This window comes from Saccopteryx leptura, chromosome 1 (genome assembly GCF_036850995.1).
Source record: "Saccopteryx leptura isolate mSacLep1 chromosome 1, mSacLep1_pri_phased_curated, whole genome shotgun sequence".
NCBI lineage: Eukaryota > Metazoa > Chordata > Mammalia > Chiroptera > Emballonuridae > Saccopteryx > Saccopteryx leptura.
Window position 1 is genome coordinate 175,066,308 of NC_089503.1, and position 288,358 is coordinate 175,354,665.

At 42.2% G+C, this 288,358-nt stretch overlaps 5 protein-coding genes, 1 non-coding gene and 2 pseudogenes across 14 annotated transcripts; 5 read left to right on the forward strand and 3 right to left on the reverse strand.

Annotated features, from left to right (window-relative positions):
- Positions 1 to 9,519: 9,519 nt before the first annotated feature.
- LOC136388168 (protein FAM161A-like) lies at positions 9,520 to 12,299 on the reverse strand (annotated as a pseudogene).
- Positions 12,300 to 18,623: 6,324 nt separating this feature from the next.
- FBXO28 (F-box protein 28) lies at positions 18,624 to 45,689 on the forward strand. Its single transcript, XM_066380965.1, has 5 exons — positions 18,624 to 18,991; positions 30,716 to 30,825; positions 34,723 to 34,861; positions 38,731 to 38,926; positions 40,992 to 45,689. Exons 1-5 carry the CDS (start codon positions 18,728 to 18,730, stop codon positions 41,384 to 41,386), a joined length of 1,104 nt encoding a protein of 367 aa, XP_066237062.1. The 5' UTR covers positions 18,624 to 18,727; the 3' UTR covers positions 41,387 to 45,689.
- On the forward strand, positions 24,955 to 25,030 carry TRNAT-CGU (transfer RNA threonine (anticodon CGU)). Its single transcript has one exon. It is a non-coding gene; the product is annotated as a tRNA-Thr (tRNA).
- Positions 45,690 to 60,467: 14,778 nt separating the features above from the next.
- On the forward strand, positions 60,468 to 69,914 carry DEGS1 (delta 4-desaturase, sphingolipid 1). Its single transcript, XM_066380976.1, has 3 exons — positions 60,468 to 60,652; positions 66,104 to 66,846; positions 69,225 to 69,914. The coding sequence occupies exons 1-3, from the start codon at positions 60,571 to 60,573 to the stop codon at positions 69,369 to 69,371; spliced, it is 972 nt and encodes a 323-aa protein (XP_066237073.1). The 5' UTR covers positions 60,468 to 60,570; the 3' UTR covers positions 69,372 to 69,914.
- Positions 69,915 to 81,656: 11,742 nt separating this feature from the next.
- Positions 81,657 to 90,373, forward strand: LOC136388169 (U2 small nuclear ribonucleoprotein B'' pseudogene; annotated as a pseudogene).
- A 3,201-nt stretch (positions 90,374 to 93,574) lies between these two features.
- NVL (nuclear VCP like) lies at positions 93,575 to 181,779 on the reverse strand. 4 transcript variants are annotated; one of them, XM_066380927.1, is made up of 23 exons: positions 181,472 to 181,779; positions 180,215 to 180,288; positions 178,209 to 178,261; positions 178,032 to 178,122; positions 175,654 to 175,711; positions 173,907 to 174,179; positions 171,224 to 171,356; positions 170,928 to 171,004; positions 170,017 to 170,151; positions 167,444 to 167,545; positions 165,220 to 165,337; positions 156,313 to 156,457; positions 154,454 to 154,700; positions 152,327 to 152,545; positions 151,061 to 151,165; positions 150,343 to 150,405; positions 145,342 to 145,461; positions 140,349 to 140,448; positions 113,271 to 113,377; positions 111,234 to 111,310; positions 109,255 to 109,343; positions 104,323 to 104,393; positions 93,575 to 93,892 (listed from the first exon to the last, which is right to left on the reverse strand). In XM_066380927.1, the coding sequence occupies exons 1-23, from the start codon at positions 181,730 to 181,732 to the stop codon at positions 93,848 to 93,850; spliced, it is 2,763 nt and encodes a 920-aa protein (XP_066237024.1). In that variant the 5' UTR covers positions 181,733 to 181,779; the 3' UTR covers positions 93,575 to 93,847. The 4 variants fall into 4 exon arrangements, with proteins under 4 accessions (XP_066237024.1, XP_066237048.1, XP_066237038.1 ...); XM_066380951.1 differs by having other exon boundaries at positions 178,209 to 178,256; positions 181,472 to 181,533; XM_066380941.1 differs by lacking the exon at positions 173,907 to 174,179.
- Positions 181,780 to 181,852: 73 nt separating this feature from the next.
- On the forward strand, positions 181,853 to 215,366 carry CNIH4 (cornichon family member 4). 5 transcript variants are annotated; one of them, XM_066380989.1, is made up of 5 exons: positions 198,597 to 198,721; positions 202,151 to 202,219; positions 205,292 to 205,404; positions 209,782 to 209,922; positions 215,168 to 215,366. In XM_066380989.1, the coding sequence occupies exons 1-5, from the start codon at positions 198,653 to 198,655 to the stop codon at positions 215,193 to 215,195; spliced, it is 420 nt and encodes a 139-aa protein (XP_066237086.1). In that variant the 5' UTR covers positions 198,597 to 198,652; the 3' UTR covers positions 215,196 to 215,366. The 5 variants fall into 5 exon arrangements, with proteins under 5 accessions (XP_066237095.1, XP_066237115.1, XP_066237105.1 ...); XM_066380998.1 differs by lacking the exons at positions 198,597 to 198,721; positions 202,151 to 202,219 and adding an exon at positions 181,853 to 181,896; XM_066381018.1 differs by lacking the exons at positions 198,597 to 198,721; positions 202,151 to 202,219 and adding an exon at positions 181,858 to 181,892.
- A 7,553-nt stretch (positions 215,367 to 222,919) lies between these two features.
- Positions 222,920 to 264,924, reverse strand: WDR26 (WD repeat domain 26). 2 transcript variants are annotated; one of them, XM_066381052.1, is made up of 14 exons: positions 264,172 to 264,924; positions 262,180 to 262,279; positions 261,975 to 262,079; positions 255,065 to 255,201; positions 251,431 to 251,528; positions 250,194 to 250,350; positions 245,656 to 245,794; positions 240,300 to 240,440; positions 237,107 to 237,226; positions 235,223 to 235,368; positions 233,900 to 233,978; positions 233,488 to 233,617; positions 231,242 to 231,427; positions 222,920 to 227,594 (listed from the first exon to the last, which is right to left on the reverse strand). In XM_066381052.1, the coding sequence occupies exons 1-14, from the start codon at positions 264,606 to 264,608 to the stop codon at positions 227,569 to 227,571; spliced, it is 2,001 nt and encodes a 666-aa protein (XP_066237149.1). In that variant the 5' UTR covers positions 264,609 to 264,924; the 3' UTR covers positions 222,920 to 227,568. The 2 variants fall into 2 exon arrangements, with proteins under 2 accessions (XP_066237149.1, XP_066237138.1); XM_066381041.1 differs by having other exon boundaries at positions 262,023 to 262,079; positions 264,172 to 264,739.
- Positions 264,925 to 288,358: the final 23,434 nt, after the last annotated feature.

Here is a 288,358-nt window from a genome sequence, read left to right on the forward strand (position 1 = left end):
ATAGAGCATTGGACTGGGTCACAGAGGACCCAGGTTTGAGATCCCGAGGTCGCTAGCTTGAGTACAGGCTCATCTGGTTTGAGCAAGGCTCACCACCTTGGACCCAGGGTTGCTGGCTCAAGCAAGGGGTCACTTGGTCTGCTGGAGCCCCTCAGTCAAGGCATATGTGAGATAGCAATCAATGAACAACTAAGGTGCCACAAGGAAGAATTGATGCTTCTCATCTCTCTCCCTTCCTGTCTGTCCCTATCTGTCCCTCTCTCTGACTCTGTCACTGTCACACACACACACGCACAAAAAAGTTTGTAAAATGATATATATGTTTCCTCGCTTATAGTTTGCTTTGGGTGTGGGGGACAGGCTGTAAGCTGGCAAAGTCATTGTAGCCTTTTACTTTCCCGCCCTTTTAATACTAAGATCTTTCCAAAACTACACTTTTCCCCACACCTTTGACTGTTGCATGATGTGGTGTGGTGCACTTATGAGGACTCCCATTTATGCCTCAGATAAGTGACTTTGTATCAGAGACTCCCTTATTTGTATATTGGCTTAAAGGTTTTGATGTCTACACTATAAAATGGGGCAGACCGGGGGCTCGCTCTCTCTCGGTTCCTGCTATTAGCTTTGCAGAGGAGAAGCAGCCAAGATGGCGGAGCGCTAAAGGAGAAGCCAGTTTGTGCAGAGAGAAGGAGATGGGGAACAGCAGTGAATAAGGCTGGTGAGCTAGAAACCTTTGATTCTAGGAAACTCAGATAAGTCAGTGGCTTTGGGAGCCCTGAATGGAAAGGGAAGTGTTTTCCCACTGTTTGTATTTCTCGCCCGCTGGGTACAAGCTAGGATTAAAGCTAATGGCCCACCAGTTCTTGGCTTCGTTGTTTCATTACCATCTGTCCAAATCAAATGCGAACCTGCATGGGCCAGGTGGCTGTGATGGTGGCTGCAGCTACTGGCTTTATACCTGCCAAAGCCTAGCTCCAAATCTTTCATTGGCTTATAATGCCACACAGTGTTCAGCTTGGCTAAAAACAGAATGATGACATGTTCCTGCAAAGTCCTTGGAAAGTTATTCCTTGTACCATAGTAAGTTTTTCAAATATGTTTGCTTGTGTGTCGTACAGAACATGCCTTATTCAAATTAAAAAAAAAGATTTAAGGTAGCACGCTACTATGATATCTTCAGAGGGAAACTGAACAGTCATGTGGTTTTCTTTACTTAAAAAAGGGAATTTCAACTGCCTGGAGAAAAAACTTATCTGAGTAGGAAAGGAGTACGATATTCTGGTATGTTAGAATAGCATTAAGAAATTCCCTGTGTCAGGAGAATGACATCCAAAGTATGTATTTTGAAGCCAACATTTTGCAGAGGAAAGATTATTATGTGCTAGATAAATACTTAGAGGAAGTGGGTTATTTTTAAGTTACAGAGGTGAAGGTGATACTGTTGGAGACATCTCTGTGGTATCCTGCTGTGTCAAGCTCAGTGACAAGGCACCATTTATTGCAAGAGTTTAAAATGTGGTCATAAAATAACCTACTAATAGTGGATGCCTGACCAGCAATTGGCTCTAGATAATGCTAAAAACATATTATTTTTCATTAAAAATGAAAAGGTGCTTCCTTTTCTAACCTGATGAGTATATTGATAGCTTTTCACACACACACACACAAAAAAAAACTTTATTAACGTGAATCTCTTTCACTTGAAAAGCTTATTGCTGACATTTGGCACCTGACTTTGGGCAGATCATTATACTGATGGATTCTTAAGCTTGTTTTATAGGAAACGGAAGCATAAGAGGATTAAGTCATTTCTCCTTAGTCACTGCTATGGGGAAAGGCTGGGAACCATGTCCTTGGTAGGCAGCGGCCCTTTGCTGCCAGTCAAAATTTTGACCTTCAATGACATTTCACAAGGCCTAGGTAGTGTTAAATGTAAACAGGGAGAAAAATAACTTAAATTTGCCATTCCTAAGCCTATAGTAGTTCTGTCTGGATCCTAATGGAAATCTCAATCTTAACTTTCAACTTTTCATTTTTGTTCAAAGATAATGCTGCAGACATTTCCACTAACCATGAGCATGAGAAAGGTTTGATGAAGAACAAGCAGTCTCCCACCAACTTGTACAGGTGGAAATGGACCTGAAGGTCATTTACCCATCCAGGAAGGTCATTCATCCATATTTTTGGAACAATAACTGTATGCATAGCACCACCCTAAATGCCAGCACAACAAAGTCCCAGCTACTCAGGATCCTTCAGATCCAGGGGAAAGTAAGATAATCAGAAATGCAAACGAGCCCCAGCCAGATAGCTCGGTTGATTAGAGCATTGTCCTGATGCGCAAAGGTTGCCGATTTGATCCCCAATGTTTCTCTCTCTCTCTCTCCCTTCCTTCCTCTCTAAAATCAATAAATAAAAATTTAAAAAGAAATACAAATGAAATGATCCTATAAGGTCATGCACCATTAAATGATAAATGAATGGAGCAGGCACTAAGTAGCTACCAATCTGCTGAGAAGGCAGGTGAGATCGAGAAGCTTCCTTCCATGGTGGAGCCCAACTGCCTGTGTTCAAATCCTGTCTCTCTCTACCACTTGCCAGCCCTATCACCTGGAGCAAGTTGCTTTACCTGTCTCTGTCTCAGCTTCCTGATGTGTGAGGAGCTAAGGTGGAGGTGGGGATAACATAGAGGCAAAAACTGACCCTTTGCCTTGTTTTCAATATGATTTCACATTTTACATTTTTTAGTCTGGAGGAAAAACACTTTGATTCTGACATAAGCCAAAATTACAGGCACCCAAACTAACTGTGGTCCCCAAAATAATAAAATCTTGACTATTTCCTGTAAATTCCTTTAAAGGAAAGTTTATTTTATTTTATTTTATTTTTATTGATTGATTTTTTTAGAAAGGAGAGAGAGAGAAGGGGGGGAAGAGCAGGAAGCATCAACTCCCATATGTGCCTTGACCAGGCAAACCCAGAGTTTCGAACCAGCGACCTCAGCATTTCCAGGTCGACGCTTTATCCACTGCGCCACCACAGGTCAGGCCATCCTGTAAATTCCTTTAAAACACACACACATACACAATTTTATCTCTTATATTTGCTATGTTGATGTCTGATGTTATGTCATGACTTTTGAGTACAGGCTAATCACGTGAGAATGTTGTTGCTGTTCCTCTGTGAACAGATACACAAACTTGGTAACCTTGGCAACTTTCTAGGTGCCATAAAATAAATTTATCCCTTTAAATCCTTGTGTTTGGATTCGCTGAGCCAGACCTTCTAAAGGCTGACGCTCCTGCATTTTTTGCAAGAAAACATTTTCTTTCCTTTTCCAGTTGCTTCTGTCTCAGTCTTTCCTTAACAGTAACCATGGAACCTACCTCCTAAAGCTTTGGTAAGGGTTAAATGAGTTCATATTCAGAAAGCACTTAGCACAGTGCTGGCCTTCTGTGCAATGATAAAGTGGAGAAGGCTTCCCAGAGCAGGGAAGACTTTATCTGGTCCAGAAAAACGGGCAGGATTTAGGTGGAACGAAAGAATGTCATGAGGACAAGAATGCCATGGTGTGGCATAGAACACCAAGTAACCTCACTGGAATGGAGCAAAGGATTCACGTTGAGTGTGGCAGCGGGATAACACCACTGGAGGATCAGTCTGAATGACACATTGGTGGGCATGGTCTTGTTGGTGAAGATAATAGAGAGTTAGTGACATGTTTGTGGTCAGTGACATGACTTGACCACGACTCTGCTGGAAGAAGTCCTTTTTTCCAAAAAATGCCTTTGGAAACTACAGTCTCTGTTAGTCCTGAATAGCTGTGTGAAGTTTAACTTGACTTTGCAAGTTGCCTGCTGGCTTTGCTAAAAATCACCATTGCTTCCTGCCCACTCCATCCAATCCCCGTAATGTCAATGGCTATTGTTTCCTGGCAATTTGCTCAGAAGTCACAATTGAAGCTATTCTGTAAACCCATTAAAGAAGCCAATAAGCTTCTTTAGTGTGTTCTAATAGCATTTTCCCCCTGCCCATCTTATTTGAGGTCAAAGCTCTTCAGCTCCTCTTGTAATTTCTACAAGCTACATAACACTCATTTCAGTACTGGTTCTAGAACTCCTCTGCCACTAATTATAACACTAACTAAGAAGCTGGATTAATTTATGGGCCAGTCTAGGAAGCATTACTAATACTCTGTAAACTATCAATCTGAAGCTTAATTCTCTTTTGCTTCTGTACCTTATTTCCTTGCCTCTGAAATTCTATGCTTTCTTCTTAATTTGATTCCCCAATTAAAAGTAAAATCAATGCATCATGTGCAAGAAACAAAGAGCTTTTACAACCTTCTGCCAGTTAAAAACATTGCCTTCCAAAATCTTTGACTCTCCTGGAAACTTCTCATCCTTGGTGATTTTCTATCTCTGCAAAGGAGTACACAAGCTTTATCAACATGCTTTAAGAGGTATAACTATTGATCTATAGCAGTTCCAATTTACTTGGTGACTGGAGTAAATCATTTGGTCAGCATGGCATTGGGAAAAGAGCATTGAGTTCTTGTCCTGACCTTGACACTAGCTCACTGAATGCTCTCAAACAACATACCTACACTCAGTAAGCCTGACTTTTCTCATCTGTAAAATAAGAGGGTTGAACTAGACCAGTAATTGACAAACCGTGGCTTGCGAGCCACATGCAGCTCTTTGGCCCCTTGAGTGCGGATGCAAAGGCCAGCTTAGGAGTACCCTAATTAAGTTAATAACAATGTACCTACCTATATAGTTTAAGTTTAAAAAATTTAGCTCTCCAAAGAAATTTCAATTGTAGTACTGTTGGTATTTGGCTCTGTTGACTAATGAGTTTGCCGACCACTGACAGACCAAACAATATCTACAGTTCTTTATAGCATTAAAATTTCATAATCTATGACCTCATGTGCACATAACCAATCGAGATATTGTAAGGCAAGTCACCATAGTCTATGGGCTATGCCATGATAAAAAGCTTCCCAATGTCCCCTGCCTCCTGGTGTCATGCTTTTATGCAACTCCCTTTCTCTCAAGTGTGGGCTGAACCTCGTGTCTTGCTTCTAACCAACAGAATACAGCAATGGTAATGGGATATCACTTTGTGATTGGATGTAACATTATAATACAATCTGACACTAACCTGCGGGAGTGAGTGCAGACTCCATAGACTTAAGGGCACAATCCCCAACAAGATGCCAGCCACAAGCTTGGGGGTCCCCAAGCCACTGACTAGGGATCCAGAGAATTCTTATCATCCTCTTAGGTTTAACCATCCACTAGAGAACAACTCACAGAACTCAGGAAAGTACTATACTTACACCTAGTGTTCTATTGTAAAGGATACAAAGTGGGACCAGCCGAATGAAGAGACACAAAGAACAAAGTTGGGGAGGGTCACACATGCAGAGTTTCTGCATCTTCTTCCTATGGAATCAAGACACTGACCTCCCGGCACATCAATGTGTTCACCAGCCAGGAAGCTCGCCTGAGCCTCAGTGTCCAGTATTTTTATTGTGTCCAGTGTCCAGTAGTTTTACTACCTATGCATGGTTGATTTAATTATTGGTCATGAGATGTGACTGAACTCAATCTCCAGCCTCTTCCTCTCCCCATTGGAGGAGCTAGTTCCAACCCTCTAACCACAAGGTTGGTCTTTCTGATTTCCCCATCCTGAGTCATCTCGTCAACAAAAACTCAGGTGTGGTTGAGCAGCCAACCATGAATAACTAAGGCACTCCAATAACTCAAGAAATTTTGCCCTGACTGGGTAGCTCAGTTGGTTTAGAGCACTTTCCCAATACGCCAAGGTTGCGGTTTGATCCCTGGTCAGGGCACATATAAGAGTTAAACAATGAATGCATAAATAAGTGGAACAACAAATCAATATTTCATTCTTTCTCTTTCTCCCTCTCTCCCTACCTCTCTCTCTAAAATCAATCAATCAATAAAAAGAAAAAAAGAAAAAGAAAAGAAATTTTAAGGATTCAGAGGCTACCTCCCAGGAACCAGGAGCAAAGACCAGACAAATTCTTTACAACATTAAGTCACAAAAGATTGTGACGTTCATCTTGCTAATGGAGTGTCTCTCTTGCTAGCTTTGATGAAGGAAGTGGGAAGGCGCTAAGGGAGGCCTCAATCCAACAGCCCTTGAAGATATGAATCCCAACAACCATGTGGGTGAAGTTGGAAGCTGATTTTCCCCCAGTTGAATCTTCAAATAATATCCTAGAGTTCAGCCTTGTTAGAAATCCTGAAGCAGAGGACCCAGCTAAGCCCTTCTCAGATTCCTGACTCACAGTATCTATGAAATAATAAGTAGGCCCTGGCTGGTTGGCTCAGTGGTAGAGCGTCGGCCTGGCGTGCAGAAGTCCCGGGTTCGATTCCCGGCCAGGGCACATAGGAGAAGCGCCCATCTGCTTCTCCACCCCTCCCCCTCTCCTTCCTCTCTGTCTCTCTCTTCCCCTCCCGCAGCCGAGGCTCCATTGGAGCAAAGATGGCCCGGGCGCTGGGGATGGCTCCTTGGCCTCTGCCCCAGGCGCTAAAGTGGCTCTGGTCGCGGCAGACCGACACCCCAGAGGGGCAGAGCATCGCCCCCTGGTGGGCAGAGCGTCGCCCCCTGGTGGGCGTGCCAGGTGGATCCTGGTCGGGCGCATGCGGGAGTCTGTCTGACTGTCTCTCCCCGTTTCTAGTTTCAGAAAAATAAAAAAAAAAAAAAAAAAAAAAAAAAAAAAGAAATAATAAGTATGTTCTTTTAATTTGTTAAATTTAGGGATAATTTGTCATACAGCAATCACATAATACACTGACTATATTATGACTTAAAAACAGTGATGTCCTAAGTACAGAGAGCGTAGGAGATTAAATCAAACAAATCAATTTCCTAAAGTAATGCTAAGTAAGTGAAAATGTGAGATGAAACCCCTTAGACTCCAGACCTGTACATTAAAATACTACATTATACAGCTTCTGATAAAAACTCACTGCAAAACCACAGGATAATTGTTCAAGGTCCCTTGTTATCTAAGAGTTTCTCCCCTTCTAGTTTTTACCTATTTATACGCCATTGTTTTCAAAGAGGATATAAAGCAGGGGTAGTCAACCTTTTTATACCTACCACCCACTTTTGTATCTCTGTTAGTAGTAACATTTTCTAACCACCCACTGGTTCCATAGTAATAGTGATTTATAAAGTAGAGAAGTAACTTTACTTTATAAAATTTATAAAGCAGAGTTACAGCAAGTTAAAGCATATAATAATAATTACTTACCAAGAACTTTATGTCAGATTTTCGCTAAGTTTGGCAGAATAAAGCTTTATAAAACAACTTACTATAGTTAAATCTATCTTTTTATTTATACTTTGGTTGCTCTGCTACCGCCCACCATGAAAGCTGGAACGCCCACTAGTGGGTGGTAGGGACCAGGTTGACTACCACTGATATAAAGCATCTCAACAATTTTACAATATACTGTAATAAAATTAAAATAAAATCAAGTAAGAAAATCAGAATGAAGGATAAAAAAATCACAAGGAAAAAAAAATCACAAGGAAGCTAGGTGGGCTTATTTGCTGGGTAGAAACAGCAGCCACAAATCCTGAACTCTGAATGTTCAAGATTTCAGGACAGAGGGGAGAAAACAAAACAAAACAACAACAAAAACATGATCAATTTCATGATTCCCAGTGCTCTCAGAAAATTAAAGCAATTAGTTGCTCAAAAGAACAACTACTCCTGGTTGAAACCAGAGGAAAATTATTTTTCACTTAGGCTCTCACACAGGAAATACTGAGACATAGTCATCAACAGCCACAAAGACATCTATCTATAAGGGTGAAAACAATGTTGTCTCGCTTCCTAGTGAGGGCTCAACACATGTACGGATTTTAGAGGAACTACTAGATGAATGAATGCCTGGTTTCTCTCTTTTCCCATTCTTAACATTTTTTTTAAATTTCTACTTTCTGACACCTTCTCTTTGCTGGGTTGAGCATTAGTGAAAAAGCTGCAAAAGCCTGTGCTGAAAATGAAGACCAAGGACAAAATCACTATGACAATCAGTGTTCTATAAAGAGGAGAAGGGGGAAGAAAAGGAGGATGGAACTCCCTAAATAAATCAACTGCTTCCTTCCTTTTAATGAATGAATCCTCCTTCCATAGACGTGTGCCCTGCCTTCTGCTGTCCTACTAGGCAAATTTTAAACGAGCTATTAGGACATAGTAGATTTCTACAGTTAGATCTTTTCCTTTTACAACTGTAAAATGATACTTCTAATTTTTTTTTTTTTTGCTGTGATCTCTAAATCCTACAATACCACCCTCAACAACCTAGATGGGAATGCCTTGCCTCATGTAGTGATTTAAAGTCTTTGGCTAAACTATTTGAATGCTTATTATTTCCTGGATCTCAATGACCTTACAAATGAAGCTATTATATGATTATGGAAGAACTATTAAAAATAATATCAGGTGCCTGACCTGTAGTGGCACAGTGGGATAAAGCGTCAACCTGGAACACTGAAGTTGCCGGTTCGAAACCTTGGGCTTGCCTGGTCAAGGCACATATGGGAGTTGATGCTTCCTGCTCCTCCCCCTTCTCTCTCTCTCTCTCTCTCTCTCTCTCTCGCTCTCTCTCTCTCTCCCCTCTCTCTAAAAATCAATAAATAAAATATTTTTAAAAAATAATAATAATATCAGGAAGCCAATGGATAAAAAATAAAGACATGAGCAATTGTTTGGTTTATAATCATTAAATTCTTGGTATCCATAAAGGCAAAGCACTTAAAATGAGGCAGGATGAGGCAAAGCACTGTACAACTTCTTCCCAGATGTCCTTTAGCAGGTAAATGCCAATGGTTAGCCATCTAACTTCCATGTGATTATAAGAACAGACAAGTGATTCTCAGTGTAAGGACCACACTCCTCCCCCATTAAGGGGACACCTGGAGAAGTGAACCACATATATAAGTTGAAACTACATAATAATGTGATAATATGACTTTATTTTGGAGAAAAAAGAAAATGCATATATACTGCTCACAAAAATTAGGGGATATTTCAAGATGAATACGAAGCAATAAAATATCCCCTAATTTTTGTGAGAAGTATAAAAACTTCTGAATGGAATGCTCAACAAGATCTTCTGGGCTGCAGAGGATACAGAGAAGCAGCGATTGTCAAAGTCATGAGAAAGTAGGGGATATTGGTATGGCCTTCTATGGACATACCCAGTATCTCAGGACAGGATTGAGATTTTTATCGTTATCGAAAAGGGAATGAACTTAAAGTTTGAGAAACATTGTACCAGACAGCGGACCATGTCTGACTTATCTTTCTCTCCCGAATACCATTTATACAAAACATTGGGGCAAAAAAACCCTAATGATGATAGAATGCATATCAATTGCCTAGAGCAAGGAGTATGGGGCGTCGGGGTTGACTGGGAAAAGGGACCAGGGAGCCATATGGGGTGATGAAAATGTTCTATACCTTAACTATGGTTGTGGTTGCCTGATTATATATGCATATGAAGCTACATGAGGATCAGATGGTTTGCAGACTGTTAAGAGTTCTGGACACTTCTGCTCTGCAAGGTGTTTCTGACATCTTTCAGGAATGTCTCCAAAGTCAGCAGTCTGGCTCCTAGACTTGTGTTTACTTGTCAAATTTTCAGCCTGTTCAGGACGCTTGGGCTTCCTTGAAGCAAAACTCCAGCAAGCTGGTCTCCAAGGCAGAGGGAATAGATTCGGTAAAAGCTCTTGGGCTCTCAGCTGTGTCCGCATGTTTCCCACAGAGCTCTTCTTTTCCTCTGTCATTGGTAACTGAACCCTAAGTTCCATCGAGATACAGGTCTGGCTTTAAATGGATGTTTTCTTTTTAGACTCAAAAAAGTCTCTCAGCTGCTTTGCCCAGATTGCTTGCTTCTGTGCCTCCCTTGCAATTAACTTTTGTGAGGCCACAGAGCGTCTTTGTTTTTCTCTTTCATAATGCTCCCTCATTTTTCATCTTGTTTGACTGCATATGATAAAGGGAAGAAAGATGAATAGTGGGACTGGATTGGATTTTTTTCTTACACTCTGATGTTTCTTGTTTTTGGAACAGTTTTTGTACCATCTCAATATCTGACGGAGATTTCATGTTCTCGTCTTTTTTCTTCTGTTCTCGAATCATCATTTGAAAAGGCTCAGGAACTGGAATCTTTGGCACCCACTCTTTTGTTCTTTTCTTTGTTTTTCCAGCTCCTGGGAAGTCAGCATCTTCACTGAATGCGATAACCTTTAACAGAAACATCTGTCCATAAGCTGGCGATGAGCTCCTTAGCATAGGCCATCATTCCATTCTCCTCGGGATAGATATTCTTTTCCTCAGCTGGGCAGCTCGTCTTCAGGGGAAGACACAACCAAGGAGGAAAAATGACCCAAGTCAAGTTCTGAAAGTGATGTGATTGACGAGACAGGGTGATAGGAGTTCTCTTCTGATACAGTCATGGATGAGACGTTAGAAGTGTCTTCTGTGATGATCATTGGCTGAACTTCCTTTAAATTTAATTTATTCTGGCCTGACCTGTGGTGGCGCAGTGGATAAAGCGTTGACCTGGAATGCTGAGGTTGTCGGTTCAAAACCCTGGGCTTGCCAGTCAAGGCACATATGGGAGTTGAAGCTTCCTGCTCCTCCCCCCTTCTCTCTCTCTCTCTCTCTCTCCTCTAAAATGAATAAATAAATAAAAATAATTTTTTAAAAAATTTAATTTATTCTGGTGCATTTTCTCTAACTTTCCCATAATTTCCATGTGGGCAGCCTTCAGCTCTTCTAGTTTGCTGACATATTCTTCGTTAGAGTGGTAAATATCAAAAAAGTCCATGACGCCTGACCTGTGGTGGCGCAGTGGATAAAGCGCGACCTGGAATGCTGAGGTCACCGGTTCAAAACCCTGGGCTTGCCTGGTCAAGGCACATATGGGAGTTGATGCTTCCTGCACCTCCTTCCCCCTTCTCTCTCTCTCTCTCTCTCTCACACACACACACACATTCTCTCTCTCCTCTCTAAAAAAAATTAATAAAAAAAGTAAAAAAAAAAAAAAAGTCCATGAGGTCCTTCCAGCTTATATGAGTTTGTCATCCACCCTGGGAATGTTGGTGTTAAAATCAGCCAGCCTCCCTGAAGGCCATACCTTCTCCTCCTCCTCCTCCTCCTCCCCTCCTTCTCCTCCTCCTCCTCCTCCTCCTCCAAGGCCGCTGTTAAGGGGTCTTTGTGCCAGGAGACCAGCTCACCAGTTCTGCTGCTGGGTGGGAAGAGGCCATCATCATTGCTGAGGCCTGAGTGCCCTGTGAGAGGGCATTCTACAACAGAATACTCTTCGGCCATAAAAAGGAAAGAAATTCTGACATATGCTACAACATGGGGACATTATGCTAAGTGAAATTAGCCAGTCACGCCCTGGCTGGTTGGCTCAGTGGTAGAGTGTCGGCCTGGCGTGCAGGAGTCCCAGGTTCGATTCCCGGCCAGGGCACACAGGAGAAGCGCCCATCTGCTTCTCCACCCCTCCCCCTCTCCTTTGTCTCTCTCTTCCCCTCCCGCAGCCTAGGTTCCATTGGAGCAAAGTTTGCCTGGGCGCTGAGGATGGCTCTGTGGCCTCTGCCTCAGGCGCTAGAATGGCTCTGATTGCGGCAGAGTGATGCCCCCTGGTGGGCATGCTGGGTGGATCCCGGTCGGGTGCATGCGGGAGTCTGTCTGACTGCCTCCCCGTTTCCAACTTCAGAAAAATACAAAAAAAAAAAAAAAAAAAGAGAGAAAAAAGAAATTAGCCAGTCACAAAAGGCCAAATATTGGTATGATTCCACTCATATGAGGTACTTGGAGTAGTCCAGTTCGTAGAGATAGAAAGAAGCATGGTGGACGCCAAGGGCTGGGGGCAGCGGAATGGGAAGTTGTGGTTTGCAGATTTTCAGTCCTGCAAGATGAAAGAGTTCTAAAGATTGCACAACATTGTGAGTATATTTAACACTACTAAACCGTACACTTAGAAGTGGTTCAGATGGTAAACTGTATCATTAGTTTCTTACAATTAAAAAAAAACCATCATTAATTATTTATGATTCACAGAAACTCTCAAACCTCTTTTTAGTTCATCTATGAAGTCATCCTTCTTTCTATATTTATCACAAACTTGTGAACAGTAGGAAAAACAATGTCTGGTTTAGTATCCTCTCATTGATACATAAAGCCCATCTTTCTGTGGCGTTACCATTGAATAGCTTAGATCACCGCTCTCCATCCTTCCCTGCACCTGACCTGACCCCAGTCCCCACTACAGACCCTGACCAGGAAGGCAAATGAATAAAGGGTGGGCCAAGATGATATGCCTGTACTGTGTCTGCATTATAGTAAATTGACTTGAACATTGTTAATCGGAGGCATTCAAAACTCCACCCATTTGCTGTCTCAGCTGATGCTCATATGAACTTTGTGAGCTGAAGGAAGGAAGGTAATATTATCCCTCAGATAAATATGAAAATAGATCCTTCAGGTGCATATGTCCATTCTGTTCTTCAGATTACTATCTTGCAAAAGTCCTTTGGTGCTTTGCTGGCATCAAAACCACATTTAAAACCCAGAACTCCTCCTAAAAATTCAAATATCTGTTTAAGCTTCAAGTAGTTGTTTTGATTGGAAAGTGTCTCCAAAACAAGACTTGACTTTAATAACCAAAACAAAGCAACCATTTGTTTGAAATTTTTCTCTATTAAAAAAATGTGTAGGGAATATAAGGGCACAGATCCAATACACATAAACACAGGACACTGTGAATGAACTTACTGGCAGAAAGTGGTTTAAATTGTGTCCAAAGTTATATTGTGCTGTTTGATCAGTGACAGATATTAACTACTTGATCACATGTACAGAGATAAAGGAAAAGAAAAAAAAATAGCCTATTTCTAGCAAAACACATGAAATGCCCATGTCAAGTGAAACAAAATTGCATTTAACTAATGGATTTAAGAAATAGACAAATTAAGCTAGGGAATGACAGTTCACTTTTTTTTTTTTTTTTGTATTTTTCTTAAGTTGGAAACGGGGAGGCAGTCAGACAGACTCCCGCATGTGCCCGACCGGGATCCACCCGGCATGCCCACGAGGGGGTGATGCTCTGCCCATCTGGGGCGCTGCTCTGTTGCAACCAGAGCCATTCTAGCGCCTGAGGCAGAGGCCATGGAGCCATCCTCAGCACCCGGGCCAACTTTGCTCCAATGGAGCCTCGGTTGTGGGAGGGGAAGAGAGAGACAGAGAGGAAGAAGAGGGGGAGGGGTGGAGAAGCAGATGGGCACTTCTCCTGTGTGCCCTGGCCGGGAATCGAACCTGGGACTCCTGCACACCAGACCAACACTCTACCACTGAGCCAACCGGCCAGGGCCAACAGTTCACTTTTTAAAGAATTTTTTATAGGTTTTCTTTATAAGAGAGCTCCCATGATGTATTGAAACATGATTTCATATATAGAAATTTTATTCCAATCCAACCTTCCAAGAAAGTATATAACTTGAATAAAACTAGAAAATGAATTTCTTTCAGATCAAATTGTATAAAGAGATAGCAATACCGTAAGTAGAAAAGTAAAATCACAATCCATTAGTAGAAACAAAACTAACATATGATAAGTATGGAAATATGTCAGAAAGAGTAGTCATAAAGCATTTTTTTAGCCTTTTTTGCTCTATTCCTCCACCTCCCTCACCCACACCCACCCCCCCCCCCAGGCAGAAAGCATTTATTGAATGCTAAGCAACGCTGAGATAGAAGAACTAAAGAAATAATTTCAGCCTTGGCTGGGTAGCTCAGTTGGTTTGAGCATCATTCCGATACACCAAGGTGGTTGGTTTGATCTCTGGTCAGGGTACATACCAGACTCAACCAATGAGTGCATAAATATTGAACAACAAATCAATGTGTTTCTCTCCCTCTCTCTCTCTCTCTCTCTCTCCCTCCCTCCCTCCAAAATCAATAAGGATACATTTAAAAAAAAATAACTTCAAAATGATTTTACAATTTGCAACTATGATAGGTAAAATGACCAATCGTTTACTTGCCCATGAATAGGAAAAGGATGCCAATTCTAACAAGTTAACCACCACTACTTCCAATTAATATTTTTGCTTTAGTTGCCCCCATTTCCTGGAGACCTTAGTCATGCTTTGCTGTTTTTGCAGTTTCCATATCTACCATCGAACAACTAAATTCCAAACCAAAGCTGCAAAAGGAAGGACATCTTGGAAACTTTAAGATTAAGACCCAGAACTAAAAAGCAGAAAGCTTCACAATTAGTGATTTGTGCACCTTGATCTTTGTCATAGGCCAGTGGTTCTCAAACGTTTTGAAATCAGGGTGCATTTAAAATCCTACAAATAATTGTAGGCACACTATATACAAATTTCTGAGAAATATGTTATAATAATTAAGTCAAATATTGAAAAAAATATATAGGGAAGACAAGATGGCACTGGAGTAGGCAGACGTACCAACATCCACCTCCCAGAACCAAAGTGGATTACAAAATAATTTTAAGAACTATCGTCTGGAAAAACCAACTTTGGACTAAACTAAGAGGACTCTTCAACCAAGGAACACTGAAGAAGCCACACCGAGACTGGTAGAAAGAGCGGAAACGCGGAGAGGGCTGCCCAGCTCCCCGGAGCGAACGGCAGCCAGTAGAGACTTGTGTGGCGGGAACTTAGTGTATCCCAAGGTTCTCTTTACCAAGCCACAGTCGCAGAGCTCCAGGGAAAAGCAACCTGGCCTCATCTCTCCAGGCAGAGGAGAACAGAAACTCCATCTCCACACATGCTGCAGATGGCTTTTCCAGTCTACCTGAATCATTACCAGCTAGAAGCAGCGGTCATTGGGACTTGGATGTAAGCTGCAAAGTATAGAATTGTGACAACAATTCCAGTGCCATGCAGACTTTTCCTGGATGTGGACTTTTCCTGGACTCCTGCTCCTTGTGACAGCTCCTAACAGACTGAACTGGGGTTGGGTTGCATTTTTCAGGGATTTGGCATGGTGTTGGGGCCAACTTGGACTTGGTGAACATGTTAAGGACACTACTCTTTTATGGATTCTTGCTTTATTGGCCAAGAGTTTGCTTAAAGGCTTTAATAACTGTAAAAAAAACATAGAAGACTGGGTAAAGAAGATGTGGCACATATACACCATGGTATGCTATTCAGCCATGGGAGATGATGACATCGGATCACTTACAACAAAATGGTGGGATCTTGATAATGTTATGTGGAGTGAAATAAGTGAACCAGAAAAATACAAGAACTTCAGGATTCCATACATTGGTGGGACATAAAAACGAGACAAAGAGACATGGACAAGAGTGTGTTGGTTATGGAGGGCGGGGGGAGGGAAGAAGGGAGAGGGGGAGGAGAAGGGGCACAAAGAAAACTAGATAGAGGTGATGGAGGACAATCTGACTTTGGGTGATGGGTATGCAACAGAATTGAATAACAAGATAACCTGGACATGTTTTCTTTGAATATATGTACCCTGATTTATTGATGTCACCCCATTAAAATTAATAAAAATTTATTTTTAAAAGAAAAAAGAAAAAAAGAAAGTCCAAGCGTGCTTTTATGGTAATTAAATGAAATAAATACAACAAAATTAAATTTATTCTGACATTAAAAACATTTTTATGTTACATTTTTGAGTTATGCTTTTTAGAATTCATAAAAAAGAGGGGTTAAAAATTAAAAAATGACAAAAAAGTTATCTTTTTATATATATAGATACATTCTTAGTAAGACTTAGTAAATTTGGCAGATCCTGGCACGAATGTGTTAAGTTTTTTCATTCTTGTGTTTACATGAAACATGAGCCTGATGTGTCCTAGTGATTTCTTCAATGTTTGGGCATATATTTGAAAGACAAACTCTCATTTTCTCGTCAATACCTTGAAGAATTCCTCTCTTTTTACTCTAAATGGTGTTGAGTGCAGAAAACCCCCACCATACATATCAACTTAACTTGACACCAAACAAAGGATAGAAAAAACTTGCCTCCAGTCTTTCTGGGGAACATGGCGAGTAGTGTAAACAATCCAGCGCCACAGCTTAACAGCCTTTTGCAACCTAATCAGGCAAGTGAGGTGGGGGGTTGGGCAGACTGTCAGCTTACAGCCAATTCCCCACACATCTGTCCCCCAAAATATAAACTCCAAAAGCCCTGTTGTATTTTTGGTCCCCAAAAGGCACATATTTCTCTGGAATACCATAGGGCACACCTGGAAATATTCTAGGGTGCACCAGTGTGCCCTGGCGCACACTTCGAGAACCACTGTCATAGGATGTTATGAAGATATAAAAATATGGACATATTGCCTGACCTGTGGTGGCGCAGTGGATAAAGCATTGACCTGGAATGCTGAGGTTGCCGGTTCAAAACCCTGGGCTTGCCTGGTCAAGGCACATATGGGAGTTGAAGCTTCCTGCTCCTCCCCCCTTCTCTCTGTCTCTCTCTCTCTCTCTCTCTCTCTCCTCTAAAATGAATAAATAAAAATAATTTTTAAAAAAATTTAAAAAAATATGGACATATTTATTTAAAACCTTTTTACTTTGATAGTTATGGGGATGTAAAGTACAGCATAGGGAATATAGTCAATAATATATAATTATGTATGGTGCCAGGTGGGTACTAGACTTCTTGGGTGGAATTACTTCGTAAGTTATATAAATATCTAATCACGATGCCTGCTGTATACCTGAAGCTAATATAATATTGAAAGTCAACTGTAACTGAAAAATAAAACCCTTTTTATTTTGAAATAATTGCAAGATACTGTAGTACAAATGACTTTCATATATTCTTCCTCTAGATTCACCAATTCTTAACATGTATCATATTTGCTTATTAATCTCATTCTTTACCTACTGAATCATTTGAGAGCAAATTGAGAAATCATTCCCCTTTACCCTTAAATACTTCCATGTGTATTTCCTAAGAACAAGGACATTCTCTTACAAGACCCTAATAAAATTATCCACATCAGGACATTTAATGTTATTACAATATAATTATCTAATATAGTTCATATTCAAAGTTTGCCAATTGTCACAATAATGTTCTTTATAGCTATTTTTCCTAATCCAATTCAGGATCACCCATGGGTTTAGTTATCTTGCCTCTTTAGTCTCTTTTCATCTGGGACAATCGTTAGTCATTCATTGTCTTTTATGACATTAATATTTTTGAAGAGTATGGAGCAATTATGTAGATTTATCTACCTCAAATACAAGACATGCATTTTTTAGCAGGACTATACATTATGTTATGTTCTTTTGGGGGTACCATATTGGGAGACACTTGCTTTCCATTCCTCCCATAACTCGTGATACTAATTTTGATCATTTAGCTGTGATAAACTTTTCTTTTATCTTTGTAATTAATATGCAACTTATGGGGAGTTATTCTGAGACTATGTAAATATTATGTTCCACATCACACCTTTACTTTCTAGTTTTAGCATCTTTTGATACCTGCCTAAATCAAAATTGCAACTGAGCTATAGTTTACATAAAAAACTTACTACTTTAAAGCATACAATTCAGTGGTTTTAAGTATTCTCACAAGGTTGTGCTACTATCACCACGATCCAATTCAAAAACATCTTCATCACCCCAAGAAGAAATTCTGCACCCCTTAGCAATCATTTCCCTTTCCTCTGCTTCCTGTAGCTTCAGGAAACCACTAATCAACTTTCTGTCTCTATAGATTTGACCATTTCAGACATTTCATCTAAATGGGATTATACAATATGTGGTCCTCTGTGTCTGGGTTCTTTCATTTAACATGGTTTCAAGCTTCATCCATATGGTAGTTTTTTTTTGTTTTTTGTTTTTTTTAATTTTTTTGTTTTTTGTTTCTTTTTTTTCATTTTTTTGAAGCTGGAAACAGGGAGAGACAGTCAGAAAGACTCCCGCATGCGCCCGACCGGGATCCACCCGGCACGCCCACCAGGGGCGATGCTCTGCCCCTCCGGGGCGTCGCTCTGCCGCAACCAGAGCCACTCTAGCGCCTGGGGCCCGGGCCATCTTTGCTCCAATGGAGCCTTGGCTGCGGGAGGGGAAGAGAGAGACAGAGAGGAAAGCACGGCGGAGGGGTGGAGAAGCAAATGGGCGCTTTTCCTGTGTGCCCTGGCCGGGAATCGAACTCGGGTCCTCCGTACGCTAGGCCGACGCTCTACCGCTGAGCCAACCGGCCAGGGCTCATAAGGTAGTTTTAATCAATACTTCATTCCTTTTATTTGTCTAAATCAATTATTCCTATGATTTTTGAAAAATGATGATATTCTAGCTGCATTGTTCTGTCTACATTTCTTGGGCAACATTATTTTTATCATCCTTTGTCAGGAAACTCTAAGAAAACTACACTGGGGAAGTAAATTCACTAATAGACAGGGTTCCCTTCCCCTCAAATCGTTTCTAATCTTACATAGATCACCTTTCCAAGCGATTTATAGGAGCTTCCCTCATTGCTACTTGAACAAACAGCGATGCCCTTGTCTCCTACTCGTCACCCACAGGCTCCTCCTCCTCCTCCTCCAGGTGTCCCCTCCCTGGAGGCTCAAGAGAAGGAAGTGACGCACCGGAAGTGTCCTTGATTTCCCCCTCCCCTTCCAGTGGGGGAAGAAATCAAACCCCCAAGATGGCGGCGTCAGAGGAGCGGGTGGCTGAGGAAGGAGGTGGCGGCCACGGCGACAGCGGCTCCTCTTCGGCCATCGGTTCTGCCCAGCGTCTGCCCCCAGCGCCCCCGCCCCAGGCCCCGCAGCCGGGGTCCCAGGCGCCCCCAGTCCCCGCGCTGGCTCCGGACCAGCTGCCTCAAAACAACACGCTGGTGGCGCTGCCCATCGTAGCCATCGAGAACATCCTCAGCTTTATGTCCTACGACGAAATTAGCCAGCTACGCCTGGTGAGGCCCCGAGGGACCCCCGCCGGCCGGCCGAGGTCGGGGGAGGGTCGGAGAGGGGGGCGCGTCCCCCGGGGAGGGAGCCCCCGCGCGCCCAGCCAGTGCCGGGACGGAGCGCGGCCCGCCCGCCCCAGAGTCTCGGTGCCTGTCAGCGCCGTTGGTCCCGATGCCGTCCTTGCTTCAGGGCTGGGGCGACTGCCCGGGGGAACTTGGCCTTGGATGTTTGTGTCCCCGATCCCGGCTGGAGGCGGGGCGGGAGTTGGGCTGCCCACCTCTGCCGGTGCGAGCGTGGACACCTAGTGGGCTCGGCGGCTGCCTTTTTAACCTCTCCTTGGTCCCGGCGGGGTGGGGACCCAACTCCGGATGACCCACCATCCCAGCCTGTATGGTCTGCCCGCAAGAATGTATTGTTCCTCCAACCACCCAAGTTTCCTTGCTGGAGAGGGCTGGGTTCGGAGAACTGGAACCACAGCACCCCGTAACTGACCAGTCAGTGCAGCCTGAGAAACTCCCAGGCCGGCGTCGCTTCGCCTCTGACACGTCCCACCCAGAGTGAAGCCACCTGCCCCTTGCCCGGGGCTTTTGCTCTCTCGCAGTTCATTTCCTAACTAGGGATTTGCGCCGACCTTTACAGAGCTTTTGTACCTGACAGCACAGTCGTTCGTTCAGCCAGTGATTTATAAAAATAATGCATTGGCCATTGGGGTTTTCTTTCAGAGGTTTGATGGAAGGTTTGATGAATGTCTTAGTTCAGTCACATTTTGCTTCCTTTCTGTGAATGTATCTTTAAGTGGGAAGGGAATTAAGGAGGTGGACATTTTTAAGTGATTGCAAACAATTCTGTGTAGATGCTAAATCTGGCCAGGATTTTTAAAAAGAGGACAAAGACATTATTTCTGAATGTGCTGTGTATAGCATTTTCTTACTAATCAATATGCTGCATTTTAGGTTTAAACCTCCAGTTTAAAATTTATCATAATTGCAGTTTTGAAAGGAATCGTGCTTATTTTTTAAAGAAGGCTTATTAATATTAATTCAAACTGATGGCCAAATTATTTTCTAGTTAACACAGCATTTCAGCCATTCCAGTCTGCAGGATGGAAGATTCTTTAGTTGAAAAGTGATATTTCAAAATTGAAGTATCTCTGAATTTTCAAAACATGTCATTCTTAGAATTTCATATAGAATCTTAAATTATCTGCCAAATTTGTATAAAGGATGGTGTTTGATCAAGATTCATGCTCTACTGTCTGGAAATTGGGCATAACATTTGATTGAATTGAGCCTTTCAAGCAGACAATAGCTTTGTAAAGCTTGGAATGGTCACAGTTCTGTTTTATAAGTGTTGAGGAAAACTGTGGGGTTTTGTTCGTTTGTTAGCTGTACTTTTAAAAAAATTAAAAACATTTTTAAGGGTGGGGGGACTAGCCCATCCTAGGAGACAGTTGAAACACATCCCACAATTTATTAAGTGATACGTCTTTCAACAGAAATATTCAGTTCTATTCTTAATTTTTAAGGAATTATCTATTCAAGCCTTTTAAGGATTCAAATTTGTAGTTTCAAACAAAGATTCTTCACAAGGAGCCCTTACTAACCCTCTGCACCCCTCCCCCCGCAAAAAGATTCTGCAACCAGTTTTAGATCTCAGAGATGTTGTTTTTCCTCTACTTTAACTGCAGAGAGCTTACATGTTTCTTTACTTGAGGTTAATGGATAATTCTTAGATTAAATGCAATCTTTTGTGGGGGTTCAGAGGTATCTTGGGTTTTAGATTCTATGGTTTGGTGTCGTAGAGTACACAATTCAGGTTAACTTAGAAAAGAAAGATGTTCTTTCTCGCCACTAGATGTCAGCATTAATTTAATTATGGTCTTTATATGAAATTGGCTGTCAAGAAACTGTCTGGTAGGTACTTTCCATAGTTTTTCTATTTAAGTGGCCATTATACCTAAAGAATTGTTTGCCCAAAAATCAAGGCACATTAGTATGTATGCTGCTATGAAGTGTATACAGATTACATAATTTCTTTTGTTGTTTTTCAGGGGAATTAAGGCTGGATGTGCTTGGAAGAGAGTGACATAAATTAAGAACAGAATTATTTTTATAAGCTAAATGTCAACTACTCAGTGGCAGATGAGCTAGTTTATGTATGGTTCAGGTGTTTGTTTTTTTCTCCCCAGTTTGCTTGCCTTATTGAGAGCTCAGTTGTAAGTATGTTGGCACCAAAATTAAAGAACAGGCACACAATCCATGTACTTATTACTCTGTATTTTCTTTAAAAGATTTGTTCTACGTTGGAATTGCTAAAATATTATTTTTCAGTTATTTGTGCACTTATGTTGATGCTAGGCTTTGCTTCCTGTTGCCATGAATAATTGAAACTTGACTCTCTGGTTCAGCTATTTCAAGGGACTGTCCAAATGCTTTATTAAATCTTTTGCTTGTTTTTCTACCTTCTGCTTGTTCCAAACACATACCCGGAGCATGGAAATCCTGATTACACAGAAATTGTCCTTTAAATATTTAACCCTTCTAATGTATTTTAAATTATTTGGTGGGACACAACTTTTATAATGACAAAACCAGAACTTTGAGTTGTTCTCCCAGCATATCAGACAGCTTTGTGCTGATGTAGCATTAGACTGTCGCCTAGACCCCCTTGACAGGTCTGAGAGCTTTTGAAACAGGAGGCAGAGGTTAAGAAGTGAGGTCCCACTCCTAGTGAGGAAGCAGAGTAAAGCTAACTTTGAAAGTATAACATTGACTCGTGAGCACAATGTTCTCACTCCCTGAAAAATGAGTATGGAAGGCTTTTTGAGAAACTTTTTAGGGAAATCGTACCAAATATTTTTCTATGGTTCAAGTGGAGCACCTATAAATTTAATGGAATCTTATTAGTAGTTCAGGACATAGATTTGACTTAAGGTTAAATTCATAAGTCTTGCTTATCTAGAAAAAAAATTTTTTTTGAGAGAGACAAGAAGGGAGAAAGATGAGAAGCATCAACTTGTTGTTGCCGTACTTTAGTTGTCCACTGTGCCTTGACCAGGGGGCTTAAGCTGAGCCAATGACCCCTTGCTCAAGCCAGCGACCTTGGGCTTCAAGCCAGTGACCATGGGGTCATGTTTATGATTCCCATGCTCAAGCCAGCGACCTTGGGATCATGTTGACAATCCTGTGCTCAAGCCAGCAACCTCATGGATTCAAACCTGGGACCTCAATGTCCCAGGTCGACGCCCTAGCCACTGCACCTCCACCAGTCAGGCTCTGGAATGATTTTTTTTTTTTTACAGAGACAGAGTCAGAGAGAGGGATAGATAGGGACAGACACACAGAAACAGAGAGAGATGAGAATCATCAATCATCAGTTTTTCGTGTGACACCTTAGTTCATTGATTGCTTTCTCATATGTGCCTTGACCGGCGGGCCTTCAGCAGACTGAGTAACCCCTTGCTCAAGCCAGTGACCTTGTGTCCAAGCCGGTGAGCTTTGCTTAAACTAGATGAGCCTGCACTCAAGCTGGCGACCTCAGGGTCTCGAACCTGGGTCCTCCACATCCCAGTCCCACGCTCTATCCACTGCGCCACTGCCTAGTTGGGCTGGAATGAAATTTTAACAAAATACATAAATACATGCTTTTGTTCCAACATATTTTTCCAGAGTACTCTAGCTAGTTAAATCTGTTACCCATTTTAAATTCCTTTCATGTCTTTTCTTCCAATGTTGGACTGTTTCAATTATAGAGAAGGTTGATTTCGTTGGAAATTTGAAGGAAAATAAAAACCATTACTTTGGTCCTGGCCGGTTGGCTCAGCGGTAGAGCGTTGGCCTGGCGTGCGGGGGACCTGGGTTCGATTCCCGGCCAGGGCACATAGGAGAAGCGCCCATTTGCTTCTCCACCCCCCCCCTCCTTCCTCTCTGTCTTTCTCTTCCCCTCCCACAGCCGAGGCTCCATTGGAGCAAAGATGGCCCGGGCGCTGGGGATGGCTCCTTGGCCGCTGCCCCAGGCGCTAGAGTGGCTCTGGTCCGATGCCCCGGAGGGGCAGAGCATCGCCCCCTGGTGGGCAGAGCGTCGCCCGTGCCAGGTGGATCCCAGTCGGGCGCATGCGGGAGTCTGTCTGACTGTCTCTCCCCGTTTCCAGCTTCAGAAAAATACAAAAAAAAACAAAACACATTACTTTTTTCTTAACTGGGCAAAATGTTTTCCTCATATCTCTGGCTCTATACCAGTGGTCCTCAACTTTTTGGTCTTGAGACACCTTTACACTCTTAAAAGTTACTGAGGACCCTAGGAGCTTACCTTAGAAAATTCTAGAAAGCACAAGAATACAGTCTATTAGCTGTCAGAACAATGTCACCAGACGTCATGTTGCCTCTGGAAAACTCCATGTGTTGTGACAGAATTGAGAATGAAAATGGCAAATAAAATCTTAGCATTATGAAAATAGCTGGCGTCACAAGCCCATGAAACAACCTTGGGAGCCCCAGGGGACCTCTAGACTATACTCTGAGAACACTGCTCTTTATTGCTGTATTATAGAAAATACATGATTTCTTTATTGCTGCTTTTTGTTTTTTCTGCATCATCTTATTGATTTTATTAACAGGTACTTAAATACAGGTAAGAAATGGTAATATTTGGAGGACAATTCATTTTTCCTGCAGATTCTAGTCTCAGTAACCCTGCCCACGTATCACTAAAACAGAATGTTCTTTGAGCACACTTACAGAGCATCAGGATAACAAACACAGGCAGAGTAAATACAGGAATGACAGGGTAATCAGGAGAGGCTCCTTAAGATAATGAGTTTCTATCCAGTTAGTAAAGGTAGAAGAACATTCCTCTCGGGGAAAAAAAAATGATGTGTAATGTAATGAAATAATTGCAGAAGGGTGACTTAGAGCAATTAAAATGAGATTGGCTTTGGATGTGTGGCTCTTAGGTGTCCTAGACTAGTGATCAGACTCCTCCCTACCGTCTACCTTTTATTTCACAGACTTGTCAAATTTAAGAAACTGTTTTTGAGAACCTCCAGGGTTGACAGCTGTTGAGGGGAGACGGACAAGTAAGAATGTTAAAAAGAACAAAACAGAAAAATACCTCTCTCTTATCATCATCATTTCATTAGGAGACCAGATATACCTGTATATACTGGTAAGCTGAGAGGTAAATGGATTCTTACAGTGTTTAAGGAAGGTACTATATCTTAAAAGGATGGCTTGCGCCTATACATTTCAGGATTTTTAGATGAGGAGAAAAAGATAGAGGTTTCTCCCAATCACCTGCTTCTAGCATCTTGCACTCAAGAGTAATTGAAACAAACACCAAGCTGTTCAGTTTCCCAAACATCCTCAGTCTGCTCTGTACATGCATCGCCTTCTGCCTGCAGCTTCTGCCCTGTTTCCTCTCCTGGAAAATGCCTGTGCCTTCAAGTGATAATCCCTCAGCAAAGCCTTCTGTGATTCTCCTTTGAACTGGACTCATAGTATTTCTCAGTTCCCACTTCACCATTATTGCACATCCAGATCAGGACGATCTTTGGAAGGCCCTGTTTCCCACTATGTGTAAGCTCCACATATCCTTTCATAATGAATCCTGATGGCCTTAGATAGTCTTTGTGCAGTGTGAGTACTCATTATTTGTTGAATAAATGCAATCGTTCTTAAAACATTTCACTGTTCTGAGCAAACAATAGAAAACATATATTATTGAAAATAAGTGTTTTCTGTATCAATTATTATAGCACCTAAAAATCAGTTGCTTAATATTTACCTCCAACTGAGGATATCAGAAAAATTTTTTAATTTAAAGTTTTTAGGTCACCAAGGATGTCTTTTACAAGACCATTTTGAGAAGCTGAGTCACTAAGAAAAGTACAGCAGAAGATTAGTTGAGACTGATCAGTTGAGCAAAATTATTGAACTCTATATAGTTGCAGATCACTAAATTTAAAAAGACACTAGCCCTGGCCAGCTAGCTCAGTGGTAAAGTGTCGGCCTCGTATGTGGAAGTCCCGGGTTTAATTCCCGGCCAGGGCACACAGGAGAAGCGCCCATCTGCTTCTCTGTTTCTCCACCCTTCTCCCTCTCCTTTCTCTCTCTCTCTTCCCCTTCCGCAGCCAAGACTCCATTGGAACAAAGTTGGCCTGGGCACTGAGGATGGCTCCATGGCCTCTGCCTCAGGCGCTAGAATGGCTCCAGTTGCAATGGAGCATTGCCCCCTTGTGGGCATGCCAGGTGGATCTCGGTCAGGCGCATACGAGAGTCTCTCTCTCTGCCTCCCTGCTTCTCACTTCAGAAAAATACAAAAAAAAAGGGACTAATTAGAAGACTTAGATTCTTAATTTCAGTTTGCCGATGAATAACTGGATGACATTGGACAAAACAAATGATTTCTTCAGGCCTCCATTTTCTCAGCATAAAAAGAAAGAATGGGTTCTGGTGTCTACGATCCTTTCAGTTCAGTAATAATTAATAAGCAGCCTAATTCTTAATAATAGCCTCTGAATTAACTGGAGGTAGACATCAAGCGTTCAACTCACTTCAGAACTATAGAGCACTAACGACAGCAGGAAAAAATGGTTCCACTAAATTTCTACAGCATCTTAAAATCGAACTAGTCCAGTATACTGTATGGGGCAGGACAAAAGCAGGTTTGCAGTTGATCAGAGGGGAAATAATGCAATAATTAGTAAATAACAATACAAGAGTAAACTCTGTGTTTTTTGCATACTCATAACTGTAAACCTACTTTTCCTCCGCTGTATTTGAAGGCATCTAAGAAGTGTGGCCAATTATAATTGTGAGACTTTCAATGTCAAATTAAAATATGAAGAAAAAATGTGCATCTTAGAGTCAACTACGATTTTATACTAAAGATTAAGTTTAATAGGAAAATTGTGGTAAATGTGTCTTGCATTGTTGCAAAGGGGCATGGGGGCCCAACAAATCAAGGAAGATTTCTAAACACAAGTAAAAGCACATTTAAAAAAAAAAAAATTTTTTTTTCTTTTTTCTAGAGAGTCAGAGAGAGGGATAGATAGGGACAGACAGACAGGAATGGAGAGAGATGAGAAGCATCAGTCATCAGTTTTTCGCTGCGACACCTCAGTTGTTCATTGACTGCTCTCTCACATGTGCCCTGACCGGGGGCCCTCAGCAGGCTGAGTAACCCCTTGTTCAAGCCAGCGACCTTGGGTCCAAGCTGGTGAGCTTTTTGCTCAAGCCAGATGAGCCCGTGCTCAAGCTGGCGACCTCCGGGGTCTCGAACCTGGGTCCTTCCGCATCCCAGTCCGACGCTCTAGCCACTGCGCCACCGCCTGGTCAGGCAGCACATTTTTTATTACTGACCACTTAAGTTAGAAAATGATGAAAAGGATAGGCATGGCATTTAAAATCCTGAAGTAATTAACAAAGCAAAACCACACCTAATTTCTCATACTAGAACATCAAGTAATAGGCCCAAGCTATATGTCTTCATTGTAGACTGATTTATTCCATTAGTTTCTTTTGTATTTATAGTATATATAAATGCACTAATAGTTTTTGACTACTAGTCAAAAACTGACAAAGATGACATAGTAGTCATCTTTGTATATTAGACTCCAAAATTTTTTTAAGTGTTTTGGGAAAATGCCAGATTGCTAGAATTTTGTTTTATTTTAACAACTGGGGAAATAAAACTTTTTTTCCTTTAGTTTTGGGAAGTTATACAAATACCTGTAAATATAGAGCTAGATTTTAAATGAGATAATTTTGCTTTGCAAGTTAGAATACCCTGTCAGCAGTTACCTTGAAACTACTTGGGGAAATTAGTATATCTTTGTTTCCAGAGGTCACTATGCTTCTTCCTCAATCCTAAACAAAAGATACATGATCTGCTATGTCTTTGTTTTTGTGCTCTGTGTCAATCAATGCTTATTGAACACCCATGAGAGGCAGAGGACCACATTACATACTGCTCTTTCCTTACAATATTGACTAATACTTAAAGAATCTTTGACTTTGGTGGCGCGGTGGATAAAGCGTCAACCTGGAAACACTGAGGTTGCCGGTTCAAAACCCTGGCTTGCCTGGTCAAGGCACATATGGGAGTTGATGCTTCCTGCTCCTCCCCTTCTCTCTCTCTCCCCCCCCCCAAAATGAATAAATAAATAAATAAGAATCTTTGACTTTGGCTTTTTGATGCTATTTTGCCTTTGTGCCTTCCTATTTTCTGGTCTTATCCAGCCTTTAATTTTAAATGTCAACTGAGGCTCCATTTATAAGCCTTTATTTTCTTGTCTTCCACATCTTCATTTGGGGTTTCATCTACAGTGATTTCAGCTATCTCAATGTGAAATTTCCAGAACCATATCGTTAGTCCTAATATTACAGTTGCTTATTGAAAATGACCAGCTGTCCAATTAGGAGACCTTTGAAAAATGGGTGGTCTTTTAAAAGTTATTTCTGATGACTGATTTCTCTGCTCAAATCATGGGAGATTTTATTCCTCCCAGCTTTGCCTACACATCTGATCTATCTTCAGAATGGTTTATATTCATTCCAGACTTGGTGCCTCTGCATGTGCCCTCACCTCTGATTTTATAGTCCTTGCCATCTCTTCCCTCAAAGCTCAATTCCAATCTTGTATCATGCAGTCTTCCTTGGTTGACTTTATCTGGTTATTTATTCATATGCTCATCACCCATCAGTACTTACGCACTCATACTAGTCAGTACTCAGATATTCAACTAAGTTTCTAGATTATTGAAAGATAGCTAAAACCTAGTTGTTAACTAGATCCAATGCAGCAGAATTCTATTATGATAACATAATTTAGACAGTACCTTAGAAGGTTTTTTAAAAAACATTTTTGTTACTTTTATTTATTTATTTATTTATTTTTTACAGAGACAGAGAGTGAGTCAGAGAGAGGGATAGACAGGAACGGAGAGATGAGAAGCATCAATCATTAGTTTTTTTTCATTGCGCATTGCAACACCTTAGTTGTTTACTGATTGCTTTCTCATATGTGCCTTGACCGTGGGCCTTCAGCAGACCGAGTAACCCCTTGCTGGAGCCAGTGACCTTGGGCTCAAGCTGGTGAAATTTTGCTCAAACCAGATGAGCCTGCATTCAAGCTGGTGACCTCGGGGTCTTGAACCTGGGTCCTCTGCATCCCAGTCCGACGCTCTATCCACTGCGCCACCGCCTGGTCAGGCAGAAGTTATTATTACAATAACTGATCTTAATTTTTTTCTTTGTAAATTTATTGCTGCTGAAAAGTTATTTGCATTATTCATCTCGGAAATTATCGAAGATATTATAGAGTCCATAATGACAAGAAGTATTTTTGTACAAGTATATTAGGAAGTACCTCACATCAAATAGTTCTAACAACAAAAAACAGTTTTACAACCCCCAGGTTTTATTCTCCAGAAGTACCCCTTCCAAGTCTTTGAGTTATTTTATTAATATTATTAGCTGACTTTATACTATGAAAGATGAGAACTTAGTCTGCTGTTTCCCCTCATCACACACACATACACACACACACACACACACACACACACACACACACACACTCTTTTCTTTTCTCTAGTAACACAATACAAGTTTCTTTTTTCCCCACGTAAAGTTCAATACTGGTGTGGTGGTGTGGTTATTCAGGATTGGGGCACTGGTTCTCAAAGCGTGGTCCAGGGATCCCAGAGGGGTTCCCAAGGCCCTTTTAAAGAGTCTATGAGATGTAAAATATTTCCATTACAGTTTTAAGAAGTTATTTGCATTTTTCACTCATTCTTTCAGAACTGCACATTAGAACTCGAGTAGTTATATGACATATGATGATGTCATCATACTGATAGCTAATGGAGTGCGTGCTTGTGCATTATGTTTTTTAGAATTTTCTAAGGTAAGACAACCTCAGTGGACTGAATGCAGGAGCCAATACAAGGACTCGCTTCTGTTCTACTCCACACATCAAAGAGATTTGCAAAATGTAACTCACTAATATTTTGTTTCAGAAAACCATTTTTTCTTAGAAAGTTATGTTACTGTGTATTAATTTTATTATTTTTTTAGTAACATTGAGCAACTGTTGGTAACTAATTTTGTTTAATGAGAAATAGATCTTTCAGCCCTGGCTGGGTTGCTCAGTGGATAAAGCATCATCCCAGTGCACCTGCGGGTTCCACCCTAGTCAGGATGTACGAGAAGCAATCAGTGAGCACGTAACTAAATGAAACAACTAAGTGAAACAATGAGTTGATGTTTCTCTCTGTCTCTCAAATCAATGGGGAAAAAATATGGTAGATTTTACCATATTTTAAAATATTTATTAGAATTACTTTTAGTATTTAAAATGTACTACGTTTTAATTTGTTTTGATACTGAAAAGAACTATTTTCCTTGGCACGTTTCCTTAGTACCCTTCACATTCACTTGGCACATTGTGATCTGAGAAGTAGCTAGCATTTAGTATGAGCGTATGAAGGCTGTTATTAGCATCAGCCAGTTTGAATTTTTTGTCCCTGTGTTCCCAGGGGAAAGCAAACTTGTATCAAGAGTTTCATCAGCCTTTCATTTCAACAAGTATTTGTCAGACATTTGTGCTTGGGTGTTAAGAGAAAGAGAAAAAAGCACAAGACAGCCCCCTATATAGCAAGAGCAATTTAGATTTATTGCTATATAGATTTATCTCACCCTCTTGCACTTTCCACATCCATATCTATATAGCAAGAATGTTCAGGCTGAGTCACTGCAGAGTTCTCAGGGGTCAAAGAACAAACACATACTATGTACTAGGTCTCATTAAGATAAGAAAGATGCTGGAATACATAACTAAGCATATGGAGACAAGTTTTCAAATTCATACTAAGTTAAATAAAATTTATTTAACATTTTTTATGTGATACTTTAGAGTTTACCAAATGATTTAATATTCATAATTTCATTTAATCCTGATGACATGCCTGAGTTAGATACTATCACAGGTTACAGGTGGCTGACTCAGGCTTTCAAATGGTCAATGGTCGCTGACTTGCTTGAGAATACGTAAAGCAGCAGTTTTACGTATTCTCCCCTGTGGGTCAGCGACCCACAGGTTGAGAACCGCTGACGTAAAGGTTGGACTCCAGTTCAGCTGTTCTGCCATCTGACCCCATGCTCTTACTGTATATAAACACCATATTCCTTAAGGATTCAAAGTACTTGAGGTTCCACTACACTTGTTAAGGTACTTTGGAGGATATCATACTAGAATAGAGAAACTGTCTATAGTTAACCCAAATCACTGGTAGAAGTGAATAAGAATTCTCATTCCAGTTATAGATCATAAGAACTTTGTGAGAGGCTGGACTCAAGTTTGAATATACATTTTTGGCTAACAGAAAATTTCCTGTTTTAAACCATTAAAATCCTTTGAATATATTTTTACTGATCTTCAGGACTACAGCTTCTGATTATTATAACAGTGAGGATACACTCAGAACTATCAACAAATACCTGAAGTAAAGGAGTAAGTTTTTCTTTCCTCCACATACTAATTTTTAATGCAATATTATAAAAATTACAAAGTATAAGGGGTTCACCCACATATACTGACTCAAAGATTCAGACAGCAAATTGAGGGACATACTAGCACAGAACTTTCAGCATTGTTATGTGTCTTAAGTTAACTGTCTGTTATTAATCTGATTATTACTTTGTAAAATTCTTCTTTCTCTTCCTCTCTCCCCATAGGTTTGTAAAAGAATGGACTTGGTCTGCCAGAGAATGTTAAATCAGGGATTTCTGAAAGTGGAGAGGTACCATAATCTATGTCAGAAACAAGTCAAAGCACAACTCCCAAGGTATGTCATGGCTGGCAATGGTAATAATTTACAGTTGGGGATTTTGTTTTGTTTCTTGACTTTTTTTTTATCTGAGTAAGAGTTTACCTGTTAAATCGGGTTCCAATTTTTGTAACAAAGGATACCTAGATCAGAATAAGTGATTTTTACTATAGTTTGTTCCCTCTCACCATCTCTCTTTTTTTTTAATTCGGTGAGAGGAGGGGAGGCAGAGAGACAGACTCCCGCATGCACCCCGACTGGGTTCCACCTGGCAAACCCACTAAGGAGTGATGCTCTGCCCATCTGGGGTGTTGCTCTGTTGCTCAGCAACCAAGCTCTTCTTACTGCCTGAGGCAGAAGCCATGGAGCCATCCTCAGCGCCTGGGGCCAACTTGCTCTAATTGAGCTATGGCTGCTGGAGGTGAAGAGAGAGGAAGAGAGAGAGAGAGAGAGAGAAGCAAGAGGAGGAGAGGTGGAGAAGCAGATGGGCACTTCTCCTGTGTTCCCTGACTGGGAATCGAACCTGGGCAGATGCTCAGTCATGGAGCCAATTGGCCAGGGCTCCTCTCACCATTTCTATTCAGTTACTGGAGGTTCTAGCCAGGGCACTTAGGCAGGAGAATGAATTAAAGTCATTTAGATTGAAAGGAAGCAGTAAACTCTCTGTGGTCACCAATGACATGATCTTGTATGTCTGTAAACTTCTACATAAGGAATACACTAATTATTAGAGCTAATAAATGAGTTGGACAGGGATATAAGATACAAGATCCACAAAAATCAATTGTATAATTGGATATACTGGCAATAAACAATCCAAAAATGGAATTAAGAAGATAATTACATTTATAATAGCATTGAAAATAATAATATAATAATAAATATAACAAAAGAAGTGTTGGACTTGTACACTGAAAATTACAAAACATTGTTAAAAGAAATTAAAGAGGAATTAAATAAAAAGACATTCCATGCTCATGGATTGGAAGATTTCCTATTGTTAAGATGACAGTACTTCCTAAATGGATCCATATTTTCAATGCAATCTCCATCAAAATCCTAGCTGTCTTTTTTGAAGACATTGATAAGCTGATTCTACTATTTCTGTGGAAATACAAAAGACTCAGAATAATCAGAAACAATCTTGCAAAAGAACAGAGTTGATGGAGGACTGCCACTTCCCAATTTCAAAACTTAATTCAAAGCTACAAGTCAGCCTGACCAGGCAGTGGCGCAGGGGGTAAAGCATTTAACTGGGATGCAGAAGACTCAGGTTCGAGACCCCGAGGTCGCCAGCTAGAGCGCAGGCTCATCTGGTTTGAGCAAAAGCTCACCAGCTTGAGCCCAACGTCACTGGCTCAAGCAAGGGGTTACTCGGTCTGCTGAAGGCCCGCGGTCAAGGCATGTATGAGAAAGCAATCAATGAACAACTAAGGTGTTGCAACGCGCACCTTATGATTGATGCTTCTCATCTCTCCGTTCCTGTCTGTCTGTCCCTGTTTATCCCTCTCTCTGACTCTCTCTCTCTCTCTGTAAAAAAAAAAAAAAGCTACAAGTCAGATACATCGTTCTCATTCCTCTCCAGTTGTCTTGCCACCTGACCCAACTCCAGCTTCATGCTCAGTGTTGTGCTCAATAAAATGAAAATAATTTTTAAAAGAAAATTCAAAACTACAATAATCAAAACGTGTGGTACTGACATAAGGGCATACATGTAGATCAGTGGAAGAGAACTGGTAATTCAGAAAATAAACTCTTACATTTTTAGTCAATTGATTTTTAACAAGGACGCCAATACTATTCAGTGGGGAAAGAATAGTGTTTCCAACCTCTTTCTCACACATGCAAAAGTTAACTCAAAATAAATCATAAACCTAAGTGTAAATATTAATGCTAGACTATAAAACACTTAGACAAAAATAGTACTAACATTCATGAACTTGAATTAGTACTGGTTTCTTAGATATGACACCAAAAACATAAGCAACAAAAGAAAAGGTAGGCAAACTAGACTTTATCAAAATATAAGACTTCTTTGCCACAAAGGACATCAAGAACGTGGAAAGACTGGCCCTGGCCGGTTGGCTCAGCGGTTGAGTATCGACCCGGTGTGTGGACACCCCAAGTTCGGTTCCCGGTTAGGGCACACAGGAGAAGCGCCCATCTGCTTCTCCACCCTCTCCCCCCCATCTCTCTCTTCCCCTCCTGCAGCCAAAGCTCCATTGGAGCAAAGTTAGCCTCCATAGCTGAGAACAGCTCCATGGCCTCTGCCTCAGGCACTGAGGATGGCTCCGGTCACAGCAGAGCAACGCCCCAGAGGGGCAGAGCATCGCCCCCTGGTGGGCATGCCAGGTGGATACAGGTGGGGCACATGTGGGAGTCTGCCTGCCTGTCTCCCGGCTTCTCACTTCAGAAAAATTTTTAAAAATAAAAAAAAAGAAAGAAAGTGGAAAGACAACCCACAGAATGGGAGGAAATATTTGCAGCTTATATGTCTACTAAGGGACTTGTACCCAGATTGTATGAAGAACTCTTAGAATTCAACAATAAAAAAGCAAGCCAATTTTAAAATGGACAAGGGATTTTAATAGACATGTCTCCAAAGAAGATACATTGAAGATCAAAAAGCACATGAAAGATGCTCAACATGATGAGTCAGCAGGGCCTTGAGAATCAAACATTCTGAGATAGCATTTTACAGTAAGTAGGATGGCGAAAATAAAGACAAAAAATGCTGGGAAGGATATGGGCAAATTGGAACCTTCATAAATTACTGATAGGATTATAAAATGGTGCAGCCACTTTAGAAAAGTTTGTTCCTCAAAAGGTTAAACACAGTGCTACCACATGACCCAGCCGTTTTATTCCTAGGTATACAATGAAGGAAAATTGAAATATATCCACACATATGTTTAGAAATGAATGTTCATGGCAGCATTATTCATAATAGCCAAAAAAGTAGAAACACCACCAAAGTCCAGCAACTGATAGACAACCAAAATGATGGTATTATATACCGTAGAATATTATTGGGCCATAAAAAGGAAATGAAGTATTGATATACTACAATATGAATGAACCTTGAGAACTACGCTAAAGAGAGAAGAAACACCACATACTGCATAAATCCAGTTATCTGAAATGTCCAGAATAGGCAAACCCCTAGAAACAAAGTAGATTAGTGGTTGCCAAGGGCTGGGCAGTGGCAGTGCCTGATAATATTTATGGGCTTTCCTTCTGTAGCAGTGAAAATGTTCTGAAATTAGTGCTGATGGGTCCACAACTCTGGATAAACCTAACCACTGAATTGTATACTTTAAAAGTGGATTTTATTATATGTGAGTTATAATAAAACTTAGAAAAGTTTAAATGAGCTCATTTTATGGACAGAAATATATACTCTCTTGTCTCTATGTCCATGTGTAATTCTTTCATTTTTCTCATTTCTCTCATTCTCATAGCCATTAGACGCTGAGGATGGCTCCATGACCTGGATTGTGCTGTGTGCCTTAGGTAGTAAAATAGCTTGGTTGCTGAGCAACAGAGCATGCCCAGTAGGGGGCTTGCCTGGTGGATCCCGGTCAAGGCACATGTGGGAGTCTGTCTCACTGCCTCCCCACCTCTCACTTAATAAAATAATAATGATGATGATGATGATAATAATAATAATAATTGCCATTAGGCTTGATATAGCCAAAAAATAAAACAAAATTTTTTTTTCTAAATGTTTTGTCAGTATTAGTCCTTGGCCAAGATTTCTGGACATAGTGATTCATTTGTCAGTACAGTTGAATTATGACCCACTTGTAGATTCCTGAATTGACTTACACATGTTAGTCTATTTCATTAAGACAGTTTGATTGCTTAACATTTTAGTCCACAGTACATCTTTAAAGGTTGCTTTTTTAATTATAGGAGAGAGTCAGAGAGGAGAAACCATTCATTAGCTCGTCACGCAGATATCCTTGCTGCTGTTGAAACAAGGCTTTCGCTATTAAATATGACTTTCATGAAGTATGTGGATTCCAATCTCTGTTGCTTCATCCCAGGAAAGGTAAATAGAATTGCTTACCTTGAATAGATGGATTGTGCTGTGTAAACTTTATTATAAAGTTCCAAAGTGATTTTTAAATGTCAGAATTGTTCCTACTTCTCTGGAATGAGTTTCTATGAATGGATTTGTTTAGCTTCTAAGAGAATTTTTTTTTTTTTTTTTTTTTACAGAGACAGAGTCAGAGAGAGGGATAGACATACAGGAATGGAGAGATGAGAAGCATCAATCATCAGTTTCCCGTTGTGACACCTTAGTTGTTCATTGATTGCTTTCTCATATGTGCCTTGACCGTGGGCCTTCAGCAGACCGAGTAACCCCTTGCTCAAGCCAGTGATCTTGGGTCCAAGCTGGTGAGCTTTTTGCTCAAACCAGATGAGCCTGTGCTCAAGCTGGCGACCTCGGGGTCTTGAACCTGGGTCCTTTGCATCCCAGTCCGACCCTCTATCCACTGCGCCACCACCTGGTCAGGCTGTAAGAGAAATTTGAATCATTTATGTGTTCTTTATATTTGAAATTTTAATTAACAGATATACATTAAGAGCCCTGCTGTTCTTTAGAAAAGCTTGTGAAAAAAATTTTGAGCTTTTACTCTGTTAGGATGCCAAAGCTTCAGCAGCAATGAACAAGATAGGTATTGTCCTTGCCTTCAAGACTGTTATAATTTGGGGGAGGCAGAGTAGGAGGCACAAGCTGGGTTTTGTTTTGTTTGAGAAATGTTTCATGACACAACTTGATAAAACCTCCAGATTTGAAAAGAATAAATAATTCCTGTATAGCAATATACTCAGAGCTAAGTAATAGAACTGTTTAACCCAGAAATAAGTATATATGGCATATTTGCTGTTACTGAGTTAAAGACCCCAGCACTCAGCATGCTGCTCATACCTTCAGTAGTATCTTTCTCACATTGAGTGTAAATTCAGGTGAAATATGTCTATGGCCTTCTATATGGAAGGGTGGGAATGGAGTTCAAGGTCATTTTGTTACTTAGTTGATACTACCAAAAGCATCAGCATGGTTAGAACTAATTAATACCTAGATAAAATCTGATTTTTTTTTTTGTTATTTCCATAGATAATTAACATTGGCAATATTTCATATGTACTTTCTCCATTTTTAATTTTATGTGTTTATTTTGGGATGAATCTGTTTTTCATTTTATTTGAAATATTCTTTAGTGTATCTCACTTTCCTCAAATGCTTTTGTAGGACATTCTACAAGGGTGACCAGTTAGACGCTTTAGATGTGATTTATAGGCTTTACCTCTAAGTATTCCTGGGAAGTTCATTGAACTAGAATAGGCTATCCCCTGGAGCCTCATTTTTATTGCATATCTCATTGTTAAGAATATGAATATTTATTAAAAAAAAGAATATGAATATTTAAGAAACATCTTACAGTTTTCATAACCTCAAAGACAGTTCAGTCGGCAGTTCCTAACAAGAGTTGAGTTGTTTGGGCAGAGTCCACATGGCTGCCTACCCAAGATATTGAGTGTCTGGCCTTGACAGAAGTGCTGACCTTTATTTCAGTTCATCAGGATCATGTGATTGGAATGGTGATCTTTACTGTCTAAATAAATGAGGTCAAATCTAGTTGCTTCCCCATTTTTTGGAAACCCCACTTGTTGACCTCTCACTCCTCGTACCAAAATAAAAGAACAAAACCAAGTAGACAGCAATGGAGAGTGTTTTAAGTTTGCAAGATGCAGCCTGACCAGGTGGTAGCACAGTGGATAGAGTGTTGACCTGGGATGCTGAAGACCCAGGTTCGAAACCTGAGGTCGCTGGCTTGAGTGCAGGCTCACCAGCTTGAGTATGGGATCATAGACATGACCCCATGGTCACTCGCTTGAAGGCCAAGGTCTTTGGCTTGAGCAAGGGGTTACTGGTTCGGCTGGAGCCCCCTAGTCAAGGTACACATGACAAGCAATCAATGAACAACTTAAGTGCCACAACTATGAGTTGATGTTTCTCATTTTTTTTCCCTCTCTCTCTAAAAAAAAAAATAAAACCTTTTAAAAAAAGAAATGTTGGTCCTGGCCGGCTGGTTCAGTGGATAGAGCGTCAGCCTGGGATATGGAGTGGGATTGATCCCTGGTCAGGGCACACAGGAGAAACGACCATCTGCTTCTTCTTGCTTTCCTGAAGCCAGTGGCTCGCATGGTTTGAGCGCTGGCCCCCGCTGCAGAGGATAGCTCAGTTGATTCAGCATCAGCCTCAGATGGGGTTGCCGGGTGGATCCTGGTCAGGGTGCCCGCATGTGGGAGTCTGTCCCACTATCTCCCCTCCTCTCACATAAATAAATAAGTAAAAAAAACCTTAAAAATGTTTTTCATAACTAATATTTTATCATCTCAAGCCTGGGTAGGATTCAGCACATGGCCTACTGTAGAAGGTGTGGAAACAGCCTCTCATACTATTTCTCCTGCAGGACTGGGGGGTTTTCTATCAGGACTCACAGCTTGAGTGAAGGAAGAGGTAGATAATAAGCCTATCTCAGAGTTGAGTAAACGCAGTAGAAGCAATGAGTGGGTTGGAGGTTAAGATATTCTGGGGACAGAATCTTTTCATTAACCCACAATTTGGGGGAGGTAAAAACCCATTGGAATAGTTGTCATCCAGACTGGACATCTTCAGAGATGTGAAATATTATCTTTGGGTCTGTGCTGAAGCCATGGGAAGCAATAAGGATGACCTCCAGGGGTTAAAGCTGGCTGTAAAAATGCCTAAAGAGGTTCAGCTACTCTTCCAGCAAAAGAACTGTAAACCAGGGTTGTCAGGATTGTGTTTCTTCTCCATGTGTGCTATGCCTTGTGTTTTCCCACCGCAGTTCTCATGAAATGAAACAGGATCTCCTGCTACCCTTTGGTGGTGGCCAGAAGGTGGGGTCTGAGGAGACCTCATTGTAATCCATAGCAAGTCTTAGGGAAACAAAACTTCAAGGGGCAGAGCACGGGTGGCAGTGCAGGAGAGAAGGGGTCAGGCTGAGTTTCTGGGGCCTGGGATCTGGGCTAGTGGGAAGTGGGTTTGGTGGGTAAGTAGAATATGGGTGTGGCGGCCCCTACCCCTGCTCGCATACAGGGTTTAATTTCTTACTTTAGTCCTCTGGTTTCTTCAGCAATGAGTATCCCTTTTTTTTTTTTACTTTTTTTTTTTTTTTTTGCATTTTTCTGAAGCTGGAAACAGGGAGAGACAGTCAGACAGACTCCCGCATGCGCCCGACCGGGATCCTCCCGGCACACCCACCAGGGGCGACGCTCTGCCCACCAGGGGGCGATGCTCTGCCCATCCTGGGTGTCGCCATGTTGCGACCAGAGCCACTCTAGCGCCTGAGGCAGAGGCCACAGAGCCAACCCCAGCGCCGGGCCATCTTTGCTCCAATGGAGCCTTGGCTGCGGGAGGGGAAGAGAGAGACAGAGAGGAAGGCGTGGCGGAGGGGTGGAGAAGCAAATGGGCGCTTCTCCTGTGTGCCCTGGCCGGGAATCGAACCCGGGTCCTCCGCACGCTAGGCCGACGCTCTACCGCTGAGCCAACCAGCCAGGGCCAGTATCCCTCTTTGTGTCACTTATTTACATATATGTCCCTAATTACACTGTGGTTATCTTCGGGGCAGGAGCTGTATTTTATTCATCCTAATTCTTTAGCCCCAACACAGTACCTGGTGCTTACTAAGTATAAGTATGAAACATACAAAGAATTATAACAAGGCCAAAGCCATGTGTTACAGATGGTAATAGTATCATCAGTTAAATCTCTTCATAGGACTTTACAGGAATTGCAAAATAAGCAGTCACTTCTCTCCCTATTTAGCTATTTTCTTTAAAAAAAAAAAAATCAAAAGTGCTAAGGAGAGTTTATTGTTTTAGGTTATTGATGAGATCTATCGTGTGTTGAGATACGTCAATTCTACCAGAGCCCCTCAGCGAGCTCATGAAGTGCTTCAGGAGCTCAGGGATATTTCCTCCATGGCCATGGAGTACTTTGATGAAAAGATTGTTCCAATACTAAAGAGGAAATTACCAGGATCAGACGTGTCTGGAAGACTCATGGGCTCTCCTCCAGGTATATCGTTTTTACTGTGTTCAGTTCATAGCATTCATCCGTAGATGCGATAACTTAATTTTTCTCCATTTAATTTTATATCTTGAACTTTGCTGTGTCTATAAATTTGTTATCAACAATATCATTTTTAATGACAAGTTGAATTCTAGACCATAACTTATGTAACTGATTCAGTGCTATTAAGCACATTTGTCTTAGCACTCTGAAGAACAAGCTTATGGCCAAAATTCTGTACATATTCGTAACTACTGACTTAAAATAAATTCATTAAATTGCTGAGTGAAAAGTGATGTAGAGTTGTATTTTTTAATGTTTCTGAGTAGTTAATATTCAAGATCCGAAAGCAAAAATACCAGATAAGAGTCTTCATGGAAATGTCCAGTGAATTATTTCAGTCCCGGTTGTCTGGCTGCTCCTTAGAAGACAGCGTACATGAGGCTGTTTGAACATTGTCACTTCTCCTTTGCTAGCTATTTTGCAAAAGCATACTGGAGCCTAGAGATTCATGCCCTTATCTAAAGGACTAAGTTGTTCAATGTTCTCAACCCTTGTAGATATTTTAAATCAGGGAAAAGAAACTTAAGTAGAACATTTTGTTCTGGTTAGTTAGCTTCCTGGAGTACTCAGTGGGGTAACTGAGTGGCTGGCTGTAATTTAATAATAAAGCCTGTGGCATCTCAGCATTGATGTATCTATTATTTATTGAGTGCCTGTTATGATGTGCACAGCACTGCACTCTGTCCTGTGGAGACTAAAAGGAAGTGTAATATGTGGTGTCTGCTCTCAAGGATCTTACTATTTTAAAAGGTAAGACATGCCTGACCTGTGGTGGCGCAGTGGATAAAGTATCAACCTGGAAACGCTGAGGTTGCTGGTTCAAAACCCTGGGCTTGCCTGGTCAAGGCACATATGGGAGTTGATGCTTTCTGCTCCTCCCCCTTCTCTCTCTCTCTCTCCCCTCTCTATAATGAATAAATAAAATCTTTATAAAATAAAAAATAAAATAAACTTTCCTTTAAAAAAAAAAAAAGGTAAGACATACCCAGACTCAAGTTCAATTATTATAGGCAGAGATGTATTTTCAAGGAGTATGTCCACTTAAATGCCAAATGAGAGCAGAGACAGAATTTTAAGGAAGACCACTGTCTGGTCTGATTAAGACCTAACAAGAAGTAAGAGTTGACCTGAGCATTGAGGTATTAGTGGAAGTTGGATAGAGAGAAAAAGAGGGAGGAAGGGAGGGAGGGAGAATGAGAAGGAAGACTCCATCAGCCAAGGAAAACATTCTGGTTATTGTGATGTACAAGGTGAAAATCAGAATGATGGGTTTAGGGTATGAATGGATCTGTCTGGTCCTTTAGAAAACATTCAGGAGATAAGGCTTAAAAAAAAAGTAGGCTATTAGTTTAAAAATAGTGATTTTTATGTCCAAGTTACATTCTGTTATTCCTAAAACAGAACGGTTCCAAAGCCTTCCTGCATGATGTCAGAAATGCTTCACAGTCATCATGAGTGATGTAACTTGCTCTTTGATAGCATCTCTGTTGTTTAGCCTCTGCATATAACTTGAGTGCAGGGAGACCTTCAGAGCATGACAGGTCTGCACTTCTAGCTTGAATGTTTGTTTGCTTGTGTGAAATAAGATAGAAAATCATTATATTCTCATTTTACTACTTGTATTTTCTTACTAGGTCCAAAAGTGTTTTATAATATTTTAAATCCAAGTTTATGCCATTAAATGTCCTTACCCATTTGCTGGCACTCCACATGTTGCCACGTGAACATGAGAATTAGGGTTCAAACTCATTTATAATTAAAACTAGGTGTCTGATTAATCCATTAGATTTAGTAGATTGCAAAGAAGAAATGATCAGGACATTCATATACATTCTGATATAGATATACATATATATCAGATCCTTGGATAGACAGATATACGTTCTGATGTAGATAGATACACACACACACACACATTCTATTTCAAAATAAGTTTAATTTATAAAGTATTACTGGTAGCGGGACATTTTAAGTGATTAACTGGCCATTAAAAACTATTTTTCCACAGTTCCAGGACCTTCTGCAGCCCTAACAACGATGCAGCTCTTCTCCAAGCAAAACCCTTCAAGACAAGAGGTTACCAAACTCCAGCAACAGGTTAAGACAAATGGTGCTGGCGTGACTGTTCTCAGGCGTGAAATTTCTGAGCTTCGCACCAAAGTGCAAGAACAACAGAAACAGCTCCAAGACCAGGACCAGAAACTGCTAGAGCAGACCCAGATCATAGGTGAACAGAACGCACGGTTGGCCGAGCTGGAGCGCAAACTGCGGGAAGTGATGGAAAGTGCAGTAGGGAACCCCTCAGGGTCTGGGCAGAATGAAGAGTCTCCCCGGAAACGGAAGAAGGCAGCGGAAGCCATAGACTCTCTTAGGAAATCAAAACGTCTCCGGAATAGAAAGTGAATCGGAATGTGCTTCTAGCTCCAGAGGAGGGCCTGGCTTAGTAGCTGAGCAGTTATGCATATCAGGATGCTGTGAGCAACATGGTGTCCCTTCTAGGCTTCTAGGCTTTCAGAACACAACTTCAACTTGAACTCTCATGGTTGGGACATTGTTTCCCTGCTTCTCCCGGTTGAACTGACGCACAGAATCTTTTTACTTTGCAATAGATTTATACTAACCAGACCTATTCTATCATGTTTTGAGGAGTTAACTTTTTTCTGTGCAGCTAATGTTTAAAGTAAGTTTTTTTGTTTCTGCATATATGCACATTACTTAAGGATCTTAAACCAGTCTTGACAGACTAGAAACCTAACACAGAAAATGTCCTGTTCACTTGAAAGCAAAGACCTACTTTTTAAATGGACAGTATCTTGTTTAAAAAAAAAAAAAGTTGACTTTTTGTTATAAGTGACCTTTGTTTGGAATGTCTGAAAAGTAGTAAATGCTTTTTGGTATTGAAGTAATGGGTAACTAAGACGGACTTCCATAGTTGACTGTAGAAGGAGCCTCTACAGTATTGACTATATATTTTTATAAACTACTGGCAAGGGATCTATCCAATTATACCATGTTTCAGTTCTCTATGGGGGCCATGTCCTACATTTGCATGGATGGATGCATGCATTGCCTAGGCAACTCACTTAAAAAGCTCTTGCACTGGTATTGATCTTGAACCTCTATACTTCTCCACTTTTTAGAGCATTGTCTTAGTTTATTTAAGCACTTAACATCTTCTGCCACAACAGCTGGCCCGGGGTGGGGTGGGGTGAGTCCATTTGTCCTCCAGTTCTATAAGAACAAGAGAGTATTAAAGCCCATTGCTTTATCTATTCTCTGTAGAGTTCAGGTACACTGGCTAAGGCAGAACCCCAAATCCCAAGGCTCTTTCTATCGATATCAGACCTCTGGTAACTAGTACTTTTCCTTACTCGCCACTGTGTGTGCTCATTGGGTAAGTGTGATGGCCAGTCGTGTAAGTAGGGTACCCAACCTGTGGGATGCAGTTTTGTCATTGAAAGACGTTCATTGAAGGACACTGTACTACAAAAAAGCATTTTGATCATTTCATTTCTGGGGGATGACCTGAGGGAAGCTTTTTAATACGAATTTCAAGCTTTCCTTATCCAACAACTTTAAACAAAAGCTTTAATTTCATTTGCACTCCTGTGTTGAGCTTGTAACTGGAAAAGCATGTCTTGCACTGTTTAACTTTCTTAGTGGTCACTTTAACAACCTCCAGATTGTGTGCAGTGGTTATTTTCCCCAGTTATATATTTTTTGAAACATTCAGCTATTACTGTGCTAGTTTTATTTTAATGTACTAAATTATGTTGTTATTATTTGACTGTTAAGTTCTTTTAAACAACTGTTGCCTTGGGCTTCAGTTATTTAAAATAAATTTAGGTGTAATGTAGAAAACTGTCCCTTTCAAGGTAGGCATTTGATACCTGTATAAAACCTAAGGTTTTGGTAAGTACCTTACTTGAATAAAAGCACAAGGTTATCACCTTTTTTCTTTTTATCCGTCCAACATGACATGGTTCTGCATCCTTCAGATTAACCTCACCAAATGAAACTCTTTATTACCCATTTTTTATATAGTCTTTACATAATATTGTCCTTAGATTTTGATCAAGTCTATGTCTAACTTTGAAACTCTATTTACAATGTAGTATGTTTTCAATGAAAAACCATAAAATAACATCCAAGTGTTTCATGGCTTGTTGGGAAGATAATTTTAAAATAAACAATTTCCAAAAAAAGATTTGTCAGCCAAGGTCATCCATAAAAGTCCCCGTCTGGAACTCATTTTCTCAGCAGGTCTCATTTTTTGTAATCATAGGATTTAGCCATATTGTCATACCTTTGGAGGAGGCCTACTGGAATACTTATGGCCTTTAGTAGTCTGCTTTCCTGGTAATAGGAAGACTTTAAGTAACAAAATACATGTTTTCAGGTTTACAAAGTGTGATCCTTATGCATCAAAGGGATATAACCTCAGATGATTTAATAGTTGTTAATGAGTTCAAGTTGCCTGGGTTTCTTTATAAACTTTATCAAGATGCCCTAAATGCATCTATAGTCTTCCATTAGTTAACATGAGTACGTGGCTTTCATACTAAGCTTTCCCACTATTAGAAGGTAGGTTTTGTTTCAAAATCCAAGTTTTACAGTATACATTTGTAATCATCTGTCTGTAAGGTAAATGAGTTGCGACTGTTAATGCATGAATGTCCATAACAGTAGGAGAATAAAGCACTACAGTTGTTGTTTTTTAAGTCTGAAATCTTACTTAGACTTACCTACTAAAACATGTTAGGATATTGCCTTGACCAATTTGATAGCTTTTATACTTGCTTTGGTTAAGCATAATGGTATTTAAGACTCAATAAATCACAAATTATTTGGATCAGCTAAAACTGACATATGTTACAGGAAAACTAAAAATTAGTCTCCTAAGAGAGAACCATCCTGCCCAGGATCATGCGTCAGTAATATAAATGCTATAATGTTGATACTGTGTTGTCCTAGAACAACATTTCATACAATATTCTTGTCATCTTCCTTGGCTGTTTTTCAGAGGCCACTTCTCTATTTTAATGGGTCATTCCCACTTAAAAGTTGACTGTGGTACAATATTACAGACAGATACAATGTGAAAAGGCATATCTAAGAAAAAAAGAAAACTGCCCCCACCCCCACCCCCCCGCAGGAAGCTCGGCTTATTTCCTGCACGGACTTAGCTTGGTTTTTACATGTTCTGAAATACGAACTCATTCACAACATGAGGTTATAGAACCTGTGGCTTTTTCAAGCTTCTCTTTTGCTGTACAGAGCCTGGAAATAATGGGGCAAACACAGTTGTATTCAGAGTTACCATGTTTTAAAAACTATTGGGGTGCCATCAGGTCTAGGGCCACTGGTTCTGAAAGCAACTTTTTTGTAAAACGTGTTTTTTGGAGAACTGAACTTTACAGGGGCTTGCCTTAATCTCTATTTAGTAGTTTCAAGATGTATGTGCTATTGTTCTACTTGTTAAAATGTTAAAATATTCTATGTAGTCCCAAAGGTGGGTAAAAGAGTATAAGTAATGCCTAAATAAATAAGCTAAAAGGTGTCACTACAGCTGGATTTTTGAGAGAAAATGGACATAGGAACATAGGCTATGTATAATAAACAAAAACAATAGCACCTTAAGATTGCACTATTTTATGCATTATTTTATATGCCATTTCATAGCCTGCACTTTAATCTCCAAAGAAACAATGTATGATGTCCCACTTGTTCCTTATTATTAATAAACTTTTTCCTAAGACAGGGCACTTAATTCTATTTTACTATACTGAATTAGTTTCTTGGAGGTGGACGCCTTCTTTTGAGTTCTCTATTTCCTTAGCCATAATATTTTCTAGGATCTAGGAACTCCCTATCTTACTGAATCCCAACAGTCTATAATTTTAATTTAATGTAAAATCTCATTCTTGTTGGTCAGCACTATCTTATAGCCTGTTCTAGCAATGAGTACCTGTTTGTTAACACTTATCAAATCATCGACATACGTCACATGCTGTAAGATTTGAAGCCAGGATTAAGGCATTCTGAAAGGAAACATCCTGTAGAATGCAGTCTCTTAGAAATGGTGTTTCTAACAAAATCCAATTTGATATGCTGCCCAGTTCTTTGACTAGGGAGCTGTCTGAATTAACTAGGCCACAAAAAGGTTGATAAGTTAAAACTACTTAAAAATAACAAAGTTCTGTAGCCTGCCATTCTGAAGTAAATTATTTTTTAAAAGATGCTAAAGTAATCTACAAAATAAACTAGCGACTCATTGGCTGCCACCTACCATGATTTTATTTTTAATAGCAATATATGTGTAATCATAAATACGATAGGCTCAAGTCATATGGGCTTTCACCAGCTTCCTAAGAATTTCTGTTAAGTTTCTGAAATCAAAAAGTAAATCCAAAATTTTCCTGTTGTGTCTGAAGAGAATCATGGGATTGAGAAACATATTGATAATAATCTATTAGGTCCATCGCCAAAGTATACCGGTCCATATTCAGAACTATACCAAAAGTTTAGAAGTGTTTAAAATTCCTTTATGTGGTACCATGTCTGTTTACTTATGCTCATGAGCAACAATAAATTGCCAGTTTACCTTCTGGAATTTTCATTGTTATAACCACATTCAATTACTGGAAAGTGAAAAACACCTCCCGGTCACACAACAGGGTACATAAATAAATGTGTTGTTACCAGAGCTGCTTGTTTTCTTTGTATTTCATGCACAAAAGGTTATGGAACAAATGCCACATGAACAGCTACCAACTCTTGAAGCTGTGGAGGAGTGTGTTTTACATGTTACCTGTGTCCTCACAACTAACTTATGAAGCAGGTTTCTCTGCAGGGAAATTAAACTCAGGTTGAGCAACATGTCCATGATGCTATACCGGTAAATGCTTAAATGGATTGGAACCCAGACCTACCTGCCTGCAAAGCTTCCATACTTCCTGCTACCCTACACTATATTTTGAAGTAGCTGAGAGCTGTAGAGTAGATTACATTCTAAACTTAGAAATAGATATATAGATAAAGTATTCCAAACATCCACTACAAGTAGTCAATGCCCAAATCTCGCATGTTAAGAGTAACATACAGAAGTTAAAACCAGGAATAGGTTGGGCTTGGCAGAAACAATGGATTCGCCCTAAACATATAGGTTGAAAGCATTGTGAAGGCTTCCAGAACCTGTAATCTTAAGTAGAAGGCAGTCCTAGCAGTAGATATGGGCTGAGGCCACTGACAGGTCCATAGTTGCTTTACAATATGCTGCCAATCAGAACAAAACTAGTGGCCACCAATTGTTTTTTTTCCCCAGCTAGGGAAGAATACTGGTTCTCTTCCAAATTACTTCAAGCTCCAAAATTAAGTATTTCATACAAATCAATTTCACCTCTGTAAAGATAGGACTGTGGCCTGACCTGTGGTCGCGCAGCAGATACAGTGTTGACCTGGAAACGCTGAAGTCACCGGTTCAGGGCCCCGGGTTTGCCTGGTCAAGGCACATATGGGAGTTGATGCTTCCTGCTCCTCCCCCCCTTCTAAAAATGAGTAAAAATTAAAAAAAAGATGGGACTGTGATAAGGAGTCCTGGAGAAAATTTGAGGGAAGAACAAATTCTCACTTTGTCTAAAACTTAAGATGTTCAGAGAGAGGTCACAGGTGACTGTGCTGCAGTGTAAGGGTGACCGGAGTGGCATAAGTTATCCCAGCACTGTCTCTTCATTCGAGTCCCTCAGACATCACAGAAACAGAAAATAAAGCTACTGCCGCATCTCCTAGTAATCAGAAGAGCTAGATCACAGTGAAAAGCTCATTCTGTACCCTTTAGGTGGCTCAGTTGCCACATAATATATTCATGTTGTTAATAAACCAAGGATCTTTACCAATTTTTTTAAGTTAAATGGTAGTCTCCTTTATTTATAAACTTCCCCTGTTAATTCCTGAAACAATTCTTAGGGGACCCATTAAGGATTGTTTTGTCCAGAAAAGTATGTCTCAACTTGCTTGTATACATTCCTCTAGTGTTCAAGAGTCATTTCCTCAAAGCAAAATTATAGGAAACTGTGAGGAGAGAAAAAAACTGGAGTGGAGGATGTTTGGGCAAAAAGTACAGATTACAACTTGAAAGGAAGTACAAACCAAGGATGAACTTCCCAAAATTCAATCGATTCTCTTCATAGGAATACAACCAACTAAATAGCTTCTGACTTCTCAAATTCTGTATTTCTTTTAACTTCTCTTTTCCCCTTTATCTTTGGATTGCACAAAAGCCAGTTTCGAATCAGAATCTGAAGCAGTGGTGGGCAGAGTCTAAATGACTCCAGGAAGGAAGGGAGGACTAAAATACTTGTTGTTCCTTTGGGTTGGAACAAGTTTACAAGGAAGTGCTTAAGACGCACAGACCCAGGCAAAGAAGACCATGTGCCAATGGAGGCAGAGACTTCAGTGATGTGTCCACAAACCACGGAACACCAAGGGTGGCCAGGAATCACCAAAAGCTAGGAAATCGCAAGGAAGAATTCCCCATAGAGCCTTCAGAGGAAGCCCAGTCTGGCCGACACCTTAGGTTTCAGACATCTACCCACCAGAACTGCAAGAGAATACATTTCTGTTGTTTTAAGTCACCCAGTTTGTGGTCATTTGTTATGGCAGCCCTTGGGAACTAGCACAGGGACTCTCACTTGGCTCTTTAAATATAAAGCTTCCTCGTCTGACCAGGTGGTGGTGCAGTGGATAGAGCGTTGGACTGGGACGTGGAGGACCCAGGTTTGAGACACCAAGGTCGCCAGCTTGAGCACGGGCTCATCTGGCTTGAGCAAAAAAACTCACCAGCTTGGACCCAAAGTCGCTGGCTTGAGCAAGGCGTTACTCGGTCTGCTGAAGGCCCGCAGTCAAGGCACATATGAGAAAGCAATTAGTGAACAACTAAGGTGTTGCAACGGCAACGAGAAACTGATGATTGATGCTTCTCATCTCTTTCCGTTCCTGTCTGTCTGTCCCTATCTATCCCTCTCTGACTCTCTCTCTGTCCCTGTAAAAAAAATAAAATAAATAAAAAAATCTACCAATGAATGCATAAATGAATGGAGCAACAAATCAATGTTTCTCTCTCTCTCTCTCTTTCCCCATTCCCCCATTCCTCTCTGTCTCTCTCTCTCTCTCTCTCTCTCTCTCTCTCAAAGAAAAATAAATAAATAAAAAACTTCCTTTATTATTAAAACAACAATAACAAAAAAACAAAACAAAACAAAACAGTGCTTTAGCTCCTTAACCAGTTTCTATAACCCTAGCAGCTGACCTCCCATCCCAAAGGAGCAGTGAAATGCAACTTGTGTCATCCTTGTAAGAGGACAATTAAGGAATGAATGTCAAAGGAGTAACAGTACCTAGCACATACTAAGCAGATAGTAAATAATAAACAGTAGTAATACACAGAGCTATATATATGACACATAGGAAAGCTATAGATTATTATATATATGATGTATTGATCGTATGTTTTCTTTAGTTCCTGATTTGAGCATAGATAGATAGATATACACACACACCTATGTATTTGCAAATTGTTTCTGTGCTTTGAAAATATGCATATTTTCAAGTACAAAAACCAGGCTTTCTAGCTTCCTGGAGAAATTTATTTCCAGTCGATCTTAGTTTTAGCATCTCATAGAATACTGGAACAAAAAGAAACCCTGGAGATGACTAAGGTAACACCCTTTTCATCACTGGGGAAACTGTGACTTGCCATACACCTCGATCTTGGCAAGTCAAGGGTCACTGAAACCTCCCCTAAGGTTTACAGGACTTTCTGCACTGCCCCAACTGCCTCCTGGGGAGTCACAGGAGAGAAGCCAGTTTTGACCTGCTCATCCTTCTCCACCTTAAGCTGAGAGACATGACAGAAGGGGACCTTGGGCTGCTTCTGTAGACAGAAGAGAGGGGACTCTTTGGAACAACCTGCCCCTTAACACACACGTAAGTTGCAAGCATGTTCAGTTGTGAGTTCAAGCCCTTCCCCACTGAATGAGTCCCACAGCAATTCCACTGAATCTGTAGGTCAGTTTGAGAAGATTGCTATCTTACAATATTAAATCTTTCAATCCATGAATATGGAATGTCCTCCCATTTATTTCAGTCTTCTTAAATTTCTTTCAACAATATTTTATAGTTGTCAGAGTATAAGTTTTACACTTCTTTTACTAACTTTACTCCTAAGTATTTTATCCTTTTTGATGTTACTGTACATGGAATTGTTAATTTAATTTTCGCATTGTTCATTGCTCAGATAGAAACACAATTGATTTTTGTATATTGATTTTGCCTCCTGCAACCTTACTAAACTCATTTTTTTCATTTTTTTAAAGTGGGTTTTTTAGGATTTTCCATATACAAGATCATGCCTTCTGTGAAAAAGATCGTTTTACCTTTTCCTCACTGACCTGGATGCCTTTTATTTCATTTGCCTGCCTAACTGCTCTGATTAAAACCTCCTAAAATTCACATGGTATCTCAAGGAACTCCTAAGAGCCAAAACAATCCTGAAAAAGAGCAAAGCAGGAGAACTTACATTTCATGATTTCAAAACATACTACAAAGCTGCAGTAGTCAAAATAGTATAGTGCAGGCATAAAAACAGATACATAGACCAATGGAATACAATAGAGCGGTGTTTCCCAACGTGGGGCCCCGTCCCACAGGGGGGCAATTCGATAGTTAAGGGGGGCAATTTGAAAATGGACTCGACACAACTTTAACTCTTTTGCTCCGGGCCATTTAAATGCAATGCTAGATATCTGTGCCAAATTTAACAAAAAATGCAATTCTTAAATAATTGCGGTAAATAATTATTAAGTATAATTTTGTTTGACGAGACCAAAATATCAACTGGGTGATTGGCGTCGTCAAGTAAACTTCGTCCTGGGTTCACCGCGGAGCATGCCGTCTGCCGCGGGGAACCCCGGACGTTTTAAAAACTCGCTAAACAACACAGTTATTCTCACCTAATTGGCCCATCGCAACTTCTGTAGTGTTTCACATCATTCAGTTGGTGTTAATTTGAAATAAGTGTCAGTCAAAACTGTTGTAAAAGCTCGTTGATTTAATAAATATACATATATATATTGTATAGATATAATTGGTAAGTATTTGATTTTATTTTTATCAATATTAAACTCTTTATTAAGTACTTCTTGCATCGGGGCTAGAAAGCACTAATATTTTATAAATACTATTGGGGCTATAATAGTGCATGCACGACAATTTTAATTTTAGAAGCATAACTTTCCAGAAAATTTTGTCAAGTGGAAAAAATATAGATACCTTTTGATTTGCGGTGGTAGTGTAGTAAATGTGTTAAATAAATATGAATTTTTAGTATACGTTTACTCTATGTCACATTGAATATATTTTAACATATATTTTAATATTAGTTTTTAATTGATTTTATTTTTATTTCTTATAGCCCATAGTAAAATGAGTGGTGCAAGCAAGAAAAAAACTCGTTAATATTCGGAGGAATATTTAAAATTTGGGTTCATACCCGCTGTTCACTATGAGTGGATTCCTTTTTGTCTTTTATGCCAGCAATGCTTGACCAACAAATCAATGAAACGAGGTCGTCTTGAGGCACATTTGAAGGCGAAACATAGTGCTCATATTAATTCAGATTTGAGTTACTTTAAAACTTTAAAGAAATATTTTGAAAAAAGAACAACATTAAAGTCTCTATTTACTGCTCATACTTCAACTAATAATCGTGTTCTTGAGGCTAGTTATCAAATTTCTTTATTCATCGCTAAAACTGGAGAAAATCACACTATAGGAGAGAATTTAATAAAACCGTCAATATCAGCATTTCTTAAAACGGTTCTTGAAAAAGATGACAAAGATGTAAAAGCTATGCCACTCACTGACAATACTGTTAGCAGAAGAATAGACGAAATGAGTGAGGATATTGAAAAACAACTTATTGAAAAGCTGAAAACAAGAAAATTCTCCTTGCAAATGGATGAATCAACTTTGAGAGACAGTGAGGCAGTATTGATAACTTACGTAAGATATATTGATAAAGGACATTTTGCTGAAGAAATGTTGTTCTGTAAAAGATTAGAAAGCACCACTACCTCCAAAGATATATATAATAAGCTAAAAAACTACTTAGATGTCAATGATATACCAATGAAAAATATAACATCTTGTGCTGCAGATGGTGCTCCCAATATGATGGGCAAGAAAAATGGCTGCTTAAAATTGATGAAAGATGCAAATCCAGAAATGATTCTTGTGCATTGTGTTATTCATAGGGAAAACTTGGTAGATAAAAACATCTCGCCTGTTCTGAATGAAGTATTACATACAGTAATAAAGTGTGTTAATGCTATTAAAGCTAGTGCCAAATGCGAGCATCTTTTCAAGCTATTTTGTGAAGAACAAAATGAAGACCATGTGAGACTTTTACTTCATACTGAAGTAAGATGGCTATCTAAAGGAAACTGTTTGAAAAGATTTATGGAACCGTTTAATACTCTTAGTGATTTTTTTTTTTTTTTCATTTTTCTGAAGCTGGAAACAGGGAGAGACAGTCAGACAGACTCCCGCATGCGCCCGACCAGGATCCACCCGGCACGCCCACCAGGGGCGACACTCTGCCCACCAGGGGGCGATGCTCTGCCCATCCTGGGCGTCGCCATGTTGCGACCAGAGCCACTCTAGCGCCTGAGGCAGAGGCCACAGAGCCATCCCCAGCGCCCGGGCCATCTTGGCTCCAATGGAGCCTTGGCTGCGGGAGGGGAAGAGAGAGACAGAGAGGAAAGCGCGGCGGAGGGGTGGAGAAGCAAATGGGCGCTTCTCCTGTGTGCCCTGGCCGGGAATCGAACCCGGGTCCTCCGCACGCTAGGCCGACGCTCTACCGCTGAGCCAACCGGCCAGGGCCTCTTAGTGATTTTTTAAGCGACAAACCTGAAATGAAGTATCTGTTAACAATAGATGGTAAAGCATTTGTGAGTTATTTAGCCGATATCTTTGAAAAACTAAATATATTAAATAAGCAACTTCAAGGAACAAATAAAACTCTTGTCGATGCAAAAGCAAAGATATTTGGTTTCATTACCAATATTGAGTTATGTCAGAAACATATTAACAACAAAAACTTTAAACAGTTTCATTGGCTCCAAAAATGTGAAGTAACTGATAACCGCTTTACTTGTTATTGTCAATCATTTGAATACTCTATCGGCTGATTTAAAAGAAAGATTTTCTGATTTAAAACAAATTGATTTCCCAACATGGATGATGCAGCCAATGTTAGTGGATTTGTCTGATATATCAAATATGCAGTATCAAGAAGAACTCGCAGAATTGCAAAATGATGAGTCGGTTAAAGCTTTATTTAATATCAAAGGAGCGATGGCATGGCTTTGTGAGGAAACAGAAATCAAATACCCAAATTCAATCAAATGTGCAAGAAAACTATTGCTACCGTTTCCATCTTCATTTTTAGCTGAATGTGGATTTAGTGCTGTAAATGATTTACTGGTAAAAAAAAGAAATCGGCTGGATATAACACAACGTGGAGACTTGAGACTAAAGCTACCCAAATTGGAACCTAATATAAAATCTCTGTGCAGCAAGCATCAAGTGCAAGGATCACACTAAATTAAAATAATAAATTAATATAGAAAAATCTGTATTAAAATTATTTGGAATTTAAATTTCTGTTTTTCATTATAGGTTTTGAAATTTTACTTACTGTGTTTTGTTAACAATTTCATAGTGATTTCTTCCTAGAACCTATCATTTATGTTTATTAAGTGAACAAATCAATTTTTTAATGCTAAAAATTATGTATGTTACATAGGGGGGGACATAAAAATTTTAGAAAGGTTAAGGTGGGGCATGGCACAAAAAAGGTTGGGAAACACTGCAATAGAGGGTCCAGATATAAATCCCTGCATGTTTGGCCAATGATTCTTTTTTTTTTTTTTTTTTTTTACAGAGACAGAGAGAGTCAGAGAGAGGGATAGATAGGGACAGACAGACAGGAACGAAGAGAAATGAGAAGCATCAATCATTAGTTTTTCGTTGCAACACCTTAGTTGTTCATTGATTGTTTTTCATATACGCCTTGACCGTGAGACTTCAGCAGACAGAGTAACCCCTTGCTCAAGCCAGCGACCTTGGGTACAAGCTGGTGAGTTTTGCTCAAACCACATGAGCCCGCGCTCAAGCTGGCAACCTTGGTGTCTCGAACCTGGGTCCTCTGCATCCCAGTCCTATGCTCTACTCACTGCGCCACTGCCTGGTCAGGCTGGCCAATGATTCTTGACAAGGATGCCTAGATTATTCAATGGGGAAAACACTCTTTTCAATATATGGTACTGGGAAACTGGATACCAATACCCACATGCAAAAGAACAAAACTGGACCCTTACTTAAGACCATACACAAAAATTAACTCGAAATGGGTCCAAGACCTAAACATAAAACCTACAACTTATGAGAAAGCATAGGACAAAATCATCATGACTTTGGACTTGGCGATGATTTCTTGGGTAACAAAAGACAAAAGGACAAATTGGACTTCATGAAAATAAAGAAACTGTGGATCAAAAGACTCTTGAGTTAAATGGCAACCCACCCACAGAATGGGGGTAAATATTTGTAAAATCATGTATCTTATAAACAATATCCAGAGCATATGTAAATTTTCCAAATTTCTTTTATTTTTTAATTTCATTCTTATTGTGGTCAGAAAATATACTTTGTATGACTACAACCCTCTTAAAGTTTCTTTTAAGATTCATGTTATGGCCTAAAATGTGGTATATCATAGACGATGTTCCATGTGCACTTGAAAAGAATGTGTGTTCTGCTGTTTTTGTCTAGAGTGTTCTAGAGATTTTTTTTAGGTCCAGTGAGTTTATAGTGTTACCATGTCTTCTATTTCCCTGTGGCTGATCTGTCTAGTTGTTCTATTCATCACTGAAAGTGGGGCATTGAAGTCCCTAGCTGTCACTGTTAAATTGTCTTTTGTCCCTTCAATTCTATCAGTTTTGCTTCATGAATTTTGGGGTTCTATTCTTAGGTGAATATCCTAACAGATTAACTCTTTTATCATTATAAAATGTCCCTCCTTATCTCTAGTAACATTTTTTGTTTGTTTCAAAGTCTATTGTGTCTCATATTAGTAAAACTACGCCAACTTTCTTATGGCCACTGTTTGCATGGCATATCTTTCCCCATCTTTTATTTTCAAGGTATTTGTATATCTGAAGTGTGTCTGTAGTCACCATATAGTTGGACCTTATAATTTTATTCATTATTTAGGGAATATTTTATTAGTTTCTGTCATTAAACCCATGTGATTAAGACCATACATATTTAATACAGTGAGTTACCCCTGTACAAATAAAAAAAAATTATGTTGAATGTGTCTATACCAATATGGCTATTAATTTCTGTACAATGCAACCCCAACATGATACAACTGGGATAGTTCTTCCAAAGTTGACAGCACAACTAAAGTTTCCAAAATTTCAAATTATATGTATGTGTGTATTTATGTATATTTATATAAAAATCCCAATAGCAGTATGTTATGCATCAATAGCAGCAACAGCTTTTTTTAAATCTAGCCTGTCAATCTCTGCCTTTGGTCGAGTTAAGCCATTTGCATTTAATGTTACTTTTTTTTTTAAGATTTTATTTATTCAGTTTAGAGAGTGGGGAGAGAGAGAAAGAAGGGGGGAGCACAGGAAGCATCAATTCCTGTATGTGCCTTGAGCCAGCAAGCACAGAGTTTTGAACCGGCAACCTCAGTGTTCCAGGTTGACGCTTTATTCACTGTGCCACCACAGGTCAGGCCAATGTTATTACTGATACAGATTTTTTTTGCTATTTTACTTTTGTTTTCTGTAGGTCTCATGTCTCTCCCCAATCTCCTCCACATTCCTTTTATATTGCTTTCATTTGCATTAAGTGAATACTTCCTTGTGTAAAATTTTAATTCCTTTAATGATTTTTTTTCTTTATGTTTTATATTTTTTTTCTTTATATGTTTAAAGTCATGAGTGTTGCTCCAGGGCTTACCATATACATGTTAACTTAGAATACTTCAAATTTATTGTAACTTAATTCCAGTGAGATACAGAAATGTTATTCCTATGTAGATTTATTTCCTCTTCCTCCATTTTGTGCTATTATTTTCAACATATGACATCTATGTATGTAACAAATACAGAAATACACTTTCATAATTCCTGCATTATATACTTTTAGGTCTGAGACTGAGAGTAGAGAAAGTATATATGGAGTATATTATACTAGCCTTCTTATTTACCATTTCTAGGTCTCTTCATTTGTTGCCATGGATTTGAGTTACCATTGCAAGAAAAAAATTTGTAACTATGTAACAGATGTTAACTAGACTTATTTCACAATGTATACAAATTATGTTGAACACTGGAAACTAATATAATGTATTTCAATAAAAAAATACAAAAGATTTTTGTCCATCTAGAAACCTTGCTAAATTCTTTTATTTTATTCTAATAACTCAATTCTATTTGTTTTTCTATATAGATGTTACCAATAGATATTAAATTGTATCAAACCTTTTTTCTGCTTCATTTGAGATGACCACATAATTTCCTTCTTTAATCTGCTTTTCTACCAATCTTGCATCCCAGTTAAATCCAGAGGCAGCCAGGAAAAAGGCATTGTTCCCTAGCTTTTACGATATAACCAGAAAGACTAAAGTCTCACAGGGAGGCGCTGCTTTCTGCATGATGCTAAAACAGATTATATTAGACACTTCAGAGAAATGTTTAATTTGATGGGCCTGAAGACCAACCCACAGAATCCTGTCTAACCAACCCCTCAAGAATGAGGCAATCAGCCAAGAGACATCATCCCTTCAAAGAAGTGAAGTCCAGAAACCTTGACAAGGTTGTGGCTGGAATAAACCTGGGGTTTGGGGACATAGGTCCAGTGTGTATGATGCCCCCCAAATGGGCAGCACCAGCTACACTGCGTGAGGACAGCAGAGCAGAGGAAGCAACCAGCAAGGTGTGGTTTTCCCCCACCACACTCTCAGTTTATAGACAGTGTTAATATGTGCTTGTCTTCTAATTACGTAACGCATTTAAAAATAAGAGAAGATAGTCTGACCAGGCGGTGGTGCAGTGGATAGAGTATCAGACTGGGACCAAGATGACCCAGATTTGAAACCCTGAGGTCACCAGATTGAACGCAGGCTCACCCACCTTGAGCCTGGGTTCCTGGCTTGAGTGTGGAATCACAGACATGACTCCATGGTCGCTGGCTTGGGCCCAAAAGTCGCTGGCTTGAAGCCCAAGGTCGCTGGATTGAAGCCCAAGGTTGCTGGCTTGTGCTCAAGGTTGCTGGCTTGAGCAAGGGGTCACTTGCTCTGTTGTAGCCCCCCACCCCCGTCAAGGCACATATGAGAAAGCAATCAATGAACAACTAAGGTGCTGCAATGAAGAATTGATGCTACTCTTCTCTCTCCCTTCCTGCCTGTTCCTATCTATCCCTCTGTCTGTGTCTCTCTGTCACATAAAAGTAAAAATAAGAGAAGATATTTATTGGTGATTAACTACTGATGGGAAGAGGTGTCTTTTATTTAGTGTCAAGGACTAAATGACATAAAATTATTACTGTGATTAAGATTTGTTTTGTTTGAAGAGAATAAAGAATGCCTTTTGCAATTACTCTTCTATGAATTAAAGTTGGCAAAGCCACCCCCAGGCTTTCAATACCAGTATTAGAACCCAGCTATGTCATTATCAAAATAGTCTTCCAAATGAATTGCCCATTCAAAAGTCAAACAAATAGAAAATGAAAAATCTGCACCTTGATTGCAAAAGTATGATCTGAAAAATACCTCACCTGCAATTTCCTAATGGCATCAGGAACTACTGGGACTCACCTCAGCTTTCAGAGCACACTGGATAGTGTCTTTCTAGAATAACTGGTATGATTGCCTGAAGACAAATCACCTGGCAAGAGTAAGGAAAAGTTGTGAAAGCTAGAAAACACATTAAGAACTTTTAAGAGTCCTAACTAAAGAAATATGCCTATGTGTAATCAAAATATTTGTCAATCCCCACAACAATGCCAGAGCCAAATTATTTTCCTTTTCTTTAGAATGTCAAAATCTACATTCCATTGAAGTGTAAAAGGTAAAAAAGGGGGGGTTTGTAAATAAAAACATTCTCTCTCCACCTTTTCCCTTAGACTCTCACTCTCCTTCAATGTAATCATTTTGGGGTATCTTTCAAAACATATTTTATGCATATCCAAGGAAAATATATGCGTATTATATATATGCTCCCCTGCCCAAACCTGGTATTTTGCATTTAATAGTACATCTTGGAGATCAATTAATATTGACATATAAAGAACTTCCTCAGAGCCTGACCAGGCGGTGGTGCAGTGATAAAAGCATCGAACTGGGATGCGGAAGACCCAGGTTCAAGACCCCGAGGTCGTCAGCTTGAGCATGGACTCATCTGGTTTGAGCAAAAATTCACCAGCTTGGACCCAAGGTCGCTGGCTCAAGCAAGGGGTTGCTCGATCTGCTGAAGGCCCATGGAAAAGGCACATATGAGAAAGCAATCAATGAACAACTAAGGTGTCGCAATGCACAACGAAAAACTAATGATTGATGCTTCTCATCTCTCCGTCCCTGTCTGTCCCTGTCTATCCCTCACTCTGACTCTCTCTGTCTCTGTAAAAAAAAAAAAAAAAAAAAAAAAGAACTTCCTCATTCTTTTGACTGGTGGTGTAGTATAACATTGTATGGTTAAGTGCATGTACAGTCGGTCCTCCATATCCGTAGGTTCTATACCCGTGATTCAACCAACCAAGGATTAAAAATACCTGAAAAAAAAATTGTTGTTGACAGGTACTATGTTGTTAGGCTTACAATGGTTGCACCCGTACTGACGGGACACATGCATTTTCCTCTTGTGATTATTCCTTAAACAGTATAGTATGACACCTATTTGCATAGCACTGGATTAGGTATTATAAGTAACCTAGAGATAAGTTAAAGTATACAGGAGGATTATGTAGTAGGTTATGTGCAAATACTAATCATTTTATTTTATTGTTATTTTTTTAATGTTTACTTTACTGATTTTAGGGAGAAGAGAGAGAGGGAGAGAGAGCCAGGAACACCAATCTGTTCCTGTATGTGCCTGACCAGGGACTGAACCAGCAACCTCTGTGCTTCCAGAGGATGCTCTAACCAATTGAGCTATCCAGCCAGGGCCAAATACTAACCATTTTATATAAGGCTCTTATGTATACAGTATCCAAGGGGGTCATGGAACCAATCATTCATGATACTGAGGGATGCCTATGCCCTAATTTATTCCCCCTAGTACAAATCTCTAGAAGACATGAGCTTAAACCCCACCCCAACCCCCCCAAAAAAACCAAACTATAACTGCAGAGCAGTGCAGCGGAAGCATACTGGACTCATTAAAAAAAGAACAAAAACTGGCCTGACCTGTGGTGGGGCAGATGTCCACCTGGAACGCTGAGGCTGCCAGTTCGAAACCCTGGGCTTGCCTGGTCAAGGCATATATGGGAGTTGATGCTTCCGGCTCCTCTTCCCTTCTCTCACTCTCTCTGTTTTTCACTCTCTCCCCTCCCTAAAATAAATAAATAAATAAATAAATAAATATTTTTCTTATTGAGTGAGAGGCAGGGAGGCAGAGGCAAGGAGGCAGAGCAGACTGGTCGGGTGCAGAGAATGCACCCGACCAGAATCCACCCAACAAGCCCCCCCTACCAGGCAAAGCTCTGCCCTTCTAAGCTGCTGCTCAACAATGGAGCTACATTAGTGCCTAAGGTGAGGCCATGGAGCCATCCTCAACGTCTGGGGCCAACTTTGCTCTTGTAGCAGGGGAAGAGAAAGAAAAATAGGGTTGAGATAGGGATGGAAAAGCAGATGGTGAGCTTCCGCTGTGTGTCCTGACCAGAAATCGAACCCAGTACTTGCATACACTGGGTCAATGCTTTACCAATGAGCCAACTGGCAAGGGAATAAAATCTTTAAAAAAAAAACAAAAATAAACCTCCTCCCAAAAACTATAATCATAATACTGTGAACTATGAATACTAAAGAAATCAACAATTTTTTTCTTTTTCCTTTTTTTAGCAAGAGAGACAGAAAGAGGGACAGAAAGGAATGGAGAGAGATGAGAAGCATCAGTTCTTTGTTGCAGCACCTTAGTTGTTCATTGATTGCTTTCTCATATGTGCCTTAACCAGGGGGCTCCAGCTGAGCCAGTGACCTCTTGCTCAAGCCAGTGGCCATGGGCTCAAGCCAGCGACCTTGGGGTCATGTCTATGATCCCACGCTCAAGCCAGGGAGCCCGCACTTAAGCTGGTGACCTCCAGGTTTCAAACCTGGATCCTCTGTGTCCCAGGCCCTCGCTCTATCCACTGAACCACCTCCTGGTCAGGCAACAATAATTTCTTAGTATTGCCACAGATCCAAGGAATATCTCTGAATTAAATTTAAAAACTTCGACCATTTGAATCAATCAAAATAAAGTTGATACACTCCACTGGTTGATAGGTCTTTTAAGCCCTCTTTTAATCTATTGCCCCCCTTTTCCCCTTTCATTTTATTTATAGAACCCACAGAGGTTCCTACAGTCAGGATCATGCTGATTGCCTCTTTGTGGTGTCCTGTGTATTTCGTATACATTAGCAGTTGGATCTAGAATCTCGATCAGATTTGGTTGTGTGTGTGTTCTTTTATGATGAGGCACACCATGCCTGGTTATCCTTTTTATAACTTTAGTTATAGTCTCTTTTTAAAAAGAGAGTGGCAACTAATTTTGAAACAAAACGTCTACTGTCACAGGAAAAGGCTGGGGCTCAGATGACTTCTGCGACAGATGGAAGGTGGCGTAATCATCTTGTAAGAGAAATGGTCACACTAGACCCCTTCAGGCCAAACACATTCCTCCTCGTTTTTCCTTTCCCATTTTTGCCACACACTCCGCATTTCTTCCTGGGGCATTATTTCCAGCTAAAAAGGGCTCCGTGACGTATCTGCTTTCCAACATTAAAACCTGGCGCGCGTCGCCACTTACTAATGACCAAGGCCCCTCGTGGCCCGGCTCCAACCTTCTTCTCCAAGCGCTGAAGCCCAGGCTGAGGAAACTTGAGACCTTTCCTTCCTTTTCCACCTTTCTCCCGGGCGTGGGCGTGGGCGCGGGCAGCGGACGGACAGGCCCAAGGGAGCCGGGACTCGCCGGAACCGGGCTCCCCTGCGGCTGGCCCACTCGCAGAACTCAGAACCCCGCTTTGCTGAGGGGCGGAACCCCGACCCTTCGCTGGGGCCCAGGAGCGCCGCACACGCGGGTCACGTTCCTGGCCGGCCTCGGGGGCGGGGCCTGAAGGAAGGGAGGAACCTGCAGGGGGCGGGGTCTCAGGGCTCCGCCCCGTCCCCCGTCAGTCCCGCCGTCTCGCCCGCCGCCGGCTAACAAGAGCCGGGCTAGCAGCGGGAACCGGGAGCGGGTCCGCCAGCTGCCGCCGCCATGGGGAACCGCGTTTCGCGAGAAGACTTCGAGTGGGTTTACACGGACCAGCCCCACGCCACCCGGCGCCAGGAGATCCTGGGTGAGGAGCAGGCCCGCGCCCCGTTATGTGCGTGCGCGGCCTCCCCCCGCCTAGGCGCGCTCTCCCCGCGCGGGCACTTCGCGCCCGTGGGCGCCCCAGGCCCGTTACGATCTGGCTCCCTTCGAGTCCCACCGCCGCGCGGGTGCCCCGGCAAGGCGGGCAAGGCCGGCAAGGCCGGGGCCCGGCGCTCCCGGGCTCGGGCTCGCCGGAAGGTGGGGAAGGGGACGGGGCGGAGGGAGAAGGGGGCGAAGTGGGGGAAGGGAAGTTTCCGGTGCTCCAGCCTGGCCGCCGGCTCAAGCCCTTTCTCGGGGAGGCGCGGACGTCCGGTTGGGGCGAGAGTTTGCGAGGAGTCTGGTCCCCCGGGAAGGCCACCCTTGGGTGAATGCTCTCATTTGGAGATCCGTGTGCCCCCGGTGGGCGTCGTTTCCTCTTTCCTTCTCCTCCCCAATGGGCCGCGGCGAGGCCAGACCAGGAACGAGTGCGAAGCAGGGCGTGGTCCCGGAGCATTGGGGGTCCAAGCGCGCGCCATCCAGGCGGGGGCGGCCGCCGCCCTGTCCCTGGGGACAGGCCAGGACTCGACCAGTGTGACTCCTGGGGCTTCTCGGGACGCGTCCTGTGCGATCACGCACGTTGATCCTCCAACTAGCCTGCGACACAAGAAAGGCAGCTTCATATGTGTCTTTCATCCATCCCGGTTCTGTGAACGAAAAGACTCAGATGTGCCCAAATGAGCCCGCTGGCCCCGTCTGCCAACTAGGCCAAGGCAACTCTCTAGAGGTGGAAGGCGCTCAGCTATTTGGAGCTTCTATATCATGAATTCGCTTTTCTCTCTCAGGTTACTCAGTGATAGGCTACTAACTAAGCACTGTGTTGAGAGCTACGCTCTTAAAGACGAGCTAAGAGTAAGTAAATGTTACCGGGGAGTTCTAACCTGGATTAGACTGCCTTCAAAGTGGATGCTTTCCACCTCTTTGCTATTACTTCAAAAATCAGGAAGCTGGCCCTGGCTGGTTGGCTCGGTGGTAGAGCGTCGGCCTGGCGTGTAGAAGTCCCGGGTTCGATTCCCGGCCAGGGCACACAGGAGAAGCGCCCATTTGCTTCTCCACCCCTCCCCCTCTCCTTCCTCTCTGTCTCTCTCTTCCCCTCCCGCAGCCGAGGCTCCATTGGAGCAAAGATGGCCTGGGCGCTGGGGATGGCTCCTTGGCCTCTGCCCCAGGCGCTAGAGTGGCTCTGGTCGCAGCAGAGTGACGCCCCGGAGGGGCAGAGCATCGCCCCCTGGTGGGCAGAGCGTTGCCCCCTGGTGGGCGTGCCGGGTAGATCCCGGTGGGGCGCATGCGGGAGTCTGACTGTCTCTCCCGGTTTCTAGCTTCAGAAAATTAAAAAAAAAAAAAAAAAAAATCAGGAAGCTAATGGGTGGCAAACTGAATTAGAGGATTCTTTCTCATATATAGCATTTCCCTAGTTGATCCCAGCACCCATTTGCCCAGTGAAAACAAAGAGCAAGCGCCTTTTTGCCAGCCGAGGTCAAGTTTGACACTTCATATTTTTACAGAAAGTAGTTAATGGATCCCTTTGAAATGAATTTTAAAAAATTGAATCAGAAAATTGGGAGCTTCAGCCTTTACAGGTGCTATTAAAAGTAGCTTTTTAAGAAACTGGTTCTTGGATGCTTATTTTTCTTTTTAGTTAAAAAGTGTATTTTGCAAATCACACATAAGAGATATACCTTATCAACATGCTGCATATGAATAAGATGTCTCCCTGTGAAAAGCAGCTCCTGAATACTGGATTTTAGCTCTTTAATATTCAGAAAATCAAGGAAGTAAAGGTGTTTATTGATGCTTATCTCAACACAGCCTTTCCCACACACTTATCATCACTGAACCATTTCGCTTGGAAAGGTAAAAGGACTACGTATTTCTCAATGAGAATATAATCATCTGCTTGGCTTGTGGTGGCGCAGTGGATAGACTGTCCACCTGGAATGCTGAGGTCGCAGGTTCAAAACTCTGGGCTTGCCCAGTCAAGGCACATATGACAAGCAACTATGAGTTGATACTTCTCGCTCCCCCCACCCACCCTCTCCTCTCTCTGTAAAATAAAATGCTTTTTAAAAAAAGAAAAATCGCCTAACCAGGTAGTGACGCAGTAGATAGAGCATTGGACTGGGATGCAGAGGACCCAGGTTTGAATCCCCAAGGTCACTGGCTTGAGCCCAAAGATCTCTGGCTTGACCCAAGGTTTCTGGCTTAAGCTCAAGGTCCCTGGCTTGAGTAAGGGGTCACTCGCTCTGCTGGAGCCTCCTGGTCAAGGCACATATGATAAAGCAGTCAATGAAGAACTAAGGAGCCACAATGAAGAATTGATGCTTCTCATCTCTCTCCCTTCCCGTCTGTTTGTCTCTATCTGTCTCTCTCTCCGTTACAGAAAGAAAGAAAGAAAGAAGGAAGGAAGGAAGGAAGGAAGGAAGGAAGGAAGGAAGGAAGGAAGGAAGGAAGGAAGGAAGGAAGGAAGGAAGGAAAGAGAGAAAGAGAGAGAGGGAGAAAGAGAGAAAGAGAGAGAGGGAGGATGGGAGGGAGGGAAGGAAGAAGGGAGGAAGGAAGGGAGGAAGGAAGGAGGGAGGGAGGAAGGAAGATAGATCATCTTTCCATTGGGTGTAAATACTTCTCCCTGTTCCATTTCAGGGGTGGAATATTAATAAAGATAAGAATCTGGAGATTTATTTACATTAAATGTCAATAATAAGAGATACTTCTGAAATCTGTCAGGTTTTTGAGAGAGACTCATGAAGGAGCATCAGATATTTCGCAACTAACATCTGCACACTAAATTTACACAAGACGGTAGAGCGTCGGCCTAGCGTGCAGAGGACCCGGGTTCGATTCCCGGCCAGGGCACACAGGAGAAGCGCCCATTTGCTTCTCCACCCCTCCGCCGCACTTTCCTCCCTGTCTCTCTCATCCCCTCCCGCAGCCAAGGCTCCATTGGAGCAAAGATGGCCCGGGCGCTGGGGATGGCTCTGTGGCCTCTGCCCCAGGCGCTAGAGTGGCTCTGGTCGCAATATGGCGACGCCCAGGATGGGCAGAGCATCGCCCCCTGGTGGGCAGAGCGTCGCCCCATGGTGGGCGTGCCGGGTGGATCCCGATCGGGCGCATGCGGGAGTCTGTCTGACTGTCTCTCCCCGTTTCCTGCTTCAGAAAAATGAAAAAAATAAAAAAATAAAAAAAATAAATAAATTTACACAAGAGTTATATTAAAAATAATATTAAAAAGGCATCTGTGTGAAATTAATGAGGGTTTGAGACTAAACTTTAACTGTGGGTCAAATAATAAATTACAAGAAATGCTCCTTTTACTGCTATAGTTACACAGGGAAATAGTATTTTTTAACATTTTTAAGATACAATTCACAAACTACAAAATTCATCCATGTAACTTGTACAATTCAATGTTTTTTAGTGTATTCAGAGTTGTGTGATTATCATTTCAATCTAATTTTTAGGACATTATTGTCACCTCCAGAAGAACCCTACACTCATTAGCAGTTCCTGGCCCCCACTTTCAACCCCCAGTACTTAGCAATCACTAAGCTATTTTCTGTGTCTGTAGAATTTCCCATTTGGGACATTTCTTACAAATGAAATCATACAATACTTGGTCTTCTGTGACTGACTTCTTTCACTTGGCATAATGTTTTCAAGATTCGTTCATGTTGTGCATAGATAAGTATTCTATTTTTCGTGGCTGAATAATATTCCATTGTATGGCTATACCACATTTCATTTATCCAGTCATCACTCAGTAAGCTTTTGGTTTGTTTTCACCTTTTAACTATTATGAACAATGCCTGGGTGAACAGGCACATAAGTTATTGTACGGCTGTGTTTTCATTTCTCTTAGGGAGCTATCTAGGAGTAGAGTTCCTAGGTCCTAACTTTGTTTGAGGAACTGCCAAACTGTTTGAAACCAACTGCACCATTTTACATGGTCACCTGCCAGTGACATCCTTGTCATTGCTTCTCTTTTGTATTAAAAACAGCTCTTCTAGTGGTGTGAAGAGGTATCTCATTTTGGTTTCAATTTGCATTTTCCTAATGACTAATAATATTGAGTATCTTTCATGTGCTTCCTGGCCATTTGTATATCTGTTTTGGAAAAAATGTCTGTTCAAATTCTTTGCCTATTTTAATTGGATTAGTAATTGTAAGAATTTTAAGAGTATAAGAGTAATTTTAAGAGTTTATATAGTCTAGATAGAAGCCACTTACAAGATAGATGATTTGCAGTCATTTTCTCCTGTTCTGTGGGTCGTCTTATCACTTTATTGATGGTATCGTTTGCAACATAAAAGAAACTAGAAGAGTTAGTCACCTTGTACAAACACTATCTTTATTTCTTTATATGACTGAAATAACTTCCTGTCTTATATTTTAAGATTTTTATTGAATTCTTCATTTCACATTTAGAGAAAAGAGGACATGCCTGCTTTTTCTCCTTTTTATTTATTTATTTATTTATTTATTTATTTATTTTGAGAGACAGAGCGAGATAGATAGGAACGGAGAGATGAGAAGCATCAATCATTAGTTTTTTGTTGCACATTGTGACATCTTAGTTGTTCATTGATTGCTTTCTCATATGTGCCTTGACCACAGGTCTTCAGCAGACCGAGCAACCCCTTGCTTGAGCCAGCAACCTTGGGTCCAAGCTGGTGAATTTTTGCTCAAACCAGATGAGCCCACGCTCAAGCTGGTGACCTCGGGGTCTCGAACCTGGGTCCTCGGCATCCCAGTCTGACGCTCTATCCACTGCACCACTGCCTGGTCAGGCCCTTTTTCTCCTTCTTTATCTCTTGAAGAACATTCTGAATGACTTGTCCCAAGAAAAAGGTCTTCTTTAGAACTTTTGCCTTCCTGGGCCCAACATACCTGGCAACACATGTAAAACCAAAGACTTTCACTCCCTGTGGGTAGTACAGTCCAGAGAAGACTCAGCCTTTGCCCTTAGCGTCACTTTCCTAAGTATTAAATATATTATCAGACATACAGAATAGATTTACCAGACTATGACTTGAACTTTGTAAAACTTATAAATTTAGTATACAGAGAATTGTTAGGGATAAGAAAGGAATTGGATAACATGAAATCTTGATCATTTGTGACTCTCTGTTAACACGGAAAGTCTACATTTTAAGGCTAATTTTTCCTACATAAATTCTCAATTTGTTGTGACACGTATTTAGTAATCTTGCTATTAGAATCTTCTTTCTGTGGAAGGCAGCTATGCTCACCATTATACCACCAACGCAATTCCTGTGGATATAAGGTCTAATAGAGGGCATATAATGATTTGGGAAAAGGAAAACAAATGCGTTAATTGGTGTTGATTTAATTATAATTGTAGAACTATGTACTTTTCTCAGTTCCTGATTGGTTTGTTTTTTCTTTACAGCAAAGTATCCAGAGATAAAATCCTTGATGAAACCTGATTCGAACTTGATATGGATTGTCATTATGATGGTTCTCACACAGCTGGTTGCATTTTACCTAGTAAAGGACTTGGACTGGAAATGGGTCATATTTTGGGCATATGCCTTTGGCAGCTGCATTAACCATTCGATGACTCTGGCCATTCATGAAGTTTCCCACAATAGTGCCTTTGGCCACTACAAAGCCATGTGGAACCGCTGGTTTGGAATGTTTGCTAATCTTCCCATTGGTGTTCCATATTCCATTTCCTTTAAGAGGTACCACATGGATCACCATCGATACCTTGGAGGTGATGGCATTGATGTGGATATTCCAACTGATTTTGAAGGCTGGTTCTTCTGTACCACTTTCAGAAAGTTTATATGGGTTATTCTTCAGCCTCTCTTCTATGCTTTTCGACCTCTGTTCATCAACCCCAAACCAATTACTTACCTAGAAATTATCAATACTGTGGTCCAGCTCACTTTTGATGTGATAATTTACTATGTTTTGGGAATTAAATCTTTAGTCTACATGTTGGCAGCATCCTTACTTGGTCTAGGCTTGCATCCGATTTCTGGACATTTTATAGCTGAACATTACATGTTCCTAAAGGGACATGAAACTTACTCGTATTATGGACCTCTGAATTTACTTACCTTCAATGTGGGTTACCATAATGAGCACCATGACTTCCCCAACATTCCTGGGAAAAACCTTCCACTGGTAAGTAAGGAATATGATACATATTCTAATTTCTGATAGCTATGTGATAAAAATTAGTCTCAATTTGCTTATTTTAGAAGGGAAATAGTATATTTAGTGAGCTTCTCATCAGAGAAAAGAAGAGTAAGTTTTGAGTTGGCCAGCCTAATTCCAGTTCACTCTCCTGGATCCCTAAGCCTAGCAGTAACACTTAGGGTTTGGAAGTATAGGGGGATCTACAAAGTCTGTGGCATATGAAGTAATTCAGAAATGAAAAACAAAATCCCTCTGTGAAGTAAGTAAACATTCACGTGACCTTCATCACTATTAACCTGAATAGGCTTAACTAAGATTTATGTGTTGATTTGTTGTGGAATATAGATGTCTGACTTAACTGACATGCATGCATGTAAGTGAACTCAATTTCCTATGCTACCAACCTCCCAGAGGCAGGGCCATCTGTTTCCCTTCTCAGTAGACTTTTAGTATATGGTTTGTGGATTAAGGGAAAGACATGTGACCTTCATCCTTTTACTCCTCCAAAACTTCAGGTGTCTTTCTGGTAAATTATTCTGTTAGACTTCCCATCCTCAAAATGGGTAGTTTTTAGAGTTCTGTTAATCAAAAATGTTTCTATAATTCTAAAAAAGGTATGTATGTATGAAATATAATATTAGTTTTTCTTATTTTTTTTAAAGCTGATACAAGGGGATCGTAGCCAGATATTCTGTGTGTCGTCTCACCCAAATTATATAGATTTTCTCCTAAGTTTTTAAATGTTGGCCGTTTAACTGTTATATTTGATTGTTGATTGGGTTCACAAATGAGGAAAGAAAAACCTAGAATGGACATTGACATTACATCAGAGGGGAGATTGTGACTCTGGACTGTATAATAGATAGATAATGTGTTGATGTTAAATTTCTTGGAAATGATAATGGTACCATGATTTTGTAGGAGAATGTCCCTGTCCTCAAGAGATACATGTTGATTATGTAGGGGGTGAAATATCAGGCATAAATTGTCACATAATGTCTGCAACTTACTTGCAAAAGATTCAGCAAAAAAAGCCAAGTATGTGGTATGTATTACAGAGAGAGAAAGTGACTATGACACAGTGGTAATCAATGTGTGGGCCTAGGGGAAGATTACTGTTCCTTCAACTTTTCTGTAGGTTAAACATTTTTTAAATAAAATGGGGAAACACACCATACAACTGTACCAAGAAACCGGTGTAATATGACACTACTTTATCACTCAGCCCACATGCTGGCCTGAACAGATCATGTGGCCTTTGCTTTCAACAAGAGAATCTTTCCCAACATCAGCCACATACTCTTACTTGTTATTTTCTTGAACAGCCCCCAAACTGGAAACTTAGTTCAGTTCAGGCATTACTCAGCTTCAAGGCCCATCAGTGTCTTTTCATTTCCCCCTCCATTTCATGCTGTTTTCGTACTCCTTAGCTAAACTGACATCCTCAGACTTCTCCCATTCTCTTTTTCCTTTATCTATCAAGGAGTACATACCAAGGACTTACTTATCAAGGATTATCTTGTTCTTTTTACTTTTTCTGAAAGATACTATCTCCTACCTATTCTAGCTGTTTAAATACATGGGTTACTGCTGGCTTTGACATAAGTTCAATGTGGACTGGGATCCAGGTTTATTGGTATGTGTGTGGTCTGTAGATCTTCCTCATTCAGGAAAGACTTGTAGGAAGTTTTGAAGGACTGATCAAAGACATGACGTCACTGTTTTTTCTTTTTCTCACTGTCTCTTTTCGTCATCTTGGATTATGCTTTTTTGTTTTCCTTTGAGATTTATTAGGCTAGTTTCTGTACATTTCGACAAAGCCACAGAACGATTATTATTCTCAGCACTCACTGGTTGTGCTTCCTGGTCATACTGGCATTTTTAAGAGACATTTTCAACTTGGGATGCACAGTTGCACACTCGATAGGTGCTTAATTTCTATCTAATTGGCATGCCGTAACAATTATTAGTGTTTGCAGGTTCCTTGATGGCAGGAGTCAGATGTTACCTTTGTATTCTGAAGTGCCGACCATGTAGCATGTGCTTGAAAAATGATAAGTATCTGTCATTAAAGATTTCAAGGATCAAACTTTACAAAAAATCCAGATATGTAGTTCCTCAGAACTTGATAGCATCAGTAACCCTGGGGGGTCAAGTATGTTTTACTGTTGAAATGCAGCCTGCGTTTTGTTTAAAATTGCTGAAGCTGCTTCAATGATTGATTGACTGACTGACTGATTGGACAGGTTAGGAGGCAGAAAGGTCTCCTGGTTTCTCAGTGTTTCTGTCAGACATTCGTCTCTCGTCTTCATAGGACTCAGTGAACCCTTATTATTCATCTTGCTGTAATATCTCCCTTCTAGGTGAGGAAAATAGCAGCTGAGTACTATGACAACCTGCCCCAGTACAACTCCTGGATCAAAGTCCTATATGATTTTGTGATGGATGATACAATCAGTCCCTACTCGAGAATGAAGAGGCATCAAAAAGGCAAGGTCGAACTGGACTAAATGTCATCATAGCTGAAGGACCGCCTCTCTGATACGTCACAGTCGCCGACAAGGTGGAGTTTTTGCATCATTCAGCCATGACCAGTGACGTTTAGAAGCTGCCCTCAGACAGTTCCAGAGTCTGGTCCCCCTGGCTTTTGGCAGCCAGCCGTCTCTGCAGTGTTCAGCTTTACTCACAGGAAACTGTCCGTCGTATTGTCATTGAAGATGGCGTCTGACGTTTTGTAAGCACATCATAAGAAAAGCTTTTGAAAAGCTACTTCTTGTATATTATTTTCACTATAAAGTTTTGCTTTATTAAAACAGCTACCAACCTGAATATGTAGTTCATCGCAGTAAATAGTATTTATCAAATTTTTGTATTTTATATTCTTTATATTAATATGCTAACCAAGGTATTGGGTGAGCTTACTTTAAAATTTTACCAGAAAAAAAAAGGGCCTGGAAATATCTTTTACTTTTAATTTTTCCTGGTGGTCATGGGACTTAAATTAGACACTGCTGAACCCTGCACAGCCTATCAATAAAGTGCTTCATGAATCAGATTGTGTCCACCACTTGGCTTCCTTTTTCAGGTATTCTAACTCAAATGAGCAGCTCAGCTGGTCGTTTCACATCCACTCAGTGCAGTGGAACCTGGCTGTGGGCTGATGGTGGACAGTTGGTCTCAAGTAGCTAGTGTCGTGGCCGTTGTTGGGCTGGCAGTCCTGGTTACCCAAAGTGTGTCACGTTGGTACCGTTAGTGTAACGTAACTATTTGTAAAATAATTTCTTGAATACATGGTATCAAAAAATTAATAGTCTACAGTTTGTACACAGCACCTACCTGCAGGCATCCTTCACAGGACCTATTATAAAAGGCCTGTTTTTATCGCTAGCCGCTGGAGGGGGTTCTCCCCAGCTGAGTGGAAGGCTAGACTCCACCCTCTGGTCTGGCAGACCTCGTTTCCTCCTCAAAGGACTCACTCGGCTTTCCCTTCTTGCTCCTCCTGCCTGGGAAACTTCCTAATATTTCTGAACCATTGCTTAAAAAAATCATTGTTTTAAAGGGTTTTTTTGTTTTGTTTTTTTAACTTTTCCAATTTATTTGAGAGAGAGAGAAGCATCAACTTGTTCCACTTAGTTCCATTTATTTAGTTGTATACTCATTGGTTGCTGCTCTTATGTGCTCTGACTGGGAATTGAGCTTGTAACCTCAGGGCTTTGGGACGACACTTCATCCACTGTGCCACCTGGCCAGGGCCATTGCTTTAAAATTTACAGTGATAATAGAACCAACTTTACAAGAGAACCAACTTTCCAATTTAGATATACTGGGTCAGTCGGGAACAAGTTATCTGTGAAACATTACTGTGGAGTGGATGCTAGACAAGAAATAGCCTGTGTGTTCTCACCATGCCCTCCAGGGCCCCTGCCAGGGGGACTCAAGCCAGTGGCTGCAGCTGCCAGGCAATGTTGACACTCAGTCTCCTGCCAGCTCAGCCCTCAGTATCCCTTTACCTGCTGGATGCACAGAGGGAATGAATTAATCATCCTTCCCTGGACCTGCTGTCCTTGTTACATTACCACTACCAGCCTGGACAGAGGTTCCAGCCTGCTAGCCCGTCTCCTGACCTGTCTGGCTCCCACCTGCCAACTCGGTCCATTCCTTCTGCCACTGGCAGTGACTTTGCCAAAGAGAGATCCCTAATCTGTCTGCAGTAGCAAGGCTGGGCCCCGGTTCCTCTAAAACACAAGGATGAGTCCTTGGAAGTCATTCAGTGGTTTTGCATGAATCCTCCCTTTTGCCTATGTCCCTCCATCTCCATTTCTGGTCTGGGGAGCTTGTCCTTCGAGATTCACACCAACCTTCCATAGCCGATCTACACTTCCCCAGCAGGTCAAGTGCCACTTTTTTTGACTCTCAGATGGTTATTACCTCATTCAGGGCCCACCCACGTGTTTTGAAAATAGGCAGTTTCTTTTCCCCAAGGCTGTAACTACGTATGGGCAGAAATATCTTTCCTTTCTCAACTCGCTGAACCTGGCAGGGTCAGTGCTTGGCTCGAGTGAGTGTGTAATGGAAGGCAACCAACAGAGATCGTCCCTGAACTCGAAAAACTCTAAAACAAAGCAAAAGATGGAGGGCGTTTGGATAACCAGGAAGTGTGGCACACTGACAACTGGACATTTATTGAGCTTCCTTACTCTGCACCAAGTTTTTTCTGTGCATTATCTTAATTCTCAACATTTCTCAGATGTTGATAGTACTGTTAGCATCTCCGTTCTGGAAATGAGAAGACTGAGGCTTAGATTAAGTAACTGGCCCGAGGTCATACTTGGTACATTGCAGAGATAGGATCTGAAATTCTGACTCTGTGACTCCAGAACCAAAACTCTGGACCGTGCTCATGACTTGTTTAGCAAGCCCACTCCTGGAAGGAATGGGAGAGAAACACCCCAACATACTCCTGTTACCAGATATGTGTCCATTGCACTGTCTTGGCCACTTCCTGTGCCCAGTCAGTTGTGGCTAGATTGCTGGGTTTAGTAATCAAAAATTCTTTTTGAGAGTTCAGCGTTTTATTGAATGTGTTACAGAAGAGATTTAGTCAGAAGGACCGAATAGAGCCTGTGTCATCATTAGACTCCTCAGGGTCTTTCTCTGCCCCTTTCCCTCCTCAGCTGGGGCAGTGGTGCGAATGGGGACCTCCCACTGGGGCAGGGCCTCCATCCCCTACGTTGCAGATGAGGCTCTCGAAGTTGGCCAGGACCTCTATGCTTTAATGAGGGTACTGATCTTATCTTACATGGCGTGACTGTCACCATATCATCATGCAAGATGAGGCAGAGGACATGGAGCAGGCGAATGGTAGGTGCGCAGCTGCAGGGCGTGGTGAACACCAGATGCAGTGAGGGCCGTGCCCCAGCCCAGCCTTAGCACCTTAGCAGAAGCCAAGGAAAGGGCCAACCTACAATTCTGATACAAAACATGGTTTAAATCCATAGCCAAATGCATTGATGGTTCTACAGGTACTTTGCTGGCACTGTGTTTGACAGTGGGGATAGAGACAAAGACAATGTGGTTCCAAATTAAGGCACCGATGCTCTGGTGCTGGGATGAACATGGAATTGGAGTTCAGTAATAAAGAACTCAATGCCTAAAACAGGAGAGTCACAATGTGGCTGAACTGAGGAGGGTGCACAGTAGCCATGACCGACTGGTGTCAGAACTCTGCAGATGGTACATGCAGCTTGTGGTTTTAATCCGTGTCAGCTGGGGAGGGAGAGAGCAGCCCCCACACTTTCACATGAAGAAGTGGAGAGACTGAGCCCAAGACCACACACTGCGAGAGCCTGAACCCGAGTCTGTCCCAGCCTGTGCTCCTCTGGCTGTCTCGCTGCCCAGCTGACTCGGAAGGTTTTTTCTTTGTCTGGACAAAGTGATGTATTGGTTCTTGTCTGCAGCAAGTCTTCCAGAGGCCTTACTCACCTGGAATGCAGTAAGGACAGTCTGATGGTGTAAGGCTGGGGAAGACCCTGGGAAAAAACTCCTTTGGAAACCCAAGAGCATTAAGCCCCTAAAAGCATCCTGGGATACTAGATTGTGAGACGGGACAAGGCCAAGCTGCAAGGCCGCTGGCGAGGGAGGCGGAAGGGGGTGTGGTGACTCGCAGGGAGACAAGAAGATGTAGGGCAGATTGTGCAGCAGCTCCTTTTTGGGTGGAAAGGTAATGACAAGGTAGAGAAAAAAGAAGACTGGGGAGTCTCATCTGAAAAAGGACAGCTTTGATTTTGCCAAGGTGAATCTGAATTAGCAGGAGGCCCCGAAGCAAATAACTGCACCCAAACAAGGGGAGGCTTTCAGACCCTGACAGTCAATGTGTCACCGCCGTGCAGAGAGTAGGGGCTTGCGCGGACATGTGTGAACTGGCTCATGAGACTGAAGCAAGGGGTCGAGGACAGTGTCTGAGGGGTTCCGCATAGAGGAAAATGAAAAGATGATCTCTTCTTGGAACTGTGGCACATGCCAAGAATTTTCTTCCAAGGGCAGGACCCAAAAAAAACATAAGTAGCTTTCTTATAGAGCCAAGTGGATTACGTGTTACTAGGCACACGTCCCTGTATTTGTAATCCTTGGGAAAGAAACAGAACATAGTAGAAGCTTTGTGGGAAAGGCCTGGGGGAATTGAATTGCTCTCAGTGTTGGGTTCTAATCTGTATAGATCAGCAATTGGCTAATCCAAGGAGGCCTCTGTAATCTCCTGGTTAGGGTCTATCAAAGGCTGTTGGAACAGCCCTCAGGAAGGGTCAAGTAAGACCCAGAGTAACCTCTCATTTGTCAAAGAGGTAAAGGGACTATCATTTATCCAGTTAATGGTTTACACTTCAAATTTCCCTCCCATTTAGTAGCTGAGATTTTGTTTTTCTTTATTTTATTTTTTTGGCACAAGGGAGTGTCTCATTCCCTTCCCACTCTCAGCAGCAATCTCCCTTCTTAATCATAACCAAACATCTAAATACCTGCTCCCTTCCCCCCCACCCCAGACTAGGCCAAAATTATGCTAGAAAATGTGGTCTTTTGTGGTATTGTCAGTAATCAAAGCACTTGATCACCTTCCTATTTCTGGAGACATCTGCTTCAGCACTGACAGTAAGGTGAGAGCCCACCAAGCTGTGTTTCAAAGCTCTGCGTGGTCCACTCCATTCTGGCCACACAAACTGCACTCTAGATGCTGGCCCACAGGTTGGCTGGTCTGCCTCTGGCTCCCAGAGTGGGGTCACCGTGGTACAGAGCCCTGTGCAGGCTTCCTTACACCTCTTCTTTCCAAAGGGACACTCCGGGCCCAACAGGGCCCAACTATCACCAAAAATAACTCTGGTAGCTCACCCCACTGCATCCCACTTTGAGGACTCAGAGTTGAACAACTACAGATTCTAGTTCAAACTCTTCCATCCCTCAATTGTATAAAAGCAGTTTCTTCATCCCTGCTACCTTCTCAAAAATAAGTAGATAAATAAAAACATGAGAACACATCAATAGTTAAATCTGAATCACAAACTCAACAACTTCCTGAAGATTCCTCCCCCCCCCCGGCCCCCCAAGCTGAGGCCTCAGCCCTCAGGGCCATCGATCAGACAAGTCCATCCTGGGTCTGCAGCAGCTTGGCTGGGGTAGTTGTTTCCACCAGAGGGACAGGCTGGGGCACAGGAGAGGGCCAAAATCAACTTTCAAATCCTCCTTAGTCCTCTGGGAACTGAGCTGGTTCCTGATTCTCTCAGGAGATTTCTCCAACCGGGGGGTGGGGGGAGACACCAACCCTGAGCTCTCTGGTGCCACGTGGACGTGTTCCAGGGTGGATCCCAGTGGCCTCCTGCGTTTCTCTCGACCCTCTCTTGATCCCCTCCTTAAAGGATCGGAGACAAGTGTGGACATGTATTAGGAGAATGACTGTTGTATTTCAATTTAGCATCATTATCTCCTTTGAAATCCAACAATGTGAAGTAGGTAATCTTCTCTTCATTTAAACTAGGAGGAAACCGAGAATCAAAGTTAGGTAACAGCTTCATCAGAAGTTAGGTAACTTACCTCAGATGGGCCAGCTTAATGTGTGAGGAGCGGCAGAACCAGAACCCGGAGTTTCACTAGCTTTGCTTCGTTCTAAGCCCAAGCCCTTGCTACCACACCATGACAGCTCCCTTCCGTCACCCTCCCCCAAAGAACCTGTTGTTCATGTGTGAAATGAGGGTGTTGGGCTACAGCGCCTTCCAGTTCGGAGTCCCAGGGTGTCTGAAGGCTCCACCACAGGTGACGGGAACTGGGAGGTACCACTCTGTGGTGAGGGCTGCACCCCATGTTCCTGGAACAAGCAGATCAGGAGGCCCAGAGCCGTCCCTGCAAGCAGCACAGGCTTCTGGCTGCACTTCCAGAGAACAGTGCCATGGCTCCAGACCTGCTGGGACCTGGTGGCCCTGAGGGTTACCCTGCTTCCTCCAAGTCCGCTGAGTAAAACAGTGTGAGCCAGGGTGTAGGGACAACTTCAATCTATATTACAATTGCACGTTGAGCCACCAAATTATTTCTTAGAACTAAAGAATGATGTATCCAAATGAGCCTGCAGATTCCCAGAGTACTGACCTGGCAGTACCCTTGGGGCTCCCGCCGCGTGCCTGCTGCTGGGCCAGTCCCTTCCTGTGCGGGTAGCCTCGCGCCTGTGTCATCCTCATGCTGTAGCCCCAGAAACAGACAAACAGGCAAGAATAAATCACTTGTCTGAAGTCACAGTCAAAACTCCAATCCAGTGTCGAACTTCCCAGTCCATGACACTGGTATTTCTTTTTTTTTTTTTTAATATAATTTTATTTTTTTAATGGGGTGACATCAATAAATCAGGATACATATATTCAAAGAAAACATGTCCAGGTTATCTTGTCATTCAATTATGTTGCATACCCATCACCCAAAGTCAGATTGTCCTCTGTCACCTTCTATCTAGTTTTCTTTGTGCCCCTCCCCCTCCCCCTTTCCCTCTCCCTCTCCCCCCTCCCCCCATAACCACCACACTCTTATCAATGTCTCTTAGTCTCACTTTCATGTCCCACCTACGTATGGAATAATGCAGTTCCTGGTTTTTTCTGATTTACTTATTTCACTTTGTATAATGTTATCAAGATCCCACCATTTTGCTGTAAATGATCTGATGTCATCATTTCTTATGGCTGAGTAGTATTCCATAGTGTATATGTGCCACATCTTCTTTATCCAGTCATCTATTGATGGGCTTTTTGGTTGTTTCCATGTCCTGGCCACTGTGAACAATGCTGCAATGAACATGGGGCTGCATGTGTCTTTACGTATCAATGTTTCTGAGTTTTTGGGGTATATACCCAGTAGAGGGATTGCTGGGTCATAAGGTAGTTCTATTTTCAGTTTTTTGAGGAACCACCATACTTTCTTCCATAATGGTTGTACTACTTTACATTCCCACCAACAGTGAATGAGGGTTCCTTTTTCTCCACAGCCTCTCCAACATTTGCTATTACCTGTCTTGTTAATAATAGCTAATCTAACAGGTGTGAGGTGGTATCTCATTGCAGTTTTGATTTGCATTTCTCTAATAACTAAAGAAGATGAGCATCTTTTCATATATCCATTGGCCATTTCTATTTCTTCCTGGGAGAAGTGTCTGTTCATGTCCTCTTCCCATTTTTTTATTGGATTGTTGTTTGTTGTTGAGTTTTATGAGTTCTTTGTATATTTTGGATATTAGGCCCTTATCTGAGCAGTTGTTTGAAAATATCATTTCCTATTTAGTTGGCTGTCTGTTTATTTTATCAGTTTCTCTTGCTGAGCAAAAACTTCTTAGTCTGATGTAGTCCCATTCATTAATTTTTGCCTTCACTTCTCTTGCCTTTGGAGTCAAATTCATAAAATGCTCTTTAAAACCCAGGTCCATGAGTTTAGTACCTATGTCTTCTTCTATGTACTTTATTGTTTCAGGTCTTATGTTTAGATCTTTGATCCATTTTGAATTAATTTTAGTACAAGGGGACAAACTATAGTCGAGTTTCATTCTTTTGCATGTGGCTTTCCAGTTTTCCCAGCACCATTTATTGAAGAGGCTTTCTTTTCTCCATTGTGTGTTGTTGGCCCCTTTATCAAAAATTATTTGACTATATATATGTGGTTTTATTTCTGGGTTTTCTATTCTGTTCCATTGGTTTGAGTGTCTATTTTTCTGCCAATGACACTGGTATTTCTTAAAAAGGATTTACAAAGGACATTTTTCTGGGATTCAGGGCCCTCTTCCTAATGCATCTAACACATGAAGCTTTTACTACATCCATTCTATCGCTCCCAGGAACTTGGGAAGCAAGCCTGTCTCTGGCTTCCGACAGGACAGGAATGTGGGTTGGGGAGGAGAGTTGTCTGCACCCGTCTCAAACTAATTGCACAATGACGGGACTGCAGAGTGCTTAAGGGGACATCAAAACAGGAGCCCCTAGGGCCTGACCTGTGGTGGTGCAGTGGATAAAGCGTCGACCTGGAAATGCTGAGGTCACCGGTTCGAAACCCTGGGCTTGCCTGGTCAAGGCACATATGGGAGTTGATGCTTCCAGCTCCTCCACCCTGTCTCTCTCTCCTCTCTCTCTCTCTCTCCTCTCTAAAATGAGTAAATAAAAAATAAAAATAAAACAAACAAACAAACAAAAAAAACAGGAGCCCCTAGCTTGGAGCTCACATTTATAACCAAACATTTTTAAGAGCTGGCTCAGAAACATGGTTTCCCAAATAACACCACTCAAAAGCCCAGTTTAGATCATCCAATGGCCATTCTAGGAAAAGCAGACACAACCCTGGCCCAGCTTGCCAAGGAGAAAGGGAGAGAGGGAGAGATGGAGGGGGACACCCAGTTGTGGGGAGCTCCTCCGAACAGCTGCCTCCTCCGCTCGCTGGACCTCGGGCTGTAAGATGTAGCTGCCAGGGCCCAAGACACAGCATGATGCATGCAGGGAGCGATGTGGTGCCTGTGCTCCTGGAGCAGTGAGTGGACTTCTCTCAGCTGGCTTCCTTTTCTGTCCCTCTGCATCCTGGGGCTGCTGGCCTGCTCAGTGGAGATCCCACAGTGAGGGCACTGTCACTGCCTGGGTTTGGGCTGTGATGGCTACTGTTGCCCCTGGGAACATCACGGGATTGGACGTTTGGGACAAAGGATATGTCACAAAACAAAAGGATATGTCACAGTTGTTGCAAACCACAGCAGCTAATGCATGCTGCCTGATTGAACGGTTATTGTTTTTATTCACACTAAAAAATGTGGTGAAATACATAGAATATAAAATATACCATTTGAAGTATTTTTAAGGGTACAGCTCAGCAGTGTTATGTACATCCGTGTTGTTGGACACCCACCCCCAGAGTCTCTCGCCCCCAAGCCTTCTTTCTCCCTTGCTTCCTTTCCCCTCTGCGTGTCCTTCCCACCCACCGGCAACCACTTTCAGTGTCTACGACTCAGACTTGATGTTTTTTTAAATCAGCAAAACTCTTCACTTTGCACGTCAGCGCACAGAGCAAACATTCCAGAGGAGGCTGTTCACACTAAAGACACAGAGGCAGGTTTACTCACAGGGCGCCACACCCTCCCAGCCACGGCTGGGCGGTTCCACACCTGATGCACTGCCCCGCACAGCTGGGGACAGTGGAGGGTCGCCTATCCCGCGGGCGGGGCTGGCATAGGTCTCCAGCGCCACACACCACCTGCCTGCTCCCCTGCCCGGTGCCCCAGGCCGGAGGGCGGGTGGCCCACTGTGCTTCCATGACTGACGAACACGAAGCGATCACTGGGAAGGCTGATCCTGGTAATTTCCACGCCTCCGCACTCAGTGAAGCTCATGTTGAGATGATGTGGTTTTCTAACTACCTGATTTAAAGAGATGCTTGTTGTAGGACTGGAATGGCTACATGAAATGGGGTTTTCAGAACTCAGCTTCCTGTGAAATGTGTGTGTGAGTGTGGACACATCAGGTGGCAGAGGTGGAGGGGAGAAAACACACACACACACACACACACACACACACACACACACACACACACACACGACTTCCAGGACCTCTGTGTTCTGGCTTCGCACTGCCTCTTCCAGGCCGTTTCTCACGGCTCCCCCACTGTGCTCCGACCCTCACAGGCTTCCTTCTGTTCTCCACTCAGGACCGCTCTGCCTTGGGGTCCCCCAGTCCCTCTGCCAGGGACACTAGACCTGATCTCTGAGTGGGCAATTCCTTCTCAACACTCAGGTGTCACCTAAAATGCCACATCTTGAAAGAAGCCTTCCCTCACTAACTGCCTGATTTTTTTTTTTTTTTGTATTTTTCTGAAGCTGGAAACGGGGAGAGACAGTCAGACAGACTCCCGCATGCGCCCGACCGGGATCCACCCGGCACGCCCACCAGGGGGCGATGCTCTGCCCCTCCGGGGCGTCACTCTGCCGCGACCAGAGCCACTCTAGCGCCTGGGGCAGAGGCCAAGGAGCCATCCCCAGTGCCCGGGCCATCTTTGCTCCAATGGAGCCTTGGCTGCGGGAGGGGAAGAGAGAGACAGAGAGGAAGGGGGGGGGGTGGAGAAGCAAATGGGCGCTTCTCCTATGTGCCCTGGCCGGGAATCGAACCCAGGTCCCCCGCACGCCAGGGCGACGCTCTACCGCTGAGCCAACTGGCCAGGGCCTGATTTTTTTTAATTTATTTATTTATTCATTTTAGAGAGGAGAGAGAGTTAGAGTGAGAGAGAGAGAGAGAGAGAGAGAGAGAGAAAGGGGGGAGGAGCAGGAAGCATCAACTTCCATATATGCCTTGACCAGGCAAGCCCAGGGTTTTGAACTGGTGACCTAACTGCCTGATTTTGAATTCCACCCATAACAGACCCTGAGACAAGAATCTGGGCACAAGCAGCGCATTAGGAAGGTGCTCCCAGAGCACAATGACGGAGTGATGGAACGAGCCAGAAAAGGAAGTCGGAGGGAGCCACTCTGGACACACTGGGCGGGATGTCCCTCAGCACAGCCCCACAAATGGTTACAGGCTGTTTCCCTAGAGCAATTCTTGGAGCCCCACATTTGTGGGACTCCATTCTGCTGGGGCTGCGGTGACAGAGAAAGCCGTAGGTGCAGAGACCCAGGAAGACTTCCGCACAAAGGGGAACTGGACTTCCAGCGTGGGTGGGAGGACAGGGGCCTGATGGGTGCACCGTGTCCCACCCCCATAATGGCACACCCGCCCGCCTAGCCATTCTTCGTCCTGATCCCAGGGAGGACACATTTCAGAGACCCTCGTGGCCCTGTCCCAGGAGGGCCCTAGCCACATGTTGTGGTTGAATTGCTGAAGACATGAAGACATGCTGAAGCTCTCAGTGTGGGCCCTCATTGGACAAAGGGTCATCGTGGATGTAATTAGTTAGGAAGAGGTTTTGCAGGAGAAGGTGGGCCCCTCATCCAACGTGACAGATGCCCTGGAAGAAGACACCGACACAGACGCGTGGAGAACGCCACTTGACAGTGGAGGACTGGAGGGATGCATTCACCAGCCAAGAAACGCCTGGGACTACCAGAATCTAGGAGTGAGGAATGGGAGCTTCTCCCCCAGAGCCCTTGGAAGGAACCAACCCTGCTCACATCTTGAACTTGGATGTCTAGCCTCCAGATTTGTGAGAGAATTGTTTAAGCTGTCCAGTTTGTGAGATTTTGCTATGGCAGCCTGGGAAATTAATACACTCTGTATTCCTGGGGTCATAGACATTCCTTTTCTAAAAGAGGGACCCAAAATAAGCTTCAGGCCCCATAAAATTTGGATCTGACCCTGCCTAGTCCCCATTTACTTTCTTCATAGTACATCATCCTACTGAGATGTTTGTTCCATTCAGTTATGAGCCCATCATGTGTGCTCTGAGGGCCAGGACCTTACCTGTCTGCTTGGCACAGTGTCCCCAACTCTCCGAAAGACCTGGCACATACAAGGTACTCCCTAGACTTTTGTTGAGTAATAAACTGCCTGGTCACACCTAAGCTCCCTTATATTTCCAAGGGGCTCTGGGGTAGATGGAACATGAGATGAAGCAGAAAATCTTAAAACAGACTCCAAAGAAGCTGATTGGTGGCCCTCACTTTACAGACTCCCCAAAATCCACCCCTTCTTGATATAGAGGGTCAGTTCACAAAATCATTCATGGTTGGGGGACCTGAAATGGTATCATGGACTGAATGTTCATGTATCATGGACCCAATATTTATATGTTGATGGTATTAGAACGTGGGGCCTTTGGTAGGTATTGTTTAGATGAGGTCACGAGGGTGGGGCCCTTATGATAATATTAGTGCCCTTATAAGAACAGACATTGGCCCTGGCCTGTTGGCTCAGTGGTAGAGCATCGGCCTGGCATGCAGGAGTCCTGGGTTCGATTCCTGGCCAGGGCACACAGGAGAAGCACCCATCTGCTTCTCCACCCCTCCCCCTCTCCTTCCTCTCTGTCTCTCTCTTCCCCTCCCGCAGCCAAGGCTCTATTGGAGCAAAGTTGGCCCGGGCACCGAGGATGGCTCTGTGGCCTCTGCCTCAGGCGCTAGAATGGCTCTGGTTGCAACAGATCAACGCCCCAGATGGGCAGAGCATCGCCCCCTGGTGGGCATGCCAGGTGGATCCCGGTCGGGCGCATGCAGGAGTCTGTCTGACTGCCTCCCCGTTTCCAACTTCAGAAAAAAAAAAGAAAAAAAAAAAAGAACAGACACTAGAACTTCCTCTCTCCACAAATACAAAGAGGTCATGTTAGCACAAAGCAAGGTGGTGGCCACTACAAGCCTAGAAAAGAGGTCTCATAATGAAACCTGTTTTACCAGCACGTTGATCTTGGACTTCTTAGCCTCCAGAACTGTGAGAAATCAATTTCTATTATTTAAGTTGTCCACTCTGTGCTATTTTGTCATGGCAGCTGGAGCTGACTAAAGCAAATGATGTCAGTTTATGGATGCAGTCCTGGATATTCTTACTGACTGCAAAGAAGATGTTCTAAAAAATAAAAAAGAGTGAAGAAATGGAATGCAGTTTGGGTTACCTACCCAGCATGCTCTGTCAACGATCAGCCCTCACCTGTAGTCTTGGGTCAAGCTTGAAGAGGGAAAAGCTTTCCAAACAATCAGAATGGCCTAAGGAATGGGCCACCTGCAAAGCTGTGAGTGTTTCTGCCAGCAGGTATTTTTTACCTTCAGGGTGGTGCCTCCCAGGAAGACAGGCAAAAGGATTCTGGCCTCAGGGCATTAGGGCCCTTTCACCTGCTGGCCACTGTGATTCATTAGGGCCCTTGAACTTGTTGGAGGCTGTGATTGTAGGAACCAAGGTGAGTGACTGGGGAGCACAGAACCTGAACACAATGAGACCAGTGTCATGGGAGGTAACTTTAACATTTGATCAGGGACAAAAATCACCTCGACCCCCTCGTCTGACCAGAAGAACACTTAAGAGGCAAATGTTCAGATAATGTTAATAGAGGTGGTCTTTGAGAATTGGGATTGTAGATGCCTGGTATACTTATTTTGCTACCTCTCTATGAATATCTATGAATTCCTTTAGCAACAGAAGAATAGAGTGAACAAAACTTTCCACAAGTGAATTAGAACCTTAGCTAGTTAGAACTGCAAACTTTTGCCTGTAAGGTACTTACCCCCAACAGGTACTTAAGTCCTCCCTCCTTTCAAGAGTCACCCAATTGGCCTTGCAGCTACACTTGGAGTGTTCACCCTTAGACCTTTCAACTTCCCATAATTGTTCTTTGTTTCCTTCAAGAAGGGATCTTCCTTGGATAAAACTTGCTCCACTCTGGCCACAGGCAATTTCATTCCATTCTTTGTGTCCCCTTTCTTCATCTGTAAACAGAGGATAATAATAGTCTCACCTCCCTCCAGGGGGATTGAGCAACTGAATGAGTTAGAACATGTGAAGGCAGGTGGCTCGCAGACACACTGGTAATGACCTGCTGTAACGATCTCAGCTTCCTGGTGGTGGTCTGTTAGACCCTCAGGTCTGTGGATACACTGACTACTCTGTACACCCCCTCCCTCACCCCGCAGAGGTTATGGGACATCCATACCACAGACAGAGCTGTGACAGGTACCATACAGTGACGCCCTGCCCTGGAGAGGCTTCCCATGCAGTGAGGAGGACAGATGTGTCATAATAAGATCATCCACCTGGACAGTTATGGGGCTTGAACATGCATCAGGGAGCCGCCCCTCAGCCAGGAAGAGGTGTCATTTTTCATATGGATCTGCTGAAGAAGCTGGTAGAATGTTCAGGGACAGTGGAGAAGTTGGGAGTAGATTCCACTGCTTTTTTCCTCTTTGGAATAATGGGCATTTAAGTTATGTGGCCCATAGGGGTCAGAGTAAGAAGCCACTGAGGAATGGTAGGCACATGCACATCACCCTACACCCTGACCTTGTGGAATGTGCGGAAGTCAACCAGCTGTTTCTGCTACCTGAACCCTGCAGGACCAGTCCATGTAAAATAATCACCTACCCACAGACCCCCGCAAGCGGCCCTGTCCAGCCCTCACCCTACTTTTTCTACACGGCATTCATCACCTGCACTATGTGACCTATGTGTGTACATAAGCCTGTATGTACTTGGATTTACTAGCTGTTCCCCTGTCTCCAGCCTCCGGGGAAAGGCCCAGGGGGCAGGGACTTTGGTTCTGCTCAGAACTGTACTACCAGCAGCTAGCACTGAGCCTGGCTCCCAGTTGCCAGTCAATAAATATTTGCTGAACGAATTAGTGAAATCTCTCCTCCCACTTACCTCACTGCCCTTCAGTTTCTAATTTCAAGTTACAAGTGGACTGCAAATTACCATATCTGTTGTGCCTGATGCCAATTAAAAAATCATTAGTCTTACCTAACGAGTACTTGGCTCGATTTTAATCTGCCTTCTGAACCTGTTACAGCCCCAAGTGAAAACATAGAATCCTTCAAGATCTGAGGCCTAAAGTAATTCCAAAAGTCTTTGCTTCTTTTTTTCCCCCAGCTGTATCACATGCTAAGCAGTGATAAGAAGGGTTCCTGGCATTGGTCCCTTGTCCCTTTTGCTGCTGACCACACAAATGTCCTTGCCCAGGCCAATCAGTACTGCCTTTGGACTTCCAAATGCCTCTCTTTAGCTCAGGAGCAGGTAAAAAAAAAATGCCGAAGCAGTTTGAGAAAACAAACAAACAAACCCATGATACTCCACTGGAGTACATTTTAATTTTAACCCTTTGAATAGTGAGTATTTGCCATGCTTGCTGACACCCAGGAGTGAGTGTTTTTTCAAAAACTGAAATTAGTTCTAGTTTTATTAACTTAAAATCATGTTTGTTTGATAACCAATTTATGGAAACAAGAACATACAGTTGCCTTTTTTTTTTTTTTGTATTTTTCTGAAGTTGGAAACGGGGAGGCAGTCAGACTCCTGCATGTGCCCAACCGGGATCCACCCGGCACGCCCACCAGGGGGCGATGCTCTGCTCATCTGGGGCGTTGCTCTGTTGCAACCAGAGCCATTCTAGCGCCTGAGGCAGAGGCCACAGAGCCATCCTCAGTGCCTGAGCCAACTTTGCTCCAATGGAGCCTTGGCTGCAGGATGGGAAGAGAGAGATAGAAAGGAAGGAGAGGGGGAGGGGTGGAGAAGCAGATGGGCGCTTCTCCTGTGTGCCCTGGCCGGGAATCGAACCCAGGACTCCTGCATGCCAGGCCGACGCTCTACCACTGAGCCAACCGGCCAGGGCCCAGTTGCCTTTTTTTAATGTTGCCTTACACATTTTTAATTTTTTTTAATTTTTTAAAAATTTTAGAGAGGAGAGAGAGAGAGAGAGAAAGGGGGGAGGAGCAGGAAGCATAAACTCCCATATGTGCCTTGACCAGACGAGTGCAGGTTTCGAACCAGCCACCTCAGCATTCCAGGTCGATGCTTTATCCACTGCGCCACCACAGGTCAGGCGCCTTACACATTTTTAAAATAAATCGATCGTATTCTGGATGGTCAGGAGGCACAAGGACATATATGAATGTTGTACTGCTCAAAGGGTTAATGTGTGAACTCACCAAACAGCTGCAGGGCTTGAAAAAGAAGGAGGGCCTGACCTGTGGTGGCGCAGTGGATAAAGCATCGACCTGGAACGCTGAGGTCGCCGGTTCGAAACCCTGGGCTTGCCCAGTCAAGGCACATATGGGAGTTGATGCTTCCTGCTCCTCCCCCCCTCCCCCTTCTCTAAAATGAATAAATAAAACCTTTAAAAAAAAAAAAAAAAAGAAGGAGGGATAGGTGTAGAGACAAAAGGCATTGTTTTATTTAATTTTTATCTGAAACAGCTCTCCAAGCAGATTTCACCGAGAACCACGCAGGCACTGATGTGTGTCTGGCCGCACATGTTCCCAAGGGCAAGTACATTTTGCAGTAAGTCAGACTGGCAGGAGGCCAGAGCTCACAGCTCCTGCTTTTGCTTTCTGCTTGGCTGAGCCTCTCAGAAAGTCAGAAAGTCATCTTGATAATTTAGACCCTCATCGCTTCCACCTCAGCCCATTATCTCAGTTGTTTTCCCCAAAAGGAACCCTCGACTCCACAAAAATGTTCTTATTGTGAAATAGGTTGTAAGTACAGAAAGGAGTATAAAATGTCTATGTATAGTTTAAGGAATCATAATGGAAACAGAATAAGGGAGGGGGAAACAGGAGGTATTGGTCAAAGGTACAAAGTCTTATACGAGGAAAGGTTTATAGCTCCCAGAACAGCACAGCCCCTGTTGTGACCAATACTGCATTGTATACAGATGACCTTGAACAAGGAGGGGGCCAGGGACACTGACCCCTGCACAGCTGAAAAAACACAAATAACTTTTGATTCTCCTCAAAAAGAACTATGAGGCCCTGGCCAGTTGGCTCAGTGGTAGAGTGTCGGCCTGGCGTGCAGAAGTCCCGGGTTCGATTCCCAGCCAGGGCACACAGGAGAAGTGCCCATCTGCTTCTCCACCCCTCCCCCTCTCCTTCCTCTCTGTCTCTCTCTTCCCCTCCCACAGCCAAGGCTCCACTGAAGCAAAGTTTCCCCGGGCGCTGAGGATGGCTCCTTGGCCTCTGCCTCAGGCGCTAGAATGCCTCTGATTGCGGCAGAGCAATGCCCCAAGATGGGCAGAGCATCGCCCCTGGTGGGCATGCCTGGTGGATCCTGGTTGGGCACATGTGGGAGTCTGTCTGACTGCCTCCCCCGTTTCCAGCTTCGGAAAAATACAAAAAAAAAAAAAAAAAAGAAGAACTATGAATAGCCTACTGTTGACTGGAAGCCTTATTGATAACATGAACAGTCTATTAACACATACTCTGTATGTTATAAGTATTATAGACTGCATTCTTACACTACAGTAACCCAAAGAAAAGAAACTGTTATTAAGAAAATCATGCAGAAGAGAAAATACATTTATAGTATTAACTGAAAAAAAAATCCACGTGTAAGAGGAGCTGTGCAGTTCAAAGCTGTGTTGGTTCAAGTGTCAACTGTACCTGGAAATTTGCTCAGAGGGTAGATCTTATGTCAAGTATCCTTATCACAAATAAAAATTCATTAAGAGGGCAGGAAGAAACTTATCTCCAGAGTCATCAAGTTATATATGTTAAGTATGTACAGCTTTTTTTATGTCAATCATACCTCAATTAAGAGTTAAAAAAAAAAGCAGCAGCAGAACAGAAGACCCCAGGGCAGCCCCCCACCTCTCCATATCCCTGCTCCTCAGAGGTGACCATTATCCCGACGTTTAAGTTAACCACTCCCTTTCATTTCTTTTTGTCTAACCTATGTGAGAATCTCTAAAACATAAACTATGATTTCATTCTGAAAAGCTGACAGCAAGTACACAACCCACCTAGTAGGTCAAGGACAACAATGTCCCCATCAGATGCACGGTGCCTGAAGCCTCCCTTGGGGTTCTCCAGGGCACCCCAAGGGCATGTGGCAGGTGCAGTGTGAATAAGGTGCAGAAATATGGTCAAAGGGAGAGGCTGCTCTGGGTTTCCTGCCACCAGATTCGCCCTGGCTGCTAAGAAGACATCTTTGAGGATGAATCAGTGTCCTCAGGTGCCCTGGGAAGTGACATGTCGACTTCTTCAGTGAATCGACAGAATCAGTCAGGTGCAGATAAATAGGCCAGGCACACGTTGTACATTCTGTCTTCATGTTCAAAAGACTGTAGGGGGGTAGTTGTCATGTGACTCTAACCCTTCATATATCTGCTTTCTGAGTCACTGGACTGGCTGCCTTCTGGGTCTGGGCAAAGCTATTCTCCCCAAGGAACCCTTTACCCTCCCTCGCTGTGGGACCCCTCCATTCTATGTCTTCCTTTTTCCTTGCTTTACACTCTCCCTCATTTTGCTGGGACATTCTGATCTGGGCTCAGTAGAAACTATCAAAGGGGACAGAGCCTCAGAAAACTAGGAGGGTCAGGAATTGAGCCTGGAAGAACCTGGTTTTCCCCATACGCCCTTAGAAAGCCATCAGGAAGAAGTCAATGAAAAGCCAAGGCCCTGGGCACAGGTGCAGATAAGAGGGTGCGTGTCTAACATGGGTGCAGCCAGAACTTTAAGGCCTGGGACCTGGACCTTAGGCCCGGGCACTGGGGCTCCCATGACAGTATATTAGCCTCACAGGACAGTGTAGGTTGTTTCTGGGCACTGAGGAGGCCGGGGGTGCAGGAGGCAGAGTCCAGACCTCGGCTCCTCCACCCAGCAGGCCTCTCCCTCTCCCTCTACCAGGGCTGGCCAGACAGGCCTGTTTCTCATAACTTCAGTGTTTACTGATTGGCTACTGTGTAGATATTAGTCGGTTGAGTTCAAAGACAAGAAATGCTATCCACGGCTTAATAAAGATTGTTATTATCACAAGTCACACTGGTTAACGAAGGCAGAACACTCGTAGTTCCCCAGGAGAGAGAACGCAGAAATCCACATCCTGCCGAAGAAACCAGTAGCACGTGGAAGAATGACAAAGGCGACTTGACAGTCTTGAGTTTGAATTCTCAGATGCCACTCAGCTGTGTGACCAAGGACAAGCTGCTTGAACCTCTCTGGGTCTCAAGTTTTCTCGAATATAAAATGAAGATACCATGAAACACTCAGTATTTTTTTTTTTTTTACAGGGACAGAGAGTGAGTCAGAGAGAGGGATGGATAGGGAGTCAGATAGGAACGGAGAGAGAAGAGAAGCATCAATTATCAGTTTTTTGCTGGCAACACCTTAGTTGTTCATTGATTGCTTTCTCATATGTGCCTTGATCGTGGGCTTTCAGCAGACTGAGTAACCCCTTGCTCGAGCCAGTGACCTTGGGTCCTAGCTGGTGAGCTTTGCTCAAGCCAGATGAGCCCGCACTCAAGCCGGCAACCTCGAGGTCTCGAACCTGGGTCCTCCGCATCCCAATCCGATGCTCTATCCACTGCACCACCACCTGGTCAGGCGCAATGCTCAGTTGTTCTTTTTTTTCCCAATGCTCAGTTTTGATGTATTAGTAAGAGCATCCCTGTAACCCCCTTCCCTCTTCCCATCCCACAACCCGGAGGATAATGATAAAGCCTGACCTTCTGTGATGCTCCAAACCTGCGCTGTGCAAGGTGTAAAATTTAAGTGGGCGCAGAGAAGTTCATTGTCAGAAAGTACTCTATACTGGACTACAAACTGAACTGAGCCATAAAGGATTAGAGATTCTGAACTCTACTTCCACATCCAAGTTCTTATTTTTATTTTTTTTTATTTTTTTGTATTTTTCTGAAGTTGGAAACGGGGAGGCAGTCAGACAGACTCCTGCAAGTGCCCGACCGGGATCCACCCGGCATGCCCACCAGGGGGCGATGCTCTGCCCATCTGGGGCATTGCTCTGTTGCAACCAGAGCCATTCTAGTGCCTGAGGCAGAGGCCATAAAGCCATCCTCAGCGCCCGGGCCAACTTTGCTCCAATGGAACCTTGGCTGCGGGAGGGGAAGAGAGAGACAGAGAGGAAGAAGAGGGGGAGGGGTGGAGAAGCAGATGGGCGCTTCTCCTGTGTGCCCTGGCTGGGAATCGAACCCGGGACTCCTGCACACCAGGCCAACGCTCTACCACTGAGCCAACCGGCCAGGGCCAATAAATCCAATTTTTAAAAAGCCCACATGAGGGAGGTGCTCCAAAGTGTTTGCTGAACCAATTAGCTTTTGATCCCCTTTTTGGGTAGGGCTTTTTTTTCTTTTTAAACAGATTTCTTTATATACCACAAAGCCGCATTTCTACAGCTCCCTGAAGTAAGCAAGCTGTTCCCCTAACCCAGTATCTTGGCTTCTAAGGTTCTCGGTTATTGCAAAACTCATTTTCCTGCAATAGTAATTTCAAGAAAGTTCCAGCCAGCGAAGCTTCCTGGAGTATGTAAGAGAAGAACTCATTGTCCACTTACCGGGCTCACTTCAGGTCCGCCGGAGTGGGAGAGCACGTTTTCCTGTCGAGGCAACAGAAGAAGGCAACTAGAATTTCAGTTGCAATAAATATATGTAATCTCCTCTTTAAAGCCTTTGTTCTAGAGAATGTTGGTGTAGGTCTAGCTCGTAGAAACAGTTTCCTCTGCTCACACTCAGGGGCCCCTCACCCAGGGAAAGTGTTGCTAACAGGGCTCCAGGAGTAATTAAATACCAGAAGAAGCACCACTTCCAAAGTTTTGCTGCTTCTCCTTCCGGGAGCCACGAAGTCCCAGTTTGGTAGGTACCTGGGGTGGAAACAACCTAAAAACTCCACCAAATCTCCCCAATGTTCTATTCATACAGGACACAGCACCGGCCTCAGGCTATTTGAATGGTTTAACACAAAAGGTGGATATCAGACCAATTATACAATTTCTCTCAACAACATGAATGACAAAATTAAAAAAGCAGCATGGAAGAGACTCCTCTGTGTCCTGTTTTCTCAGTTTGGCTGTGGACGCTGTGGCTTTAATGACCTTGAAGATGAGGGGCAAGCCTTTGTTATATATTTAATGAACTAGGCGCATCCACCAATGTCTTGAGACAGTTAAAAGATTTCCATTTGATGGTAAATCTAATATGCAAATAAAGAGATTTAAATATAGTATCTAAACTGCATGACACCTCTCCTGACAAAGAGAAAACAAAGAAGCCAAAACTGTGGGACAAACAGCAATGATTGCCAATATAAATCACAGAGAGCACCAACTAAATTCAGCTAGCACCCGAGGAAATGCAACATCGGCTCCTCAGGTCCCTAATTAGTCTCCAAACTGTATTTTATTCCTTTCTAATTTATCAGAAGAGACTAATGAGATGACGTTATCCATGCTGTTTAATCAGTTCCCTGGTTTCAACGAAGTACGTTTGATATCTGGGAGGCCTGACATTGCATTTGTTGAATTTGAAAATGACCAACAGGCCAGGGATGCTTTAAGGATTTATAATCACACTGTCCCATGCCATGCAGATCACCTATGCCAAGAAATAACATTTGGAATAGTTGTCTTTAAAGACTTGGTGGTATTCTTTTTTTAACTTATTCATTTTAGAGATGGGGGAGAGAGAGACACACACACAGAGGCTGAGAGAGAAGGGGGAGGAGCAGGAAGCATCAACTCCCATATGTGCCTTGAGCAGGTAAGCCCAGGGTTTCGAACCGGCAACCTCAGCATTTCCAGGTCGCTGCTTTATCCACTTGCACCACCACAGGTCAGGCAGGACTTGGTGTATTTATAGTCATTGTTTTGATGACACTTGGTCAGGTCATTTCAATAGTTGGGGGCGGGAGGAAGTAAAACTTTTTATGTAGGTTTTTAAAAATCACCTAGTTTTTCTTTAGCCTTAGTGAACTATGAAATGTTAGGGCCTTAATTTTGTACAGTCAACTGTTATTGAAAAAAAAATCTCCCCAAAGTTAACTGTGCTTTGTGCTATTAGGGGTCTCAATTGTGCACTCAAAAAGTTATGGCCCTGGCCGGTTGGCTCAGCGGTAGAGCGTCGGCCTAGCGAGCGGAGGACCCGGGTTCGATTCCCGGCCAGGGCACACAGGAGAAGCGCCCATTTGCTTCTCCACCCCTCCGCCGCGCTTTCCCTCTCTGTCTCTCTCTTCCCCTCCCGCAGCCAAGGCTCCATTGGAGCAAAGATGGCCCGGGCGCTGGGGATGGCTGTGGCCTCTGCCTCAGGCGCTAGAGAGGCTCTGGTCGCAACATGGCGACGCCCAGGATGGGCAGAGCATCGCCCCCTGGTGGGCGTGCCGGGTGGATCCTGGTCGGGGGCATGCGGGAGTCTGTCTCTCCCTGTTTCTAGCTTCAGAAAAATGCACAAAAAAAAAAAAAAAAAGTTATTTTGTTCTTATGTTCAAGTGCTAGAAATGTCAAAACTAGTAGGGACTGTCACAAAGCATCTAAATCTGGTACGTGAATAGAGCTGATCTAACCCAAGAGCAGGTCAGCACAAAACAGAGGGAGGGGGCTGGACAAAGCTTCTTAGAACACGGTTATTTCTGTGGGCCCCGAGTTTGGGTGGTAGTGGGACATTGTGGGCAAAGGCTGAAGCACATGGGGTTTCACGGGAATGGCATGAAATCCAGCCTGGCGGGAAAGGGACGGGACAAGTGCCAAAGGTGGGCTGATGTCAGATTGCAGATGTTCATGTACAGACTAATGAGTGAAGACTGTTGAAGGACGGTGTTCTGGAAAGGAGCCATGCTTGTAGTGTGTGGAACAAAAGGTGAATCAGGAGGCCCAACAAACATCATGTTGATGACGGCTTGCACTAGGTCAGTGTCTGCTGGAACAAGGGAAGGGACAGAAGCCAGAACATTTGTAATAAATGACTGATCACCAACAGAAGAACTGATGGTTTGGGCTAGGAGCTCTCTGGGGGAAGAGCATGTTAGAAGAGGGAGGTGGAAGCGAAGGGATTTGTTTTCCGCTCGAGACTTTGTGGTCTTGGGAGACGCAGTGTCCTTGGCTGTGACTTAATGTGGGCTTGCTACCTCCACCCCTGAGTTCTTTGGAACAAACTTGGCCGGCTGTCTCCCTCCTCCTTGCAGGGACAAGGTCACCTGCCAGTGCAGCCGGACGGCACAGTCATCACGCTGCCTAGGGAAATGTCCAGAAGCACATGTTAACGTCCCCTCATTCGTGATCATCTGTCTCTAGGACAGGATCCAGGTTTGCTTTTTCTGTTGGGGTTGCGTGCTCTGCGATCCCAGACACCCTTCTCTCGTGTCCCTTCCCTGGGCCTTGTGAGGCTGTTTGGGTGTCTGTACCCTTCTGTTAACTCACTGAAAAAAAAGAACTTATTTACCTGATTTGCTTTTAGGTATTAGTACTTTCTCCATTTTATTAATTACATTCTTAAAAGTAGAATCACGATTTGTGAAAAGTGAGGTGGAGTAGAAATCCTGGAAGAAAAAACCTAGGTAACCAACCCACCTGTCCAGCCTCAGAATACACCACGGGCCGCACCGTGAGGAATGAGATTAGATGCGACACATAATTAAACCCTTCAGAAAGTATCAGCTAGGGGCTCATCCAAGGTACCCAGAGGCCAGCATGAAAAGGCTCCCAAACCAGCCAAATCTCTATTTACAGACTGCAATCTGAACATCATACAATGTAGCGATGGGTAACACCTGAGCTTGAAAAGAAATGGACTATATACATAGTTTCCAATACCTCCCTAAGCAGAAAAGTCACCTCATAGTATAAGAAAGCTTGGAAGAACCATCTTAGTCAGGTGACCAAAGTGGACATCAGTAATGGGATAACTTGAAATCACAGGCCTCTTGACAGGACACAATGAGCACACGACATGGCACCAGGAGATTCCTCCCACTGATGCACAACTTGAGTCTCCCCGAGAGGAAAGCTCAGACAAACCCATTGAGGGCATGCCACATAGCAGCTGGCCTGCAACCTTCAACAGTGCCAAGTCAAGAAGGAGGAACAGCCTGACCTGTGGTGGCGCAGTGGATAAAGCGTCAACCTGGAAATGCTGAGGTCACCGGTTCGAAACCCTGGGCTTGCCCGGCCAAGACACATATGGGAGTTGATGCTTCCAGCTCCTCCCCCCTTCTCTCTCTCTGTCTCTCCTCTCTCTTTCTCTCTCTCTCCTCTCTAAAAATGAATAAAATAAAAATTAAAAAATAGTTTAAAAAAAAGAATTTAAAAGGAGGAGGAACGGTTCCAGGCTTGACACTAAAGAGAATCAGCAACTAGTAACAACAGCTAATTTTAAAAAGTCTTTTTTTAAAAAAGATTTTATTCATTTTAGAGAGGAGAGAGAGAGAGAGAGAGAAGAGGGAGGAGCAGGAAGCATCAACTCCCACATGTGCCTTAACCAGGCAAGCCCAGGGTTTTGAACCGGCAACCTCAGCGTTCCAGGTCGATGCTCCATTCACTGCGCCACCACAGGTCAGGCAACTACAGCTAATTTTAAATGGGATCCTTTTATTACAAAGGCTACTGGGACAACTGGGGACCAGGAATGAGCCTGCGGAGGAGATGGGGCAGTGATCACAGCTGCCTCCGGGGGTGGGTTATGCAGGGGGGATGTCTTGGCACACAGGAAATACACGTGAAATTATTTGGAGGTGATGGGCCATCAGGCTGGCAACTTACTTTTGGATGATTCAGGGGAAAAAAGTTCTTTTTACTGTAATTGCAACTTTTCCGTAATACAGTTAAGATTTCAAATTAAAATTTTATTTTTAAAAAGTATCAGTTATTTTATTTCAGCAGTTCAATTTTTTTTTTCCTTAAAGAGGAAGGTAGGCTGTTTCCATACAAGGTTGACCAGATGGGAAGAAATCCTCAGCTCCGACTCGGCCTCATTAACTGGAGAATAAAAGGCTTATGCAAGACCACATCTGTCAGGCTGAGAGCAGCAGCTCAGGGCGTGAGACTCTCCACCAGCCGGATGCACTGGACTTCTCCGAGGCCTGCTGCTGGAGAAGCTACTGGCTTAGGGCCTGCTTCAGAGCTTCATACATCACTTGATCCTGGGAAGAGGGGAGAAGAGAAAATATAGAGCTGATCACTGGTATGGGTTGAATTGTGTCCCCCAAATCATATGCTGAAAGTCAAGTACTTCAGAGTGACTATATTTGGAGAGAGGATCTTTTCTTTCTTTCTCTTTTTTTTTTTTTGTGACAGAGTCAGAAAGAGGGACAGATAGGGACAGACAGACAGGAAGGGAGAGAGATGAGAAGCATCAATTCTTCGTTGCGGCACCTTAGTTGTTCATTGATTATTTTTTTTCTCATATGTGCCTTGACGGGGGGGGGGGGGGGGGGATGCGCTACAGCAGACCGAGTGACCCCTTGCTCAAGCCAGTGACCTTGGGCTCAACCTGATGAGCCTTGTTCAAACCAGATGAGCCTGTGCCAACCTGGCAACCTTGGGGTCTCGAACCTGTCTTCCACGTCCCAGTCTGATGCTCTATCCACTGCGCCACTGCCTGGTCAGGCTGGAGAGAGGATCTTTAAGGAGGCATTTAAGTTAAAGTCATCAGGATGAGCTCTAATCCATATGATTGGCATCTTTATGAGAAGACAAGATTAAGGCACAGAAGTGCATAGAGGGAGATCCACATGAAGACAGAAAAACAGTCATCTGCAAGGAGAGAGGCCTCAGAAGAAACCAACCTTGCCAACACCTTGATCTTGAACTTCTAATCTCCAGAACTATGAGAAAATAAACTTCTGCTGTTGAAGCCCCCCTCACCCCCAACCCTGTCTGTGGTCCTCTGTTATGGCCACTGAGCCGACGAACACGGAGAGCTGACCTCCCCGCACCTAATTCCACGCGCATCCTTTCTACAGGGAATGCCCATGACCCTCAGAATTGTGGACATAAAATGTCTGCACCAAAAATCAAGTGAAAAGATTCTATATCTAATTAGTAAAGAGAGCAAAATTCTAAACTATGCGAAGTCCGGATGGGAATGAGGTGAAAGCAGAGGACTCCTATGCAATACTAACATTTGTCAGAAACTGTCCGAGCTCTTCCCAATCAGGCTGCATCATCTCCTACTTGCAGCGACAGCGTACGAGAGTCCGACCACTTCACATCCCTGACACCCTATAATGTACTCAGTCTCTGACATTTTAGTCATTCCACTCCAATACATTTATCCTAAAGAAATATGGCATGTTTAAGTTTTTCTAGTCCTTTATATATCTTTTAAATCCAATGCTGTTATTCTTTTGGATATGTAAAATGTTCACACGGTTCCGAAATATATATATAAAGTTATAATATGATCTCCCCTACACTGCCCCCATCAATGTATCCTTTTAGATTTCCCTCTGCAGACACAAGCAAACACTAATATTATCCCTTCCTCTTTTTAACATAGATGGTAGCATATCATATACATCAGGGGTAGTCAACCTTTTTATACCTACTGCCCACTTTTGTATCTGTTAGTAATAAAATTTTCTAACACTCCACCGGTTCCACAGTAATGGTGATTTATAAAGTAGGGAAATAACTTTATAAAATTTATAAAGCAGAGTTACAGCAAGTTAAAGCATATAATAATAATTACTTACCAAGTACTTTATGTCAGATTTTTGCTAAGTTTGGCAGAATAAATCTTTATAAAACAACTTACTATAGTTAAATCTATCTTTTTATTTAAACTTTGGTTGTTCCGCTACCACCCACCATGAAAGCTGGAATGCCCACTAGTGGGCGGTAGGGACCAGGTTGACTACCACTGATATACATGATCCCTGCTTTTGTTTAAAAAACAATATATTTAGGGCCCTAGTCGGTTGGCTCAGTGGTACAGCGTCGGCCTGGCGTGCAGGAGTCCCGGGTTCGATTCCCAGCCAGGGCACACAGGAGAAGCGTCCATCTGCTTCTCCACCCCTCCCCCTCTCCTTCCTCTCTGTCTCTCTCTTCCCCTCTTGCAGCCAAGGCTCCATTGGAGCAAAGTTGGCCCGGGTGCTGAGGATGGCTCCATGGCCTCTGCCTCAGGCGCTAGAATGGCTCTGGTCGCAACAGAGCAACGCCCCAGATGGGCGGAGCATCACCCCCTGGTGGGCATGCCAGGTGGATCCCGGTCAGGTGCATGCGGGAGTCTGTCTGACTGCCTCCCCGTTTCCAACTTCAGAAAAATACAAAAAAAAATCAACGCCAAAAAAAATATATTTAGGAAATAGTCTTTAGTCTTTTAGTATTTACAATAGAATTCATTACATGATCATGCAGAGATTCCATCTTTATTATTACACATGATATCCCAAGCAATAGATTTTATACTGATGTGTATTTCTGAGGATAAATTCATGTAAAGAAGCTGCTGGGTTAATATTTGTTGTGATTACAATTTGGTCCATCAAAAGGGCTCACCAGCTGCAAATGAAAGTAACTGTTTCCTCATTTCCTGGACTACAGGGTATGATCAAGTTTTGAGATTTCTGCCAAAAAACAAACAAAATGTAGTATCTTAGTTGCTCTTTTATTATCAGTAATGTAAGAATTTTCCATACAAGCTCATTTTCTTTTCTGTGAAGGATCTGCTTATTTCTCATTCTTGTCCAGTTTTCTATTAGAATGTTGGTCTTTTTCTTATCAATTTCTAGTCATTCTTGCCCTGGCTGGGTATCTCAGTTTGTTAGAGCCTTGTCTGGAAGAGTTGAGGTTGCCAGTTCAATCCCAGTCAGGGCACATACAGGAACAGATCAATGTTTCTGTCTCTCTCTCTTTCCCTTCCTCTCTCTAAAATCAATAAAACCAATATTTAAAAAAGTTTCTAGTCATTCTTTATGTGTGCAGATTAGACCTTGGTAATACAAACTGCAAAAATTTTTTTTTTTTTATCATTTGTCCTTTGATACTTTTTACTTTTTTAAAAGATTTTATTTATTCATTTTAAGGGGGGGGGACAGAGAAAGAGAGAGAGAGAGAGGGAGGAGGGGGGGGGAAGAAACAGGAAGATCACTACCATATGTGCCTTGACCGGGCAAGCCTGGGGTTTTGAACTGGCGACCTCAGCATTCCAGGTCGATGCTTTATCCACTGTGCCACCACAGTCCGGTGACACTTTTTTTTCATACAGAAATTTTTTTTTTTACTTTTTTTTTTTCTTTACAGAGACAGAGAGAGAGAGAGAGTCAGAGAGAGGGATAGACAGGGTCAGACAGACAGGAACGGAGAGATGAGAAGCATCAATCATTAGTTTTTTATTGCACGTTGCAACACCTTAGTTGTTCATTGATTGCTTTCTCATATGTGCCTTGACTGCGGGCCTTCAGCAGACCGAGTAACCCCTTGCTTGAGCCAGCAACCTTGGGCTCAAGCTGGTGAGATTTTGCTCAAACCAGATGAGCCCGTGCTCAAGCTGGCGACCTCAGGGTCTTGAACCTGGGTCTTCCGCATCCCAGTCCGATGCTCTACCTCTGTGCCACCACCTGGTCAGGCCATACAGAAAATTTTAATCTTATGTGTCAGTCTTCAGTTACATTTTATATTTATGGTTATTGGGCTTTGTGTTAAGAGTAAAAAAAGGCATGTCTAGTAGACATATCTTATAGAAATATCTCCCTATTTTCTTCTAGTACTTTTATGGTTTTAGTTGTTACATTTAAATCTTTGATTCATTTGGAATTTATCCTGGAATACAGTATAAACTATGAGCCCAACTTTAATTTTTTTTCTTTTTAAAATATTTTTAAACTATTTTTTTCATTTTTATTTTATTCATTTTTAGAGAGGACAGAGAGAGGGAGAGAGAGAGACAGAGAGGAGAGAAGGAGGGAGGAGCTGGAAGCACAACTCCCATATGTACCTTGACCAGGCAATTCCAGGGTTTCGAACCGGCGACCTCAGCATTTCCAGGTTGACGCTTTATCCACTGCGCCATCACAGGTCAGGCATCAACTTTAATTTTTTGAAATGGCTTCCCAGTTGTCCCAATATTAACTACTGAATAGTCCATCTTTCTGTCACTGGTACGGAGAATATTACATACTATGTATTTCTTGTATAAATTATATGTTATATTAAGGGTTTATTTCTGATATAGAACATAAAATATTCTGTTCCACTGTCAGTCCATTCATGTATCATGATAGTGTTTTAATTATAGAGGCTTTAGAAAACTATATTAGTATTAGTGGTTTGTTTTTTTTTAATTTATTTATTCATTTTAGAGGGAAGAGAGAGACAGAGATAAAGAGAGAGAAGGGAGGGAGGAGCAGGAAGCTTCAACTCCCATATGTGCCTTGACTGGGCAAGCCTAGGGTTTTGAACCGGCGACCTCAGTGTTCCAGGTCCACGCTTTTATCCACTGCGCCACCACAGGTCAGGCACAGTATTAGTGGTTTTTAAGCTCCACCCCGAACTAGATAATTCAAATAGAATAAAAGGTCACCCTTCCCATCTCTGTCCTACAGTCACTTAGTTTTTCTCCCAACTTATTAGTTTCATTAAGTAATTATTTCACAAGGACCCGTTAATATGCCAACCAAGGAAAGTATTCTCTTTACCTTGATATTATACTTTATTCTTTAAAAGATCAAATAAAGTAATAATCAGCTTCATCTTCTGCTTTATTATTTATTCAAAATTCATACTATGCCTATTTCCAAAAAGAAGTATAGCTTTCTATTCACTAGGGCAGTTTCCAGAAATCGAATATTTAAGGTTTAAAGATTTATGACTACCAAGGATATTAAAAAGAATACATTAGAATCAAGTAGCATCAGTAAGACATACATGTAGTCTTTTAAGGGATGTTCTTAATAGGGTAAAAAAATTTCTACACTGTCTGGAATTACAGGCTCAGATGTGATTTTGAACAGAATCCATTGCATTGCCTTTACCATGTAGTCAATCCCTTCTAATGAGCAAGCTGCCTACAAACCATTTTCTAACATCAATAACTCTGAGACCAGGCTCATGGGTACCTATGAACATATCTATGGTAGGGCTTATCATACACCTCCTCATTGCTCAAAAAGATTAAAAACCATTCTTATATGATTTTATATGTTGTGAGTCTAGCACAGTGCCTGACATATGCATAGTAGGTACATAATAAATGTTTATGGACAGATGAAAGAATGGGATCTTAGGCAACTCACTAATACACTAGGGGATCATGGGAGTCTCTCTCTCTCTCTCTTTCTCTCTCTCTCTGAAAGAGAGACAGACAGGGAGGGAGAGGAACAGAGATGAGAAACATCAGCACGAGCCTGACCTGTGGTGGTGCAGTGGATAAAGTATCGACCTGGAAATGCTGAGGTCGTCGGTTCGAAACCCTGGGCTTGCCTGGTCAAGGCACATATGGGAGTTGATCCTTCCAGCTCTTCTCCCTGTCTCTATCTGTCTCTCCTCTCTCTCTCTCTCTCTCTCTCTCTCTCTCTCTCTCTCTCCCTCTCCTCTCTAAAAGGAATAACATTAAAAAAATAAAAAAATAAAAAAAAAATAAAAAGAAACATCAGCACGTAGTTGCATCTCTTTAGTTGTTCACTGACTACTTTTCATATGTGCCTTGACCAGGGTGCTCCAGCCAAGCCAGTGACCCCTGGCTCAAGCCAGTGACCTTTAGGCTCAAACCAGTGACCATGACATGATTCCACGCTCAAGCTGGTAGGCCTGTGCTCAAGCCAGATGAGCCCATGCTCAAGTTGGTGACCTCAGATTTTGAACCTGGGACCTCAGCCTCCCAGGTCAACACTCTACCACTGGTCAGGCAAGGTTTTTCTCTTAAATGTCAATGTTACAGAAATAATCAGGCAAATGGATGAAACATATAATCCTGAGTGTGAAGAAGAAAATCCAAGTGCTCTGGCCAGTGGGTGTGAAAAAACACTAAGTCAACAAGTTAACAAAACAGTAGAGTTTCTATGGTGCGGCTTTTATAGTGGAGGACAAAAATAAACTGTAATTTGTGTTTGAGTGAGGCTAGCTTTCTGACAGTGGGTCAGAAAGCAGGCAGAGGGGAAAGACTATATAATCTGCGATAATAACTACCTGGGAAAATAACTTCAAGGTTTCAACATTAATAGTTAACCTAGCCCCAGATCGCTGGTGAGCAGTTAATACCGAAAAAACCAAACAAGCAAAATAAGTTATGCTCTATCCATCCGTGAAGTGACACATACTGGACAAGAGAATCTGGCTTCACTGAGCAGAGAAATAAAGAATGGCTCGGCTGAAACGAAGATTCAGAATTCTCAAAAGCAACCGGCAGCCTGACCAGGCGGTGGCGCAGTGGGTAAAGTGTCGGACTGGGATGCGGAAGACCCAGGTTTGAGACCCCGAGGTCGCCAGCTTGAGCGTGGGTTCATCTGGTTTGAGCAAAACCTCACCAGCTTGGACCCAAGGTTGCTGGCTCAAACAAGGGGTTATTCGGTCTGCTGAAGGCCCACGGTCAAGGCACATATGAGAAAGCAATCAATGAATAACTAAGGTGTTGCAATGTGCAATGAAAAACTAATGATTGATGCTTCTCATCTCTCCGTTCCTGTCTGTCTGTCCCTGTCTATCCCTCTCTCTGACACTCTCTCTCTGTCTCTATAAAAGAAAGAAAGAAAAAAAAAGAAGAAGCAACCGGCAAAGAGTCTAATCTTAATTAATTAATTTATTTTTTATTTTTTTTTACCTTTTTTTTTTAATCTTTGTTTCTTTTTCTTATTTATTCATTTTTTAGAGAGAAGAGGGAGAGACAGAGAGAGAGAGAGAGGAGAGACAGAGAGAGAAGGGGGGAGGAGCTGGAAGCATCAACTCCCATATGTGCCTTGACCAGGCAAGCCCAGGGTTTTGAACTGGCGACCTCAGCATTTCCAGGTCGACACTTTATCCACTGCGCCACCACAGGTCAGGCAAAGAGTCTAATCTTATTGGGGTATCTGTCATAACAAACTGCCAGTCTATTAAGTCTTCTTGGGACCACAATAAGACATAGCCTCTCACTGGAAGTCAGGACAGGGCAAGAACCTTCAGATGGAGCCTAACAGGTGGATACCAACAGAGTGGGAGAGGATGAGGAATACAGGTTGGTACCTACCTCCCGTTTGGAAGAAATATTGCTCATTGTCCTCACTTCCCACCTTCAACTAGTTATTGAGGATTTACCAGGTCGGGTGATAAATGTCTGTGTTTGGCCTCTAACCTAGATCCTACTGTTACGTGAGCCAATTGCTGGCTACGAAGTCCACTTTATATCTGTTACAAGCCAATCCCAAAGTAAGGATCATGTGACCCCAGAGAAGCAGCTGCGCCATGGAGAGAGGAGAACCAGCTAGACTGAGATTCTCCGGGCATGAGAACACGCTGAACACTTCAGAACGAAAGAGACCTGCTCTGCAGGCTTTGGGACAAAACCCACACACCTTCTTCTTTTCCTTTGTAGACAGATCCTGACTGTCTATTTAATGTTAACTAACTGCAAAGAAATTGCTGCTTCTGTTAAGTATGTCCGAAAGGCTAAAACATGTAGGAAGTACTATTCCTTTCCACATTTAACAAAATCTAGTGATCCTCTCTCCATGTAAAGTAAATACTCAAAATCTCAACACTCCACCAATAAAGCAGAGGAGCAAGCTGATTATTACAAGTCAACTAACTTGAATACCAGTGTTTTATTTATGGCTTTCCATGCCAGGACTTGAAGTCATGTTGCCCCTTAGAGCCAGCTGGACAGGTCAAGTCCTAGCTGGCGTGAGCTCCACCTGAGCTACCAGGGAATCCTCTTGCTGTGGGGGCTAAAAACTGGGCAGCCTGTGCGTCCGGGCCTGCAGGCGGCCTCCTTCCCCAACAAGAGGTTTCCATAGCGGCCTGCTGAAGGCAAGCTGTCTTCTCAACATCCTTGTTTTGTGGACTAATGAAGTCTTCTTTTTCCCCATTTACATTATTTGAGTTTCTGTCATTTACACTGATCTACACTGGTTTCACATTTACCTGCAAAAAGTAAGCAAAAGTGATAAGTAAAGATTTAGTCCTTAATGACCATAGCTCCAAGGATGAAAACACAGACAAATTTAGGAATCCGGTCAAGCAATTTCCGAACTTTGCACGCCACCCTCACAGCCGTCTGTAATAGAATTCCTTGAACAGTAAGTGTGGAAGCTTTTCAAAGTCACAGCAAGCAAATATAACAAACACATTTCTAGAGAACCGAAGTGATCTTTTCAGAGGTAAAGAAAGTGACAAATGAGACATCCAAGGTCTCATATGTAAAAACCAAATGAACAGTAGACAGTGTGGAGCAGAGTACATTTATGATTGTTGTTCCTATGGTAAATAATACCATAATTAATAAGTAATAACACCTGAATCAGCTGTATTTTGTGTACTCACACTGTAAACCTCCTTTTGCCACACCCTGTCCTATGTAACAATTAGAAAAAAAATTTTATCTTTTAGAAAAAATTTTTTTTAAGTTTTCAAACAACATGGAAAGTTAGAAATCACTTAGAAATAAATTTGATAAAAGACATGCAAGGTTTTGTTCACTGAAAACTCAAAACATGACAGAGAAATCAAACACATGGCGTTTTTTATAAATGAATATATTTTTATAAGAGAAATTAAGTGAATCTAAATAAATGGTTGGATGCACTAAGTTCACAGCCTGGAAAACTCAGTATTTTTACGAGTTCTGTTTTCCCACCTGACAGACTCAATGCAATACCATTCAAAATCCCAGCAGGCTTCCTTTGCGGAAATTGATAAGCTGCTTGTGAATTCTGTGTGGAAATACAAAGAGCCTTTCTTATGACCTGAGTTTTTAGGCTTTTCAAGAGTGAGGGCACTCATACCACTAGTTTCCAGTGGTCAGAATGAAAAGTGTCCATAATATTAACTGTCACCTGACCAGGTGGTGGTACAGTGGATAGAGCATCAGACTGGGATGCAGAAGACCCAGGTTCAAAACCCCGAAGTCGCCAGCTTGAGTGCAGTGTCACTGGCTTGAGTGTGGGATCACAGACATGACCCCATGGTCACTGGCTTGAGCCCAAAGGTTGCTGGCTTGAGCCCAAGGTCACTGGCTTGAGCAAGGGGTCACTCGCTCTGCTATAGCTCCCTAGTCAAGGTACAACATGTCCATTGAAATAAAAACATTGCCTCTAGTAAACAAAAATGCCTACAGGGTCAAGGCTGACTATTATTTCACCAAACAGGTGAAAAACTCAGCAGACGCTTACTTCACAGTCTGAATAAGAAGGAACTCGTGGGCCTAACCATTACTACCAGCAGCCCAAATCCCTTCACTGGTTATTTCACTTAAAAGAAGGTCAACTAACTTAGAGCTTTACACCAAGACTGGAGGCATGGAAACACAGCAGCCCATTTCACGGAACTGGACTTTGCTTTACAGTTTTCAATCAATAATCATGATGAGAAATACTGAGCCTGGGTAATTAAGGGCTACTGACTTAAAGGAAGTTGTAGTATAGTCCATGAGCAGGGTCTCACCGCACAGGCACATTGCAGTAAGAGTCCAGAAATGAGAGATACCTAAGGGAACAAAACTTATCACAGTAGTATCCAACCCAGACATTTCTTAGGGCTGGACATTTCCCTGCCAACTCTCTGTGTCACAGCTATCTGACTTCACTGGATAGCAACCATTTTCCCTTACTAGAAACAACACCTCAACAGAGAAACAACACGTAAAATCTGGCATTTTATGTAAGAAAAAGCCAGAGTAATTTCTTAACCTTCCTCTGGCCTTATGGTGAAGACGCTTTTAACTTTCCTGAAACTTACGGTTAAGCTCCTAGTGCTGAGTTTGGGTCGTCTGAGTCCAAGAAGATAAGCTATTTATTGAAAAGGGTGCGGGAAGTCAAATAATACTTGAATGAATGATTAAAAATCCTAATTCAGGCCATAATTCATGGCCCTGGACGGTTGGCTCAGCGGTAGAGCGTCGGCCTAGCGTTCGGAGGACCCGGGTTCGATTCCCGGCCAGGACACACAGTAGAAGCGCCCATTTGCTTCTCTACCCCTCCGCCGCGCTTTCCTCTCTGTCTCTCTCTTCCCCTCTCGCAGCCAAGGCTCCATTGGAGCAAAGATGGCCCGGGCGCTGGGGATGGCTCCTTGGCCTCTGCCCCAGGCACTAGAGTGGCTCTGGTCGCAATATGGCGACGCCCAGGATGGGCAGAGCATCACCCCCTGGTGGGCAGAGCGTCGCCCCTGGTGGGTGTGCCGGGTGGATCCCGGTCGGGCGCATGCGGGAGTCTGTCTGACGGTCTCTCCCTGTTTCCAGCTTCAGAAAAAAAAAACAAAAAAAAACCTGAATTATGGAAATAGACATAAGAGGTCATTGTCTGCACTTCAGTCTCTAAGCAGGATGCAAAATTATACCTCTTAAGAACACTCTCAAAAGGCAATTTTGCTTGTTTTCATGAGTTCCTAACTACTTGGTCTAAATTCTAGTTTTTTCCTCTATACACTTAAGAACATTTCTTACCTTTTTTGATATAGATGATTTTACTTTCTTGAAAGCTTCTTCAAAGTGCTTCTGACTAACCTTGAGCACACCTGTGGAGCAAATACACAAATATACACATCAAGGTATGGTATATTAGTTGTAATTTATAACTTAGCTTTTCTCAAAAGACTTCCAAGGCGAACACTGAGGAAATTAGTGATGACATTGGTTCTAGTCTTTTTCAGGACAATATTCAAACCAGATATAGTTTGTTTACCAGACTGTATATAACGGTGTTTCCCAACGTGGGGCCCACGTCCCACAGGGGGGGCAATTCGATAGTTAAGGGGGGCAATTTGAAAATGGACTCGACACGACTTGAACTCTTTCGCCCCGGGCCATTTAAATGCAATGCTAGATATTGGTGCCAAATTTATCAAAAAATGCAATTCTTAAATAATTGTGGTAAATAATTATTAAGTATAATTTCGTTTGACGAGACCAAAATATCAACTGGGTGATTGGCGTCGTCAAGTAAACTTCGTCCTGGGTTCACCGCGGAGCGTGCCGTCTGCCGCGGGGAACCCCGGACGTTTTAAAAACTCGCTAAACAACGCAGTTATTCTCACCTAATTGGCCCATCGCAACTTCTGTAGTGTTTCACATCATTCAGTTGGTGTTAATTTGAAATAAGTGTCAGTCAAAACTGTTGTAAAAGCTCGTTGATTTAATAAATATACATATATATATATTGTATAGATATAATTGGTAAGTATTTGATTTTATTTTTATCAATATTAAACTCTTTATTAAGTACTTCTTGCATCGGGGCTAGAAAGCACTAATATTTTATAAATACTATTAGGGCTATAATAGTGCATGCACGACAATTTTAATTTTAGAAGCATAACTTTCCAGAAAATTTTGTCAAGTGGAAAAAATATAGATACCTTTTGATTTGCAGTGGTAGTGTAGTAAATGTGTTAAATAAATATGAATTTTTAGTATACGTTTACTCTATGTCACATTGAATATATTTTAACACATATTTTAATATTAGTTTTTAATTGATCTTATTTTTATTTCTTATAGCCCATAGTAAAATGAGTGGTGCAAGCAAGAAAAAAACTCGTCACTATTCGGAGGAATATTTAAAATTTGGGTTCATACCCGCTGTTCACGATGAGCGGATTCCCTTTTGTCTTTTATGCCAGCAATGCTTGACCAACGAATCAATGAAACGAGGTCGTCTTGAGGCGCATTTGAAGGCGAAACATAGTGCTCATATTAATTCAGATTTGAGTTACTTTAAAACTTTAAAGAAATATTTTGAAAAAAGAACAACATTAAAGTCTCTATTTACTGCTCATACTTCAACTAATAATCGTGTTCTTGAGGCTAGTTATCAAATTTCTTTATTCATCGCTAAAACTGGAGAAAATCACACTATAGGAGAGAATTTAATAAAACTGTCAATATCAGCATTTCTTAAAACGGTTCTTGAAAAAGATGACAAAGATGTAAAAGCTATGCCACTCACTGACAATACTGTTAGCAGAAGAATAGACGAAATGAGTGAGGATATTGAAAAACAACTTATTGAAAAGCTGAAAACAAGAAAATTCTCCTTGCAAATGGATGAATCAACTTTGAGAGACAGTGAGGCAGTATTGATAACTTACGTAGGATATATTGATAAAGGACATTTTGCTGAAGAAATGTTGTTCTGTAAAAGATTAAAAAGCACCACTACCTCCAAAGATATATATAATAAGCTAAAAAACTACTTAGATGTCAATGATATACCAATGAAAAATATAGCATCTTGTGCTGCAGATGGTGCTCCCAATATGATGGGCAAGAAAAATGGCTGCTTAAAATTGATGAAAGATGCGAATCCAGAAATGATTCTTGTGCATTGTGTTATTCATAGGGAAAACTTGGTAGCTAAAAACATCTCGCCTGTTCTGAATGAAGTATTACATACAGTAATAAAGTGTGTTAATGCTATTAAAGCTAGTGCCAAATGTGAGCATCTTTTCAAGCTATTTTGTGAAGAACAAAATGAAGACCATGTGAGACTTTTATTACTTCAAAATGAAGTAAGATGGCTATCTAAAGGAAACTGTCTGAAAAGATTTATGGAACCGTTTGATACTCTTAGTGATTTTTTAAGCAACAAACCTGAAATGAAGTATCTGTTAACAATAGATGGTAAAGCATTTGTGAGTTATTTAGCTGATATCTTTGAAAAACTAAATATATTAAATAAGCAACTTCAAGGAACAAATAAAACTCTTGTCAATGCAAAAGCAAAGATATTTGGTTTCATTACCAATATTGAGTTATGTCAGAAACATATTAACAACAAAAACTTTAAACAGTTTCATTGGCTCCAAAAATGTGAAGTAACTGATACCGCTTTACTTGTTATTGTCAATCATTTGAATATTCTATCGGCTGATTTAAAAGAAAGATTTTCTGATTTAAAACAAATTGATTTCCCAACATGGATGATGCAGCCAATGTTAGTGGGTTTGTCTGATATATCAAATATGCAGTATCAAGAAGAACTCACAGAATTGCAAAATGATGAGTCAGTTAAAGCTTTATTTAATATCAAAGGAGCGATGGCATGGCTTTGTGAGGAAACAGAAATCAAATACCCAAATTCAACCAAATGTGCAAGAAAACTATTGCTACCGTTTCCATCTTCATTTTTAGCTGAATATGGATTTAGTGCTGTAAATGATTTACTGGTAAAAAAAAGAAATCGGCTGGATATAACACAACGTGGAGACTTGAGACTAAAGCTAACCAAATTGGAACCTAATATAAAATCTCTGTGCAGCAAGCATCAAGCGCAAGGATCACACTAAATTAAAATAATAAATTAATATAGAAAAATCTGTATTAAAATTATTTGGAATTTAAATTTCTGTTTTTCATTATAGGTTTTGAAATTTTACTTACTGTGTTTTGTTAACAATTTCATAGTGATTTCTTCCTAGAACCTATCATTTATGTTTATTAAGTGAACAAATCAATTTTTTAATGTTAAAAATTATGTATGTTACATAGGGGGGGACATAAAAATTTTAGAAAGGTTAAGGTGGGGCATGACACAAAAAAGGTTGGGAAACACTGGTATATAAGGATTTCTGGTAGCAAGAATTAATCAGATGCAACAGTCTTATGTGACATGACTAATATGACCTATATATTTATGTTTCAAGACAGGGCATTCACACCAGATGGCTACTGTTGTGTTGGTTGCTATCTTTTTTTTTATTTGACAATCTAAGGGAAAAGAGGTCAGTGCCCCTGACTAATTAGGCAGGTATTTCATGTTTTAAAAATTCCTGCAGCAAACCAGGTGAAAAATTGCTGTACTAATGTCAAGTCCCAAAGGACAGACAGCTGGAAATGCTAACTGCAGCAAAGCAGGGACATCAAAATTGAATCATCAGTGGTAGCACACATGCACAGAGGCCTGTGAATGTTCAGTTACAAAACACTCAAAAAGGACACTGTCATTTATGATTTTTTTTTACAATATATTCTAATTTTGCTAATTATATCCCATCTACTTCCAAAAGGAATTTAAAATAGATTACAATAAAAGAAATTCAGAGAACTGAGTCATAAAAGTAAACAAAAATAACTGAGGAACTCCATGGTTAAGATATGTGGGCTGACAAATCTAGGCTAATGCACATACTGCTGGAACCACAAACAAAATTTAGCTCTAAGATTCTTGAAGGCAAAAGGAAAAAGGAAAAAGAAAAAATCAGCACTGCCCCGGCTGGTTGGCTTAGCAGTAGAGCATCGGCCCAGTGTGCGGAAGTCCCAGGTTCAATTCCCGGTCAGGGCACACAGGAGAAGTGACCATTTGCTTCTCTACCCTCCCTTCCCTTTTTATCTCTCCCTCTCTTCTACTCCTGCAGCTATGGCTAGAATGGTTCCAGCAAAGTTGGCCCGGGGCACTGAGGATGGCTCCATGGCCTCAGCTACAGGTGCTAAAATAGCTCGGTTGCCAAGCAACAGAGCTCCAGCTCCAGGTGGGCAGAGCACTGCCTGATAGGGGCTGTCTGCGTGGATCCCAGCTGGGGAGTATGCAGGAATCTGTCTCTGCCTCCCCAACTCTCACTTAAAAAAAAAATCAGCACAAATAAAAAAAGACATCTTTTGGAAATCTACTGAACAATAGATCAATATAGACTAGAACTTTAGCTGAAAGTACAGATTTAGGAAAAAAGGCAGGTCTTTTGAAGAAGGTATTCTACGAGTATTGCCAAGGACAGCCATAAACTGCAACTGATCAAACAATTAATTGTCACAAGAACCAAGGAAAGTAAAGGTTATTTGTGTGCTTGGCCTGGTTGGAATGCAGGTCACAAATTAATCTTTTGTGGTCACACATACCCAAATCATATGAAGACATTGTCAACTGTGAAGAACGGTGCAGAGCTCTGGAGATGGCTCTAAATCTTCTCATAACAACATATATCAAGTTTACATTTTGAAAGGAGAGTCCAAGAATATGGAAAATTATTTTAATTTTCATTTCTCATGTGTGCGTGTTTTTTAAAAATGCCAATTTAGGCTGCAAAAGTAGGTATTATCTTAGCAAAGAAACGAGAAGGTTTTCTAGAATTGATCAATAGACCAAATTTAGAATGAGGATGGCGAATGGACTCACTTGCCTAAATCTAAGCATTTGTAACTGATGATAAGAAAAGATCTGATACTTTTTGTTAGAAAGGCACCAAATAACTTTGGTTTCATCACAACTGCCAGCTACAGAGGTTGCATATTAGTCGAAATGTTTCTAAAATCTCAGAAAACACTAGTTTTAATATCACAGATAACAAACAACACTAGAAAATGGTCATGTTCCAGGCTAACAGTAGTTTGAGGTATCCAGAGTGATAACTGATTAGAATGGAGAGATTCTGGAGAGAATCATACCTTTTTCACTTTCACTTTTCTGTCTTGCCATTTCCTGTCTCAGGGCACAGACAGAAGCTTCCCGCACCAAAGCAGAGAGATCTGCACCCCTGTAATAAAAAAGTATTATTTAGACGAGAAAGCAGTCTGAGAGCAATATTCTTTAAGTCACATATTAAAGAATCAGAAAAATCATGGAGGAAAATATACAATGAATCATAAACAGTCCCACGATAATAGCTGTGGATACTTCCATGTTAATATAAAAAGTTTGAACATCACTAGTAGAAAGAAATTGACAATTTGTAACTTTTTGTTCATGTGTCCTGAGCTTAAGTGCTGATGACCGCATCCTAGATTACGCGAGGCTTTGAGAAAGTGTTTGAACTTGGAACAAAACTTTATTTCCAGACCTTAACCTACTTTAATATACAATGTTGATGATCCACATAGTATATAAAATGAAAGACCTAGAGTTTCAATTTTCAACTGAATCCAATGTTTCTGTTGTCAAGTGTTAGGGTCATAACATTATTTAATAATCATGCACATGCTGGGCTAGTCATTCTTTTCCCGAATGCTAAATCTAACACTGATGCTGGGACACCAAGGGCAGGTAGCTGAAGACTGTAGTGTTAAGAGTGTCTCTCAAACTGTGAAGACAGTGGCATTAAAATCCAAAATGTACACCACTCACCTCTAACCCCTTTATACACTAATGTCCTACCTGACATAATCCAAAAGATTTGGCCCATGGTGAATTCTGCCATCAAAACTGCCTCTGTGACTCAAAAAATCTTTTCAGATGTTAGTACTGAAAGCTGTAAACTACTCCCTTAATTCTCCCCCCAACCCCTGCAGTAGTCAGTTCATTTAATCACAGACTGGTATGGATCTGATCTCAACCAGGGGAAAAATACACTCTCCTTAAAGGGAAGCCTTGAGAGGCTTTCACCTCGGCCCCGCACCACCACTGCCTGGAACTCTGACTACTTCCCCTTTAGTGAGACAATCACTGCTTTCCTAAATGCGCCAACATCATTGAGCACGGTGTGGCATCTCTCAGGTGTGTTCGATTGGTAGAACAAAGATGGAGACTCAGGACCCTTGATGTGCACATATTTAAAAATTAGAGCTAAAACTTTGTCTCCTGACCATACTCCCTAAAAGTGGCCAGCATGGTTTGAAGTGAAATCATACTGGTTAAGAGATGGTTATTTGAAATTCTCCAAGGACTAGAAATAACAGGCCTGAGTTATTACCAGTGGATATGTTCTTTGAATATAAAGCTACATTACTGAATAAGACTCCTGAAGACCTCAAAGATGAACCCCCCCCCCCCCGTCACTTGCTTTGGCTTGGGAGAGCCCTTGTCTGGCCTTGCCCTATAGCAGCATCATGAACCCCAAGCACACTGTGGACGAGCAACAGCGCTTTTCAAATAAGCCAGAGGAGATATCTTCTCCTTTCTTCCTGTAAACCAAAAATGGGAAAGGTAACAAATTTCCTTAGAACCATGTGAAGAACACGACAAAAACTCTAACAGTGGCAAACACATGCACACTGAAGGTAGAAGGGTCTGAGTCCCTGCCTTCACTGCAGGCAGTGTGGACAGTCACGGATAGATGTGCGGTGGAAAAGATTCTGAGCCTCGGAAAACAAAGCACTTGTGGATTATTCTCTTTTAAATGCTGAAGCACCTGGCTAACTGGCAACCAGTCACAAACATTCTGGAAGGACAGTCTGTGAAGGACAGCAGTGGTGGGTAGGGTAGCTGAATGACAAGAGTCAACATATGAGAGGATCCCCCACATCCGGAATTCCCCTGAGTCTCAAGATGGCAGCTGATTTGCTACGAAAAGAGCAAGAAAGGGCCAACCCTAGCACAAGTTCTCTACTGGATGCCTAACTTAGTCTCCCTACAACATCATTCTCCCTCATCTGACACGTGAGGAAACTAAGCCTCAGGGAATTCACGAACTTGACGTTGAGATCCTTACGAATAGCGGTCACAGCGATGGTCACCCGCAATCGCTTCCAGATTCACATCTGCGTCCAGTGGGGGTTTGGTGCCATTCTAAATAATAGAGAAAAGAGGATTTTTCATTGAGGGTTTAAAGACCAATAACTTCCCACATAATAGGTTCTTTTTTTTTTTTTTTTTTTTTTTTTTTACAGAGACAGGGAGTGAGTCACAGAGAGGGATAGACAGGGACAGACAGACAGGAATGGAGAGAGATGAGAAGCATCAATCATCAGTTTTCCATTGCGCATTCCAACACCTTAGTTGTTCATTGATTGCTTTCTCATATGTGCCTTGACCATGGGCCTTCAGCAGACCAAGTAACCCCTTGCTGGAGCCAGTGACATTGGGTTCAAGCTGGTGGGCTTTTGTTCAAACCAGATGAGCCTGCGCTCAAGCTGGCGACCTCGGGGTCTCGAACCTGGGTCCTCTGCATCCCAGTCCGACGCTCTATCCACTGCGCCACCGCCTGGTCAGGCCATAATAGGTTCTTAATAAATAGCACTGGCTACTTGAATAAATGTATACAACTGACTCCCAAGAAGTGTTAATATGATTTTTACAAATTTTAACTTTGAGAATGAAGTTTAAAAGCAGGCTCCAAACCTGGGCAAATTAAAGGCAATTAATAAGTATGAAGTTTAAGAATTTGCCTGCAGCCTGACCTGTGGTGGCTCAGTGGATAAGGCATCAACCTGGAAACACTGAGGTTGCCGGTTCAAAACCCTGGGCTTTCCTGGTCAAGGCACAAATGGGAGTTGATGCTTCCAGCTCCTCCCCCCTTCTCTCTCTCTCTCCCTCTCTCTCCTCTCTAAAAATGAATAAATAAAAAAACATTTAAAAAAAAAAAAAAAAAAAAGAATTTGCCTGCAGCTGCAGCAAAAACAAAACATCACCAAGAACAAAATCACCACTTCAATCTTCCCAAAGGTGAAGGACACATTTCTTTCACCTGATTAAATGTGGCAAAGGCTTAAGCAGTACTTAGCTCTGATGTGCACCTGCGCTTAGACTTGGGCTGGCTAGGAGGGGAGAAATAACACTGAAGCTGGCCAGGAGAGGAGGAGCAGGACTCTGCTCTATAACAAACACCAGGAGGTCTATGCTCAAGGTGTCCTTTCTTAACCCTTTACCTAACTCAACCCTGACCTTGGTGCCAATTCCCCTTTAGCTCATACCAAGAGATGCTAGAAAGGACAAGTATCAGAATAGTCTCAGAATTCTAACACTTAACACAGTATCTTGCATGCAGACAGTATGTGTTCAATAACATTGTTAGTATCTCAGACACAAACAAAACAATTTTTTTCTTCTTTTCCAAGTGAGAGGAGGGGAGATAGAGAGACAGACTCCCACATGCACCCTGACTGGGATCCACCCAGCAACCCCGTCTCGGGCCAATGCTCTGCCTATCTGGGGCTGTCCTGTGACTGAGCTATAACAGTTTTCAGTGATTTAAAATGTATGAAATAGTTAGATGATAGGTTCATCAGTATTTCTTTATTATTTGATTCATAACTTCCATATGCATTGCATATGATCTTTGTAGCAATTATTACATTAGAAAAAAAATAGTTTAAGAAGAAATACAGAGAAAAAACGTGAATAAACACATGCCATTCAGCTTTGAGGTGAGTGTAAATATCAGCACGGCAGTGCTCCAAGCAGGACGTGATTCAGATCCTGCACCTGCGCAATCTATCACCTGCCCATCGGCCCATACTCGGCTGGTGCCCTCTCCCTTCCTCCCAGTGGGGCATGTTCAAGAATTTCATAAACTGTGCAGATGTTAGCTGCTATAATGCATTTAACTCTAAATTACCCCTTTCATTTTAGGCAATTGAAAAAGAATGAAAAGTCTCTTCGATTATCAGTTTACCTTCTCCTTTGGGAGACAGAAGCTGGGCAAATATTTAAATTGGTAGAAAAGGAGGTGACTGGGCTTCCTAAATTACTACTTGTCTGTATTTCCAATGAGAGGAACAGACGCAAAACCACCACTTCCTCTACTTACTTTTGTGATAGTTTTTAAGATGGCGTGACGGTCTGTTGGCGGTGGCAAACCCACAAAGAGGGTTTTATCCAGGCGTCCTGGGCGCAGGATTGCAGGGTCAATGATATCTAGAGGAGAAGGGAGGAAAGAATCTTCAATAAAAGAGAATCTTTTTTTTTTTTTTTTTTTGTATTTTTCTGAAGCTGGAAACGGGGAGGCAGTCAGACTCCCACGTGCGCCCGACCGGGATCCACCCGGCACGCCCACCAGGGGGCGATGCTCTGCCCATCCGGGGCGTCGCTTCTGTTGCAACCAGAGCCACTCTAGCATCTGAGGCAGAGGCCATGGAGCCATCCTCAGCGTCCGGACCATCCTTGCTCCAATGGAGCCTTGGCTGTGGGAGGGGAAGAGAGAGACAGAGAGGAAGGAGAGGGGGAGGGGTGGAGAAGCAGATGGGCACTTCTCCTGTGTGCCCTGGCTGGGAATCGAACCCAGGACTTCTGCACGCCAGGCCGATGCTCTACCACTGAGCCAACCGGCCAGGGCTAAAACAGAATCTTTTATAAATATAATTAACATGAAATATGGGAAGAGGACATTAAAAAATCTTTTTCTCATTGATTTGAGAGACAGGGAAGGAGAAGCATCAACTCATTGTTCTACTTAGTTAATCCATTTAGTTGTGCACTCATTGATTGCTTCTCATACATGCTCTGACTATGGATCAAACCTGCAACCTTGGTGCACTGGGACATTTTAGCCACTGAGCCACCGGCCAAGACAAGAGTACATTTTTTAAAAGAAAAATTTCCAGACCTGTGGTGGTACAGTGGATAGAGCACCGGCCTGGAATGCTGAGGTTGCTGGTTTGAAACTCTGAGCTTGCCAGGTCAAGGCGCATATGACAAACACCAACAAACAGCTAGGGTGAAGCAACTACTTCTTGTCTCCTCCTGCCTCTGTAAAGTCAATAAATCAAATTTTAAAAAGGATTAGACTTTTTAAAAATGACAAGCTTCTCCTTAACAAAATAGGTTCTTAAAAAAGGAAAAAGTCCACCCCCACCTTCATTCCCACACCTGCTTTCCTCAAGTCCTCCAACTCAAATAATGGACTCCTGCCCGCACCCCAGACACAAGGAAGGCTTCTCCCTTCCCTCTAGCTGGAAACACATTATATCAAGTCTGCCTCCAACTATCTCAACCCTCAGTCAAGGCCAAATGTAATGTCCTCCTAACCAGTCTACACCTCCCCTCTCTGGGAGCCCTTGTAATGCTGCAGGGTTACTTCCTAAAACACATCCAATTCTCTCGGCTCCTGTCCCCACCACAGAACGCGGCCTGACTGTCAAAGTCATGTTATTCATAAGCCTGTCGAAGGGTCACCTGATTTTACAAGGTAAGCAGTCCCAAACCTTCTGCTCTCAGGAAACCTTTGCACTTAAAAAAGACTATTGAGGACCCCTTTGTATCCTGTCTATTTTGCCCTTCCCTGATCCTGTAGGCATTCCCTAGACATTCACTAACCGGTTCTGTCACTATAGATTAGTTTGCATTTTCTAAAATTTTACATAAGTGGTTATCATACTGTATGTACTCTGTCTACTTTCTTTTACTCAACATAATTATTCTGAGATCCACCTAAGTTGTTATGTGTATTCATACTTAATTCTTTTTATTGCTGAGTAGTACTCCATTGTATGGCTATGCCGCAATTTGTCTTTCTAGTCTTCTGTTGACAAACACGTGGCTCGGGTCCACTACCAGACTAGTGCAAATGAAACTGCTATGAATAACCACATGCAAGTCTCTGCCAGGCTGTCATTGCTCCTCGGTGAATACCTAAGTGAGGGAGCAGGGCAGTGTGGCTACATCACACTTCAGGTGTATGCTTAACTTTTAAAATCTGGCAAACTATTTTCCAAACCACTCGGACTGTTTTGCATTCCCATCAGCAGTGCATGAGAGTTCCAGTTCCTCCATACCCTTACCCATACTTGGCATCATTAGTCTTTTCAATTTTAGTCTTTCTAAGGTTCATAGTAATATCTCTTTGTGGCTTTCTTTCTTTAGTTATTTATTTTCAATTACGGTTTATATTCAATATTTTTTCTATTAGTTTCAGATGTATAGCATAGTGGTTAGACAATCACATGCTTTATAAAGTGTTCCTCCCAATATTTCCAGTACCCACCTGGCACCATACATAGCAATTACAATATTAAGTACATTTCGTACTTGACATTCCTGTGACTATTTTGTAACTACCAATTTGCACTCCTTAATCCCTTCACCTTTCTCACGCAGTCCCCCACCCCCCTCCCCTCTGACAACCATCAGCCATGACTGAGTATCTTTTATCCTGTGAGCCATGGTGCATTCTGAGGGCTATACTCTGTGCTCTATGACCTAGGTTTGAAAAGTCTGTCTTTTGTTAGTGTCCTGAAACTAGCTATCCTACATGTACCTCATGTACTGGCCTATTTAGAATGCATAGGTACTCATATGCTTTTCACCCTTAAAACACTAGAAGTATGCAAGGGATGGATGTTCTGGGAAGTGAGAGAGGCCATCTGACTCACTGGCATCTTCTACATAGCAGATGTGGACTGAAATCCTGCTCTTTCCCATCTCCTCCCCAAAGGGCCAGATGCCTTTCCCATCCTTTTTTTTTTTTTTTTTTTGTATTTTTCTGAAGCTGGAAACAGGGAGAGACAGTCAGACAGACTCCCGCATGCGCCCGACCGGGATCCACCCGGCACGCCCACCAGGGGGTGAAGTGGCCAAGGAGCCATCCCCAGCGCCTGGGCCATCTTTGCTCCAATGGAGCCTCGGCTGCGGGAGGGGAAGAGAGAGACAGAGAGGAAGGAGAGGGGGAGGGGTAGAGAAGCAGATGGGCGCTTCTCCTGTGTGCCCTGGCCGGGAATCGAACCTGGGACCTCTGCACGCCAGGCCGACGCTCTACCACTGAGCCAACCGGCCAGGGCTCCCATCTTGGTTAATGCCAACTCTTCCCTCCCGTTTTCCAGACCCGACTCCCGGAGTCCAGCTGGGTACCACTTCCCCACTTCCATATCCAATCCACTAGTAAACCCTGTCTATTCTGTGACACAGAATGTCCAGACTATTCTGCATCCCCAGCCATCACCTGGTACAACCAACACCCTGCACTTAGATTATTGTTATTACATTTCCTAACTGTTTCCTAACTAATTATGTCAATGACAGAATTTTAGGTCAGAGTCAAGATATCAATCCTGATATTTGCAATGAAAATGTCACCAACAATCCCAAAACTTTAAAGATAAAATGCATTCACTCAAAGATGAGGTGGATGCCCGAAGAGGAACACCCCTTCATAGCTGCTGATCAAGAAACAACTTAGTTAAAGAAGATGTGGCACATATACACTATGGAATACTACTCAGCCATAAGAAATGATGACATCGGGTCACTTACAACAAAATGGTGGGATCTTGATAACATTATACGGAGTGAAATAAGTAAATCAGAAAAAAAACAAGAACTGCAGGATTCCACACATTGGTGGGGCATAAAAACGAGACTAAGAGACATGGACAAGAGTGTGGTGGTTACCAGGGGTAGGGGGAGGGAAGAGGGAAGAAGGGAGAGGGGGAGGGGAGGGGCACAAAGAAAACTAGATAGAAGGTGACGGAGGACAATCTGACTTTGGGTGATGGGTATGCAACATAACTGAATGACAAGATAACCTGGACATGTTTTCTTTGAATATATTTACCCTGATTTATTGATGTCACCCCATTAAAATTAATAAAAATTTATTTATTAAAAAAAAAGGATAATGAGTTTTATGAAGTGAATAAATAAATATTACAAGCATAAAAAAAAAAAAAAAAAACTTAGCCTGACCAGGCGGTGGTGCAGTGGATAGAGCATCGAACTGGGATGCGGAAGACATCAGGTTCGAGACCCAGAGATCACCAGTTTGAGCATGGGCTCATCTGGTTTGAGCAAAGCTCACCAGCTTGAACCCAAGGTCGCTGGCTTGAGCAAGGGGTTACTCGGTCTGCTGAAGGCCCACGGTCAAGGCACATGTGAGAAAGCAATCAATGAACAACTAAGGTGTTGCAACGAAAAACTGATGATTGATGCTTCTCATCTCTCTCCGTTCCTGTCTGTCCCTCTCTCTGACTCTCTCTCTGTCTCTGTTAAAAAAAAAAAAAAGAAACAACTTAAATGTTCATCAATCAGTGAATAAAATGTGATGTATCCATACTATGTAATATTTTCCAGCACTAAAAAAGAACAAGGCCCTGACAAGCTGGCTCAGTGGTAGAGTGTCCACCCGGCATGTGGAAGTTCCGGGTTCGATTCCCAGCCAGGGCACACAGGAGAAGTGCCCATCTGCTTCTCCACCCCTCCCCCTCTCCTTCCTCTCTGTCTCTCTCTTCCCCTCCTGCAGCCAAGGCTCTATTGGAGCAAAGTTGGCCCAGGCGCTGAGGATGGCTCCATGGCTCCAGGGCCTCAGCCTCAGGTGCTAGAATGGCTCCAGTTACAATGGAGCAACACCTCAGATGGGCAGAGCATTGCCCCCTAGTGGGCTTGCTGGGTGGATCTCGGTCAGGCATATATGGAAGTCTGTCTCTGCCTCCCTGATTCTCACTTTAGAAAAAAAAAACAAACAAAAAACTGAAATATCGATACATTCTACAACATGGATGAACCTTGACAACATTACTTAAAGTGAAAGAGGCCAGACACAATAGCGCACATGTTATGATTCTATTTACATAAAATATTGAGAACAGGGAACTCTACAGAGATAGAGGTCAGTGGTGGCCGAGGGCTGTGGGTGGGGGAGGATGGGGAGTGACTGCTAACAGACACAGATTTCTTTTGAGGGTAATGGAAATGTTCTAAAATTAGATTATTTGGGATAGCTGCACGACTCTGTAAATATATTCAAAAGCATTGAATTGTATACTTAAAATGGGTAAAATTTATGGTATATTGAGTATGTTATTAAAGCTGTTTACAAAAACTGGATCTTCAGAATAATAAAACTCTCAGTATGTCCAATTAAAATTAAAATTATTAAAAGATTAGACAGCCTTCATGAAACAGTCTCTTCTATGATTCATTAAGCAAATACTGAGTCCTATTATGTACCAGAGTTCCTATAAATCAGCAGAGGTGATGCCAGGGCCTAAGTTATTTTTAAAAGGGCAGCACTGTGCCAGAGGGCAAGATATACAGGCTTGACTATGACATCACATCATTGTCCAATTGCATTCAAGGAGCATTCAACCATGATCCAAGGCCATTGAGACTAGATAGATGAGAGAACATGACATTTACTTGGAACTTAAGTGGACGAATAACAAAATACATACTTTCTTTGTAAGTCATCCACTCTTTCATCTTATAAATAATTATTATGGGGTTACAATGGACAGAGATTTAAGCTAGAGCTATCTCTCCAATATAAAACTGCAAACCTAAGCCTTGCCCAGAAGAAGCTTAGACATCATCATTTACTTACTATTTTTCCAACTGACTCAGATAAAGAAGGCAGAAACTTTCTGGATGCTGAACTGCTACTGAGCTGAATTTCTACCAAAACAGATACCTACCAAGGAGAAGAAAAAGTATAAGCTGGCGGTTCTGGCTGGTTGGCTCAGTGGTAGAGTGTCGGCCTGGCGTACAGGAGTCCCGGGTTCGATTCCCAGCCAGGGCACACAGGAGAAGCGCCCATCTGCTTCTCCACCCCTCCCCTTCTCCTTTCTCTCTATCTCTCTCTTCCCCTCCTTCAGCCAAAGCTCCATTGGAGCAAAGCTGACCCGGGCGCTGAGAATGGCTCTGTGGTCTCTGTCTCAGGCGCTAGAATGGCTCTGGTTGTGACAGAGCGATGCCCCAGATGGGCAGAGCATCGCCCCCTGGTGGGCATGCCGGGTGGATCCCAGTCGGGCGCATGTGGGAGTCTGTCTGACTGCCTCCCCATTTCCAGCTTCAGAAAAATACAAAAAAAAAAAAAAAAAAGAAAAAGTATAAGCTGGCGAGGCCCTTTGAGTTTCATAATCTATGTATGCTGTGCAGGAGTGTTGTTAACCAGCTAGACAGGGAATTAAGTGGGAACAGGTAGTTCTTCAATTGAGAACGTCTTTTATAGGAGTTGATATTTGAAGAAAGGAATACAAAGATGTGTGCAGGAGAGAAAAAACTAGGCCACCCATGGTCTAGATCTGATTTATACAAGGAGCTTTACGTCCTCAGGGTAAGCACAGGAAAGTGGTTTATCTTCAGAGCAGGATGTGGACCTTGGTATATGTAGTATCAGAAGAGGGCTCGCACAGTGCTTCAGAAAAACCCAAGGCAGAATGGGAAGAAGATAGACAGTATTTTCATTTACTTTCTAAATATCAGTACCTCAAATATTAGGAAGAAAAATAAAGACAGAAATGGAAAATAGGAAAAAAGAAGAAATTTAGAAGATCAATTCAGCTTTAAAACTCACCACGTACTAAGTATACTCATGAAACAAATAAACAAAAAATCAAATATAAAGGACCATCTGACCATCTGGCGCAGTGGATAGAGAGTCAGACTGGGATGCGGGAGACCCAGGTTTGAGACCCCAAGGTCACCAGCTTGAGCATGGGCTTATCTGGTTTGAGCAAAAATTCACCAGCTTGGACCCAAGGTCGCTGGCTCAACCAAGGGGTTACTTGGTCTGCTGAAGGCCCATGGTCAAGGCACATATGAGAAAGCAATCAATGAACAACTAAGGTGTCGCAATGCGCAACGAAAAACTAATGATTGATGCTTCTCATCTCTCCGTTCCTGTCTGTCTGTCCTTGTCTATCCCTCACTCTGACTCTCTGTCTCTGTAAAAAAAATTAAATTAAATTAAAATTAAAAAAAAAAAAGCCTGACCAGGCGGTAGTGCAGTGGATAGAGCGTTGGACTGGGATGTGGAAGACCCAGGTTCCAGATCCCGAGGTTGCCAGCTTAGGTGAGGGCTCATCTGGTTTGAGCAAAAGCTCACCAGCTTGAGCCCAAGGTCACTGGCTCGAGCAAGGGGTTAGTCGGTCTGCTGAAGGCCTGCAGTCAAGGCATGTATGAGAAAGCAATCAATGAACAATTAAGGTATGCAATGCGCAACAAAAAACTAATGATTGATGCTTCTCATCTCTCCGTTCCTGTTTGTCTGTCCCTGTCTATCCCTCTCTCTGACTCTCTCTCTGTCTCTGTAAAAAAAAATAAATAAAATTTTAAAAAATATAAAGGACCAGCCCTGGCCGGTTGGCTCAGTGGTAGAGCATCGGCCTAGCGTGCGGAGGACCCGGGTTTGATTCCCGGCCAGGGCACACAGGAGAAGCGCCCATTTGCTTCTCCACCCCTCTGCCGCACTTTCCTCTCTGTCTCTCTCTTCCCCTCCCGCAGCCAAGGCTCCATTGGAGCAAAGATGGCCCGGGCGCTGGGGATGGCTCTGTGGCCTCTGCCTCAGGCGCTGGAGTGGCTCTGGTCGCAACATGGCGACACCCAGGATGGGCAGAGCATTGCCCCCTGGTGGGCAGAGCGTCGCCCCTGGTGGGCGTGCCTGTTTCCAGCTTCAGAAAAATGAAAAAAATATATATATAAAGGACCATAATGACACAGACCTTTAAAGAAAAAAAAGCAATGCCTACATATTATGGGAAAAACATTTCAATTTAAATTCTATACCCAGCCAGGTTGCCAACCAATAACAAGAATAAAGATGATTTCAAATATATGAGAACTGAAAACGTTACCTCCTACATGACCTTTCTTAGCAAAGCCAGTAATAAATGAGCTCCAGCAAAATGGAAGAGTAAACCAAGAGAGACACATGATTAGAAACAGAGTGCAAAAAAAAAAGAAAGGCAGTAAAGGTAAGGCCTGAAATAACAGCTGTATCTACCACAGACCTAGAAAGCAGCCAGTCCAGGATGGATCAGGAGAGCGGAAAGCTCTAGAAGGGAAGTCTCTGGAAACAAACAAAAAAACAATCAAATGCAATCGATACATTATCTAGATCAGTGTTCAGCAAACCGTGGCTTGCGAGGCATATGCGGTTCTTTGGCCCCTTGAGTATGGCTCTTCCATAAAATACCACATTTTTAGCAAAGGCCAGCTTAGAAGTACCCTAATTAAGTTAATAACAATGTACCTATCTATATAGTTTAAGTTTAAAAATCTGGCTCTCAATTGTACTGTTGATATCTGGTTCTGCTGACTAATGAGTTTGCTGATCATTGATCTAGATAAATAAAACTGTTATATAATGTATCTGATGAAGAACAGGAACACAGAAAAAAAGCAAAAGAAAAAAATATGAGGATTACTAAATCTAAGAATAAAAAAGTCAAATGAGCCCCGGTCTTATAGCTGGGTTGGTATTGTCCTGATACAGAAATTGTGGGTTCGATCCCCAGAGCACATACAGAAACAGACCAATGTTCCTGTCTTTCTCTCTCTCCCTTCCTCTCTCTCTCAAATCAATTAAAAAAAATATTTTTAAAAAGGTCAAATGAAAAAGGAAGCAAGCATAGTATTATTCTTAGGAGAGCAGAGAGAAATATTTACACAGTCATAAGTAATGTAAACACTGACTAGTGGTTTAAGCAAAGTTGTGATAAAACTGTTAAAAGACTGGGAGGATAGAGTGAGAGAACAGAAGGTGCAGGGTGAGGGCGGCGGGTGGGGGAAGTTTAATGCAAGACAGCAATCTGTGTCTACCATACAGAGAAGTTCACAGGCAATGTGTGAAACCAGTAAGAAAAAACAGTTTGAACATATTATTTGAAATATGGAGGAAATATAGAAAAAACAGCTCAAGGAGTTTATAAGTGGGGGCCACTGGGAAGTGGAGGGAGAAGAATGGGCAGCAAACCCAGTTTTTGTTATAAGCTTTGCGATGTCATTTTATTTTTTTAATATTATTTTTATTTTGGCTGACAGGCGGTGGCACAGTGGATAGAGCGTCGGACTGGGATGTGGAGGACCTAGGTTTGAGACCCTGAGGTTGCCAGGCTTGAGCGCAGGCTCATCTGGTTTGAGCAAAAAGTTCACCAGCTTGGACCCAAGGTCGCTGGCTTGAGCAAGGGGTTACTAGGTCTGCTGTAGCCCCACGGTCAAGGCACATATGAGAAAGCAATCAATGAACAACTAAGGTGTGGCAACAAAAAACTGATGATTGATGCTTCTCATCTCTCTCTGTTCCTGTCTGTCCCTATCTGTCCCTCTCTCTCTCTATCTCTGTAAAAAAAAAAAAAAAATACATATAATTTTTATTTTTACTTCTTTATTGATTGATTTTAGAGAGAGGAAAGGAGAGATGTGGTTCCCAGGAGCCAGCTTCTCTGCTTCCTTCTCCTTGCTGTGCCCATTCCAGCTCCTCCGCCCAGCCCGCACAGCTCCCGCTATGCCCATGTCCACTTCCTTGGTGGAGCTGGGTCAGGCTCCCTGTACCGTTTCATTGGAAATCACTGAGTGGGAAGATGCTTGTAGGCACCGCCTGTGTGAACCATGCTAATGGAGGCCAAAGACACAGGGAAAGGCCTTGGAAGATGACCACTAGTGGGGTGGGAGAGAACATGCCCAGGAACACAAGGCACCAGGCATGTTAGTAAAGAAGCCTCTTTGCAAGGGGATTCTCTGGCTCAGCCACTCCAGCTGATGGCTAGTGGGTCAGAGATGAACCATCTGGACAAGGCCTTCCTGGATTACTGACCTACAGAACTGTGAGCAAAGCAAAGACAGCAATTTTAAGGCACTAAGTAATGCAAGACTTTATCAGTCAGCAATACCTTGCCAAAACATCAGACAAGAAGGAAATTCTTAAAGCTGAGCAGAAAACAAGTAATAAACAATCCAACCAGCCTGACCAAGGTGTGGTGCAGTGGATAGAATGTTGGCCTGGGACACTGAGGACCCAGGTTTGAAACTCTGAGGTTGCTGGCTTGAGTGTGGAATCACAGACATGAACCCATCGTTGCTGGCTTGAGCCCAAAGGTTGCTGGCTTGAGCCCAAGGTCGCTGGCTTGAGCAAGAAGTCATTGTCTCAGTTGGAGGCCCCCAGTCAAGGCACATATCAGAAAGCAATCAATGAACAACTAAGGTGCCACAAGTATGAGTTGATGCTTATCTCTCTCCCTTCCTGTTTGTTCCTCTCTCTCACTTAAAAAGAAAGGATAACTATAATAATAATCATCATCCAATCAGAATGTCAAAGGATGGTGCACAAAAGTCCAAAATGGTCTAATAAGCAAGAATGCAAGTGAGGCCTGACCAGGCAGTGGCGCAGTGGACAAAGCGTTGGACTGGGACACAGAGGAGCCAGGTTTGAAACCCTGAGGTCCCCAGCTTGAGCACAAAGTTGCTGGCTTGAGCGTGGGATCACAGACATGACCCCATGGTTGCTGACTTGAAGCCAAGTCGCTGGCTTGAGAAAGGGGTCACTCACTCTGCTGTAGCCCCCTGGTCAAGACACATGAGAGAAAAACAATCAATGTACTAAGGTGCTGCAACGAAGAATTGCTGCCTCTCATCTCTCTCCCTTCCTGCCTGTCTGTCCCTGTCTGTCCCTCTCTCTGTCAAAAACAAAAATAATGTAAGTGAGAAAGAGGTGGAACATCCATTTACAAAGTTGATAGGCCTTCAATACAATGGGGTTTGATATGGGGAAAAAAGGGATGAGTAAGGTGCAGTGGACAGGAAGACAATACTCAAGGGTCCTGGAAAGGACAAAACCCAGGTACCACATGATTCATTTGTCATTCATATCACTGGTTAAACTCAACAGTCTATTATAGCCAGTTCTGGGTTTTACAGCTGAGGAGAAGATGGAGCATGGAAAAGTGTTCAGAGATGAGTGGAGAGGTCACGTCACGGGAAAGCCCCAAGAGGAGAGGTGCTGTGCCTGGACTGTTCTGCAGACGAGGATTTAAGTCAGACTCAGTGATTAAACCGAAAGAGTTTTCACATTAAACCAACAATCACCAATGGTGACTGCAGGTTAAGATAGAATTGGTTATTCTAGACAGCAGACCAAAGACTGTCTTCTTGAAATGTCTTAAGAAAATATGTGTTTCTATTTAGAAAAGGTAGGTGATTCTGTCTAAAGCTGAGACTGTCAGGGTTTCTTCTAGGAAGACTGATTTTATGACTTAATGACTATTCCCACTATCACCAAGGAGTTTATGACTGTAACAGTAATCACTAAACATTTACTTGCCACACACACTGTGGTAGGCTGCAAGCATCACTTAACCTTTATGACTATCCTGACAATTAGGTATCATCTTTAGTTCACATATAAAGAAACGATGATTAGCAAGATGAGGTAATATACAGTGTGTCCGTAAAGTTATGGTGCACTTTTGACCAGTCACAGGGAAACAACAAAAGACAATAGAAATGTGAAATCTGCACCAAATAAAAGGAAAACTCTCCCAGTTTCATACCTATTCAGTGCAGTGCGATACGGGATCCATTTGCTGCCCTACACATATCCAGACGATAGTGAAGTTCTTGCCACACACGGGTAAGGACATCTGGTGTAACAGAGTGAATAACGTCTTGTGATTCTCTGTTTTAAGTGATTAATGTCGTGGCACTTCGTTATAAACGCGCCGATATTCACGTTGCCCTTGGGTCACAGATTCGAATTTAGCGAGCCACAGAACACACTGAATATTCCTCTGTACCGTCCACATCTTGACTGGCATGGCCGTGGGCTGCTCCACTGTATACACGGTGTTACATCATCATCTGCGCATGCGCACATGCTGCCACATCATCCTACAGAAACTGGGAGGGTTTTCCTTTTATTTGGTTCAAATTGCACATTTCTATCATCTTTTGTTGCTTTCCTGTGACTGGTCAAAAGTGTACCATGACTTTATGGAAACACTGTATGTACAAGATTAATGTCATATAATAAAGAGTACTTTTGGTCTTTGACCCTAGTTCCTGGCATAGAGCAAAAATCCTTAGAATTTCCTATTAAGTCTTTTTTATGCTAATAAGGTGACTCCTGGCTGGCCCCAAGATAACCTCAGGATGGGGATGATTATAAGAAAGACCATCCTTGTGACGTCAGAGTAATAGCACAGTAGGAAGCGATACCGATAAATCTCCCCCAAAACTCAACAAGATCTTCAACCAGAAACAGAAAAACCTATCCTTGGAGCCTCCAGATGTTTCGCAATATACCCAAAGGTATGGTCGAGCGAAAAAGTGGCTAAATATATAATCAAACCCCGAAGGAAATAGGGAATAAGAAATGCTCCGCCTTCCTCACTAAACTAAACAGGGCTGCTTTCACTGGGAACTGAGAATATAGAAACTGAGGCGGGCAAAGGGGGTGAATAGATCCAGGCCGCGGCACAAACGGCCGAACCAGGCTGTGGCACAGAGATCCAGGCTGAGGAAAAACTGTTCCTGTGGCAACCCGGGCAATACAAGCTAACACTCGCGCCAAACCCAGACAAAGAAAGACAAGCGGGGCAGCAATTTTCCCGATCTCTGGGTCGGCACGCGCAGATAGTGAGCGAGAGATTCCTTCCAAAGCCCCGAGGGTGTGCACCCGTGTTGTCCCACAGAGAGGCAGAGTCAGAGGCCTTTGTGTGGGCCGAAAGCGGAATCTCCGGGCTGCCCCAGCGCCCTGGGAAAGCCGCGCACGGGGATGGAGCGAGAGCCAATTCCAATGCCGGAACTTTTCCGTGCGGGTGGGGGTTTCACTCAGGTGAGACTGCTGGCCTGATATCCTGGTCTGCGCGCGCAGATAGTGAGCGAGAGATTCCTCCGACTGCCTCGGCAGTGTCCGCCCGTGTTATCCCACAGAGGGGCAGAGTCAGGGGCCTTTGTGTGGGCCAAAAAGCGGAATCTTGGGCCGCCCCAGGGCCTTGAAAAAGCCGCGCACGGGAACGGAGTGAGAGCCAATTCCAACGCTGGAACTTTTCCGTGCGGGTGGGGGTTTCACTCAGAGTGTGAGACTGCTGGCCTGATATCCTGATCTGCACGTGCAGATAGTGGGCGAGAGATTCGTCCAAGTGCCTCAGCAGTGCGTGCCCGTGTTATCCCACAGAGGGGCAGAGCCAGAGGTCTTTGAGTGGGCGGAAGTCCTGCCTGATTATGCTAGCAGCTCTGACTCAGCCTTACCCAGAGCCCTGTGCTGAGTGGGAATAGAGTGGGGAATTGCCAGCTCTTTGAGTCTCTTACTCTCCAGGCAGAGGCAGCAGCAACCCCATAGCTGGATTATCAGGCTACTAATTCAGGAAGGAAAGACTAGGAGAAAGGCTCCAGGAACACGGACTCTCTCACTGGTGGAGCCTATAAATCGGTGTTTCCCAACGTGGAGCCCACGCCCCACAGGGGGGCAATTCGATAGTTAAGGGGGGCAATTTGAAAATGGACTCGAAACGACTTTAAATCTTTCGCCCCGGGCCATTTAAATGCAATGCTAGATATCGGTGCCAAATTTAACAAAAAATGCAATTCTTAAATAATTGCGGTAAATAATTATTAAGTATAATTTCGTTTGACGGGACCAAAATATCAACTGGGTGATTGGCGTCGTCAAGTAAACTTCGTCCTGGGTTCGGAGCATGCCGTCTGCCACGGGGAACCCCGGACGTTTTAAAAACTCACTAAACAACGCAGTTATTCTCACCTAATTGGCCCATCGCAACTTCTGTAGTGTTTCATATCATTCAGTTGGTGTTAATTTGAAATAAGTGTCAGTCAAAACTGTTGTAAAAGCTCGTTGATTTAATAAATATACATATATATATATTGTATAGATATAATTGGTAAGTATTTGATTTTATTTTTATCAATATTAAACCTTTATTAAGTACTTCTTGCATCGGGGCTAGAAAGCACTAATATTTTATAAATACTATTGGGGCTATAATAGTGCATGCGCGACAATTTTAATTTTAGAAGCATAACTTTCCAGAAAATTTTGTCAAGTGGAAAAAATATAGATACCTTTTGATTTGCGGTGGTAGTGTAGTAAATGTGTTATATACATTTAAATAAATATGAATTTTTAGTATACGTTTACTCTATGTCACATTGAATATATTTTAACACATATTTTAATATTAGTTTTTAATTGATCTTATTTTTATTTCTTATAGCCCATAGTAAAATGAGTGGTGCAAGCAAGAAAAAAACTCGTCACTATTCGGAGGAATATTTAAAATTTGGGTTCATACCCGCTGTTCACGATGAGCGGATTCCCTTTTGTCTTTTATGCCAGCAATGCTTGACCAATGAATCAATGAAACGAGGTCGTCTTGAGGCGCATTTGAAGGCGAAACATAGTGCTCATATTAATTCAGATTTGAGTTACTTTAAAACTTTAAAGAAATATTTTGAAAAAAGAACAACATTAAAGTCTCTATTTACTGCTCATACTTCAACTAATAATCGTGTTCTTGAGGCTAGTTATCAAATTTCTTTATTCATCGCTAAAACTGGAGAAAATCACACAATAGGAAAGAATTTAATAAAACCGTCAATATCAGCATTTCTTAAAACGGTTCTTGAAAAAGATGACAAAGATGTAAAAGCTATGCCACTCACTGACAATACTGTTAGCAGAAGAATAGACGAAATGAGTGAGGATATTGAAAAAACAACTTATTGAAAAGCTAAAAACAAGAAAATTCTCCTTGCAAATGGATGAATCAACTTTGAGAGACAGTGAGGCAGTATTGATAACTTACGTAGGATATATTGATAAAGGACAATTTGCTGAAGAAATGTTGTTCTGTAAAAGATTAAAAAGCACCACTACCTCCAAAGATATATATAATAAGCTAAAAAACTACTTAGATGTCAATGATATACCAATGAAAAATATAACATCTTGTGCTGCAGATGGTGCTCCCAATATGATGGGCAAGAAAAATGGCTGCTTAAAATTGATGAAAGATGCAAATCCAGAAATGATTCTTGTGCATTGTGTTATTCATAGGGAAAACTTGGTAGCTAAAAACATCTCGCCTGTTCTGAATGAAGTATTACATACAGTAATAAAGTGTGTTAATGCTATTAAAGCTAGTGCCAAATGTGAGCATCTTTTCAAGCTATTTTGTGAAGAACAAAATGAAGACCATGTGAGACTTTTATTACTTCATACTGAAGTAAGATGGCTATCTAAAGGAAACTGTCTGAAAAGATTTATGGAACCGTTTGATACTCTTAGTGATTTTTTAAGCGACAAACCTGAAATGAAGTATCTGTTAACAATAGATGGTTAAGCATTTGTGAGTTATTTGGCCGATATCTTTGAAAAACTAAATATATTAAATAAGCAACTTCAAGGAACAAATAAAACTCTTGTCAATGCAAAAGCAAAGATATTTGGTTTCATTACCAATATTGAGTTATGTCAGAAACATATTAACAACAAAAACTTTAAACAGTTTCATTGGCTCCAAAAACGTGAAGTAACTGATACCGCTTTACTTGTTATTGTCAATCATTTGAATATTCTATCGGCTGATTTAAAAGAAAGATTTTCTGATTTAAAACAAATTGATTTCCCAACATAGATGATGCAGCCAATGTTAGTGGATTTGTCTGATATATCAAATATGCAGTATCAAGAAGAACTCGCAGAATTGCAAAATGATGAGTCGGTTAAAGCTTTATTTAATATCAAAGGAGCGATGGCATGGCTTTGTGAGGAAACAGAAATCAAATACCCAAATTCAATCAAATGTGCAAGAAAACTATTGCTACCGTTTCCATCTTCATTTTTAGCTGAATGTGGATTTAGTGCTGTAAATGATTTACTGGTAAAAAAAAGAAATCGGCTGGATATAACACAACGTGGAGACTTGAGACTAAAGCTAACCAAATTGGAACCTAATATAAAATCTCTGTGCAGCAAGCATCAAGCGCAAGGATCACACTAAATTAAAATAATAAATTAATATAGAAATATCTGTATTAAAGTTATTTGGAATTCAAATTTCTGTTTTTCATTATAGGTTTTGAAATTTTACTTACTGTGTTTTGTTAACAATTTCATAGTGATTTCTTCCTAGAACCTATCATTTATGTTTATTAAGTGAACAAATCAATTTTTTAATGTTAAAAATTATGTATGTTACATAGGGGGGGACATAAAAATTTTAGAAAGGTTAAGGTGGGGCATGGCACAAAAAAGGTTGGGAAACACTGCTATAAATGCTAATGAGCCTCGACTGCTAACGAGACTGAAGCACAATACACGACATCGTCATAGAGACTTATTAACTGCAAACCTCTACCTGAGCGTGCCAAAGGGGCAGAACCCGAGGTACAGAGTCACCGACCAGGAAGAGGAAGAGAAAAGAAAAAGCAAAAAGATAACCTCTCAAAATCAAGAATAATACACAGACTTTATAGCCTATCCCATTTTATTATATTTGTTCGTTTGTTTCTCTTATCTTCATTCTTGATATTTTTTATTCCTCCTCCAATTTGGTCATTTAAATCTCTGCCGGTCTTACTCTTTCCTCTCCTTGAACTACACTACCCATAAGTGTTACATCTCCCATTATCTTTTCTTTCCTCTTCCTTTCTCTCTATGAGGGCTGCACTTCAAAACCCTTAACTCTCTCTCTCTCCTCTTTTTTCTTTTTTCTACTTTTAGTGGTTTCCCCTTTTTTCTCTCTCTCTTTCTTTTCTCCCTCTATATTAGTTTCTTCCTTTCTCCTTTAAGTCTCCTCTCATTCAAACCTCAATAATGAACAGTATCTTATCTGGGACTCAAACTTATGTTTGTGGCATTTTGGGGTTTTTTTACTTCACCTTTTTGACACACTAGCAGTGCTCCCATCCCTGGCTCTCCATTTTATCTCGTTCTTTTTCCACTAAATACAATAGTAATTTTTTAATTTGTCCCCCCATTTTCCTGTTTCCCTCTTATTCCTCTCATTATAACTCTTAGTCAACCAACACCTAAAAGCAAATCATTTCATTTTTGACCCAATTTTTTTTCTTATTTGCTTTTTGTGGGTCCATACGCCCATTTTTTTCTTTTCTTTTTTTTTGCCCCTTTATTACTTCTCCCCAATTCAGGCCCTCCATTACAGGCATTGTTTGTTCTATTTAGTACAATATAATTCACAGTTCACCACAAGATTTTCTCAAGAAAGAGGGGAGAGGAGAGGAGAGAAAAAAAAGGAGGGGGGGGAAATATTATAATTTCCTTTTTCTTTTTTTTTTTAATTTTTATTTTATTTTTCTTTATTTCATTATTAATTTTTTTTAAAAAAACAACTTTTTATTTTTTTAACTTTTTATTCTTTATTAAATCTCATCAATACTATCAACAAAACCACCCTCAGATGCCATTAAGGAAGAGAAAATCGAATATCATGGATACAAAAGAGAGGTAACACAGCTAGATGAGGAAAAATCTATGGAAAAAAAATTTAATATATTGGAAACCTTGGAGCTAAATGACAGAGAATTTAAGATAGAAATCCTAAAACTCCTCCGAGATATACAAGAAAACACAGAAAGGCAATTTAGGGAGCTCAGAAAACAACTCAACGAACTCAAAGAATATATTTCCAAGGAAATTGAAACTATAAAAACAAATCAAACAGAGATGAAAAACTGAATTCACGAGCTGAAAAACGAGGTAACAAGCTTAGCTAATAGAACAGGCCAGATAGAAGAGAGGATTAGTGAAACAGAAGACAAGCAACTTGAGGCACAACAGAGAGAAGAAGAAAGAGACTCAAAAATGAAAAAAAAATGAGATAGCCCTACAAGAATTATCTGACTCCATCAAAAGGAATAACATAAGAATAATAGGTATATCAGAGGGAGAAGAGAGAGAAAATGGAATGGAGAACATACTCAAACAAATAATAGATGAGAACTTCCCAAGCCTGTGGAAAGAACTAAAGCCTCAAATTCAAGAAGCAAACAGAACTCCGAGTTTTCTTAACCCCAACAAACCTACTCCAAGGCATATCATAATAAAATTGGGACAAACCAATGGCAAAGAAAAAATTCTCAAGGCAGCCAGGGAAAAGAAGAATACAACATATAAAGGAAAGCCCATTAGATTATCATCAGATTTCTCAGCAGAAACTCTACAAGCTAAAAGAGAGTGGACCCCAATATTTAAAGTCCTGAAAGAGAGGAACTTCCAGCCACGAATACTATATCCATCAAAGCTATCCTTTAAATATGAAGGAGAAATAAAAACATTCACAGATACAGAAAAGATGAGGGAATTTATCATCAAAAAACCCCTACTACAGGAATTACTAAAGGAGGTTCTCCAATCAGATACAAAGAACAAAAAAAAACCAACAAAGCCACAAGTAAAAGTTCCAAGAAGAACACAATAAAACCAAATTTAAACTGTGACAACAACAAAAAGAAAGGGGGGGAGAGGACGGAGATTAACAGTAGCAAAGGACGATGGAGTGCAAAAGTACTCACAAAATAGTGTGCTACAATGAACAGGGTAGGAACCCTTTTCATTACCTAAAGGTAACCACCATTGAAAAAACCACCACAGAAGCACATGAGATAAAAAAGATAGCAACAGTGGAAAGATGTATGGAATACAACCAAATAAAAACAAAAGATAGAAAAACGAAAGAGAAGGATCAAACAAGACACAAAACTAACAGAAAGCAATATATAAAATGGCAATAGGGAACTCACAAGTGACAATAATTACACTAAATGTAAATGGATTAAACTCACCAATAAAACAGCACAGAGTAGCAGAATGGATTAAAAAAGAAAATCCAACTGTATGCTGCCTACAGGAAACTCATCTAAGTAACAAGGATAAAAACAAATTCAAAGTGAAAGGCTGGAAAACAATACTCCAAGCAAATAACATCCAAAAAAAAGCAGGCGTAGCAATACTCATATCGGATAATGCTGACTACAAGACAGAAAAAGTACTCAGAGACAAAAATGGCCATTTCATAATGGCTAAGGGGACACTGAATCAAGAAGACATAACAATTCTTAATATATATGCACCAAACCAAGGAGCACCAAAATATATAAGACAGCTACTTATTGACCTTAAAACAAAAACTGACAAAAATACAATCATACTTGGAGACCTCAATACACCGCTGACGGCTCTAGATTGGTCATCCAAACAGAGAATCAACAAAGATATAGTGGCCTTAAACAAAACACTAGAGCACCTGGATATGATAGACATCTATGGACATTTCATTGCAAAGTGACTGAGTATACATTTTTCTCCAGTGTACATGGATCATTCTCAAGAATTGACCATATGTTGGGCCACAAAAACAACATCAGCAAATTCAGAAAAATTGAAGTTGTACCAAGCATATTTTCTGATCATAAAGCCTTGAAACTAGAATTCAACTGCAAAAAAGAGGAAAAAAATCCTACAAAAATGTGGAAACTAAACAACATACTTTTAAAAAATGAATGGGTCAAAGAAGAAATAAATGCAGAGATCAAAAGATATATACAGACTAATGAAAATGACAATACGACATATCAGAATCTATGGGATGCAGCAAAAGCAGTGATAAGAGGGAAGTTCATATCACTTCAGGCATATATGAACAAACAAGAGAGAGCCCAAGTGAACCACTTAACTTCACACCTTAAGGAACTAGAAAAAGAAGAACAAAGACAACCCAAAACCAGCCGAAGAAAGGAGATAATAAAAATCAGAGCAGAAATAAATGAAATAGAGAACAGAAAAACTATAGAAAAAATTAATAGAACAAGGAGCTGGTTCTTTGAAAAGATCAACAAAATTGACAAACCCTTGGCAAGACTTACCAAGGAAAAAAGAGAAAGAACTCATATAAACAAAATCCAAAATGAAAGAGGAGAAATCACCACAGACACCGTAGATATACAAAGAATTATTGTAGAATACTATGAAAAACTTTATGCCACTAAATTCAACAACCTAGAAGAAATGGATAAATTCCTAGAACAACACAACCTTCCTAGACTGAGTCAATAAGAAGCAGAAAGCCTAAACAGGCCTATTAGTAGAGAAGAAATAGAAAAAACCATTAAAAACCTCCCCAAAAATAAAAGTCCAGGCCCTGATGGCTATACCAGTGAATTTTATCAAACATTCCAAGAAGACTTGGTTCCTATTCTACTGAAAGTCTTCCAAAAAATTGAAGAAGAAGCAATACTTCCAAACCCATTTTATGAGGCCAACATAACCCTCATACCAAAACCAGGCAAGGATGGCACAAAAAAAGAAAACTACAGACCAATATCTCTAATGAATACAGATGCTAAAATACTAAACAAAATATTAGCAAATCGAATACAACAACATATTAAAAAGATAATACATCATGATCAAGTGGGAGTTATCCCAGAATCTCAAGGATGGTTCAACATACGTAAAACGGTTAACGTAATACACCATATCAACAAAACAAAGAACAAAAACCACATGATCTAATCAATAGACGCAGAAAAGGCTTTCAATAAAATACAACACAATTTTATGTTTAAGACTCTCAACAAAATGGGTATAGAAGGAAAATATCTCAACATGATAAAGGCCATATATGATAAACCATCAGCTAACATCATATTAAATGGCACTAAACTGAAGGCTTTCCCCCTTAAATCAGGAACAAGACAGGGTTGTCCACTCTCTCCACTCTTATTTAATGTGGTACTAGAGGTTCTAGCCAGAGCAATCAGACAAGACAAAGAAATAAAAGGCATCCATATCGGAAAAGAAGAAGTAAAGGTATCACTTTTTGCAGATTATAGGATCCTATACATCGAAAACCCCAAAGAATCCACAAAAAGACTACTAGAAACAATAAGCCAATACAGTAAGGTCGCAGGATACAAAATTAACATACAGAAGTCAATAGCCTTTCTATATGCCAACAATGAAACATTTGAGAACGAACTCAAAAGAACAATCCTCTTCACAATTGCAACAAAAAAAATAAAATACTCAGGAATAAACATAACAAAGAATGTAAAGAACTTATATAATGAAAACTATAAACTATTGTTAAGGGAAATCGAAAAAGATATAATGAGATGGAAGAATATTCCTTGTTCTTGGTTAGGAAGAATAAATATAATCAAGATGGCCATATTACCCGAAGCAATATACAAATTTAATGCAATTCCCATCAAAATTCCAATGACATTTTTTAAAGAAATGGAGCAAAAAATCATCAGATTTATATGGAACTATAAAAAACCCCGAATGGCCAAAGCAATCCTAAAGAAAAAGAATGAAACTGGGGGCATTACAATACCTGACTTCAAACTATATTATAGGGCCAGGACAATCAAAACAGCATGGTATTGGCAGAAAAATAGACACTCAGACCAATGGAACAGAATAGAAAACCCAGAAATAAAGCCACATATATATAGTCAAATAATTTTTGATAAAGGGGCCAAGAACACACAACAGAGAAAAGAAAGCCTCTTCAATAAATGGTGCTGGGCCTGACCTGTGGTGGCGCAGTGGATAAAGCCTCGACCTGGAAATGCTGAGGTCGCCGGTTCCAAACCCTGGGCTTGCCTGGTCAATGCACATATGGGAGTTGATGCTTCCAGCTCCTCCTCCCTTCTCTCTCTCTGTCTCTCCTCTCTCTCTCTCTCTGTCTCTCCCTCTCCTCTATAAAAAAAAACTCATAAAAAAAAAAAAGCAAAAAAAAAAAAAAAAACTCATAAAAAAAAAAAATGGTGCTGGGAAAACTGTAAAGCCACATGCAAAAGAATAAAACTGGACTACAGTCTGTCCCCCTGTACTAAAATTAACTCAAAATGGATCAAAGATCTAAACATAAGACCTGAAACAATAAAGTACATAGAAGAAGACATAGGTACTAAACTCATGGACCTGGGTTTTAAAGAGCATTTTATGAATTTGACTCCAAAGGCAAGAGAAGTGAAGGCAAAAATTAATGAATGGGACTACATCAGACTAAGAAGTTTTTGCTCAGCAAGAGAAACTGATAACAAAATAAACAGACAGCCAACTAAATAGGAAATGATATTTTCAAACAACAGCTCAGATAAGGGCCTAATATCCAAAATATACAAAGAACTCATAAAACTCAACAACAAACAAACAAACAATCCAATAAGAAAATGGGAAGAGGACATGAACAGACACTTCTCCCAGGAAGAAATACAAATGGCCAACAGATATATGAAAAGATGCTCATCTTCGTTAGTTATTAGAGAAATGCAAATCAAAACTACAATGAGATACCACCTCACACCTGTTAGATTAGCTATTATTAACAAGACAGGTAATAGCAAATGTTAGAGAGGCTGTGGAGAAAAAGGAACCCTCATTCACTGTTGGTGGGAATGTAAAGTAGTACAACCATTATGGAAGAAAGTATGGTGGTTCCTCAAAAAACTGAAAATAGAACTACCTTATGACCCAGCAATCCCTCTACTGGGTATATACCCCAAAAACTCAGAAACATTGATACGTAAAGACACATGCAGCCCCATGTTCATTGCAGCATTGTTCACAGTGGCCAGGACATGGAAACAACCAAAAAGCCCATCAATAGATGACTGGATAAAGAAGATGTGGCACATATACACTATGGAATACTACTCAGCCATAAGAAATGATGACATCGGATCATTTACAGCAAAATGGTGGGATCTTGATAACATTATACGAAGTGAAATAAGTAAATCAGAAAAAACCAGGAACTGCATTATTCCATACGTAGGTGGGACATGAAAGTGAGACTAAGAGACATTGATAAGAGTGTGGTGGTTATGGGGGAAGAGGGGAGAGGGAGAGGGAAAGGGGGAGGGGGAGGGGCACAAAGAAAACTAGATAGAAGGTGACAGAGGACAATCTGACTTTGGGTGATGGGTATGCAACATAAGTGAACGACAAGATAACCTGGAGTTGTTATCTTTGAATATAAGTATCCTGATTTATTGATATCGCCCCATTAAAAATAAAATTATTAAAAAAATAAAAATAAAAAGACACAACAACCACGGATGGAAAAAAAAAAAAGAAAGACCATCCTTGTAAGGCAGGGGTGGGGAACCTATGGCTCGTGAGCCAGATGTGGCTCTTTTGATGGCTGCATCTGGCTCACAGACAAATCTTTAATAAAAAAAATAATAACATTATAAATATAAAACATTCTCATGTACAACAATCCATTCATTTCCTACTGCTCATGTTCATGGTTGAGGGTGGCTGGAGCCAATCACAGTTGTCTTCCGGGACACCAAATTTTTATTGGATAATGCGTAACATACACGGGTCGTTGTGAGGTCAGGAAGTAAACTTCCCTCCTTTAATCAAGTAGTCAGCTAGCTAATTGCAGAAACACTTTTGAAAATTGATTAAACGGTCAAATATAAAGCAGCACTTCGACACACGCCATATTACATTTGCATCGAAATATCCAGTGGGGAACAGCAGGAAGAAAGCATGTCAAGAGCTACTGTGTGGAGTGCAAGCTAGTCAGCAGCAACTCCGTGTTTGGACCCAACAAGGTGACTAGAATTCGGCTAGCTTTGCTGGTGCTTTAGCAATTGTGAGAAAGAAAGCCATTCACAGATAGGGAGTATGCCAAAACACTCATGCTTGATGTTGCCAATGAACTTTTTGAGGACTTTTCGGATAAAGACAAGATAATCAAGCGAATAAAAGACATGCCTCTGTTGGCAAGAACTTCATGATCGTACCATCATGATAGCAAATCAAATTGAGGCAACACAAGTGAGGGACATAAATGCAGCACCATTCTTTTCTCTCACTTTGGATGAGTCAACAGACGTAAGCCATTTACCCCAGTTCAGCGTGACTGCAAGGTATGCTGTTGGTGACATACTACGTGAGGAAAGTCTTGCTGGTTTGCCTATGAAAGAGACAACAAGAGGGGAGGATTTATTCAAGTCTTTCACTGAGTTTGTTAAAGAAAAAAATCTACCGATGGATAAACTTATTTCGGTGTGTGCTGATGGTGCTCCGTGCATGGTGGGGAAAAACAGAGGATGCGTAGCGCTTCTTCGTGAACATAAAAAGAGACCCATCCTAAGTTTTCACTGCATCCTATGTCAGGAGGCACTTTGTGCTCAGATGTATGGCAAGCAGCTTGGTGAGGTGATGTTGCTGGTCATTCGGGTGATCAACTTTATTGTTGCCGAGCTTTAAATGATTGCCAGTTTAAAACAGTGCTGGATTAAGTTGGGAATAATTATCCTGGTCTGCTTCTGCATAGCAATGTGCGTTGGTTGTCAAGAGGGAAAGTGCTGTCTGACCAGGCGGTGGAGCAATGGATAGAGCGTCAGACTGGGATGCGGAAGGACCCAGATTTGAGACCCTGAGGTCACCAGGCTTGAGCGGAGGCTCATCTGGTTTGAGCAAAAAGTTCACCAGCTTGGACCCAAGATCGCTGGCTTGAGCAAGGGGTTACTCGGTCTGCTATAGCCCCACAGTCAAGGCACATATGAGAAAGCAATCAATGAACAACTAAGGTGTTGCAACGAAAAACTGATGATTGATGCTTCTCATCTCTCTCTGTTCCTGTCTGTCCCTATTTATCCCTCTCTCTCTCTCTCTGTCCTTGTTAAAAAAAAAAAAAAAAAAAAGGGGGAAGGTGCTCAGCCATTTTGTGGCTTGTCTGAGCAAAATCCAGACTTTTCTTGAAATGAAAAACGTCGAGCATCCTGAGTTAGTTAACACTCAATGGCTCCTGAAGTTCTACTATCTCGTGGACATGACTGAACATCTGAACCAGCTCAATGTGAAAATGCAAGGCGTTGGAAATACAGTCTTATCCCTTCAACAAGCAGTGTTTGCATTTGAAAACAAGCTGGAACTCTTCACCTCCGACATTGAAACAGGTCCTTTACTACACTTTGAAAAACTGGGAGAGTTTAAAGATGCATGCATAGCAAGTGACCCTCCCGGCTCAACATCTTGATCTCCAGCAGCTAGCGGGCTTCACATCTAATCTCCTACAGTCATTCAAAGCGCGCTTTGGAGAATTTCGTGAGCGCGCTTGTCTTTTTAAGTTCATCACCCATCCACACGAGTGTGCAGTGGACAGCGCCAACCTGAGTTACATCCCCGGTGTCCCTGTCAGAGATTTTGAGCTACAAGCTGCTGACCTGAAGGCCTCAGACATGTGGGTGAATAAGTTCAAGTCACTGAATGAAGATTTGAAAAGACTTGCATGACAGCAAGCAGAGTTGGCGAGCAAACACAAATGGGGAGAAATGAAAAAACTTCAACCCGTGGGCCAGCTGATTGTCAAAACTTGGAATACGCTTCCCGTCACATACCACTCACTGCAGCATGTGAATATTGTTATACGGACAATGTTTGGCTCTACGTATGCATGTGAGCAGTCTTTCTCACATCTAAAGAACATTAACACCAACCTACGGTCACGTTTAATGGATGGAAGTCTCAACGCCTGCATGAAACTTAACCTCACCACGTACCAACCAGACTACAAAGCCATCAGCAAAACCATGCAGCACCAGAAGTCGCAATAATGGTAAGAAGTACTTTATTCACCATTGGTTAGCAACAGCATAACAACGTTATTAAAAAGAATTCAGAGACTTATTGTACTTTAAAAGTGTTGGTCTTACATAAAATGCACACATTTACTTGTATTTAGTGTTAAACATATTGTATGGCTCTCACGGAATTACATTTTAAAGTATGTGGCGTTCATGGCTCTCTCAGCCAAAAAGGTTCCTGACCCCTGTTGTAAGGGTTGGAACTTGGACCCAAATATCTGGAGAGAGAAGGGGAAGCTGAAGATTTGAATTCAATCACATGGCCAATGCTTCAATCAATCATGGTTACATAATAAAACCCCAATAAAAACACTGGCCATCAAAGCCCAAAGGAGCTGCCTGGTTGACAAACACAAGTGCCTGGTTGGTGATGTGCTGTGACTCCAAGAAAAGGGGCATGGAAACTCTGCACTTCCCCAAGCCCTATTTGTATGTGTATCCTTTATAATAAAGTGTAATTCTATTAGTTGTTTTAGTGAATTACTGAACTTGAGATAGGTCATGGGAATCCCCAAATTTGCAGCAGGCTGGTAGGAAGTGTTCCAGAGATACCATTGTGGCTGCCCTCTGAGTTGGGGGCAGTCTTGTAGAGAACTGACTCCTTAAGTTGCAGTATCTGACACTGCATCCAGGTGGTTAGGGTCAGAACTGAATCCACCTACTCAGCTGGTGTGAGCCCAGTTGGGGTTGAAACAGAACAGTTACATTTTAGCTTTCATAGTAACTTACAAAGAATGAAAAATTATTATCAGCTTGACAACTGGTAAGTCCATTTAAGGAACTGAATTACTATATCACTGCTATCAGACATAGTGGTTAACACAAATATCAGTGTGGGGGCAGCTATGCCACAGTGCGTCATATGGGCTGCAAGGTATTAAGCAATATAAAGAGATCTAGGATCTAGAGTTAAAACCACCTCCAGCACATTTGAAGTATTGTTCCTTTTTCTACATCCCTCATTGAGTGCTTAAGCTTGTAAACAATTTTTAAATAACAGTTAAAGACAGATATAGGGACATGGTTCTACTATAAAACTTTAAAAACCTATCTTCAAACTTTAGATACAGAAGAGTTTCATTGTTGTTTCCTATATGCTTGAGAGAAACTGCAGGACATAATATAATTTACATACATCCTGGTGATGCCTTTTGGAAATCCCTTCTAGGTTCATGAGTTGAAATAAAACCTTATGGAGCTATTATGTAAACTATTATAAAAAATATAGTAGTATCGCCTGGATTCAACGAGTTACTGTTTATTTTTCTGTGTTGCTGCTCTTCAAGTTCTCTTGTTGGCAGAGAACATGTGTAACATACTCTTCTGACCACAAAAATATTAATAAGAATTTGTTTTTGAATGCTGAAAGTTGACCTGTGGTGGCGCAGTGGATAATGAGTCGACCTGGAACACTGAGGTTGCCAGTTCAAAACCGTGGGTTTGCCAGGTCAAGGCACATACAGGAAGCAAATACTATTAATGCTGACAGTTTTAGACTCATCTGTTTTACGCACATCTGTCTTACCTGGCCTGTTAGTGGCGGCCATAATGAACACCTGCCGACGGGTTTCCAGACCATCCATCTCTGTAAGTAGCTGATTCACCACTCGCACACTTGCACCTGTCTAAGAAGAAATAAACGTAGCTCTATCAGTCCCCAGGAAAAAGAAAATATGTTGCCTGGCCTGTGGTGGTGCAGTGGATAAAGCATTGACTTGGAATGTTGAGGTCGCTGATTCAAAATCCCGGGCTTGCCCGGTCAAGGCACATACACAAGAAGCAACTACTGTGAGTTGATGCTTCCCACTCCTTCTCCCTTTCCCTCTCTCTCTCTCCTCTCTCTTAAATCAGTAAGTGAAATCTTAAAAAAAAAAAGAAAAAGAAAAGACATGACAATGAGTACTTCCTGCCAGTCACTTCTGCATAGCCAAGCACTATACAATACATGTTTTCATCCTCTTGTTTTCCCAGCAAGCCTATTACTGAAATAGGAAAGTGAGGCTGAGAGAGGTTATTGAGTTGTCTACGGTGTCACAGCTGGATAAGGGTAAAGATGAAACTGAAAGTCAGATCTATCTGATCTCAAGTTCTATGCCTCTGAGTTATTAAAAGATCTAGAAGTGACAACGCATTTTCCTTTGGACAAATGTAGTCAGCTTATGAATGCCAGATCAGACTCACTGTGCTATCAAATGTCCCATCTGGGACACAGACTCTTTTCCTCTTTTCCTGGAAGCATACAGTACAAAGTACAACTATCTCAGGGCAACATCTCAGAGCAAGGTTCAGGGAGCTGGTTAATAAAGGGATAAGTCACTTAGACATAGAGAATTTTAAATGCACAATGGAAGAGGACATGAGAAAAGTGGTTCTGAGTTTCTTTCTGTCATTAACTGCCTTTCTTCAACCTAAATTTTATGTACAGAGGTGGTAATGAATTTAACTCACTTATTTAGAAAACTGTTGCATTTTATTGTCACTGCTTGGAGAGACAACACTAATAGTAAAAAGATTAATAGAATTATAATCTAGATTGAGTAAAAATAAAAATGGAACACTGTCCTACCTAAGCAAGACAAAAACTTCAGAATCAATACATGAAAAGGTGGACAAACTTTACTATACTAAAATTATAACAGCCCTACTGATGGCTCAGTGTATAAAGTGCTGTCCCGGTGCACTGAGGTCACAGGTTCAATCCCTGGTTCAATGAGAAGCAATCAATGCACACACAACTAAATGAAACAACCCTGTGGAACGAGTTGATGCTTCTCTCTCTCTCTCTCATCTTCTCTCTCCCATTCCTCTCTTTCTCTCCCAATCAATAGAAAAGATTATTTTAAATTTAGAAAAATACATAAAATTATAACATTGTATATAATAAAAAAAGTAAAGTGGTGAGTCTTGGTAAAGTAGTACCAACACACATGATTGAACAATGAACTAAAAGTTCCTATAAAACAATAAAAAAAAATAGCCGTGGCCGGCTGGCTCAGTGGTAGAGCGTCGGCCTGGCGTGCAGAAGTCCCAGGTTCGATTCCCAGCCAGGGCACACAGGAGAAGCGCCCATCTGCTTCTCCACCCCTCCCCCTCTCCTTCCTCTCTGTCTCTCTCTTCCCCTCCCGCAGCCAGGCTCCATTGGAGCAAAGATGGCCCAGGTGCTGGGGATGGCTCCTTGGCCTCTGCCCCAGGCACTAGAGTGGCTCTGGTCGCAACAGAGCGACGCCCCGGAGGGGCAGAGCACCGCCCCCCTGGTGGGCAGAGCGTCGCCCCCTGGTGGGCGTGCCGGGTGGATCCCGGTCGGGTACATGCAGGAGTCTGTCTGTCTCCCCGTTTCCAGCTTCAGAAAAATTAAAAAACAAACAAACAAACAAACAATAAAAAAATTAAAAAAGAAAAACATTTGAATAGCAAAAGAATCAAAGTATATAATCGGCTATTTGTAGAAAATGAAATACAGTATGCACAAAATTATTGAAGATGATCAACCTCATTGATCATCAGGGAGATGAATACTAAAATTTAGTATTGTGTTTTGCCAATAAAATTGACAAAAATTAAAAAATGGGTATTATACATTATTGACAAAGGTGTAGGAAATAGTAACTTTACATATTGTTAGTGGAGTATTAAATGGTAGTTTATATGAGGGATAATTTCTATTAGCTTTTAAAATATATGTATACATCTTCTACCCTAAAATTCTACCTCTAAAACTCTCACATACTCCTACAAGTAATAAGAATGTTTACTACAGTAACATGTAATATGAAAAAAAAATGTAATAAGAATGTTGACTACAGTTCTATTTGTAAGAGAAATAATTGGAAATAATGTAAATGTCCAAAACAGGAGAATTATTAAATTCTTCTATTTCCAAATTGTGCAATATTCATGGAAGTTAAAAAAATAAGTTACTATGTGCATGGGAAATGTATAAAAAATATGTTTTTAAGTTTATGGAAAAAGTTCCAGAATGACAAATAGTAAACACTAAACTGTTTGCAGAAGCAACCCCTCCAAGAATGATAGGGAAGAGAATGGGAAGACTCCTTCTACTTGTATTTATTTGAATTTTTAATTTGAAATTTTCACAAGTATACATTCTTATATTACTTGTATAATAAAAAAAGAATACATTCAAATTTCAAATATTCTCAGAATGCCTTTGGTGAAAGTATTAAAAAGTAAAACGTGTATTAGAATGCAACAGTGTATGCTAGTAGGTATTCCAGAGAGAAATAACCTAATTAGAAATGTAGCTGACTGGTTATACGTCAATGCACCCCGTCATACTTACATCACTAGATGACAACAGAGAGCTGCGAACCTACCAAAGGGCTGTCGGCACATGAAGGGTAGCACAAGAGTAAAATCCAGAGCCAATCAGCTGGACAGAAAGTGCAGTGCTTTGTTCTGGTTCCCACTAGATTTTGGGATATGACAGCTGGCGAGGGAACAGAGAGGACCTCCACCCTGGTCACTCACCTCACTATCAGATGAAAGACTATAATATGGATATTCTGTGATGCTATGAATGACTACTGGATGTGGAAACAAAATTGCTATGAAATGAACCACACTTAAATTAGTCAAGTTTTTGCAACTTTTGAATGTTTCTGGAGATTCTAAGTGAAATGAGGCACACACAGAGAATAATTATCTGAAAATAAATCAAAAAAGAAATATAACCACTTCCCTTAGTCATCTTGTAATAAATGAACTTATTCCATAGTCTTTGCTATCTGCTTCCAAAAGGTTGCATACTTTTTTGTTTTGTGTATTTTTCTGAAGCTGGAAACGGGGAGGCAGACAGACTCCCGCATGCGCCCGACCGGGATCTACCCGGCATGCCCACCAGGGGGCGATGCTCCGCCCATCTGGGGTGTCGCTCTGTTGCAACCAGAGCCATTCTAGTGCCTGAGGCAGAGGCCACAGAGCCATCCTCAGTGCCTGGGCAAACTTTGCTCCAATGGAGCCTCGGCTGTGGGAGGGGAAGAGAGAGACAGAGAGGAAGGAGAGAGGGAGGAGTGGAGAAGCAGATGGGCGCTTCTCCTGTGTGCCCTGGCTGGGAATCGAACCCGGGACTCCTGCACGCCAGGCCGACGCTCTACCACTGAGCCAAATGGCCAGGGCTGATACTCTTTATATGACGCTTCACTATGCTTCCAACTCTCACCAGCAATATTCCTGATGACAGCTGTTTCCAGTACTCTGTGTACTATATAGTTCTAAGAATGATGACTCAGTTTAGTAACACAGACCAATTTTATATCTTCACCAGAGTGTAATGGTGCTGAGTCAGTGTACATTACCTGACCCTGGTGTGAGTTTGCATCTTAAATTACATTTTCTCCTGCCTCAAGAACCTATTTCATTGAAGAGAATCACAAGATTACAAGGCAGGCTTTTCAAAACCAGGATCATTTCCATTCCCAGCTACTCATTTGTGGAATCAGATATATGCAACAAAACTAATACACTTAAAAAAAATTTGGATAAGGCCCTGGCTGGTAGGCTCAGTGGTAGAGCGTCGGCCTGGAGTGTAGGAGTCCCGGGTCCAATTCTCAGCCAGGGCACACAGGAGAAGCGCCCATCTGCTTCTCCACCCCTCCCCCTCTCCTTCCTCTCTGTCTCTCTCTTCCCCTCCCGCAGCCAAGGCTCCACTGGAGCAAAGTTGGCCCGGGCGCTGAGGATGGCTCTGTGGCCTCTGCCTCAGGCGCTAGAATGGCTCTGATTGTGGCAGAGCAACGCCCCAGATGGGCAGAGCATCGCCCCCTGGTGGGCATGCTGGGTGGATCCCGGTTGGGCGCATGCAGGAGTCTGTCTGACTGCCTCCTCATTTCCAACTTAAGAAAAATAAGCCTGACCAGGCAGTGGCGCAGTGGATAGAGTGTTGGACTGGGATTCGGAGGACCCAGGTTCGAGACCCAGAGGTCGCCAGCTTGAGCGCAGGCTCATCTGGTTTGAGCAAAAGCTCCAAGGTCCCTGGCTCCAGCAAGGGGTTACTCGGTCTACTGAAGGCCTGCGGTCAAGGCACGTATGAGAAAGCAATCAATGAACAACTAAGGTGTTGCAATGCACAATGAAAAACTAATGATTGATGCTTTCCATCTCTCTCCTTCCTGTCTGTCTGTCCCTGTCTATCCCTCTCTCTGACTCAATCTCTGTCTCTGTAAAAAATAAATAAAATTTTTAAAAAAAAAGGAAAAAAAAAAAAGAAAAAGAAAAGACAGTAACAGTATCCAGTACAATGCCTGGCATACAGTAAATGCTATGTTAATGGTGGCTACTGTTATAAAAAAAGAAAAAAAATTGGATAGAAAGGTTAATAAAAAAACACCTGTTATTTATTCCTTGGCCCTGATTTCAAATTGCTGGGTTTCTTCATGTAAAGAGTCTCAACGTTTTCAAGGAATGACTATACAAGAACTACTTGAACTTTGTATAAACTTTATAAGAACCTATAAACGGTCTGTGGTGCCTAAATCTGTACATCATAACTCTGTGATACCTACCTCTCGGTCTGATCTTCGAGGGCATAAAGCATCCACTTCATCAAAGAAAATCACACAGGGGGCTGAGTTCTTGGCTCGTTGGAAAACCTGCCGCACGGCACGCTCACTTTCACCAACGTACTAAACATGTACAGACAGGGAGTAAAATGTAGAGACCGTTTAACTTCGGCGTTTAGTTTTCACTGACATATATCTGAGCCCAAAAAGTATCAGGTTGAACCATATGCAATTGCTGGTATTTGCCCATTTTTGACCTATAATAATAGCTAGTTTTATGTGGTTCAAATTAATAAAATTAGCTATTATTAGGTCAAAACCTCACAATTCTGTTCTATTTTAGAAGTGATCTCCTAAGCTTTATGCATATAAAATACCCAGCAGTGGTTTTCATTAATTCAACAGTATTTTAAATGAAAACAAGACAGTCTATTGTTCTACTATCATTTCTACACATGTCATCTTGCTAAAGGAAGAGCTATTTTGTCATATAGCATCAGAAGAGGTAAAATGAGCCAGCTAGGAGTCTAACAACTCTCATACGGCACAGTGTATGTTAAAATCTAAATGAAACTATAAAACATTAAGATCAGTCAGGAAACAGCAGCTCACCAAGCTGTAACATCAGGACTAACTAAAATAAAAATTTATATGTAAGAACATGGTGTCGCCTGACCAGGCAGTGGTGCAGTGGATAGAGCATCAGACCGGGACACGGAGGACCCAGGTTCGAGACCCCGAGTCGCCAGCTTGAGCACAGGCTCATCTGGTTTCAGCAAGGATCACCAGCTTGAGCTCAAGGTCACTGGCTCGAGTAAGGGGTCACTCGGTCTGCTGGAGCCCCCCAGTCAAGGCATATATGAGAAAGCAATCAATGAACAACTAAGGTGTCGCAACGAAGCATTGACGCTTCTCATCTCTCTCCCTTCCTGTCTGTCCGATCCTATCTGTCCTTCCCTCTGACTCTGTCACAAAAAAACAACAACACATGGTGTTACTTTCAGATAGTCATAAGAAACTGTTCAAACTAGTTAACTAAGATAAGCAGTTCTGCTGTAATAAAAGTGCTAAGTAAAACAGAATCTGAAAGCACTTTCCAGTGCCAACAGTCCCGTAAGGCAGTGTTTTTCAACCAGTGTGCCGTGAGACACGGTCAGGTGTGCCGTGGGGAAATTAAACATGGGTCCCCAAACTACAGCCCGCGAGCCGGATATGGCCCGAGTAGGCTATTTATCCGGCCAGCCGCCAGCCGCCTCCATCTGAACATAAACATTCCCCTCACATTCCCTCCAGCTATCAGCGACAGGAAGAATGGAGGCACAGGGAACGCTCACTGACCAATCACCTTCTAGGATTCATCTCGACCACTAGCGATGAACCAATAGTAGGCCGCCTCTCATCCACACCCAGGAAGGTCCCTGCTCGGGCTGCTGCGCATTTGTCATTGTGTGGCACTTGTCATTGTGCGGCTGCAGCGAGTAGTTGACGCTGCTACTCCTCCCCGTGGTCCCGATTTCTAATCCTGGTCAGGATTGGAGGTAAATGTTGCCACCACTAGATGAAGCCTCAGCCTCAGCTGGTTATGTCTATCCTGATGGTGTATATAGATAGTTGACCTTTTTCTTTTTAAAAGAGGCCCCCGCAGAGGGTGATATACAATGCATCACAATGTTATCTAACTTTAAAGCTAAAGTTTGCTGATCTTCCTTTGGACAGTTTTTAGTTATCTGTTGCCAAGGAGTTCCCCATTCTGGCCAACAAAGCTATTTTGACATTGCTTCCGTTTTCAACCACATATCTATGTGAGCTGAGCTCCTCAAGCTTGACTGCGATAAAAACTAAAAACAGAGACTGAGAACTGTTGAGGAAGAGCTTTGTGTATGTCTTTCTACCATTCCTGCCAGGATATCCCTTTTGTGTTCATCGAAACAGGCCCAGGTTTCACACTAAGTGAGTATAAATACATTTAGAAACTATATTATTAACTCTACGTATAATATGTACTGTGTTAGAGTTGTCATTTTGTGTCATTTTGGTAGGTGGTGTGTCCCAGGATTTTGTAAATGTAAAAAATGTGCTGTGGCTCAAAAAAGGTTGAAATCACTGCCGTAAGGTATCTCTGATGTTACTTTAGGCCTATATGGTCATAATCAAGTAATTGAGGAGCAGACTGCATCAGATGACAGAGATTAAAGTATTTTTGTTTCTCATTTGAATTGAAAGGTCTTCCCCTCACATGTATCCTGTACTTTGCTTTCTTTTTTTGCTCCTTTTGCTTCCCTTACTTGAACTGCTTTTCCAACCTACCTCCAAACAGTTACTGCATGTTATAAGATCCCCACTAATCTTTCTTTCCATTAATCTCCCTTCTTTGTCCTTACAGCACTTCCTACTGGTATAACTCTTGAGCTCTTCTACCTTTACTGTATTATATTGGAAAGTCCTCGGAAAGCAGAAGTCACGACCATTACAAATTGTTCTCGGATAACATCCTGTGCAGTGTGCACATACAGTAGACCAACTGAGTTCCCTGAAAAAGCTAATTCAGCAAAAGTTATACCTGCAATGCTGAACCAAAATAGTATATATATTGTTTGTTTGTTTGTTTTTAGTAAGGTATCAGCAGGTTGAGAGAGATAAAGTTTTAAATTGGGCTGGCAGAAAACAATCAATATAGTAAACCAAAATGACTAAGTAAAAGAAAATTTAACTTAGGGAAAGGTAAATCTACTGTCAAAAGACAAATAAAAATAAATCTTAACAAAGACAACACTGATTAAGAATTGGCCCTGGCCGGTTGGCTCACCGGTAGAGCATCGGCCTAGCGTGCGGGGGACCCGGGTTCGATTCCTGGCCAGGGCACATAGGAGAAACGCCCATCTGCTTCTCCACCCCCCCCTCCTTCCTCTCTGTCTCTCTCTTCCCCTCCCGCAGCCAAGGCTCCATTGGAGCAAACATGGCCCGGGCGCTGGGGATGGCTCCTTGGCCTCTGCCCCAGGCACTAGAGTGGCTCTGGTCGCCGCAGAGTGACGCCCTGGAGGGGCAGAGCATCGCCCCCTGGTGGGCGTGCCGGGTGGATCCTGGTCGGGCGCATGCGGGAGTCTGTCTGTCTCTCCCCGTTTCCAGCTTCAGGGAAAAAAAAAAAAAAAAGAATTAACAGCCCTGGCAGGTTGGCTCAGTGGTAGAGTGTCGGCCTGGCATACAGAAGTCCCGGGTTCGATTCCCAGCCAGGGCACACAGGAGAAGCGCCCATCTGCTTCTCCACCCCCCCCCCCCTCCTTTCTCTCTGTCTCTCTCTTCCCCTCCCGCAGCCAAGGCTCCATTGGAGCAAAGATGGCCCAGGCGCTGGGGATGGCTCCTTGGCCTCTGCCCCAGGCGCTAGAGTGGCTCTGGTCGCGGAATGAGCGACGCCCCGGAGGGGCAGAGCATCGCCCCTGGTGGGCGTGCCGGGTGGATCCTGGTCGGGCGCATGCGGGAGTCTGTCTGACTGTCTCTCCCCGTTTCCAGCTTCAGGAAAAAAAAAAAAAAAAAAAAAGAATTAACAGCCCTGGCAGGTTGGCTCAGTGGTAGAGCGTCAGTCTGGCATGCAGAAGTCCCGGGTTCGATTCCCAGCCAGGGCACACAGGAGAAGCGCCCATCTGCTTCTCCACCCCTCCCCCTCTCCTTCCTCTGTGTCTCTCTCTTCCCCTCCCGCAGCGAGGCTCCATTGGAGCAAAGATGGCCCGGGCGCTGGGGATGGCTCCTTGGCCTCTGTCCCAGGCGCTAGAGTGGCTCTGGTTGCAACAGAGCGATGCCCCGGAGGGGCAGAGCATCGCCCCCCTGGTGGGCTTGCCGGGTGGATCCTGGCCGGGCGCATGCGGGAGTCTGTCTGACTGTCTAACCCCGTTTCCAGCTTCAGAAAAATACAAAAAAAAAAAAAAAAAAAAAAAAAAAGAATTAACAAAGAAGCCTGGCCTGTGGTGGCACAGTGGATAAAGCGTCAACCTGGAACACTGAGGTCACCGGTTTGAGACCCTGGGCTTGCACATATGGGAGTTGATGCTTCCGGCTCCTTCCCCCTTCTCTCTCTCTCTTCTCTAAAATGAATAAGTAAAACTTAAAAAAAAAAATTAAAACAAGAGCTTTAAAAAAATAAGATGCATAGCATTTTAAAAAAAGAATTAACAAAGGAAAGAAAAACCCCTATCTTGGCCTTTAGGAAATACTTCTAATAAGGATCCTACTACCTAGCTATTTATCGCTAACTCATTCCTTATTTGCCATTCAGTTTTCCATTATAATCTGGAAGGGGGGGTGTACAGTATTTGAAAGGCATTTTAAAACAAATACCACTCATTTCATGTTTGTTTGAATACATTACAGAATGGCATTTTCCCTCTTTATAAGGATGTATAGGAAATAAGAAATCCAGTCTCTTAAATCTGAGATATGAATTGCTAAAATGCTGAAAGAAGTTATTATAGAGCACTTTTGTGATTTCTCTCTTCAAAAGTATTAAGTATTTTTACTTATTTATTAATACTTAACTCATTTGAGCCATGCAACAACAAGACAAGGAAAGCCAATCAGGAGTCAAACAGCCCAGAGTCAAATCTGAGCTCTCCTCCTTCCTGGCTGGCAGGCTGCCAAGTAATATAAACCTTCTGAAATTAAGTTTCCTCATCTATGAATCAGAGGAGACAACAATTCGTATCTCACAAGGGTGCCGAAGAATAATATATGTAAAGTGCTTGATAAATACGTGGTACAGAATAAGCACTTTAAAATGTTAATTACTACAATTATTTCCATTTTGCAGGTGAGAAAACTGAGAATCAGAAGTTACCAGACTTCATTAAGAAAGGACACTAAGTAGAGCAGAATAAGACTCCATTTCTTCCCTCTAACAGATGCAATTTTACCAAAATTTGACAACTGTTTCAAAGATCTGAGGACAGTCTACCCTGTAATTTCAATGACCATTACCTTCCTTATCTAAACAATAGCTAATGCCACAACACTTACCATATTTAGTAATTCAGGGCCCTTCACAGATATAAAATTTAGTCCAGACTCATTTGCAACAGCCTAGTAAGAGGAAACAAAAAGATACAGGTAAGACAAATATACAATAAATTAATAACAACAATTTGTGATAACCTGGGGAATTTCTGTGGCTTATCTTCCCTGCCCACTTGTATAGTTGCCTTTCAAATTAGAAGAAGAGATACATGGAAAAAGAGAAATGGATAAAAAAAAATGTTAAATGTTAACCTAACACTTTCTAAGACTTATTGAGACTAGAAGCCAAGTGAAAGTGACACTGAATATTTATGTAAATGTCATAACCCCCCCCCCCAACCCCCCTAACTGGTGCCCTCTCCCTCTTACTTCCCTCCCACCCATTTCCACTGCAGTCAGAGCACCCATTACGTAAATCAGGTCATATCGTTTGAAATATTTGCCATGGCTCACAAGCCTAAATTTGGGGACATGACCGTCTCCCTTTGGTCTAGCTCACTGGCTCTTCCTCTGGTTCTTGAACTCAGCAAGCCCTTTCCCACCCACTTTAGGGATTTTAAAACTGCTGTGCCTCTGGAGGATGCTTCCCTTTCCTGTTCTGCCTTAGTGAACTTCTAATAGAAATCATACAAAAATGTCTCAGTATAACATTCAGAGTTAAACTCGTCTTATCCTACCTGATAACAAGAGGTGAAATACTACCATTGAATGTACACCATACCTTCGCTAGCAGAGTTTTCCCACAGCCGGGAGGACCAGCAAGGAGGACTCCAGCTGGGGTCACCAATCCAAGAGCTTGGAACTGCTCTGGGTTACGTACGGGTGCCTGGAAAGTACAACCCCAACAGCGATTTGTTACAAATGTCCTTTCATGCTGCACATGCCACTTCCGTCCAGGTGCATATGCTCAGCACTGATCACAAAGCCTGAACACAGAGTGCCTACCTCTGCTCTAGGCATAAGGTTATGTGGTGATAAAAAAGTCCCTGCTCTCAGCCCTGGCCGGTTGGCTCAGTAGTAGAGCGTCGGCCTGGCGTGCAAGAGTCCCGGGCCAGGGCACACAGGAGAAGCGCCCATCTGCTTCACCACCGCTTCCCAGCCAGGGCACACAGGAGAAGCGCCCATCGGCTTCACCACCGCTTCCCCTCTCCTTCCTCTCTGTCTCTCTTCCCCTCCCGCAGCCAAGGCTCCATTGGAGCAAAGTTGACCCGGGCGCTGAGGATGGCTTTATGGCCTCTGCCTTAGGCACTAGAATGGCTCTGGTTGTGACAGAGCAACGCCCCAGAGGGGCAGAGCATCGCCCCCTGGTGGGCATGCTGGGTAGATCCCGGTCGGGCACATGTGGGAGTCTGTCTGACTGCTTCCCCGTTTCCAACTTCAGAAAAATACAAAAAAAAAAAAAAAAAAAAGTCCCTGCTCTCGATATAAGGTCCTGAAAACATGTAAAAAATTTATCTGAAGTTCTAGATTATAAGAATTGTATGCAGAGTCCTCTTCTAAGAAACCACAGGCTGCACTACTCTAACACAGTCAAAAGCGAGACACCTGCTCACTGTAACCTCTGTGTGCTGTCCCTTTCAGAATGTACACATCTCTGTATAAATCATACTTCATGAGTGACCATGGAGTGATCGGTAAAGTGAAAAAGTAATAGTAAATAAAAATCCAAAGTTTCATGGGCATTAAACTGTTATGTTTCTTATGAGCTTGACTGACTTAAGAAATTATCTCTCAAACAATTTGGTCTTGCTTGAAACCTCAACTTTTATTTTTACTTATTGTCAGAGAATTCAAGCACAACCAAAGAAGTAAGTCTAAAATAGATCTCAGAAGAATGAAAAACCATCGTTGGGGACTTAATAATAATTCAACAGAACACACACAAGAAGACATACAGCCAAGTCAATTTAGACATACAACCTAGTACACACGCAGGGTCAATTACCCCTCACAGGGGCCAATGGCATTTAGCTGCAGACACACCTACCAATATTGCCATGGTGAGCTCCTCTCTAATATCTTCCAGGGCACCAATATCCGCCCACGTCACGTTAGGGACAGTGACAAAGCCTTCCCTTTTGGCAGAGGGTTGGACTGTGGACAGAGCAACAATGAAATCATTCAGCTCAATGCACAGCCCCTGCAGCTGCTCCTCTGAGAGGGGATCCTGGTTTCTTAGCAAACTCAGCAGACTTTGCAACTCATCCTTAATGGGAGCAATTGAGAGGAAAAAAGGAAAAACCACAAAGTTTTGTTAAAATGTTACTTTTTGGACTTTTAACAATTATTACTGCAGTGTTTCTGTAAGTTATAGTGAACTTCTATGTATTTTAATAACTTTCTCCACTGACACAATTCATTAATTTTATTCTAAATTGATCATTTGACTTGGGCAAGGGAAGGCACACCAATTATATACATTCCAATACAGAAGAACGACTTCTGCATCCTCTCCTACAGCTTGTGGCAGCACAGAGGAGCAGCTGGCACAGATTCACTTCAAAAACCACATTATTTCCATTTTTCATTCATAAATATTTAAGAAGCAGCTGAGTTTTGATGAAATTAAAGCAAAGTTATTCTGATGGCAATAAAATTTCATAATATGGTTCCTTGCTGGCTTATGGACTAAACAGAAAGCAGGCATTATACTGACCCTACTGACAGTAAATTATTGAAGTGAGTCTTGAACTTCAAAGGCAAATTTCTTGCCTTGTGAAGCATATCAAAGGACAGGTATAATATAAAGGGTAACTGAATAATCCAATCTGTAAAGTCCTAATTTATATGCAGCATTACAAAAGAAGAAAGTTTATTATTATTTTTAACAAATATAATTGTAGTTCCAAATAAGTATCTAAAGTTCCTGCTCTGGAGAGAGGTATGGCCTTGGGCAAGTCACAGTCTCTTCACCTTAGTTTCTTTGATTATAAAAGGAGAAAAGCAATGATATTTATTTAACAGTTACAGGGATCAAATGATACGGTACACAGATGCTCCCTGTGTGAACTGTCAAATGCTATATAAATGTCATTTTGAGTTCTCGTGATTTACAGACCTCACAATTCTAAAACTGGTCTATGAATAAAAGCATTCACAGGGCCTGACCTGTGGTGGCGCAGTGGATAAAGAGTCAACCTGGAAACGCTGAGGTTGCCGGTTCAAAACCCTGGGCTTGCCTGGTCAAGGCACATATGGGAGTTGATGCTTCCTGCTCCTCTCCCCTTCTCTCTCTCTTTTTCTCTCTCTCCCCCCTCTCTATAATGAATAAATAAAATCTAAAAAAAAAAATGTTCTTTAAAAAAAAGGCATTCACAGGACTGTCCTGCAGAGCTACTTGAAGTTAGGGACAAGGGTATGGTTGAGTTTGGAGATTTTCCACAGAGGCTTAGAGAGCAAACAGGGAGGCTTTGCAGACCACATGTGTCTGCTGCAAGGATGCCCAGGAAAATTCTGCTGGGAGAGGTGAACGTGGAAGGAAGTGAGCACAGCTCTGCGCCGAAATAACGGTAACTGACAAAAACAGGTGGTCGGCGGGTGGCCCATTGCTGCCAATCATTATTCTAAATAATTTTTTTTTTTTTACAGAGACAGAGCGAGAGTCAGAGAGAGGGATAGAAAGGGACAGAGAGACAGGAATGGAGAGAGATGAGAAGCATCAATCATCAGTTTTTCATTGCGACACCTTAGTTGTTCATTGACTGCTCTCTCATATGTGCCTTGACCATGGTCCTTCAGCAGACTGAGTAACCCCTTGCTCGAGCCAGCGACCTTGGGTCCAAGCTGGTGAGCTTTTGCTCAAACCAGATGAGCCCATGCTCAAGCTGGCGACCTCGGGGTCTCGAACCTGGGATCTCCGCGTCCCAGTCCGACGCTCTGCTCCACCACCTGCTCAGGCCCAACCCTTGTTCTAGAATTTCCCAACATTATTTTAAAATAAATGTATTCAGGATAAACCAAGAAAATAAAACAACTTGTACTTTTAAAATTATAGATATTCTGGCCATAACCAATCAGTAAAGATAAAATGCCAAGAAAACAGAAAACCATAAAGCACATCGAGGCAAAGGCAGCATATCTAAAGGACAGCTGAAGGGACCTGTAGAGAAGGCACCTGTGCTTTAGAGGTGGGCTCTGGCCCCGGCCCTTCTGCCTGGCCGTCACACGGCAAGCGCCCCATCTCGGGATCAGACTCCTGCTCGCCCTGCAGCCGCATTAACACCCTGCTGACTGCACACATGGCTGCCTCCCGACACAGCGCCATCAGGTCAGCGCCCACGAAGCCCGGCGTCAGGTGCGCTAAGTGACGGAAATGGAAGGCTTCAGGCAGTCTTAGTTTCCGGCACAAAGTCTGAAGTATCCTGTAGAAAAGACAAAGAAAAAAAAAATCAGATTCCTAACCCACTAGTAAAAACAAGGCATTGAATATATCTATCTGAAGTCCTCGCTCTTGAGAGGTCAGTGGTATCAAAACGGGTGTAATATAAGATCAAACAGTTCATTCATTCAACAAATGCTTAATCACTGTTACATATCCCACTTTATTCCACTAAGGATTAAGGAACTACCATTTTATAACTTTCTTAAGAACTACAGTAAATGCTGTGAGGAGTAAAAATACAGGTTTAAAAAAATTACCGTCTTTAAGAATTTTCCAGTATTATAGAGTAAATAAGATAATTGATTTAATGAGGATATAAGGTAAGTTCTACTTTTAGAGTAGGTTAAATAGACATCTATCAGAAATAAAAGCCTCCAAACTCAAACCATTAATTTTATTCATTACACAAAGTTATGTTGATACACATTTTAATATCCAGTTTTATATCAGAACAGTTTCTTCTTCAAAAAAATAATATAACTGTTACACAGGAGAAGTATTTAGGGCTGAAGTGTCATGATGTCTTCAACTATACTTCGAATGGCTTAGCAAAAAAAAAGTACATGTATGTTTTCATAGAGTGACAGTAAACACGGAAAAATGTTAACAAGTACTAAACTTAGCTGAAGGGCATATAATATCTATTGTATTATTCTTTTGACTTTTTTGTAGTCCTGATTTTTTTTTCAAAATATGGCCATTGGTGACAGAATACTGGATAGATGGACAAAGCACTTTATCTAGCATGGATGATGGCGCTGTGTCTGTATCTACCATGAAGTCTGGCACTTAATTAGAAAAAGGGCTAGATAATGGGCATGGGCCTACTTCTCTCTCATCGTATTGGAAACTATTTTTTTTTTAGCAAGAGAGACAGACAGAGATAGACAGACAGGAAGGGAGAGATGAGAAGCATCAATTCTTCGTTGTGGCACCTTAGTTGTTCAATGATTGCTTTCTCATATGTCCCTTGACCTGAGGGCTACAATGGAGCCAGTGACCCCTTGCTCAAGCCAAAGACCTTTGGGCTCAAGCCAGCGACCATGAGGTCATGTCTATGATCCCACACTCAAGCCAGCAACCTTGCGCTCAAGCTGGTGAGCCTGCACTCAAGCCAGATGAGCCCACGATAAAGCTAGCGACCTCAGGGTTTTGAACTTGGGTGACGCTCTATGCCACCACCTGGTCAGACTGGAAGCATCTTGAAAGTAAAGACTTATAATACTTTATATTCCTCATATTTCGTACCAGAGTGGTATATACACATACTACACGCTCAATACGTTTGTTGAATACATTCAAAACAACTTCAATATTAAATAATATTTTACTGCAGTTGTATATAAGTCCCTTATTATTTCTGAAAAAAAGTCTGAATCAATGACCCTATTGATGAGTAAAGTATTTTCTTAAAGCATGAATTTAATGAGGGCTTTTTCCCTTTCCAAAACAAGTTAACTAGTACAGAGAGAGAAAAAGAGAGAGAGTGAGAGGTGGGGGAAGAGAAGGCTATATGTTTCTCACCCCTCAGTTTCAAAGCACTCAGTTCAGACAACATAGTGGTATACAAACTTCACTGTGTAAGAGTATACCTCTCCCTGGATGCTTCATCTGGGATACCAAGGCATATCTCCTGGTCGAACCTTCCTGCACGTCTCAAAGCAGGGTCTAGTGAGTCTGGTCGGTTAGTGGCTCCAATGACTAGGACCCGAGCTGTAGCAGCCATATTATTCAGATCTAGTAAGAACCAGACACAGGATGAGTGGTGAACAAGACAATTGACACTGAGAACAATACTGCTTACACAAGTCATTTAAGTGGTTAGAAAGTAGTATACATTTTAACAGCAATACATACACACAACATTTACTACATGTCTAATGTGAGGAAGACAAATACAAATTGTCCTCAAGCAGCTCACAATCTACTGAGAAACATAAAAGACGGATTTTGTGAAACATAGTAACAGGATAAACAAAACACCACAGTAACAGAATGGAAGAACAATGATAAAGATTGATGGGGGAGGTGACAGTCCAACTGTGAAGGACAGGATATTAATAAGCCAAGTTACAGATGAGGGAACTCTACCTGGAGAAATGGTATGATGCAAGCACAAGGGGAACAGTCCAACATCAGGGAGGCTGGGCAGAAAAGAGGAGCAGAGGTCTCTAAATGGACTCATGGCATGAATTTGAGATGGGGGGGAGAGGACAATATACTTTCCAGTTGTTCTAACTTAATCCACAGATACATTTTTAGGAATAGACAGAATACGGGGCCTAGCATATTTTTCATAAGTATTATTTTTCTCAATGAACCCGGGTTGACCAGCAGGAAGTCTAAGCTTGTACTCTCTCACAAGTAGTAAGAAGGTAGAAGACAGTAATTCAGTACTCTCACAGATAAGTCCTGGGGAGTTCAGAATATGTTCTGTAGCCAACAAGAAGCCATGAAAGGTTTTTCTAGTTAGATTTGTGTCTTGAAAAGATAACTAATAATACTTATGAAGCGAGTAAAAAGGAGTAAAAAGCGCTATGATCTGATGATAATAATCAGGTGGAAAATGAATGAAGGCAGGAGCAGGAAATGAAAAGGACCAGCCCAACTGAAGCATAATGCTGATAATGGAACCCACGGCACTGAGCAAATGATCCCACGTGAAAGGTGGGGCAGAGGGGGAGACAACGATGAGTTAGTCTGGATGGCAAGGTGGGAAGTGCACACAGGAGGCAGGGTGGACGCAGGCAGAAAGGGCTCATGGGAAAGCAGGCTTAGCTTCGTACACAGTGTGAAGGATTCGTAGGAGAGTCAAGTGCCGTCACCAGCAGGCAATTGGAATGTGGGTTTGAAGCTTAGCAGAAATCAGGCTGAGAGATGTAATCCAAAAGCTTTTCAATGAAGAGCTGAAACGGAGATGGTTGGGAAATGGGTAGAAGGCAAGAAGGTCAAGTGTAAAACCCTATGGAGTGTCTTTGCTTAAAGGATGGAAAAAGGAGGCAGTAGGTAAAGGAAATAGGTCAGGAGTTGTCAGAAACTCAGCAGGACAGAGACAGAGCAGTGTTACACAAGCCAAGTGTGTGAATAATGATAAGGACGAGGGGACTGACAGATTCATTCTCAACAACAAGCACGGCTAATGTGCTGAGTGTTTGCTACTCTAGGGCACAGTCATCACCTCATTCACCCTCATGACACCTGTAAGAGGGAGGTTTTCAACGAGGAAACACAGATCAGAGGTTCTGAGGGATGACAGCAGAAAGCAAGCCAGAGATGTGGCAAACAGATGATTGATCACCAACTCTTCTATGATTACAGGCCTACCTCAGAACTATTCCATTGCAGTGAGTCACACACATTTTTTGGTTTCCCAGTACACATAAAAGTTATGTTTACACTATACTTTATTAAGTGTGCATGGTTCTAGAATAATAGCCCTCAGGATAAAGCAAGCATTTGTGAGTAGCTCATTAATTGTACATGTGTAAATAAACATCTGGATCCTACCTCTGCCAATGACTCGCTGTATGAATGTGGCCCTGAGCTCTCTGGGCACCAGCATCCTCATATACAATGTGTTGATATTTTAAGGTCCTACCCAGCTCCTAACAGAATGATGTCCAAGTTTAAGTTTTTGGAATCAGGTAAAATTAGTTGTCTAAGTGGTCTCCTTAATATCTTGCACATATTAATTTATTTAAAAGTTTTAAATTATTAAAATTTCAAATTTACAAACTCTAAACTAATATGGTTTTCTAAAATTCTCAAACAGTAGGTAGAAAATGACGACACAGCACGGACTAGGGCAATGACTGTGTAAGTGGAACTGTTTACTATTTCTCTTATTCTGAATTATACAGGGGAACCTTAAATATACAAAGATCCACACCAAATATCCCAACTAAGGGATGTTCAGTAAGGTTCTAGTAGTAGGAATCTGCTTAATCCCTGTCCTTGTTCATTTTTTCCACACTTTAATAACTCTGAAGTCAATGCTTCTATCAATGTCATAAGCACAGTACAGTTTGGTGCTCTTTTTTCTTCTTAGAGTGATGTAAAATAATGGTGTATTTTATAATTGGTAAAAATTGATTTTCAATAAAATATCGGCATTTAGAACACAGCCCTCAAAATATGACAGGAAAATCTGATGTCGAAATAAAACAGCAGAGTAAGGAACCTACAACCTGGCACCACAGACCACAAAACACATGCCACTGGCTCAGAGCAGGTAGGATGGAGTTTCAGAAAGTTCTACTTGTAAGGTCGGTGGATAATGGTGAACAGGCCCGGGAACTTTAGCTAGGACCACCCACAACCAAGCGCACCAAAAGAAACTTCCCAAGATCCCTTTGGAAAAGAGCGACACTTCTGTCAGCCAGTGAGATTTCACCATGTCATATTAGCTCGACCACCCTAGGGACCCTTTAAATATCTCTCACGCAGGTCACCCCTTGTGACTTGCCTAGCCTCTGTCCCTGAGGCTAGGGAACCTCATTGGGCGGGAAGCACTCTGTACTCAATAAAGCCTTTTATTATTCCATACTTTGTGGCTCCGGCCCCTTCCTTCTCTCTTTCTCAGTGGGGAAAAATACCTTACATTTTGGTGCCAAGACCCGGGAGGAGTTAGAAGTCCGCAAGGACCACTCCTCTCCTCTTTCCCTCTGAGAAAGAACTAGGATCTCCCACCTTCCACCACTTCGGCACACGGTGCGGTAAGTCCCCTGCCTCCAGCCACCCTTGAGTTCTTTCTGCTGAGACTCCCTGTCTGGAAACCGTAGCTACGTCAGGGACCTCTTTCCATTCCGAGTGCGTGTGCTCGTGGAGATGTCCTGAGCACATCCACTTCACCTTATCCGTCTGTGGCCAGAGCTTGAGTTTTGGGATGCCGATACTCAATTCTATTTTTTTTTTTTTTTTTTTACAGAGACAGAGAGTGAGTCAGAGAGAGGGATAGACAGGGACAGACAGACAGGAACGAAGAGAGATGAGAAGCATCAATCATTAGTTTTTCATTGCACGTTGCAACACCTTAGTTGTTTATTGATTGCTTTCTCATATGTGCCTTGACTGTGGGCCTTCAGCAGACCGAGTCACCCCTTGGACCTTGGGTAAAGCTGGTGGGCTTTTGCTCAAACCAGATGAGCCCGCGCTCAAGCTGGCGACCTCGGAGTCTTGAACCTGGGTCCTCTGCATCCCAGTCCGACGCTCTATCCACTGCGCCACTGCCTGGTCAGGACCGATACTCAATTCTAACCACTCCGAGGACTGAGGGCGGCTGGGGGGGGGGCACAGGAATCTCCTTCCCTAAAGAAGAAGAAACTGTTCTTCTTCTCTGCTGTGGCCAGGCCATAGAACCCACTGAATTAGCCTCCTGAAGGGACTTTCAGTTTTTTATTTTTATTTTTTATTTATTCATTTTAGAAAGGAGAGAGAAGGAGAGAGAGAGAGAGAGAAGAGAGACAGAGAGAGACAGAAGGGGGAGGAGCAGGAAGCATCAACTCCCATATGTGCCTTGACTAGGCAAGCCCAGGGTTTTGAACCGGCGACCTCAGCATTTCCAGGTCAACGCTTTATCCACTGTGCCACCACAGGTCAGGCGGGACTTTCAGTTTTAACACCCTCACCAATTTAACTGTCGCCAAAAAAGCTGGGAGTTGGTTGGAGATCCCTTACATACAGGGCTTCTAATTATTCGCACACCCGTCTTTAATTTCTGTGCCGCCTGTTCCACCACGCAGGCCCTTTTTATGGCCAGAGAAAGCTCACCTAAAATCTCCACTTCTGATCTTTCTTTCTCTGTGGACTCCCAACTCTCTCCCACTCCTGCCTGATCCCTGGGGGCGCCCCTCTCTCGGGACTTCTCTCTGGTCCCTCTGCGGACCTCTCTTGCTCGGACCTCTTTCACTTGGGTCTCTTCCCTCTGAGAGCCCCCTCCCCTCCCTTTGCAAAACCCTGTTTCTTATTCACCACTACCATTCTCTCTTTCTCCTCCCTGCTGGCTAGGGGCCCCTCCCTTCTCCACTGTGTTCTTAAACCCCTCCTCCGTCAGGCCTTTCTCCACCTACTATTGGCTCTTACACCTGTTTTCAGGACCCCAAGGCCCAACCCCAATTTTCTTGCAGGAAGTTCTGGCTCTGTCCTGCCTCTGGCTCTAGCGTTTCTGGCCGGATTTGGGTGCCAGGCTCCCCACGAGCCCCCCTCCTCTTATTCCCAACCCCTAAACCCCTATCCAGGACCTGTAAACACGGCATTTAAAGTTTTTAATGGTCCCAACTAGTAGAAACAGGCCAAGGCTGTTCACCAGGCCCACATGCAGCAGAAGGTAACGCTCCAAACCCAGGCTCTTGTGGCAACTCTGAGGCCAGCAGAGCAACAGAGGCAAGGCACAAGAAGTGCTTGACCCAAGTCCAGGCTGCAAAGAGAAATCCCACCAGCGGCTTGCTTTAAGTGTGGCAAGCAGGGACACTGGTCCCGGCAGGGTCCCTGCCCACAGCTGCCCACGGAGCCCTGTCCTGACTGCAAACAGCCCAGTCACTGGCAGAGCGATTGCCCCTTTGGGCAACAGACTTTTCCTCAGCACCTCTACGTGGAGGACAAGCCACCTGAATGGGGAGGCCAATCCAGCCAGGTGGGCGCATCGTTCAAACTCCTAGGACACGGCCTGGACTCGGAGAACCCAGGGTATGCTACAACTTTCTTGTGGAGACACGGGGGCTACCTTCTCTGTTTTTGCCATCACACTCTGAACCTCTATTTCCCTCACAGGTCTCGGTTATGGGAATGGATGGGACCCCTTCCTTTCTCCTTTTTACGCCACTTCTGACATGCAGTTTTGCCTCAAGCTTGCCTCCATACAGGACCACTGGCAGTTGGAACCACTGGACTCCACTTATCTCCAGCTCGCCAAAAGGCTGGACCCTACAAATTCTCCTATTACTCCTCTTTTTTTTAAAATCCTTACAGGACTGCATCTGCGAAGTTTCTCAACTCACGGCCAAACAGATGTTCCTCCTGACACCCCTCAATAGCCACCACCTTCCGATCTCCCCCTCCCCACAACACCCCTAATCAGCAGGAAGTAGCCAGATGAATAAATGGCACCCCTATTCTATTTAACACAAAAGGTCAGAATGTAAGGTCAGTGGGTAATGGTGAAAGGTCAGGCCTGGGAACTTCGGCTAGGACCGCCCACAACCAAGCGCGCCAAAAGAAACTTCCCAGGAACCCTTTGGAAAAGAGCGACACCTCCATCAGTCCATGAGATTTCACCACGTCATAATAGTTCGACCACCCTAGGGACTCTTTAAATATCTCTCAAGCAGGTCATCCCTTGCGACTCCCCTGGCCTCTGTTCCTGGGGCTAGGGAACATCGTCAGGCGGGAAGTGCTCTATACTCAATAAAGCCTTTTATTATTCCACACTTCCATGGCTCCCACCCCTTCTTTCTCAGTGGGGAAAAATACCTTACACTACTTGTGCTCATTCCTTCCCTCAAAATTTGTCTCTCAACACCATTAAACGAAATTGAGAAACAAGTTACAGATAGGAAGGAAATAACTGCAATGGGATTTGTTTCCAAAACACTGAAATATAGTATTCCTTCAAATCTACTAAAAAACAATTCAATAGAACAATGAGCAAAGGATGAGAAAAGGGATTTGGGAAATGATACAAATGGCCAAAAAATATGGGAAGACAATCAACTTCAACAGTAACTGGGAAAATGAAATTAAAACAAACTGCTATACCAATTTTCACCCATCAGATTGGCAAAAACGGTACCATTCAGTGCTGTAGAGCAGTGGTCCCCAACCTTTTTTGGGCCACAGACCGGTTTAATGTCAGAAAATATTTTCACGGACCAGCCTTTAGGGTGGGATGGATAAATGTATCACGTGACTGAAACAAGCATCAAGAGTGAGTCTTAGACGGATGTAACAGAGGGAATCTGGTCATTTTTTAAAAATAAAACATTGTTTTAAAAATAAAACGGAAATAATGTAAGTTATTTATTCTTTCTCTGCGGATCAGTACCAAATGGCCCACAGACCGGTACCAGTCCGCAGCCCAGGGGTTGGGGACCACTGCTATAGAGGATCTAGAAAAGTGGGTGTTGGGCAAATGAGTTTGTAAAATTTGTATTTTTTTTAGTTTGCTCACTTTTTTTTTCTTTTTTTTTTTCCATTTTTTTTTTTCTGAAGCTGGAAACAGGGAGAGACAGTCAGACAGACTCCCGCATGCGCCCGACCGGGATCCACCCGGCACGCCCACCATGGGGCGAGGCTCTGCCCACCAGGGGGCGATGCTCTGCCCATCCTGGGCGTCGCCATGTTGCGACCAGAGCCACTCTAGCACCTGGGGCAGAGGCCACAGAGCCATCCCCAGCGCCCGGGCCATCTTTGCTCCAATGGAGCCTTGGCTGCGGGAGGGGAAGAGAGAGACAGAGAGGAAAGCGCGGCGGAGGGGTGGAGAAGCAAATGGGCGCTTCTCCTGTGTGCCCTGGCCGGGAATCGAACCCGGGTCCTCCGCACGCTAGGCCGACGCTCTACCGCTGAGCCAACCGGCCAGGGCCTAGTTTGCTCACTTTTATTGTTAGGAAATGGCGCTGGGCAGCCACATGTGTGCTTGATCACAGAGCAGGGCAGTGGATTGCAAATTGAGGACTACATTTCTGTTTGGGAGGGGCCATTGTTTTGCTAATATTTGCTGGAGGACTGGTCTCTGTGGGCCTAGGCAGTTTTGCAGGAAGAGCAGAGGGAATGCAGGGTGCTGAAGAAGAAGCCAGTTTTTGCAGAGGACAAGGAGTGCAGTTGTGGAACTGGAACTGAGGGAGTCTGTAAGCTCCACTGAAACTGGTGGGTCCTTTGATCCTAGGAGGAACTGGAAAAGATTCTCTTGGTTGTAGAACCAGAGAATGTGTCACGGCTTTGGGAGCCCTTATGAAAGGGAAGTGTTTTCCTTGTGTGTCTGCTTGTTGGCCAGTGCAAGACTTTAATAAAGGAATGGCCCACCATTTTTTGGCTCCACTGTTTCTTTACCATCTGTCTGAATTCAATGAGAACCTGCATGGTTATGACGGTGGTGTCCACTGGCCCTGCAGTGGGGCTCTCATGTAGTATATTGGTAAAATGTACAATGCAAAGTCTTTCCAAAGGCAACTGCCACTTCCTGTGAAAATTAAGAACGTATACTCTGTAACCATCACTTCAATGTTTAGTATGTAGCCTAGAAAAATACAAGTGCACCAAGAGGCCCATTTAAGGATATTCCCTACAGCTTGTTAATAAGCAAAAAACAAAACCACCTAAATACCATCAAAATGTGAATACTTAAAATACAGTATGATGAATCCATTCTAAAGGATACCAGGCAGCCATTAAAAAGAGGTAAATAGGCCCTGGCCGGTTGGCTCAGTGGTGGAGCGTCGGCCTGGCGTGCAGAAGTCCCGGGTTCGATTCCCAGCCAGGGCACACGGGAGAAGCGCCCATCTGTTTCTCCACCCCTCCCCCTCTCCTTCCTCTCTGTCTCTCTCTTCCCCTCCCGCAGCGAGGCTCCATTGGAGCAAGGATGGCCCAGGCGCTGGGGATGGCTCCTTGGCCTCTGCCTCAGGCGCTAGAGTAGCTCTGGTCACAACAGAGCGATGCCCCGGAGGGGCAGAGCATCACCCCCTGGTGGGCAGGGCTTCGCCCCTGATGGGCGTGCCGGGTGGATCCCGGTCGGGTGCATGTGGGAGTCTGTCTGTCTCTCCTCGTTTCCAGCTTCAGAAAAATACAAAAAAAACAAACAAACAAAAAAAACAAAAAAAAAGAGATAAATATAATTGCATTACAATGGCAACATTTCCATGACATTATTAAGATACAACTAGCAAGTTATAGAAGAATGTGTATGATGTAATCAAAATATTGTGAAAAGCAAACAATGTTAAGTGTATTTTTACATGTGTGTGAACTAAGGTGCACTCCAAAATTTAATAATGTAATCTTTTATGACAAGAGACTTCTGCATTTTACCCTGAGTTTTATTCTATTTGAATGCTTTATATCTTCACATATTATTTACTTATTTTAGTGAGAGGAGGGGAAACAGAGACAGATTCCTGAATGCACCAGGATCCACCCGGCAAGCCCACTAGGGGGCGATGCTCTGCCCATCTGGAGCCCTTGCTCTGTTGAAACCTGAGCCATCTGAGTGCCTGAGGTGGAGGCCATGGAGTCATCCTCAGCACCTGGGGCCAACTCTCACTAATCAAGCCATGGCTGCAAGAGGAGGAGAGAGTGTGTGTGTGTGGGAGAGAGAAAGAGCTACAGAGAGAAGCGAGAGGGGGAGGGGTGGAGAAGCAGATGAGCGCTTCTCCCATGTGCCCTGATTGGGAATCGAACCCAGAACGTCCACATGCCAGGCCGACACTACCATGGAGCCAACCAGCCAGGACCTATTACTTATATTATTTAACAAAAAATTTAGTAGCTCAAAGTGAATTTATTAAACTGACCATCCATGCAGGTTAGAAGCTGGGCTACAATTCTTCGTTCCATATCTTTGGAAGCAACTTCCCTTTTGGGGGTAATGGCATCAATTTCATCAATAAAAAGGATACAGGGTGCATTTGACTAGAAATAAGAATATCACAAAAGGCAATCATAAATACATTTCCCATACTGCAGCATAGTTAACTATATATATTTTTAATAATCTTCAAGTTCAAGGATCATTCACTAAAAGAACAACCTGGAAGAAGGCAGTTAACAGCTATTACTTCTCATTTTTATCTGACTTCAGAGAAACAAGATGCTTAAGAGACTCCAAATAGGACAACACATTCATAGTCTTCTCATTAATCCATGGTTTGTTTGTTTTTTATCAATCCATGTTTTGTGATGATAAATCTAACAAAATTATTTTGTTAGTCAGGCGTATTTGCTATAATATAAAATGTAAATTGTAAGTTATAAACTTTAAATAAGAAAATCTATGCTTACTACAAATGTTATATGAGTTCCTACCAACATAAAAATATCAGAGCTTTTCCCTAGAATCTGTTATGAGCAGACTTTGAGAAGAATCAGAGGCTTTGTTTTTAATTTATTTGTCTACTGTAGTAAAATATACATAACATTTACTACTTCAACCATTTTAAATGTAGTTTAATGGCATTAAATATGTTCACACTATTGTGCAACAACTATCACCATCCATCTACAGAACTTAATCATCATCCTACACTGAAATGACAAGAGACTTATTTTGAATACTACACTGAATAAGGAAGGATGGTGAAGTTCCTATACACCAGTGTAGATAATGATTGCTAGTCTTTTTTTTTTTTTTTAAATTCAGTTGGAGGAGAGGCAGAGAGAGATTCCTGCATGCACCCTAACCAGGATCCACCCAGCAAACCCTAGTGGGTGATGCTCTGCCCATCTGGGGCATTGCTCCATTGCTCAGCAACCAAGCTCTTCTTAGTGCCTGAGTTGGAGGCCATGGAGCCATCCTCAACACCCGAGGCCAACTCCTCTCCAATTGAGCTGCAGGAGGGGAAGAGAGAGAGAAAGAGAAGCGAGGGGAGGGAGCTAGAAAAGCAGATGGGTGCTTCTCCTGTGTGCTCTGACTGGGAATCGAATCCAGGACATCCACATGCCAGGCTGTTGCTCTACCACTGAGCAAACCAGCTAGGGCCCGTTAGTCTTTTTTAGAATATAAACTAGGTAAGAGTTAAGATAGAATAAGTTAAGAGATAATATCAGCACCAACTATCTGAAGTAGTCAAACTCACAGAGGCAGACAGTCGAGTGGTGGTTGTCAGGAGCTGGTGGGGGGGGATAATGAGGAGTTAGTATTTAATGGGCAGAGCTTCAGTTTGGAAAGATGAGAACTTCTGAAGATGGAGGAGGGTGATAGTTGAACAACAATATGAATACACTTAATGCCACAGAACTCTACATTTTCAATATTTAAATGGCCCTGGCCGGATAGCTCACTTGGTTAGACTCTACTAGAGCATTGTCCCGAAGCGCTGAGGTTGCTGGTTTGATTCCCAGTGAGAGCATGTACAGGAACAGATCAATGTTCCTTTCTCTCTCTCTCTCTCTCCCTTCCTCTTTCACTTAAATCAATAAAAAAAATTTTAATTAAAAAGGAAGTATAATTAACATAACAGGGAAGAGAAAACTTTAATTGGACACAATGTCATCTTTCTCACAAGTTCTTCAACACCCAAATTTTAATAACATGAATTACAAATAGGATAAAATCCATGCTGTCATTTCTCTGGTGATAGAATTTTCTTTTCACGGCTTCAATTATGCTAATAGAGAGTTTATCAAGGCATTTCTATGGTTGCTTTTATAACGTGATAATTCTGATGTGAACAATTCTCACACTATTTACAAGTTGTCTGACAAGCCTAAACCATGGGAAGTAAAACTGAATGAAATGGTCACAAAGCTAATAATCTATTTCAACATACGCTACTGGGTATGACAGCCCAGAACTTCTCACCAATTAGATTTCTGTCTGGTTTCAGATGAAACAGATTATTTTATGCAGGGATCTATATCAGTAAATCTACTTTAAATATTTAGCCATCATGGGTAGCAAATCCCCATGTGTACAAAAGATGGCCAGTGAAGGTAACAAGTGCTAGCATTAGAGAAAACAGGATCTCACTATAACCTTGAACAGTTTGACACCGTGACACGGGTCACTGGCGGACTCACCACAGCTTGCTCAAACAGTTCTCTCAGCTTCTGTTCAGATTCTCCGGATACTCCAGACACAACCTGTGTAGCAGCGACTTTCAGAATTGGAAGGTCAAGTTCCTACGCACAAATGTACAAAAGAATGACCAAATTTTTTATTTTTAACTTCCCTACTTTTCCCTTATTTAGTCCCTCTCTCAAAATTACATTTTAAAAATGACTAATTTCCTGAGAAACTACTTTCTGTATTGGACCAATAAAAATCTTTATTTTAAAATCTACAGTTTTATTCAAATACATGGACAAAATATTATCTATTTGTTTCTGCTTTACAGATGTCATTTTAAAATTGTTCTCTCCTTTTTTTTTTTTTTTAAACAGAGACAGAGAGAGATTCAGAGAGAGGGATAGATAGGGACAGACATGAACGGAGAGAGATGAGAAGCATCAATCATCAGTTTTTCGTTGCAACACCCTAGTTGTTCATTGATTGTTTTCTAATATGTGCCTTGACCGTGAGGCTTCAGCAGACCAAGTAACCCCTTGCTCAAGCCAGCGACCTTGGGTCCAAGCTGGTGAGCTTTGCTCAAACCAGATGAGCCCACACTCAAGCTGGTGACCTCGAGGTTTTGAACCTGGGTCCTACGCATCCCAGTCCAATGCTCTACCACTGTGCCACCGCCTGGTCAGGTTGTTATCTCTTCTGAATAAAGGGTATTAAATCTCAAGAGATATGCCCCCCCCCCCCAAGAACTGAGCCAAAACAAATTTATCTGTTGGAGAGGAAATTGCAGGGGTTGTGACATACACTATACTAGCATTCTCTACCCTAAACACAGACCAGTAGCCACTTACTAGTCAGAGAAGGCAGGCTCTTTATGTAAAGAAGAGAAACTATCACTGTTCCACCCAAACACATGGTTACAAGCCTGCCTAAGTCCTACTCATTCCTCTGAGGGGTCTTGAAGTTCCACTTCCACAACCATATTTTCTTTGACCCCAACTCTTGAGTATCCCAGTAACAATCATATAGCATTTTACACTTTTGCGGTCTCTCACTTATCACAAGTGTATCTAGGTTGACATTTATTTGTATAAATAACTGTTTAATGTCTGCCTCTCATCTTAGACTGAAAAACTCTTTGAAAATGAGAACTGGGTTTATTGTATGTAGCACTGGCACACAGCATCACACAAGAAATTTAACCAACAAATGAATATGGACAAGGCAAGTCCATCAAGTTCTCCTATAGAAAGCATTTTGTGCTCTGGCCAGATAGCTCAGTAGGTTAAAGCATCATCCTGAAGTGCAGACATTGCCAGTTTGATCCCCGCTCAGGGTATGTACAGGAATAGACTGATGTTCCTGTCTCTCTCTCTTCCTCTCCCTACCTCTCTCTCCCTAAAACCAATAAAATAAACATTAAAAAAAAATAAAGCACTTTGTTTCATGGAGCACCTAATCTATTAGTAATCGGTACAAGACCCTGTTCTTCAAATTGAAATTACTCAGCCCTGGCCGGTTGGCTCAGTGGTAGAGCGTCGGCCTGGCGTGCAGAAGTCCTGGGTTCGATTCCCAGCCAGGGCACACAGTAGAAGCGCCCATCTGCTTCTCCACCCCTCCCCCTCTCCTTCCTCTCTGCCTCTCTCTTCCCCTCCCGCAGCCAAGGCTCCATTGGAGCAAAGAGGGCCCGGGCGCTGGGGATGGCTCCTCGGCCTCTGCCCCAGGCGCTAGAGTGGCTCTGGTGGCAACAGAGCGAAGCCCCAGAGGGGCAGAGCATCGCCCCCTGGTGGGCAGAGCGTTGCCCCCTGGTGGGCGTGCCGGGTGGATCCCGGTAGGGCGCATGCGGGAGTCTGTCTGACTGTCTCTCCCCGTTTCCGGCTTTGGAAAAATACAGAAAGAAAAAAAAAATTGAAATTACTCATACATTTTGCATTTTATCACCAATACAGTTTCTGAAAAACCTGTATGGGAGTAAAATAAGATTGCTAACTTTTTATTTACCCAAGTTATCCATTTTAGGAAGGATATTTTAATCCTAAAAAATGTAAGAGCATGCAAAAATAAAAAAATAAAAATAATAATAATGCATGCCTGACCTATGGTGGTGCAGGGGGTAAATGTTGATCTGGAAAGCGAAGGTCACTGGTTCAAAACCCTGGGCTTGCCTGGTCCAGGCACATATGAGAAGCAACTAGTATGAGTTGATACTTCCTGCTCCTCCACCCCCCCCCTCTCTAAAATCAATAAATAAAATCTTTTAAAAATAAAAAAGAAATACATCCTTAGTTTTATTTCACTGCTCATCAGAACCCCTGGCTCAAAGTTAGAGAGAAGTAACTAAAATGTAACTATATTAAAAAAGAAAAAGGGTTGTTCACAGCTATATAATTTTGCTTCCCATCCAATTCTTCCCTGGATACATTAAAAAAAAAATAGCATCTCACAAACAGCAGTTTTAAAGAGGTAATAGAAATGAACACAGGATCACAGTCCTCTTGAGAATATGTCAAGTCTGGTTCAAGCTGACCAAAGAGAAAAAAACAAATAACACCAAAAATAAAAACAGCCGAGTGTCAGCAAACCTCACCCCAGCAATTGCGTGCGCGAGTAAAGTCTTCCCGCAGCCCGGTGGTCCGTGAAGGAGAACTCCACGGGGAGGTATGACTCCCAGGTGCTGGTACACCTCGGGGTGACGCATGTGGATGAGCATCTTGCAGACTTCCTAGCAGGGAATAAACAGCAAAGATGTCTTTCCCAGCCCAAGAGAGAAAGATTCAATGTGGAATGAAACGTCCTATTCTTTGGAGCAGCAAACTACAGTAGAGAGAGTGCAGGCTTTAGATTTAGACCCAGGCCTGAATTCCAGCTCCGGTACCTATCGAGTGACTTCAGCAATAATACATCTGAGCTTCATTTCCTAATGTCTACCTTGTGTCTACCTTGAAGATGTAATGATGAGTAACTAGCATGTAACTGGAATAGCGTAGATACTAAAAAGCAAGTAGGAACCACTATTATCACTACTTTTTTTTTTTTAGAAACTTATTTTTTTTATTTTTTTATTTATTCATTTTAGAAAGGAGAGAGAGAGAAACAGAGAGAAGGGGGAGGAGCAGGAAGCATCAACTCCCATATGTGCCTTGATCAGGCAAGCCCAGGGTTTCGAATCGGCGACCTCAGCATTTCCAGGTCGACGCTTTATCCACTGCGCCAACACAGGTCAGGCTATCACTACTTTTAAATAATATTATTCATTTATAAAGCGTTCATCTTATGTACACCATAATTAAAGTGGTAACAACGTTGAAGTTATCAGGCTTCTTTCATCCCTTCTAAAAAGTGAAATAACCCTCCTAAGGGTACAAGTTTGGTTTGCCCTTCTCACATTCCCAATCTCTCTTTCTATACCCAGTTCCTAGCAGAAACAAAGAGGTAGGCTTGGTCTGCTTAACTGATTAGCAATATGCACACTGGAAGTAAATTCTGAACTTGAATAACCTTTAATGTCATATCATTGCCTCCGACATCTTCAAACTTCGCATTGGAGATCTGGAATTCTAGCATCCTGGCTTTAGCTGGTAAACAAAAAGGAAGGAAGTGAAAAGATCAGTGATTCAGTAGTAACTCAAAATTAAATTTAACAATTCATAAGTAAACAAAGGTCCATGAGATATTATAACATCTCCTAGTAAATGTCTCTGAACACAGAAGGCCCCCAAAGCCAATCAGCTTGGAAGAATGACGCCTCCCTCAAAGCAAACGCAACTACTGCCACCCCCAGACCTGCATCTCACCTTTCTTCTGCAGGATAGCTTCTATTTCTCCATCTACTTTCTGAAGATCTTCCTTCTTCCTTTTGCTTCCTTTGCTCTTCAATCTGCCTTTCCTTTTTTTATTACTCTCTAAAAGAGAAGACTCTTTTGAATCCTGGCAGATTAAAGAAAAGAGATTTGGGAAAGGTCCATTAATAATTCAAAAGGGGAAAGGTTTAGGCCCTGGCCGGTTGGCTCAGTGGTAGAGCATCAGCCTGGCGTGCGGGGGACCCGGGTTCGATTCCCGGCCAGGGCACATAGGAGAAGCGCCCATTTGCTTCTCCACCCCTCCCCCTCCTTCCTCTCTGTCTCTCTCTTCCCCTCTTGCAGCCAAGGCTCCATTGGAGCAGGGATGGCCCGGGCGCTGGGGATGGCTCCTTGGCCTCTGCCCCAGGCGTTAGAGTGGCTCTGGTCTCGGCAGAGCGACGCCCCGGAGGGGCAGAGCATCGCCCCCTGGTGGGCAGAGCGTAGTCCCTGGTGGACGTGCCGGGTGGATCCTGGTCGGGCACATGCAGGAGTCTGTCTGGCTGTCTCTCTCCGTTTCCAGCTTCAGAAAAATACAAAAAAAAAAAAAAAGGGGGGGGGGAGGTTTAGGCAAATCAAAATGCTTGGTTCTTGCATTATCCAAGAGAAATATAATGTGGGCCACTTATGTAAATATCTAGTCTAGCAGCCCCACTTAAAAAAAAGGGAAAAAATGCCTGACCAGGCGGTGGCAAAGTGGTTAGAGTATTGGCCTGGGACACAGAGGACCCAGGTTTGAAACTCTGAGGTCGCTGGCTTTAGCATGGCTCATCTGGCTTGAGCGTGGGCTCACCAACTTGAGTGCAGGGTCGCGGGCTCGAGCGTGGGATCATAAACATGACCCCATCATTGCTGGCTTGAGCCTAAAGGTCACTGGCTTGAGCCCAAGGATGTTGGCCTGAGCAAGGGGTCACAGGTTCGACTGCAGTCCCCTGGTCAAGGTACATATGAGAAAGCAATCAATGAACAACTAAGATGCTGCAACAAAGAATTGATGCTTCTCATTTCTTCCTTCCTATCTGTCTGTCCCTATCTGTCCTTCTCTGTCTCTCTTGCTAAAAAAAAAAGAAAAAGAAAAAAGAAATTAATAATTTTTATGTAACCAAATATATTCAATACATTATCATTTCAATATATAATATCATTTCAAAATGTAACATAAAGCCTGACCAGGCAGTGGCGCAGTGGATAGAGTGTCGGACTGGGACGCAGAGAAACCAGGTTCAAGAACCGGAGGTCGCCAGCTTGAGTGCAGGCTAATCAGGTTTGAGCAAAGCTCACCAGCTTGGACCCAAGGTCGCCGGCTTGCGCAAGGGGTCACTTGGTTTGCTGTAGGCCCATGGTCAAGGCACATATGAGAAAGTGATCAATGAACAACTAAGATGCCGCAATGAAGAATTGATGCTTCTCAACTCTCTCTTCCTGTTTGTCCCTATCTGTCCCTCTCTCTGTCTCTCTCACATACACAAAATATATATATATATATAATATAAAAAATTAACAAGATGTTTTATACTATTTTTGTAGTTAAGTCATTAACAACCAATGTGTACTTTATGCTTATAGCACATCTCAATGAGAAAGGTTGGAAAAATACAGTATTTACTTATTCTATATATTTTCAGTGTATACATTTATATAGGGTCCCTTAAGGTATTACCCTAAAGTGAGAATAAACCACCTTGCTGTTATAAAATTTATCTTTCCTACTTCCCACAATTACGAACTTTCCATAATACATCCCCCAAGCAATAATTCTTTTTAACTCTCACTAGTAAATTCATCTCAGAAAGCTCATTAGGCAGTAATTCAACAAACTGACAACTACATGCCAGATGTATTTTAGCCAGGGACATTACTAAACAAAACAAGGTCCTTGCTCTCTCTTGGAACAGATATTCTAGTGGAGAGAGACAAAGAAAAAAATACCCCAACTAAACAATTATACAAGTAGGTGGTTACCAGTACTTCAAAAAAGAAACACAGCAGGGTTAGGAAAGAGTCCCCAGCAATGTGCTATCTCACGTACATGTCAGAAGAGGCCTCTCTGTGAAGATGACACTTGAAAAGAGCAAGCAGTGAAGAGATGATGGAGGGGACCACAGGAATCTGGGGAGGGTGCCAGACAGAAAGAACAAGTGCAGTGCCCCAAGTGAGATAATGCCTGGTGGGCAGTGGATATGACCAGGAGGCGGCAGGGAAGCCAATCGTACAGGCTTTCCCTGTAGGATTTCCCCAAATCACTGCAAGAGCTTTGATTTCAGGCTAACTGAAGCCACTGGACGGTTTTTAATACAAGAATGACAACGATCTGACTTAACTCATAAAAAAGATATCTCTGTGTGAAGAATAAAATAGGGGAACAAGAGTGGCAGTCAACTCCAGTTGGAAGGTTATTCCAATAGTAAAAGGAAGAAAGGGTAGATGCATTATAAACTGTAACAAATATTGATTTAAAAAAAGAATAGAGGCATGGACTAGGCTGGAAATGCTGACAGCAGTGGGAAGTGATGAAACTCTACATGTATTTCAAAGTGCCCAGGACTCCTATTTAACACAAGAATCTGCTTAATATTATATTCAATGAGAAGACTGTAATGTACTCTAACTACGTGGGACTAAAATTTCACAGCAAAAATACCTCGATCTCAGACATTGTCTTCTGATGATTACTTTTCTCCTCTGATGCATCTAAGAAAAAACTGTTTTTCTTTCCACCTAGAGTTTTGTCAATGAACCATCCTCCTTCAGAACCTTTGGCAGGGGTCTTCAAAGGAGCAGAGCCAGCTTTGGAAGTCACCGGTGGTGTTGAAACACTGCTTTCTCTTTGCTCCATCTCAGGGGTACTGAAAACGGAATCAGGATTTCCTTTCCGATATAAGGAGAGCAGGGACGTGTTCATGTGATTTGCGGACTGGCAGAAACAGGATTTTAGTATAAGTTATTCAACAGGTACTCATGAAAGGTTGATTGCCTCTGTAGTAAGTTTTCTACATTTCTCTCCCATCAACTTTTCTCATAACATGTACGGTCAGAAAAACAGGTGCTCACAATGAGATGATTCAAACACAAAAATTTACTATCCAAAAAGATGTATCCACTCTCCACTCCAAGTTAATGTACCAATTCATAATTGGCAGTTAAATAAAATCAAGTAAGAATGGTCACTTTTAAAAAATATAACAAACGGGCCTGACCAGGTGGTGGCGCAGTGGATAGAGAGTCGGATTAGGATGCGGAGGACCCAGGTTCGAGACCCCAAGGTCGCCAGCTTGAGTGTGGGTTCATCTGGTTTGAGCAAAGCTCACCAGCTTGGACCCAAGGTTGCTGGCTTGAGCAAGGGGTTACTCGGTCTGCTACAGTCCCACGGTCAAGGCACATATTAGAAAGCAATCAATGAACAAGTAAGGTGTCGCAACAATAAACTAATGATTGATGCTTCACATCTCTCTCCGTTCCTGTCTGTCTGTCCCTATCTATCCCTCTCTCTGACTCACTCTCTCTGTCTCTGTAAAAAACAAACAGCCTGACCAGACGGTGGAGCAGTGGATGGAGTGTCGGACTGGGATGCGGAGGGACCCAGGTTCGAGACCCCGAGGTCGTCAGCTTGAGCGCGGGCTCATCTGCTGTGAGCAAAAAGCTCACCAGGTTGGACCCAAGGTCGCGAGCAGGGGGTTGCTCGGTCTGCTGAAGGCCCACGGTCAAGGCACATATGAGAAAGCAACTAATGAACAACTACGGTGTTGCAATGAAGGACTGGGGATTGATGCTCCTCATCTCTTTCCGTTCCTGTCTGTCTGTCCTTATCTATCCCTCTCTCTGACTCTTCCTCTGTCTCTGAAACAAATAAATAAAAACAACAACAACAACAAAAACAAACAAACAGATGGAAGTATGAAAATGAGCTGGTAGTCAATGAGTCATTACTATCCCATCATTTCAAAACTAGATCACATATAGCTGAGTATCCTCATGACTGTTAATAAATTCAAAAACTGAATTACCAATGGGAAAAAGAGAGTAAGTTATAAATGATTTTATACAATATTCCCATGTTTCCCTTTAATCTAAGTCTACTGATTGGAAATGCTACCTTTTTGGCACAAAATATATCCTTTTGTTAGGGTTTACCATTAATTCTCCTTTCAATTTATGTCTGCTCTTATTTCTGGCCAGTCTTTTCCCTTCTTTTCCCTGTATAACAAGCTATTAAATACGGGAAAGATGGTTAACCCAAGAGTTCACTAACCCTGTGCACAGAAGCATTCAGTTGTTTACTGATGAAGATGTTCAAAGTCTGTCATCCTAGTCCTGATTTTTTTCTAAGGAGGTTCATCATGATTTTTAAAAAGTATATGTCCTTTATGTCCTTTGAATGTTTGGCTTACCTGGGGATCTGGGCAGTCTTCCATATCTGAATCATCATCTGAGTAGCTCTCAGCATACCTCAGGAGAAAGAAGAAAAGAAACATTTTCAAGGCTTTGCTCTCATATCCTACAAAAACTACTCCCTAGAACCATGATGGTAAACCTTTTTATAAAAATCGCCCACTTTTGCAGTGCTGGTCAACCTGGTCCCTCCTGCCTACTAGTGGGCGGTCTAGCTTTCATGGGGGGGGGGGGGTAGCAGAGCAACCAAACGGCACCACGATTGGCCCACCATGAAAGCTGGAAAACCCACTAGTGGGCGGGAGGGACCAGGTTGACCAGCACTGCAGAAGTGGGCGGTTTTTATAAAAAAGTTCGCCATTATGGCCCTAGAAGAAAATATGCTGAGCGAGAGTATGATAATGGTCACAGCGCAGGCTTTGTAATCAGAGAAATCTGGATTCAACATCCATCCAGCTTGATCAGCTGTCAGCTTCTATGTCATCTCTCTGAGCCTCAGCTTCCTTATCTTCTATAGAATACTTTTTTTAAAAGACTTTATTTATTCATTATAGAGAGGGGAGAGAGGAAAGGGGGAAGGAGCAGAAAGCATCAACTCCCATATGTGCCTTGACCAGGCAAGCCCAGGGTTTTGAACCAGCAACCTCAGCGTTTCCAGGTTGACCCTTTATCCACTGCGCCACCACAGGTCAGGCAGCTTCCTTATCTTCTAAATGGAGAAAATAAGCAGTGTGTATCTCAGTGGGTTATTAGAAGATTCAATGAAAGCTTGAAAAGTCCTGAATAGATAGTAAAAGCTTAAATTGTGCTTTTCTATAGCTTAGCAATAAATAAAAGTGACATGCAAATTCCCATCAGATCCAAGGGTCTCGTTTAGGAATACGAGATACTAGGAGAGGAAATACTCTAGCAAGCCGTAATTATGGCTTGTAATAAATGCATAAAGGACATTTGACAAATGTAATACCTATTCATGATTCAAAAATTCTCATCTGACCTGTGGTGGCGCAGTGGATAAAGCGTTGACCTGGAATGCTGAGGTTGTCGGTTCAAAACCCTGGGCTTGCCCTGTCAAGGCACATATGGGAGTTGAAGCTTCCTGCTCCTCCCCCCTTCTCTCTCTCTCTCTCCTCTAAAATGAATAAGTAAATAAAAATTCTCATGAACTAGGAATACTAGGAAACTTCTTTAATCTGATAAAGGATATCTATACATATATATGTAAAAAAAACTACAGCTAACATCATACTTATAGCAAAAGTCTACATAAAATTAAAGATCATTCCAAACGCTTGTAATATGTGGAACAAAGTAGAATGGTAAACTGATGAAATGGTAAACTGGTACAAACACTTCGGAAAATAGTTTGACAATGTCTCATAAAAAGTTAAATTCACTGTTACCATATGACTCAGCTATACCACACCTAGACCGCTATCAAGGGAAATGAAAACCTTTTCTACATAAGTCTTGGACATAAGTTTCCATGGCAGCTTTCTTTGTAACAAGCCAAAAGGTGGAAATAGCCCAAATGTACATTGAGAGATCAGTGGATAAAAAAATCATGGCATATTCATACATACTCAGCAATAAAAGCAATGAACTATTGATACACAGAGCATTGATAAATCTCAAAATCATTAAGCTAAGTGAAAAAAATCCATATTTATATAAATGTCTAGAAAATGCAAACCAACAATATAGTGAAAGAAAGCAAATAAATGTCTGTCTGGGAATGGATGTGGAGGGAGACATAAATGGTAGAGGGACGCAACCAAACTTGTGCAGTTGATAAAAACGTTCAATATCTTTCTTGTGACATACTGTGGTATGTCAAAACTCAACAAGCCATACACTTTGTTGACTATATTGCAAGAACCTTATAAAAAACTCAGTAATATTATTCTTCAACAAAATTAACTGGCATCTTTTGAGGTATATGGCATTGTATAAGGGCAGAGAAAAAACAAAGATAATGAGACAGTTCTGTTGGTAATGCAAATGAGTAAACAAATAATCCCAAAGCCATATAATATGATAAGCACTATACTAAGTATCTCTAACTAGGAGTTAAAGAAACACTAAGAGTCTAAGAAGGCCTGACAAAGACAATAACACAGTATTCTGAAAGCTAATTCTTGAATGCTGGGTGGGAGATTGTGAAAAAGAAATGAGAAGTTCATCTACAAAAGACTGTAGAAAGACAGTCTGACCTCTTACATCAAGCATTCAGTGTGCCTGAAGTTAAGGACTGCAGAGGTTAGGTGAGAGACACAGCGCCTCAGTGGCAATGAAGAGCCACTGTAAGTTTTACAAGTAGAAATACAAGCAGCTCAAGTTCTTGATAGGGAAAAACCCTCCATTCTGTAATCCTTACTCATTATCCTCTTGACCTTGTCTTGCTCTTTTTGCCAGATGCCCATCTTTTAGATTCTCAAGTTCCTTCTCACTACTAATGATGCTAAATACTGAAACAAAAGAGAAAATGCCATCAGCTAAGACCATTCTTTCCATAACTTTATTAATAATTCAGCTCTAACACTAATAGACTCACCTTTTTCTACCTGAATCCTAAAAGCATTTCTTTTTCTTCGACCATAGTCTATACTGAAAAACATAACACAAGTTTAGTATGGTGGTCTCCCACATAAATTTGCTTGAATACATAATTACATCACTGTATTTACACTGAACATAAACCTATTTTCAAACAACCTTGGAGTTTATATTTTTACTATTATAATTTTTCTTATTTAGAAATGGGGTTACAGCATCAGAAACTATGACACAGACAGCTATAGTGGAAGGGACAGAGACGGGATGAATGAAGGCTGTTGGACTTTTGGAATTCTACAACAGGCCCAAAGAGCTAATCACCTGCGAACAAGTTACAGAGGCAAAAGAAAGGTCCTTGGAGCTTAGGCGAAAGGCGAAAGAAAGCAAAGATATATTTATCTGGGGGGGATATACGGCTTGCTAGAGTATTTCCTCTCCTAGAATCTCGTATTCCTAAACGAGACCCTTGGATCTGATGGCAATTTGCGTGTCACTTTTATTTATTGCTAAGCTATAGAAAATGGGGGGGGGGGGGAAGGCTGGGGTGTGCTTCATAGAGAGAGTCACCTGAGAAGGGGTTGAGGTGGGGAAGGCACAGGCATGATTAAGAAGGGAGGAGAAGGGAGGGGAGGGGAAAACGCTGGGATACTTTTTTATAACAGCCCTAGCAAACTACTACATAGATTAAAGTGAAGAAGAAAATAGAAACATTGAAACAGACAAAGGGATATTTAATGAAGCCAGGTATCAGAAGATGTAGGATTAGAAGCACAAGGAAAGGATTTAATCTTCAGCAGAAAGACTAAATGAGTGACACATTTCTAAATAAAGAGTAAGAAAGTTGAGGGAGATCATGCCTGATGATTTTTCTTTTTTTTTTTTAATTCTTTTTTTTCTTTTTTTTTTTTTTTCTTTTTTCTATTGAAGCTGGAAACGGGGAGAGACAGACAGACTCCCACATGCGCCCGACCGGGATCCACCCAGCACGCCCACCAGGGGCGATGCTCTGCCCACCAGGGGGCGATGCTCTGCCCACCAGGGGGCGATGCTCTGCTCCTCCGGGGTGTTGCTCTGTTGAGACCAGAGCCACTCCAGCGCCCGGGGCAGAGGCCAAGGAGCCATCCCCAGCGGCCGGGCCATCCCTGCTCCAATGGAGCCTCGGCTGCGGGAGGGGAAGAGAGAGACAGAGAGGAAGGAGGGGGGCGGGGCGGAGAAGCAAATGGGCGCCTCTCCTGTGCGCCCTGGCCGGGAATCGAACCCGGGTCCCCCGCACGCCGGGCGGACGCTCTACCGCTGAGCCAACCGGCCAGGGCCTGATTTTAATTTTTTAATGAAGCAGGAAAAGATGTAATACTCCTGACCAGGCTATAAGGTACTGAAAGATAAGATATACTCATCACCTCCCCCTCCTGCTCCCTCTCTGCTTGAAACAAGGACATCTCCTTGCCTATAACAGGCATTTGATAAATGTTTGTATAATTGAACTGAATTCCAAACTTATGGACTAGGAAACTAATGTCAGCAGCTGTTAATATCAATTGGAAATTTAGGCAGAATGGAAACTTTAAAAATGGTAGGCAAGGCCCCAGCCAGTTGGCTCAGCGGTAGAGCATCGGCTAGGCGTATGTTAGTCCTGGGTTTGATTCCCATCCAGGGCACACAGGAGAAGCACCCATCTGGTTCTCCACCCTTCCCCCTTTCCTTCCTCTGTATCTCTCTCTTCCCCTCCGGCAGCCAAGGCTCCATTGGAGCAAAGTTGGCCCGGGCGCTGAGGATGGCTCTGTGGCCTCTGCCTCAGGCGCTAGAATGGCTCTGGTTGCAACAGAGCAATGCCCCAGATGGGCCGAGCATCACTCCCTGATGGGCATGCCGAGTGGGTCCTGGTCAGGCACATGCAGGAGCCTGTCTCTCTGCCTCCCAGAAAAATACCAAAAAAAAAAAAAAAAAAAAAAAAAAAAAAAGGTGGGCATGGCACACAAGAATCGGCAGACTGTATTTCTTTACCTGTACATTCTTTGTAAATCAGATGCTAAGACTCCAGTGTCCACATACTTGCCACAACTGTTACTGGTAAGGTACTAAAACAGAAAACATGATAAACAGAAACACTCAATAGTTCAAACCCAGAGATTTTAATCGACAAATAAGAGACTAAGTTATTAAAATGTTATACTTTAATGTAAATCTTCAATAATAAAGTATACCAGAAACATAAATCACTAAATGATTGTCACCTTTTGAGTTAGAATTTAATTAAAATTACCAATCACTATGACACACAGAAATAATAACTAGAGTAGCTATAAGGTAATAACTGAGGACTTACTATATTCCAGGTTCCCAAATACCCCAGAACAAAGCACTAAACTCCCAAGGACACCAGAGGTATTTGAAATTTGAGGGAACGCAGTAATATCTGACATCCGCCCAGCACTGCAGGAATTACAGCCTGAGACAGTTCAATATTAAAACACCTTCTGACGATGTCCTATCTTTGCAAAACCGGGTTTCCATAAGTTGTTGTAATAAAAAGCAAATCCCACGCGCCTTACCTGTGGTGGCGCAGTGGATAAAGCGTCGACCTGGAAATGCTGAGGGCGCCGGTTCGAAACCCTGGGCTTGCCTGGTCAAGGCACATATGGGAGTTGATGCTCCCAGCTCCTCCCCACCTTCTCTCTCTGTCTCTCTCTCCTCTCTCTCTCCCTCTCTGTCTCTCTCTCTCCCTTTCTCTCTCCTCTCTAAAATAAATAAATAAAATAAAAAAAAATCATAATAAATGTAAAAAAAAAAAGCAAATCCCACGCAAAATCGGCGTGGATCAAGATGAGATAACACCTTAGGTCAAATACGTGTTATAAACTCACACCCACACGAATTTTTACATCCCAACCTGACCCCGTTTCGTGAGAATGGAAATGCTTTTTGGCCCCAAAGCGCCTCGTACAGTGGGAGTGTCCTAACTTCACGAGAGAGGAAAGTTTTGACTCAAAGGCCATCTCCACTCTCCTTACTGATCTGCAATGAGGTCCCCCAAATCGGGCAGGCCCCCCCAGGCTGCACCCTTCTACCATCCCGGCCAGGAACCCCGCCCCACTGCGAGGAGGGGAGGCTTGGCACGACTGGGAGAGGAGTGGACTTGTCAACTAGTCCCACGCCAAACCAGACTGGGGAGGGCGGCCGGTCGAGTTAGACGTGGGAGCGGACCTCGGAACGTCCCTTCGGGCAGCGAACGCGGACCACTGTGAAGTGCAAGAAACGCACCTGGATGAGTCGCTGCTTTAGCTTATTATCCACGAAACCTGCGGGTCTGGGCTTCATTGCGTCCGTCTCCGCCGCCACAGTCCCGGCGCCCAACTTAAGGTGGGCCGGGGGCCTCCGGGAGGCTGCCCGCGGCGATCGCCGGGCCAGTTGCACCCGAAAGGCGCCCCACTCGGCCTGGCCCACGCCGTTCCCCACGGCACTTTTGTACCCCCAGTGACGGGGAAAACTACCGAGAGCAACGAAGAAACTTGGAAAGAACATCAGGGAGTTTCTAGGTGTCTTTTTTTTGCAGGCTCGTCCAACTGGCCCTAGATGACGAGGACCCCTTTGAACAAGCTTAACTTTATTGTTTCCAACTGTGCGAACACGTGCGTGCGGCCGCTGCCGGGAGCTTCCCGTCCGGGCTCTGTCACCGCTGCCTGTTGGTAAATTGTTTTGTCTGTCTTATTGCAGCCACACCTCTGTTCGGGTGCAAAGTTAGTCTTGGCATAGAATCTTAACAAAATCAACAGCTGTAGGTATTTGAGACGATTAAAAAGAGAATAAAAACACACCGCCACCCTGTTGCTTTGAAAGACTCGTTCACCCAGATAACTAAACCGTGTGTTACATTTGGAGGTAATACGATCTTATGCCGTTTTTTACTCCATCTTGACCCAATTTTATTTGCCCCAAGAAGTTTACTTTCAGTTAAGGAGACTCAAAGAAAGGGACAATTATCATTAATTAAAAAAAAAAAAAGGTATCGGCTTTAGTTTCAGTTTCAGTTTGCTTGCTTGCTATTTTCAGTGTTCTTATTTGGGTTATCACAATATTAGGTGCAGCTTAAACAAGTGTGTTATGGTGTAGAGAAGAGATGGGATTCAGAGAAGGCAGAGTTCTTAACGGGATAGTACTAATCTGACTTATTTTCTGTTCAGAGTGCAGATTATATGGTTCTTTTCAGTGGTTCTTATCTGAACGTTGAATTAAGTGTAGATTCTCACCCTGATATTCAAAGCATTGGTCAACTTAGATCTAACTTCATCTCCTACTTCTTCACCATGTATTTACTCTGCTTTTCACTAAGTGAGCATTACCTGCGTTTACACAGTGAATATTTATTGGAGGTCGACAATTGTATTTCCAGGTACTGATACAGCTATGAAGAAACAGGAAAAGTTCCTGCTTTTGTGGAGCTTACAGTTCTATTGAAACAAATCTTTATTATATGCGGCTTAAGTGTCTGTTTGTCACCGATAGCTTATTGGTTGCTTGCGTAACTGTACTAGCCAATGGGGTGAAGTTGCCACGGCATTCAAATAGTCCCGCCTTCTGGCATGCCACCTCACAAATTGAGGTTTGTTACACTCGCCGGGTAAAACAGACACTGGAGACGTTTGGAGAGTTTCAGACAAAGTTTTATGGCCAAGAGAAAAAGAGAACAAAGCAAAATTAACCTGCGCAGGGGTGAACTCAAGTGGTAGTCACAAGAGCCACACCGAGCACCTACAATCTAGGGGTTTTTATAGCGTAGCAAGCAAGCAGTTCATACAGAAGCGAATTTGGCGTTTAGCAATTGGCTCCTCCAAATTAAATTTTTAGTCATGTGCCTTAGTAACCAGTCATACAGTTGAAAGCCCCCAGCTGGAAATGTCCCTATCTATCCCTTAGGATGTGGTCACATTAACTATCTTAGGAGTTTTTACGACTTCCTTATCTCAAGGACTCATCAGCTCCTAGTCATCCTGGGAGTCTAATGACTTCCCTATCTCTAGGACTCATCTGTCTTATTCATCCTGGGAGTCTGGTCTCATCTACTCCGGGAATGTGCTGTACTTACTGGACCAGTTCTTTTTAAGTTATTTTCCCAAGCCTATTAATGTATTTTATGGCTTTTATTCGAATGTCACATTTCCTCCTCTTCTTTGTCCTAGTTAAATCCTTAACTATAATGGAGATTCTTCGGCGTTGGTATGGCTGAGATAAAACTATTATTTTAACTGTTTCTATTCTTTCTGCCTTGCATTTTTCTTCTCTGTACTAACTTCTTACAACTTGCACAAACCTTCTGCAACTTACACAAATCTTCTGCAACTTACATAAACCTTCAACTTTTATGCACTTTCTTATCCAGAAATAACTGGCCTTCATAACAACTTGCTTTTCCTTTTCTTTTCAAAAGTACCTCTATACCTTATACCTTCTATTATCAAAACCATACAATTCCTTTCTAGTCAAAATTCTTGATTTTTTTAAAAACCTTAACCTTCAGCAAAGACTAAGTTAGTACTAAGTAATCCTCTTTTAAAGATTGCTTTTTGGAGGTGTCCTTTTCATAAGTAGCCTATTGGACACATGACTAATATTCATAGGTTATTCTATAGTGGTAGCTATGAGCATATATATAATTTTCATTTACCTTATAGCTTCTCTCTCAGCCAAGGGACTTACACCCCCTTTCTGTATACTCATAGCAGTACATGCATCAAACCTTAAGATGACTTACTTGGCTTTCCTTTACCTTAGTTTCCCTCCCTCCCTAAAGTCTCCATGCGTGGACCAGTTAACTTCTGGTTTGTGGCTGAAGCAGGGCATGCTGTCCTTCTCAGGGTCAGCTTACAAGGGTTGGCAGGGTCAGTCTTCGCTGTCCACAAAGGTGTCTCTGCTGGGACTGCAAGCTTCAGCCGGCTGCGGTGGACCCAGGCGGGTATGCCTTCTACCTTGGCAGTAGTGGGGGTGCTCAGGATCATGGTGTGTGGACCCGTCTACGTGGGAGTCAGTCCTTGGGTGATGTACTGCTAGAAGTGCCTCTTGGACAGTCTTATTTGGGATACCATTGTCCTGGCTCCGGTGGAGTTGGCAGTGGAAGTCCTTTGAGTTGGTCCTTCTGCTGGTCTCTAAGCGCCCGTACTTCTGCACGTATTAGTTGTAATGCCTGTAAGGACTTTAGAAAACTTTGATTAGAACCCTTAATTTCTTCCCTTGTTATTTGTGGAACCAAAGGAGTTGGTTGCCCATACATTAACTCATAAGGAGTCTATTTTCCTGTATAAGGTGTATTTCGAACCCTATATAATGCAAAAGGGAGTAGCTCTACCCAATTTTCGCCAGTCTCCTCTCTTAACTTAATTATAGTCTCTTTAAGGGTCCTATTCATTCTCTCGACTTGCCCTGAACTTTGAGGCCGATAAATGCAGTGTAATTTCCAATTGATCCCTAATCTTTTTGCTAATTCCTGTGATATCTTGGACACAAAAGCAGGTCTATTATCTGACCCTACAGCAATGGGAATGCCATATCGTGGAATGATTTCTCTTAAAAGTATTTTACAAACTGTTGAAGCAGTTTCTCCTTTTGTAGGAAAAGCCTCAGTCCATCTAGTAAAGGTGTCTATTAGAACAAGCAAATATTTGTAGCCTAATTTCCCTGGAGTCATTTCGGTAAAGTCTACTTCCCATAGTTCCCCAGGAGCTTTTCCTCGGTGCCTGATGAGAGGAGGTAATTTCTTATTGACAGCATTTACTTTGGCGCAGGCCTGACACCTAGACACAACAGAGTGTATGATATCTCTGATTTCCGCTCCCTCATAATATTTTCTTACTAGATGTTCTAGTTTTTGTTGTCCTAAGTGGGAGCTGCTATGTATTTCTTGAATTATTTGTCTTAACACTCCTTGTGGTAGGTATATTCTGCTGTCTGGTAATTCTATCTATCCCTGTTTACTTTTCTTACCCCTTAGTTGCTTACCTTTCTCTTCTTCTTTTGGCTCATACCTCGGTTCTATTTGTAAAGTAGGGGGTGGGATGAGTAGCAGTTGGTTAATGTGTTCCTCCTCTTCTGCTGCATTCCATGCCGCTCGATCAGCAAAGTGGTTTCCTTTTACTATAGGGGAATCCCCCTTTTGATGTCCTTTGCAATGTATTATTGCCACCTTTTTAGGCAACCAAATGGCTTCTAATAGAGCCAAAATTTCATCCTTATTTTTAATTTCTTTTCCTGCAGTAGTCAACAACCCACGCTCCCGGTAGATGGCGCCATGTACATGGGCCGTGGCAAAGGCATATCTACTGTCTGTATAGATGTTGGCACTTTTCCCTTCAGCAATTCTAAGGGCCTGTGTGAGTCCGATAAGCTCAGCCCGTTGTGCAGATGTGCCTTTAGGCAGTGCCTTTTTCCATAACACAGTATCTTGTGTGGTCACCGCAGTTCCAGCATACCTTTGCCCATCCCGAACATAGCTACTTCCATCTGTGAACAGAGTTAAATCTGCCTTCTCATAGGCCTGATCCCATAGATCTGGTCTGGCTCCTGTAATGGTATCTAATATTTGTCTACAGTCATGGATCACCGATGAGTCTGGCAACGGGAGCAATGTAGCAGGATTCAAGGCCGTTGTTTTCAAAAATTGTATTGCGGGGGGGTTCAGCAACTGTGCCTGATACTGTGTTAGTCGGGCATTCGAGATCCACCTATCCGGTGGAGCCCGCAGCACTTGTTCTAAATAGTGCTCTCCAATGACCTGAATGTCTTGACCCAGAGTCAGTTTACTGGCCTCCTTAAGAAGGATGGAGGTAGCAGCAAGTGCTCTCAAACAATTGGGCCATCCTGATGACACAGGATCTAGTCTTCTGGACAGATAGGCTATTGGTCTTTTCCAAGGTCCTAGTTCTTGACAGAGGACCCCTAGAGCAATGCCCTTCTTCTCAGTCACAAATAGTTGAAAAGACTTAGACAAGTCTGGCAGGGTTAATGCCGGGGCTGCAACTAGGGCCTCCTTAAGTTTTTGAAAAGACTCTCGTGCCTCCTCTGTCCATACAAATTGTTCCTCTTTTCCCCGTGTTAACTCATGCAAAGGTTTGGCCAGCTCTGCAAATCCCAGTATCCAAAGTCTGCAATATCCCACGGCACCTAAAAATTCTCGTACTTGTCTTTTACTTACAGGCTCAGGAATCTGTAATATAGTCTGAATTCTTTGGCTAGACAAACTACGTTGTCCTCCCCTCAAGTCATACCCCAAGTAACTCACGGTTTGGGTGACAATTTGGGCCTTCTTAGCAGATACTCGATAGCCCATCCGTTGCAATTCTTGGAGTAGTTCTAACGTAGCTTCTTGGCAACTCTCTTGGTTTGGGGCTGCGATAAGGAGATCGTCCACATACTGCAGCAGCACAATTGAAGAGTGGCCGGCTCGAAACTCCTGTAAGTCTTTGCACAAAGCCTCATTAAATATGGTTGGGGAATTCTTAAAACCCTGAGGGAGCCTGGTCCAAGTGTATTGGCCTGAAAGTCCATTCTCAGGATCATTCTACTCAAAGGCAAACATTTCCTGACTTTGCTTTGCTAATGGAATGCAAAAGAAGGCATCTTTCAAATCCAATACTGAATAGAAAACATGAGTCGGTGGCAATGAACTTAATAGGGTATAGGGGTTTGGCACAGTAGGATGTATGGTCTCTACCCGAGCATTCACTTTACGCAGGTCCTGCACTGGGCGATAGTCCTGAGTTCCAGGCTTTTGTACTGGCAGTAGAGGAGTGTTCCAGGCAGATTGGCATTCCCGGAGAATCCCGGCTTCTAATAAGCGCCTCAAGTGCTGTGCTATACCCTGTTTAGCCCGAGCAGGTACAGGATACTGTCTGATGCGTACTGGGCTGGCATCACTCTGCAACAGCACTACTACAGGCGGCTGATGTACTGCCAATCCCGGAGGATTATTCTCTGCCCAAACTCCAGGAACCTGCTGCTTTATTTCCTCGGGGATTCCCGTAAACCCGCTCTTACCTTCCGGGAGGGAGGCAATCAGATATTCTTCTGATATTGGTACAGTCACTAATACCTTGCCTTCTGCATTCTTCTCCTGGTTGAAGGTTATTGTTGCTTGAAATTTTTGCAACAAATCTCGTCCCAACAGCGGGTAAGGGCAGTCTGGAATAATCAGGAATGAATGAGTAATAGTCCCTCGCGCCAGGTCTGTAATCCATGCAGTGGCTCGAGGATATGAGACAGCTTTGCCAGTGACCCCTATTACCTTTGTGGATTCCTTTTGTAATGTCCCAAGTGGTCTCTTTAGGACAGAATAAGTGGCCCCCGTGTCAACTAGGAAGGTAGTTGGTTTCCCTTCAATTGACAGTGTGACCATAGGCTCCTGGGGGCCAACAGAAATGGAGCCTTGGCCCCGTCAATCTAATTGGAGCAAAACTTGTGAGCCTTGTTCCTGATTTACGGCCTGTAGCTTAGGGCAATCCTTCTTCTAATGACCTTTCTCTTTGCAATAAGCACACTGGTCTTTATCTAGTTGCTTCTGCGGGAAAGTTCCCTTCTTTCCCTTAAAGGGCTGCTGTTTCCCTTTTGGTCCTTTTGATTGCTGTGCCAAGAGTAGTTTTACAGCTGTTCTCCCTAACTCAGGGTCATCACGATTGACAAAGACTCTCTGTGCTATTTCTAATAATTCACTCCTATTCTTTCCCTCAAATCCTTCTATTTTCTGGAGTTTCTTTCTAATGTCTGGGGCTGCCTGAGTGATGAAGGTTATGTTTATTAGCTTGCGATTTTCCTCTGCCTCAGGGTCAATAGGGGTATAAACCCGGTAGGCCTCCATTAGCTGCTCTAAATATGCAGCAGGGGACTCATCCTTCCCCTGAGTTACCTCACCTACCTTACTAAAGTTGGTTGGTTTCTTAGCAGCTGCCCTTATTCCCCTTAATAGAGCCTGGTGATATTGGGTAAGCGATTCCCTATCCCTGACATTGTTTGGATCCCAACTGGGGGGGCTCCTGGGGAGCGTCCTCTCTAGTTCCCTTTCAGTGCCCCCCCTCTTCCCTAAATACTTTTTCAGCTTCTTGGCTGATGCGGGTTCTTTCTTCCGTTGTGAACAAAGTGTGCAAAAGCTGCTGGCAATCATCCCAAGTTGGTTGATGGGTCCTGAAAACAGTCTCAAGCAAAGAAATTAACCCCTGAGGTTTCTCTGAAAATGACGGGGTCTGATGTTTCCAATTATAAATGTCACTAGTAGAAAAAGGAATATAAATCATTTGGGACGGTGCATGTAGTCCTTCATCTAGTGGGGGCAACACCTCCCTAAGAGGTAACATTGGGGCACCTTCAGCAAAGGAAGGTTGAGCATAAGGGGTTCCCCCCCGGGTGTGGGGAGGACTCTGGACATTCTCGGGCACAGTTGAATCTGGCTCCCTGGGCTTCTGATAAGGAGGAGGATAATTTACAGGGTCTACTATATCCTCAGTAACATCAGAAAGGACCGGATACGATTTGGGAGGCTTTTTTTCAGGTGCAGGTGGAGCGGAGGGAGGGCGAGGCTTAATGTCCGCAGCGCTCACACAAATAGCTCTCTTAACCTTTTGATTTGCTTTTATGCACCTCTTAATGTACCCAGGTTTGTCTGTAGCTACATCTATCCAAACATCTATATACACATATTGATCTGGGTGAGGCATCTGATATATAATGGCCCTTACTGCAAAAACTATGGGCAGATCAAAGGTTCCCTCAGATGGCCATCCAACCTTAAGAGATGGCCACTCCACTTGGCTTAAGGTCCGGAGAGTTTCTCGATCGGGTGGAGGTCCCCCATAACCCTGAGCTCTCTTCTGAAAATCAGAGAAGTTACTTAAAATGCAATCAAGAGGGGATTTAAGAGTAGATTCTTGCTGTCCCATCTCGCGGTACTTGTTCTTCTCAGCCAGGTATGCTTCTAGTCCTACAAAGACAACACACAGGATTCCCCACCCTATAAGCAGGGTGATCCAGATAGACGAGCGTTGATCACACTGTACTGGCAAACAAATTAATACCAAACACAACAGTGCAGCAAATCCCAGGAGGGCAATACACAAAATTTCCCACACAATCATTCAGGCTAAACAAACAACCAGACAGCAGCGCGGCGCGGCGCGAGTGAGCTCACTACTTTGAAACGATCGATCGATTTCAGACAGAAACAGAAACCTCGGCCGGCAGCGTCCTGCCCTTTGGCCCGAGTGTCTGGGCGGGTCACTGACAGCGTCCTGTCTGCCACCACAGACTGTAAGTGCTCCGGAGCCAGATTACAAAAACAAGAAATTCTACAACAAAATACTCACCAGCTCAAACAGCTGTTCCGCCTGTCCCCAGTCAAGATTCCCGTAATGGGCAATCCCGGACGAGCCCCCATAAAATGTTACACTCGCCGGGTAAAACAGACACTGGAGACGTTTGGAGAGTTTCAGACAAAGTTTTATGGCCAAGAGAAAAAGAGAACAAAGCAAAATTAACCTGCGCAGGGGTGAACTCAAGTGGTAGTCACAAGAGCCACACCGAGCACCTACAATCTAGGGGTTTTTATAGCGTAGCAAGCAAGCAGTTCATACAGAAGCGAATTTGGCGTTTAGCAATTGGCTCCTCCAAATTAAATTTTTAGTCATGTGCCTTAGTAACCAGTCATACAGTTGAAAGCCCCCAGCTGGAAATGTCCCTATCTATCCCTTAGGATGTGGTCACATTAACTATCTTAGGAGTTTTTACGACTTCCTTATCTCAAGGACTCATCAGCTCCTAGTCATCCTGGGAGTCTAATGACTTCCCTATCTCTAGGACTCATCTGTCTTATTCATCCTGGGAGTCTGGTCTCATCTACTCCGGGAATGTGCTGTACTTACTGGACCAGTTCTTTTTAAGTTATTTTCCCAAGCCTATTAATGTATTTTATGGCTTTTATTCGAATGTCACAAGGTTAAAGATTTGAAAAGGTAGGAAGAGCGGGAGGAAGGCGGGGAGGATCTTCCCCCCCTGGAGTGATAAGGACTGCCAGGACCGTGCGAGCAACAGCCGGCAAGGGGGCCGCCCCAGGCGCCGCCATCGCCCAGCTGCCCGCGGCCCTGCCACCACGGGAGCCCTACCGGACCGCCCTCTCCCCACGAGCCAGCCGAGCAGCCTTCCGAGCTGCCTTACCCGCCAGGCGGCGTCAGGGCCCCGAGGCCGATCCTCCAGTCGCAGCGGAGCGCGGAGACAAGCTCCGGCGCCTATTGGCAACGCTCCATCACGTGACCGCAACGCTCCGCTGGCGCCAATTTCAAACAGCGGAATTAACTGAAAGCTGCGGTGCCCGACCCCACCCCCGATTCCCAGACCGGGACCCCCTCCCCTCCCGGGATCCCCCGGGGTTCCCCGCACCGCCGGCCCCGCGCGAGTCCCCGGCCGGCACCCTGGCTCGGCCCTCAGGCTGGAGGAGTTTGGAGTCCGCCCTGGGAGCCACAGCGCGGCAGGCGGGGTGACCGCAGTCGGGAGGTGGTGAGCGGGAGCGGAGGAATGGAGGCTGAGGCCGGGCGTTGGCGCCTGCACGCAGCAAGGGCTCGGGTGCGGCGTCCGGGAGTCCAGCAGCAGGACGAGGGCTTAAGGGCATTCAGGGGGACGTCTGAGCGAGGGCACAAATTATTTTCTGCATCCCACCCTCTGGCCTGTCCGCATGTCAAAGATCTCTTTGTACACAACATTTCTTGAAAATGATGGAAAGATCTACACAAGAAATGTTGTGTACAAAGAGATCTTTGACATGTGAATTAACATTTTATTATTTAAATCACCTTTATTTATTGAGCTAGCGGTGGCTCTTAAGAAATGTACCGCCAGTGGTTTCCTTCATTGCACTCTACTTTAAGCAATTAAGCAAGTAGAAGGGGGAAACCCCGTGGGGCAGTAAGCAAAGGGGCGTCCCCGCCGCCTGCCCTGGGTAATTCAGTTTGAATTAGCAGACACCTTTGCACAAATCATTTTAATTACAGTTTATAATATCTAGAACAGCGGTCATTTCGTATGACCGCCGGGCTTTCTAGTTAATTATATACAGCAAGTGGCTTCCACTGACATTTCCCTCTTGTCTACAATGCCCTTCCTACCCAGCCTATGACTTTCAGAATCTTAGCCAAACATCTCCCTTTCACCCTTTCCTGATATTTCCCTCCTCCACCCATTGAACACTCCTCTCACTCATTCAACAGATATTTGAGTACCTACAAGTTTCAGTTCATGCACTGCCCTTGGGTCTTGTGAGAAAAGCAAAAGAATTATAACATAGTTTTTATTAGATTGTGCTTGAATATATTAAACGTTAGCAACAATTCCCTACAGCAGGTAGCACAAGAACAATCAATGCCAGTAACTTAAAAAAAATTTTAATGTATTGATTTTAAAGAGACAGAGAAAGGGGGAGAGAAGCATTCATTTGTTGTCCTATTTAGTTATGCATTCATTTGGTTACTTCCAATATGTGCCCTAACCGGGATCAAACCTGCAACCTTGTTGTTTCAGGACAATGCTCTAACCAACTGAGCTAACTAGCTAGTGCCTATGCCCTGTAACTTTTTAAGTGTAATTTAATCTCATGCATGAAAATGTACCACAAGGAATAAATATTAATCAGCTGAAGAGCCCAGCATCATCACAACATACAACCAAGCAGTATAGTTTATAATTTGTCATATAATATTATTCTGCTTTTAGGGTTGGCTTCATGGGTATGGAATCTGTGCATTCACAAAGGGCTTTGTGCTCAGAAGGGCCCCACATTTGGTTTAATGCTCTGCTGTTGCCATCATTAAATTCTTTTTGTTGTTGCCACCTTTAAATTCTTAAGAGTACTTTTGGAACAAATTGCCTCTTATTTTAATTTTGCACTGGGCCCTGCAAATTATGTAATCCATACTGACCTGTAGGGTTCTAGTATGACACCCTTTTTTCTTTTAATTAAAAAACTTTTTTATGTATTGATTTTAGAAAGAGCAAGGGAAAGAGAGTGTGTGGGAAGAGAGAAAAATCAGTCACTTGTTCCATTTATTTATGCATTCATTGTTTGATTCTTGTATGTGCCTTGACCAGGGATTAAACCCACAACCTTAGTGCATCAGGACACTAACCAACTGAACTAGCTGTCCAGGGCCTAGAATGGCACCTTTTTGAGGGCAAGGATTGTGTTTTACACCTCTTGATTGCCTTAGGTGCAGTAGACAATAATTGAAAGTAAGTTAATACCATACCAATACCGGTATACTTGAATCTTTTTCCGTTGGAATTATTTCCATTATGTATTCCCCTGAAGACAATTTTACATTAATTCCAGTGTTCAGAATTGACAGTACCACACATCTAAACCAAAAAGATACTGAATAGTAACCTGAGTGTATATACATCTCAAGAACTTCCTGCAGTAATTAAATGTCCTCCATTCTTTAATGGTACAACCCCACCTAGTGGCAGTGGCACTTTTTTTGTTTGTTTGTTTGTTTTTGTTTGTTTTTTTTACAGATACAGAGTCAGAGAGAGGGATAGATAGGGACAGACAGACAGGAACAGAGAGATGAGAAGCATCAATCATTAGTTTTTCGTTGCGACACCGTAGTTGTTCCTTGATTGCTTTCTCATATGTGCCTTGACCACGGGCCGTCAGCAGACTGAGTAACCCCTTGCTCAAGCCAGCAACCTTGGGTCCAATCTGGTGAGCTTTTGCTCGAACCATATGAGCCTGTGCTCAAGCTGGCGACCTCGGGGTCTTGAACCTGGGTCCTCCGCATCCCAGTCCGATGGTCTATCCACTGTGCCACCGCCTGGTCAGGCAGTGGCACATTTTGCCTTCTGTTCCTCACACCTTCACACCTCCCCTCCCAACCTCCAAACTTTGTATCTCACTAGCAAACAGCCCCATGTCTAATTATGCTTTATCCTTAGGGTGATCTATGTGCTCGTTTACTCAGGACAGTCCTGATTTTTGCCTTATCCAGCTTAATTATTTATTTTTCTTTTTTTTTTTTTTTTCTGAAGCTGGAAACAGGGAGAGACAGTCAGACAGACTCCCGCATGCGCCCAACCGGGATCCACCCGGCACGCCCACCATGGGGCGACGCTCTGCCCACCAGGGGGCGATGCTCTGCCCATCCTGGGCGTCGCCATGTTTCGACCAGAGCCACTCTAGCGCCTGAGGCAGAGGCCACAGAGCCATCCCCAGCGCCCGGGCCATCTTTGCTCCAATAGAGCCTCGGCTGCGGGAGGGGAAGAGAGAGACAGAGAGGAAGGCGCGTCGGAGGGGTGGAGAAGCAAATGGGCGCTTCTCCTGTGTGCCCTGGCCGGGAATCGAACCCGGGTCCTCCGCACGCTAGGCCGACGCTTTACCGCTGAGCCAACCGGCCAGGGCCCAGCTTAATTATTAATAGTGCTGCTTTATGGAAATAAGTGATAATCACCTAAATGAGAATAGGCAAAGACTATTCAGAGCTTGCAGTAATATTAAGGGAGTTGGCTGTCATTACTTGTATTTTGGCAGAAACTCAAAGGTAGGCAGAGGAATGGGAAAGCTTAATAACTGAAAAAGGGAAGGCTTCAGATATGCCCTGATTGAAGACCATTGGCGTGGGAAAGCTGTAGGTGGGCTAAGTAGAAGTAGGGCACCCTATGTGACTAGTTAGGGGAGCATATTTGGCTTTCTGTGGTTGACCCTAGGTTGGAAGAAAAGGGACAAAAATTAGGGAAGCTGTCAGTTGTTAATGAGTTGCTAGTCATTCAAGGTCAATGTTACAGGATTTTTTTTTTTTTTTACAGAGAGCGAGAGTTAGAGAGAGGGATAGATAGGGACAGACAGACAGGAACAGAGAGAGATGAGAAGCATCAATCATCAGTTTTTCGTTGTGGCACTTTAGTTGTTCATTGATTGCTTTCTCATATGTGCCTTGACCGTGGGCCTTCAGGAGACCGAGTAACCCCTTGCTCGAGCCAGCGACCTTGGGTCCAAGTTGGTGAGCTTTGCTCAAACCAGATGAGCCTGTGGTCAAGCTGGTGACCTCAGGGTCTTGAACCTTGGTTCTCTGCATCGCAGTCCGATGCTCTATCCACTGTGCCACCTCCCGGTCAGGCTGTTACAGGATTTATTGCTGGCTTCCTGGATTGTTTGTTGGAGGTAGTGGTCTGGCTTCCTATAAGGTCTGATTTACTGATAACCAGACTGGCTTCCTGGACTGGTTGCTATAGATTATAAGTCAGAATTCTGTTTTTATATACATTCTGGCCATTGTTCATTTGTATATCCAGTTTCTCACCTTTATCTCTCAAAAGGATTCCAGTTTGGACGGTACATTATATGTTCACCCAGTGTTCGGTGTTTAATAGGAATGTGAAGAACAATGGGAACATGTGCATGGCAGAGATTCCTTACTGAGGTTCAACAGGGAGGCTGCCTTCTAGCTGGCAGCTGGAGACTTAGTCTCTATCCATGTTTTCTGAGGTTAAGAAAAAAAATCTTGGATTTATTTTATTTGGTAAAGGCTAATAATTTAGCTTTCTAATCAAGATTGTTTTACTTTGAGATGATGGATTCATTTATGTCCCTAATCTTGAATACATTGAAAGCAATACATCGATCTGACATTTTATGCATTCTGTCAACAAACATGTGTTGTATACTACATGCCAGTTACTGTGCTCAAGTCAGAGTACAATGATGCTCAAACAGATACGGTCTTGGGACTTATGTTGAAGTAGAGAGGGACAGGTAAGAAATATGTGGTTACAGGAATGAAAAAGAAAGGATTTCACAGCCCTCGGAAGAGTGCCTTTCACATAGAAGGTTTTCAGTGAGTACATAACTGCAAAGGAAGGGAATGAAAATTGTGAAATAAATAATCAGGGTACAACAATAAATGACAGAGAACAACAAGGGGAGCCGACCTCAGTCCAAGTGGTCAAGAGTAGACTTTCTGAGAACGGGACATGTGAAGGCCTTAAGGATAGCAGGCACTGGTTGTGTTGGAAGAGTTTCAGGCAGAGAGAGGGTGGTACAAAGACCTTAAAGCAGAAAGGTCGACCTATTCTAGGAACAGAAAGGGAGGAAAAATAAACTTCTTGTTTAAATCACCATTATTAGAGGTTTTTGTTATTCACAACCAACTTTGAGTGGACATAGGTTATTTGAAGGAATATAAAAGTTGAGTCAAATTAAAATGAAAGGGCAAGTGGCCACAGAGACAAAGATTCTTTTTTTTTTTTTTTTACAGAGGCAGAGATAGACAGGGACAGACAGACAGGAACGGAGAGAGATGAGAAGCATCAATCATCAGTTTCTCGTTGCGCGTTGCGACTTCTTAACTTCTTAGTTGTTCATTGATTGCTTTCTCACATGTGCCTTGACCGCGGGCCTTCAGCAGACCGAGTAACCCCCTGCTGGAGCCAGCGACCTTGGGTCCAAGCTGGTGAACTTTGCTCAAACCAGATGAGCCCGCGCTCAAGCTGGCGACCTCGGGGTCTTGAACCTGGGTTTTTTGCATCTCAGTCTGACGCTCTATGCAATGTGCCATCGCCTGGTCAAGCTCATTTCCTTTTTTCTTTTCATTGTGCATTGCAACACCTTAGCTGTTCATTGATTGCTTTCTCATATGTGCCTCCTTGACCGCGGGCCTTCAGCAGACCCAGTAACCCCTTGCTGGAGCCAGCGTCCTTGGGTTCAAGCTGGTGGGCTTTTGCTCAAACCAGATGAGCCCACGCAGAAGCTGGCGACCTCGGGGTCTCGAACGTGGGTCCTCCGCATCCGCTCCATCCATTGCGCCACCGCCTGGTCAGCTCCTTTTTTTTTATGTTCAAGTTTTTCTGTGAATACCTGATTGCAGTTCTCTTTGGGTATATACCTAAGAATAGGATTGTTGGGTCATATGGTAATTCAATGTTAAAGAACAAACAAACCATTTCACAGTAGCTGTGCTGTTTTCCATTCCCACCAGCAATGTGTGAAGGTTCCAATTTCCCTATATTCTCCATTTTTATTTTTTAAATTATTTATTGATTTTTAGAGAGATAAGAAAGAGTAGGAGAGAAACATTGATTTGTTTTTCTACTTATGTATGAATTCATTAGTTGAGTCTTTTTTATTTTATTGATTGATTTTAGAAAGAATGGGAGAGAGAGGGAGAAAGGGAAACATTGTATATGCCCTGACTGGGAATGGAATTGGCAACATTTACATATCAGGATAATGTTCCAACCAACTGAACTATCCTGCCAGGGCTGTCTTTTTGTTTTTTAATTACAGCTATCCTAGTGGGTGTGAAATGGTGTCTTATTTTGATTTTGATTTATGTTTCATTAAAGTTAATTTCTTTTTTTTTTCATGTTTTATTTATTGATTTCTAGAGAGAGAAGAGAGAGAGAAGGGGGAGGAGCAGGAAGCATCAACTCCCATATGTGCCTTGACCAGGCAAGCCCAAGGTTTCAAACCAGCAACCTCAGTGTTCCAGGTCAACGCTTTATCCCACTATGCCACCACAGGTCAGGCCCCCTTTTTTTTTTAAAGTTAAATTCTTAATGGTTGCCCTGAAAATTATAATTACCATCTTAATTTATAATCAAAGGTATAACATCTTAATTTATAACATCAACTTAGTTTCAATGCTGTGCAAAAAATACGCGACTATATTTAGGTTTGTTCCCCTTTTTATATTTTTATTGTTGCATATTACACATCTCTAGACATTGTGTGTCTGTCAACAGATTTATAATTATAGTTTTGTGTAATTGAATTTTATTGTTGATATATAATTGACATAGAACATTAATTCGATTCAGGTGTACAGCATGATTTGATATTTGCATGTATTGAAATGATCACCACAATAAGTCTACATAACATCTATTGCCATCATGGTTTTAATTTGCCTTTCTCTAATGATTAATGATTTTGAGCATCCTTTCATATGCTTGTTGTCTATTTGTACATCTTCTGAGAATGAGTCCTTGCCCATTTTGTAATTAGGTTATTGGGGTTTTTTGGTATTGAGTTGTAAGAGTTCTTTACATATTCTGGATGTTAATCCCTTTTCCAATATATGATTTCAAATATTTTTTCCCATTCCATAGGTTGCCTTTTTTGCTCTGTTGATTATTTCCCTTGATGTATAGAAGTTTTAATTTTGATGTCGTTACATTTGTCTATTTTTGCTTTTGTTGCCGGTGCTTTTTTATGTCATATGCAACAAATAAATCCAATATCATAACGCTTTCCTTTATGATTTATATAGGACTTTTATGGTTTTACATTTTTACTAAAATCTGGGCTAAATTTAATAAAATTTCTCCTTATAGTCAGTATGGTCATTCATTTGACAGACATTTATTAAATGCCAGCTCTTTACAGAATAGAAGATATTGGGGGTATAAAAATGAATAAAAATGCCTGACCAGGCAGTGGCGCAGTGGATAGAGCGTTGGACTGGGAAGCCGAGGACCCAGGTTCGAGAACCTGAGGTCGCCAGCTTGAGCGCGGGCTCAATCTGGTTTGAGCAAAGCTCACCAGCTTGGACCCAAGGTCGCTGGCTTAAGCAAGGGGTTACTCGGTCTGCTGAAGGCCTCTGGTCAAGGCACCTATGAGAAAGCAATCAATGAACAACTAAGGTGTCACAACAAAAAACTGATGATTGATGCTTCTCATCTTTCTCCGTTCCTGTCTGTCCCCATCTGTCCCTCTCTCTGACTCTCTCTCTGTCTCTGTAAAAAAAAACAAAAAAAAAAACCTGAATAAAATCTGTTACTTTTATCATAATCTAAGGTACAGCTGGCTAAGCATGTAACAAAGACATGCCTCTGCTAGAGGCACGTACAAGGTGCAGAGGGCATGTGATGATAGCCCGTTTATAAATAATCTGTTCACAGTCCATCTAGCTTTGACCTATGAACACTGTGATCCCATGGGCCTATGTTCTGTCAGGCAAATCCAGTTGGTTTTGCCTTCATTCAAATTCTCCTCTTCATTCTCTTCTCTCCCAAGTGACCTCCCTGGGGACAAACTTGTCTCCTTTCTAGGGGATCCAATGGGTCCAGCGCAGAACCTGAAGAAAATTTCTCAGGTGGCAGAAAAATTCTACTGGATATCCATAAGATGACAGGCATTCAGTCAATACTCATTGATTCCTTGTCACAATTTATTGAAATAATTAAATTTAGAATAGAGGTCTTGCCCACCTCTTTGATAGGTATTCACGCTGATGAACTATATCTCCCAGCATGCATCAGAATTAAGGTCTTTTAAAAAAATATGGACTTCAATTCCCGGCATGCCGCGCTCGGGCAGATAGACTAGATGCCCCAGCAAGGGGGGGTCAGGGCCCGGGAGCGGGGCGGGTCCAGGCACCCGAACAGATTTCACAGATTTCACAGAAGGAGCTGCGGCGGCGGAGGAGGATGGAGGCGGTGGTGTTCGTCTTCTCTCTACTCGACTGTTGCGCGCTCATCTTCCTCTCAGTGTACTTCGTATCCTTGTCTGAGGCGGGCGGAGGCCTCCCTGGGGCCCGTCGGTTGGGGACCAGGGCAGGTGCGTGGGGGCGAGGGAGGCGGCGGGGCTCCGGGCGTGGGCCTCCTCTGCCCGGGGTGCCGCTGGGTGCCGCTGGATTCGCCGGGCCTGCCCACCGCCGCCCCCATGCTACCTGGAGCCGCCCTGCCCTGAGCAGGGCAGGCTCTCAGCTTCCTTGTCGGTCAGGTTCTTTAGCGGAGAGAGGTCCCGCTTTGGGCCCTCGCGAGACAGGGTCGTGGTTTTTCTTGGGGTTCACCTGGGCCGGGCCCTTTGTCACGTGCCGGGGGGGGGGTCCCGAGAGCGACCGCCCAGGCCCGGGGTGGTTGCTGGCAGATGGAGGTGTGGGGACGAGTCCCACCCCCGCCGCCGCCCCTTTGTTCTCGCGGGTGGAAGCCTGTAGGGACCTTGCAGTTCCGGGAGTCAGCACCTCCAGGGTGCAGTGCCTCCTTCGCCCTGTCGCTTCATATGGAGTGTTAGGAAGGATGTATTTTTAAGAACCATCTGCAGTTGATTATTTTGGTTGCCCCAGGCGGTTGCAGATCTGGGAATTTATATAGTAACTATGCAAGTGATGTCTGTAATTCCCAGTCGTTTCTCAACTTTTACACTTGTCTGGGTCCGCCCATGTATAAGACTTAGATATTTTGTGTAGCTGTCCATGTTACAGTATTTCAACTGTATTTTCAGGCCAAGGAGGGTTGTTAGACCGAGCACCCTAGACGCTGTGCGGGCTACACCTCTTCCTTACTCTTGTGGGAGCATCTTGTCTCAGCTGTCACCCAATTCATTTAAGTAATTAAATATAAGCTGGGAAAAACTCATGCATGAGAAACTAGGCATTTTTTTTCTTCTTTCCTTGGAAATCGCAGGTGCCCCTTTTTGACAGAAGGAAACTTTGTTCGCCCAAGCATCCTGGCTTTAGGACAGTAGTACAGAGTGTGTCTTCAGTGCGGCTCCGTACTTGATTATGAACAGACAGCCTGTTGTGCTAGGGGACAGAATTGAAAAGGGGACACCTTGCTTAGCTAGATATTTGCTGTGCACACTAACTAATTCACCTCTCTAAACCTTAGTTTTCTTCTCTATAATGTGGGGAGAGGTTTCCTTCCCAGATATGTGTGTATACAGTGAGACCAGGGGCTAAGCACTTAGCACAGTGCCTGTCCCACAGCTGGTGTTCAGTAACATCTCCACCTTCCCCAGCTGAGCACCGGTTTTTACTTTCACTCATGATTTCTCACTATAACCCGGAGTTTTGTGAGGGTTGGGGAACTGACTGCAAGGGCAGCATCATTTGCCTAAGTTTTGATGACTTTTGTCCCTCTTGTGACATAAGGAAGTGGAGCTTAAACTCAGGGAAATGAAACTTGGGTTTCTCTTTTTGATGTTTGCAAAAAAAAAAATTAGGCTTAATATTTTAAAACAATGTTGGCTTCTACCAGTTTAATAAAAAAATGTTAGGTGGACTATTTGACTTAGACGTTAAGGTGTATTCAGGGTGTGTTTTGATGAGATTCAGCATATTGTATTACTGTATCTTTGGATAGTTGCAATAGCTTACTGTTAAGAGCCAAGAGGTGAAGTATCGTCAGGTAGACATTCTATAGGGATAGGAGTTTTTCTGGACTCTGACCACTGAATAAAACCTGCAGAGAATGAAAGGTTGGTATTTATTATAATCATACACAGGCTAGAGCAAAGGCGTGCTCATGACATTTATGGTTGATGATATTGAGCACATGGATGTGGTTGATTTTGGTGGTAGTAGAAACTCAACTGGAAAGTCTGGACTAAATCAGATTTTGGAGGGCTCGAATGGTAAGGACAGGGTGGGGGATGGTTAGGCAAAAGGGAGCCATTGAAAAGTTTTGACATACAGTACAGTGGTGTACTAAGAAGGTGAGTCAGTAGAGTGGGTTGGAAACAGGAAAGATGGGAAAGTAGGAAACCATTAAGGTTCAACTGGATTTGAAATGGAGTGCTAATTGTGGGCTTGTGAAAGAAAGAATTAATGTGAGCAGCATTAGGAAGAAGTGATTGTTAGGACCTGGAAACAATTGAGTATGAGATCAGAAACAGAAGGCATGCATAACTTTCCATATTTTGAGCCTGGGCAAGTGATGCTGTGTCATTAACAGAAATAACACAAATTGGAAATGGAATGTTTTGTAGAGAAAGTGATGTTTGATTTTAGCTGTGTTGAGGTGTTTAGAATTTAGTTGAGAATGTTTGTTTACACTTGGCATTGTTGAACTTTTTCAAACATAACAGTAGAGGGAGTAGTGTAATACACCCCATATTTCTGTCACTCACCTTCAAAGATTTTCAACATTTTGCCATCATTATTCATCTCCCAGCTATTGGGAGGAGGTGATAGAGCATCTTAAAGTAAATCCCAGGTAAAAGTTGAAGGCTTTTCCTTTTGTCTATTGTCGCTCAATTTTTTTTTTTGTATTTTTTTTTTTTTGTATTTTTCTGAAGTTGGAAACGGGGAAGCAGTCAGACAGACTCCCGCATGCACCCGACCGGGATCCACCTGGCACACCCACCAGGGGGCGATGCTCTGCCCATCTGGAGCATCGCTCTGTTGCAACCAGAGCCATTCTAGCGCCTGAGGCAGAGGCCACAGAGCCATCCTCAGCGCCCGGGCCAACTTTGCTCCAATGGAGCATTGGCTGTGGGAGGGGAAGAGAGAGACAGAGAGGAAGGAGAGGGGGAGGGGTGGAGAAGCAGATGGGCGCTTCTGTGTGCCCTGGCCGGGAATCAAACCCGGGACTCCTGCACACCAGGCTGATGCTCTACCACTGAGCAAACCGGCCAGGGTCTTCGCTCAAATTTTTATTTATGAGTTTATATTTTGTCCTGAAAACCTTTTTTGGGGGGTTTTTTGCTTAATATGTTTATTGTGGAAAGTTTGGGAAATAGAGAAAAGTATTAGGAAAACAAATCATGACCAGCTGGATTTATAGTTTTGAATCCTGTTTTCTCTTTTTGTATTTTAAGTCCTTAAAGACATTTTATGGCTATATCATAAATAAACACTATTTTTCTACTATTGGGAATTCAAGTTTTTAACATGTACACTGTTTTTATAGGTTTTATTTTTCCATTTGTTATAATCACTGTTTGACATTTGAGGAATTCAGATTGAATGTTCAGGCAAGGGTCACATTAGAATTGAGCATAAAGAGAGCATTATTTTGTGATAATCATTTCTTGAAGGAACATAATGAGAAAATTGTATAGTCTAATGAGTGAGCTCTAAAGAAATAACTAAATTTTTTTCAAGTCAAGTCTAATTCTGCCTTGTGGCTGGAATTGCTTTCTGAAACTTAAAAACATACTTAATTGTTATAAAAGAAGTAGTAATTCCTTATCTTGGTCATCAGATAATTACATTGTCTGATTTAGAGTGTGATTACATTAATGCGAGATCATGTTGCTCAAAATTAAACAAGGTAAGACGTTTCTTTCCTCCTTTTCTGGCATTGACTGCCCTTTATTTTCTGTTACAGGCTATTAAATGTATATTTTATTTCAGAGTGCATATTGTTTCTTATTGGAATGTTGATAGAAGTATCTATTTTGCAATATTTTAAAATGTGAAACTGTACTAGAAGAACTTAGAATTTTGTTTCTTTACTCTGCTTCTTCCTTGTCCCCCTGTCCACAGTGGACAACATTATTCCTCAGATGAGGTAAAAGTTTCTTATGAGGGTATAATTGTTTTTGTCATCTGTGTCCCCTCTTCCCTGCTCATGGAAAAAAAGCTCAGTCTGTCTTGTTGAATGAAAGACGACATTCTTTTTGTGGCTTGCTGAGAAGTGGAATTAATTAGCTGATTTGTTTTCAAGCCACTTCACCTTTGGTATCTATCTAGTCAGAACTTTATATTGGCAAAAATATTCTGAATTGCAGAGTTTGTCTAGATGCAGAAAAACCAGTTGGTCCTGATTCATCTGAGATGAGCAAACAGAAGAGCTTCCCAGATAAAAGTTCACATGAAAATACAATACTGAGTGAGAGGTGCTTTGGGCTGGACCTAAGAGTGATTCCCATGTGTCATTCCACATCTTCAGTCCACCTAAGTTTCTGTGGCCCATGAAGGGAAGATCCACTTAGAAAGTTAAAATTTCTACTTAACTATATTCCTCTCTCTCTCTTTTTTTTTAATTTTAATTTTTCATTTTAGAGAGAGAAAGGAAAACATTGATTTGTTCTATCCATTTTATGCATTCATTAGTTGATTTTTTTCTTCTTTTTTTTTTTTTACAGGGACAGAAAGAGGGATAGATAGGGACAGACAGGAAGGGAGAGAGATAAGAAGCATCAATCATCAATTTTTCACTGCGACACCTTAGTTGTTCATTGATTGCTTTCTCATATGTGCCTTGACCGCGGGCCTTCAGCAGACTGAGTAACCCCTTGCTTGAGCCAGCGACCTTGGGCTCAAACTGGTGAGCTTTTTGCTCAAACCAGATAAGCCCACGCTCAAGCTGGCGACCTCGGGGTCTCGAACCTGGGTCCTCTGCATCCCAGTCTGACGCTCTATCCACTGTGCCACCACCTGGTCAGGCATTTTAGTTGATTCTTGTATGTTTCCTGACCAGGGATTGAACCTGCAATGTTGGCATATCAAGGCAATACTCGAACCAGCTGAACTACCTGCCGGAACCCTCTCTCTTTTTTCTTTCTTTCTATCGAATTTTTTGGAACATGGCTTAATACAGTGATATATTTAAATAAAAGATTTTGTGTTTATCTGCTATGCTTTGAGAGTTATTTTAAAAAAATTTTTTATTGAGAGATATAACAAATTAGCTTTAGGCCCTCTCATCTTTAGAAAAATGACTATAATCAGATGGGTTGTGTATCTTTTTATATTTCTTGCTTTTTTATTATTTTAGATGGGTATTTGCTGATTTTTTTTTATAAAAATAAAAATTTAAATACAATTTTAAATTTAAATTTAAAATACAAATTATCAGGCCTGACCTGTGGTGGCGCAGTGGATAAAGCGTCAACCTGGAAACACTGAGGTCGCCGGTTCAAAACCCTGGGCTTGCCTGGTCAAGGCACATATGGGAGTTGATGCTTCCTGTTCTTCCCCCCTTCTCTCTCTCTCTCTCTCTCCCCTCTCTATAATGAGTAAATAAAAAAAATCATATTAAAAAAAGGAGAAAAAAACCCCCAAATTATCAGGATTCTTCTACTGAGAAAATTACTCCTTCAATTTAGAATAGTTTTTTTAGTGTTAGTTTTTGTAGGTAACTTGTCCTAGATTGCACAGCTAAGAACTAGGATAGTGCCTGGATTCCACTCCAGGTTCGTTTGGTTTCACTGCTCACACTTATGTTAAATTGGCCACATTTTAAAAATGCATATGACATATTAAAAAATTCCAGTTGGTTGCAAATTAGATTTAAGGCCCAGAAAACCCCTTCTTTGTAAAAAAAAAACTACCTGAAATCTAAATGCAAGAGATCTAGGCCGGCAAGTGTGGGCTTATACGGTGCTGATGTGCTAAGTAGTTGGGCAAGTTACTGACCTGAGTTTTAGTCCTCTCATTTCTGTATGTGGAGAGTGCCAGTTTTTGGCTCTATAATATTAGCTTTAATTTCTATTGAAAGAAAATTTCTACTCCTAGGCAAAGATGACCATTGATGAGTTGATAACCTGCCACAGTAGCTGTTGATGCAGGAGAATGAGAATATTGTCCCATAAACAAGGAGCATAGATAAGGGCATTGGGTGCTATAACGTCAAAGGCTGGGATTCTGGTACCCTAGTTTATTATCATATTTGTTCAACAACTTTGAGCTGGTATTATTAAAATATTGTTGTCTGGCCTGACCGGGAGGTGGCGCAGTGGATAGAGCATCGGACTGGGATGCAGAAGACCCGGGGTTGAGACCCCGAGGTCGCCAGCTTGAGCACGGGCTCATCTGGTTTGAGCAAGCCCAAGGTCACTGGCTCGAGCATGGGGTTACTCAGTCTGCTGAAGGCCCGCGGTCAAGGCACATATGAGAAAGCAATCAATGAACAACTAAGGTGTTGCAACGCGCAATGAAAAACTAATGATTGATGCTTCTCATCTCTCTCCGTTCCTGTCTGTCTGTCCCTGTCTGTTCCTCTCTCTGACTCACTCTCTGTCTCTGTAAAAAATAAATTAAAATAAAATAAAATAAAATAAAATAAAATTTAGAATAGAGGCTTTAGCATAGATATAGGAATAGGAATTAAATAATTTCCCCTAATTGTCATTCATACCTACTTAGTGAATTAATTGGAACTTTTGCTTAGGATAAAATATAATTGAAATTTAAGTGTTTTATTTTTCAGCTGTGACCTGATATATCTGCATGGGGTAAGCAGTTATAGCAGTATGCAAATCTGGGACATCTGAGTCTAAAAATATCTTGAAACACTAGCTTGGAAGTTCCCTGCACCTTCATTGATTTAGCTTCAAATGACAGGTACATTGAGGAAGTACACAGCAGTGAGATGTAATACTCTGTTCTCCCCTTGCAGTGGGTAATTCCAGAATTAATTGGACATACCATTGTCACTGTATTAATGCTTGCTTCATTGCACTGGTTCATCTTCCTTCTCAACTTGCCTGTTGCCACTTGGAATATATATCGGTGAGTACTGTTTGTTTACTGTTTTGTGTCAGGGTATTTTAAAGAAAAAACATTTTATTTTACCTGCCTTCTCTTCTCTATTAATATATGTACCAGTCATAAAATAAATGACAACAGGCCCTGGCTGGTTGGTTCAGCTGTAGAGCATCGGCCCAGCATGTGGATGGCTTCATGGAGTCTCCACCTCAGGCGCTAAAAATAGCTTGGTTGTGAGCACAGCCCCAGATGGGGGTTGCTGGATAGATCCCTGTTGGGGCGCATTTGGGAGTCTGTCTACCTTCCCTCCTCTCACTTGGAAAAGAAGAAATAAAATAAAATAAAATAAAAGACAACAACAGAATGCTTCATTAAGTCAGCATCAATTTTTGTTCACTTTGCTATACTGGGCAGATAGCAGTATGTAATGTTTAGTTGTGATGTCTAAAGACTTGTGAATTTTTTTTATTGTGTCAAATATCATTTTCCTTTAAGAAGATCAAAAGCCTGAGAATATAAGGTCCTTGTTATTTATATCTTCAGTTTTTAATTAGAGTGTATTTAGAATACACCAAAAAATTTTCATTTAATTTTAATTTTTTTTAATTATTATTGATTTTAGCAAGAGAGGAAGAGGAAGAGGAAGAGAGAGACAGACAGGAACATTGAGCTGTTCTGTATGTGCCCTGACAAGGGATCGAACCAGCAACCTCTGCTGCTTTGGGACGATGCTAACCAATTGACCTGTCTGACCAGAGCAAAAATTTCATTTTAAAGTCTGCAAATTAGATAGCGTCAAAATTTTGACTTAAATAAATTTAGGAAGTTTGTTCACACAGCTCAGTAGAAACGCTAATTGGATACCATTTTATTTGGGCTATTGTACATTGCATATTTTCTTGTGAAGAACTAGAATAATCTTGTTAGTAAGTTGCTGCCCTACTAAATTTTTAGGTTTTATTTTAATTTATACCTAGACTTTTTGGGGGTAAAATCACTAGCTGATGTTTAAATGTGATTTTTTTTTTTTTTTTTTTTTTTTTTTGGTCAGAGGGACAGAGAGAGGGACAGAAGGAACAGACAGGAAGAGAGAGAGAGATGAGAAATATCAATTCTTTGTTGCGGCACCTTAGTTTTTCTTTTTCTTTTTTTTTTTTTCTGTATTTTTCTGACAGACTCCCGCATGCGCCCGACCGGGATTCACCCGGCACACCCACCAGGGGGCGATGCTCTGCCCACCAGGGGGCGATGCTCTGCCCCTCCGGGGCATCGCTCTGTCGCGACCAGAGCCACTCTAGCTCCTGGGGCAGAGGCCGAGGAGCCATCCCCAGCGCCCAGGCCATCTTTGCTCCAATGGAGCCTCGTCTGCGGGAGGGGAAGAGAGAGACAGAGAGGAAGGAGAGGGGGAGGGGTGGAGAAGCAGATGGGCGCTTCACCTGTGTGCGCTGGCCGGGAATCGAACCCGGGACTTCTGCACGCCAGGCCGACGCTCTACCACTGAGCCAACCGGCCAGGGCCCACCTTAGTTTTTCAATGATTGCTCCTTAGTTTCTCATATGTGCCTTGACCGCGGGCCACAGCAGACTGAGTGACCCCTTGCTTAAGCCAGCGACCTTGGGCTCAAGCTGGTGAGCTTTGCTCAAACCAGATGAGCCCGCGCTCAAGCTGGTGACCTCGGGGTCTCAAACCTGGGTCCTTCGCGTCCCAGTCCGAAGCTCTATCCACTGTGCCACTGCCTGGTCAGGCAAGTATGATTTTTTTTTTTAAGTGCAGTTAGAATAAGAAGGACACAGTATAATATGGTGCCAGATGGGTATTGAAAGTATCAGGGAGAACACTTTGTAAAGTAGGATTGTCTAACCATGGTGCTATACGCCTGAAACTAATATAAAGTAACAATGAAAATAAACTGTAATTGAAAAATAAAGTTTAAAAAATGAATAAGAGGGACTTAGAAAAGAATAAAGGAAGATGGATGAGAATAGGAAGCACATGAAAAGACAATGGAAGGTAGTGGAGGTGAGGGAGGGAATGGATTGGGGGATTGGGGGAATGATCTTAGAGAGGCTGTGAGACTAGAACCTGAGCTAGGAAAAAGTTTTAAATTTTCTGTACCTCTTTTTCAGAGCATAGGTCCAAAGTGGTAGAGTTCTTTTTTTTTTTTTTTTTTTTTTTTTACTGAGAGAGGGATAGATAGGGACAGATAGACAGGAACGGAAAGAGATGAGAAGCATGAATCATCAGTTTTTCGTTGTGACACCTTAGTTGTTTATTGATTGCTTTCTCTTATATGCCTTGACCACGGGCCTTCAGCAGACCGAGTAACCCCTTGCTCAAGCCAGCAACCTTGGGTCCAAGCTGGTGAGCTCTGCTCAAGCCAGATGAGCCCGTGCTCAAGCTGGTGACCTCAGGGTCTCAAACCTTGGTCCTCTGCATCCCAGTCCGATGCTCTATCCACTGCGCCATCGCCTGGTGAGGCAAGTTCTTTCTTTTTCTTTTTTTTTTTTTTTAAATTGATTTTAGAAAGGAAAGGAGAGAGAGAGAAAAACATCAATTTGTTGTACCACTTATTCATTCATTCATTGGTTGATTCTTGTATGTGCCCAGACTAGGGAACGAACCCGCAACCTTGGTATATCGGCAGAACTTACTAACCAACTGAGCTACCCAGCCATGGTAGAGTTGTTTGTTTTCTTTTAAGTTTCTTCTTGCTGTCCCATGATCATCCCGTAGACCAGCCCTCTTACATTTCTGGTGAGGTGAGACCCCCACACAGACCTTTAGCAGAGCTCGGTATCCCTGTGATCCCACTAAGCGGAACACAAATTTGGAAGTGAGAATGGGAACTTGTGAGACTTTGGATCTCAGAGAGACCCCAGTGCACACCATCAGTTGTCTCTACCAGAGATGAGAGTTCCAGAGCAAGAGCAAGCTGTGACATGACTTCTTTGTATGTAGTACGGACTGTGGTGAAAGCCCTTTGAAGTTTTATTTGGGGGCAATGAAGTTCATAGATTGTTTCTTATACAGACAAAGACCACGTGTGTTTACTTCCCTGATAATGGCAGTGACACATTGACTGTCTGCTGGTCACAAATTTACCTTCTACTTAAAAATCAACAGATGGATCATTAACTCTTTTCAGATGTTTGTACTTTATGCTGTTGGGGGGGATACAGACATACATGAAACAGACTACCTGCAGGACAAAGAGGCAAAACACTGAATAACAGATAAGCTAGTAAAATAAGAGGTGGGCTAAGGCAATGTAAGACTGTTTTCAGATGAGTGATGAGGATACTCAGGTTGGGAGGAGAGTTGGATTACTGTGGATGGGGACAGTTTTAGGGAGCTTGTGGTGTCAGAGCAGTGCTCTACAGGATGACAGAGAGGGGGAGAAAGACATGCTGTCTACTGATCAGCAGAAGCACCAAAGAGAAGTTTTCTGTTCTGGACATAGAACCTCTCTTTTTGTTGTCATCTGTGAAATGGGAATAATTATGTCTGACACTGTTCTTCCTTATAAAGATGCTGTGGAAGTGAAGGAAATTGCACTAATAAATTTAGAACTTTTTAGATAAAGAAGTTGCTAAGAACGTGATAAAATTGGTTTGGTTTTGGACTGCCCTTCATTTGTGTTTAATGGAAAATGCTATAGGTATGATTGGTTCAGTAGTTTTCTACAGATGTGTAAGAAGGTCTCAATGCATAAAATATCCTTCTCTGAAATGTTACTATAGTTGTTTAAGAGGGCAGAAAATGACACCAAAAATTAACAGTATTGTATCTTTCAAAGGAAAGCTAAATGGTGGTCCATGACTTCATCATATTACCCTGTCCATGTTTGGTCTGATTTTAAAACTGCTATGCTTCTTCAGCCTGACCTGTGGTGGCGCAGTGGATAAAGTGTCGACTGGGAATGCTGAGGTTGCTAGTTCAAAACCCTAGGCTTGCCTGGTCAAGGCACATATGGGAGTTGATGCTTCCTGCTTCTTCCCCCCTTCTTTCTTCCTTTCTCTCTCTCTCTAAAAAAAATGAATAGCCTGATCTGTGGTGGCGCAGTGGATACAGTGTCGACCTGGAAATGCTGAGGTCGCCGGTTCGAAATCCTGGGCTTGCCTGGTCAAGGCACATATGGGAGTTGATGCTTCCACTCCTCCCCCCTTCTCTCTCTCTGTCTCTCTCTCCTCTCTCTCCCTCTATCTCTCTCTCTCTCTGTTTTCCCCTCTCCTCTATAAAATAAATAAATAAAAAAATGAATAAATAAAATCTAAAAAATAAATAAAACTGCTATGCTTGGTTCACTTTTAAAGGTTGATTATTATTGGTTATTTAGTTTTGAACACTTACGTTGATCATTTGATTTTCCTTCTAATATGTGTGCATCCTTTAATTTATCAGGTTCATAATGGTGCCAAGTGGTAACATGGGAGTATTTGATCCAACAGAAATACACAATCGCGGACAGCTGAAGTCACATATGAAAGAAGCCATGATCAAGCTTGGTTTCCACTTGCTCTGTTTCTTTATGTATCTTTATAGGTGAGTTGACTGCCCTCCTGGCATTTCTGGGGTGCTGTGCCTGCTTTTGCTGGGTGACATACTATACTGCATGATTTGGCATTGACTTTTCAGAGCTTTTGGGGATTTTATTAATTTCTTGCAGTGTGTAGATTTTTTTATGTCTGTCATTGAGTCAGCATTCTGTCTGATCTGTAATAGAGTTATTTTGTGGTATTAGTTATTACTTAGCTGTAAAGGTGTCAACATGCTTAAAACTATCTTTGCTCCTCTCTTCCTGCCCTAGTATACCATTGTGAGGTCTCATTGCCTGTTAATAAGTACTAACATATCTACCCACCCAGAAACGTCAGACCAGCTTACATCGGGTTGGGCTCATTTTTTCTGGCAGTAAGGAATTGAGGTAGGATACCTCTTCTCTAGCTTGCTAAGTGGTCAGTTCTGATAAAATTGCATCAGTCTTTTGTTTATTTTATTGATTTTAGAGAGAGAAAGGGAGAAAACAGGAGAGAGACGGAAACATCTGTTCCTGTATGTGCCTTGACCAGGGATTGAACTGGCAAGCTTTGTACTTCAGGATGATGTAACCAACCAAGCTGTCCTGTCTTTTAGTTATGACAGATGGGAAGTAAGAATTAATATGAAGGAGGCCCTGGCCGGTTGGCTCAGTGGTAGAGCGTTGGCCTGGTGTGCAGGAGTCCCGGGTTCGAATCCCAGCCAGGGCACACAGGAGAAGTGCCCATCTGCTTCTCCACCCCTCCCCCTCTCCTTCCTCTCTGTCTCTCTCTTCCCCTCCCTCAGCCAAGGCTCCATTGGAACAAAGTTGGCCCCGGCCCTGAGGATGGCTCCATGGCCTCTGCCTTAGGCGCTAGTATGGCTCTGGTTGCGACGGAGCAACGCCCCAGATGGGCAGAGCATTGCCTCCTGGTGGGTGTGCCGGGTGGATCCCAGTCGGGCGCATGCGGGAGTCTGTCTGACTGCTTCCCCATTTCCAACTTCAGAAAAAAAAAAAAAAAGAATTAATGTGAAGGATTGGCTGTCAGACACTGGGTGCCTTATACAGTCCTGTTTTAAACTTAGATTTATTGCCCTAAGTTTTAGAGAGAAACATACCACTTCTTTTTTCTTATCAGGGACCCCTAGATAAGGCAGAGGAAAAGAAATTGTGTATGACTTGATTAAACCTTTATGATGCTAGATATACAGGCTTAATCTTTGTATCCAAGCTTAATTAGATCATTCTTTTTTTTTTTTTTTTTGCTGATAAATTTTAATTTTTTACATAGGCATTAGGACTATTAGGGAAAATTTATACTGAACTAAACTTCTACCACTCAGTGGATTCCTAATAATTAGAAACTGAATAGAGATAACAGTTTTAAAAATTGTCATTTTGGCCCTGGCTGGATAGCTTAGTTGGTTGGAACTTCATCCTGAAGTGCAGAGGTTGCTGGTTAAATTCCCAGTCAGGACACATACAGGAACAGATTGATTTTCCAGTTTTTCCCTTTCTTTCCCTCTCTCTAAAATCAGTAAAACACACATTTTTAAAAAATTGTCATTTTGTAAAAAACATAAATTGTCATTTTGTCTGAAATAGTTCAGAAGTCCAAGCCATGTTAGTTCTTTCTGACTAAGTAGGCTTCCTAAAATCCTTTGCTGTGTGTATTTCCTCCACTAGCATAGATCAGATTGAAGCTGGAGTTTAGATGGTTTCCTTTTTGCTATTTATCTTATTTACTTTTGCTTTTTAAAAACTAGGACAGAGCCCTGGCTGGTTGGCTCAGTGGTAGAGCGTCGGCCTGGCGTGCAGAAGTCCCGGGTTTGATTCCCGGCCAGGGCACACAGGAGAAGCACCCATCTGCTTCTCCACCCCCCCACCCCCCTTCCTCTCCGTCTCTCTCTTCCCCTCCCGCAGCCGAGGCTCCATTGGAGCAAAGATGGCCTGGGTGCTAGGGATGGCTCCTTGGCCTCTGCCCCAGGCGCTGGAGTGGCTCTGGTCGCAATAGAGCGACGCCCTGGAGGGGCAGAGCATCGCCCCCTGGTGGGCAGAGCTTGCCCCTGGTGGGCGTGCTGGGTGGATCCCGGTCGGGCGCATGCGGGAGTCTGACTGTCTCTCCCCGTTCCCAGCTTCAGAGAAATGCAAAAAAAAAAAAAATCTAGGACAGAAAAAGGACATAGATATTAGTTTCTGGTTCTCTTGCCCTCCCGTACTGCTACTGTGCTGAATTTTTAATCCTGGTAGTAAAGAAGAATAAAGAGCAAAGAAATTTAATATTAAGAACACAACGGCACATCTGTTCTCATCTTTGTTGCTTTTTCAAGTTCTACCATAGGAAGGTATCTTTATCATCATGTATGTTCCCTTTTGCTTGTCTGTTTCTGAAGAGACAGGAACAAGCTGCAGTCCGCCTAGCTCAGGGTTGTTCTGTCTTCATCCCCCTACCCCTCCAGAATTTACATTGTTGGAACATACACTAGAGTGGCCCTTCCTTGGTCTTGATAGCAGGGGCTTCTTGAGACAGCTGTGGGCATAGCCAAAATAGTCACTCTGCTAGGAGTGAACATAGGGTTAGGGAGCACTGTCCTGCTTAGTTGACCCAAAGTCTTGGGATTCAAACATGCATGAGAATTTCTTAGCGCTCAGTTGCTGAATTGAAAGTAATGGGAAGATGGGCTGACAACTGGAAATTAGAGGAAACAGGAAGCAGTTTGGAGCAGGTTTAAGGTTTGGTTCTTTACAGCTAAAGAAATGACAGCCTCTGTAAAGGGTTTGAATTAGTAGCTGCATTCCTCCTTGGCTGCATCCTTTCTTTTTCTTTGTCTTCCCTTCCATTCCCCTTTTCCCCCCAGCTTGTCATTTTTTAGCCACATTGCAGTTACCTTACCCCTTGGTGTCATCTGTCCTCAAGGGATCAGAATGAAAGGGTAGTCTCAGAAGACATCCTTCTAATTCTTTGCTCTTAGCTCTTGGTTGCTATTAAAAGTGGTCTTTTTTATTATTTATTTTTGACAAAGACAGCAAGAGAGTCAGAGAGGGACAGATAGGGACAATAGGAAGGGAGAGAAATAAGAAGCATCAGTTCTTCGTTGCAGCACCTTAGTTGTTCATTGATTACTTTCTCATATGTGCCTTGACTGGGGGGCTACAGCAGAGTGAGTGACCCCTTGCTCAAGCCAGCGACCATGGAGTCATATATATGATCCCAGGCTCAAGCAAGCAACCCTGTGCTCAAACCGGATGAGCCCGCGCTCAAACCAGTGACCTTGGGGTTTTGAACTTGGGTCCTCTGCATCCCCAGTCCGATGTTCTATCCACTGTGCCACCGCCTGGTCAGGCTAAAAGTGGTCTTATCTCCAGAATTACCAGATTGCATGTGCAGGGATTTTATGTTGCCCCTCTCTGTACTGCTGGCCACAGCTTGCCTGGGTGCCTTGCACATGGCATTCATCTAGGGCCTTTGTTAAACAGAATGAAAGGAAAATGCCTATCTTCTTTAGAGACTGGTAGATTCCCTGCCTGTATAGTTTTTTGGTTAGGTGCTAGTCTAGGGGAATCTGGGCTCCACCACCTACTCACTGTGTGGCCTGGGGCAAAATTCTTATACTTTCTGTGGCTCAGTTTCTTTAAAAACATGATTATTGTAGTACAGTACCTGCCTTATAGGATTGGTTTGTGGGCTAAATGAGATAATGGATGTAGAGCACTTAGGTTTGTGCTGACCTATAGTAAACTCTAAAAAAATCTCTCAAAAATATTAGTTGCTGCCATTAATCTGTTCTGTGTACTGGGTACATTTAGTATGGTTAAACTTGGACAACTTTCAAAACCCTGGGCTTGCCTGGTCAAGGCACATAAGAGTTGATATTTCCAGTCCTTCCCCTCTTCTCTCTCTCTCTCTCTCTCTCCCCCCCCCCTTTAAAATGAATAAATAAAATCTAAAAAAAAAAAGTAAACTTGGACAACTAATCTTTTTTTTTTTTTTTAATTTATTTATTTATTTATTTTAGAGAGGAGGGGGGAGATAGATAGATAGAGAGAGAGAGAGAGGGAGAGAGAAGTGGGAGGAGCAGGAAGCATCAACTCCCATATGTGCCTTGACCAGGCAAGCCAGGGTTTTGAACCGGCAACCTCAGTGTTTCCAGGTTGACGCTTTATTCACTGCGCCACCACAGGTCAGGCGGACAACTAATCTTTAAACAACAGCTTATACCATTAATATGTAAGAGTGTTTCTGTGTATTTCATCATTTGATCTCAGCAGAGCAAAGCTGATTCCAGTAAAAGGAAATGATAGTTTTGTTACTGTGGTGGGTTTTTTGTGTTTTTTTTTTACAGGGACAGAGAGAGAGTCAGAGAGACGGATAGATAGGGACAGACAGGAATGGAGAGAGATGAGAAGCATCAATCATCAGTTTTTTGTTGTGACACCTTAGTTGTTCATTGATTGGTTTCTCTTATGTGCCTTGACCGCTGGCCTTCAGCAGACCGAGTAACCCCTTGCTTGAGCCAGTGACCTTGGGTCCAAGCTGGTGAGCTTTTTTGCTCAAACCACATGAGCCCGTGCTCAAACTGGCGACCTCAGAGTCTCGAACCAGTCTGATGCTCTATCCACTGTGCCACCACCTGGTCAGGCCATTGTGGTGGTTTTAATGGAGCATTTATTGAGAGACTACTATGTGTCAGACACTGTGTAAGGCACTGCAGGTGACCCAGAGGAGCAGCACACAGTCCCTCTGTAAAAGCTGGACGCCTGTGGTCAAGTAGTCAGGTGTTATTTGGGAACGTGGAAGTGGTTACACCAATCCTGCCTTTGTCCAGGAAGAGCTCCCCATCAGGGTGGAGGTGGAAACCGGGCCAGAGCGAGGAAGCCTGAGAGCCTGGCTGTGGGGCTGAGGAGGAATTTACCAGGTTGATGGGGGCGGGATGGGGAGGGGCTCCAGGCACAGGGGCAGCCTGTGCAAAGACCTAGCTAGAGAATTAGTTTTTTTTCCGGACATAGCTTGCTTTATTCTAATCTATAGCCCAGTATCGGTTTTAGGTTATATTCCCCAACCCACACCGATTACCTCTTTTTTTTTTTTTTAGTGGAAAACAGAGCATCTAGAGACCGTAATATAGATTTTCTTTCCTTTAGGTATAAATCATTGTTTTTTACTCAAATGAGTGTTTCTTGCTGAGTCTTAGGGATACCAGTCTGGACAGGCCAGACTCAATGGGACATTCCTAAGGAAGCGTTAGTAACCTCAGCGTCTTCTCTCTGCAGTATGATTCTAGCCTTGATCAATGACTGAATGAAGCTGGAGGAGCGGGTGAAGCCGGCCAACACTACAGCGCACAGTCCAGGAGCCAGAGACGGCGTCTATCATCCTTAGAACTGTAACCATAGCAGTATATTTTTTCCTCTTTGAACAAAAAATATTTTTGCTGTATTTTTACCACATAAAGTATTTAAAAAACATGAATTGAGTTTTTGTAGATTTCTGGTTCTCAATGTTAGCCTGAACTCCACCAGGTGAAGGTGTTTGTCATCCTCTGTATGTGGAAGCTGGTAATTTGTGTGTGGGAATAGGACCACCATCAGCCTGGCCTGCCACTGAGACAAAGGACGCACCGGAGAGGGAAAACCTAACAGATGAGCCAACTGCTCAGCAAATTGACTGCAAAGTCAGAGTGCAAAACAACACAGTTCATCTGGGCAGAGGAGAAAGGAAATTGCCCTTTTGCCTACATTGTGGCAGCTTCGTGTATTTGAGATAGTTTAAAGATTTAGGGGATTGTCAGCTAAAGTCTTTTCATAAGAATGTTAATAAGAAATGACATTTCAAAAATCATGTATTTCTTTATAGAATTTGTGAAGGCTGATAAGCTGTGTGTCCAGGTACAATGTCGTTTCTGCTTATAGGAAGGAAAATAAGAGCTTTCATTTAAAAGCCACTGCCTCCACAGCCTCCTTGAGTGTGTGTACTAATAGATCCTGTTGTACTCGGTCTGATCTGTTTTTAGTGGGTTTGGAGAGGGGATGTAGTAGAAGAGGCTCTCAGATTCGAAGCAGGACTAGCCAGTCATTCAGTGTGAGTGCTCTGCTTGGTGCCAGGTTAACTGACAGCTGTCCTGCTGTACTGATCACTCAGAACCAGGAGGTCTACTACAAGCCATTTCATAGAGCAATAGCCAATCAAACTCGGTTCCTTGGAGTTACAGTTGTAAACTCGTGCAGTTGATGACAGTTGCTAATCTCTTTGTCTCTGCTTGCTGGGTAAAGTGAACCTGGCAGTTTATTCTCAGTCCCAGTTTGTGCTTTAATATTGCTATCTTAAGTGTTGGCATTTAGGCAAAACATGATTATTTTCTCGCAGAGTTCAAAGGGATTATTCACTCTGTTGAGGCAGAATGGGGTGGCTAAGGAAGGTGTGTGCTTACCAGAAGATCAAATGTTCTGTGTCCTTCGATCCTGGACGAGGTCTAGCCGGCAGAAGCCAAGGAGCCCCCAAAACTCCCCAGATAGGCCATGTTTCCAGGATGGCCATGATGCCCTGGCCACACTTGAAAGGGACAGTGAAACAGCAGCACAGTAAACCTGGTTCTGGGGCCTCTTTGGGGTCTTAGAAGTTGCCCCTTGTGGTTATTTTGTATTTCTGCCAGGCCAAGCACCAAGAAGCCGTAACACGGAAGTTACTTTAATTCCATATCTCCCTTAGTTACCTTCTCCTTCTGAGGCACTATTGTTTAAAAATAAAAACAACTAGTCTTTTCCCTCTGCCTTTCTCCCTCATTTCCAGTGCCTCTTAATATTCTGCTCAAGCTGTTAAAGCAATGGAAAGTGTTGGAGGATTGAAATCCATAGAACTGAGAGACAAGTTATCTCAAGAAGCTCAAGGGTGGTGGTTTGTTGACCAAAATGTTGTAACTTATTCAAGTATTCTGAATGACCAAAATTAACCCATGTAGTTGTGAGTCTCTGGCTATTAGTTGACATGTCGTCAGGCGTGCATTGCTGAGGCTGAGCACATCAGGACGGCCCCTTGTTTACAACAAAGGACAGGAGCTCTGCTGAAATGTGAACTGTGCTGAAAAACAAGGAAAACCACCATTCTTGTATTGGCTGTGTCAAAGCCAGGTAAAGGGGCTATTTAGTTTTTTTGTCTTTGGTATTTCTGTACAGAAAGCACTGACGTTAAAGTCTGTGGTTAAGATGCTAGATTGATTTTCTGTGCTTTTCATTGATCGGAGACTTTCAGAGGGCCTTAGAGATCATTCAGTCTAACTTCATCTTAAAGACAGTGAACTGCAGTCTAGAGTTTGCACCTGGAGTCCCGGTGGTTAGTCCAGTGTTCTCTCTCCCTTGTCCCTCCTTTTACCTGTCCCTCTGTGAAGGCACAGTCCCTGGGCCCACCCAGTGCAGACTATCACAGATGCTCCCTTTCCCTCCCAGGCTCCCAGCCATGGGAGGTGCCCTCGCTTACCAGTGGACTCACAGCTGAGAGGGCCCAGGGAGCCAGGTCTAAGACGCAGCTCAGTCCAGCACAGCCAGAGTGGCCCCCACAGCCACCTTTCCATGCCACATCCACAGTAGACTAAGCTCAAGTCCAATTCCTCTTACCTGGTCTGACTTGGAAGTTGAGAGCTAAGAAAACGTCCTGTGGCACTTGATCTCCCATGGCCCTTACCACTTTCTATTTGGTATTACAGTTATTTGTATGCAATGCATCTCTGCTAGATTGTATGCTCCTGGAGGGCAGAGTCCACCCATCCTCATGTCTGTATCTTCCTCCTCTCCTCCTGGCAGCTAACGTGGAGCCTTGTGCACAGAAACAATAAATGATTGTTGGATGGACAAGTGGATCTGATTGTGTCATTCTATTGCTCTTTCAGCAAGAGGTCTTGATGTCCTTTACGTCAGAGGAACAGCAATGGAGCAACACAATCAGAGCCCCTGTCTGTGTTTGCCAGGCTGTCCCCTGGGATGGTCTGTCATGCTAAAAGTAGCAAAGGGGCCCTGGCCGGTTGGCTCAGCGGTAGAGCGTCGGCCTAGCGTGCGGGGGACCCGGGTTCGATTCCCGGCCAGGGCACACAGGAGAAGCGCCCATTTGCTTCTCCACCCCTCCGCCGCGCTTTCCTCTCTGTCTCTCTCTTCCCCTCCCGCAGCCAAGGCTCCATTGGAGCAAAGATGGCCCGGGCGCTGGGGATGGCTCCTTGGCCTCTGCCTCAGGCGCTAGAGTGGCTCTGGTCGCAATATGGCGACGCCCAGGATGGGCAGAGCATCGCCCCCTGGTGGGCAGAGCATCGCCCCTGGTGGGCGTGCCAGGTGGATCCCGGTCGGGCGCATGCGGGAGTCTGTCTGACTGTCTCTCCCCGTTTCCAGCTTCAGAAATGAAAAAAAAAAAAAAAAAAAAAAAAGTAGCAAAGGGGACTGCTCTGTTTGGGGCACTTGACACTTATGTGAAAAGCATATATACTAGGTGCAATTGTCGCAATGATATAAACCAACTTGTTCTAATATATAGAAACAGGCAGCAAGATAGCCAAGTTTGAAATTCTGTGCTAATCATCTAGATACCTGCCACTATGTTTATGTACTTTAAACCAAATACACTATTTTGCTCTGTAGTGTAACAAAGATTGAATATTCTTGGTGTAGTGAAACTTAAGGCTATTTAAGGAATGGGCCATTTTGGCTGAGGGTTTGCCAGTAAAGCATTTTGACTTTAAGCCACACTTTTTGTGAAAATTCTAAAAGATGGTAGCCAAATTGTTTTGCTTTAGTTAAATGAATACAACCTAATGACTGAGGGTCATTCAGTGTTTGGGTTAGCATTGTGACTTGCAGTTATCACAGAAATAATCACTGCAGAGCCATACATTTAGTTAAAAGAACTTTTTACTGAGCTAGCTTGCTCAAGTTGCTCTTTAGAAGATATTCCTTGATAAAAGCTTTGATTTTTCAGTTGCTACCCTTTAAAGTTGAGTGGAGAAGAGTGAGTGGATGGTCAGCTCAGTGAGCTGAAGCTCAGAGGCTTCACTGTGGCTTCCTTTATCTGTATTTGGTTTGCTACATCTGTTACAGAGCAACCTTGGTTTCATCTGTATCAGTTCTCATTGAGCATTAGAACCTAGTCACAAGGGGAGTAAGCTTAACAGATACCTGCATCCGTCTTCGGATGCAGCACGCTGTGTCAGATACTGAGTTATGCCCCACTCTGCTCTGTAGCTCCTTAGCCTTCTCGGGGCCCTGTGCTCTATCCGAGTCCTCACTGTGAGGTCCAGGGGCCTCAATCTCATCTTACATCTGCTATTCTAAATACCTTGTACAGTTGGGGCAAGAGGTTGGCACCTGAACCCTTTATTTTCACAGCTCAATTCACTCAAATTGATTGTGAAGGAGAGAGGATATCACGTAGAATCAAGTTCTAGAGCATGATCTTATCACTTGATTTGATCTGTAGCCTTATTTCACAGATTGGATTCAAACTGGGTGAGAGTTCAACCTGATGGTTCAATTAGAAGCAATATGTTTGTCTGCAACTCTACTGTATCAGAAAGAGACCTGCAGGGCAGGCTAATCCTCTGTTACTTGGTAATTTTCTACTTTACTAACTCCAGTAATCAAACTCCTGGGTTTTTGTTTTTTTTTTAAGATTTTGATTTTTGAGTGGGGGGGGGGGGGGTAAGAGGGGAGAGCGGAGCAAGAATATCAACTCATAGCTGCTTCACTTTAGTTGTTCATTGATTGCTTGTCATATGTGCCTTGACTGGGCAAGCTCATGGCTTCAAGCTGACGACTTCAATGCTCCAGGTCTATGCTTTATCCACTGTGGCACCACAGGTCAAGCTGAGCATTCTTGTTTTATCCATAACCTACTACCTTACCTTCTCTCCCCCACCCTGTTTTGAGTCACCAGACATCATTATGTGATAATTTACATTATCTCTGTAAGATGAGGGTTCTTTTCACACACACACACACACACACACACACACACACACACACACACACACCCGTAGTACCAGTGTCATACATAAACTAGTAATTCCTCAGTACTAAATATCCAGTCGATGCTCAAATTTACCCCACTGGCACAAGTTTTACCTTTGGTTTGTTCCCATTGGGATCCAAACAAGATCTGTACATTTCATTTGGTTAATGTCCCTTAAACCTACTAGGTCTCCTCTTTTTCCCTTGCAATTTGAAGAAACTGGGTCCTTTGACATAGTGATCACTTGTTGTGTAGTACCTCCAATATTCTGGGTTTTGCTGACTGCAATCTCTATATTAACTTTTAAATCACTCTTAAAAATTGTGATTTTACTATGCATTCTTACTCATTACAATGCTGTTTGGTAAGATACAGTTGGCTACTTTTATAGATAAGGTAACTAGGCTTTGACAGGTTAAATAACTTGTCTGAAGTGACATGCCAAGTGATAGCATTTACATTCAGGTCTCCAAAACCTATGATTTTAACCACTACTCTATACATTTATAAAACAATTTAAAGATACTCAAATTTATTGTGATGTTCCTCTATAAAACTTTGGGAGTCTGTTTTGATTGCTTTATGGAAATAAGTACTCTGAAAAAATTTCAAAATTTTCTTTTACGAACTAAGCGGTTACCTAGAATCAGCAGTAGGCCCTTAAACTTTTCACCCATCTTGACAATTTTCCTTTGACAAGTTTTTTTTTTTTTTTTTGTATTTTTCTGAAGCTGGAAACGTGGAGAGACAGACAGACTCCCGCATGCGCCCGACCAGGATCCACCCGGCACGCCCACCAGGGGCGAAGCTCTGCCCACCAGGGAGCGATGCTCTGCCCCTCCTGGGCCTCGCTCTGCCCCGACCAGAGCCACTCTAGTGCCTGGGGCAGAGGCCAAGGAGCCATCCCCAGCGCCATCTTTGCTCCAATGGAGCCTTGGCTGTGGGAGAGGAAGAGAGAGACAAGAGAGGAAGGAGGGAGTGGGGTGGAGAAGCAAATGGGCACCTCTCCTGTGTGCCCTGGCCGGGAATCAAACCCGGGTCCCCCGCACGCCAGGCTGACGCTCTACCGCTGAGCCAACCGGCCAGGGCTCCTTTGACAAGTTTTAAGTCAGTTTTATTTCAAGGCACGTGGCCATCTGCAGACGAAGGGAGGTGTGGTGCAGTGCTTAAAGCCAGGAGCTCCTTCACACCACCAGTTAATCTGTTTCAGCCGAATGCCCCCATTTGTAAAATGGGAAGTAGTGTCTGCCCCCTACAGCTACCTTGAGAATCAAATGGAAATGTATATGAAGTGGCTCATCCATATTGACCAGCCTCCAATATATCAGCCCAAATGAAGACCCATTCCCTATTGATGTTACTCAACCACCACACAGTGTTGTGGTTAGCCCCTATCACCCTTGCTGCTGCTTTTAATTCTTGGTTTCATTGCTGAAGAAATAAAGCATTATCCCCCAGTCCCCAAAAGTGCCAATAAGTGGATTAGTGCCAACTAACAACATAAAGTAACTTGGAGGTGTTAAGGTGGTTTAAAAATCTCAGTTAAATGCGTAACATTTAGCCTATTCATTAATTTGAATTCTAGATATGGTCTAGCATCGTGACTAATCCTCACATCAAAATAGGAAATGAAAACTTGAAAGTATGTTCTTCCCTGTTTCCTGCATTAGCTATAATTACATGCTGATTGACTGTTTTGTTAACTGTGTGATTGGAATACCGTTTCAAATGCAGCAAGCTTGCTATTAAGTACGCCAGTCAAGTTCATGGGAGAAAGCCACTGCCACAAAATCAACAGTGACACAGGATGCTTGGAGGCAGTGTTAGGATGGTGGGCTCATTGTGTTTTGCTGACTCTTCCCTAACAGTTTTAAGTTTTTCTGGAAAATATTCAAGTAGAAATTAAATGATGTGACCAAAGACCATCAACTTTTCTTTTCCTTAAATGGAAGGGAACTGAATTGTTTTAAAATAACACATTCTATTAGATTTGTTAAGGTTGGGAAATTTTTCTTTTCTCTGGGATCTGCAGGAAATTTTAAATGCAGATGAACCATCTAAGTTAGCTAAATCTGCACTGAACAGCTGTAAAGAAAACAAGGAGAAAAGCTTCTCTTGCCCACGGACCCAAGAGGAAGTTGCAACCAGCCCTAGCAAAGCAGCGAGCAGTCAGGATGAGGAAGCACACCCTCTGTTGCCCTGCCCTGACTCTCAGTACCTGCCTGCCAGATGCTAAGTTTTCACATTTGAACTTCCTCTAACTGAACAGAACTCGACTCTTAGTAAGTGGGCAATTTTTCCCATAAATACAAATGTATTATAGGTTTGTACATAATGAATACTTCTCCAAGGAGATCTTTAAAGAACTATACAATTATGATATAAACTTAAATTTCAAACTGGAAATACATTTTTTTTTACTAATTAATGCCTAAATGTATAATTTCAGATGCACTAATATTTTTTGGACAAAGTGGGGGCATGTCATTGTTTTAAAATGTAAATTTTTCTTTTTTTTTTTTAACAGAGAGAGAGAGAGAGAGAGAGAGAGAGGGATAGACAGGGACAGACAGACAGGAACGAAGAGAGATGAGAAGCATCAGTTTTTCGTTGTGACACCTTAATTGTTCATTGATTGCTTTCTCATATGTGCCTTGACTGCGGGCCTTCAGCAGACTGCGTAACCCCTTGCTCCAGCCAATGACCTTGGGTCCAAGCTGGTGAGCTTTTGCTCAAACAAGATAAGCCCGCGCTCAAGCTGGCGACCTTGGGGTCTCAAACCTGGGTCCTCAGCATCCCAGTCCAACGCTCTATCCACTGTGTCACCGCCTGGTCAGGCTAAAATGTAAATTTTTTTAAATTAGTCCAAGATTTCACACAATAGCTCTTTAAAAAGATATCCCAACAGATAAAGTAGTACTTCCTTAGGCACATAAACTCTAGGTAAATATGTGGAAGTCAAATTCAGCAAATTGGTTGTTTCAGGTAAAAAACTTAAACGTGCAGGTTAATGGATATTATGCGATTTAACACAGCAACAGTTACTTATCCATTCTGTTTATTGGGTGGGTTGGAAGGGTATACAAACGATTGGTTAAGTGCTACGCACTGACATGGAAAGGTGTATTAAAAAAATCCCAGTAAAGCAAATTTAAGTTAATGTACCTTTGAACAAAATTTTAAAGATTTTTAATATACTTTTAATAATTATAAAATAAAAGTTAACAAAGGGTGTTTTGTAAATAATTAGAACAAGTGAAAATAAATATCAGAGACCTGAAGTTTTTTATGCTTTAATGAAATAAAGCAAAGAAATTTAACTACTAAATATAATCTGAGAGGCAGTTAAAAAAAAACCAAAACCCCCCAAAATTTAAGAACACAATCCTTTGAAACATTTAATCAGTCCATAAGCAAATAGTTATTACATACCATAAGCTCTAATGTTAACTAGTTCCACCACAATGCCATGTAAATCTTGACAATTTAGAAATCTTGAGATCGACACTTAAGTTCTTTTCTTGATCTCTACAGCTTGGTTTGTAAGGACGTACATGCTTTTGTGGGTCTACTCCCTTCGCCACACACACACGTTTTCAGGAGCCACTAACATTTTTTCCATCTGTGCCTAAAAATGTTACAGTTCAGTTTTAGCACGTTAACCCTGATAAAGAAAATGTTTAAGTTAAAGATGGGGGGACACAGTTTCTATCTTATAAAAATATACCAGCATTAACCAAACCTTAAATTCAGAGAGGGCACTTCACATGTGCACAAGACTTTCAGTAAAATTGACAAGAACCCAGAACTGTTACCGGGCCTTTTTGTGATAGAACTCTCTCTCCCACACAGACACACCACACACACACACAGGCACACATTTTTATACCATCAATTTCATTAAATCCAGGCTATCTGGATTATGGAGATAGGGGATGAGTTTTAATAGGTTTTGTTTTTGCAACTACAGGGCAGATATTACAATAGACTAATAACACTGAAAAATTTCAATTGAGTTCACCCTGTTTTAAGAAAGTGTCTAAGTGTCAATGAAATTCACCTCTTCTTTTAAATTAGCAGTTTATATTGAATCAGATGTGGTTTTTTGTGGAAGTACTGTTTTGGAGAGCAACTCCCAAAAGAGAGCTGCTAACATCTAAATGAGAAATTAAAATGAAACTAAAGATATATATACATTTTAGAGATGGGACAAAAAGGATATTAAGAAAAATGTCTTCTTTCCTCCCCATTCAAAAGCAGCCATCTTCTGCTGTGAAAGAAACTGACATGGATATGTCCCTTTCAAGAGATGTACGATATATTTACCACTGTGAGCAGAGGTTCTTGTGTGCAGGAACCAACAGCCTAAAAAAGAAAATTTCACATAGGGAGGGGTGGGGAAGAAGGGTTTTCTATTAATGTCACGGAATGCCACTCTAGAGGGAGAACACTCCTAATAATAAAAATCACCAGATTACTACTAGTGTGATGTCAGATTAAGAAAATACAAGAATTGTGTATTTCCCCCCCTTTTAACTAGCAGGTTATTTTAATTGGTTTATATTTAGTTAGGTAATCCCTTTTTATTCTCCCACCCACTAAAATGGGCCAATTTGTAGGGACGTTTGGAAGTAAAATTTCCTGTTTAAACTACTTACCTGGTTTACTGTAAATACATTTTCCTGGCCAATAAAAGTAACAGGAAGGTAGCTGGCATGAACACTAATAAAGTACAAAAACCAGAACTGAAGCTTTGTCATCCCTCCAAGTAAATACTTGATCACCACCCACATGCCAATCTTAGTAATCCCCAAATCCAACATTGTACTATTAACCATTTGGAGGAAAAAGACATTTAATTTCATACTTACTCTAGCCCTTAATCAATGAGTAACAGCAAAAACGTTTTTAAGCACATGGAAATGAGCCTACTAACCTGATTTTTGGAGCCCAAATTCTCCATTCTATTTTGATCTATGTGCAAAAAGTATTGGTACTTTTCAATTTGTACATTTGTTAGTATCTTGCGGCTGGCTTGATAGTTTTCTTTTATATATTCTCACTCTTAACCCTACATAGACTATAGCACTATCTGAAGGTCTCAGTTCCATCTATGGGTTACACCATCCTGCTCTCAGGTTCTCTGTCCCATTAGACCCTAGGTTTCTTCATCATTTATTTCGCCTCTCTAGCAGTCACAGCATGGCAAATACATGAAATAGACGTTTACAGCAAATTGGCACAGCAAAGTACCAGTATACATAGGAAGCTGACCAGTACAAACAGGAAGCTGCCAGTTCAGGCAGACCTGGAAAACACTCACCTAGCTGCTGTAGAAACCTTTGCATAGTTGTTACTCCATTTTAATGGAGCTATGTTCTTGTAAGATGTGCCTTGCTTTTACTCCACTTTTTTAAAGTGTTTTTATCTGCACTTCAGAAGCACTCTGAAAACTCAGATCTAGGGGTGGCTGGGTGACACATAGTAGAATCTGAGTGCCCAACTGCCCCTGAATGGGCACACATCTCAGTGAAAGTTACAATGTACTAAGCACACTGGAACCAAGTCTGTAAACAGCTGTGGAGTTTCTACGCCCACATTTTGTCCATGATGTTACTGCAGAGACTGGGGTGTATTAACGGCTTCAGGGTATATATATGATCACTTAAAATATGGATTTAACTGTACTGAGGTAAAGAGAAGTTGCCACTTAATTATATACATTTACCAATGATTTTTATTCAAGCTTAAAGTAAAAAGTTATTTTAGTTAAGAAAAATGAAGTACCAGATAAACTGTAACATATAGTTTTCTTAACTTAGAAGTATCAAAAGAGGAATTCTTGATTCTCTAAGTGGTGATCTCTGCAAAATGGAGCTTAAAGAAATCTTTTACATACCAATTTGATAAAATAATCTGCTGACCACGATCTGTCATTTTCTCTATGAGAGCTTTTGGGAGAATCATGCTATATTAAGGCCAATTGTATTTATTTTTCTTCTCCCCTTCCCTGACTTTCCTATTTCTCCATGCTGCTGCCCCCTGCCCCATGGAGGAATTCCTGACACCCAAGCCTTTCTCTTCTTTGTGCATCCTCAAAAGTCTACTTCTGGCAATATTATAGACTTGGCTGGGCCTAACGGGGAATCCAGGTTTACTTTTCTTTCTCAGGATCTCATTTTGGGGGCATTCCCACTCCTCTTCCTCTTCCCAGTGTAACAGTTGTGGTCACCATGTGTATCCTCTACTGAAAAAGGGAAGAAATTTCAAAGGAGACTAAGGATATTGCAGTCAGCTGTTATGGAATTTAAAAGCACAACGTGAACACCAGGCTTTTGGCTTGTTTTAAATGTGAAATTCTCAAAATTAAAAGTGCTTTGCTGTAAAGGAAACCTTTCCTTCAACTCAAAGGGGAGGGAGAGGGAAAGACTATCCACAGCACCAGTTAGAATGAGGTTCAGTATGGCAATCTCTGAAACTGCGAAGGAGTCTTCTTTAAAGTTATGCATCCCTACATGTCAAAAGAGTATGGGCAATTAAGAGAAATGACTAGGAGGTTTTAAACCCAATTAAGTATGTTCATAACCTGCTGAATTCTTCTCACAAGCGCAATTACACTATAAACTTCCAAAGTGGTTATATCTGATTTCTACTCTCGCTAGATCACACTCAAGTGATTTCCCAAGTTGAGAACAACTTGAAACAAGCTTTGTTGAAAACCTAAACTACCTATCCCTCAGGTTGGTATATATTTAAAATTTTGAATCCTTTCTTCCTTCAAGATCAGATACTGATGTCACTTCAGGAATAAAACAAAAGAGGGAAACCTTCACAGTATTACTCTGATTTCCTGTGTAATGTCCTGCCAAGCACTGTTGCTGACCATGTCTTGTGGTATTCCAGAAGAGCATCAGTCATACTGCGTATCTAAGTTATAGAGGAAACTTTTTAAGCTGGTTTAGGTTCCAAATGTATACAAATGAAGTCACTTTGATCCTATAAATACTTCTTAATTTATTTTTTAAAAAATTGTGCTGTTAACCCTTTTACGGGGCAACAAGCTATGTGAAAAGTACAAAACTTTTTGTCAAATGTAATATTGAGAGTGCTTTTGACATAGTTCACTGGTTTATCATCTGGATCTGTATATACTGCGCAATGGGCAAGGCTAGAATCCATGAACCAAGCTGCAAAGATCTCAAGCTAAATAAGGCGGAAAGATTTGAAGAAACAAAAGAAGGAAATTCTTTCCTATCCAATGTATACTCTTCAGACTAATGCACTCTATCAAGCCTTCTAAACTGTTAAATAAAGTTTTCCAAACAAGCATTTAAACTTCATTACACAGAAGAGAAACAAGAATGGTATCCCACCAGACAAAAGGCAGGAGGGAAAAAAATATATATACTGAGTTCGATGGGTAAGCCTGAATGTAGCACAGTTCTTCACAACCGATGGGGGGATAATTCAACATGGTGTCCAACAACGTTCTAACGACGTGCTTCATCTCAACTGGTTACTATGAAGCAAGGTGTAAATGTTTGGCCCCAATCGGGCTTCAGAAATGGTTCTTTTTTTCATGACGAGCATGTCTGTCCAGCTATCAACCATGTTTGTTTGCACCAAATCCCAAGCCATTAAAATACGACTAATTTAAGTTAAACAGAAGTCGTCTGCTCCAAATTCGCCATCAACTATCCATGCTACTGCATTCCTCTGAGTGAAGACAAGATGACAAAAGTATATGGAGGAGGGGAATGAGGGGAAGAAGAAGGGAGGGAAAGAAAAAAGTTACCAGTTAGAAAGTTTTAAATCAGCATCATGACATCACAAAATACAGTAACATTAAAACAAACACAGTAAGGCAGACTCTTTACACTTTCACCATAATCATTAAAACAATGTGCCTCCATCATGCCTTAGACCATGTACCAAGAGTCTAAACTCATGATGGTTATTTTGAATACTGTAGAACCCAAGTGAATAATTATATTGGAATCTCATACTGTTAAAATGAACATTGAAATGGTTATGCAGAATAGAAGACTCTTTAACCTAGTTTACAACAGTAAGAAACATCTGGCTGCCAGTCCAGGGAAGAACTGTGCATTATAACCGTGTAACTGCATGCTTAATTCTCCTCTCAGTGGCTCCATTTGAAATTCTGCAAGGTCTTTTATTTTTTTATGCTATACAATGTACCCATTTAAAGTGTCAATTCAATAGTTACTATTAGTATATTCATAGGATTGTACAACCATCATACAACCAATTTCAGAACATTTTCATCACCCATCAACATATATAAATTCCCACTCCCAAACTTAAGTAACCACTAGTCTACTTTCTGTCTATATGGATTTGCCTATTTGGGACCATTTCATAGAAATGAAATCATAATATGTGTTATTTTGTGTCTGGCTTCTTTCAAGTTTCATCCAAGTTGCAGCATATGTTAGTACTTGAGACTATTCCATTTTATATATTCCTCAAAAAAAAACCCCACACACAGTATGGAACTCAACTATTATAAAACAGGTCAGCAAATTCTGTTTTGAAATGGAGTTAAATAAAATGTTTATTTAAGTGACTTATATAGTGTATCTTAAAGCATTATGATTTTTGAATGTCATCTTTTTTTATCTTCAGCTATTTATTTCAAAATTTCTTTCCAATCAGGTATTAATTAGGGGCCTGTCCAACACAGTAAGTATCCGCATTGACCCAATTCAAACAGCAGTGACTCTCATTCCACCGCAGTGGAAGCATACCCAGATCCTTGAGGGTCCATAAATCCACTCACAATAAATCTGTTACTATGTACCTATGTTCCTACATCTTTAACCCAAACATGCCAATTTGAAGAACTATTAAAATCAGAAAAACTCATGTAATCACTGATAGATTTATAAAACATCTTAAGAATAGGTCTCGACATCTAAACAGGACAACAAAGGAAGGTAGAGTTTTTGGTCTTAGTGGATTTCCACAAGGAATGGTAGAGTGTCACGTAGTAATCCACAAACACAGAAGGCCCATTGGGTCTGAGCAACTGGGCAGCAGTTCTCAGACATTGTGACCACATGCTCTGCACGCTTCTCACCCTCACCTTTGGCCATATAGCCTCACCTGCCAGTCAGACCTGGTCACATCTCGTACAATTTGTACCACAAAGGTATTTTTAAAAAGTATAGAGAATATGCTTTTTCTAACCATAAATGCTATCCTGACAACACTCCTCCACAAGAATAACTTAATAGAGAGCAGTTGGTCATCTTTCTTACTAAAGCACTTAGTGGGACACACTATGAACAAAATCACCTATTTCTAGGTAAATTATTTCTTTCTAAGCAAACTAAATATCTTACTTGCTTCATTTGAAAAAGAGAGGGACTGTCACATAAAATTTCTCATTATCTCTTTTCTCTAGTACTTGTAATGACTCAGTTAAGCTGTTAGCTGTGAGCCCCTGGCTTTGGACTTTCTTCGTCTCCAAGTATGTGAAAGTTGTGGAAAAAATCAGACTTGGATCTGAAGGCCTGGCAGCACTCAACAGGTTCATCTTGCCAAGCTTCGCTTTCTCACTAACAGAAATGAGGAGAAAAGCGCTTCTCTTGCAGGGCCGTGAAGATTACACAGGGTAGTGTAAGGAGCCGAGCATGCTGCTTGGCATGGACACATAATAAATTTGGCTCCCTCCTTTCTTGGTCCATCACACACACCGCTCACGCTCATATGCTACAGGTGTTAACGGGTATTTATTTTTAAGAGTAAAATCCATAATCAAGGATCATTCTGAAGTTGTTCCAATTATGTGTAATAGCTATAGTATCATGGGTCTAAAGAATAAAATGCTTCTTGCTTGATGACGCAAGATTTCCTTGCGGCTTTTTTTTTTAAATTTTATTATTTATTTATTTTTGTATTTTTCTGAAGTTGGAAACGGGGAGGCAGTCAGACAGAATCCCGCATGCAACCGACCGGGATCCACCTGGCACGCCCACCAGGGGGCGATGCTCTGCCCATCTGGGGCGTCGCTCTATTGCGACCAGAGCCATCCTCAGCACCCGGGCAAACTTGGCTCCAATGGAGCCTTGGCTGTGGGAGGAGAAGAGAGAGACAGAGAGGAAGGAGAGGGGGAGGGGTAGAGAAGCAGATGGGCGCTTATCCTGTGCGCCCTAGCTGGGAATCGAACCCAGGACTCCTGCACGCCAGGCTGATGCTCTACCACTGAGCCAACCGGCCAGGGCCTTCTGTGCGGTTTTTATTTTTATTTATTTATTTTTTCTGTATTTTTATGAAGCCGGAAACGGGGAGAGTCAGTCAGACAGACTCCTGCATGCGCCCGACCGGGATCCACCTGGCACGCCCACCAGGGAGTGACGCTCTGCCCACCAGGGGGCGATGCTCTGCTCCTCTGGGGCGTCGCTCTGTTGCGACTAGAGCCACTCTAGCGCCTGGGGCAGAGGCCGAGGAGCCATCCCCAGCGCCCGGGCCATCTTTGCTCCAGTGGAGCCTCAGCTGCGGGAGGGGAAGAGAGACAGAGAGGAAGGAGAGGGGGAGGGGTGGAGAAGCAGATGGGCGCTTCTCCTGTGTGCCCTGGCCGGGAATCAAACCCGGGACTCCTGCACGCCAGGCTGATGCTCTACCACTGAGCCAACTGGCCAGGGCCTTCCTTGCGGTTTTTATTTTTATTTTTTATTTATTTTTTTGTATTTTTCTGAAGTTGGAAACGGGGAGGCAGTCAGATAGACTCCCGCATGCGCCTGGCCGGATTCCACCCAGCATGCCCACCAGGGGGCGATGCTCTGCCCATCTGGGGCGTGGCTCTGTTGCGACCAGAGCCATTATAGCGCCTGAGGCAGAGGCCACGGAGCCATTCTCAGCGCCCAGGCCAACTCTGCTCCAATGGAGCCTCGACTGAGGGAGGGGAAGAAAGAGACAGAGAGGAAGGAGAGGGGGAGGGGTGGAGAAGCAGATGGGCGCTTCTCCTGTGTGCCCTGGCCGGGGATCGAACCCGGGACTCCTGCACGCCAGGCCGACGCTCTACCACTGAGCCAACCAGCCAGGGCCCTTCCTTGCAGTTTTTAAAGTGACAATACTAAATAGCTAATTAAATGTAAATGAGGTGGCCCGTTCTAACTTATTCTCCCCAGTGTCACCAAGGAAACATATAAACAACACCTCTGTATCTTAGATTACTCACACTCCCATCTGAAGAGTGAGATAGTGTATAATCTCTCTAAAAAAGGAGACAATAAATTATATCCCACACTTTAAAAAACTGTTTAAAACTGCTGCCACCTGGTAACCAACAGGGTAATGTTTCATCTGGAGGAAACAGGAATGCTTTGCTGTGTTACCTTCAATATTCTGGTGGTCTATAAAAGGTGCCGGTCCCCATATTCTCACAGTGCCGTCGTCTGAGGCGCTGGCCATCATGGATGAGATCTGTGGGTTCCAGCTCACACAGTTGACTGTACGTGTGTGCCCTGTCAGCTCTGCGATCGGCAGCTCACTACGTTTGTGCCAGATGTAAACCTTGTGATCTGAACATATGGTAATGAAGGGAAAGTTAGGAAGTAATCACACATTAACAAGACCAACAGATTTTAAATGATCATTCATAACAGAGAACACATGACTTGATTAGAATTTAAAATATACACTTTCCTCTGTTAAAAAGGTGATTAGCTCTCAAGTCACCACAAAACCTATTTGTAATATTCTGTAACATATGAGTAATACGGAATCACAGCCAAGGTCTCTGACTGGAAACAAATGTAGGTTAAATATAAATCCTACGGAAATTTGAGGTGACAGAGAAGCCATGTATCCAAATTCAAAATCAGCAATAATGAAGATATTAGCTTTAAAAAGCTTTACTGAGTGCTTACAATGTACTAGGCACTAAATACTTTACACTCATTATTTCACCTTCACCACCATCGTGAGGTGGGTGCTTACCCCCCTTTCACAGACTAAGAGGTGAAGTGACCTGCTCACGGTTAACAGATGGGGAACCGGAAGCTGGGACTGAAACCCACAAGGCCCTGCTCAAGAGCTCAGGGGTCTAGACAACTGTTTCAGATCAGCACTACATGAGCTTTGCAGAAGGCTGTTTATAGTCTAATGAAGTGCCCATAAAAACCAAAACCTCCAACAACTTTGTTACTTTGTGATAAAACTAATCTTTAAAATACACCCAACCAAACAGTACAGAACAATGGTTCCAAGTATGGATCCTGGAGTCAAGACAACTCTATTCCCATCCTTCCTCCATCACAGACTAGCTGTATAACTTTGGATAGGTTGGTCTTTTTATGCAACTCTTCCCTCTATATACGCGGATTCATACTTCCTCATCAGGTTATGAAGATAAAGATAAGTCTGTATATGAAAAGGTGTTTTGAACAGAGTCTAACACATAGCAAACACCGTGTATTACCATAGTGAACAAAATTGGGTGGTGGTTCTTAAACAGAAGGGAGAGAATCCCTGGGTAAATCAGAAGTGTTCAATCTGAAGAGCTAGCCCTGGCCGGTTTGCTCAGTGGTAGAGCGTTGGCCTGGCATGCAGAAGTCCCGGGTTCGATTCCCGGACAGGGCACACAGGAGAAGCGCCCATCTGCTTCTCCACCCCTCCTCCTCTCCTTCCTCTCTGTCTCTCTCTTCCCTTCCCGCAGCCGAGGCTCCACTGGAGCAAAGATGGCCCGGGCGCTGAGGATGGCTCCTCTGCCTCTGCCCCAGGCACTAGAGTGGCTCTGGTCGCGACAGAGCAACGCCCCGGAGAGGCAGAGCATCGCCCCCTGGTGGGCATGCCGGGTGGATCCCGGTCGGGCGCATGCAGGAGGTCTGTCTGTCTCTTCCCGTTTCCGGCTTCAGGAAAAAAAAACAAAAAACAATCTGAAGAGCTATATATAGGTCACCTAGCTGTGTGGTCAGTATGGGAACTTTTAGTGGGTGTGCTGCCAACCGAGTCATCTTTTGAGTCGTGGAAAGGTAATTAACTTATAAAGGAATATGCCCTGGCTTAAAAACTTCTAACATAAAAAGTTGGGACGGTTTCTGAACATTTTTGTGTGTGTGTGAAGCAAAAGCTAGGAGTCACTGAACTGAATTTCTTTCCTATAATTTGAAATATAACAGATGAACTTGCTTGGAGACATAAACACCTACATCAGTGGTAGTCAACCTGGTCCCTACCGCCCAGTAGTGTGCGTTCCAGCTTTCATGGTGGGCAGTAGTGGAGCAACCAAAGTATAAATAAAAAGATAGATTTAACTATAGTAAGTTGTTTTATAAAGATTTATTCTGCCAAATTTAGCAAAAATACGACATAAAGTACTTGGTAAGTAATTATTATTATATGCTTTAACTTGCTGTAACTCTGCTTTATAAATTTTATAAAGTAAAGTTAGTTCCCTACTTTATAAATCACCATTACTGTGGAACTGGTGGGTGATTAGAAAATTTTACTACTAACAGAGATACAAAAGTGGGCGGTAGGTATAAAAAGTTGGACTACCCCTGACCTACACAAATTGGAAGAATTACAGAACCTGAAACCCATCAATGGATGTGAACTGACAGTGACACAGATGCTTTACCTTCACTGCCACTAGCGATGAAGTCTTCATTATGGCCTCCAAAACATGAATGAATTGTATAAAACCCTTGCGTAACACCTTGATACTTTCTTACTAAAACTCTGTCTTGCAAGTCCCATAAATGAACTCCCTGTAGGCAAAAGAGAATACAGGTGTTTATTCTATCTCAACTCGAAAGATTTTAAAAAGTAATCACTGAATATCCCTTTGCCTGAGGGAACATTTTTATTTTATATTTATGTAAAATGCCAATGTTCTGACAAATTTACAGAGTTGATTCCACACACTTAAGGATCAAACATATGGAGTAAATGTTAATAATTAGTATAAATATTTGTTTACATATAACAAAAATCACAAATTCTGAAAGAACTAAGATAAAATTTTCTGAGAATTATATTATTAAACTTACCTGAGTTGCTACATTTAACAAAGCTAATCGGCCATTCTTTGAAATAGTAAAAGACATAATGGGATGATCTTCTTGTACTCTGTAACCAGAAAATAGTTTGTCAAAAGCAACATACTAGGAATCAAGACATTCAAATTATTAAAATATAAATTGTTCTATGCCTGTCTGGTGGCAGCGCAGTTTATAGAACGTCAGCCTGGGATGCTGAGGTCCCAGGTTTGAAATCAAGGTCGCTGCCTTGACCATGGCTCATATGGCTTGAGTCCTTAAGGGGTCACTGGCTTTGCTGGAACGCCCGTCCCCCTCCATAAAGGCATGTATGAGACGCAATCAATGAACAACTAAAGTGCTGCAACTATGAGTTGATGCTTCTCATTTCTCTCCCTTCCTGTCTCTCTACGCTAAAAAAAATGTTCTAGCTTAAATACCACAATTTTATCTGTAGTTACTATTATACACTATACTTCAATCAAGAAACAGAAGAATGAGTCTGAACAGGCGGTGGCGCAGTGGATAGAGCGTCGGACTGGGATGCTGAGGACCCAGGTTAGAGACCCCGAGGTTGCCAGCTTGAGCGTGGGCTCATATGGTTTGAGCAAAAGCTCACTAGCTGGCGTGCGGGGGACCCGGGTTCAATTCCTGGCCAGGGCACATAGGAGAAGCGCCCATTTGCTTCTCCACCCCCCCTCCTTCCTCTCTGTCTCTCTCTTCCCCTCCCACAGCAGAGGCTCCATTGGAGCAAAGATGGCCCGGGCGCTGGGGATGGCTCCTTGGCCTCTGCCCCAGGCGCTAGAGTGGCTCTGGTCGAGGGTAGAGCATCGCCCCCTAGTGGGCAGAGCATCGCCCCTGGTGGGCGTGCCGGGTGGATCCCGGTCGGGCGCATGCGGGAGTCTGTCTGACTGTCTCTCCCTGTTTCCAGCTTCAGAAAAATACCAAAAAAAAACAAAAAAAAAAACTCACTAGCTTGGAGCCAAGGTTGCTGGCTCGAGCAAGGGGTTACTTCGTCTGCTGAAGGCCCGCAGTCAAGGCACATATGAGAAAGCAATCAATGAACAACTAAGGTGTTGCAACAAAAAACTAATGATTGATGCTTCTCATCTCTCCGTTCCTGTCTATCCCTCTCTCTGACTCTCTCTCTGTAAATAAATAAATAAATAAATAAATAAATAAATAAACAAACAGAATGAGTTAATAATTACTAAGCATCACCTATCACTCCAAATTACCAAAGAATCAAACCAAAAACATATAAAAAACTCTTCTTCTGCAAGAGCAAGTTCAATTACACATTTTAATATTGTTTAATGGATAGAAAGTAGTTACATGTTCCTATCTGTAAGGTCCTCGAAGTTGTATCCCCGAATTCGCTGGTGTGTGTCTGAGGCCAGAACAGTCTTGCCATCACTCAAGCACCAAAGGCACTGCACCCGCACCCCTTCCCAGGAGTCCAGCAGGTTACCATCCAAATCCTGCGCGGGAGACAGGAAACAGCACAGTTCCTTAGCATTGTCTTTCTGGAATACAATTGTCTTTTCCTGAGACCAATCTCAACCTGATTGTTTCGTTAAGAGTTTTTAATCATGAAAATCCGAATACAGGCCAAATTTCATTATAAAACCACTAAAGCAGGAGAGGGTGAGAACCTCTGTAAATCTATCCTCCCTTCAAATACCCCCAATCACAAAAAAACCCCAAAACAAAACAACAACAAAAAAAAACCCAAGCACAGATAAATACAAAGAAAGAATCCCCAAGTTCCAAGTAAAAGTCTCGCTACTATTATAAAATAATTCAAATATTCCTTAAAATTAACTCTACTGGGATTTGTCCTATATTCAGAAATTGTGATATGGAAAAAGATTACTACAACTGTAATTACATCTATAGAACTTAAGAATCTGTTATGTCATTTAAAAAAAACCTCACCAAATTTGTAATGTGCTCTAAAGCTAAAAGCTCTCAGGATCATTAGTTTATTGAATATTCAAAGCACTGCGAGGCATTTTATAGATCCCGGAACTACCGAGTCCTGTGTCCTGAATGTTGAGATGCTGTGTGCTACAGCCAAGTCAGCAGAAACATACATGGCTATCTTTCACCCAAGGACTTAATAACTAACTTTAATGACACTAAATTCCATGAGTCTCACAGCCATCATAATGAAAGAAATTGGTAATTTGTAGGCTCCATTAAAGCCTTTAATAGTAAGTGATCTTTAGTTACAGTGAATATTTTGATGGATTTTTTATATTGTTTAATTTTAGTCTGAAAAATAAATCCAAAAGTGACTACTGGAACCATGTTAGGTAGTGGTATCAGGCACAAAATCAAGACAAGACAGTCAACACTGCATTTGTATCATGGCCTACCTTGTCATAAGACTTTTTACCCATTACTTATTTTTATTCTCCCAACAATCCAGATTAACAGAGCAGGTATTGATGAAAAGATACCTCAACTTGCTGGACGTGTGGTGGTGCAGTGGATAGAGCATCCACCTGGGACCTTGAGGTCCCAGGTTCACAACACCAAGGTTGCTGGCTTGAGCACGGGGTCACTGGCTTAAGCCTAAAGGTCTCTGGCTTGAAGCTCAAAGTCACTGGCTTGAAGGGGTCACTGGCCCGGCTAGACCCCCCACCCCCAGTAAAGGCACAAATGAGAAAATGATCAATGAACTAAAGTCTTGCAACTATGAGTTGATGCTTCTCATTTCTCTCCCCTTCCTTTCACTCTTCTCTCTTTTTCAGTAAAAATAAATAAATAAATAAATAAATAAATAAATAAATAAAAATACCTCAATTAAAGATTGGAAAGTTCTCTGGTGGCACTCACCTCCACTTTTATTCCATAAATATTTAAGACAGTCTACTCAGGAAACTCAGCAATTTTTTTTATTCAAAAAATTCAAAAAGCCTTAAAAGAAATTAAGTACTAAATCTTATCATTCCTATACACTGGAAGCTTGTTTACAAAAATAAACTTAGTAAAATAATTTTTAAACTTAAAATCTACACTTTGTACTAACACTTGGAATGGTTAAAAAGAAAGAAAAGCCACAGAAAGTTCTACTGAAAAGTGCTTACCTAGAAAAATGGTAAAGTAGGTCTTCATAGTTTATTTTATAAAAGTCAAGTGAATTCTTTATTTAAACAAAACTAAATTTACCTGGAAACAAGCAGCTATTCGGAAAGAGAACTAAATACTCACACACTGGTAGAACTGCCCACGCTGACCTCCGGTTACAAAGCGTTTCCCATCTGGATTCCACGCCACGCTTGTTAAACTGTCTTCATGAGATTGGCTCATTTTTGTCCTTAGCTCTCCCGTCTATGGAGAAATAACACTGTGAATAAGACCTTCAAGATACCCCATAAAGGCAATGTGCAAAGATAAGAAAAGGAATACTAACTGGGGAATCTGGTTAGTTTCTTATTAGGGAAATAAACTGTTTTAAATTGGCCTGACAGCCCTCAGAAAAGAAATTAAAGACTTGAAGGAAAACCTCCAGCAGAACAATGCCCAGCACAGGTAACCCACAGAATAGCTGTGAGGAGATCCACTCCAACAAAACTTTCATCTTAACTCAGTGACATCCATAAATTAAAATGTCATTTTCCCAAGTTAGATGAGCATTATATATACCTATTCCAAGTTTCCACTACTTCTCAGTCCATAGTTTTTTATACATGTTATTCTAAATATTTCTCAAACATGATTACTAGGTAGAAAAACTCTGCCCTTAAACTAGGCCAAGGGAGTATGCAGACTAAATTATGTTAAATTTCACATTCAAGATGATCAAAATGTAGTAGGGAAAATGAAACGAGAGAAATGAAAATTATTTTTCTGATATGTAACTTTATTTCAATGGAAAGTAACAGAAAAGAGAAATTTCTGTACTACTTAGCATAGCCATTCTCCAGCATTCCCAACTGAATAAGCATGACTAGTAGTGGTTACAACCTTCCAATATCCTCCTGCTATTTTCTCTAAGTTATTCAACTTAGAAGGTAGACACATACCATTTAATCTAGTCTTGATTCCATTTTGTTCATGGATTAGAAACAGGATCTGAGAGATAAGAGCTGCCCTTGGTATAATAAAAAGTACATGGGCATAATCTTCCTGTGAGAAATGGGTAATCAAAAGTAAAAAAAAACAAAGAGTGAAAACAAAGTGTATAATCAGGAAATGGGGCCGTGTAACAAAAGCAAAGCGGGCACAAAAATAGAAAACCAGACTTCTCCCTTAACTGGAAAAAAACATTCAGCAACCTTAAAGCCTTCCCCCTCATTGTTAACTGCTCTCACCTATTTACTTTTTCGGGTAGTTTGACATAAACAGTTAAAATCAAATTCTAGAAGCATAAACACACACACAACAGCTAAGTTCTCGCCATTTTCTGTTCAAGAGTATGGTAATACCGAGTTCTAAAATGGCCTTTTCTTCTGTTATGTTCAGGATAGTTTACAAGTTTATGAGGCTATTAATTTGGAACCTATCTAAAAACATGAATAATTTGAAAACTGACTATAAAGGACCACCCTTTCAGAAGTCAATAAAGTAGTGCACAATAAAAAAGTTAAGCTAGAACATAGATTAACTGTCCAGAATTTCAAAATTGCCTCAAAGGAAGACCACAGAGGTACTATAAATTAAGTCTTTATTATAAAATTATGACACATAACTTCTCCCTTTGAGATGAAAAAAAAGCATAATGAAAAAAATTTTGTTTTTTAGGTCAGATTCCATTCCAACTATTTTATTGAGAGAAAGCCATCTACTCTATTCTGGGCTTGGAGGGCCCCCTGAACTCAACCCCAAATAACAACCCTGGCTTGTAAAATTTTCATAAAGAGGCCCTGGCTGGTTGGCTCAGTGGTAGAGTGTCGGCCTGGCGTGCAGAAGTCCCGGGTTCGATTCCCGGCCAGGGCACACAGGAGAAGCACCCATCTGCTTCTCCACCCTCCCCCTCTCCTTCCTCTCTGTCTCTCTCTTTCCCTCCCGCAGCGAGGCTCCATTGGAGCAAAGATGGCCCGGGCGCTGGGGATGGCTCCATGGCCTCTGCCCCAGGCGCTAGAGTGGCTCTGGTCGCAACAGAGCGATGCCCCGAAGGGGCAGAGCATCGCCCCCTGGTGGGCGTGCCGGGTGGATCCCGGTCGGGTGCATGCGGGAGTCTGTCTGACTGTCTCTCCCGGTTTCCAGCTTCAGAAAAATAAATTAAAAAAAAAAAAAAAATTTTTTTTCATAAAGACTCTTGGGAACTGGAGATTTTAATTAGGAAATGAATATTAGATAGTAGAGAATTACAGTTCACGTTCTTAAACAAGATAATGGCATCTGGTTATAGAGTTTGGTTTGGTTTTTTTTGGAGATACATGCTTTATTTAGGGGTAAAATATATCTGTAATTCATCTTGACATGTTTTGAATATGGACACTTGTGTGTATAGATGCCTATTTGTATGCATACGTGTACACACAACTGTTCATCACCACTTTGGGTTATCATTAGACTCTTCTTTCACCTTTTCTCAATATTTGGAAATTTCTTCATAAAAAGCTGGGGCTGAAACATAAATAAATGACTGAGTGGTCAGAAAATCTTACTGATGTAACAGCAAGATCAGAGTCGAGGACCATCATCATCTGAGTCACTCCGTGCAGCTTTCTCGTCATCCTCTGCATAAAATTCTACTTACAGTCCCCCAGACTCAAAACCCTACCCTGTCAACTTACACTTTTACACCCAAATCATAGCCTGGACCATCCCCTTGCTTAGGGGTTACAAAGACAAAAACATCACCTAACCAGTCAGCTTGGAGAAGAAAGTTTAAACTTTTTTTTCTAATTGCAACTCCAAGTTTTCCAAAACACAGTCTATAGATAATGAAGTGACCTTATGGGACCCTGGATAAAGTTCCAAGTTTTCATTTAGAAACAGTAATAAAGTCCTTAAAAAAGTACTGAAAATATCATTTAAATTTACTAAACTAAACCAAATATTAAATATAGGTTAAGGAGACGATGCAACTGCCATTAGAACCATTCAAACAGAAAATCTGGTTGAATGCTGATGTTTCTACCCTTGAAAGGTAAGTTTTGTGTACAAGTATGAAAACTATGAAATACATAATCTTTTTAGATATACAAAGTACCAAGTAAACAGCACACATTCTACAGTACAACATTCTTGAAAATCCTTACTGGTCAATCTTCCAAAAACTCTTATTATACTTAGCATAATGTTTAAATTTATAAAACACCTGGAAAATTGTGTTCTGTCTAAAGAATTCCTTTTATAAGAGACACGTCGTGGTCATTTGGTTGAATGGTTCTTGCTCTACATAATGAAAGCGTGCAGCATGACTATGCTTCACTTGAGGAGGGAACTTGCTTACTTGAACATTCCAAAGCCAAAGCTCAGAGCAGTCATCTGGGCCACAAGCAACAAGATAGTTGTCATCTGGACTCCATGCAATATAAGAAACACCATAAGCATGTCCTTCTAATGTTTTAAGCAGTTTTAGCAGGTGTGTATCCTAGGGGCAAAACCAGACAACTCAGTTAACTCCCATCCTTAAAGTCACTGTTTCTTGGGCTCAAGAACTTAAATAGCTGCAAAGACATATTTGGATGGCATAATCTGAAGAAATTTTCACAATCTTACCCATTTTCCCCAACTGAAGCTCTAACAGCTTGCTTCATAAAAACTTGTCAGTGCTGCCTGACCTGTGGTGGCGCAGTGGATAAAGTGTCGACCTGAAAATGCTGAGGTCGCCGGTTCGGAACCCTGGGCTTGCCTGGTCAAGGCACATATGGAAGTTGATGCTTCCAGCTCCTCCCCCTTCTCTCTCTCTGTCTCTCCTCTCTCTCTCTCCCTCTGTCTCTCCCTCTCCTTTCTAAAAAATGAAGAAATAAATTTTAAAAAAATTAATAAAAAAAAAACTTGTCAGTGCTGCAGCATCTACTAAGCACCTATATAGTAAACACACATTGTGCACTGTATGGAAATATGGAGATGACACTATCTATGTCCTTGGGGCTTTCAAAGAAACAAAACAGGGAAGGGTAATAAGACCTACCTCTTACTTATTTTTCTACACAGCTTTATTGAGATATAACATATAACTAAAATGTACTTAAAAAAAATTTTTTTATTTGTTTATTTTTTTTACAGAGACAGTGAGTCAGAGAGAGGGATAGACAAGGACAGACAGGAACGGAGAGAGATGAGAAGCATCAATCATTAGTTTTTCGTTGCACATTGCGACATCTTAGTTGTTCATTGATTGTTTTCTCATATGTGCCTTGACCGCGGGCCTTCAGCAGACCAAGTAACCCCTTGCTGGAGCCAGCGACCTTGGGTTCAAGCTGGTGGGCTTTTTGCTCTAACCAGAGGAGCCCGCGCTCACGCTGGCGACCTCGGGGTCTCGAACCTGGGTCCTCTGCATCTCAGTCTGACGCTCTATCCACTGCGCCACTGCCTGGTCAGGCTAAAATGTACTTTTTTAAGGGATATAGTTCAGTGGCTTTTTAGTGCACTCACAAAGCTGTGCAACCATCACTACTATTTGACCAACGTTGTCGTCACCTCGAAAAGAAACTGATAGTCATTAACAGTTATTCACCAGTTCCCCTCCCTTAGCAACCAAACATTCTCCATGGATTTGCCTATCCTGAACATTTGGTAATAAATAAATCTACAAGTGGTCTTTTGTAATTGGCTTCTTTCACTTAGCATAATGTTTGCAGGTTCATCCATGTTGTATAAGGTATCATCAGCATTTTATTTAATTGTTGAATAATATTCCATTTTATGGTTATCTAATATTTTGCTTCTTTCTGCATCAGTTGATGAACATGTGAATGGTTTCTACTTTTTTACTACTATGAATAGTGCTGCTACCACCATGTATGAGTTTTTGTACAGACCTATGTTTTTACTTCTCTTGGGTAGCTGCCTAGAAGTGGAATCCTAGGGCATACACTCTGTTTAACATTTTGAGGACTTGTCAAACTGTTTGCCAAATGTCTGTATTATTATTTTACATTCCCATCAGCAGAGCTACCACTTATTTAGTGGTAATCAATATTACCATTGTTCACAAACAATCTCTCATTTAATCCTTATAAATCTGAAAAGACATCCTCCCCCATTCAAACCTAGGGAGAGAAAGGTCTAGAAAGGTTAGAATTTGCCTCAGTCCATACGTGGGGACTGAGCCCGGTCTGTCTGACTCTAAACAGACCCCCCCCTGAGCTGTGCAGCATGAATTGCAGAGCACAAACTTGGAAGTGGCAGATGACAAGGCTGAAAGAGTGACATCTTTATTATAGGCTAAGGAGCTAAATTTTATCCTTTAAGTGATGAGCCATTCAAGATTTTTAAGCTGTGGGATTATATATAATACTAGATTTAGGAAGAGAGCTCACACACAATGTAGAACAGTGGTCCCCAATCCCTGGGCCGCGGACCGGTACCAGTCCGCAGAGAAAGAATAAATAACTTACATTTCCATTTTATTTATATTTAAGTCTGAATGATGTTTTGTTTTTTTAAAATGACCAGATTCCCTCTGTTACATCCGTCTAAGACTCACTCTTGACGCTTGTCTCGGTCACGTGATAAATTTATCCATCCCACCCAAAGGCTGGTCCGTGAAAATATTTTCTGACATTAAACCGGTCCGTGGCCCAAAAAAGGTTGGGGACCACTGATGTAGAAGATGAATCATAATGAAGACACACAGGGCAGGACGCCCTTAATGAACCAACATGACAGCCAGAAGGGAAGGGGTCCTAAACTAAGATAGGACCAAAAGAGGTCATCAAAATATACCCAAGATACAAAACTGACACAACAGAAAGAGGCGAGAAATGTTCAAAGACAACCTCCAAATTTCTGTTTTAAGGAATATGGATGGAATAGGGGAAGCAGGAATTTGACCACAGATGGGAAAAAGCAATGAGTTAATTTTCAGACTTTGGCCTGAAGACCTACTGGGACCAGCTCTGACCTGGTAAAAATTTCAAAGGTGATGATTAGGTCCAGAACAAGTCTGATAAAATCAGGTTGGAAATTTCTTTTCCCAAAAATCTCAGAGACATGGGTATGTGTACTGTATTTTGTGTCTTCACTGGACCCTAAGTTTATCATTCATCCACTTACTTAGTCCAAATTCCCATTGTTTTGACAAAAATAAATAGTTAATGCTACTACTTCTGATTCATCTTTGCGAGGGGAATGATAGGCAGGAGGTCTCTATCTGAGATTACACTATCATTAGGTCCCAGTGATGTGCATAATTTAACAAGCCAGCCAAGTGTCTTGGACTAGTGTGAGGTCTTCCAGGGAAAAGCTTTCATTCCTACTGACGCTTCAGACCTACACCAAGATTTGCTTCTAAACTGAAGACAGACTAATTTAAAAGTATTAAACTCAAAAGCTAATTATTTTGTGCATATTAATACTATATTCTCACAAATAAAGTGTGTCTATACTAACCTATCCAAAGTAGAAATACCATGTTCATGGAATCCACTTAACTTTTGCTTGAATTTTGACAGGGAAAATGGGTAAAACTCTTGTTTTTTTGGGCAAAGGTAAGAAAAACCTATTAAAATCAACTAGGCAGTGAAATGACATCTCAAATCTTAAGGTTTTCTAAGTGTTATTTTTTCTATCCATTAAAAGAGAGACACAATATATATGCAAAAAGATCACTAATTTTCTCACAAGTTTTTAAAATAATATCAGACATAACAAAATGCCATCATATTAAACTAACACTATATCTCAGATTGGAATCTAAGCATTAATTCTGCATTTCCCAAGCTAATCTGACCACAAAAGCCCTTTACACATAATATCTACGAACATTCTGCACAATGAGAATTCTGACAAAAGCACTTGGGGAAACATTGGCATGAAAATCCAAATTCCTTAGCAAAGTATACAACAGTTCTCTTCATCTGGCTGCTACTGACCTCATTAATCTCATCTTCTAGTCTACAAAGTTTCCTTCCTAAAATTGCCCGAGTGCCCACCTCTGTTTTCTTTCACCCAAGGGCCAGCTATAACAAGCTTTGCCTAAATGATTACCTACTCCTTCACCTAAGATTTACCAGTCTTCCCTTTCCTGGCTTGCCAGTTCCAGTAGGATTTCTTATTTGAGCTCCAGCAGTAACGATCACAGAACAATTACCCTGTATTGCCATGAGCTCAGCCTGTCTCTATCTAGTACAAGGCCTGCCCACTGTGGGTGCTCGACAAACACTTGTTAAGCAAAAGGACACTGCTGCTAGAAGAAAACATAATGAAGCACAGTTCTGATATTCTTTGTTTTCAAACATCTTGAGAGTAACTGCTGAATGAAAATACAGCTCCTCAGAGTCATCTTCAAAGGTGTCCAAACTTTATTCCTGGCTAATTCCATATTCTAATTCTACATTTTAAAAGAAGACTGTTTACTTTATAGTTTCAGGTGAAAGACTGCTAATCCAAATAAATCTCCTTCACCTATCTGGAGTCATGTAGTTCTTTGACTGCTTGATAAATATCCATCTGGCTGAAAGAAATGGAAATACTTATTTCTACAAACTAGTATAGGTCATCTGGCTATAAACAAAGACAAATCTGATTTTAAAGAGAATTAAGAATTTTAAATCCAGAATACAATACTTTTTATATGTATCATTGGGGAATCATACAGGGGCAGGGAAGTTAACAGAAGTTCTACAAGTTACATAAAACTATGAAGGGTTTCAGAAGGCAAAATGGTAATGAGTCTTTTCTAATTTGTGACAGAAAGGTATTTTATTAATCCATCACTCAAGTATTAACAAAGATAAAAATTAGCAAAGACATTAAGAGCAGTAAGTAGGTCTGGGATAAAAATGTTTATAGATTTGAGCCTAACATTTCCATTTATTAGCTGTGAGAGCCTGAACACTTAACTTCTATATCAGTTTTCTCATTTAAAGAAAGGAGATGTTAGCCCTGCCCACATAGTTTGGTGGGTTACAGCATCGTCCTGATACACCAAGATTGTGGGTTCGACCCCAGTCAGGACAAATACAGAAACAGATCGATGCTTCAGTCTCTCTCCCTTTCCCTCTCTCTAAAATTTATTTATTTATTTTCTTTAGTGAGAGAGACAGAGATAAGAGAGACAGAGGGACAGACAGGGACAGACAGACAGGAAGGGAGACAGATGAGAAGCATCATTCTTCATTGAGGCACCTTAGTTGTTCATTGATTGCTTTCTCTTATGTGCCATGACTAGGCGGCTAGAGTCAAGCCGCTGAACCTTTGTTCAAGCCAGCGACCTTTGGGTCGTATCTATGATCCCACGTTCAAGCCAGCAACCTTGGGATTTTGAACCTGGGTCCTCTGCGCCCCAGGCCGACGCTCTACCCACTGTGCCACTGCCTGGTCAGGCCCCTATCTCTAAAATAAATGAACTTAAAAAATAAATACAGAAAGAAAGACAAGAGATGTTAGTACCTCAAAAAGTTAATCAGAGGAATAAATTAAATAATGCATGACTTAGTATAATCTAACATGTAACACTCAACAATTTTTATGATTTCTATATCCATAACCTAGACAATACAGAGAGGTAAGATATGACAGAAATGACAAAAAATATTCTCAGAAAATACTGTCTATATGTGCATACTTTAAAAACATTGACTCAATTAGATGAATAACAATCTTTCTTTGCAATCTAAAAGTCATCCTGGAGTACATACCGGATCCACTTGCCATATGATGACCGTTGTATCTTTGGATCCTGTTGCTAGTTTAGTGCCATCGTTAGAGAATTTACAGAACCATACTTCATTACAATGCTCCGTAAGTATCTGCTGAGTATAACATGGGAACTGCCTCCTAAAACAAAGAAGTCCACAAATAATTATTCTTTCAAAATAGATCAAAGTAATCATAATGACAAGGTTAAACAACTGATAAAACTTCTTTGGAGACCAAAAACTAAAAAAAAAAAAAAAAAAAAAAAAGATATGAATACATTTACAAATCTTAAGAATCAAGTTTACGCCTGACCAGGCGCTGGCGCAGTAGATAGAGCATCAGACTGGGATGCAGAGGACCCAGGTTTGAGACCCCGAGGTCGCCAGCTTGAGCAAAAAGCTCACCAGCTTGGACCCAAGGTCACTGGCTCGAGCAAGGGGTTACTCGGTCTGTTGAAGGCCCACGGTCAAGGCACATATGAGAAAGCAGTCAATGAACAACTAAGGCGTCGCAACAAAAAACTAATGATTGATGCTTCTCATCTCTCTTCATTCCTGTCTGTCCCTATCTATCCCTCTGACTCTCTCCGTCTCTGAAAAACAAAACAAAACAAAACAAAAAACAACAACAAAAAAGAATCAAGTTTACATTGGTATGTAAAAAAGAAAGAACATTAGTGAAGACAATCACAGGGGAAATCAGTAATTAAAATCTGCTTCTATTCACAACTTGTTCTTTTTTAAAGAGAGATAAAGTATGTTATATCACACTTATTTTGTGTAAGTCAGTTTATATAAATAAAAATAAATAATCAAGGCTCAAAGAAGGCAAGTAACTTCCTAGATACCATGAACTGATAAAAAGTTTCTATAAATATATATATATATATTTAAGTTTATTTTATTGACTTTAGAGCTTTAGAGAGAGGAAGGAGAGAGCAGGAGAGAGACAGGAACATCTATTCCTGTATGTGCCCTGACTGGGGATAAAATCAGCAACCTCTGTGCCTTGGGACAATGCTCTAACCAACCAAGCTATCCAGCCAGGTCCTATAAATATTTTATAATCCATTACTTAAAAAATAATATTTATAAAGCAATCTGTGGAGACATTCCACTGGTTACTAGTGGAAAACACCAACTCATTAAAAAAAAAAAAATCCTGTTCCTTACTGGTCAAATTTAACCAAACATATGTATTTACCAACTGTGAAAAATATAAATATACAATCTTATGAAAACTTTTCAGTGCTTATCAGGACTTAAAAATTAGTTATAGTTTAATCATAATCAATTTTCCATTTTCCAAAGAGGAGAAGAGCTGCTATTTAATTTCAATGCTAACATTTAACTTCTGAAGATAGTTTTCTAGTTTCAATGCTAAAATTCAGTTCCAAAAGGGAGTAAAGCAAAGCAGATAATAAGAAATGTCAACTTTTCTTGTGAAGACCTCTAGGAAAATGAGGAATACTAGGAATTAAATCAAATTCAGGTTTTCCCAGTTTAGGAAGAAAGGCAACCTCACCATAAAGACTTACTGCCTGACATCTTCCTTGTTTTTACAATCTACCTCACTGTGAAAAGTCAAGGCTAACTCCTGCTTTTCTGGCTTGCAGAAACTGCGTGGAAGGTAGCCTTCGCTGAGAGAGGGAGTTCAAGAGGAAAAGCAGACTTGGCAGGGACAGATGAGGAGTGAGAGGCTCTATTTTCGACATGCTGTGTTTAAGGTCCTAGGCAGCACCCAAGTGTTGTTTGTATTCAAGACCTCAGGTTTAGGAGATAAAGTCTGTAGTTCTAGACCAGACCTATAAGTCTCTAGACCATGAAAGTGTAACCTACAGGATGAAAGCAGGATGAGAAGAGAAACATACTTTTGGAACACACACTTATTAAAGGGATGGGTAAAGAGGAAGAATCTGTAAAGTAGCCAGGAGTAAAGCCTCAAGAGTCGAATGTTTTAGAAGTCAATGGAAAAGTTTCAAGACAAAGTAATCAAATGGTGCAGAAAGGTCAAGACGCAGACTGGAAAGCAGCCACTGGATTCAGCAGAAACAGTGCTCCTCACCATGACCAGCAGCGTCCTGGTATGGTGCCGGCCACACAAGCCCAAACAATACAGAAGCCTGAAGAGTGAAGGACAAGGATGTGGATAATGTACAGCACCATAAGCAACAATTTGAAGAAGCTGGCTCTAAAGCAGAGGTGGGGAGGGGTGGTAACTAGGAGGAGCAGAGCCAAAGTTCTGTTTTAAAAATATTACAGAGAAGGCCTTCTAATCAATGGTTATCTGAAGAGCAAGAAGCCTCTCTTTCCAACACAAAACTTCAGAGTGCTTTCCACACAGGTTATAGGAGGCTGATCCCTGATCTGAGGGTTGAAAGAAGTTAGACCAAATATTTTCTATCATTTACTTTCAAAGGTACTGGTATAGAAGTTAAAGCATGTAGGAAAAATGTAGGTCACATTCTCAGGTTTCAGTTTCCAAACAGGAAGGCAAGCTCTTAACCTACTGACACCTTTGAATCATAAACTCTGCCATAAATATCCACCAACAATAAATTCAAGAAGCAAAAAAAGATTTGGATTCACAACTGCCTTAATTTCACATTGGTCTCAAATTCCCTGCAGGAGCTATGAAATACGAAACCATACAGCCTTTTAATCTATTATCTCCTCCCACCTCTATTCAATTTAAATGAAAAGATTAAGCAAGTCAAAGAACAGTGTTAAAGAGTAAAAAAAGAAATAAAAGGATCTCCAATCACTTTCTTTTAGAATATTTAAGACATGCACTAAGTAATGACCCAGTCCTTTAAGACAAGTAACACTTGAAATTTAAGGGCAATAGCTCAAAAAATTATTACTTTTTTTTATTGCAACTAGGGAGAGTGAGATGAGAACTCAACTACTGTACATGTGAAAGTGGTTAAATGCACATCTAAAAAATTATCTTATATCACAGTGCATATATGAATTCTGATGGCTATTCTCAAGTTCCTTGTTTTCCCAAAGCCCTTACATTTACTGCACTTCTGTCCTTCCTATCTGTTCAAGTCCCTTTCAGGAGTTCTTCCATGATGTTTGCCAGAAGAAACTGACCACATGTAGTGCAGCTGTTCCTATTTGGTCCACCAGACCCAAACCATCTCCTTCCTGGTGTTTGAAAGATTTCAGTTTGTTTTTTTTCAGTATCTTAAAAATTCAAGCTCTGCTTTAATACTACTACTATTATAGTAATAAATACTACCACTATAGAGTAAAATAGACATTTTTACTCAAATTACTCCTAACATCAAAAGTGACACCTGAATCCTTACAAGTTAAACTATATACATAGGGTAGGCATAAAAACAAAACCCAAATCAGACTGTTAATAACTGTTATTCTACTATCTTTAGTTCAGAGACCAGCTGCTGCTAAATAGCAGATTTCATTAGGGAAAAGTATTTTCATGATCTTTATGGGCAGAAAATAATTTGGGCCATAGTTAAAATGGCCATAACATCCAGAAAAAGTCACTAAGTGATCTCTGGCCTCCAAGGACAGCAAACACTTGAATCACTGGCATTGCCACACAATATCCCTCACAAGTCCTTTAAAAAGTGGCCAGCTAGCCCTGGCTGGTTGGCTCAGTGGTAAAGCATCACCAAGGCATGTGGAAGTCCCAAGTTCGATTCCTAGTCAGTGCACACAGGAGAAGCGTCCATCTGCTTCTATCCCTTCCCCTTCTCTTTCCCTTTCTATTTCTCTCTTCCCTTCCAACTGAAGCAAAGTTGGCCCAGATGCTGAGGACGACTCCATGGCCTCACCTCAGGTGCTAGGATGGCTCTGGTTGCAATAACCCAGATGGGTGGAGCATCGCCCTCTGGTGGGCAGGCCGGGTGGATCCCAGTTAGGCGCATATGGGAGTCTGTCTGTCGGCCTTCCCATTTCTCACTTGGGGGGGGGGGGGGAGCCAGCTAGCTTGATCAGATGGTGACACAGTGGATAAGCACCAGACTGGGATGCAGAGGAACCATGCTTGAAACCCCGAGGTTGCTGGCTTGAGTTGTAGGCTCACCAGCTTGAGCACTGGACAATAGACATGACCCCATGGTGGCTGGCTTGAAGCCCAAGGTCACTGGCTGGAGCAAGGGGTCACTAGCTGTGCTGTAGGCCCCTGGTCAAGGCACATATGAGAAATCAATCAATGAACAACTAAGGTGCCACAACGAAGAATTGATGCTTCTTATCTCTCTCCCTTCCTGTCTGTCTGTCCTTATCTGTCCCTCTCTCTGTCAAAAAGGCCAGCTACAGAATGTGACCAACTGAACTCAGAGACAAGAAAAAGAAAACTGGTTTTCCCGCTTCAGCTTTCAAGGGTGGTTTCCTAGACATAAGGTATACATTTTCTCGTAATTTTTAATTTCAGTAGTTCTACCTTTACTAAATGTCATGCTAAATCAGACATGAATTGTTTTATAGGTATAGCATGAAAAAAAAGAGAACATCTTACTAAAACTCCAATTTAGACTGTAAAATGTGAGCCCACCTCTTACCTACTACAAACATGATCTATAAGGAGAGACACAGAATCTAGGTTACTATCAAGTTTGGTATTGTGGTATAGGCACCGGTCCCTCTGCAGTTCCACCGCCTGCCGCAGGAGAGTCTGTAAACGCCGCGGGGGCAGCATCACCGACGGTGGTAAGTAGGCTGCAACAAGACAGTTTCAAAAAGAGAAATATAAATTCAATTAAAAAAACACAACAAGATAAATTTTTTCTTAAGATACTCATTTATCTTCTGCTGTGCCTGTCCCCACCCTAAAAATACCATCCCTTAGAGAGCAGTTCTGGGTGATGTAATGTGCGCTTCATGAATATGTATTTTTCTGCAGCTACAGATGTGTTGCCACTAGAATGGAAGATATCTGAACAGGAGGGCTTTAATTTGTATGTGGATTTTTTCAAAAAAACAAATATAAATACCAACCAAAACTAAAAAGGCATCTTGAAAAATATTTTAAGATGATTGTGTAAGAGAGATTACACATCACTAAAAGTACAAAAAAAATCTCAAGTTAACAAAGAATAAGTCAAAATGCTAAACAAGTCAAGTTCTAGGCCCCATCAAAGTGCTTCTAATGTCAAGTGAAAATTCAGGGACTAACTGGTGTTTTGAAACTGATAGCAATCAATTTTGATTCTTTAATGCCTTTTACCTCCCCAAGCACAGTTTTCTGACTTAGGATCTCCCTTCGATCTCCCTTCTCGGCTCAACATGAAAACAGAAACATGAAGAATAACATGACTTAACCAGAAGGAAAGATCTTGTATATAAAAATGTGGCAAAAATGAAACCCCCAGCTGAATTTCGTACTTACAGAACATACCTGGGGGAAGAGTGAAACAATTTGCCTAAGAAATCTAGGACTTACTATTGAAAACAAAATATTTAAAACATTCATGGTTTAAAGCTGTGCTATACATATTTTTTTCTCTAACCACAGCACTTTCTCCCAAAGTCTGATGGGGAGCATCACCACATAAAACAAGTGAAAGGGCGACCGCTCTAGGACCAGCACCTCCTCACCGACTCCTGAGGTTAGCTTCTCAGCTCCATGGCAGAGTCTGAAAACCTCTGCTTTACAGGGTCTCTTAATGGACCTCCCCGTAACCTTTTCCCATAACCATGCAATAAGAGTATGTCTAGACACAAGTTTTCCTAATTGATCACAGTATCTATTTCTAATATAAGGGCAAATACAGAAACACCAAAAATTAAGACACTCACTCTGAAGTTTGTCCAATAGTTTGGATCGGGAGGCCGTTCCTTTGCCTTCCCACTCTGCTTTTGCACGCAGGTCTTCTGCATGGCTACACATCAAATACCTGGAAATACGACAGAGAAACCACAAAATATAAGCCCTTTTCTCTGGATTAAATGTAACTGAAAAATACTGATCACATTGTAATATCTAGTTCTAAGAAACATCTGTCAAGAAGAAATTTCTAGAGTGGAATTACTCAATTCATTAATACAACCTAGCAGTTGATATAATTACAAATACGTAACAGAAATAGCTCAATTTATACTATTATAATATATACTATCTATTAATATATGGTTATACTTCTTTTTATCATTATCTATATACATCTCTTGTGTGCCAGGCTCTGTTCTAAGCACTCAACATCTATTATTATTTCATTTGATGAGCCTAGCAATCCTGGATCAAGTATGCACTACTATTCTAAGTTTTATACATGAGGAAATGAAGGCACAAAAGCTTTAATCACTGGCGTGGGGGCAAAGTAGGAATATGAACCCAGGCAGTCTAGTTGACCTTGCTCTTAACCACTGTGTTAACTTAACTGTTTCTCAATAGTAAAACAAAACAAAAAAACCTTAAAAATAGTATACTAAGTTAATTAAACAAAACAACATACCTTGAAGAGTTTATCATACACGTCACTCAAGAAATGGTATAATTGGACAACCATCCTGTGTCATCCAGTGAAAGGTACTGAGATCCCAAAGCAGAAAATTTGGGAACTGCTTTATTACTCACTATATGTGCCGAAGGAGGCATAAACTCTAAAGTTCATGGATTCTGGAGAATACATGAGGGCCCCCTGCTGGAAGTGTGACCCTGACCTGGTTGTGGCTCTTCTCAGAAGAACGGGCTTTAAAAGTAAAAGAAGTGAAGGCATTATTCAAACACGGAGGTTAGACCTGGTAAGTAACTCTCCTATTTTGGCTGGTACTCTGTTCTCAGACAAATCTGTTCTCCTCACTTGTAAAAAGGGTATGAAACGGGGTAGTAAGAATTAAATAAGATGAAGTAATAGAAGTACGTGGTCCACTATCCGGTATACACATAGAACTTACTATATGGTAAGTACCAGAAACCTCTGAGTTAACCTGAGTATCACCTCCTCATCTTAACTGCATAAAGCATATTGCATTTAGCATCTAAATAACTTAATAGCCTTTTACCCAACAGCAGAACCACATGTTCCCTTGCTATTTAATATAGTGTCTTAGCTGATGAGAACCTACATTTTTTAATAGTGTGAGTAGTTAGACTTAAGCCACCCTGTTATAAGCTAGACACTGCAAAAATTTATTACCAATAATTTTATGAAAAAAACTTTACTTTTTAAGTTTTGCAAAAGTGGCCTACAATTGCTTCTGCACCCTCTGGAAAATATTACATCATAAGGTTTCAAATGAACGTGTTTATGGGGAGTCAAATGGTATAGCTGAAAACTCTGGACAGGGGGTTCAATGTCAATTCTGCATCTTGTCATCTCTGGGCCATTTCCTTATGAAAAATACTCAAGTGATAAACTCAATGAAGCTCATTTGAGAATAAAAATTATATAATTAGATTGTACATACTATTGCCAGAGCAAGAAAAAAAAATCCACCATGTGAATGGCATTTAGATGACACAAAAATCAGACACCTCATGAAAAAGGTAATCAGAATAAATAATCTGTCAGCTACAATGTTAAAAATATCCAGCAGAATTTATTATTTTAAAATGTAGCAGTGGTTAAGGACCAACTGATCTTGGAATCAGTCAAAATAGGCTTTGAATACTGGCTGATTTATAAGCTATATCTAATCTAAGGGGCTGGTTGCTTCACTTCTCTGAGGCTTAGTTTCCTTATCTGCAAAAACCCTAAAATGAACCCCATAACTCTTTGGCCCTATCTTTTTGTATTTGAAAACTCATTATGCATTAGACATTGTTCAAGATGCTCAGGCTATATCCTACAATGAAATAGGCTATAAAGAAGAGAAAACTAAAAAGAGTGATGGGGCAGAGAATGCTGGTAGGTGGTCTTAGGTGAGGACATTTGGGCTGGGCCCTGAGCCAGCTACACAAAGATTCAGGGGAGAGCATTTAAGATAAAGGGAACAGGCAGTATAAGTGCCTTAACATCAGTGTCGCTACAACACTGAATGTGGGAAACGACGGTGGGACAGGATCACGGACCTTGAGGGCTTGAGCAGAGATTGTGCATTTTCAGGATGCCAGAAAGCCAGTGAAAATTTTAAGAACGGGAGAGAGACCAGTTAATACATGGTTTTGCTTATGTATTTCTGGGGCCACTGTGTGAAATATGCTTTGTTAAGGGATGTAGAGGTGTTTATGGCTTAACTAGGGTAGAAATTGTGAAGATGAAGAGAAATGGGCAAATCTGGAATTTTTTGGAGTTAGGCCAATATGTGTCAACGTTAAAAGATTTTTTAAAATACAAGGATGAGGCTTAAGCTTTTTGTCTGAACAGGTGGGCAGAAGGTCTTACCATTTACTGAGATGAGAAACAGATCTATGAGGGTAAAGTGAGTAGAAGGACAACTAAAATCAAGAATTTTTTAAAAACACACAACTAGGCCCTGGTCAGCTGGCTCAGTGGTACAATGTCAGCCCAGCATATTAAAGTCCCGAGTTCGATTCCCGGCCAGGGCACACAAGAGAAGTGCCCATCCATCTGCTTCTCCACCCTTCCCCCGTCTTTCCTCTCTGTCTCTTCCCCTCCCACAGCCAAGGCTCCAATGGAGCAAAGTTGGCCCAGGCGCTGAGGATGGCTCCATGGCCTCCGCCTCAGGTGCTAGAATGGCTCCAGTTGCAATGAAGCAACACCCCAGATGGGCAGGCAAAGCATCGCCCCCTGGTGGGCTTGCCAGGTGGATCCTAGTTGGGTGCATGCGGGAGTCTGTCTCTCTACCTCCCTGCTTCTCACTTCAGAAAAATACAAAAACAAAACAAAACAAAACAAAAAACCCCACGTAAATACGAGGCACCTATTAGTCACGTGGAGACTGTCAAATAGGCTGTCAGATATGTACAGTAGGCGCTCAGACAAGAGGGTGGACTTAAGAGCCACTGGCACAGAGATGGCAGGTGAAAGCGTGGTACAGAATGGGGTTGCTCAGAAGAGTGCGCAGACAGAATAGAAAGGAGGTCCAAAACCAAGTCTGTGAACACTCTTTTAAAGGACATGAAAATAAAATGAGATTGTGCATATGAAATGCCTAGCAACAACTTGCTACATGGTAGGTATACCTTCAAAGAATACGTGCATCACACTAGAAACTTCCTTGCTTACTGGTTTTATAGAAGATTCTGCCATACGGTTTCTGGAGAAGGTTTTGAAATGGTCCTTCACTGGCCATACACATTTCTTCCTCCTTTCACCCCCTTACATAGCTCTCTATTCTAATATGGAAAGCTTACTAAGGTGACAAAAAATAGTACACATATAAGTGAACCTACCCAGATAAATATTTAAGAATTTAGCAATGTTTAGCTCTTGGGAAAACATTCAAGAGATGTAACTTTAAACGGTGACCTTGAAAAAATAAGGCCACAGCCCTGCATCCAGCTTGGGTCTGAGGACGGGGCCCTTACCCACTGAGAACGTGGATGCGCTCTGTGTTGTACTTCAGCGGTGTCAGTTCACAGCGTAGGACTTGAAGGGCTTCCAGGACCTTGCCGTCCTCCAGGTATTCCAGGTACTTCTGCTGCAGCAGCAAAAACTTCATCCTCTGACATGACAGAAAGCAGCAGTCAGGGGAAAAAAGTTGATGGAAGGTTCAGAAAATGTTTGTGCCTAAACAGAACAGTAGAAACCATTCTACTATGCCCTTTGACAAGAACTTTTTATAAAGCTTTAATATGACTCAAAATATATATTTTTTAAGAGTCATGGTATATTAAACGTTATTTTGCTCAGTTCCATGCCTTAATTACAACTTTGAATGAATAATCTTAAATCAGATACGATTGTTAATGACATCAAAACAAGAAAAAATAAGTTCTGACCTCAAATATTCACCTAGAACTTTATTTCTTCTATAAAAATTTAGAACTAGTCAAAATATGCTAAATTTGCTTTAAAACAAGGCTGACTTTTATAATAGAATGACAGGGAAATTTTAAGCTACAGGTTTGGAAAAGACTGCAGAACATTCAGTTAATGGTAATGGGAGGGATTATTTAAAATCCACAGTGTGAGAGAAGGACTAAGTAGACCAGAAAGCAGAACCAGAGAGAGCCATGGGGTAGAAGTTTCAGTGTCAGATTTGGGCTTATCAAAAGTAAGAAGAGCTGCCCAGCAAGTGGACTAGTGCTTGGTGTGCAAAGTACTGAGTTTCCTACAACTAAAGAAGACAAGAGTTTAAGCTTGATGGACTCACTCTTTCTAGGAGGCAATAAAGGTTTAAGTCACAGGTATTTAAAAAGATTCAATATTTGTACTGTGGACTGGTAACAATCTGATCACTGAGGTATATATGAAGCATACACAATTATCAGCACTTTCCCCTCAAAGGATAAACCATTTCCAACTTACGAAGAACTTACACATTTAGTTTTTTTCTGAAATGTGTTTGGCTTTAATTAATACTTTCTAATGCTTCTTACTATAATACTTTATTTTAACTTAAAAGTAATTGTCACAATCTTAGCAGCTTTTTGCTAGAGAAAAGAGGTGTTTATGAAGATCAAGTTTGGAATTTCTTTTAAATCTTAAACCAAATTAGGGGTTCTGCTTGGAGGGACTTCATATCATAACTGCTACCAGTGGTGCTTGAGCAAGCCAACTGATGTAGGTAGAAGGGTTAGCAGATAGGAAATCTTAGTAATATTTAGAGACTTCAAGAAATATAGCAGTGCCCGACCAAGCGGTGGCGCAGTGGATAGAGCGTCAAACTGGGATGTGGAAGACCCAGGTTTGAGATCCCGAGGTTGCCAGCTTGAGCAAAGCTCACCAGCTTGAGCCCAAGGTCACTGGCTCGAGCAAGGCGTTACTCTGCTGAAGGCCCACGGTCAAGGCACATATAAGAAAGCAATCAATGAATAACTAAGGTGTTGCAACGCGCAACGAAAAACTAATGATTGATGCTTCTCATCTCTCCGTACCTGTCTGTCTGTCCCTATCCCTCTCTCTGACTCTCTCTGTCTCTAAAAAGAAATATAGCAGTAATAATCTTAAATCTACTTACTTTAAAAAACATTTAATGCTTATTTTAAACAATTAAAATATACTGCTCTCAAAAAATCATTTGAAGAAATTCTTTATTCACGGAATTAAGAGTATCATGTAACTACAAGATTTTCTATTAGAGAGTATTTAGAAGAGAGGCATAACCTACAAGCTTATAAAAATGGTTTCTAAAAAAGTAAAAACAAACCCTTTCATATAAATTAGGCATACATTTAAATACATCTTTCATAAGATACACATTGCTTATGTTTGGTACTAATCTAATCTTAAATCTATAGCTAAAGAATAGAAAAAATCTTTCATTTCAAGCTCCTATAACTCTAAAAAAATTACACTTACCAAATTTTATACATAAAGTTAAGACTAATTGAGTGTTTCAGAAATAGATTAGTTTCCAAAATGGCCTGAAAGTGTTGCTATACATGTAACCTTGTTTTCTTTTATATATCAAATTAAAGAATACCCTGAAGTCCATCAGATTACAAAAAACGAAAACAAGACTAAATAAAACAAAACAATTCAAAAAATCAAAGAATTTTATATTTGAAGTTAATTCTGGATATTCTCACCATTTTATCTTTTGAAAAAAACTTCAACTCTTTACAAAATAAAGAGTTCATATATTTCTGTTTATCAATATACTGTTAAAGTTTCATATTACACAGTGGTTTTGATTCAGACTTGAGAATCATATTGAGTTGCAAATATTTTTCAATTAAATGCCACATGGAACGGGCCAGCATGTGTATTTTATTTTTTCATTAAATTTTCTTAGCAATTGGGAATTTTGGGGAAAATTCAGGGCAAATTATTCATTTATTGGGTAGCAATCATTAGGTCCTATGCACACCACCTCCCCAATTCCAATGTGTGTAGGGACAGTGTCCCAAGTGCCATTTCCCCTTATTTTCCCATCAAGACCCTGCTAGAACACGTTATGTTCTTTCTCTGGAGCAAAGGCAGGGCAGGAGAGAAGAAGAGGGCAGGGTTGGACTGAGAGAAGCCAATATAAATACGCTTTTCTGTATACAAGGAATGCTCTAAAAGCAGTGTGAGAACATTTCTGAGTCACTTTCTCCAGATTAAGACAAAGAATATTCTCAAACAGATATCACATCCTGGTGTTGTACCTGGCAACAAATGTGCCGCTGGCCAAGCACAGAAAGAGATTTGGTTGAGAGAGAAAACGTTTATTCTCTTTAAAATCAGTTCAAATATTTGCTACACATAAGGAAGGAGAGTAAAACCGTATTTTACTTCCCAAAAATTTAGGGCACAAATATGTAAATACTGCTTTAAGAAAAACTGCTTTAAGAAAATAAACATCTTTCACAAATCATATGAATTAGATACTAAAAAAGTTTAAAAAATAAAGGAATACTGAAATTGGCTGAGGTGAGGTTAGGGCTTTACTAATGGTTTGTTAAAAAGACCAAAAGCTTCTTAAATAAAGAAGAAAAAAGAGAAAATACTCTTTTCTAGCTTTCTCTAACTCCTAATTCTTTAGATTATTTCTGGTCTCTGATAGTTTTACAGCATTTCTGGGTCCAGCACTGTTTCTTTCTTTTACTATCTAATGGAAACTTAAAGTTGCTAAGTGACTAGGAGAGCATGATGGTTTCACAAGGTAAATCTGGCTGTTGCCCATCCCCCCAATCCTACTCAAAATGTGCATTGCTTTATCCTTTCCTCCCATATAATTACATTGAACTCAATGAGAAAGAAAAACTTAGAAGTTAAGATACACAGGAAGTCTGTTTATTAAGGACAGCCTCCCAGCCAACTTAGTAGTGGTTCTAACTCTGGAATAAGGTTATAACCAAGTTATATCAATTATATGACTCAGAGGAAAGGGGAAATGAATTATATTTAAACCATGGCTCTCAAAACTCTTCCCTACTAGACTTTAAAATACACTAGTTCTTTTTCATACATTAATATTTGAATACTTTTGCTAACATAGCTCTATTATACTGAAAAATAATCAAACATTTTTAGACATACAAAAGTTTTCTATGTTATCAAACTCACATACCCACTCCAGTTCCTCAGAAATGGCTAGGCATATTTGAACCCAAACTAAAAAAAATGTTGATTCATGAGCTCAGCTTCCAGAACATCCAGAGCAAATTTGCTATTTCTAGTACCAGTTGACTGGAAACCATTTAAAAATCTGGAGGTGGGGAGGGGGAGGTGCACAGGGAAGAGTGGAGAGTGGATTGGGTCAATAAAAACATTCAGGTTTAAAAAGTAAAATACAAGTTTAGTCTTGGCTAAGTCATTAAGTTAAAATAATTGTTCTTAAAAAACCCAAATATTGTCTTTTAAAGTATTATTACAAATTTTTGCTTACATTAGATTAACTTCTAGATGGGGGGAGAGGAGTAAATCTAAACACAATTCGAGAAGTGAAAAAATGCTGAATTGCATGTTTGAAAGCAACTGATTTATCAATGCTTAAGGCAGTGGTTCTCAAAGTGTGTGCCAGGGAGCACTGGTGTGCCCTAGATTTCCAGGTGCACCCTTTGGTATTCCAGAGAAATATGTGACTGTTGACGACCAAAAAACCAACAGGGGGACAAAGGTGTGGGGAATTGGCTATAAGCTGACAGTCTGCCCAACCCCCCACCTCATTTGCCTGATTAGGTTGCAAAAGGCTGTTAAGCTGTGGTGCTGGATTGTTTACACTACCCCCCATGTTCCCCAGAAAGACTGGAGGTAAGTTTCTTCTATCCTTTGTTTGGTGTCAAGTTAAGACTATATGTATGGTGGGGGTTTTGGATTGATGACTATAAACATAAGGAATTGTCTCTTGAAGCCTTTTGGATTTCTATAAAAGAAGAATATGTGGCAATATCTAAAAAAGCTTTGAAAATTTTACTATAATTTTCAACATCTTATTTATGTGAATTAGGATTTTCTACCCTCAACACAATTAAGAGTAAAAAGAGAGGAATTCCTCAATGTATTGACGAGGAAATGAGTTTGCCTTTCAAATATATGCCCAAACACTGAAGAAATTGCTAGGACACATCAGGCTCATGTTTCTCATAAACACAAGAATGAAAAAACAAAACATTCACTCCGGGACCTGCCGAATTTACTAAATCTTACTAAGAATGTATCTATATAAATAAAAAGATAACATTTTTTTTAACCCCTCTTTTTTACGAATTCGAAAAAGCGTAACAAAAAATATAACATCAAAATGTTTTTAAATTTCAGAATAAATTTAGTCGTATTTATTTTGTTTAATTACCATTAAAGCGCACTTGGACTTTATATATATATTTTTCAATATTTGACTTAATTATTATAACATTTCTCAGAGATCTGTATATAGTGCGCCTACAATTATTTGTAGGATTTTAAATGCACCCTGACTTCAAAAAGTTTAAGAACCACTGGCTTAAGGTGAGACAGTACTGGGAACACCTTTCTTTGTATAAATACCTAAACAGTTTGATGGCGGTAGGCTCAGCAAGAGATTTAATCTTCATCTTTTATTAGATCCTAGAATGTTCTATAGACCGAACAGGCTATAAAAAGGACTTCTCTTTAAATTATCCACAACTACCTTTCTTCAGTTCACATGTTGCTTTTAATGAGATATAGTCATAGTCTAAATCTAATACAGAAGTCTCAAATCACTATAAAAATATAAAAATAAAAAAAAAAGTGAACCCATACAAACTTTTGACTACTAAATTACAGATATAATTTGGATGAAGCTTAAAAAAAAAGGAAAATAGTCCTCCAAGAAATCACACCCTTATTTTAAAATAGTCCACGGGCAAGTTCCTGGCTGTTGTACATGAGTGCTGACCTGTCCAATGAGGAAAGCACCCCAAGTCTTATTTTGGCCATTTAATTGCCTTTATTTTATTTCAGGGTCACCTTCTACTCTGTCAGAGTTAGCAATTTATGAAAGACCGGCCAATTAAAATACACTCAGGTGGCTTTCTTTTTAAAACTCCAAATATGCTAATTGGGGAAAATTTAGTCACTGGAAAATCTGTAATCCTTCTGAACATAGCTGTTCATTTTAAATTCTGTGTTTTCATTTTTAAAATCTACCATGGAATTGATTATTCCATGAGTTGTCAGTCATCTCATTCAATAATAGAAAGTTAAAAATTTTGGTATCTTGAAATATTTACAGAAAGAAAAAAGATAACACAAAGATCATCAACTTAAATGAACCTGTATTTGTTCATATTTGTTTGGACCTTTAATTCACCCGAAAGTCCTTCTCTAGAATTCTATCGTATAAAATTACATTAAGAATTCAAAAACGCTTTTGTAATTAGTATATTGTTTTTAAACCCCAAAAATAAAAACAAGAGACTCTATTAGGTTCATGGACAAAGACAGAAAGATTAATGTTTGACCTCATTAAAAAAAAAAATCAAAAGTAACATTCATTTACTAACATTTAGCAAACAGCTGGTTTCCCTATTGCACTTCCTATTCACTCTCTTTTCCCTCCCCCACCAGACAGGAAACTGCTTCTGACAACAAATCAATCAGCTAGGAGTTACAAAGCCAGTAGGCAGGGGCCAGCAGCTGATTCTTCATGGTTTCCAATCACAAGCACTTAGAAAAAAACTTATCTCCTTCTCTTTCTCACCAACATCTACTGAAGAATGAAAGCCTACAGTATAAAAGCTTCATTAAGATTTATGAAAGAAACTAACAGGTAAGCTACTAAATTGATCTTGTTGGGAAATAAGGCCAGTAAGCAGAGCCCAATGGTCAAATTTACATAAAAGCTCTCCACCAGAGTCACACATACAATACAAACTTTGACACTGTCAATTCACACAACTGGAATGCAGGAATGGAAAATGGTGAGCACACCAATGGAGTTGGTTTGAATTAACTATAATTATAATTCTTAAAGATTAAAAAAATTAAAGTATCAGTTACTTAAGGCTATTATACAGATATACACACCTCCAAACATATTCTTTACTAGCACATTCAGTATTTCAAATATAAAAGTATAATTTATCCTCTATTCTAAAACTATAAAACGCCTATTAATAGCACCAAAAGCATGATCTTTCCATATAATTTTGAAGAAACTTAATTTATTAACTAGGTTCAAATGACACACTAAATAAACATGATTTTAAAAATACAAAACTGAAAACTTTAAAACATCAAAAACACTCATTTTAGTTTACAAATTTACTTATATGAAATTTAATTCTTTTAGGGCTAATCTTTTCTAAGAGGCAGAAGCCTCGAGTTATCAATAACCTAATAAAATAAGCATAAATGTGAAACTAAGAACAAAAGTGTATTTACCACAATTATTCCCAACAACGTTTGAGAGATTTCAAGTGCGCCTCTTACCACAATAGCATGAGGAGAATGCACTAAAGGCTTTAGTTCATTCAGGTCATTTTCTGCCTGCAAAAATTGGTATAAAAGAAAAACAGAAATGTCACAACAGGCACGTCAAATATACAATTTTAGCAGCAGTCACACAGCTCTATAGACCCTACTTTACCTTATCCCAGTCTCCTTCCATGACATGATTTCGGAATTTGGTAGCAGAAGGATGTTCTAAACGACATCCTGACTCTTGCATGAGGAGATCAACAGTCTGGCTGCAGGAGAGATACAGTGTAAAAAAGACCTGACCAACTTCAGGGTTTCCTCTTCCCAATCAACTCATGTCTATGAAAACAGATGCCAAAGTTTTTAAGCTACTCTCAGGAAGAAAAAAGAAATAAAAAGCTTTCATATGCTTGGCTAAAACCAATTTGATGTTTTCAACTGCCACCTTCACTTACATCCAGTCAAGTTAAAAACCTTCCTGAAACTAGAACCAAATTAAGTTCTGCTACTTTCGCCATTTAATGCCTCAGAAGTTTAAATGAAGTATGAAATTTCTAAAAACGTGTTGTAACCGAATTGTTAAATAAATGGAAAAGACAAAACAAAACAAAAACAGGACCTACATACCACCCTGTTAACATTTCCAAAGATTAAAAAACTGGTAGCTCCATACAAGGTGATAGGACCTGTGTCAGGGAGGAGCCTTCCATCCAGATATTATGGTTGCATAGAAATTCTAATAGGTCAGTCTTTAAAATTAAAATAAATCAAGCATCAAAAACCATTCCCTTTCTGTCTATACTAAAAATAGCAAATTTACTATGGTGTAGGTTCCAAACAGTCATGAGTTATTTCCTCCTGCTGCTGTCAGCTTGCTTCTTGTCTCAGTAATACGTTGTGAGAGCAATTACAAAACCTGGCTTTCCTACCCATTCCTTTTCCTTTGGGCAAAACAAGTGAAATCTTCCTCTATTTCTCTTTGAAAATGTAAAAGGCTCATCAAATTGCTTTCTTCCACCAGATGTTTTGATACCTAAGAACCTTCTTTTATCAGTTTTACATATTTGTTTGTTCCAATGTTTTATTCAACTCCACTTATTTTTCAGCTAAACGGTGCAATCAATCATATACCTGAGAATCAAAATATTTATGTCACTTCTAAAAAGCGCTCTTTTCTCCCTCTCCAGAACAAATCTGTAAATCCAAAACGACACTGGCTAGCGTTAAGAGTTTGTTTTAATTTACAATGTGGAGCTAGGAAACTGTTGCATATTTTCCCCCTTAGTCGGATGCTGGGTCTGCTTCCCCATCCGGCTTCGCGGGGATCCCATCAATCCTGCCTTCCACCCCCTAGTTTTTCTTTTTGTGTACACAAAACAGTGGTTTGGGGCCAAGGTCATTGTCTACCTTCACTCTATTTTAGGTACACAGGGCCACCTACACTGTATTGGAAAATAAATGATTCACCAGATCAGATGTCCCTTTTTCAGAAGCAATCATCTCCTTGGTATTAAACCGGGGTTTCGGCTGAGTTAGTTAGTGGTTGGCCTCTTGTACACACAGAAGGGCCTTGAAATGACATCGACATGGTATCGTACTTCATAATTCACATCAGATTTATTCAACAACCCGCTTCCAAATGATACCAGCCCCTCGGTTCCCATAAACACTTGTAGGTGATTGTCTTTCCTGATTGGTAGTTTGCCTGGGTTGTCTATCATGGCTGGGGGTGGGGAGGTGTCCCACAAAGATGCCTATGAGATACACTTGAAAAACAGATCCTCCAAGGTTCATTATTTCCACCAGCTCTAATCCACCCCTCCCCCAACACATACAGAGACACACTCTGCATGTCTTTATTGACAGACAATTAGGCTCTGAAGGTGTGTGGGGAGGGGGAGATCTTTTGGTTTCTATCACTCTCTTCCCCAACCCCTCACCAGCCTGTCTCGTCTCACAATTTGTCAGACTGATTTTCTCTTATTTCCCTTTGGCTCAGCTCCTCCTCCCAGGTCGGCCCGTCTGAGCTGCGTCCTCCAGTGTCCTGGGCCCTGCGTGCCCAGCAATCATTCTCTCTTTGACCGAGCTCTTTGCAGCCTCTCTCCCCTGCAGCCTCCGTCCCTCGGTCCGTCCGCACCAGCTGCCTGTAAAGGATACTTACTTGAGCCCTAAGCCATTCAAGTGCTGTCCTATTAGCCTAATGACGTCCTCATCCGACTGGGAGAGCCGTTTCTTCTTCTTGAGGCTGCTGCCCAGTTCTGGGGTGGCCAAGGAAGAGCAGGCGGCGGTGGTGGCGGAGGCAGCTGCGACGGTGGCAGAGGCGGCAGCCGCCCCGCCGGAGACCCCGTTATTGACATTCAGGCTGTTGCTATTGTTGCTGGCGGCGGAGGGGGCGGAAGGCAGGAGCCCGTTGGCGTGGGCCAGGTCCCCCGCGGACGACGATGACGAGGGGGACGACTCCCCGTTCTGGGCCGACAGGCAGGCGAGTTCCTGGGTCTGTCCCTGGCCGCCGCCCCCTCCTCCTCCTCCACCACCGCCGCCGCCGCCGCCGCCGCCGCCACCTCCTCCTCCTCCTCCTCCTGCCCCGTTGGCCTGCATGATGCTGCCGCTAACCAGGCTGTGGCCGCTACTTCGGTGGGGGACGGCAGCGGCGGCGGAAGGAGCAGCAGCCGGGGGGAGTCCCACCACTACCACCACCGAGGAGGAGGAGGAGGAGGCGGACGACGACGAGGACGGAGGGGAGAGGCCTGCTCTGCCTGCCGAAGCCCCGGGCTCTCCTGCTCCCTCCGCCGCCGAGGCTCGGGGTTTCTTCCGCGGGGGCGGGGAGGCTCCGCCGGTGTCCGAGTCGGAGGAGGAGGAAGCGGAGGCCAGAGTTTCCTCGCCGAGTGAGGCCGTGGTGGGAAGCCGGGGGGGGGGGGGGGGAGGGGGGCCAGGAGGGGGAAGGGAGGCGGGGGTCGGGGTGCGGGGGTCCGGGGCGGGGGTCAGGCAGGGAGAGAGGAGGGGGCGGAGGGCAAAGGAGGAGGGGGAGAAGGAGGATCCGGGCCCTTTCCCCCCCCCCCTCCCGGAGGCAGCTCGGGGTGCGCGGCCCGGGGGGCGCGGCGGGCCGGTGCGGGGGCACGGGGCCCGCCGCTGGGCTGGGCCCCGGCGCTGGAGGCGGCGGCGGCGGGCGGCAGCGGAGGCAGCTGCCGCCTCTGTCCTCGGGTCCGCTCCGCTCCGCTCCCTGGTGTGTTGATTCTTCCCCCAGCTGCTGCCTAATGGAGTCCAGGCGCCCGCGTCACAGGAAATGCCTATACTGCCCTCCTCACTCACTTCCGGTGGCAGGTATGGAACCTATAAGGGGCCTGTCACCCGGCACGTGCGCCGGGGGCTGGCCGGGCCGTGAGGGGAGGGCAGCCCGCGGGCCGGCGAGGCCCGACCCCGACCCTGACTCGGCCGCCGGGGAGCGGGGCCCGGCCTCTGCCGGCGCCCGGCGGGCCGCCTCGGCCAGGAGGGAGTCCGTCCCGCCCTCGGAGGCCGGCGGCGCACCGGAGGGACGCGTTCCGAGCACGAGTGGGTGCGCGTGGACACCGTGTGACCTAGAAGAGTCAGGCGTGCGGAGGGATGGCACGTTCTGCACCCAGGCCTGCGGATGGGGCTCGGGAGGGTGGCGAGGTTTTGCAACAACGTCCAAACATCGGGTGAGGGCAGGCCCTGTCCATTCCCTTCATGGTGACCGGGACTGAAACCCGGGCTCTGCAGCCCCTCCGTTTACTGTGGAAAAACTCGGATTTCCACAGACAGGTGCCATACACGCTGCTGGGCCCGGGCCCATCCCGGCAGCTTTGACATGAGCAGATGAGAATCTGTGCTCTCTACCCCGGAAGCAGAAATAACCTATAAGAGCAGCACCTGATGGGGACAAGTCTGTGGGTGTGGAGAGGGGAGGGACTCAGCTGGGGCGGGGGGTGGGGGTGGTGGTGAGCGGTTCCACTTTTGCTCAGCACTGGCCGACTACCCCCTTCTCACCTCCAGCTGCCTCTTGTCACTGCCCAGCCTATGCAGCAGTAACAGAATAAGCACTTGCTTCCAGAACATGCTTCCTAAGGAGAATTCAGGCTCCACTTGAGATCCAGGCTTCAATTTTTCAGTGAAACGTGAGGCTTCTGAGCCACCCTGACTTACCTGTTTATGTGGATATAAGACTGGGCTGAGCCTGACCTGTGGTGGCGCAGTGGATAAAGCCTCGACCTGGAAATGCTGAGGTCCCGGCCCGAAACCCTGGGCTTGCCTAGTCAAGGCACATATGGGAGTTGATTCTTCCAGCTCCTCCCCCCTGTCTCTCTCTCCTCTCTTTCTCTGTCTCTCTGTCTCTCCTCTCTAAAATGAATAAATAAAAATAAATAAATAAAATAAAAATAAAAAAAAGACTGGGCTGAATATTGACCACAGGTGAATGATCAGCATGATCCCAAATAATTATGTACCTGTGTGTGATTGGTAGTACATACACCTGATGTGTACATTTTTTCAGGAATTGGGGGAAGAATTCTTACTCTGGAGTAGTTTCCCTATCGGAAAACCATAGACTTAACGAATACATCTTATATCCAAGAACTTTATGGTATTAGTAACTCAGAGTAACTTTGAGGCCCTGGGAGAGAGCCCTTTTTAAATTTAGAAAAATAATTTTTAAAAAATGATGCTTAGGAGACATTAGTCAAGAATCTGAGCTCTGTGGATCCTCAGACCCGAAGGAGGGAGAGGAAGACCAGGGCAGGATCTTATAGATTTAGCTTTGGTGTTCTCACCTCTTAAATACTCTGACAGGTGGCGGTGTAATTGCAAGGTGACTCACATTCCATATCTTTATTCACCTGAGACAGACGTGAGTTCTAGCTAAGGTTCATAGGGCACTGTCATTGTATCCAGAAGAGCCTGAATTACTAGCAAGTTAACACCTCAGAGATCCCTGTTTGTATATTAACTTTAAACCACCTTCTTATTCATTTTATTGTCATTGTTGATACAGAATGTAACTTTGGCACAAAAAAAAAATATCGTTCATAATAACTTATTGGGCTCCGCATAGCATTAAGGACAAGCTTCTGAATCAAGTCTACAATGTTTATCAAGGAAACAGTCACTTAGTGGTAGCTACAGATAAGGCTCACACTGCATTAAGAAAAGTAAGGATGGAAGAAAAAGGAAACTGGACAAAATTGCTATCTAAACTCAGTATAGATAGCTCAGCTTTTCCATTTTTTATGGGACTAAGACTGACCTTATTAAAATCTGAGTTTATTGCCTGACCTGTGGTAGAGCAGTGGATAAAGTGTCGACCTGGAACCATGAGGTCGCCAATTCAAAACCCTGGGCTTGCCCGGTCAAGGCACATATAGGAGTTGATGCTTCCTGCCCCCCCCCATTCTCTCTCCTCTCTAAAACGAATAAATAAATAAATAATTTTTAAAAATATCTGAATTTATGAAATCCATGTGCACTCTAATCGCACCCTCCCACTCTTCGCCCTTCTGATTATAGTCAATCTTCCAAGATCCAGCTCACTTGGGACCTCCTTAGGGGAGCCTTTCCTGACTTCCACCTCCCAGCCCTCATCGTATCATTTATTTAGGCCTCCAGTTTTGAAGGCTGCTTGTAATGTTTTGTTTTTAACTTGCTAATACCCGTTCTTTAAGTCACCAGAGAGGAGCCTTTCTAGATCTCTCTCCTTTTGATTTACCTTCCCCTTTTCACTCTCCTTTTGCAAAACACTGAGATGGATTTAGGAAAAAAGATTGGAGTTGTATTTATGGAGAAAGAATTGGAATGTGTATTTAGGTATTTGACTCATTTAACTTAAGGTCTGTACTGTTTAAAAGGTTTTTATAGCCAACCACTTACATCTTGGATCCAAATAAGAGGGAACTTCTTGTCCCAAAGATGTTCAAGCTCTTTCAGGTATATCACCTTCTGTCAGGGATGTAAAATCAGAGTAGATACACTGCTCACAAAATTATAGCTTCATATTCATTTTGAAATATTCCCTAATTTTTGTGAGCAGTATAGTTGAACTATAGGGACTTTCTGACTATAAGATGTCTGTGAACAACACACATTTGAGACTTGCAACTAGTGTATAGATTCTTCGAAGTATAATAGGATCTGTGTATTGAATTTGAGGACACTAAGTGCAAAGATACAAGATGGTTTTATTATTAACATTTCTGAACTCTAGTCACTTTTTTTTTCTCCTAAGTTAGAAGCGGGGAGGCAGTCAGACAGACTCCCGCATGTACCGGGCCGGGTTCCACCCGGCATGCCCACCAGGGGGCCCTGCTTTGCCCCTCTGGGGTGTCATCACTCGTTACAGCGTTACAGCGGGAGCCATTGTAGCGCCTGAGGTGGAGGCCATGGGGCCATCCTCAGTGCCCGGCCACCTTTGCTCCCATGGAGCCTTGGCTGCGGGAGGGGAAGAGAGAGATGGAGAGGAAGGAGATGGGGAAGGGAAGGGTGGAGAAGCAGATGGGCACTTCTCCTGTGTGCCCTGACCGGAAATCGAACCCAGGACTTCCACATGCTGGGCCAATGCTCTACCGCTGAGCCAACCGGCCAGGGCCTGAACTCTAGTCACTTTTTGACCCCAGCCTTGCCACTCAAATGTGTTCCTGTGCACCACTAGACAGACATCTCTGAATACTGGTTTTCCACAAATGGGCAGTGCTCAATAGCAACGTAGTAGAGTGAAGGGCATGGCCATCTGGTCAGTTTACCTACGGTTCCATGCACAGCTCTCTAGTGCTTGCTCATATCCTCCCTTCTATAAGCATTCCACTCATGCCATGAGTATTCAGGACTCCTGGGAGTGGGGTAGGGGTAGCTGCCAGGTGGATCTAAATGCAAGGACAGGGCTCCTGTGTTGCCCCATGAGCCTTTGTGCTCAGAAGTGAACAGGTAGAAAGATTCACCTCCTCTGCCCCGAAATTGGTCCTTTTCTCAGTAGTCTCCTCAAGCTGTTCGTGAGACCCACGTGATATAAATCACAGTGTCTCAGGAAATTTCCTAAAGGAACCAAAATAAACCAGGAAACTAGATTGTTCTTTCGTAACCACACAGCTGGGATATGCTCTTGAAGTAGCTTGTACTTGCTGCACTGACTTTTGTGGTAGGTCACTCTAAAAAAAACCTCCAACAACTTCAAACATGTTAACACTAGGTTGTGTGTGCAAAGATGATACTCATGAAAGCATTGTAAGAGCAAACAGAATGTGACAATCACATGTGCTGATATGGAAATTGTATCAAGATATAAGTAAAAGAGCATGTAACAGAACATGTACACAACAGGATTCATTTTGGTAAATAAATGAATATACTGTATTTCCCCATGTATAAGATGCACATTTCCGGAAAAATTTGGGGTCTAAAAACTGGGTGTGTCTTATACAGTGGTCGTAGATTTTTTTTTTACTTGTATTTCCCGCTTTTTAGTGCAGATGAGAAGTTGTGTGAATTTTATGATGAATAAAACTTGAATTCAGTAAGTTTATGTAATACATTTTCTTTCAAATTACAGGCCTCAAAGTAACCATTCATCTTATACATGGGAGCATCTTATACATGGGGAAATACGGTACATGCACACACTTTTTCCTGGTAGGATGGGAAAGGGTAAGCTGTGGTTTACCTTTAGGTGGAGAACTGGGCTGGTGAGGAAGGAGATTCTTATTTTTCCATTTGATCCTCTTCTTCAGTGTTTGCATTTTCTAACTCTATATAAGTATTTTTTTGTGATGATATTATTTGAATTTTTCTTTTCTTTTTTTTGTATTAATAAGTGTTGTTTTTAAAGCATGCATGGTTTTTAAAGTATACTTTAACATTATCAAAATAGTCCTGAGAATTTAATCACAATAAAACACATACCACATAAAGCAGTTATGTGCATATTTAATAGGCATTAAATATATTTGGTTTTAAAAAATACCTTTTCCATTACTGGCACCTCCTGTGTTCACAGACAGCTAACTCTGTACGTATACACCCCTATCTCTCGTTTGGTTAAATTCATACGGGGAATAAAGGGCAAAACACATTTCTATTTATTAACTTTGAAAAGTAGATAAATAATTAATAGCCCCTGGAGTCCCTGCATAACAGACAACAGGCCCTTTGGGCAGCTTTCCTTGTTCTCAGTTTCATATATGCTGTTGGTCCTGTGGTGGTGCAGTGGATAAAGCGTTGACCTGAAACGCTGAGATCGCCGGTTCAAAATCCTGGGCTTGCCTGGTCAAGGCACATATAGGACTTGATGCTTTCTGCTCCTCCCCCCTTTCTCTTTCTATTTCTCTCTCTCTTTCTCTCTCTCTCTCTCTCTCCCTCTCTAAAATGAATAAATAAATAAAAATTAAATTTAAAAATGATCTCTTAAAAAATATTATTTAAAAAAAAAAGAAAGGCGGACTTCACTTATATAGAAATGTATACTTGATCATTACAGTAGCAGCTTCAGCCAGGTCAGCTGGCACAGGGGAGCCACAGGTCGCTGAAATGCTGCTGGATTTCATAAGTTGAACACCTGAGATATGGCAAGCGGATCAGTTCAGGGAGGCCACAGGAGCTTCTGTTAAGAGTCTACTCTTTGCCTGGCCTGTGGTGGCACAGTGGATAAAACATCAACCTGGAACACTGAGGTTGCTGATTTGAAACACTAGGTTTGCCTGGTCAAGGCACATATGGGAGTTGACGCTTCCTGCTTCTCTCTTCTCTCTCTCCCCTCTAAAATGAATAAATTTAAAAAAATCAGCCTGACCTGTGGTGGCGCAGTGGGTAAAGCGTCGACCTGGAAATGCTGAGGTCACCAGTTCAAAACCCTGGGCTTGCCTGGTCAAGGCACATATGGGAGTTGATGCTTCCTGCTCCTCCCCCCCCCCCCCTTCTCTCTCTGTCTCTCTCCTCTCTCTCTCCTTTCTAAAATGAATAAATTTAAAAAAAAAAAATCAAAGACATATATATAAAAAAAGTCTACTCTTTTGGGGTGGGCTACCATGCTGCTTAGATACCTCACATTGGCACATACCCCAAACAATATGGGTAAATGATTAATCTTCCATATCCAGGTCCCCTGGAAATATTTCTTTTTTATCTGCTGTGAGAAGAGGCACACTTTGTTTCCTGTGCTGGCCAGGGTGCACATGTGGTGTGGGTTCTCCTCTGCTTCAGATACTTGGCTTGGTAATGGAGGAATGGCCGAGATGATGTCTTCAGGTCCCATTAGCCTAAGGGGTCAATGTTTATGGTTTTCACCATCTCTGCATAATATTACTTGATTAGGTTGGGAAAGGTAGAAGAGAGGAGTCATAAATAGCCAAAAAACATAAAACCAGGGATTTGCTACAGTTTTAAAAAGGTTTTCTTATGCAGATTTTAAACATGCACCGAGGTAGAGAGAGAGAACAGCACAGTGATTCTCACGCACCATCATCCAGCTATAGTAACCACTGGCTCATCTATTGGGTTTTCCATTGTCCTACTTCTGATTATTCTTAAGCAAATTCAAGGTAGTACTTTATAATATATGTATTTACATCTCGGTGTGTAGTTCTAAAAGATGAGAAGTCTTTTTGAAAAACATCACCACAATAATATCATGATACCTAAAAATCTGATAATCCCTTAATTATCAAATAGGCAGTTAGAGTTCAAATTCCCCTGGCTGTCTCACAATTCTTTTTGACAATTGGCTTGTGTGAAGCAAGATTGAAACAAGACCTACACATTACATTTGGCTGATGTATTTCAAAAGTCTCTCTTTTCTAGGAAGCATTTTTATTAAAATATACTATATAGGGAAGAGTGCTTAAATTCCTGAGTATACATCACAGTGAATTTTCTCCCATGAAACCACTGCCCATGTCATGAAATAGAACATTACCAGAACCCCAGTAGTACCCTATTGTAGTTTTAATTTGCATTTCTCTAATGGCTAATGATGCTGAGCCCTTTTAAGATATATTTTGGGGGCCATTTGGATATTCTTTTTATGAAGTGCCTTTTCAAGTCTTTTTCTCCTTTCCCTTTTAAAATTGAGTTTCCTCTTTCTTATTGATTTGTGGCCTTCTTCATAAATTCTGGCTGCGAATCCTGAGTTAGCGAGATCTGCTGCAGTTTTCTTCTCCCTCTGTGTGGTTTGCTTTCACGCCCTTAATGGTGTCTTGATGAGCAGGAGTTCTTAATGAAATCCAATTCATCAATTGTTCCCTTTATGGTTTGTGCTTTTCCTGTCCTACTTTAGAAGTCATTCCCAGTCCTCAAGGGCATGAGAATATTCTCCTTAGTTATTCGTTGGAAGTTTGAAGGTTTTGCCTTTCCCATTTATGACTCTACCCCTTGTAGAATTTAGTTTGGTGACGGTTGTGAGGAGCTAGGGGCTATTTGTTTTTTCCTGTACCTCTCCAGATAATCCAGAACCATTTTGAAAAGACCACCCTATCCCCTCTATCCTACAGTGGTGTCTTTATCATAAGTTAGAGGACTGTACGCATGTGACTCTGTTTCAAAACTCTCTTTGTCCTATTGGTCTGTTTGTAGTTCAGTTGACAAAAGTTTGTGTTAATACCATACTGACTGGGGGGGGGGGGAGGGGACAGAAAGAGACTTTGCTTGGGGTGATGGGTGCGCCATACAGTGTGTAGATGATGTTTTATTGAGTTACACACCTGAAACCCATACCCCAATAAATTCAATTTAAAAAATACCATACTGGCTTAGTTGCTGTAATTTTATAAGTTTGCCATCTGGTCGTGTAAATCTTCCTCTCTGTTTCTCTTCAAGATCATCTGGGCTATTCTAGTCCTTTTGCATTTCACAGAAAAAAATAGAATCATCTTGTCAATTTCCACAAAAAATTTCTGAGACTTTGGAGTTGAATAAAATCTATAGATTTGGGGGAGAATAAATAGCTCTACAATAGTGAATCTTTGTGTCTAGGACTATGACATATTTCTTCATTGATATGGGGCTTCTTTAATTTTTCCTGGTAATGTTTCCTGATTTTTCTGGGTAGGTCTTGCACATCTTTCATTAGACTAATTTCTACATATTGGGTGTTTTTGATGCTAATGTAAACATATTGGTTTTATGTTTAAAATGTCATTTTCTTCTCTCTGCCCTAATGCTAGGCTATTGACAGGTACTTCATCATTAAAGATAAATTAAAAGTTCATATCAGAACTAATCTTTAGTCTTGAATGTAACACGTTTTTGCAGCTTATTCTTGCCTTTCACATACATGTAATTAATACTCCAGCACTCTTTCAGTCCTTTGAAGAGTCAGACTTACACCCTCCTTTGGACCAACAGAGAGCTTCCCAGTGCCAGTGAGGGCAGCGGTAGGAGGAAGCATAGCTTACATTTACTGGGTGCTTGCTCTGTGTTAATTACTAGTCTACGTACTTTATAAATACTAATTTACGTAATCATCACAACTACCCCATGAGGTAGGTTCGATGATATTCTTTTTTTACAAGGGTGGAAACTAAGGCACAGAGAGGCTGGATAACTTTCCTCAAGTCCCACAGCTTACAAATGGCACATCCAGGAGTCAAACTCAAGCTGGCAGGCACCAAAGCCCATCTTCTTAACATTCTGTAGCCCCTTAGGTGGGAGCAGCAGGTGGGTGGGGGCTACAGTAGGAGAACAGGAATAGGCTGGGCGTCCCTGCAGGGCATCTGGCCAGAGAGCCAACTGTGGACCTGCTTTCCAGCACCTGTGCGATGCCCCTTGTGGACTGTGAGAAGTATATTGGGGTCGGGGTACAGGCTGCTTTAGAGGGGGCTGGGGTTAGGCCAAGAGAAGTGACACATAGTTAAGCTAATCGTAATTCGATCTTTGGATCAGATTTACAGACTGAAGAAATATTACATTGATTTATTTTTCAATTTCATCACTTTAGAACTTTCTCAGGGTAAGTAGAATCATGACTTCTGGTTTGTTCTTTTTCTGAGGTGACAGGCACATCTATATTTAGACCAATAGTCATGCCTCTGTGGTGATGGATCAGTGTGCCTCCAAAAGTGGCTGTGTGTCGAAGTACTAACATATATCCTTGCGAACTGGGGAATTGTCCACATTGTAGATCTGACGTGCGCACAGCAGAGGGGCTTCCTACACGTGGACCTCTTAAGCAGATAAACTAACCTTTGTGCTAGGACCATAGAGATCCACTTGAACAAGTGTCCTCAGGTTCACGGAAGCAAGCAGACTCAGACAAATCAAGTTTAGGGCTTCCCAGGCCTGAAGCATGAGAACCATTCATTTTGATAACACAAACCACAACCTGGAATTTTCTCTAACTCCCTCCTTGCTCTCACCTCCCACATTTTGTGTGCCACTGTGCTCTATTGATTCTCCCCTTTCTAGAGCAAATCTGTCTTTTCAACATTGCCACTAATAGTCGGGACCTCTGTCGTGCTTTCTCCTGGGTCGGACAGCAGCCTCCTGACTGCTTTCTGTTTTTTCTCTGTTAGTTGCTGTCACTGACACCAACGTTATCTTTATAGAACATAAAGCTGTCATGTCACTTTCTTACTTAAAATGATCTCAGTGGCTCCTGTTGCTAGAGGATTGAAGTCTGTTGTCCAGATAGTGGTCTAGGACGTTTCTCAGGAACTGGCCTAGGCCTCTCTCGTGTCCCCATCTGCCTCCTTCTTTCACCTTGGCAGATCACCTGTGGCCTGGACCATGGTCTGCTCTCAGACTTGGTGCTTTAGTGTGGTATTTCTCAACCATGTGCCTTCTGCCACCCCAATTCTCACCTTTGCTCTTTTGGCCAACTCTTAACTTTCCTTAGAGAGTATCCTCATACTCATTGTGGGTAGAGGGCTTGATGTGCTTCTACAAAGCATTTCTCTTACCATGTGTTACCATAGACATGTTAGTCTTCTTTGTAGGCTGTGGAGTCCTTGAAGGAGAATCTGATGCCTTATTGTTCTCCCAGGACACCCTAAGCACTTCACAGACATTTGCTGGATGGATTCTTCCATTCACCCAACCATCCATTCATTCTTTGAACTAATACTGATATTTGCTATATCCAAATCACTGAACAGCTCCCAGAAATATGCAGTGAACAAGAAAAATTCTTATTTCCACTGAGCTGATATACTAGTGGGAAAAGACAGGCAATGAGGAAAGAAATAAACAGAATATAAGTTAGGTGATGTGAATGCTAGGCCAAGAATTGAAGCAGGGTCAGATGACACAGAACGCATGGGTAACTTTTATTGGGTGGCCAGAGAGGGACTCTCTGAAGACACGCTGGAGGCTGAGATCTGAATGAGCTGTCCCTGGGAAGATCAGGGACCTTCCAGGCAGAAGAGATTACAAGGGCCTTAGGAAAGAACCGGCTTACCTAGAGCCAGGGTACAGTGAAGAGAATGCCTGTAAAAGAGGCAGGACCCAAGAGATGTGGGTCACAGCTGGTTTTGGAGTCAAAGGTAATTCATTCTGCAAAACGTCCTGGACGCTATTGGCAGCTGCTAATGGCATAACCAAAGTACCCTGTTGTTCACCAGTGGTGCCGGGAAGCGCTTGGGAATGAAGGTGCCGACCCCCTCCTCACTTGACTTAGAGCCCAGCCTTCCGTGTCAGGAAGGCCTGCGAGAAGAAGCTGCCGGTTCACTTGGCTTTCTGTCTTTCGTGTGTCCAGTTTGCCCATGCCACACATTTATAACCACAAGAATGTGAATACTTTTATTTACTCTGAAACGTGTCTATTTTTTAACCTTCACAGTGGGAAAAAGCCGATAAGTTACCCATCCTTTGTTATTTTCAGGCTTAATATTTTTTATTCCCTTCCCCTGCCCCCTGGGAAAGGAAAGGTGCCATATCTGAAATGTGGTGTGTGCCCATGCGCGCGCGGGGGGGGGGGGCGTGTGTGCTTGCTTCTGCACACACATGGCCATGGCCCCGGTTATGTAACAGGAGCCGTTCTGGGTACAGTTGGCTCATGGAGAAGGCTAGGATGTGGCAACTACCAATCTCACTGCAGGTAGGCTGAACATGAACTCACGGCTTAGGGCAACCTGTTGGCCAGCTTTATTTTCTGACTCAAAGTGTCCCCTTGAAAGCCAAGGTTTGGGTTAAAAAGACCCAAGTGAGTTCTTTTTCATAGAGAGGTGATCTCTGCCACAGTCAGGATCGACGGGAGATAGACAGTTATACAATTCGTATTTTCTCCAGTGGCTGGGTAGCTATCACAGAGGAGATCTGGCCTGACCAAAGTGTTCGTGTTTTTGTGATTATATCAACCAGCTTGGTGATTATATCAACCAAGGCCATGTCTAGACAGTGTAATAAGCCTTGTGAAGGCACAGTGGTCTATTATTTGTGGGGTTCCCCCACCATTTTTTATGTTTTTATTTATTTATTTATTTATTATTTATTTATTTATTTATTTATTTTACAGAGACAGAGAGAGAGTCAGAGAGAGGAATAGACAGGGACAGACAGACAGGAACGGAGAGATGAGAAGCATCAATCATTAGTTTTTCATTGAGCGTTGCAACACCTTAGTTGTTCATTGATTGCTTTCTCATTGCCCTGACCGTGGGCCTTCAGCAGACCGAGTAACCCCTTGCTCAAGCCAGTGACCTTGGGTCCAAGCTGGTGAGCTTTTGCTCAAACCAGATGAGCCCGCGCTCAAGCTGGCGACCTCGGGGTCTTGAACCTGGGTCCTTCTGCATCCCAGTCTGATGCTCTAGCCACTGCGCCACCACCTGGTCAGGTGTTTTTTTCCCCCTTTTAATGTTTCTGGTTATTCTTGTGAGAATTAACCATGTAGAAAGCTTGTTTATGCAGTATAATAATTTTGAATTGAAAGGAATATTGGATGTCCAAACATTTCAGACAAGGTAATTGAGGCCCAGGAACAGAATAAGTTGGTGTCAGAACTAGGTCTAACAGTCTTGGTGTCCTGACTTACAGGTTAGTTCTTCTGTGTCCAGTCATACTGCCTTTAGTCATCAAAGGGAGGTACAAAGAGGTGACCTGATGACTTTTTTTTAAGCCAGTAGCCCATATGTAAATATTGGGAAATTATACATAAGAATCTGGATCACTGGTTTCTCCAGAAAGACTTGAGTTCACTCTTCTGTAAGACTAATTGTTGGCGTTAAGCATGGCTTGTGCCTTTTCTATGGGTTATATATACGCTCTTCAGTTCACCACAGCCTCCACTACTCCCTATTGCATCTCAAACATTGAGGTTGATTGTCAGCTTTCCATTTATAGTCAAGCTTGTGCTGTTTTATTTCTGATAGTAGAATTAAGAGGAATGTGAGCTATTTCTCATGCTCACATCTTTATTAAAAGTGGGTGGTATTTCAGGAAGAATGGATATTTTAAAAAGCCAAGTGTTTCAGGGCCAAAAAGAATACAGCTCAAGAAGATATTAGGAAACAAATCTATTAAAATTTTCACCTGTAAGGCATTGGAAATTGCAGCTCCTGTTCTAAACCCTAATGCTATAATTGGAGAACTTTGGATACATCTTTTCACCGTGAGGTTGCGTGATACCTGTGACAAGATTTGAAAGGAGATTGTCATAGCAGGGACCTAAGAAGAAAAGGAGAACAAAGAGAGGACATGGACCCTTCTCTCCCTGTGCCTCATGCAGAACTATTAAAAGTGAAATCTATTTGTTTAGACACTGAGTGACACTGAGTTAGGTTGTCCCAAAGATTGTACATCCTGTACAGTTTTGGCAGGCTTACCTTGACTCGTTCTGCTGCAGTCTGGTCCTCATCACAGCAGCAGAGTGACTGGCGAAGTCAGAAGGAGGTTCTTCTGCCCTTTGCTGAGCTAACAGTGAAACTGCTTAAAGGAAATGCCCTATATTATTGTGAGAAATAAATTGCAAATAAGCAATACCCAAAATGTTCTACACACAACAAATGACAAAGAAAAAAATATATACTACACTCGTGGTTCCTTGAATAAAAGATGCCATGCATATCTATCCAATATTGTGAATAGTACCGTTCCCAGGCTCATTTCTATGTGTGACTTACTGCTGCTTTAGGCGGCCTGTGGAGGATGTGCTGGTCTCTGCTTCTAGCTGCCCAGCTAATATTTATAATATTTCAGCTCTACCAACTAATACTTCTCTGGCAAAGCCAGCAGGTAAGCTACAGGAGGCTCTGTAAAGGTTTAAAAATAATTCAGCTATATTGTGTTGAACATAATTGAAGTGTCATGAGCCATCCAGAGAGTAGGAGAACCAGTTCTCTTTGGTTTCTACTGGTTTAGTCTGTTTACTTTCCTGGTGCCTGTCACTGAAGCTTGGGCTAGAGACCTGGGGAAGAATGTTTCCTGTGGAGTTTCAACAGGTACAGCTATTTGTCACTGCCTCAGAAGCTCCATGGCGAAGGGTAAGGAAGGCTACCTTTATGGGAAGGATAATTATGGTCAGTGACCTCTGAGTTTTAGCATGGCCTTGCTCTGTGTCCAGACTCACATCTGATTCAGGAAGTCTTATTTTTGTGTGTCTACATCCACAATTTCCTTACTGGCTTTTTGGAAGGGAAACAGCCCCGGGTACAGATGAGGAGGGCTTTGAAGTTCGAGTTTCTAGAAGAAGGATTATGTAGAGGGAGGAGTCATTGTCATTAGGATGCCAGACACATGGCAAAACCAAACATAACCACATATTTCCTCTCTGACTTACCTGCCCAAAGCATGATTAAACTGGAGGGGGCGAGTGGCAAGCAGGTGTTAGATTCTGTGTGTGTGTGTTGGGGGAGGGCTGAACCCTTGTCTTTCCCATCCTTGCAAGCCCAGTGGTTGCTCCTTTTCTAGCCAAGCTATAAACCTGGGGATCTCAAGATACATCTTGAGCCCTGGCCGGTTGGCTCAGTGGTAGAGCGTTGGCCTGGCGTGCAGGGGTCCCAGGTTCGATTCCCGGCCAGGGCACACAGGAGAAGCGCCCATCTGCTTCTCCACCCATCCCCCTCTTCTTCCTCTCTGTCTCTCTCTTCCCCTCCCGCAGCGAGGCTCCATTGGAGCAAAGATGGCCAGGGCGCTGGGGATGGCTCCTTGGCCTCTGCCCCAGGCGCTAGAGTGGCTCTGGTTGCAACAGAGCGAGGCCCCGGAGGGGCAGAGCATCGCCCCCTGGTGGGCAGAGCTTCGCCCCTGGTGGGCGTGCTGAGTGGATCCCGGTCGGGCGCATGCGGGAGTCTGACTGTCTCTCCCTGTTTCCAGCTTCGGAAAAATACAAAAAAAAAAAAAAAAAAAAAAAAAAAAAGGTACATCTTGACTGGTGACGCGTGTCCTGGACTTGGGAAACTCTTGTCATCTGAGTGGCCTAATGAAGTAGAACTTGCGTAGACAGCGAGGCTTCTCAGGGTTGGGAAGCTCTTTGACTTAGGACGTAGTGGGTCCAGGATTTTACTGGAGTCACCAAACAGTGACTTCAGTGCCCTGAGGGGAGACCCATCATCAACCTGGCCTCTGTGAGGTGGACACACCAGATTAGAGGGGATGGAGCACATGGCTCCTCCACTGTACTCAGTCTGACCCCTCGGTGAGAGCATTTCCTCTGAGATAATGGGGGGTGTAGTCTGCTTAGCATTTTGAGATTCTGCACCTCTTATAGTGTTGGCCACATCAAAGCACAGTTATTATACCAGTCATGGTAAATTAGTGTAGGTCCCTATATAAATATTATTTTATCTCTCTTTATTTTCAGATGAAGCATTTGGCTTGTATATTAGGTTTAAACATCAAACATAATACACGGTCATATTGGGATGTGAATACTACTTATGGTTTAATAATAACTGGCATTTTTATTATGTGTTTGGCACCACAGGTGTGGCATATTATGTATACAGCATTTAAGGTGTAGAGCAACTTAAATAATTACTGTTGCTTTGTGTGGCCTATGTAGAATGTACCAGTTCAACAGATGAGGTCATTCAAATCACATAAAAAGGTCACCTGAATCTGCCTGTCAGAATTCATGGAAACTGCAAGACTGGACTATATTTAAATATCAATAGCACTGTCCTTGAAATGTTCAGCTTTATTCCTGCCTCCTCCCCTTTCCTTACCCACCCCCCCCCCCCCCCCCCCCACCTTCTGCAGGCTTGACATTGTCATGCAGAGTCAAGTTTCCCCTAGGAAAGGCCCGGGTGTGCCGTGGTTCTAAACCCTGTCTGAACCCTTCCCTGGACCCAGGGCCAGAAATGGGATGTGGTTCCAGGAACAGCTGCGCCCAGCGACTCCCAGCCCCTTTGGTCTCATGGCACACATACACTAATTACTAAAATTCTGCAGTACACCAAAAAAAAAATATTTTTTTTGACAATCTTACAAAAAAAGAAAATAGGTACAATTTTGATTCATTCACACTGGATGGCTATGGTGGTGTTGGCTGCTATCATTTTTTTATGTGACCATCTAAGGGAAAAGAGGTCAGCGCCTCTTGTAGCACACTAGTTGAAAACCGCTGCGCTAGACAAACACCAGTTGGGGTTTGTGGCAAAGATTCTCCTTTCCTTTTGACACTCTTCAGCTGTGCCCTCCCAGGGAAGAGGTTTGCTCATTCTGGAGCCAAGGTCATTGTCCCCTCCTTGCATAAGTCTGTGTTGTAACTGCTGCGACATCCCCCTTGCTGCCGGGGCGGATGTTGGTGATCCGAGAAGACATGGGGGAGGCTGCCTGGGCGGCTCCCAGAGGCCTGCGCGAGGTGTCAGCTCCAGGGGACCGGGCCGAGCTGCCAGCAGCCTTGCGCTCAGCCCCTGGAGGAGGAGCAGGGTAACCGCCCCAGGGTGGACGCCTGAAAGTCATGATGTCAGACGCCCCACCCCTGCTCGCCAGCATGGAGGGTAAATGTTTTCTAGGTCAGCAGCTCTAGACGGTTCCCAGGTTAGGTCTGGTAGGGCAGCGTATGCGAGGACCTCGAACTGGAGCTGAGTAAGAGACTCCGAAGTTAGGTTAAGTAGGAAGAGTTCCTCCAGCAGAACTGCATTGGTCTTTTCTAAACAAGGATGGCCGTGGTTGAACACCCTTCTTGCATGTGTCCTCCTTGTCCGTTTACCCCTCTTTCAAGTCTCCCCACTGGGGACAAGAGAGATGGCTCTGGCTTCCAAAAGCAGCCTCGCAGCTGTGGGAGGAGTGGCTGCTCAGCCATTTTTACACCTCCGTTGTGAAGTTTACCAGCACTGCGCAGAGCTTCTCTAGACATCAAAGGGTACCCAACTGAATGGGAATCTATGCTCTGAGGATTTAACATTTTTTCAGCTACTCCCTTTACTTCCTCCCCTCAACTCTAAGTAGACAAAATATTGGCCCAAAGGTCCAAATAATCTCTTTTTAGGGAGTCATCTCGCCATCTCATTTCCAGCCAGGTACTTTTTTCCCTTCTTGTAACTTTCCAGTTGTGTTTTGGGGAATACTACTGGTAACTCTGCCACCTGGTGGTCATTCCAAAAACTGCACCCTACAAAGATTGAGCATCCACTTTCATCTTGTTTAATTTATTTTGAGAGCGAGAAACATCGATTAGTTGTTCCTCTTATTTATGCATTCATTGGTTGATTCTTGTATGTGTCCTGACCGGTGATCAAACCTTCAACCTTGGCTTATTGGGACAATGCTCTAACCAACTGAGCTACCTGGCTGGAGCCACTTTTATAATTTTTAGTTTTAGTTTTTTGTCCTCCAATTTAAGTGTAAATAAGATGTGCTTTGTACACTAGTTATTATGAAGTGAATTATTTATAAATAAAGTTCTTACAAATACACTCAACAGAATATACTTGGATAGAAGATTTCTATAAAGGCTTGCCAGAAACTGTAAATTGTGCTCAGGGAGTGCAGCTGGGTGTGGGGAGGAGGGGACTCATTCTCCTTTATACCCTTTTGGTCTCTCTCAAATCTGTTATTAACAAAAAGAATATGTTCAAGCTGAAGTACCTCACGTGGGAAGAGGCCCAGAAGTCTAGGATGTTCCTCTCCAAGGCTCCTATGGTCTCCTGGTTCCGTGTCCAGGGACCTTCAGGGCTTCTGTGTGTTTTGAGGGAGAGAAGTACATTGGACTCACTTTGATCTTGTTCCCTGACGGTGAGGGGTGGCAGTTGAGCAGAGGCTGGCTCTGGTGAGTGTGTGACCAACGCCAGAAACATTCCCAGCTCTTTTGGTGGAGGCAGCAGCATTTGGGTCCAGGTCCGGAGTCGGCTGTCCTCATCGTAAGGTCGTGCTCAGTGGGGGGCTGCAGTTGGAGAGCCAACTCCTCGTTCAGATTTCCAGTGCCTCACAGGTGTGAGGCCACCAGGAACAAATTTCACAAGGAATGGTGAGGCCACTCAGGGTGCAAGGCAGATGCTCCATGGGTCCTAACATCAGAGAGCAGGGCTTGGGGCCTATGTGGCCCACAGCTAGCTGGCAGGAAGGCTAGGTCTGATGAAAGCAACCACCTTTGGACCACCTTTTGTATGCTTCTTACTGTCTGATGCCAGCCTTTCTTTCCACCATTGACCTGCATTCCCGCTGCTTTCCCATGGGTCCCCCTATGGAGAACACAGCTACTTTTATGAATTTGTTGAGCAGAACCACTTTAACTCTGCTCAGAAACAGCAAACACTTCTCTTGCTTGGCTGCATCCATTCACCCACTGAGCACCGTAGCCCAGAAACACTGGGTGGCCGGTTGGCCTCAGGAAGATGTGTCAGGTTTGGTCCACAGGGAGGGGCGGTCCTGTCTTGCACCTGTAATGCAGTGCCAAAGGGTTGGGTCAGGGCGCTGGACCAGAGCGTTCCTATAGCTCCCCAGAGAAAGAGAACCTTAGCACTGCATTCAACTGTTGGTTCTTGTACCCAGAGGATGGTTCAGCCCTAGTGATCTACTCTTAGGGCTTTTCGATTGTTCTAGCACTGTATGATAAAAAGACAACTGGATCGCCTTGGCACCTCTCTTAAAAATTAGTTGCCATGCATGTATGGGTCTATTTCTGGGTCTCTATTCTGCTCCATTTCCTATTTGCCTTATTTACACCCAACCACACTGTTTTGATTCCTGTAGCCTTTAAATAAATCTTGAAGTCAGGTGTGAGTTCCCCAACTTTGTTCTTTTACAAAGTTGTTTTGGGTATTTCAAGTTCTTTGTTTGTTCATATAAATTTAAAATTCACCTTGTCATTTTCTACAGAAAGCTCCACTGGGATTTTCATTAGGATTGTGTTGAATCTATGGAACAGTTTGGAGAGCAGAATGGACTTCTTAGCAATATTGAGTTTTCTGACCTGAAAGCCTCCCCTCTTTTTTGTCACCTTTAATTTCTGAAGGCAATATCTTGAGGTTGAGAGCAGTGGTTTTCAGGTGCCTGTCTGTGGACCAGCAGCTGAAAACTACTGGTTTAGAGTATATCTGCTTTTAATATCATTTTTATGTGATTTATTCCTATTGTTTTATATTTTTTATTGTAAGTAGCAGTTACTTACTAAACTAGCAGCATTTTAGCAGATTCCATTGCAATTTCTGCTTAGATATTTATATTGTCTGTGAATAAAGACAGTGGTATGTTTCTTTTCCAATCTGGATGCCTTTTATTTCCTTTTCTTGTGTGACTAGAACCTCTCGTACAATACTGAACAGAAGAAATGAGAGGGGCCTGACCTGTGGTGGCGCAGTGGATAAAGCATCGACCTGGAATGCTGAGGTCGCCGGTTCGAGACTCTGGGCTTGCCTGGTCAAGGCACATATGGGAGTTGATGCTTCCTGCTCCTCCCCCCTTCTCTCTCTCTCTCTCTCTCTTTCTCTCTCTCTCTCTATTTCTATCTTTTTATCTCTCTCTCCTTTCTAAAATGAATAAATAAAATCTTAAAAAAAAAAAAGAAATGAGAAGGAACATCCTTGTATTGTTCCTGATCACATGGGGAAGCGTTCAGTCTTTAGCCATTAAGTAAGGTGTTAGCTGTAGGTTTGTTATAGGTGCCCTTTATCAGGTTGAGAACGTTCCCTTTTATTCCTACTTTGTTCAATGTTTTATTTTATTTTTTTTTTATCATGAAAAAGTGTTGGATTTTTTTCAAATGCTCTTTCTGCATTTATTGAGATGTTCACCTGGTTTTTCATGTAAGTTTGTTAACATAATGACTTACATTGATTTTCGAATGTTAAACCAATGCTGCATTCTTGGAATAATACCATACTTGGTCATGTATTATTTTAAAAAGTAATTGTTATATTCTATTTGTTAAAATTTATTTAGAATTTTTGTATCTATGCTCATGATGGGTATTGGTCTGTAGCTTCTTTTCTTAGAATGTTTTTGGCTTGGTATCAGAGAAGTGCTGGTTCAGAATGAGTTACAAAATGTTCACTCTTCATATTTCTGAAAGACTTTGTAGAATTGCTATTATTTTTTCCTTTAAGATTTTGGTAGAATTCACTAGTAAAGCTATCTGTACTATAGGTTTAGACCATAGCTTTCATGTCTTTAATAGATATAGGTCTATTCAAGTGATTTATTTCTTCTTGGATAAGCGTTGGTAGTTTGTATCTTGGAATCATCCATTTTATCTAAGTTGTCAAATTTACAGGAATAGTATTTTTCATAATATTTGCTTGTCCTGTTAATATCTGTAGAACCTGTAGTGATGGCATTCCTCTTATTCCTGATACTGATAGTTTGTGTCTTCTCTTTTTTTTCCTGATTAGTCTGGCTAGAGAGTTACTAATTTTATTGATATTCCCAACGACCACTTTGGTTTTATTGATTCTATATATTGATTTTCTGCTTTCTGTTTCATTGATTTCCCCTTTGATCTTTATTATTTCCTATATTCTCTTTTGGTTTTATTTGCTCTTTGTTCTCTAGTTTCATAAGGTGGAAGCTGAGCTTATTGATCTGAGACCTTTCTTTTTTAACATTGGCAGTTAGTGCCATAAATATGTCATAAAGCTTGTCTTCCTTTGGGGGAAAAAGAACAAGTTTTGTAAAATGAAATAAGCACTGGTAAAGTGCCTTACCTTGAAAAGGATGGAGAACCACTAGTTTACAAGTCACAGCTGAATGAAAGAACAGCTGTAACAGCTGCCATTGGCCATTTTATGCCAGTGGCAGCAAACAACAGCGTCAGCTAGGTCAAAAGACAGAACTATGTGGGCCCTGGTAGCTACCTCACAGAGGCATCAGTGTAGACATATTTTGATATATATTTTAATATAGTCTATTAACATTTTAAAACTTTGTGCTGGGATGCAGTTAAGTTCACTGGAAACACTTCTCTGCTACAGGCCTGGCCTTTGGTCATGAGCTCTTTATAAAGCCCCTTGTAGCTCTTCCATGTTGGGCCACTGTATCTTCCAAGACCAAGGCTTTTCTTGGTCATTCAGAAACCATTACTTTTATAAGAACACTCTCAGGTTTGAACCGGTGGATCTTTCTCTCTCTTCCCTGAGGTTTTTTTCCTCTTAAAATCCTACAACTGCTGGCCAACAGGGGAGGAAGCTTCCTCATCATTCATTTATTGTATCAGGATCTCTTCCTTGTTTTTAGGCATCCCTCTTCTCCCATCCCAGGCAGATACCATTCTTCTTTTTTTTCCATATCCTCTTTCTTTCTTTTGAAACTCTGATTATGAAAAATTTTAAGCCTGAAAAAATAGAGAGAGACTGATACAGTGAGCTCCCACATACCCATCAACAACCATCATCCTGTGAAACCGCACTTTCCTAAGGTTTCTGATTTGCAAATGTCAGAGACTTATTTTCAAGTTGCATCAAAAGTGATGTGTTGGGGGATACACAACCCTTTATGCCTTGTGGGGCATGTGTGTAGGAGTCTTGACTTATTATCCAGGTTAGGAGGCATACACACAGACACACACAGAGTCTCCCGTGATTTCCAGGGCAGACCCCAAGTGTTCCAATGCTCTCTCACTTTGTCTGTTATGCATAATCCTTAAAAGTTCAACCTGTAACTTTTACTCTGGGCTTTGTTTATAGTCTGTAGTCGATTTAGACCAGATCCTGTGTTTCATCTAGGTTCACACTCCTCCAATGCAGTTCCTAGGCTGTCTTCTTTTCTTTCCTGAGTCTATACGTACCTCGAGTGTTCTTTAGGTATCAACTGTTCTTAATGAATCAAAGGCAACTGGCATCATGTAGTGAGAGGCATCCTACAGGATTTTGACCCCGCTACTGGTTGGTGAGACTTTTTCCAAGTTGCTAACCGTCTCTGAGGTTCAGTATCATCACCTGTAAATTTAATAACACCCACCTCCAGGATGATTGTTAGGGTTAGACATAATGCAACTAGAGTGCTTGTCACAGTGCCAGATGGTAGTAGTAACTCAATAAACAACAGCTATTGTGATTGTGATGGATGCAGCACAGCTGTGAAGTGGATAACAAAGAGTGTTTCCCCCAGCTGACCAAGGAAACAGGCACCAAGAGACTGAGATACTGACTGCAATCACTTGAAGAGCCAATGACAGATCTGTAACCAAACTCATAAAAGCCACTTTCCGGACTCTGGGGCTCCTGCAAACATCCTAGAATCCAATTTCTGCTTATATCTTTATGGGGGAATTCTATTTTATAACAGAAGCAAGATATTTCCAGCAGCTCAGTTCTAGGGGATTTACTACGTTTGTGATTCCAGGCATCCAGTTTGGGCTTTGTGCCTAAAAACATGTCTTTATATCCGTAGTACTACTTGAAATGGGCCTGTGAGACCAGTCCATCTCTGTGGGGGTGCTGTGCTGAATTTATGTGTGGACAGGCTGGTTCTCAGGGCCACTGAGTGTCAGTGGAGAGTTTATAAAACAGACTGAAGGAAGTGCTTCAGGTTTCACACACGGAGAAGAAGTGTTAGCAGTGTGTGTGGTGTGTGTGTGTGTGTAAGAGAGACAAGGGAGTCAGAAATGCACACACATGCCACGCATACTCCTTTTGATCTAACGTTGTTTGGGTTCTGGAGAGGTAGGCATACCTCTGTTCTCCCCAAAGTAGAGAAATGGCCTTTCTCAGATGTTTCCCCCATATTTTACTGAAGTATCCAAATATGTCATGGTTAATCATCTGTAAGTATCTAGAGGACTTTAAGTTCTGCCAAAAAGCTAAAGGCAACTTTAAGCAAAAATAGTGAAAATTGTATAGAAGAGGCGCCCCCACCCCATTTGTCCTAAAACGAACAAAATTAGGGAAGAGGACTGTTTGGAGGGCTCTGGAAAGGTCCTGTTGTAGCCATGGGCTGCGGATGTGAGGTCTCTTCTCACTCGGGACTCACAGCGTTCCAGTCTCCTTCAGCAGGGCTCATTATTAGCCAATAAAATCAAATCAAGTTGTGACAAATTGCTTCACAAGTACATAGTAAAAAAAAACCCAAACAGAAACCATTGAAAACCTTTCCTCAAAAAGAAGCGATAGGGCTTCGTCCTCGTTCCTTCACTCAGAACAGTGGCTGTAACTAAGGCAGCACCATGTCTCTTGTACCTTTCTTGTGCTTTACATGCAGTATGCACTCAAATAATTTTTCTGGATGCTGAATGTATAAACAGGTGTTATTTGAGAGTCTACTAGGCAGCCTAACTTTGTTACTTGCTGTGTGGACTACTAAAGAAAGTTTTCACTCAGGATTCCTTGCTTTCATTGATCTAGCAATCTGGATTCAGGCATAGCAATTTTGAGAAATATTTGGCCATTATTGCTGCAAATATTTTATCTGCTTAATTTTATTCCTCTTTTCTTCCTGGGACTCCAATTTTGCATATGTTGTCCTTTTTATATTGTTCTATAGGTTCCTGAAGTTCTGTTAATTTTTTTAAAAGACTTTATTTATTGATTTTAGAGAGAGTAGGAATAGAGAAAGGGGGGAAGGAGCAGGAAGCATCAGCTCATAGTAGTTGCTTGTCATATGTGCCTTGACCAGGCAAGCCTAGGATTTTTAACCAGTGACCTCAGCATTCCAGGTTGATGCTTTATCCACTGTGCCACCACAGGTCAGGCAAGCTCTGTTAATTTTATTTTATTATTTATTGTATTTTTCTGAAGTTGGAAATAGGGAGGCAGTCAGACAGACTCCCGCATGCGCCCAACTGGGATCCACCCGGCATGCCCACCGGGGGGCGATGCTCTGCCCATCTGGGGCGTCGCTCTGTTGCAACCAGAGCCATTCTAGCGCCTGAGGCAGAGACCATAAAGCCACCCCCAGCGCCTGGGCCAACTTTGCTCCAATGGAGCCCTGGCTGAGGGAGGGGAAGAGAGATAAAGAGGAAGGAGAGGGGGAGGGGTGGAGAAGCAGATGGGCGCTTATCCTGTGTGCCCTGGCCGGGAATCGAACCCAGGACTCCTGCACGCCAGGCTGAC

Excerpts from the sequence above, each read along its gene's own strand:
- FBXO28 (XM_066380965.1), top strand. The coding sequence starts at position 18,728 with ATGGCGGCGTCAGAGGAGCGGGTGGCTGAGGAAGGAGGTGGCGGCCAC. Across the intron at positions 30,826-34,722 it reads GTCAAAGCACAACTCCCAAG|GAGAGAGTCAGAGAGGAGAA; the intron begins GTATGTCATGGC and ends TTTTAATTATAG. Across the intron at positions 38,927-40,991 it reads ACTCATGGGCTCTCCTCCAG|TTCCAGGACCTTCTGCAGCC; the intron begins GTATATCGTTTT and ends ATTTTTCCACAG.
- CNIH4 (XM_066380989.1), top strand. The coding sequence starts at position 198,653 with ATGGAGGCGGTGGTGTTCGTCTTCTCTCTACTCGACTGTTGCGCGCTC. Across the intron at positions 198,722-202,150 it reads TCTTCCTCTCAGTGTACTTC|ATAATTACATTGTCTGATTT; the intron begins GTATCCTTGTCT and ends CTTGGTCATCAG. Across the intron at positions 202,220-205,291 it reads GTTGCTCAAAATTAAACAAG|TGGGTAATTCCAGAATTAAT; the intron begins GTAAGACGTTTC and ends CTCCCCTTGCAG.
- NVL (XM_066380927.1), bottom strand. The coding sequence starts at position 181,732 with ATGTTCTTTCCAAGTTTCTTCGTTGCTCTCGGTAGTTTTCCCCGTCAC. Across the intron at positions 167,546-170,016 it reads TCGCGCACGCAATTGCTGGG|GAACTTGACCTTCCAATTCT; the intron begins GTGAGGTTTGCT and ends ATTTGTGCGTAG. Across the intron at positions 154,701-156,312 it reads GATGAAGCATCCAGGGAGAG|GATACTTCAGACTTTGTGCC; the intron begins GTATACTCTTAC and ends TCTTTTCTACAG.
- WDR26 (XM_066381052.1), bottom strand. The coding sequence starts at position 264,608 with ATGCAGGCCAACGGGGCAGGAGGAGGAGGAGGAGGAGGTGGCGGCGGC. Across the intron at positions 251,529-255,064 it reads CGCATCCACGTTCTCAGTGG|GTATTTGATGTGTAGCCATG; the intron begins GTAAGGGCCCCG and ends TCGTATTTCCAG. Across the intron at positions 233,618-233,899 it reads TGTTAAATGTAGCAACTCAG|GGAGTTCATTTATGGGACTT; the intron begins GTAAGTTTAATA and ends TTTTGCCTACAG.
- DEGS1 (XM_066380976.1), top strand. The coding sequence starts at position 60,571 with ATGGGGAACCGCGTTTCGCGAGAAGACTTCGAGTGGGTTTACACGGAC. Across the intron at positions 60,653-66,103 it reads CCGGCGCCAGGAGATCCTGG|CAAAGTATCCAGAGATAAAA; the intron begins GTGAGGAGCAGG and ends TTTTCTTTACAG. Across the intron at positions 66,847-69,224 it reads CTGGGAAAAACCTTCCACTG|GTGAGGAAAATAGCAGCTGA; the intron begins GTAAGTAAGGAA and ends TCTCCCTTCTAG.